This window comes from Falco punctatus (assembly GCF_963210335.1).
Source record: "Falco punctatus genome assembly, chromosome: Z".
Classification (NCBI taxonomy): Eukaryota; Metazoa; Chordata; class Aves; order Falconiformes; family Falconidae; genus Falco; species Falco punctatus.
In genome coordinates this window covers 548,632-787,234 of record NC_137586.1, presented here as the reverse complement: position 1 = coordinate 787,234, position 238,603 = coordinate 548,632, and the positions used below count along the sequence as shown (strand labels likewise).

At 46.9% G+C, this 238,603-nt stretch overlaps 5 protein-coding genes and 1 pseudogene across 10 annotated transcripts; 3 read left to right on the top strand and 3 right to left on the bottom strand.

The window, feature by feature from the left end:
* The first annotated feature begins 38,548 nt into the window (after positions 1 to 38,548).
* On the top strand, positions 38,549 to 59,602 carry ST8SIA3 (ST8 alpha-N-acetyl-neuraminide alpha-2,8-sialyltransferase 3). Of its 3 annotated transcripts, XM_080371801.1 has the most exons (6): positions 38,549 to 51,287; positions 51,911 to 52,033; positions 54,257 to 54,814; positions 55,582 to 55,625; positions 57,668 to 57,787; positions 57,891 to 59,602. In XM_080371801.1, exons 1-5 carry the CDS (start codon positions 51,109 to 51,111, stop codon positions 57,784 to 57,786), a joined length of 1,023 nt encoding a protein of 340 aa, XP_080227927.1. In that variant the 5' UTR covers positions 38,549 to 51,108; the 3' UTR covers position 57,787; positions 57,891 to 59,602. The 3 variants fall into 3 exon arrangements, with proteins under 3 accessions (XP_080227927.1, XP_080227926.1, XP_080227928.1); XM_080371800.1 differs by lacking the exons at positions 57,668 to 57,787; positions 57,891 to 59,602 and having other exon boundaries at positions 55,582 to 55,951; XM_080371802.1 differs by lacking the exons at positions 51,911 to 52,033; positions 57,668 to 57,787; positions 57,891 to 59,602 and having other exon boundaries at positions 55,582 to 55,951.
* A 12,727-nt stretch (positions 59,603 to 72,329) lies between these two features.
* On the top strand, positions 72,330 to 102,849 carry ONECUT2 (one cut homeobox 2). The gene is made up of 2 exons (XM_080371784.1): positions 72,330 to 73,556; positions 90,639 to 102,849. The coding sequence occupies exons 1-2, from the start codon at positions 72,410 to 72,412 to the stop codon at positions 90,923 to 90,925; spliced, it is 1,434 nt and encodes a 477-aa protein (XP_080227910.1). The 5' UTR covers positions 72,330 to 72,409; the 3' UTR covers positions 90,926 to 102,849.
* On the top strand, positions 76,120 to 90,730 carry LOC308056238 (annotated as a pseudogene). Its single transcript has 2 exons — positions 76,120 to 76,296; positions 82,255 to 90,730. The product of its transcript is annotated as an uncharacterized misc_RNA (transcript).
* Positions 102,850 to 108,661: 5,812 nt separating the features above from the next.
* On the bottom strand, positions 108,662 to 142,111 carry FECH (ferrochelatase). Of its 3 annotated transcripts, XM_080371798.1 has the most exons (12): positions 141,953 to 141,967; positions 141,263 to 141,334; positions 139,249 to 139,354; positions 137,880 to 137,999; positions 137,349 to 137,497; positions 130,503 to 130,637; positions 129,874 to 129,980; positions 127,828 to 127,926; positions 126,930 to 127,037; positions 125,771 to 125,935; positions 125,306 to 125,365; positions 108,662 to 124,853 (listed from the first exon to the last, which is right to left on the bottom strand). In XM_080371798.1, exons 4-12 carry the CDS (start codon positions 137,975 to 137,977, stop codon positions 124,719 to 124,721), a joined length of 1,056 nt encoding a protein of 351 aa, XP_080227924.1. In that variant the 5' UTR covers positions 137,978 to 137,999; positions 139,249 to 139,354; positions 141,263 to 141,334; positions 141,953 to 141,967; the 3' UTR covers positions 108,662 to 124,718. The 3 variants fall into 3 exon arrangements, with proteins under 3 accessions (XP_080227924.1, XP_080227923.1, XP_080227925.1); XM_080371797.1 differs by lacking the exon at positions 141,263 to 141,334 and having other exon boundaries at positions 141,953 to 142,111; XM_080371799.1 differs by lacking the exons at positions 139,249 to 139,354; positions 141,263 to 141,334 and having other exon boundaries at positions 141,953 to 142,066.
* Positions 142,112 to 146,536: 4,425 nt separating this feature from the next.
* Positions 146,537 to 161,424, bottom strand: NARS1 (asparaginyl-tRNA synthetase 1). The gene is made up of 15 exons (XM_080371785.1): positions 161,286 to 161,424; positions 160,445 to 160,527; positions 160,103 to 160,168; positions 159,908 to 160,000; positions 159,383 to 159,472; positions 158,064 to 158,142; positions 156,983 to 157,053; positions 156,628 to 156,714; positions 153,455 to 153,676; positions 152,857 to 153,056; positions 152,269 to 152,404; positions 151,114 to 151,227; positions 149,382 to 149,513; positions 148,634 to 148,765; positions 146,537 to 148,031 (listed from the first exon to the last, which is right to left on the bottom strand). Exons 1-15 carry the CDS (start codon positions 161,326 to 161,328, stop codon positions 147,900 to 147,902), a joined length of 1,680 nt encoding a protein of 559 aa, XP_080227911.1. The 5' UTR covers positions 161,329 to 161,424; the 3' UTR covers positions 146,537 to 147,899.
* Positions 161,425 to 162,468: 1,044 nt separating this feature from the next.
* ATP8B1 (ATPase phospholipid transporting 8B1) lies at positions 162,469 to 237,652 on the bottom strand. Its single transcript, XM_080371783.1, has 28 exons — positions 204,642 to 237,652; positions 189,301 to 189,493; positions 185,708 to 185,805; positions 184,446 to 184,559; positions 183,809 to 183,907; positions 183,642 to 183,703; positions 183,133 to 183,205; positions 182,969 to 183,039; positions 181,672 to 181,754; positions 180,052 to 180,210; positions 179,782 to 179,870; positions 178,829 to 179,019; positions 177,716 to 177,924; positions 176,813 to 176,856; positions 176,510 to 176,666; positions 175,140 to 175,328; positions 174,281 to 174,393; positions 173,629 to 173,793; positions 173,163 to 173,274; positions 171,944 to 172,019; positions 171,036 to 171,168; positions 169,599 to 169,884; positions 168,611 to 168,834; positions 167,605 to 167,688; positions 166,424 to 166,669; positions 166,029 to 166,167; positions 164,748 to 164,878; positions 162,469 to 163,885 (listed from the first exon to the last, which is right to left on the bottom strand). The coding sequence occupies exons 2-28, from the start codon at positions 189,479 to 189,481 to the stop codon at positions 163,655 to 163,657; spliced, it is 3,759 nt and encodes a 1,252-aa protein (XP_080227909.1). The 5' UTR covers positions 189,482 to 189,493; positions 204,642 to 237,652; the 3' UTR covers positions 162,469 to 163,654.
* Between the last annotated feature and the right edge of the window lie 951 nt (positions 237,653 to 238,603).

Below are 238,603 nucleotides of genomic sequence, written 5' to 3'. Positions count from 1 at the left end.
TGCTGCTGCACCGGCTGCTTTGCAGTCAGCTGGCCACCCGGCCATGTGGGTGGCTGGGCAAGAAGCTGTTTTCTACCTTTCTGAAGGATAATGTTGACCCATTTTTAATTGCCTTGTTACTCCAGGAGGATCTCAAAGGTGGCTTTTATGATATTTCAAGACAGAGGCTGTATGGTAATGAATTGCAATGAAATGCAAAAAGGTACAGAGCCAAACACGAGCCTGCTCAGCAGTGCACAGCGCTGCTGCAGAGTGACAAAAAATACTTATTTCTGCTTTAAGGACAGAGAAGGTATTAAGGCAGGCTGCATATTCTCACCGTGTTTGCAGTTTAGCCAGAAAGTGGATTAAAATCCATTTTAGAGCAGTCACATATTTATTGAGGAAACAAATGCAACCGTGGTTCTGCCACCTTGCCCGATTGCCCAGCTCAAGGAGAAGGCAGGCGAGGGGAGGACGGGGAGCAGCATGAACCCTGGGAGCCAAAGACTCTGTGAGAGGGAACCAAACGATCACAGAATGACCACAACCCATGGGCAGCTGAGCTGGAGCCTTTGGAGTGAGCACCAGATGCTCCGGGGTCAAACCCAAACCCCACCGCAGTCTGCCGGCCACGCAGAGCCATTTCTCTGGGCTCGCCGAGGTGTGTTTTCAAACCCGGGTGAGCAAACCGCTAGGCCTCCTGTTCGCTCTGCCAAAGAACTCCAGCCAGGCAAAGTAATTTCAGGAAGTCATTGTTTTTCTGGAAAACACTGTTCCCTGCAGCCAGGTTATTGAGATGGTCAATGTGACACTGGTGAAGAGCACTCACCAGTGACACCAAAGGCAGAGGCAAGAGCAGGACTGCCGGCACGGGGTGCTTGTGCCGGGCAGGTACGGGACTGGGAGCAGGTGTGATGCTCTGGGTTGGGGTGGGCACTGGGCAACAGGAGCCCTCAGCCTCCCCCGAATTTGGAGGGGATGCTTGGACTGCAGCGTGCCATGTAACAACGTGGGAATGGAGCTGATGGGCATTCACACATTTCATGTGGCTGGAACATTTTCAGGAGACAGAGGTTCCCCCTCAAGGAAAACCTCACCTAGTGCTTGCTCAAAAATACAAGGCATCATTGTCCCTCGCCAGGGGACATGGGGGTCTGAGCCCAGGTGTCACATTCAGGTGAGCCTCTGGCCAGCATCTGGTTTCAGAAGGGCAGTGAAGGGCAAGGAGGTGGCTATGGGGGACCTCAAGCCCCCGCACAGGCTGCCCTGGCAGGCGGTGCTGTCTCCGTCCCTGGAGATGCTCCAGACCCAACTGGCCATGGCCTTGAGAAACCGGCCGTCCCTTTCACAGAGTTGACACTGGGTGGCCCTGGTGCTGGGTTTTGGGGCAGCTGTCCCTCAGGAAAGGGTGTCTGACAGTGCCTGGGGAGCTGGGATGGGCAAGATAAAGGTAGGCTACAGAAGGAGATGAGGCAGCTTCTGGATGAGGTGCTTTGCTCCGCAGGTGATCATTCGAGGTGGTGACTCAAGAGGAGCCATTGCTGACACGAAGCAGTGTGTAAACGTTAGGCAGCACAGCCGCAGGAGAGGGCAGGTGAGGGCTCCATGGCTGGGTAGCAGGAGGGCAGGAGCTGCCACAGGAGCCCAGGCAGTGGCTGTCATGGAGGGGTCAAGCTGCAGACTGGATCTCAAGTTGACGGTCACCTCTGACCTCCCCCAGGTCCTCCACCGCTGGTCATCCATCTTGCAGCCACTTTCCAGCAGCCCCTTCTCCGTTCCTGCAGCTCGCAAGCATTCACCATCGATCTCATTGATTAAAATCTGCATCTGCCCCGCAGTGAAGGAAACCATCAGCATACCCAGGGACTGCAGGCTGGGGTTTTCTTTCCCCTCCTGGAGTGTTTGTCAAGAACAGATCCATTTTCTGCCCAGAGGCTGCATCTGAAGAAAATTTGTTTGGGGGTGTGAAAGGTGTGGTACATTGGGGGGTCTCAGTCACTCGAGGGGCTGAGAAGAGGCAGAGCGCCAGCATTGCCCCTCTTCCAGAGGTTGTTCAGCAGCCCCAGGGAGCAAGGGACTACTCAAGGGGTGCAGGGGGGTCTTACACCCTGAAACCATCACTCTTAACCCTTCCCAGTGCATGCCAATGTTTAGCCATGCGTGTGTCCAAGGTTTCACCCTGCTCTGCCCGGGCAAAGGCAGTGGTGGGAAGCCCATCCCCGTGCCCATCCAGCCTCATGGCTGCAGGTGGCCCCAGAAACACTGGTTAAACACAGACCAGGGACCCAGCCAAGCCCAAGCAGCTGGCTGGGATGGGAAGGCTCGCTCCTGGGATGGGGGGTGATTTGGAATGAGGCAGGGAGCAGAGCTGGGGGAGCAGCATCTGCCTTACATCGCGAATGCCCATCTGCTTAACTTCAGGGACCTGGAAAACAAAGCTGGATGTGCGGCAGCAGTTGGAGGGGATGCACGAGCCCGTGAGAGGCCTCTGGGCTGGTGCTGGAAAGGGGCCTGGAGGCGAAGGGCGAGAGGTGCATGGTGGAGGGGATGGGGCAGAGGGGGCAACATTGGGGGCGACAGTGGGAGAAGGTGGTGAGGTGGGGGTACACCTCCCCATGTGCTGCAGCACAGTGGTTATCAGTGTGTCCTCCACCTTTTCCATCCTAACAGCCTTCCTTCTTCTGGCTGTTTTCTCCCCATCCTCCGGAGGAGCAGCGATGGTGACATGGTCCCAGCCTGACTCACAGGCATGTCAGCAGCAGGCAGGGAGGGTCAGCAGGCAGGAGCCATCTGCCTGCGTGCTGTCACATGCGTAAGCGTGTGTGAGGCTGGAACAGCATCCTTTAATCACAGTTATTTTAAAGAATGAAGTGGACCAGAGCAGAGATTAAAAGCTAACCTAACACGAAACCAATCAAAGTTATCAGCAAACCATTAAATTGCTTCCAGAAATAAAACTCCACTCATGTCAGCAGGGAGAGAGGTGAGATGGAGGTGCTCCTGCCTTTCCCACGCCATCCCTGCCATTGTGGCCAGGGATGCCTCCTCGCTCCCACCAGTGCCTTGCTGGACCAGCCCTGGCGGGGCAGTGGCACCACCAGCCCCCCTGGACCCCTTGCCACGTCCCCAGCGGTGCAGGAGCCTCAGCCCCGGCTGAGATGGAGGTCATGCTTTCAGCAGGGTCTCGCTGCCGTTGGCCTCCTCAGAGGCAGCATCGCTGGCTCCCTGAGCAGCCACCTGGAAAGCCACTTTCCCCAGGTCCTTGGGCCTTGGTGGCTCTGCCCCATGCTCAGCACCGCGCAGCTTGCCGTGCCATTTCAGGTTCATTGTGCTGCCGGCTCTGCCCAGCCCAGGGAGCGCAGGTCGGGGACCTGCCTCCACCCACCAAACTCGCCTGCACTGCTGCTCTGGCAGAACCCTGCTGCTCCTGGGGAATCCTGGAGCACTGCCAGCAGAGCTGTGTGCCACAGGGCTGCTGCTTCTGCTTGTCCTCTCCGGCACCGTTGTGGTTGGTCTCGTGTGGATGTGCTGTGGCCTGATGGCACCAAAGACTGAACCAGGGAGAGGAGGAAGCCAGAGTGCTGGATCTCAGGCTGCTGCGGCTGCCGCAGCCCTCAGCTTTCCTGAGAGACCCTCCGTGAGCCCCATTGATCATTCGGGGGATGTCAGGTGGCGTGCAGATGGGAACACAGGCCTATTGATTTTTACTAGCTTACTAAAAATTGAAAAGGGGGAAGCAAACACCCTGAAAAAGCTGGCACGAGAGCATCGTTTCCTGAGCCGTTCCCCAACACAGGGTTGGTGTTGAAGGAAACGCAACACAGGTGCCTTCCGAGGGTGATGCCGGATGGCAGCAATCCCAGCGGCGAGGCCGCCTGCTGCGCTGCAAGGGATGGCAGTGCACAACGACACCCATGGCCCCAACCCCAGCTCTGCGAGGCTGCGCAAGCAAAACGGCTTCAGCCAACTCTAAATTTGCGGCGATCCCACCCCTGGTGATCCACGGGGTATGTAATCACAGGGAGAGCGGCAAGATGAGTTCCCATCAAGTGCATTGGCTTGGAAAATGGGGAAACTTTAGGGTCAGACGCACACATTCCCGGGGGAAGGCTTACCATGGGAAATGGGAAGCAGAGCAAGCCTCAGCCAATGCCACCGTTATTACTTGTTTCAGTGTCAATTTTCCATACTTTTCAGTTTACTGAAGACATCCACCTGCTCATGAAGTGTTGCACAGCTCTGGCTGCGGGAGGGAGATTCTTCCCTTCCATCAGCCAAACATGAATTAGCAAAGCCCATGCGACCCTCACCATGGTTAACATAGGTATCCCACCCCAGGGTTAATGGGAGCACATCACACCATCTGCAGATAAATTAAAGGAAAGCATTGCTCAGTGTTCTCATTTTCCTCACTTGTATCCCAGTGTTGTTTTTCCTGCAGAAGAGATACTTTGACTATGTACAGCAATTCATCTTCGCTTATAAGCCTGCAGGTAAGGCTAATATCAACTCTCTAATGGTCTGCTGTCTTACAAATGATATAGGGTACTTGGAATGAGCGCAAATGGGACTTGTGAACTTGGAACCACAAGCTGCCTATCAGGGACAGCTTATTTATTCCATCTGCAATGACTGGTAATTATTCTTTCTGGGAGGGAGCGATCACTCCGGCTCTGTCCGTGCCTGTCACACCACTTGTAGACCTTCAGTTCCCCAGCTCTTGCCACCCGCAGGGCCTGGACCAGGCATGGGCCAGGCTCTACCAGAGGCTTTGGAAGAAATCCCCTTTCCCCTGACTTCAGATGGATGCTGTGCTATTAAGAGCACACAGGAACAAACGTGGGAGAAAAAACAGATTGTGCCATCTTTTGTTATTTTAAAAGAGATTAGCCTAAAATTTGAGTGATTCTTCCAGATCTGGGGAGGGGGTGAGGAACGGACAGGTCCAGAGCTTTTACAATCATTCATCAAAGCCTGGGTTTTGCCAGCTACAAGTAGTAAGCCCCTGCCCTAAGCAGAAGGCTACACGAGGAAATGCACGGCAGCCCCTGCTCAAGTGTACCTGGGTTTATTTTGCACAAGGTGATGTCAGCCATGAGTTACATAGGTGAGGGACGATGCGTGTCATTAGAATTGATGTCAATGATACAGGTGATATGCCGCGAGCAGGGTGTGTGCAACACCCGTCAGCTTCCAAATCCTCCCAAAGCCGTTGCTCGGTGGGTGTTTGGTGACCAATACCCAGAGCAGCAAGCCCCCAGCCTGCACGTCTCCTGGCTGCACCGGCAGCAGGGGCTCTGGGGCTTGGCAGGATCCATGCTGAGGCATGTCACTCACTTCCATCTTATATTTTTAAGAGCCCATCTTGTGAGGCAGCTGACAGCAAAGCTTTCCTGGGCAATGCTCCCTGGGATTTATGGAAGGATTGTTTACAAAACAACAGTCCTTCATTTGGTTCTGTCCCAAGGGAGGCAGCGTGGGATGCCGAAGGTCATAGTTTTCAGGTCAGAGGTCTGAGTCACAAGGGATTCAAAGAGATTAAATATCTTCTTCTCCAAAACTGGAGGTTTGGATAATTAATTGCTCCCTAAACATGAAAGCTTTAAATGATTGGCCTCCATATACGCTACATTCATTCTCCTGCCCTCGTTATTTGTCTCTGCAGGGAAAAACACATGCGGATGTTAAAAAATATTTCTTTATTTGTAAAACATGGTCAGCATTACTCAGAACAGGGGCTGACTCCAGAAAGTTAAAATTTTGCTAGTTATGCTTACTTGATTTTCCAGGTAAATCAATATTATGCTTAAAATTAAGAATTCCTACAAATTCTGTGCAAACTGCTGAGGAGTGGCACTGAAGAACAGTGCCCTGTGAAGGGCCAAGGCCAGCAGCCCACTGCCGGGTGGGGGGACACCTTGAATGCCTGAACCCTCCACCCTCCCCAGCGTCATCAGCACCCTTGCACCTCATAGACCTCTTCCCACAGGGAAAAAAGAAAAATTCCACCCAAAGGGCGGCCGGCTCAGGGCTGGTATGGGAAAGACAGGGACCCCATGCCTGGGGGTACTTCCAGGGAAGGGCACAGAGAGAAGCCCCCGTGAATGGAGCCCGCCTGGTTTGGGATGCTGGGCACTGCTGGGAAGGTATGCTGTGAAGCACACCTTGTCTACACAAACAAAACCAGAGATAAATACGATGCAGCATGGCTCAGATTTACTGAGCTTCATTCCTGGACCTCTCAAAGTAATCCAGTATTTTGACAAGAGATGGAGCCTATCTCCCCACCCTGTTTAGGGGCTTCTCCCTTCAGGTTTCCCTCCGGAGCCGGGCAAGGCACAGGAGCAGGGCAGGATGGGAGGCAGGCAGGGTGGCCATCTGCTCAGCCCCTGGGAGCCCCCACGGCTCCAAGCATCTTGTCCAACTCTGTTAAGGATTTAAACACATGTGGAAATTAATCTGCTGGATAAAACCTTTTCTTCATAGTCTTTCATTAATCACCCGTCCTTCCCATATTTCCTTGTAGGAAAATAGATTTTTAAACCTGTCAGATGTGGTTTTGTGGGATTCGTTTTGTGCCTTTTCTGTCTGTTCTTCTGTGCTGCCAGGGAGAAGGGAGGCAATTAACTGATGTTTTAAAAATGCAGAGCACTCATTACTGTACTTAGCTAATAGATGTGAATTATGTAACTATTGGATGTGCTTAGGGTATTAAACAGATTTTTATTTTGGGATATTAGGTCTCCCAGCAAGGCAAGGGATTGACATGGCTGAAAATTTGGTTTCCAGTCATATAGGTAGCTGCAAAACCTGGACCCAAATTTGGTGGCGGGGGAAGGAACGCCCAGCAGTAAAGCTGGCATCAGAAAGCCGTATTGACTTTTTTCGGGCAGGGCAGTCCTGCAGCCAGTGCTGGGGCAGCTGGGGCACGAGGTGGGAACAATGGTGCTGCGAGGAGTGGGCAATGCTCTGTGCCAGCCCCGAGGCCCCCTGCCCCCCCGGCGTTACTGCTGGGGGCAGGTGCGCTGCTCCAAGGGCTTGGGAGAAGGGATGTGGCTCGGAAAGGCCAGAGCACAGCTCTCCCGCTCGCTCCCGACTCCTGTGCACATCCTCCCACCGTGCTAGAGTCTCAGTGGCAGATGGGTGCCCATGGCCACTGCCAAGGGTGGCCAGGCTGTAGCCACCCATGCTTCTGAGACGGGGGCCAGCTGGCCACCGTGCCGCGCCTAGACAGCACCAACTGCAGCCCGGTGCCAGCACTGGGGCCATGCCTGCTGAGCCTCCCAGCAGCTGCAGCACCCCACGCATGGCCCCACCATGGGGTGCCAACATAGAGGGGCTGGTCTGCCAGATGTGGGGGCTTTCGGCCAAATGACTCCATTCACTTTTAGACCAAAGTTTGTCATTTTCAGCTGCAGCATCACAGTTTGTCCCAACCATTCTTTCTGGGCTAAGCTAAATCCTGGCTGGCTTAAACTGCCCCGACCAAATGCCATCTGCTCCGCTTGATGGGGCCCAGGGTTCGGCAGGCATGGCAGTCGGATGTGGAGGAGGGCTGCCTCTCAGTGCCACTGTCCTGCTAGGGAGCCCTATCCCTGCAGCCCTGCGTCGCTCTGCCCTTGCCTTAGGACGTGTGGCTGGCAGGACACCTGCTGTCACCTTGGAAGGTGGCCCTGGGGGGCAGCTGCCCTGGCGCAGGGGTGGTGGTGCCCCATTTTTTGCTGTCGCAATATCCCCTGGAAGTGAGACCCAAGGCTGTGTTAGGCACAGGATGAAAGAAGTATTTCTTCGTGTTCGCTCACAGCCTGCTATCTGCTAACCTCCCCGAGCCCTTGCAGGGTGAGGCGTAGCCGCCAGTGGTCCCGGTGCTGATGCTCAGGCCAGCAGCAGGGTACCCTCTACCCTGTGCCTTCCCCATGCTGGGACACCATGCCCATACCCAAGCCCTTCTTCCCCACAGCACCAGCTCTGCCGTGTCCAGCACCTTCTGGGTCCTTCCCAGAGCATCCCCGAGTCAGGCCTGGACTCGGCGTGGGTTGTCTGCCTGGACCACATGAACCACAAAAGCCGAACACCAACCCACCAGGGTCCCTCGGGCACGTTGGAGGCTCTACCACTGTGCATCTGCCCTCCCCGCGGCTCCCTCACTGGCGACCCAACATGCACACCTCAGAGTACAGCGGTGCCCTTCCCCCAGCCTCATCGCTCCCACCAGTCCGTGCCTGTGACCCATGTCTGTAAAACAAACAGGGTGGGAAGTTGACGCAGGTGGTCTCTGGGGTCAGGCAGGATGCGTTCCATCGCTTGGGCTCTCCAAAGCGCACACGCAGCAAAGCCCAGCTCAGGACCCTCAGCACCTTCGGGCGAGAAATCACAGCCTGGTATCAGTTACGGACTGATGTGAAAACACAGGGGTCGGACGGGGCAGGGGGAACAACTTCCAGGAAAGGCAGCACTGGAGCCCCCAGGGAGGGGTGTGATGTGAAGGAGTGGGGGTGAGTGTGTGCTGTCACTCACTAATGAACAGGGAGCAGTAAGATGGCTGTCGCTGACAGGAAGGACGGCTGCTCTGCCAAGCCGGCATGGTATCAAGCAGCTTTAATTTGTCAGGAGTGTGAAGCCACCCCCTGAATAAGCTGAGGTGGACATGCTGGGGGGGGGGGGGGGTGGGTGGGTGGGGTGAGGGGGTCCCAGAGGGCGCAGAGAGGGATGGAACGGTGCCTTGCAGATGTAGTGATGCTGGGTGCCTGTTTTACTGCTGGCCCCCTGGACTGGGTCTCAGCCACCTTGCCAGGCGTTTTACGGTTATTTGTTAACCCCGGAAATCATATTTCTGCAAAGCAGAGCTGAATTTGCATTTCCTAGAGAAAAAAGCTCAGTTTGGGGGCAAGAAAAGGCTTTGGCACTATTATAATCTTTGCTACTTCCCTGCATCCCTTGCAAAGAGCCTCTGCCAGATGTGTGCCCTCGGGGAGCAGACAGCTGTGCTTCTGGCTTGGGAGAAGCCTCATCGCCTGGGAGAGACGTCATGAACGAAGACCCTAATGACACCAGCAGAGGTGGGCCTGTGGTGAAACACGTGGTCCCCACCCTGTGAAAACATGCACCTTCTTCAATACAAAATCTGACTGCAGAGGCAGAAAATAATGCCAGTAAGCACGGGGGGGGGTACGTACCCGCTTGGCTGCCCAGTACATGCTCACCTCCCGCTGGCTGGTGCTTGCAGAGCGATGGAGCCCAACCAGGGGCCAGGTCTGGTGCCATGCTGTGATGCAGGCACACTGCCGTGATGCGGGCACAGCCTCCAGCTCTCCTCCTCTGTGCCACTGCTTGGTTTCTGGTGTGGTTCTGCTAGTTGACGTTTTTGAGCTTGTCCATGCAAAATCTGTAATTTGTGGTGTGGTAGCCACAAATCTGAGTTGTGACTAATTTAAATCACATGAAGAGCTCGGCGTGCAGGCAAGCCAGGAAAATTGGCTGTCCTTCGGCATCTCTGCCTATGACAAAGCTGGAAGACAGCAGGATAGAGACCACAGTCTGGAAAATCCTCATGTGTTATTAACCACTGGGGAGATGCCAAATGCCCCATGAGACTAAATATCTGACACCAAATACGAGCCATATCTGTCTTGCAGAGGGTGTAGGGCAGAAGAAGTACAGAGGCTGAGGACAGGTGGGAGTACAAGTGGAAGGATGGAGATGGCAGGGTGTGACAGAAGTTTCAAAGGACCCCAGGTCCATGGTGATTAATCGGACCAGGAATTAGAACCAAACCAAACCAAACAAAACCTGGCTGGCAGGAAAAAAGGAGCTAAAGATCCAGTAAAGCTGGATCTTTTGGGATCAGAGCTGAGAAAGCACATCGCAGAGGCTGGCACACACCATGACAACCAGCAGTCAGGATCCTGAGCGTGCCATGAGAGGAAAGATGCAGGGAGAGCCTTGTAAAGGTCTATGAGCATCTTGCAATAGGAAAAAATGACATTATGGCAGTTACAGTACCATTAGCCAGGAGGATTTGTTGCTGTACACAGCTGCAGCAGCAAACTGGAGTGGAAGGGATCACGCATCCATTTCAACATGCGCAAGCCCCTGTGTAGGTGGGAGCAGCAGCGTTGTCAGGAAAGGAAAAGCCATAGGTAGTCAAGGGTAAAGAGAGGGCTCTCACCATGGGGTAGTGATTCCAGCTGAAGGAGAATTTGAACAAATTCAAGGAGGAAAATAAGAAACTTCCTGTTCTGGAATAAAAGTCAGCATGAGAACCAAGAAGAAAGCATTTGCTGCATAGCAAGTCAAAGCCTCAGCCAGAAGGACTCCTTTTTGGGGAGAGTAATCACAGAGGAACACAGGAACAGCAGGAAACCCTCAGCAGGGCATGGAGCTGAGCCCAGGTCCTCACAGTGGGAGATCCTGCCCTGAGTCACAGGCTGCAGGAGGGCTGGTACCCAGAGTGGCAGAAGGAACACAGTGAGGTGTGCAGGGGTGAGAGGTCTTGACACACACCACCGCTTGCAGGAGAAGAAGCAGACCCTTCCCTCCGCTGTGTTGCGAGCAGAGCACAGCAGTGTGTCAGGAGGAAGGGTTCCCCAGGCTTACAGGCAGTCAGGCATTGTCTGTGCCAGTGCTCCGGAGCCACATCGCCAACAGCCAGTGCCACCACTGCGGCCCAGGGCAGCTGTAACATCACCGTGTCTTGCTTTGCTCCATGCACTCCCCTGTTCCCCACAGCCGAGGGCTGGGCCCACCCCTTAGGTTAAGCTTCTTTTAATCATTTTTTAAAATGGTACATGAGGTAGAACCAAGACTTATTTATTTTTACTCCCCCATAGGAAAGGTAGGTGGTGTGGAGCATCCCTCAGGCTTGGCTACTGTGTAGTGAAGGCATCCAAAAAAAGAGGAAGTTTTAACCTAATTAATGTACTTCTGGCACAGCTCTAATAACTAGCACGTTACTGCCTGCTTACTGTTTTGGGTGAGAGAGGGAATCCAAATCCTCGGCAAGAGCAGTCGAAATTTGCCAGATAATCAGTGACTAGGAATTATTTGTTCAGCTTTGCTAATCATGGTGGTGCAGCCTGGGATGCTGCACTGCACAGGGGTTCAGGGACAAGAACTAGAAGGGCAAAGGAGTCAGGAGCCCTTTGCAGGCCTAACCTCATCTGACTAAGAAAAATGTAAAAGTTTCTAACACGAATTGAGATTTAAAAATAAAGCAAATTTAAAAAATTAGATCTTGAATTGTAAATCAGCAAAATAGAGCAGGCATGAATTTCAGTGCATCTGCCCTATAGCTATATTTAGGGTGTTAGATGTAGGGCAGTTAACCGTGCACCTGGCTTGCTTATGCCTTACCTAGCAGGAGGAATATCACGCTTTGCAGGAATGGGGGATACACACGTGCATGGCGCGTGGGGGACCTGGCCCCCTGGGAGCGTTAGTAGGGGGCAGCCAGTGTGCCCACAGCTTCAGCACTTCCCGGGAGAAGGCTGAAGCCCACCAGTTGATCCTGCCCTGGGAGGCAGCGTGCAGAGGCCAGGGCACCCCTGCTATCACCCAGGGCCAGGCATCTCGTCAGTGCTGGGCCAGCAGCCAGCAGGGTCCCCCTGGGTGGCCGGGGGCACTGCGGGGTCCTGGCCAGCCCTGCTTTGGGTGGGCAGTTGGGCTGGAGGCCTCCAGAAATCCCTGTAAACCTTGAATTATTTATGAAGCTATGATTTCAGCTTTGCGGCAAGAAGGTGCCTCTCAGCAGTTTTGCTTCAGCCGCAGCAGGGGCCGGGATGGCCAGCTCCTTGGCTCGCCAGTTTCTCCAGGTGTGCACCGCTGGCTCTTTGGGGTGGGAGATGGTCCCTGGTGTGGACACAGGGAGAGCTGCAGCCTGCACTGGAGTGCAGCTACAGCAGAGGCTGAACGTGCCACAGGGGTGTAAATGTGACCTCTTGGGGGTAAAACATCCTCGCACCTGCAGCTGGCATCGATGCCCTGCGGTCCCAGGGCACCAGGCAGTTTCTCCCCCAGTGCCTGCACAGTGAGGTGGCACCCCAGGCGTGCACAGTGCCCCGAGGGAGTAGCTGGAGAGTTTAGATGCCCACAGAGGTGTTAGATTAAATATTACATCTTCTGAGGTGTAAATGTTACAGAGAGGCATGCCAGAGCGGGCTGTGGCTGGCAGGAGGCCCCAGCAACAGGCGGCTGTGGCCAGGAGCAATGCAGTACCTGTGATGGTGCGACACAGCTCTGCAGGCTGGGCAGACTCAAGGCTATAAAAAAACTCCCACTAGTATTGCTGGTGCTGAAGGACAAACTGCTCTGTGTGGTGACACCCATGTTACAATGTCAACTGGTGAAGGGGTTTGGCGGTGAATTGTATGATGAAGAAAATGCCATGATTCAAAAGCTGTCACCAAGAGGAACCTGTGCTCTGTATAAATAGTGCACAAGTCATCCGTTTTATTAGGATGCAAACAACGTTGTCATCTACCAGATGCGACAGGTTGCAAGACAAGCTGTCATATTCTAGGACAATTGAATTGATTTGTGTTTGCTATCTTGTTTTATTTCTAAATGGTTTGCATGGAAAAATATGAGGACCCCGATGCTCCCGCACGCTGCAGCAGTGCTGGCTGCCACGGCCAGTGGCTGCAGCAGGGCTGGTCGATCCCACCAAAAGCAGGGCAGAGGCGCTGGGTGCCCTCGCTGCATTCAAATACGGCATTTGGCCAGCACTGAAACACACTAGGAGATGGGGGAAAAACTGGTGCACAAATTAATCCAGAGAAACCCGTCCCACTCTTCAGTCTCTGAAGAATGAATGTAACCCTGCCACTCGTCACCTGGCGGCTGCAGGAGGACAGGAGATGGTGGGAGCTGACGGACGGCTCCAGGGGCAGTGTGCAGGGCAGAGGGGGCAGGTGAAGGTTGCAGGGAGGGTTTGGGGAGACTGAGGAGCCCAGGGCATGTGCCGATGTTCAGAGGAGGTGCAGCCTGGCCGGAGGGGCATGGCGGGGTTGTGCCCCACGCCTGCCTTGCAGAGCAGCACTGCCACAGCTCAGCCACTGGCAGCACCTCAGCTCCCCAGCTTTCAGCAGATGTACCAGGCTACATCAGGGCTTTCAGCCTGGGGGCACGGCCCATGCCCCAGCAGAGCATCGCTGCGCAGCTGAGCCCAGCACGGGGACGTGGCCACTGCAGCCACCAACCCCGACACCTGAGTCCCTTCTGCAGGCTTGTACTGCAAAGTCCAGGATTGCAGTTAACTTCTGAATTTCTTGGCTTTCAAGTGTTAGAAAAGCTGCCTTTTGCCTGACAAATGTGTAAACATCCATGGGTGATGCTATGCCTTTACATTTTCAGTTTTGGTTTAACTGCACTTCATGCACCAAACTATGCAGCTACCTGCAGCCTTAATTTACACTGTACTTTCTATTTGTGTGTTTTCTGCCCTAGGTAAAGACATTCTGCAAAAATCTGATGGCAGGTAATCCCCCTCAAGCCCCCTCTCCTTCTGCTGGAGGTGCAATAGTCGGGCTGGGATCATGGTGTCTATCCATGTCTGCCCCCCGGGCCTGGAGGTTCTCACCCGGGGCCAGGGGCTGCAGGGTCCTGAGCTCTCTCGCTCTGGAGGACGAGCCTGGGAAGGGCTCCAAGGCTGCCCTGGGAGAGAAGTAGCTGATCGCTGCACTCGTTTTCAATAGAGAGAAATCTATACACGCATGGTGACATTTTTAGGCCACGCTATTTTTGCCTTATGAGTGGGCTGGAAAAATCAGAGTGGCTTTCAAGAAATGAAAGAACCTTATTTATTCTGAGAAAATAGCTTTTACTGATTAACCTCAGGCTTTTCCACAATGTCTCTCATGACATAAGACTTAATCCCACGAGACCTAAGGTTAAAAGGACAGGTTTAGGGGGTAAGTTTGAAGATGCTGTGGTAGAGGGCTAAAATGAGTTTTACAGCTGAAACCTCTCACAGCTGCCAATGTGGTGATGTTCTGTAATCCTGTACAATGGGTATCCTGAAGAATAAGCACCCAAAGCTGGACCTAGGTAGGTGTTCATCAGCAAAGAGCAAGTGACACCATAGCACGAGAAGTTATAGAAATATATTCTCTGATGGAAAATAACTGGGGATTTAGATAGATAACTGAAAATGGACAAAGGGGCAAAAGGCAGAAAATAAATTACCCCAAACTTCTTTTTACACTTCATTTGCTCTGGAGTTTGCAAAATTTCTCATGTGCATTGATTTTTTTATGCATGAAATTCCATGAAATTTATGACAATTCTGGGAAATGAAAAATGGCACGGATCGCCCATCTCTGGGGGCATATATACAAGGAAGGGGAATTTAGCTTTTCCAGTCTTCTCGCGATGCAGAGACATACAAACTGCGGTGTGAAGAGACGCCCAGACTTTCTTTTTCTCTTTTCTTTTCTTTTCTTTTCTCTTTTCTTTTCTTTTTTCTTTTCTTTTCTTTTCTTTTCTTTTCTTTTCTTTTCTTTTCTTTTCTTTTCTTTTCTTTTCCTTTCTTTCCTTTTCTTTTCCTTTCTTTTCTTTTCTTTTCTTTTCTTTTCTTTTCTTTTCTTTTCTTTTCTTTTCTTTTCTTTTCTTTTCTTTTCTTTTTTTTTTTTTCAGTGGGGATAATAATAACAGTGTCAAGGACACCATTCAAGTTGATGCCTGGAGAGCTATTCAATATAGACCTATTTACGACCATTATAAAATGCCTGTGGATAGTTCAACAACTGATTTTCAAGAGTCTTTTTCTACCTTTTGAAGGATCAGGAAAATCTATCAAACTGGAGAAATTAAGCTATTTTTCTTCAGGGGAAGAGAAACAGAGTAGGGAGCTTCTCACATTAAAATGCTGCCGTAGATTCCCGATAAATGAAAAATTGGTCTGCATAATAATGAGCCGGGAGATGGATTTTTAAACGGCTTAAACCCACTCTTCACAGCTGTTGCGGCAGCGTGGGGGATTTGGGGAGGCCTGCCTGGGTTTTGCTTTATGAAGTTGAAAGATCGCCCTTCTGCAGGTGGCTGGCAGCAGACTTCTCCACTCCCGCTGTCGGTCCGAGCAGTCAGGGAACAGGCAGGAGCACAGGCAGCGCACGGGGGCAGCAGGTGCGGGCAGCCACCCACCACACGCTGTGCCAGGGCTATCCTTCACACCGTGCAGGTGAAAGGCAGCTCCTGCCACGGTGAGTCTTCTCAGCGGTGGCAGTGCTTGAGCAGCTATTGCTGTTTGTGGGCTACCGGCGGGCTCCCTGGGCAAAGGCCCGTGGCCACAGGGAGGGAAGCCACCCCTCGCATGCCTGGGCACACACGTACCTGTGTCTCACGAAGGGCAGGTATCCTGAAGGTCATGAAGATGAAGCGCATCTCGACATGTCCTTGGCACCACCCTGCCTTCCTCACATCTCTTCTTGCTGCTGCTGTTTCCCTCCTGCTCTTTGCTTGTGCTGCCAGCTGCTAACACGCGTCGCTTGAAAAATATCATATGAAGTAGTTTGCTTTAGAAAAATGTGGAGTTTGAGTAATGCGTGTTAATTACTTGCACGATAAAAGTCGATCGATATGCTAAACAAACAACTCTCCACCTAAATGGACTCCCATCACGATTTTGTTATCAAATGCTTGCCCTCCTGCCATCCTGAAGCCATAAATGGAAGCCCGTTTTCTTTTCCAATGCCTTAAGTTACATTTAATTGAGTGGGAAAGACATTTATTTTTTCTTTTTAAAAGATGCCAACTCCCTTCCACCCGTAACCACAAAGAGCATCATCTCCCCATCATCTGGGCAGGGCAGGAGCCTCCGCTCGCCCCAGCTGCCTGAGCCACAGACCCAGCCTGCCTCCCCCCAGGGCTGGTGCATCTGCCCAGCAGAGGAGAATGGCGTGGGGCTTCGCTTCAGTGACCTAAGGGCATGTCCTTGCCTACCTGTACAGCACATGCTCCTTCTGCTCCATGTTTGTGCTGCACAGGCTTTCAGCCAGTGGGCAAGGATGGTCACAGTGCCCCGAATCATTCATTTCCTGTATCTTTATTAGATGCAGTTGCCTTGTTCATGCTCAGCGATGCTCCACTGTCCATTTTGCTGCTTGTGCCCTCTTGAGCTGAGGGGAGATGGTGGGGCACCCTGGAGTGGTGGTATGTCCCTGCCTCCAAGGGCTGCCCACTCGCATGGCACCTACAGCTGTGGTACCTGAGCCCTGGCGTTGCTGTGGTACCTGAACCCTGGCGATGGGTGCTGTGGTACCTGAACCCTGGTGATGGATGCTGTGGTACCCGAACCCTGGTGATGGATGCTGTGGTACCCAAGCCCTGGCGATGGATGCTGTAGTACCCAAGCCCTGGCGATGCTGCGGTGCAGTGTCCTCCCACCCTGCACAGCTAGGTATGCTGCTCTGCGTTGGAAGAGCTGCCCTGGCAGCCCCGGGCAGGGTCCAACCTCGGTCCCTGAGCCCAAGGAGCAGACTGTGCTGCACTAAGGGCACAAGCACATCACGGGGAAGGTACTATTTGCAGTCTAGATTTGACAGCACGTTGTTATTCTTTTCAATTTTTTCTTTTTCAATAAACAAACACCAGTTGTTATTCTTTTCAATTTTTACAACACACCAGTCATTGTTCATGTTTCTTCTTTTGCAGAAAATCTGAAATTTGACTTTCAGTTTTCAGGACGTGGTTTGCAGGATCCTGTTGCCATTTCTCCTTCACTTGCCAGCCTAACCCTGCATAGCAGGTTTCCTTTTTTTGTGCTTTATGAGAGGTAGGAATCGATTGTGTCTCTCTTGCAAATCAACAGTATGTACAATGTGAATATTAATAAATAATGACATTTGGATGAAGGGGATTTGGATCTGCCACATGCTCTTTGGGTAAAATTCTTTACTTTAAACATTAGCCTCTGCGTGTGCCACTTCTGCATTTTATTTTCTGCTGCGGAGGATATTGCTTCCCGTTAGACTGTGTCTAGGAAACATTTTCAAGGCATTCCTGTGGGACAATAACTTGGATGGTGAATTTCCACAACTGACATTATGCTGTAAGTGCTCCAGGACCTGCATCCTGATCTTCATCTGCTTGCTGTGCTGCAGCGATGGCTCTGTCCGGCTGCCTGCAAACGCTGAGCCCCAGGCCCTATGCCGACAGGGTGCTTAGCAAGTCCTGTACCTAACACAGTAGCAGAGAAGAGCATCTGTGCTGGGGCTGTGCTGCAGGGTGATGCTTTGCTATAGGGGCTTCATTTTACATCACAGCAAGCATGTGTTTGCATCAGCATGGGTAATGAGAATCAAGTCGTTTTGCTGGGGTGTATTCTGGTTGTCCAAATGCTGGTGGGGTGGCAGTTGGGGTAACCATCACCTGCTGGGGTGGGTGCCCAGGGCAGAGTGCTGGCAAGGCCCATGGGAAAGGGTGTCTGCAGGAGATGTTGCCGGACTGGGCACCAGAGGGATGGGGAGCATCTCACAGGCGGACAGGATTACAGGCTTCACCAGGCTTGTCCAGGGCTGCACCTGCAAAAGGTGGACAGGGAAGGGGTTGAACTAGGCTGGGTCTCCCAGTGTCCTGAAGAGCTGGTTTGGGGATGGGAGTGTGCTGGTTGCACCAGACTGGTTTGCTGCATCCCGCAGAGCAGGGCTCTTTTGCAGCACAGGGCTCCAGGGGGCTGCAGTCCAGCCTGAGAGCTCTACAAGGTCACAGAAGGGCTTTTCACTCCTGCCAAGGTGAGGCTATCTTGTCTTTATTGTAATTTCTGTCACTGCCTGCATAGCTTCTGGATGCATTTACTGCAGCAGAGCCTCAAAGCAAAGTGGTGAGAAGGTTCGACTGGGCACTCTTGGGAGCGACGAGGCATTGCAGCCAAGCAGCTGACAGTGTTTACCGATGCCAGGCCCATGCTGAGCTGAAGCCAAGGTCCCATGCCAGGTCAGAGCCACACTCGTAGCTGGGCACAGTTCCCACGGTGGCACTGGGCCCCTGGGGTTGTGCAGAGGAGCGGGACAGCATCCACTGGGGAAGGTCCAGAGGAGACATGGTGTCTGGGCTCTACCTGCCCTCGCTGGACAGGCACAGGCAGGGATTTGCAGTGCAGGGCACAGGCAAGGATCAGTGAAGCTGGCCTCATCCCCTCCTGCCCCAAGGGTGCAGATGTCCCTGTGTCCCTTAGACACTGGGACATAACACACTGCTCTGAGGTTTCCTTCAGTTTTTCACCCTCTCCCAGCTCATGAGAGGCTTGCCCAGGATGTCCAGCAGTGATGCAGACACTTTTAGCTCATCTTGACCTGTAAAGAAATGAAAACTCTTTGCTTCTCGGAGTCAGGCAATAAAATGGCATCGTCACCAGCAGTCTGCCAGGTGCAATGCAGCAGCAGCCAGGATAGATCTCCCTCCTCCTCCGCATGCAGCCATAGAGCCACCCAGTCCCACCCAGCCCATCTCAGAGGCAGGATTCAAAGCCTTTTATCTCTGTCCAACAGCTGGAGAAACTGAGGCAGAGTAGGGCTCTGGCTTTCCTGGGGGGCAAGGGGGGGCTGAAACCTGCGCAGCACCCCACAGCCAGCCCCCCCGCAGCGAGCTCTGTGCTGCAGGAGCCACAGCTACCCCGCGGTTCCCAGCAGGATGCTGCAGTGGGCGAGGGCTGCTACAGGGCTGGGGCTGCACTGGGGAGAGCAGTTTGGGGGGACCTCCCCAAGGCAGGGCTGCTCCAAGGACCCTTCACCCCCCAGGCTGGTGATGGCCCCCGCGGGGCAGCAGCTGGCTGCTCCCGTGGGAAAGGCACGCTGGCGGCTGCCCTGGGCGGCCGTCCCCTTTTCTGCCTCCCTCCCTGTCGCATGACTTTGTTCTTTGTTAAAAGACACACAGTTGAGGAGATGCAGCCGCTCTTTGTGCCAGCAATTTGAATTTGACCCTTTCCAACACCAAAAATCAATACTCCCGTGGAGAAGCAGTGGGTGCTATTTTTCTAAACACTGTTTACAGCAGTACAGTCCTTTAAGGCAGATGTTATCTGCTCCAGAGTCCGCTGCATACTTTACCAAATTTTACAAAGCATTTTCTGAGCACATAATGACAGTATTATCTTTGTCCACCTGCTGAGAATAGCAGTGGGCTTACAATAAATATCTGCTTCCAAGACGTACAAGTAAGAGTTCATCTTATCTGTCCAGATGGGGGAAAAAAGCCCCTAATTTACATCCCAGAAAGCACTGGGGTGTGACAAAGGTCATCAGCTGACACTGTACCCTCAACTGGGATGAAAAATATATGAGCCAGGACTGCATTGTTTGAAGGGAGATAACCAACGCCAGCAGCTCCTGCCGCCTCTTCTGCTCGCCCACCCAGCAATGCTGCCCTGTGCCCTTGTGCCACCTGCCCAGCCTCCCATGGCATCCCTTGGCCAGCGAGGGGCAGGGACCATCCCAGGGGGAGCATCAGCCTGGCTTTGCACATGTCCCCATGGGGTCCCCGGCTGGCAGTGACCCTGTGGCTGTGGTACCCAAAGGCAGTCCTGCATGGCACTGCCCGCACCCCTCCTGCCTCTGCCGGTGTTGCACGCCCAGGAGCATCCCTGGTCTTTCTTTTGAAAGCTGCTTGGTGCTCTCACAGTGTTGCTTTGCTGAAACCCCAGGTGGTTTGGGTTTTGCAGTGGCAATGACAACAAGAGGGAGGGAGCTCAGACCTTCAGGAGTGCCACCCCTGTGCTCGGTGTAGCAGAAAATCACAAGTGTGAAGGGCTTAACCAAACCAGCATTCCTCCAGCACACAGCTCAGCTATAAGCACTCTCTTTTACTCCTCCACTTGGTTTCTTACCACGTGCCATGTTTACACAGGTCCTTTCTCACGAGGCTGCTGAGATACCTCTCCGTGGCAGCGGAGCGGAGAACAGGTGCATACTTCGGGTGCCAGGTAAGCTGCTGGCACCTGCACCACCCTTCGCTGGACAAAGTGTGGCCCCCACGGGGACTCATCCCTCCTCACAGCAGTGACGACGAGGTAGATTTCAGACAGCACATTTCCCTTATTCTGGGTGACTAGACCGCTTCAGATCTTCCCAGCATGTGTGCCACCTCTCGTGGAGCACATGGGACCTTGCCGCTCCTAGCTGGGGTGCTCCTTCCATTTCCCCCATTTCCAGGAAACTTTCTGGGCTTTACCAAATACCCCACAATTATCTAGTTAATAAGCTAATGAGGCAATTCTGGCCAGCTTCCCCTGCAACTGAAAGCCCAGCAGCATCCTCCCTCCTCTGGAGACAGACCCCCCTGTTCTGCCTCTCAGTGCGAGACTGAGCAAAACCACCCCTGGCAGGTTCCTGGAGGCAGAAGCCCATTACGGCACAGCCAGGTTCCTGGAATTAGTCGTTAGATTAAGAAATGTGGTCCCAGAATTAGCAAAGATGTGTGTGACGCTGAGGCGGGGCTGCACAGCAGCGCGATGGCTCCCGAGGCCCAGAGGAGCTGAGCAAGGCACCGTGTGTCATCTGGCCACACCGGGGCACCAGGAAAGGGCGCTCCTCCTGAGGGGCCACCAAGGCTCCCGGCCACAGGGGTGTGACTGCAGGAACATGTCCCACCACCCCATTAAAAATGACAAAAAAACAAAGAAAAATGAGTAGGGAGTTGGGAGGGATATAAAATCATTAACAGAATTCCTAATACAGTGGGAGAAACATCAATACGAACGCTGAACTAATGGGCCAGTCTCCTCAAAAATTTTATTATCCCTGAAGTTTTAAATAATGCATTGCATTCAGATCACTGATGTCCCTCCTGACATTAATCTTTGATCTTCCAATTCAGCACAAGGAAAGTGGTAAATCAGAGATGCTGACCCTTGTCTACACATTTTGCAGGTAGTAATTGATCAAGATTTATTTATTAGCCAAGCTGTGATTGATTTATAGGAGTTTTGCTTGATCGAGTTAATTACAAACAATAACTTAATGCCCGGGCTGCCTGGGAAGCCCGGCAGCCAGGTCCTGCTGCCAGGGTTCAGGGGGCAGTAACGCTGTCAAGGTGAGGAGGTACTAGATCATGTCTGGTTCACCCCGTGGTCTGGGATTCGTTACCTGTGGCAGATAAAACAGTTACCACCAGCAATAATCAACTTGATGCGGAGCCAGAGGATTTAGCAAAGGCAGAGTTAAAGCCTTACTTCATTGGGATGGGTTAGGTCAGGACTTCATTTTTAAACAATAGGAGGAGAGGGTTAAAGGGTGACTTATTCATGATGCTAAAAAAAGGGAGAAAAACCTCTGAGAGGTTATTCTGCTCTGTGAGAAAAATTAGTCCACACTAGCCCTTGACAGGTGTTTTCAGCAAAGGAAGCTGGTTAAGAAACGTGCTGAGCAGCAGCTGCAGGAGCGACCATTGCAATGCCGGCACGAAGGGCAGCCTGGGAGGGGACAGCAGCACACAGCAGCTCCAGGCTGCATATCCAGCCCCTCGGGAGAGAGGCAGCAGCTCTGTACACCCGGCAGAATGTGGCCACAATGGCTCCTTAAAAGGTAATGATGGGGCTGGCGGGGATCCAGTCCTGGCGGCAGCAGCTTAGCATCATCTCCCATCATGTCACTCCAAACCCCTCCCAGCCTGTTGCCAGCACAGGTGCTGCCCCGGGCAGTGTTAAGTCTCCTCTCTCACCCCAGGGATGCCCAGGCTTCCCTGAGGATGTTGTGGGTCTCCTCAAAACCAGCTGCTGCCATGTGAGCTCGGTTCCCCCCAGCAGCCAGAGGGCTTGCTGGGGTGGTTGGGTGAAGTCTTGTAGAAGAATTATAGAGGAATGAAGCTGGGTTAACAACATTGATAATATCCAGCTGTGGGCTGGCTTCAGGGGCGGTGGGTTGGCTGATGGGGATAAGGTGCAGCTGTGGCTGGTTCCCTCTGAGTAGTTAAATAGCTCTTAGGGGGATGGAAGAGGAGCACTGGAGGAAGAGAGATGTGGAAGAAGCAGAGGGAGGGGAGAGTGAGCACCCTGGATGGAGGAGACAAGAAGCAGAGGGACTGATCTGAAGAGGATGAAGAAGCAGCGGCCCAGACAGTAGATGAACTTCTGAAGCCTTGTGGGGGATCGGTGGCTGTGCCAGAGTAAGGCATGGGAACCACTTACTGAAGTTAACCTGGGATGGGATGATAAAAGCTTTGTTGCAGGTGACTAGTTTTGAGAGTGCTGCAACAGAGTCTGGCACTGCTAAAACCAGACCCAGGGCCAGTTCTGCCCAACCTCAGCACTATAGGGACATGAGCAAGCACCCCCCTATCCATCCTTCTCCCAGCATTTCTTCTCAGTTTGTGTCTCTTTCCAGAAATGACACAAGTCTTTTATATCATCGTTGTGTTCCTGCCTCTGCTTGTCAGCACAGTAACTTTACAGCAAAGTCACCACTTCAGTGGAGCACTCACCCCTGACTCTACCGTTTCATCCCATAGCACAGTTGACATCACTTACAGCATCTACTATATGTGGGAAAAATCTACATGGATTTGATATTTTTTTTTCCACCCCTAGGGACCCCTCTGGGACCAGGGCACCATATTGAGACCCACTAGCAGCAGCAAGAAGGATGTGCCCACAGCCGAGGCCCCAGGCAGTGTCCCTTCCCTGGAAAGGGGAGGCAGAAAGCAAAAGCAAAGGAATCACCCTGTTTCTGAGCCAATGCACATCTAAGAAATTAATTTGGGGCTGGGATTTGCATGATCTTGTGGGAGCTAGGCACTTAACCCAAGTGAAATGCTGGCAGCTTTGACATCTAAAAGCTCTTTTAAAGATCCTATTGTTCAGTGTCTTAATTGTTCAGATTTTTTTCCCTGACTCCCAGCTGTAGTTCAGGCTTCCAGCCTTTTCCAAACAAGTTTATCCATCCTTAATTACCACTAAGAAAGTGACCCTGCTCGAGCCCCGCTGCTGCTCTCCTCTTGGCTGACAGACAACTGCCAGCCAGGCAAGAGCTACTAATTAGTAATTGATAAATATAAGCGTACTGTCTTCCCCGAGTAGAGTCCCACTTGATGACAGTAATTAATTGCCCATTGATCCCCCCAGGTTAACGGCAGGTCTGCCGAGGTGCTTCTCAGCTGCTTCAGCTGGAGGGCAGTGCTGCAGGCAGGGGTGGGCACTGCCTGCCCTGCCTGCCGGGGGGGGGGGGGGGGGGGCTGTCAGGGGGATGCAACTAGAAGAGTGTGGGCTAGGTGATGACACCAAGGAGCAGCCCTAGAGGAAGCCAGCAGGAGAGCCCATCCAGGGCCAGCGCCACATCCCCCCATGACAGTGATGCCAGAGGAGACTTGGTTATGCACTTCATCGCAAAATCCAGGTGTCATTAAAGCTTAAACCAAGCAATTATTTTAATTCTTCACCTTTCTTCTAGTCCTTCATTGTTGCACATGTTTAAGCAGCAAAAAATTAAAATAACGTGACATATGAACTGCCACATTAGAAAGGATGAAGGCGGCCCTGGCTTTGCAGGCGTTTGTGCACACTCTTTGGTTTGTGTGTGTGAGCGGTCCCCGCACCCCCAGACATGTTCTGCAGACCCGGGGGGGGGGGGGGGGGGGGGGGGGGGGCAAGGGCCAAAATGCTGACTTGAAAATAGATTCGCATTTTGTCATGACCCAAACACAGTTTTTCCAAGAGACAAACAATCAAACCACTTGAAAAAAAAAAATGCAACGGCTTAACTAGAGCTTTAAATTACATCTCCCAAGGCAAATACCTGAATGTCAAGTGTCAGTCCCAAGGGTTTTTTGTTGCTCATTATCACCCTATAAACTCCTTGCAAGAGGGGATGTTTCCTGCCCAGGCAGTCGGATTTGTCATGGAAAAACTGACCCAGCCAAAGCAGGGCGGATAGACTGTGCAACGTGCACTCTCCTCTTGGGAACCCGTCCTGGCATGTGGCTTCTGGCGATATTGCTGTGCTTGGTGATGGCTCGGCTGGGTGGCAGCATGGCAGTGCGCGTGATCTGTTCCAGAAGGACTTTCTCCTTCCTCCCAAGCCCAGCAACCCCTCCACCACAGCACCCAAGGGGCCTCGTCTCGCCTTGCGACCACCTGAAACATATCCCAGGCCACTCTCGAGAGCAGCACGTGCACGGCCACGATACCAGGGTCCGTCCCCTCCCACAGCTTTCAGGGGATGTCGCTCTCTCAGGTTTTAATTAATTGTCTTTCTATTTTTTTTTTTTGTTTGGGTCAGGCTCCCAAGTGCCGATCTGTTTGATAGCACCCCGGGGAGCCTTTTGTTCTGAATAGGTGAAAAATTGTACCCACAAAAAGAGTTCCCCCTCCGATCAATTCCCTCTAACAACTTTATTGATTAGCTGCAGTAACATTTTTCATTTATTAATTATGAAGAAGATGTTCCAGTGCTTTCTTAAAGTTAACTGTTGTGTTTTTCTCTCTCCCCGCAGCCCTCCCAGCGCAGCCGGGGTGGCTGCAGAGCTGCAGGAAGGTGCACAGAGCCCAGCACTGCAGGGACGGACACCTCTGCTGCACACAAACCTGCTCGGCAGGACCTCAGCTTGCTCATCTCCTAAAAACAACAGTGGCTTCGGGTGCTTTTCTCCACCTGGCATGAGTTACCCAATTCCTCCCCTTTCCAAAAGCAGCTGGCAGCAGCTGTGACCACTGAGTGGGGCACCCCCGGGCACCTCCACCCTTTGCCTGTCCCCAGCTGGAGCCAGGAGGTGACAGAGGGAGAAAAGCAGGAAAAAATCCAATTGCAATTATTCCAATATGCAAAACCAGCTGGGCCTGTGCACGTGAGGGGACAGAGGCACTTTGGCTCCAGCAGCTGCAGCCATCTCCGCGATGATGGAGGCACAGCAGGGTGAGGTGCCCTGTGTCCCCCACCCCTGCCCTTCCCCTGCCTGCCCTGGCCCTCTCAGCATCAGCAGCCACACACACACACACACACACACACACAGAGCCCTGCTTTCATGCAGCCAGCCCATCTCCCAGCTCCAGCCCAGGCTCCCCCAGCACCAGCCTCCCGATCCCCACACTTCCTGGCAGCACTGTCCCTGCTGCCCTCCTCTTGCGTTTTTTACCGGATCGGAAATCCCAAGCTAGGTCAGGGCATGACAAACAACATCAAAAGATGAGCTCCACTCTGGAGCGTGCACCATTCTTTGGACACAGCAGAGAGAATGGCTGGCACCACATTAGGGGCAGGTTAGGGTGACAAAAAGGTAACATGCTTTGGCCAGGTCTGAGGCAGAGCTACAGACTAAAGCTGCTGCCCAACATCTGCCAGCCTAATGATTTAATTACCACATTACTGCTGGTCAGCCTTGGAAAACCGATTTTGCCTTCATTGGCGGGTTGCCACAGGATGAATACATTGGGGATGAAACCCACCTTGATGAGCCCAAGCAACCCAGTCAGCATAGCAGGAGAGGCAGCACTCAAGCCCCCTGAAGCCCCACAGATCTCCCCATGCTCACTGCAACCGCTGAGGCCAAAGCAGCTCACCCTGAAGAGAGCAGGAGGAGCATGCAGACTGCTGCACACTCCCAATTTTCAAAAGCTGCTTGCTTTTTCCACAACAATCCTGTTGTTCTGCCCCCAGGACGCACATCTCCATCACAGCTGGATGCTCAAACCCAAACTCGCTCCCAGACAGACCCTGAGGGGCTGGAGCATGTCCAGAGCCGGGGAAGGGACTGGGGGAGCTGGGGGGTCAGCTTGGAGAGGGGGGGCTGAGGGGAGACCTTCTGGCTCCCTGCAACCCCCTGAGAGGGGCTGGAGCCAGGGGGGTCGGGCTCTTCTCCCAGGGAACAGGCGACAGGACGAGAGGGAACGGCCTCACGTTGTGCCAGGGGAGGGTTAGGTTGGGAATGAGGGAAAATCCCCTCACGGAAAGGGTGGCCAAGGCCTGGCACAGGCTGCCCGGGGGGGTGCTGGAGTCACCAACCCTGGGGATGTTCAAAAAACATGCAGATGCAGTGTTTAGGGCCGTGGTTTAGTGGTGGGCTTAGCAGTGCTGGGTTAATGGTCAGACTTGATGATATTAAAGGCATTTTCCAACCTAAATGATTCTGTGATTCCATGTCCTCCTTGATCCAGGACCCCAGAGCTGATGTGCAGAACTCAAACATGGCCTCAGCAGTGTCCTCACAGTGCTGGGACCAAGCGGTCACTTTGGCCAGGGTCCTCTGCACACCAGACAACTGGGATGTCTCCATTGCTTTTGTTGTTGGGAATTACTGATGTCAGAGGTGACAAATCCCGGCTCCAAGGTCAGGAGTTGTTCAGACACAGGGAAGGGATGCCGTAGGGTTTCAACACCCCAAACGAGTGATTTTTCACATCCTTCATTGTGGGTCTTTGCCAGGCAATGTGCCTGGCTCCAGCCTGGCCAAGGGCTGCTCCTGCCTCTGTTCCAGCCTCATGAACACGCCACCCCCCAAAGCCCCACTGTCACTGGGGCTCGAGGGTGCTCATAAACCCTGCTCACACCATAAATTGAGGGAAAGAGTCAAGCAAGGGCGAGAAGCCCAGCAGCAAGCTGGAAGGAGAGTAAGGAAGGGAAAGGAAGGTCAGAAAGAGGGTAATTAAGGAAATGCACCAAAGAGAAATTATACAGGAGACGATTAGAAATGTACAATTGGTGTTGGTACCTGGGAACATAAATCACAGAGTTGGAAGGAGATCTCACAGTACTGAAGGAAACCTAAGGGTGATAGTGGACTGATTATGGGTTTGAAATATGGCATGTTGGCAAAAAATCTGTGATGATTTATCTTCTGTCACGGGCTATCCCGGGAAGGTGGCAGGCCTTTCCCATATAGCTCTTCTGAGACTGAAACTCCAGCGCTGAATTGATTTCTGATTCTACCAGTCTGTGCTCAGCTCAAGATGGTAACAAATAACACAGAGAAGAGAAGGGAAAATTAGGAAATCAAAAAGGAGATTACAGTCATGGGAAAACAAATGCATGAAACACACCCTCAGTACAAGGGATGGAGGACAGAGATTTGGGTACCCGTTTGACATTTACACCCCTATAAAAAAACATAACCAGCTGATTACCCAAAATTATCCTTTGGCATGCTATCGTGGGTATACAAAGGTTCAGTAAGTCAGTTTTGCAGTCCTGCCCAAACCCACTAGTGATTACCAGTCCCTCTGAAACTACAAGGTAAAAATCTATACTTTTTGCAAATACCTAAAAATAAAAAGATAATACTAATCTAAGTAATGGCAATACAGAGGGGTTAGCTGGAAGATGAATTCAATCTCTGGATTAAAATATGAAAGGCTATTTGGCCACGTGCTGTGCAGTAATTACAAATCCATGGGCACCAACACCACCAGCGCACCCAGTCAGCAGCTCATCGCGGTCTGGGACCCGGACCCATGTTGCCGGGGCAGCCAGCGCGGGGGACCTGCAAAGGGCTGTTGGTGCTGCAGTGGTGGGAGGCAGATTAGGAGCCTGAGAGAAGCTTCAGAAGGATCTGCTGGCAAGAAGCATAAACAAAAAATAGGCGGTGGCAGGAATAAAGCCGAGAGCGGGGAAAATGGAGACGATGATCAATACCTGAAGACCAAAAACAAAAAGAGAACTGCAAACAACTTTTACTCTTGACCTGTGCAACCAGAGGCCTGAACTGAAGATCTGTTTTCCCTTAGAGAAAATGTAGGCACGGTCACAAAATGAAACAGATTTAAATAAGGGCATGGACTGCAGCATCTCTACAGTGCATTTAGCCCTCCAGAACCCCACACATGAGCCTGGATGGAGGTCCTGACACAATAGGAAGGCTGGCCCTGCGGCATCTCTGCTGGCTGGCCTGGCTGTGTGGACACAGTGCAGCTCAGGGAGCAGGGAACATGCCTCCATCCCAGAACAGTGACGGGCTGACAGCTGCTGCTGCCCTGGAAGCAGCGAGAGCAGCACGACCTCCCCAAGCACAGGCAAGGTCCGGGGTGCCGCAGCCAGCTGGGACCATCATGTTCACCCAGCCCTGCCCATGAGCCGCAGCACAACTGGGCCACCCGTACCAGGGCACATGGGGAAATACAGTGCTGAATTGATTGCCTCAGGTGGGTCCAAAGACAACAGCATATATATTTTCATAAAAGGCTATATGGCTCAGGTTAAAGAAGCAATGCCTAGGGATGGCAGCTGTGGCTTGCTTGTGGTTCATCATCATTAGCCTGTGGGTCCATGAGGTCCTGAGCAGCACCGAAGACAGTGGACAGGGAACAACCGTTTCCATCTCTTCTACTTTAGGAATGAAATGAGCAGGGGAGAGCTCAAACCAGGAGAAGACGCATCATCACACAGCACATAATTGCAGTGCAGGGCTTGTTACCAGATGCTGAGGACCTCAATCAGACCCCATGCTGATGGCAGGCTCCAGACCTCCAGCTATGGGATCCCATAGCCTCTTCAGGACACCTGCACTGCTGCTTAGCCAGCCTTGCCATTAGGAAAATTCTCCACATTTCCCAAAAAAATAACCTAAAATCTCCCTTGCCCTTCATTTGTTCAAGGGAACCTAGCAGCAATGCAGCACCTCAGTTTTCCTGCTGTCCTACTTCCAGGCTGGCTCCATCTGGGTGACAAGGAGGTCAAGGGACCAGCTTGTTCAACATCACCGGGTGCCGTGTTGGCACAGTCAGGATTAAAGCTGGGGAATCCCAGGGTTCACAGTCCTTCGCCTGACCCAGCCTAAGCACAGGACTCCTGCTGTAAAACAGATGGTAAGGAAAAACTATTGGAGGACATTAATAATAACACATAGAAAACTAGATCGAAGGGATCAGGACATAACAGAGGCTCTGAACAGTAATTTGTTGCCTCTGTGGTAAATGAGGAGGACAGATGCTTGCTTAAATTTGGGGATTACGTTTTGTAGGCTAAAGAAGATAATAAATGCAATTATTGCAGTATTAAAATGTTGGTCCTCCAATGGACAAGCATTTCAGAAAGACGCCTGTCATTAAGAGCTGGGGATGAGGGGACAGGTCCTTGGGAAGGGCAGGGTTGAAGTCTGGGGGTCTGCCAGCCAAGTGCAGTGGCAGTGCCGCCACCCCCAGCCCAGAGGTGCACCCTCGCCCCCCTGCATGGCCCAGCCCTGCCTCGTCTGGCAGGGAGTAGTGACAGAAACTAAACCTTGTCACAGAAGAGTCACCTCTGGCAGCAAGAGCTCGTGCTGTGCTGTCTGTGATGCCCTGCTCCGCGCCTTTCAGCCCCAGCAGCCTGGAGATGCAGTGGGAGAGCAGAAGCCTCCCGCTCCCTCAGCTCTGCTCCCCGATGCCTGCCAGGGCAGCACCCAGGCACCCTTCTGCTGCCCTCCTGCCTGCCGCCTTTAACGGGGATTTACCAAGAAAGCTGTGACTGCGGTGGAGCCACCCCTGGCCCCTCTCTCCTGCCTGGCCCTGGGTCTCAGCATGCACCAGAGGACATGCACTGCGCCTCCCATCCAAAATCCGGGAACCTGAGCCCCAGTGGAGCATCCTGGCAGGGGGAGGATACTCATGCCCTGGGCTGCTGTCAGGCAGGGTAAACAGCCATCACATGCTGCTACTTTTGTGGCTTTGAACAAGTCAGATTGTGGGACCAGTCTGAGCTGAATGTGTCAAATGGGGAAGCACGGGCTGGACTGTGCAGTTGCTTGTTTAGCAACTTCTTTGAACACTCACACAAACAGCAAAATAATAAATGAGAGGTGTGAGAGATGTACTTTAGCCCAGTGAAGATTTATTCTTCAAGGGTTCTGTGGGGCATGGGAAGAGCATCCTTTTTCCACAATTTTCCAGGAAAGTTTAGCACAACATGCCTCCCTTTCTGCCTTTTAGCTGGTTTGTGTGCTGTTTGGGCTTTGGTAAAAGTCATGTCATTTTAGTGGGCTAGCCTAGGTGTATGTAAGGTTAGCACAGGAACACCTTGCCGGGATAACTGAAATGGGGAGGATACGTGAAGCCCCTGAGCCCCGGCTGTGGACCCCTGCACCCCGCAAAGTGAGCCTGCAGGAAGGGGCAGCGCACCCTCGGCTTGGCTGGCTGTTCCCTGTCTTTACATTCACAGAGGTACCCTAAACAAATAGATGGTTTGGGGTTCAAGGGTTTTTTTCTTCCTTGCTTTTGCCACAAGCTTTGGGTGAAGAGTTGGCCTGAGTGGCACTGCTTGTCATCAGAGCAAGACCCAAGGTGGAACCCAGACCCAGACCCCGCAGCTCACTCTCAGGGGTGCCCGGATGGAGGTGGATGTCTGGGGAGGCTCCTGTGGGCTCGGTAATGCCTGCCATACCTGAAAAGGTTGATAATGATGCTGAGATCCAGAGGGATGACTGCTTAATCCCTCTCTTGTTCTCCTTTTTGGCTCTCTGATCATTGTTAGTCTAATTGGTACATCATGGTTTATGATAAAGATCAAGCCCACCAGGCAATGACAAGTACTGTAGCTGCCTGGGGTTCATTTGCTGCAGTTCCTGTGTTTATTATTGCTAGAATTAAATAGTTTCCCATGGAGAAATGGCTAATGATGTCACTAAAATATGAGGAGGGAGGAGGCAATTACAGCTGCTCCTGACCTAGCTGTTCTGTCTCAGACAAACAAAACTGCCTCCTTTGCTGTGTGCAATATAAAAGGCTGCCGCGGTGGGCTGTGCCTGGTGAGCGTGCGGAGGCAGGAGGAGGAGAGGGAAGTGCTTTATGAGGGGAGAGTCTCCTCTTCGTACACAAATATCTAAAAACTATTAATTTCAGGCAGCAGCTAGGAAGAAATACATGAAAGGGAAATTGATTTCTATTTAAATGGTATGTTTTCATCACCTTTTTTCAGAGCATGAACATTCATCTTTGAGTACCTGTGCTAATTGATTTCAAATGCTATTCAACACAATCACTGTAGAATAATAAATCTAGAGGAGAAGAAGTAAAAGGAGGGATATCGGCACGGCACGGCTGGAGGACGCAGCTGGGAAGAGGGGTGAACTGCAGCGCAGGGCACAGCCCCTGGCCCCCGCAGCATGTGCCCAGCTGGGTCCCCACACCAACAGCCCCACAGGTGCAGGCAGCAGGTACAGCAACCAAAGACAAAAGGTACACAACCAGCCTGCAAAAGAGGAGTCATTAGGGGACTGAGGAGGTTTACAGCTAATACAAAGGGTCCAGCTAATCCACATAAGCTCTCAGAGAGAGGGGGCACCACAAGGGAGATTGGGCACAGGACTGAAATCAGGAGCTGGAGCCCAAGCTGGCCAGGTGGTACACAGGCTGTGGGCTAGGAAGAGCCGAGCATCCCTCGGGCACTGCAGCAGGGCTGCATCCCCAGCCAGCCCCTCACAGGGGCCAGCGTCGCAGAGCACAGGGAAGAAGGAAAGAAGGATTTCTCCCAGCCAGGGCTGGCAGAGAGCCTGGCTTTGAGGGGCGGTGGAGGGGACTGCCAGGTAACCAGGAAGGCTGAGCTACTGCCAGCTCCTGGAAATGGTCTCTTTTATTGAGGGTTTTGTGTGCTCCCGCACACTCCTCGGCTACATCACTCCGTGTCATGCTGGGATGTAAAATGTCATGATGCAAGGGGCTGCCAAATGGAGAAAGTTAAAAGAATCCCTTTGAGCGCTCACACTGTGAGCCACTCCTCTCAAGAGCACTGTTAGTCCTCGCAAGCACCTGAATTAAATTTATTGCCAGGGATATTGGCTACAGTGTCTCCCTGTGCAGGAGAAAAAGTAAATAAAATTTCCTTCAGGCACATTGATTCTCACCGTCAGCCATCTGATGGTTACACAGAACGTAAGAAATGAAGGAGGTGCCCGGGCAAGGACGAGACAGTAGCGCTCAGTGGGGGGCAGCAGGCTCTGCCCACCCTGGCAGCACCCAGCCCAGCTGGCGCAGCCAGAAGAAAAGCAGGGAGAGAGTGGAGGGGCTGGGAGGGAAACAGCAAGACCTGAAGATGAAAACAAGCACTCCGTGCCATGAAACATTCCCGATGCTCCCCAGCAAGGAATCCTGGCAGGTGTGAGGGGTACTGGGCACAACTCTGGGGCCCACAGCTGCATAAGAGCAGGGAGCTCCTGCTACAGCAGGGTGGCTAGGACTGATGCATTTCAACACCATCTAGTGCAAAGGACACAAGCAGGAGGGTATCAGAGAGGAGACTACTCTGGGGAGCAATGGCTCTGAAAACCATCTATCTTTCAGGTGTTTATCCTCAAATAAATAATGGAACATGATACCCAAAAAAGCCACTGTGGAAAAATGGTCTAATGGAAGCCCTGGCTAAATGCGAACGTGGTGGGTGAGAAGGAGGCAAGCTGCTCCTGCCTCAGCATGTGGCACTTGTGGACAGATATTGCAGTGCTATAGCCTGTTGTGGTACTTACATCTCAAAAGGATGTTGAGAAATTGAGGAGAGAAAATAGCCATAAAAATTTCTTGCAAGCCAAAAATACACTGCACAGAAACTGGCTAAAAGATGTTGAGCTTGTCAAGAAAAGAGTGGAAAATGCCCTGATTACAGAATATGGGAACTTTGGCAGGAAAAAACGACTAAATAACAAGATGTCTTTAACCTGAGGTCAGCTTCACAAGGAAAGGGCCCCCCAAATTAAAGCCATGAGGGTGAACAACCCAAGGGGGTGGTAGCTTTGGTGTCTCCTGACAGTCTGGATGCCCTTCCCCACAGACCACCCACACAGGCACAAGCTATTGGGCACAACATAGGATTAATGGGTGAAATTCAAAGACCTTTCATAAACGAACAATCTATGAACTTCAATATGGCATTGTAGTATAAAAGCTCAATAGCAATATTCATATTGAGTTATCTTCCGATTTATGGCGCATAAGATTGACTGGTTTGACTCTCATTTAATCTGAGTCACTTCATACATCCTTGGGAAGCAGATATATGTAGGAATGGCCCAAAACTGAGATGGTGCTGCAAATTGCCTGTTCTTTTGTACCCTCGACCACTGGGTTGGAGCTGCACTTTTTTGCCCAAATAGCTAGACCATTATGAAGCTGTATTGCATGGGCATCATCTTTTCCAAATATACTTGGCTCGTTCACTCCCACGTGTCCTTGACCGCAGTGAGGAATCACACTGGACACAGTGAGCAGGAGCCCGGGGCTGTGCGGCACGGCAGTGGCAGGAGGAGGCTGGTGCTTCCAGAAACAAGGAACCACTGCGACTCAGGACGAAGCTCGGGGAGCACATTTCTTCCTCTCTGTCTTCCACGGCCTCCTCATCTCTAGATGAAGGACCTGTAACCTTGCCAGGGAGATGGTTAGAGCTTAACAGAAAAAACAAGCAACAAACTGCCCTGATCACTGCTACCGCAATTAAACCCAGAAACAGTTGGAACACTTACATTGATGCAGTTGGGACTGTAAGCAAAGTAAAACCAGTAAAATAATGGCCAGTGGACAGTCAGAGACCATGCAAAGCCTATTGATTGCAACAGGGTCTCTCTTCTGTACAGCAGTGATCTCAGAAGGGCTGAGCTTCTGGCAATTTATAGCAAATAATGTATTGTACACCATTATCTGTGCATCCTGGAAATCAAACTGAAGCATCTGGGTCTTGCTAGTACCCATTTATGTACAAACAGACTCTGCTAAGGAGGAGCAGGAACATCCCAGCGGGATGGATCCTGGGCTTTAGCACCAGGTCCCAACAGGGGCTGGGACAGTGCTCCCTGCACACATTCCTGCACAGCCCCCAGCACCACGAACGGCCACCCCAGACACATCCCCCCACCCTTGGGGGCCTCATGAAGAGCCATAAAGAAGGGCCTTGTCATGTGTTGGCACTTATGATGCATTTAATTTAAAAGGGCTTTCCCCGATGTTCCCACCTGAAAGACATCTCCACGGCCCACTGCTGTGGTGGTTGTTGCATGCCGACCACCAGCTCACCATTCAGCCAGGGTGCTTCCACTGGTGCGCAGCCAAGGACTTGAGAGAAGGGGGGTGGCATACAACTGAGCGACATTTGATCTCAGATACTGGGCTTTGGGGTAAAGAAGGGCCCTGGCTGTGGGTCGGTGCCCAGGATGGACCTGGGAGTTACCTGGGAAACAGGGCAGAGGGGAAGGGTTCAGCCTTGCTCCTGGCAAATGGTGGCCCCATGGCTGCCCATCAACAACCCATCAACAAAGCCCCATGCCAGCCACGCAACATTGTTCGAAAACATGCTTACGGCTTCACACTGCAAGTCATCACAGAGGCCAGCATAAATTTACAGCAGCAAAAAGGGGAGGCCCTAAAACACAGGGTGAAAACACAGGTGTAATAGTGTCAGCGAAAAGGAAAAGCCCAGATCAGGAATTCACACTGTCCTACATTCCCTGTGCCAATAGAGGGAAAAGCCTCCAAAATTTCACAGTTAATTCATCCACTTTACTTTGGATACCGTGGAAAGTATAAAACAACCAAACACAACCTCAGGGTAAGTGTATAAAGTGCTTACAAACTGCCAAGCAAAAAGTCCAATGTGATCTGTGCACCGCAATCCCAGTTCTGTGTTTTCTGAAAAATCAGTGATCAATTCTTCGTGGATTTTTTAGAACTTCATGACAGCAAGACCTAAGCTCAGGCTCCCACCACACCTGCAAGGCTGCTGTGGGGCAGGCGGCAGTGTCCCCAGGCAGGGACATCCTGGCAGGACAGCTCATGGGGTCCAGTGAGCATAGTACAAGAGCAGTTGCCTGCAGTGCAGCCGGCAGCTGTTCCCCTACGCATGCCATGCCGTGCCGTGCCGTGCTGTGCCATGCCATGCCGGGGAGAAGATTGCCCTGCAGCTGCCCAGGGCTGGTTCAAAAGGATGATATATCAGCAAGGTTGTATTTGGGACTGTTATATATGAGCGGTTGTCTAATGGGTCTCCGTAGTTACAGCCTGTAGTCGGTGCCTTGAGAAAGGAATGAAAGCAACAAATCAACCTTGAAACAAAATTAAAACCAGTGTGCTTCACAGCCCATCGAGGGCAACTGCTTGGCTGCGCTTGCCTGCGGCAGTGGGGATAGAACATCGGGGTCCTGCCACCACAGCCCTGGGGACAGCAGCACCCTCCCCTAGGTCTGTGTGCCAAACTGCCCCATAAACCCCCCATCAAACCACAAGGGAAAGGTTTTCAGCCACAGAGGTGGGAGGAAGGGCAGTTGGGAAGGGGCAGGCTGGGCATGCTGCCACTGCCAGGGATGATCAGGAGCAGCAGCTCCCAGTTGCAAACCTTCCTGGGATCCATACAGCAGCATGATGAACACAGGTGTATTTATTTATAATACCTACTCAAGCTGCCCACATTTCGTGCCAAAGGATTTTGTAGGCAGAATGCATCTGTCCACATCAGAAAGGCTGTCAGAAGCGGTGCTAGCCCCCGTAGCCCCCACTCCCAGCGCTAGCCCTCGCTCCCCGGCCAGGCGGGCAGCCCCCGGCACTGCAAGGCAGGTTCCCAGCAGCTACCTCCTGCCTCACAAGTAACGAAGAGATTTCACTGTGAGTTCAGAGGTTGTGAATTTGATAAACTGTCTCATATTTTTAAATGAAAAAATGATACTTCATCTTTCTAATGACAGAAAAACTTGGAGATGGTTTACAGTAATATATGCCTTTTTTAATACATGGCTTGCAATCTCAGGCCAGCGGCTGTATGAAGAATGGAATAGCAGGCAAAAGGTTAATAGAGCATTGGTCCTTTTTTAATTGAAAAAATGACTGAGGGACCGTGTAGCAGACTGAGCAGTAATATTATTACAGGCTGTAAGTACTGTTCCAGAGACTTACTGTTCATCTGGGAGCAGAGTAATGAGCACCGGGCTGTGTCTCCTGCCTCAGCAGGAATGCGGGCTCACTCTCAAACAGGTTCATAACCAGCTCGCCTTTGAAAATGGAAATTATTTCATGAACGTCCTTTGCAAACTTTGTGTGTGACATGGTCCTCCAGAAAGAAGTACGCTGAATCACTGGCAAAACTAATTCCTCCAAAGCATGCCTCAGTAGCATCACGCCCAATCTGCATTGGTGCAGAAGGTACTCGGGGCCAGGCTGGGCTTTGTGTTTATGGGGTGCAAGGATGCAATTTGTTGCCCTTTGATCTAACATATTTGGCAACACTCCCCTGGGTGTAAATCAGCATAGCTGCATTGATCTTAGGTAAACTACAGCAATTTATACTGCCTGTGGATGGGACCCCTGCGCCCTTCCCTGGCACTGCCCATCCTCTCTGCTGCAGGTAGCCCAGCACCAGGAGCATCCCTGCACCGGCTGGGCACCAGGGGTCACAGCACACATAGACCCTCCTGCATGGACAAAGTGGAATCACTTCGCTTTTCTGCTATAAAACAATTATGGAGCTTTTATACACCAGTCTTATCAGGCTTAGTGTGTCTTGTAGAGCAGGAAAAAAAATCACAGCAATTTGGCTGGGTAAGCAGCCAGTGCACTGCAGGCCCCCACCCTGAGCCCGGTTCCCCAGGGTGCTGGTGTGGGGCAGGAGAGCTTGTCTGCATGTGGGTGAAGAGTGGTCCTTCTCCACAGCTGCCGGGGCAGGCACCTGGGTCAGTGAGCCACAGCAGGGGCCCATTGTCATGCCACACGTGTAAGGCTGCATATGCATCTATAAGCACTGCATGCATACTGGCCACAGCACAGACTGCACCTGCGCTGAGTGTGGCAGCCCCGGCACTTAAACCAGAGGCTTCTCCTGCAACGGTTGGGTTTGAAACCCCAGGGAAAAGCTGTGTGCACCACTAGAAGAACCAAAGATAATAAATGAAGCCAATAGCACAGGGGAAGCTCTCCAAAAGCCTGCAAAAATGGACCTTGAGACTAAAACTACCCTGCAATCCTCCAGGGGAAAGATGCTCAAACGATAAATAAAAGATGAAACTTGTATAAATTATGGCAGTAAATCATAATGTGAAGAAATACTGAGCTTAATGTCCTGCTTAGGCTACAAAGGGGAGGAGCGGGGCTGACGGTCATTCATTGGTTAGTCCCCTGAAGCGAGGGGTGTTGCTGAAGGCATGAAAAATAGAGAATCTGGGGAGGACAGAGGGGCGGAGGTGGCAGTCGCAGACAGGGATTACTTTCAAAATACATGGATGCAGCAGGAAGCCAGAGGGCCGGGGTCTGCAGGGTCAGAGGGCTGGGGTGTCCCTGTCCACACAGCCCCATGGCAAGGGAGCACGGTGGAGGCAGAAGCTGGAGAAAATAAATAGCATTGATGGAGGGGCTTGGTGCTGCGCAGGAGGTGGCTAATTGGGGTAGACAGCCTTCAGGACTAGTTGCAGCAGGGAGGCTTCGGCAGCCATTGCACGGTGCTGGTGGTGGGGCATGAGGCTGGCTGCTCAGCCCCAACATGCTGGGGAGCACCGTAATGCCACAGCGATCTTCTCCAGAGATGGCAGCAGGCATAAATGGCATGACTGAAAGCCTGCAAGGGGAGAGAGGAAGAGGGGGAGGAAGCTTCCCTGGAAAATGTGACAGACAAGGGAAAAAACACATTTCAGCCTGCAAGGATGAAAGGAACCACATCCTTCCAGGTTGGCTAGCACCGGATGGGCAGAGGAAGAGATGGGCAACACTAGGCGGGAGGTTTATTTGGGAGCTGGGGTTAGTACCTGGCTCAAACCAGAGCAGCTCCTGAAGCAGAGACTGTAGTGGTGCAGGCAGGGCTAATTGATGAGGAATTGCCATCAGAGCGCTGTGTCATCCAGAGGAGTTGAACTCTGGGCTGGCTGGGAAGCAAGGCTGTTAAACAGGTTGTGGCGGTACTTCGGGCTGGTAAGGATTTATGGTCGGGGGGAGCAGCTCTATCTGTCATCTGTGAAAAGCCTCATTTACAGAGAGACGCCGTCAGGAAAGGCAATCAGCTTGAAACCTGCTAAGCTGGGAATTTATAACTGTTCTGCAAGGGAGAGCTCGTCCCTTCATTCAGCAGGAGCTGCAGAAGCAGCAAAGGGAGGCAGCCCCAGGGACCTCGCACCCCCCTGAGCAACACCCACGCTGGGGGCACATCCCCCTGCAGCCCCCTCGAAGAAGCTCTAAGTCCAGACAGTAAAAACGGCAATGGACTTCCTAAGCAGGCTCTGCGAGAGCCGGTCATCTCTGGGAGCAGCTGGGTGCGCTGCCGTTAGGCACACCTTTCCGTCTCCAGGGGCAGAAGGGAATTCTCATGGAAAAAGAGAGGAAAAGTGCATTGTGGAGATGCTACCCAGCCCCTGGACCTGGCAGTGCCAGCTGGGCTGTGGCCTTTTGAGCGGGTATTTGTGCTCAGGGCATGAGACAGTGGCTGTGGCTGATGGCTGTAGGCTGGAACGGCTGCTGGCCACTCAGCCCGGCTGGCAGGGCACACTGCAGGGACGGCCAGCCCCGTCCCCTCTCTTTCTGTGTCCCGTTGCATTCCCCTCCCCATCCTGGGGCTGAATGGAGGGGGATGAGTTGGCATGGGGTTGCAATGGCCTCCGTCTGCTTGGTGGCACTGTGTATCCCCCGAAACAGGTCCTTACAAAACCCTGTCCCTGTCCTCTCGCTGTTGGGGTGACAGCCTGGCTGCAGACACCAACACTTCACGGGACAGCCCAGGCACCGAGAGCAGTCAGCCCTGTGGGGATTTAAATTTTTTTACCATTTGCAAATATTTGCTGGCAGTGGTTTATTAAGGTTGCACAGGCACCTGTGCTAGCAGAACCCACACTCATCCTGCACTAGGGTCCCCCCGTGATGGACCTCTGTATAAAGCCCCTGACTGAAGGATGGATAGCTAACATCATAATTTCTGCTGCATTTTTCTCCCTTGTGGAAGATGAGCTCCAGTTATTCCCATCCATCTCATTCTTTCAAGTCATCTTCATTCTGCAATTTCCCCTCATCCCGAAAAGAGTAAAATATCGATCCATTTCTTTCCAATTTCAGACCAGGAGAGGGAAGGAGCCTGGTGAGAAGCGGAGGATGCCTTCCACCACTCTTAGTGCACGTTCCTCCCACCGCTGCCCATTCAGAGCGTGCGAGTGCGGCTGGCCAGGAGTATTGATTCCTCCCGGAAAGTGCAGCAGCACCCTGACCTCTAGCTCACCCTGCCAGAGCCAAAAATACACAGCTCCCAGGTGCTGCGAGACACAAAAAATGCAGTTTCTCCACCGGAGAAGGTGAAGGCAGTCCCAGCCTGCGGCTGTGTGTGCCCTGCAGCTGCACGGGATTGTCACCAGCCCAAGTGATGGCCAAGGCTCCTTCGTCTTTCTGGCACTGCATTGCAGTGACAATCCTGAACCATATTTACATGCATCTGCGAGAAAAGGATTGATCCTGTGAAAACCATCTTTTTCTTTAGAAGATAAGGAAATGCATTAAGTAAACAGAATTTAAAAACAGATGCATTCATCAAGCAGTCACTCCCCAAAATAAGGAAACAAATAAATAAAATAAATTTTTAAAATAAGTACATTTCTCAAGCACTCACTTCCAAAAAACAAGGAATAAATAAATAAGATTTTAAAATAGGCACATTTCTCAACGAATCACTCCCGTCTGTGCCAGGGGGACAAAACCAGACGGGCACTAGCACTTGAAGAACTTCACCCCATCCCAGCCCCGCCATACAGCACTGGACCGAGAGAGGAGGGGGCCAGCAGGAGCATGGGACAGCAAGGCTTCCTGCAGCAGGGCCAGGGAGCAGAGCCATCCCACAGGAGAACAGGGAGTGGGAACGGTGGAAGGCAGCACCGAGCCCCTGGGCTGCCCCCAGCCCCTGCTGGTGTGGGAAGTCCCGGCCCCAGCCCTTCTGCAGCACCTCTGGAAGGATTTAGCGATGGCAGCAAATCCCTCGGACAAGCAGGATGGGCCCGTCGCATACTACCAGCGGTGTGTGATTTCAGCTGCCCCGCACAGCCTCACAGCGAGGTGGGACACCTGACATTTGCACAGCGTACACTTCTTAGAGAGTTGGCAAAATTAAAGTCAAATACGCACCAGCAGAACGTTCTACAGGCAAATGTCTTTGCCGTAGCGTGGTTACTCTTACACAAAATTTATGCTATAATATATCACTATTGTACCCTGTGCCATGTCTGACAACAGATATGATTTTAGGTGTCATGCAGCAGGCATTTAATTATTGGAGACATGGGCTTAATGGTATTTGTGTCAGAGGAGTGAACGGTACAGATGTGTCTTAACTCAAGGAGACTGAAATGCTTGCTTCAAAACTACCCCTCCTGATAATAGGTAATTTTACAAAAATGGTTAAATGAATCAGATTCAAACAAAGTCTGTTTTTTTCATCTGATCAATAGGTCCAAAAGAAACAATGCCAGATATCATGAGTTATTGTGCAGCATTGATGGCTGTCAGGACGATGGGGATAGCAAAGACAAATACACACCTTTTCCTTGGTTATTACTTTAAGCCTTTTATTATCATTATTATGGGTGATTAAAAATCCCATTAATCAGATGCTAAACAGATTAAACTCTATGAATTAATTTTCTGGAAATAACTAAGACAAACATTCTGTGCAGAGCTCATTTAATGAAATAGAAGCTGTTTATCTGCAAAATTAGGGCTTGTGCATATCTGAGCTTCAGCTGGAAAAATCCACCACCGTGTGGGCACGGTGGGCACAGATTGGAGACAACACTGATTTTTTTACCGGTTCTAAGTAAAAGAAAGATCTTGCTCTAAGTAATTTATGATTCATTACGCCAAGACCTCATTAGCTAGGACTGGAAAATAAAATTACAGTCAGTTAAGAAATAATTCCTTGATTTAGTGCTTAAGCAAAGGAGGCTGAAGGACAAAGGGAGCGCGTGCTGCCCAAGGGGGGCTGCAGAGCCCTGCCCCGGCGGGGGCTCAGCTGAGGCCAGGAGGCTCTCGGCACAGCCATGCCTCTCCCTGTGGTGCAGCCCTGGCACAGCTGAGCCACCTCCTCCCTGGGCCAGCTCTGCCCTGCACTCACTGCATCCTCAGCTGGTGCCACGCTGGGGTACCCCCTATCCCCTGTGCAGGGAGCCGCGAGTCTCACTGGCATGGCGGGGAGCATCAGCTCCGCTTGCCAACGCTGAGCTGGCGCCGGCCACCGTGCGCTGGGTGACGGGTGGCACCCTCTGGGTGCACCTCCGCATCTCCGACACATGGCTTAGGGACAAAAGCCAGCGCCAGGCACTGCTGCGGGACCCCCGCAGCTGAGAGCACGCAACCTCAGCTCCAAAGTCCTCCCCTGAGCCTTGCAGTGGCTCCCCAACACTACAGCCCCGAGCCTCCGCTTTGTTTCACCTTTGCACTTACCCGTGCTATAAAACTACCACAAATAATTGGTTAAAAGCTCTGGATTATAATAGGCAATGTTTTAATCGTACGGACACATCTTTACTGGTGAAGTTTGGCCTCTTATTCATGAATGTAAACAAAACGGTGGGGAGCAGCCACAGCCCGGGAAACACCTGTCACCTCATCAAAGACCAGCACAATGCCTTCAGCACTGGCAAGGTCACCATCCCCTCACCCTGCCCTGATGGACCTGGCACGCTCGCTCGGCTCACAGACCTCAGACACCTGTTTGACTGTCCACGGCACAGGTCCTCCAAGCACACCTTGTGTCTGGCACTGCAGTGCAGACCAGGAAGGGAGGCCTTGAAGGAGCACCCTAAAATAAGATGCCTTCTTCTGGTACACCAGTAAAACATGGATCTGGGGAACTCCAGGCCGGGGCCAGCTTCAGAGGTTGAGGTGCACGTAACAGGCAACGTGCTTTTCTCTAGGCTGAAGTGCATAAAGCAGCAGAGGAATACAGTTTCATCATATTGAATCGTTCAACCCAGGTCCTGACTCAGCCCCTGAAGCCCATTGACAAGCAGAGGTGAGATTTTAAGTCAGTCTGAGGATTTTCTTGTTGGTTTATCTACCTCTGTGCTCCTGCACAAGTCACATCCTCGGCTTCTTCTCCATAAGCAGGAAGGAAACAGGAGCCACGGTTCCTGCAAAACCATTTTTACCTGCTAACAATTAAACAAGAAAAAGGTTCTTATCTGTTTTGCCATTAATGACAATGATATAGGAAATGAGCATTAATTGATTTTTTTCACCAATTTCTTTCCCTCCCACAATTATGGAGCTGCCTTTGAGTGTAAAATATGGGAGCCAATGTGGTAAAAAATTTTCATCAACGGTGAAATAGCGCCCTGGCCAAGTGGTTCCGCAGCGTGACAGTGGCACAGTTTGCCTTTCTGGCTTAGGTGTGCACATGATGCACGAAGCCCCTGCATGATCCCGCAGGAAAAGGCTGGCAGAGGAAGCGACAGGGCGCTGTGGTTCCTGTGCTGCCCCACAGCCCCCCATAGCCCCCATGCTGCCCCATAGCCCCCATGCCGCTGCAATGCCCTTCCCTGCTGGCACAAGCCTTCGGTGCTGGAGCCAGCAGGATGCGGGTGCTGCAGCCACTGCTGTGGGAGAGGGGACGGGAGCCCTGCCTGCCCCACCACTGCAGCCTGGCCTTTGCCACAGCCTCCCAGGGCACCCAGAGCCCCCGGGCTCGTTTGCTGCTGGGCTATATGGTGCACAAGCATGTTTAGACTCTTGGTCCTGTCTGCCATGCAACCGCGGTAATGTCCTCCTGAAATTATCCAGCTACTCACTGCTGTTAGCCCCATCCCTGGTGTGATGAACAATCCCAACCTCTAAGGCATTTCCCTGGTTCCTAAGTAATGCTTTTGTGTTAAAAGGAAAGCACTGGAGGAGCTTTTAAACCAAGTATCCAACCCCTAGAACATCATCAGGGACAAGTGGACCTTCTGCTTGCATTCATTTATAGCCTTCCCTAGAAATTGCCTATTGAATTACTATTTCTTGTGCCTGTTTAAATAAATAGGCACATTTGTTATTGCTGTTGAAAGTTCCATGTTTGGCCTTTTTAAGTCATTTGATTAGGAAGTAGAAAGAATATTTTAGCAGCAAAGAAGGCACTGACAATCAGCACTAGTATGAATAATCCAATTTTCTTTGCAAAGAAGGGCAAGGGTCCTCCTAGGAGGTCAAAGCTCCCTTAGTACAATTAGAACTTTAATTAATGAAATTGGTTGAGTTTCTGCTGGCAGAGGTAGTGTGTTTTTCCCTGCCCAGCAGAGATCTAGGAGGGGAGATCTGTGCACAGCACAAGCTCCCTGTGCCATGGGGAACCTCCTGACCGGCACAGACCCCCTGCTCCCCACAAACACAGCCAGACCCCCCACCCTGCTGTGGCAGCCATGTGCTCTAGAAATGTGTCTTTGGGGCTCTTCGTTTAATGTCAAGAGCAAAATTGGCCTTCTTCAGTGGCTTTGAGATGAGCAGCACGACTCTCGGTATGTCATGCTGTTCAGACATGCTGTCTGCAATTAATATTGCATAACAGCCTCCTGATTCCTAAATTATGTATTTCTCCTTCTCAGCATCGTGTGTTTTTTACAGGGTTAATTATTTTCCATCATTCCGCCTTTAGCAACAGTCGTCTTAATTAAGGGGGCCAAGTTCCACTCTCATTTCTGCCTGACGGATCCTAATGAAATCAATGGAGCCACACAGTGTAAATGGGAGAGGGATGGTGCCTATCTACATAAAAATAAAATGTTCCCTCTCTTGTTGATTAATGCGTAGAATTAAGCCAAGGTGTAATCTCCAACTTCTGACTAAATGTCACTGAGTAAATTACTGCAAAACCCCCAGTCGGAGGGGCTTTTCCATGCACAGTTCATATCTTGCCCATTCCCCTCCAGCTGCCTGCCCCCCCACTGGGGGACCGAATAGTAGCAAAATTCTTGGATGAAACCCTGCCTCTGCAGAAACCAGCAGCAGCTCTGCCACTGCACCAGCCTTGCTTTGGGGGATTAAAAACAACCACAGAAGTTTGCAGTGAGATTCCAAGGTCATTGTCACCTCTCCTTCCCCCTTCCTCCCTGCCCCCCCAGGCTGTCAGACACTCAGCCCCAGAGCTAGGCATCCACCAGCTCCGCATTCCCCAGGGCTGGGTGCTGCAATTGGGGCCACACTGGCACCCTCCATCTCTCCTCACCCGCAGCTCCAGCAGGACCATGCTGTTGGTTGTCCCCAGCCCCCCACGCCTGCCCAGGGCTCTGCCAGCAGGCAGACCTCCCGGACATGTGGGTGGTGTGCTTTAAGGCTAGCAAACAGCTGGCAGGGGTGGCGGGGTGGGAAATGCTTTAAAACAGCTGAAAGCACCCATGCCTGCCGGTGTCCTCCCCTGGGTTCAGCACAAGCAGTAGCCCCCCGGTCTTCCCTGCCCTGCCCTGCTGCCTCTTAACAGCCCTCTACTGCTGGCAGCAAAAAGGCTAATCTCAAACTATTCCTCCCTTGCTTGCATTTCCTGACAGCCGCCTATTAAACCAGACCCAGGCATCCATGCAGCAGAGGCTCCAGTAAGTGGATCCACATGCAATATTCATGGATCACTTCAGAATAGTTACAGATCCATCACACTTGGCAGCAGGATGGCGAGCGCTCCTAATGCTGAGCTTAAGCACCTTTTTGAACCGGAGCCCTGAGGATGACCACACTGCTCAGCCTGGAGAGTGGCCGAACAGGCAGCAATGCTCGCTGCGTCCAGGCGACACGGGCAGCCCGGAGTCTCCTCTGGCAGTGCCAAGGAGGCCAGAGTCCCTTACGTTTCCCTTAAGAAAAGGCAAAGGTCTCCGGGAGGGGACAAGGTCCACCAGCCAGCGTCATCAGCCCATCTCGCCCACATCCCCATCAAGGCTGCATTCAGCACAAGAGCCCTGGGGTGCCGCGCGCTGTCCCCGCTGGTAGCATACCCCTTTCCTGTCAGAGCCTCGCCCCCACCCCCGCCTCCACCGAAGCCTCCGGGGAAGCCCTGGAAAGCCCTTGGGAGACCTGGGGCTGTAGGGCATCCCCGACCTGTGAAACCTTTGCTTGTGCACCCAGCTGGAGCCATCAGATAAGCCCCTGCAGCACAGTGAAACCAAGGGAGCCCAACCAGAACTTAATTCCCTCGCTCTGGGAAAGGTTTGTTTACCAGCATCTTACATGTCTGGCCAGCACCACACTTCAGCTCCAAAACCAATCTCATCCCCCAGGATTAATTTTTACACAATCATTCCAGAGTCTATGATAATCACTCCATAAAAAAATTAAGAGATTTGGGATTTTTTTCAGTGCAGAGAATTAGGTCTAAATACAAGTAATCTGCAGGAAGCTTAGCCGCATGCACACCACTAATCGCTCCCTTACTCTTCCCAGCTTTAGCCCTTTCATTAGTATTTTCCATAGTAGGGTTGTTTGTCCTTGCTGAGGTCAGACTGATGCAGACAGTCAGACATCCCGAGGGCCAAGGCCATGTGCCAGCCCATGGAGGCAGAGGACAACATCTGCAGCAGCAGCTCAGGTGAGTGGCAGTGCTGTGCATCACTGCAGCACCATGCATAGCTGCCATGCCATACATTGCTGCAGTGCCAAGCATCCCTACAGTGTTCTGCATCCCTGCAGTGCTGTGCATCACTGTGGTGAGCAGCAGAGCAGGACTAGGGGCACAGCTGGGCTCACTGCCTCTTGCTCTGCTCCAGAGGAGCCTCTGGCATGGGACCACTCATGCTCTTCACCCTGAGATCTTTCAGGTTTGCTTTGGGAGGGAGGTGCAGTAATTAGCATGGGAAACTTCTAATGCCACAAGCCAGCTGGTGGGATCACCTTAAAAACATAGCAAACTATCAAAAGAGATGACTAGCTTAAATCCTGAAGCCTTTAGTAAATTCCTAGTTTAACTAGATGAAGCGTGAATAATAATCTGGGAGCTGGCAATTTCCCCAGACCCGGGCCAGTTGTCTGTGTGGTCCTCTGAGTCCCCAGGAATCTCCTTCGGCTGCCACAGGCAGCTGCCGGCTGAACAAAGGGAGCCTGGCTGCCCTCCGCATTGCCCAGCAGCCATCGGTGGTGTGCCTTGCTTTAATGCTGGAGGTGGGATGGACAGATGGAGCCCACCAGGCTGGTGCAAGACTCTGCAGCCTTTCTGCTGCCATCCCCTGTGCATGCCTGAGCTTCCACCCACTGCACGGCTGTCACTCCTGCCTCACTCTCACCTGCCAGGCTCACAAAGCCCTGCCTGACCAGCCCTTGTCTTGCATTTATAAAGCAGTGAGCAGAGGAGGTAGCTACACACACATCTCCTCCCCGATGGCACCTCAGGATTATTCCTGAGTTTTGACACTGTTTCCCACTGAGGCTTGGAGCTGAATTCCTACATGTTCCTGGTGGGATGCGAGTGGGCCAGCCAATGCCTGGGGCTCGGGGTGGTGGGCAGCAGACTCCTGGGGCTGCCAGAAAAGTGAGGGTGCAAAGGCTGAAAGAAAATGTTGTACGTAGTAAAGTCAGAAAGAGAGGTGTGCCCTTTATGTCCAGCAAGCATTTTTGCAAATATAATTAAAACAACTACATATCTGGGACTGGTCTGACCACATGTATAAGGATGCAGTGCCATATTTTTAAAACAAAATAACTTAAGCACTTAGAAAAGGACCCGAGCAGACTTTGGGTACTTATGTTCAAAATAATTGTCCCAGGAAACCCAATTTAGCAGCCACCCAAGCTGAAAGCACTTAGGCACACTCAGGCAGGCGTTCAACAAAGCATTTAGCTACCCGGGTGCTGCATCAGCAGAAACCTCAGAGCCTTCGCTCAGGGCAGTGACTCAGGGAAACCACAGAGGCTCGGTGCTGGGACGGCTGGGGTCCCATCTGGCCATGGGCCAGGTCCCACCTGAGTCACGTCTGGGCCCCAAGCACCCACTGCAGTGCGATCCCCTGTGCCACTCCATTTGCCTCTGGCTCCTGCCTCTGCTGGCCGCTGCAACCTCTTGAAGGCTTGGGAAGAAAGTGGCTCACCAGCATGCACGGCAGCGTGACGGAGCAGCAGGTGGCTCGCTCCTCACTGCCCTCCCTGGGGAACAAATTTTCTGTACAAGTGGAGATGCTGCAAACCCACAGCCTTAGCTGCTAAATGCAGCTGAGGAGGGAGAATGCTTCTGGTAATACATTCATAGATCTTCACACACCAGCAGGCTGACAAGTGCCTCGTTTTAAAGAGGCTAAAACTATTTTGGGTGTAGCCAGTCAGACAGAAACAGCCTTATGCTTGGAGGCCCTAAAGACAAGCTTCAAAGAAGGGCGGGAAACCACAAAGATAACCCAGAAAAGTTTGATTTCAGTGGGGGCAAATCTTCAAAGCGCAACTTTCCTGTAGAGTTAAAAAGTCCCATTTCCATGAATAAGTCAAAAAGTGGGAAAGGTCCTAGGAGCACACCCAACCCGACAGGTGTTTCCTCCATCGGGCTTAAGAGCAAATCAATGCTTCTGGTTTTTTTTATGTGGTGTAGCTGTGCTTCCCCTCCACTGAAATGCCATCTCTCCTCTGCTCCGGCTGGTTGAATCCTTGTCTCTCCTTCCAACACATTTGTTCTCTTTTTCAGTCTTTTCTAGCATCAGTAAAAATCCTGTTGGATGTATCTGTTGGATGCCCTTTCCTTACTGGCAGCGGGCTGATGGCTGGTGGTGGCCTCGGGCTGATCCTCCTGCCCTGCCCAGCACCCACCACTCCCTATCAGCTGTCCTGGACGTGTTGTCACTGCTTACCATCACAGCCAGACCCTCTCCCAACCCCTGCTCCCCCCACCTGCCGCAGGCTCCATCTCTCCTCACAGCAAGCATTGTGCCAGCCGTGCAGCCCTGCCCCCCCGGCGGGGCACAGGAGGCTTGCGCATTGCCAGTCCCCCGGGCTGCTCTCCTCCTTTGGGCACAGGGAGGAAAGTCATGACCAGGCTGCATTTTGCAGCAGCAGATTTGATTTTTTCATCATGTGAAAGTGGTCTGGAGGAACTCTCCACCCAGCGCTTCCCAGGCACACTCCGGCTGCAGGGAAACCCAGCACCTCCTCATCCAGGCAAAGCACATGGAGCCTGTCGGGGCTGCGGGAATCATGCCCAGCCCTCACTGAGAGTCACCCGGGCCAGTGATGACAGGTCCTCGCAGAAATGCCCTGCCCAGGTGCCAACGGCCCCTCAAGCGGCCGGGCAGCGGGGTCTGTCCCACCACTGCCGCTGGGCGCTGCAGCTGCAGGAGAGGTTTCACATAGAAGGTGTGCTCCTCCTTGGAGAGCCTCAAATCTCAACAGTAATTCCTCCAGATTTCCCACCGTGTGCCACTGCTGTATTTTCTAGCAAACACACTCACTGACAGGTGGGTGTTTGTCACCAGCCAAGGAGCCGGCACCAGCTGCACCGTGGTGGGAAGCCACTGGCAGCCTGGAGGCATGGGACACGTGTCCTCTGCTGCCCCTTGCCTTCAATGCAGCTTGCAAAACACCCTGTGAATAATTAAAATACTGGGTTACCAACCCACCACCTCCTTCAAAGCTTCACACGGAAAATAAGCCACCTAATTGAGAAGAAATGTTCCCAGGACCCAGGCAGGGAGCTCTGTACCTGGGTCTCCCCACTCCTCTCCCCTGCAGCCTCTGGCGAGCCGAGCTTCTGTGTCAATTACAGGAAAATCAATAAAGATACTGTTCAGGACTCCTTTTCACCATTCAGCACGGATGATATCCTTCACTTTCTAGCACTGATTCATTTACTTTCAGCCTCTCCAGGGGCTCCTGACATATTGCTATCTCTGAAGAATCTGAAGCAAGAACTGCCTTTGTTTCCACTGCAACTTGTTGGCGTGCGCAGGCTCCAGGGACGAGGCTGCTGGGGCTGGGGCTCACAAAGGGGTCAAAAGGAGAGTGGCTGTGGCACATGGCAGGGTTTTAAACATTTCTTGCCAAAGCACCTTTCCTGTGTCCTCTCAGATTGCATTTGCATGGAGACTGGGCAGGATCAAGGGGCAAAATGGGTCTAAAACCATTGGCGTGCCACTGAGCTCCTTCCTCCAGCTCCACACAACTCCAGCCAATCTGTCCCCAGCAGCGGTGATGCAGGAGCCCTTCTGCTCCTCTCGCTGCCCTGCCAACACCAGCACATCCCTCTCCCAGCATCAAATCCCTGCCTGGGCAGTATCTCCTGGCAGTGTCACCTGCTTCCGCTGCCAGGGGCTTTGCTGGGACCACCAGGGAAGTGCCTGGCCTGCCACTGCTCCTCGCCCCCTCATCATGCAAAGCCTCCAACCCACGTACAGCTTGTGCTCGACGGCCAAGTGACACATTTAGTGTGCTCTGGGGCATCACAGGCACAGCTGTAGAAGGGGCAAAGCCCTGCTTGCCTGACAGCCTGTGGGCAGTAAATACTCTGCTCTCGCTCATTAGCTGTGGCAGAGGCAGCTCAGGAGTACCAAAGTACAAAACCCAGCGGCTGTGGGTGCTCCTGCTGCCTGGGGAGTGCTGGGAGAGTGGAAAAGTGCATCACCAAGGGCTGCACACTCATGCTCAGGTGTATACCCAGCCCCAGGACACATGGTCAGAAACTACATAAGAGGATGTTAAGTCTTATAGAACTGATTTCCAAAATATCTAAAGGCAAAAATTTGTGGAGAGTATATCCTGGGCTGCCTGGGTGGACATGTTGAAGCTGAGGACACCATGCACTGGGTAGAGGACAACAGAAACCATGTGAAGAGTCATGTAAAAACCCCATTTCCTATATCAAAACAGTGTTGTTTCCTACATTCCCATCCTTTTCTCTCCCTGCCAAAGCCACAGGCATCCCGCAGGACTGAGATATGGACCTCCAGGCCGTACTCAGGCCAAACTCCCACTGAAGGCTGAAGAACCATGCTGTGACGTAAAACCCAGCCCTGCAAGCTCCCCATGTTCCTCCTCTTCAAAGAGAGCTTTATACATGGAGAGCTTGTTGGATATAGCCCAGAGCAAGGATGGTGCTACAAAGACAGTATTTATTATTTATAAGGCACTTGTATGAACTCAGGGCTCAGAGGCAGAGCTGTCTATGGGGGCAAGCTTTATAAGGAAAAAAAACCTAGCTTGAAGAAACACTGCAAGTATTGCAGTGTGCAGCAGTCATGTTCATAACAGACATTCCTCAGATTACAGGCATCAGGATCTTCTAGAGTTCATGTTAAATTTGCTGTGCAATTTATGGGGCAGTTTAATTACCACTAGGGTTCTTTTAGGTGGGAGCATGCCCTGAACACCAGGCTCCTAAAGAGCAAGGGGGCTTCCGACCTGGCATCGGGTTCTGCATTTCCCAGGCGCAGGCTGTGGTGTGGGCTTCCGCAGTGCTGTCTGTGCCATACAGGGATCTATAGTGTCACAAGGAAGTGCCATGGTCCCGTGCTGGGGAGCAGGGGGGTGTCATGCCCCCACCCAGGTGCTGATCTCCCAGCAAAGGCACAGGGTGCGGAGCAGCCCAGGCTGCCTGCAGCTTACAGCCGTGCTCAGCCCCCACATGCACCCCCAGGGCTCAGGGGGTCACTGAGGCATGGGGGCTCTCAGGGCGTCACTGTGGCTGTCAGGCTGGGCCACCCTCAGTCTTTTGGGGAGTCACTGCAGGGTACCCCAAGGTGGTGGGAAGGGCACTCCAGGATTGTCAGAAGCACCCCAGGGATGTCATGGTGGGCACACATGGGATGCCAGGTTGTGGACTGGGCACTCCTGGGGAGGACACCCCCGGGGCTGTCGCAGAAGAAACCTGGGACACACCGGGGCTGTTGGTGGGGCACACCGGGGCAGTTCGTGGGCACACAGGGGCTGTCAGGGGTCACATGGAGCTGTGACGGGGTTACTGGGGCCACTGGGCTGGCACAGGGGCTCTCTGGGGTGCACTGGGGCTGTCAGTGGGCACACGGGAGCTGTTGGTGGGCACATGGGTGCTGCCGGTGGGCACAGGGGCTGTCAGTGTGGTACTGGGGCTGCTGGGCTGGCACAGGGGCTGTCCGGGGGAGAGCGGGGCTGCTGGGGGAGCTCGGTGGCGAGGGCGGGGGGGCAGGCCGGGGGGCTCGGCGGCTCTGCCGGTGCTGCCGGTGCTGCCGGGGCCGGGGCGGCCGCTCCCGGCTGCCATTTCCTCGCTCCGCCGCTCGCTCCCACCATTTTCTCTCCGGCTGCCGCCAGTGCCGGCCCCGTCCCCGCCGCCGCCCCGCGCCCGCCGCCCCCGCGCCCCGCTTCATGTAGCCCCGCGGCAGCCCCCCCGCACACGCCCAGCCGCGGGGCCGCCTCCCGGCATGAGGAGCTGCAAGATGGTGCGGGTGGCCAGCGTGCTGGGGCTGGTGATGCTGAGCATCGCGCTGCTCATCCTCTCCCTCATCAGCTACGTCTCGCTGAAGAAGGACAACATCTTTGGCGCGCCCCGCGCCGCCGGCCCGGGGGGGCCCCGCATGTACATGTTCCACGCAGGATTCAGGTGAGGGCGCGGCGCGGGCCGGGGCCGGGGCTCAGCCCTTCCCACCCAACCTCACCCCATCCCATCCCCTCCCTTCCATGCCGCCCCCTGCCGCCCCCGCGCTGTCCCCCCGGAGATCCCCGGCTCAGCGGGCGGCCCCGGGAAGGCGCCGCAGCGGGGATGCGGCCCTCCCCGCGCCGGCCGTGCTCCGCGCCCCGGGGCTTGCGGGAGCGGAGGGACCGCGGGGACCGCAGCGCCCGCCAGGGGTGCTGCAAGGTGGGAGCAGCCTGACACCACTCTGCCCGGCACGGCCTGGCCCGGCACAGCCCTGCACGGCCCAGCCCGGTACATCCTGGTAGATCCCGGTACAGCCTGACCCGGACGGGCAAGGGCCCGGTACAGCCCGGGCCGGCCCGGCAGAAGCCGGTAGATCCCGATAGATCCCGGCCCAGCCCGGCCAAGCAGATCACGGTGGATCTTGGCACAGCCCCGCCAGCAGGGGGCGGTGCCGCGGGCGCTGTCCGCGGTGCTGATGGCGGACGCCGCGGGGGCGGCCCGGGCACGGCCGGTAACGGGCTGCGCGTCTGTGTGTGGCTGCGTGGGTCCGTGTGTGTGGCTGCGTGGGTCCGTGCGCTCCTCTGCAGGTCCCAGTTCGCGCTGAAGTTCCTGGACCCCTCGTTCGTGCCCATCACGAGCTCCCTGAGCCACGAGCTTCAGGAGAAGCCCTCCAAGTGGGCCTTCAACCGCACCGCCTTCGCACATCAGAGGTGAGCGTGCGGCCGGGCACCGTGCCCACATGTCCCCTGCTCACCGTCCCCGAGGCTGTTCCTTTCCCCCCGGGGTTTAAGAAAATACAGTCATCCACCGCTAAATACTCTGAGCTCTGGGTAGTTTGCCAGCGGTGAGAGACAAAGGCTGCATGCGAGCATTTCCCCAGATGGTTACTGCTGTCTTGGAAGAACCGAGAGCAGGATACCAGGCTGCAAAATGCAGTATTTCACCGAACAGAATGTGACCCAGTTTCCCAGTGCACAAGTGAAATCATTGTTACTTCAAGATAAATAGCCAGGGTTTTAAAACTTGAGACCAATTGAACTGTAATGGTCATGCAATGTCATGTTCATGGCAGCCAAAGCACGCCCAGCTAACAACAGCTCTGAGCCAGTGCAGTGCTGCTCTGCCTTCCAGCACTGCTCCAGCTGAGGGGGCAGGCAGAGACAGGGGCTCAGATGGGGGCCCTCAAGCCCAGATCCACTGGAGACACCCTCCTTGTGCACCACCTTCTGCCTCCTGCTCGCAGGTTGCACTGACTTTCCTGCCTCATGCAATGGAAAGGGTTTCTCAGTTCCTTCAGCTTCCCCAAAGCTGCTTTGTACTTGATGGGAAGTAAAATGTGCTTTCTGTTTTCTCACTGTGATGTGAACTTGGTGGCTCTGGCCAGCCTCTTTTATTTATTTGCTCTACTAATATAGATCAGTAAATATATACTTTATACACTTTACATATATATATAAATATATTTTAAAATACACTTTATATACATATTTACTGATATATATATATATCTCAGCAGTGTCTAAGTGTCTATAACAGAAAATAAAAGCATTTAATCATTTAAGACAGCTACTACCACCTTGGACTATAATCTTGTCCTGCCAAACACCTGCTGTCTTAGAGACCACCTTGTGACCCGGCTCACATATCCCACTTGAGAGGCAGGACCCCTGGCCCCTCCACTTTGCCGCCAGGCAGCCGGCAGAGTCAGGATGGGGCCGTGACACCCCTTGGTGCTAGCAGGCAGGGCTCGGCCTTCTCTCCTCCCTTCTGGTCACTCCCCAGCACAGCAGGATGAGTAATGGCCTAGTGCCGACAAGCGCTGCCTGTTTCGCTGCCCCTGTGGAGCTGAGGACCACCGAGGAGAGGTGGCACTTCACCTGCCCCATCCTTTCCCCAGGACCTCCCAGGCTAGTGGGACAGTGGCCACCCCTCAGTATTGCTTCCTTCCTGGCACTACCAGCTCATCCTTCATCAGTCTGTTTCTGTGCCACCCCTCTGACAATTTTAGCTAATGTCTCAGGATCTGCCTCTGCGCTTGTCCGTTAGCCATAACCTATAATTAGGGCACCCAGTGGGACTCCATTAATGCTTAGACATTGGAGGATGCGAGCTGGAAGAAAGGTTGTTTGTTTTCCATAAACACAACCAAATAAAATGGTACTTGCTTTCTAATTTTATGCCCTGCTAGGGAAACTCCTGAGCAGGGTTGATTTTGTTTGGTTTTTAAGTATCCCTAATAACCCTTGTAAAAATGCCATCATGCTTGCCCAAATAAGACATTAAGGAATTGTGTTTGCATAAATGGAGACAGTGACTGTCAGTTGATTTTGTGATTCAGAGCTTCTTAATGAGAGCACAAAAATGAAATGCATTTAAAAATCAGTTCCTGTTAATTCAGCTGAACATCCTGGACCACTTGGTTTTGCTCCACATAGCTCATAGCAAACATGGTGCCATCGTTACCAAAGTGCCGTACCAGAAATGAAACACACATGGGGAGCCCCAGCAGCAAACCGACCCACCCAGCCCCTATCCCAGCATATGTGGAGCCGTGCTGCATGCCAGCCCTCAGCACGGGGACTGTGGTAGGGATGCACTGTGACCTGTGCGCCTCGGGCTTACACAGCAAACCCAATGTTTTAATTCTGACCCTACCCCAAGAGACGCAGACACATCCTTAGCTGGCGCCAGTCAGGACCACCCAGTAAAGCCAAGTGGAGCTCTAGGTGAGGAGCCAGCTCCGTAATTCCTATCTATTTATATTAATTTAAAAGCCCTTTCTCCACACTGCTCAGGAAGCTGCTTTACTACATTAAAAAAAAAAAAAAAAAAAAAAAAAAAAAAAGAGGAATGTAAGTCTAGCTGGAAAGAAAATCTCTCCACTGCGGAAAGAGGGGAAATGTAATCCCATGTTTTCTTTTCTTCTGTTTTAGGCAAGAAATCCTTCAGCATGTTGACGTCATAAAAAATTTTTCTTTGACCAAGAATAGTGTTCGGATTGGACAGCTGATGCATTACGATTACTCCAGCCACAAGTATGTTTTCTCCATCAGCAATAACTTCAGATCGCTGCTTCCCGATGTGTCACCAATCCTGAACAAGCACTACAACATTTGTGCTGTGGTTGGAAACAGTGGGATCCTGACCGGGAGTCAGTGTGGGCAAGAGATAGATAAATCCGATTTTGTTTTCCGTTGCAATTTCGCTCCAACTGAGGCTTTTCAAAAAGATGTTGGAAGGAAAACCAACCTTACAACCTTCAACCCCAGCATCCTGGAAAAGTATTACAACAATCTTTTGACCATTCAGGATCGCAACAACTTCTTCTTAAGTCTGAAAAAGCTTGATGGGGCCATTCTTTGGATCCCCGCTTTTTTCTTCCACACGTCAGCAACAGTCACAAGAACATTGGTTGACTTCTTTGTTGAGCACAGAGGGCAACTAAAGGTCCAGTTGGCTTGGCCAGGAAATATAATGCAGCATGTTAACAGGTGTGTATTTTTGCTTTGCGTTTAACTTGTCTATATATATATATATATATATATATATATATATATATCTGTCTCTCTCTCCAAATACAGCTCTATTTATTTTTCTATTCACACCTGACCTGGTAGGCACTATCTAGCAAGTCAAGACCTGACACTGCTTGTTTTTAGAGCAAATGCAGTTTTGTTATTGCTTCAGTAAGTAACTTAGTTATTTCTTTACAGATTTATACACCACACAGCAGAGGTGGGTTGGTTGCACCAGGGCTTGGTCTGTCACTGGGCTCTGCTCCCTGCTGCTGCTTCTGCAGAGCCAGGAGAAGCACAGCGGAGCCAAGTGAGATGCTGTGTAATCAAAGCACCACTCAGGGAAGAGCCTGCTCTTCTCAGCTAGCAGATAGGGATGCTAGCAGACAGCTGCAGGGTGGTCCAAGGAAAACTGTAATAAATCAAAGGAGGATAGCGTTGCCACCTCTTCAGCAAATGCACGTGTGAGCAGGAGCCAGTGTAGCATACTTTTCTGGATAAGGCACTGCCTGTCATGGTTAAAACCTAAAAACATTCAAAAGAGGACCACAAGAGACTGTCAATCTGAGTGCTACGAAGGCTGTGCTGCACTCCTGGTCATTGAAGGTTAATGAAGCGCAGCTTTTCCCTTATTCAGGCCATCAGCAGTCAGCACAGTTGGTCTCCAAGCAGAAACTTTTTTTCTTCCTGCAAACCTGTGGCATTTCTTGTACCCCAGACTAACACACTCTTCTTTTTTCCAGATACTGGAAGAACAAACACTTGTCACCCAAGCGGCTGAGCACAGGTATTCTCATGTATACCCTTGCTTCTGCCATATGTGAAGAGATCCACTTGTATGGATTCTGGCCCTTTGGGTTTGACCCCAACACGAGGGAGGACCTCCCATACCACTACTATGATAAGAAGGGAACAAAGTTCACGACCAAGTGGCAGGAGTCCCACCAGCTGCCTGCAGAGTTCCAGCTGCTCTACAGGATGCACGGTGAAGGACTGGCCAAACTCACTTTGTCGCATTGTGCCTAAGAACCTAAATCTTGAAGTGCCAAATGATTGTCTAAAAAGTGCCCAAAACCGAATTAAACATTCTTCACATAAAATTCTAAAAAAAAACCAAAACCAAACAAACAAAAACAAAACCCACCCTAACATATTTTCCATAATATAGAGATGCTTTTTAGTCACCCTTGTCACTGCTTATCAAAGGGTTTAAGCATATTTAACAGTGCAGAAACATTAATCAAATTCTGTGGATGCTATTCATGCAGCAGCGAAGTTGAAATATTTTGCATTTATAGACATGCCACTAAGTACGTTTTAAGCCATTTTCATATTTTAGCATTCCACTAAATGCCCTAAATCTCTTAATTTTATTGATCCTTCCTGATCAGAACTAGAAGTGTTAGTTTTAAAAAGTTTTTCTTCTTTCATATATGTTGTTCTGAATAGCTCAGCATATGTATGTTGCCATGGCGGATCGAGAAAGCCACTCTGAATTCTGGTTCATCATCACTTGCAAGTTCTTCAGTGTGGATCCTGAATTCCACCACTTGCATATTTTCATATTTACTGAATTTTACATTTTTTAAAGAATAACGTGAAGAAGGTGGTCAAAATATGGCTGGTACCTTAGCTAGGCATTTATATCACACTCAGAATACTTCGGTGTTTTAATTCAGTTTGGGCCAAAGCCTAGTCCAAATTAGACAGGCTGTAACAAGTCCATCCACATCCATGTGATACTATTTGGTCTTTTTATTCTAAAGTTAAATCACCATAATAGATGGAATTAGATATCTCTGGAGACGCATCAGGTGAGAAGAGCCCCAAACCCTTGGGCGGGTGCATCTCCCCCTGCGCCTGCTCTCCGCACCCTCCAACAACGCAGGTCCCTTGGGAGGATAAGCCCTCTAAGTGGGGAGCATGCGGGCTCCCACCTGCCCCTTGGCACCCGCAGAGCCCGCCAGTGCTCCCCATTCCCGGTGCACATGGCCCTGCCATGGGCCGCACGTCACAGCACTGTGGGGTGAGGAGCTGGCCAGGCGCTGCGGCTGCCCCGGGGGACCTGCCATGGCTGTACCCTGCTGGCCCTGGCACAGCTGACAAGGGTAGGCACTCACTGTGCTTCGTACGTCCCACCCAAACCACCGTCCATCCTGCGGTGGCGATGGGGCGTAGTGCCCAGCGATGCCGGGTCTGCAGGGAACAGCCATAGCTTTTATTAGCCCAATTAACAGCAGCAGGGCAGACGGGTGAGCAGGGCTATGTCTGCCCCCTGCCGTGACCCGCGGGGTGTCACCGAGGGGTGGGGCTGCCACCCTGCCCTGTGCCTGTCCCCTGGCTCCACAGCCAGACCTGGCCGGGCAGCAAAAGTGGCCAGGCGCTGGGATTTTAAAATGTTTTTTGAAGGGATGCGAGTGTGGCAAAAGTGTAGGGAAGAGGGAATACAGTTACCAGATTTCCCCATTCACATCTCTAAATCCACTGTCAGATAACTAAATCAGTGACCCCATTTTCCGGTTGCCACCAGCTGCCCGAGGCAGTCAAAGGAAGGCACGGTTTCCTCTGTACCACTGAAAATCAGGCTGCTTGGAGAGAGAACAAACCTTAGGGTCACTTACAGTTTGAAAATGTTGGCCATTATGTCTCAGGATAAAGGAGCCTGTAAAACAACTTTCTTATGACAAGTATGCTTACAAGTGTTCTAACATTTTTCTACTACTCCGTATGATGCTGAGAACTGACTACACACTGAAAGATGCAAAATCCAATTTAAAATCTTACTTTAAAATGGCACATTTTAATTTTTCTCAGCCTCTTTACCTACAGGCAGATGTAGGAGGTGTGGAAGATCTCGAGTACAACAAACGCCAAACCCAAGCGGCTGGGAGCATCTCCCGGTGCCTGCCACTGCCCCTCCACGGCACCACAGCCCCACCAGCCCCTGAGGTCAGGCCTCTGCTCTCCCCCACACCCCAGCTGGAGAAGGAGCTGGCAGCTTTCTTCCCCATTTGAATTATCCCACATTTTCTGGCTTTTGCTTTTTTCAAAGGCTGTTCAGGACTGGGGCACGCTGGCGAGGGGCTTGGGTCCCCCACGCTGCAGTGTGCACAGACCCACTCCTGCAAGGAGCCGCCGCGTTCCCGCCTGGCTGCCAAGCCTGGATCCGTACTCCCAGGGCTCCGGCTCTCCGCGCTGTCCTGACGGTCCTGCGCTCATCGCCGTTCCTACAGCAGAGTACGGCCTCTAGCAACTGTTATTATGAAGACATAGTTGTGCAGTGATGGTGGTGTCTTATGAGTTGTTCTTGATATTATCACATATTGTTTGTCTCGTAGTCATGCGCAAGGGCCCGGACCAGGGAGGGGACCCCTGCAGAGCACAGGGACAGGCTGTCCCCATGCTAGCAGCCGCCCGTGTCCCCAGGGGAAAGACTGAGCCCCCCAAGCCCTGCAGGCCCTGTCAGCGAGGGTTGCAGCTTCTCACCCTCCAGTTGCAGGACCACAAGTCCCAATGGGCAGCAGGGAGCCACAGGGCCGGGAGCAGCCATGTCCTGCAGGAACCCTTGTCTAACTGCCAGAGCACATTGAATGTTTTTGCCAAAAAGCAGAAAAAGAGGAATTGCACAGGGAAGGAAGAGTTCTGCACTAGTTGTTAATGAAGTACAGTAATTAGTCATTTCCAACACCATTTCCTATTGAGCTGTACAGCAGATGCATGCTTTCTAAGGCAGGCTGATCGCTTTGCAAGTCACTGAGGTGCATGGTGAAGGTGCGCCCAGTGGCCAAGAAACAGCTCAGCAAAGAGCCCACTGGGGGAGAAGGGTCACCCCGAACCCTGGGTGATGCCTCTTGGCTTGTGGTTAACGTCATATATTTTAATTAAGAGTTGTTTTGTCAATTTCATGTAGGCAGCAATCATTTTTAATCAGCAAATTAAGGTATGTGGACTATTATCATTATATTGGCATGAAAGCAGAGGCCAATGTGCTCTATATAATTTTCGGCTGCTGGCTCCTAATGGGAAATTGCACTGGCAGATCCTGCTTGGATGCTGCACTGCGTTTATATGGCATAACTACTTTAAATTAGATGTAGTCACAGGTAAACATTCATTAGCCTAAACAAACGTATTTCCATCCATGCACCTCTTGTGTCTCCTGGAGGCTCTTTTTGCAAGGGGGATGCTCAGCCTGGGGCAAGATGGTTCATTGCTCATCTCCCCCCAGCAGCTCCGTGCTCCTCCTCCCCTAATGCTGGCAGGGCACGGACACTGGCAAGGGCACGTCCAGTGTGGACGTGGAGGAACTGGCCGTATAACTGCATAGTGAAGCTGGGATGGGAAGGTCTCCAGACTGGCCACAGGTGCACTATGAGATGCTGGGAAGCCACGTGAAATGGGCCATCTGCTGTGTCCCAGCCCTGTCCTGTGTCCCCAGAGAGGGCTGATGGCAGAAGTGGATGTCCCTGTGCTGCAGGTGCTGCAAGGGCTTGTGCAGCTGCTGCACCTGAGTGGCAAAGCTCATGTGGAGCTGGTTCAGACAGAGCTGCAGCATCCTGCCTCTCTCTGAGAGCCCATGCAGGAGGAAAAGGCGTCAGTTCTGCCATGCCCGAGGGCCGCAGTTGCTGAGCAGTGCACATCTTCTCTCCACTCAAGCTACTCCTTTTGAGTGCCCAGGAGAGAAAATAAAATGTAAAAATTAGAAGTTGAAACCAAAAACCTAAATTACCCCTGGGTAGTTTTTTAATTTTTCATAATTGATTTTTTAAAAAAAATTATTTCCCTTCCTAACCACAATAAACTTGGGGAAATTGCCCACAGCTGGGATTTCTGTTCTTCCCACAACTTGCACCCCCAGCCTGCTTCCCACGGCTGTGCTCGGGAGGTCTGCAATGCCCCACTCACTCCCAGCCCAGAGAGCACCAGGGACACAGCACCGCACGTGCCCCTAGATTGTGGGGAGAATGGCAATGGAAAGGTGTTTTAATGCACGGCACCTTAATTTGATCTTGCTTAATTTAAGCAAATGGAGTGTCTCTCTCAGGTTCATCCTGCTAGTGGCAAGGTCCCGTTATGATAGTCCTGGCAGCACAGCTGGAACTTTCCAGATGCACAGAGGCACCAAGTGCAGAGAAGGAAGTGTGAGAAAAAACTGCAAATATTCGGAAACAGGAATACAGAAAAATTATTGTCAGAGTGCCATATTATATCATTGATTTTTAAGCAAAACTCCCTATTGATTTTTCAGGACCACATTGAACATTTCAGAATCATTGATTTTAATGGGGAGTCCTGCCCCAAAATCAATGGAGCAATACAGCCCAAAGTAAATTGCTTCTTAGCATCAATATTTTTTGTCTGAGCTCTTGCAATGTGGAAAAATGTCTTAAAATACGCATCTTTTGTTTTCACCTGTTTTCTTAGATGCTCTTTGAATTCTACTTTTCTAGAGAGAGCAGAGGGGAAGGGCAGCTCATGCTGAGCAGTGGGACCAGCAGCGGCCCAGGGTGGGCTCTGCTCCCCCAGGCAGGGAAAGACCCTCCAGGTGCCTTGAGGTCAGGCTGGGCTCTTTCCCAAACCCCCACTTTCAGGCCAGTTTTCTTGCAGGGCCTCATGTCAGGGGCACCATGCATCCCAGAGCAGCAAAGTGGGGTGACACCCTCCCAGTGTTTGCTCCAGCAGGTCTGGGCTCAGCATCCTTTTCTCACTGCACTGGGCTTACGGCATATGTAATTCTGGCTCTGTAGAAAACAAGGTGTGCCTTTGAGCTGGAAGAGGTCAGCAGGTGGTGAGAAGGAGGTGACAGCTCTGCCTGGTATCCCTCGGCTCGGAGGTGCAGGCTTGGCTGCTTACGGTGGGCTGCTGTGCTGCAGGAGGAGGGCAATAGATTGTGGTGGGGTCTAGTGGAGAGGTGAGGACCAAAGGGTGCAGAGAAGACAGCAGCTGAGGCAGAGGGGCTCTCTGTGTCTGCCTCTCTCTGGCAGAAAATGCCTTTCCATTCAATAAGCAAGCTGCTCCCCCCTGCGAACGTGGCTCCTGCGGCAGGGAGCTGCTCAGGACAGAAAATGGCACCTGCATTCCGTATCACCTTGGCTAGATTCTTCCTTCCTTTCTGTTTGGCCCAGAACCTTCCTCCCTCTGTCCATCTAAATGAATTCCTGATGGTTCAGGGAAAACACTCACTGTCATTACTGAATGTCTAGACAAGCAAATATAGCTAAATAAAAGTATGCGTAATGCGACGTGATCAATATTTGTAAGTACAAAACACTGTAGTTTACAAAATCAAGAGAAGTCCTTCCGACTAGCTCTGAGGGAAGGGTCTGGTGGGATGTAGAACCTGTGCAGCCCTGGGCTGCCAGCGTCCCACGCACTGTGGGCAGCCAAGGGTGAGCAGTGGTCTCATCCTGCTCCAGCCACTGCACCAATAGGATGGGTGCTGAGTACCTGCACCTTGGCAGGGACTGTCAGCAGGATCTTGGGGTGGGTGCTGTGTGGGGCTGGGTGCTGTGGTCAGGGGGATCAGGCCGCCAGGCAGGGGGTGGGAAGAAGGGGTGTACATAAGAATGGAAATACATGTGTTACCTTCTCTTCTTTTATACATCTTGGGTTTGTATTTTTGTTGCTTGCATCTTTTCAGTGAATGGTAGCAAGATACATTAAAACAAGGTCACTTTGGCTACCGGTTTTAATTGTGGCATATACCAAAAAAGCAAGCATTTGTGAAATATAACTGTGAATGGAGGTTGCAAAAACAGATAGTTTAGAAAAAAAGCAGGTTTTCTGTAAATGAATGTGTCTTTATTCCAATGACTATACAGTTCAATGCCTGATGGAGTTGTTTTCAATAAAAAAAGATAAATATTTAAAAAAAAAAAGAAAAAAAATGCCATAATTGTAATAAAGGATTCATCATTTAACAGCCATACTAAAAGCATTATTTATTTTTAAATGGCTAATGTTCATAAAGGGCCAGGGCGCAGTCTCAGGTGAATGGCAAAGCCGCACGTGGTGTGAAGCACGTTGCAAGAGGAGCCGATGCTCAGCCATGCTCCCACAGAGAGCTCCTGTGGTGGCGGCGGGAGCGGGATGGGGCCCACAGGCCAGCACATGCCATGCCAGATGCGGTGCCAAGCCGAGGCCCGAGCGCAGTCCATACAGCGCATCATGCCTGGAAATGTGTGGGCACGCTGGAAAGTAAGGCCCTGGCTCTTCGCGTGACAGAGTCCCGCATCCTTGTTGTGAGCAACGTTTGTGGACAACAGCGCGATGGTTCATTTGGGATCTCTCAGCAATGCGATTCTTTGGTGTGAATGTGCCTGCAACATTGACTCGTGCCAAAACATGATACTGAATGCATTGTTTTTAAATAAAATGTTTTATTGTGCATTGAAAGTCTGTACAACTCAGCTGTGTCCGCCTCTTCCTTCTTATTTCCTGAACTGCTTACTGCCCGTAATAGTGACAGGCCCTCAGTGGGAGTGTTTCTGCACTGTAGGTGCACTCTGCTGAGCACCAGATTGTCATTTTCATCAAAAAGCCTTGTGTATTTTAAAGGATACAATGCAGGGTTGTAAATGCATGCAAATCATAGGAAAGCATGCCACGGGTACTCCACCCTAGCAAACCACAAGCGTGGCTTCCTGCAGCCCAAGTTTCATTTTAGGTGCTGAACTAACAGGAGTCAGTGGTGAGAGAGGTACAGTTTGGGTGCCAGGTCCCCGCTGTCGGTTCCTCTCAGGACACTGGTGACAGATGCTCCGTGGTGCCCAGCACACGGATCTCCACTGAGGGCCCCAGTGCTGCCCGCAGCACACCCCAGTGCCCACCTGGCTGGGCTCACCCTCCCGCGGTGGGGCAGGCAGGCACAAAGCACCTTTCCTGCTAACAAGCCCAAACAGCTGATCTTCTCTCCCACTGTAATGGATCTTTTTTTCCTCCTGAGTAAATGCAGATGCTGTTTGCAGGTTCAAGCGTGCTTAGCAGCTCAGCAATAATCTGACTGAAATAATTATCCCGCACATGTCAAAAGGGAGTAAAGTCCTGTTTTCAGAAAAGTTCCCAAATTCAGGGTCTCTGTGGGTGGGATTTGGCACAGGGGAGGGAGGATCCCCATTGCAGAGAGGCCTCACACATCCCAGATGAGAAGGAAACCCTGGCTCACACAGTGCAATTAAAGCCAGACGGCTGTTAGGGGTCTCCGGGCAGCTGCCTGCAGCTGAACCCCTCCCCTGGGGTCTGCCACGCAGGGGGAAGGCTCAGGCACCTAGGACCTCTCCTGTGCCCCACTCCCAACACCCGCTTTGGGATGAGCTGCCACTCATGGGGAGTCCAGCCCCACGTGCCTCCAGCCAGCTACTAATATTAATACAGAGTGAAGTATGATTTACACATTTTTCACTTCAAACTGGCATGCAACTTCTAGTTATCCTGTTTCCATGGCTCTTGTGCAAGCTCCAGGCATATTTTATACCAGTGAAAGCAGCACAGGATCATTCCTGACTCTCATCCTGTCCTCCAGCACACTCTCAGATCAACGCAGCTAACTACTACCCGCCTGTTTAATAAGCACACTCTCTATTCCGGCTGCTAATGAAAATACTGGGGAGTCACTGGCAAGGACAGACCACCACAGAACCCTTCTCGAGACCTCCTCCCGTTGAGATGGCACAGCACCGATGACAGCCTCTGCTACCCACGGACAGCTTTTCCTCCCTGCAGAGCAGCAGAACAACTCTCCTTGGCCGCCTTCTCACCATTAACAACTCAGAGAAAGTTTTATTGGTGCGTTTTAGCTCCCTTGCTAGCTGTCTTCCACTCGTGCCTCGGGCTTCCGGGCAATGTTCCTACTATTCTTTGGTGCTATTCTCATCGTTAGCCATTAAGCACACACTGCTTGCTCATGCTGAGATTTTTTTGAGTGTTTGTGACTAAGTTGCTCTCCCAGCACCCTTTCTGTCTTCTCCCTCCCAGTCAGGGTGGGCTTGTGCCCTTGATCCCTGTCTGGAAGTGGCTTCCAGGTGTGCTAAGCAATTTCTCCCTTTTTTGCTTTTTGTGGGCTCCCACCCTGCTGGTCTCTGGGTGTAGGGGCATGCAGGTGCTGCGTGGGCAGGGGGCATCCTGGGCAGCACACAGCAGACAGGTGGGGATCTTGAGGGCTGAATTGTGGACTCCAGGGCCTGTGTTCAGCACATCAGCTCATCAGCTTTTCTGCAGATCTGGACTTAAACAACAGGTTTTACTGGGAAACTTCATCAGAAGAGTTGCCAAGGGTCTTGTTTATTGCTCCCTGTATTTCGTTATGCAGTGCAATAAGCTTAGTGTGATGGATCAAATTCTGCACTCCTGTGAAATACATGGCATTACACAGCATGTAAATCAGTACACAGCTTGGCTCAGGTCATTTGTTCATTACAGTGAATTACACTCCCAAGAACATCTTATATCCCACTTCCATTACCTACAATACACTAGTAAGAAGGACAGATTGCCCCGCTTCAGCCTGTGCCTTTCTACCTTCTGTTCCAGTGGACACTACAGTACAGCAGCCCTTGACCTTGAGGATGGCACATCTGTCCTGACACCTTCTCACCAAACCCTGCAGCAGGGCAGCAGCCCCCGCTGAGCTCTCAGGTGGGGGGATGTCGGTGGAAGGGGACAGACGGATGGTGAGTGCCATGGCAGAGAGCAGTTGACAGCTGCGGTGGTGGGATGCGCCAAGGAGCCCTGCCAGGGATGGTGCCTGTTCCTGGCCAAGGGCACACCAGCTCATTGGGGGGGAGTTAGTTTCACCCATGTCAGTGGATACTTCATGGGTGGACTTACACCCATTTGAGTGCAGCCTGAGCTGTGGCCCTCCTCGAGACCTCCTCCCATTGAGACGGCACAGCACTGATGACAGCCTCTGCTACCCACAGACAGCTTTTCCTCCCTGCAGAGCACTTGGCCTCCTTGCCAGTGGGTCTGGAGCCCTGAGAGCTGCCATCCTGCTGTGTCAAAGCCCATCAATCCTTCCTGCTCTATTTCTGCCCTGTGGCCAGCTCCCAGGCCAAGAGATGACTTGCTGCTTGCTCCAACACTGCTTGGTGTCCTTACTGGATCCTGTGAGAAACTTTGCCATGGGTTTTTGGAAGTTTGTGTAAACTCACATAGATAGTCTCTCCGGCTGGCAGGGGCCAGAGCAGCCCCATGGCCAGAGGTGCACTGTGCTGCCCTAAGCATGGCACACAGGGTGCCATGCCCATGTGCTGCAAATGAAAGGCAGTGCTAATGGATTCAAGTGCTTCAAGATTTTAAACTAAGAACTTGTACTGCTGCAGAAACTGCTGCCTTATTTTTAATTTCTCCCAGTGGTTATTTTCTCACCGTTGGGTCTCTAGCCTTTTATTACAGGCAGCTTGTGGGTATCAGATCCTTTTATGCATTTATGAAATTAAAAGCTTGTCCAGTAAGGGGAACATTTTCCCTGTGTCTACAAATTCCTTTTTACTGCCTATTTCAGTGCCTGCAAGAGCAGCACAGGGGTACCCTGCGTCCCCCCCATCCCTCTAGATTTAAGACTTAACAAAACCCTGGCAGCGGTGGAGGTCTTTGGGAAGCACTGTCCAGGTGGGAACCATGTGAGTTCTCCCTTTAACCACTACTGAAGCCTAAACAATTGCCAAATCCATCCACATTGTCAGCATTCATTGCCCAGCAATAGTCACTAGGGGATATTCTAAACCCCAAAATTACATAAAAAGTTATAATTTAGGTGCTAACCAGAATATCTAAAAATTCCAAGCAGCTTCTTCGTATTGTATATACGAAAACCAGAAATCAGTTGTCACATAAGCCAGTTCACTTCCAATTAATGCAGTGTCAGTATTCTACAACACGTATATACTACTTCGTTCAATCTAATTTTGAATATAAAGTCTGACTGCCGAGGCAGGAGTAGCATCAGGGTAAAGCTCATGTGGATGGAGCTGACTGAGACCTCCTGCCTGCGCTGACCAAAGCCCTGTTTCTCAGAGCATTTCTGCTCTCTGAATGGAAGGCATTCAAACCCACCTCAAGACATCTCTGTGACAGCTTGTTCTTGATTTGTTCTGGTGCACAAATTGCTCTAAAGAGGTTTGCCTGGCCTGCACAGCACAAATGCAAGTTAGCTCCTGAATATCCTGTGTCATTCTTGTGCACGTCAGGCACTCTCACCACCAAAATATATCTAAATCCCATGGTTTTGCATAAAATGGATGGCTTTCTGTCCCAGTTCATCTGGGTGGGTTTTTCCAGAGTAGGGCTAATAGATTTGGCAAGCAGTTATTAATCTTTGAAAAATGTTCTAGTAAGTAACGTTTAGTGCAATACAAATGAAAAAGCAGTATCTGTCTATGCTACTTGCATGCTTCCCATCACTAGTATCTAATATATTTATCCTTCAAACGATCATGGGGGAAAGGCAGGTGCCACTGTCTCTGTTTGGGAGGTAGGACACTGTGCAAAGCATCAGAGGGGAGCAGCCATGTCCTAACTGTGGGGTGCACCCGCTGATGTGGGCCCCTCCCTTGGGTTTTCTCCCTGTCCTGCCCACGGCGCCAGCACTGCCACATCCCCAGCTCACCGTGTGAGGTCTGCCAGGACCCCGGGACCCTGTGGGGGCCAGCCCTGCTGGGTGTCTCCATGCCAGCATCATTTCCCAACACTTCCCACAAACCAAACAAGCCCTCCTGCTTCCAAGATAAATATTGTGAACTGGATCCAGTTTTAATCTTTAACCATGGTCCTCACCAGCCAAGTGTGCCATCAGCCACACCAGGACAGCCGAACTGTCCCTCTTGCAGTGAGGCCAGGGTGCACCGAACCAGAGCTGTCCCATGGGAGGCACAGAGCAGAAACCCCCAATTCATCTGCCCACTAATAAATCTGAGCAAGGCTTCCCAGAGCCTCTGTGCCTCTGTGCCAGGGCCATAGGGTGCTGGCAGTGTCTCACTTCCCTCAGGTAACCTCAGAGCCTTTTTTCCTGCTATTAGTTTGCACTGATAACGCTGGATTCAGCTTTCTCAGGCCTGTTTTACCCTCCAGACTGCCCCTCTGAAAATCTCTGGGGAAAAAAAAATCTCATATTGTCTGACTTATCTTTTACTTCTAAATAACTGAAATCCTGCCTGGGAGGAGAAAAATCACAGGGAAGGTTGATTCTGCTTCTCACAAGCAAAACTTAGTCCTGGGCAGGAGGTACAGCTGGGGCCAATACAGGTTAAGCCCCCTGGACACATGTCCAGCTGTGCTGCCATTATTGGGAAGACATCAGAGGGGGCTGGAGCTGGCCCCTCTGCAGAGAAAAACAGACTTGCAACACCAGTTTCAAAACACGCAAAGAAAACACTTGCAATATTTGTTTAAAAGCAGGTGAAAATGACGTGTGCCATCTCTTGCCAACTCATGCTAGGTGTTTTAAGGAAAAGCTCACCCATGCCTGTGGCCCATGTCGAGCACTAACGTGAGCACATGAGCACTAACATGCAGAGCTGTGAGTGCAGGTGATGAATCTGTGGATTCACCTTTTTACGAGCGGTTTGGGTCAGTCAGCCAGTTTTGCAGCACTGGAGGGCCAGGGCTTCCTCTTCTGCACGCTCAGAGATGGGTGTGGGTGCTGGAGGGAACTGCAGAGTTGAATCCCTAGTGAACAAAAGAGAAGAGGAATTAAAATGCAAATACCCAGGGGAGCCATGGCCAAAAAAAGAAGGATGCTGAGCAAGAAAGCTTGGGGTGAATGTGTCCAGGCCAGGTCAGCCCCCAGGTCCATCCCATCCCACCAGCCCCTGGGCACCGCACCACTACCTCTTTTGAGGGAAGCAAGGGCACCCAGCATCGGCCAGGGGAGTCCAGGCTGCAGGGAGGGAGGAGGAAAGCTAACAAAGAAACCTCCCTCCTCCCGCCCCCCGAGAGCAGAGGGAAAGCCTCTGGCAAAGGCAGCCATGCAGGCAGGGAATGCTGCTTCCCTCTGGGCAGCCCAAGCTCGTTAGGCTGGAAGCAGTGACCAGCCACCCCGGGCTGTCCGGCACCGCTCCTGCCAGCCATGCCTGCACCTGCTGCCAGCGGTACAGCTGACAGAAAGGGTTTGTTCTGCATGGGTGCCAAAGGGCACCCGAGCACCCTCCGTCACACAGGGGGGAAGGTTTAGTGGGTGCAGGGGCCTTGAGGAGCCCCGTGGCAGATGCCAAAGCATACGGCACCCACGGGGTAGAAGGGCAGAGCTCTCTGCCACACTGCCTCCAGCGGGGCTGACAGCAGCCCTTCACAGCCCCCACTGCATTGCAGCCCCACAGTAGTGCCTGCACTGCTCACTGGCTGTGAGACAGCAGGCAGAGCACAGGCAACACGGTACACGAGCAGCACGGCGCCACAACATACCAGCTGTGTTGGTTACAGCTGTGCTGTGCACTGATATTTATACGTTTGTGGGTTGATTACCAGGAAGATTTTTACATCAATTTGGCAAGATGCCAGAATTAGACACTACCATGTGTAACATAGCATCATCAAGGAACACGATAATCAGGCGTAAGTTTAGAAAGAAAAGGTCAAAGTCAGGCCTTATCTCCTGAATTTTGAAAATACCATTTTGTCAGGAAAAAAAAAATCAATTTCTCATCTTTCCTCTGTTAACTTACAGAGAGCATAATTGATCGGAATGACGGGTGCAGCCCAGCCCTCCGAAGGCACTGGCAAATGCTCCCTCCACCTGCACAGCTCCTGTGCCAGCATGCAGACCTGCCACAGCGGCCCACGGCAGCTCTGCTCCCTGATTCTGGGGTGCCCCACTTCTGCTGCTCTGCCGAGGTGGGGAACTTTGCCTCATGCCCATTGGCACAGACCCCACCAAAGACAAGTAGCACCCCAGCTCACAAAAAGGGGCGGTAGGTGCTTACTGAGATAGCTGAATGCAGCTGGCTTTTCTGGAAGGAAAGGGGATCAATACACAATCAAGCAAAATAGTGCAGTTCATTTTTTGTTCAACAAAAAGTTGTATTTCATTTAAGTTATGAAACGTGTTAGAAGATCTTTGCAAAACCTATGGAGCTACAACTCAAAGTATGATTAATCTTAATTTTTAGGTAATGGTTCCCACTCTGTAAGAGAGTACTGGTAGTTCCCAGGAACAGCAGGAGGGGATGGAGCTGAGTATCTAAAAAAGCATGTCCTGTCACCAGCTCACGCTTGTGTGACACGGTTTGAGCAGGGGTTGGAACACCTGGGCTCCAGAGGTACCTTCCAACAACAGTTCTTCTGGGAAAGGAGAAAAGGAAGGGGAAGGAAAGGAAAAAAGGGGGGAAAAGAGGCAAAAAAGGAAGAAAGGGGGAAAAAAGGAAAAGGACACCAGCACACCTGCAGCAGCTGGTTCCCATGGGAGTCTGCCCACTCACTCCCCTCCCCTCCTGCCTGCCATCCTACCTCTGCCTCGGGAGAGCTGCACTTGCCTCTCTTTTCCCCAAATCAACTGCAACTTTTGCCTTCCTTTAGGAAGGACAAAAAGATTTCACGCATAACTTGCCCTGAACAAAGGCACCTCATGCCAGGGCTTTCTTTTTCTTCTTCCTTTCTTTTTTCTTTTCCACTACAGGCTGACAATGGCAGGGGTAGCTGGGGTGGGGGGAGCTTCATTTTATACGCACTTGGTTAATGCCAAAAAGCAGCTTGGAAAACACCATGAGCTTCAGAGACATGTGGCAACAGCAGTGTGGAAGGAAACGGATTGTTAGCCTTTGGGAATCCATAGTGGAAATCTGTAGGGAAACTGAGTGCTATCATACACAACCTGTTTGTAAAGAGACTGCAGGTGCCCTCAAGAGTGGCAAGGTAATGCATGGTGTCTTACCTTGGAAGAATATAAAACACAGCCATTTTTGGACAGGACTCAACAATTTTTACTCAGCAGCTGCATTTCTTTACAAGCTCCATGGTATTTCTGCATGTTCCAAAGCAGAGAGGTGCCCAGCACCCGTTCCTATTTGTACCCAGGCCCAGGCGGGTGGCTGGGCACGCTGCCCACACCACAGCGCCCCCCCCTGCCCACGACTCCCCACAGCCCCCTGCCACATAGCTCCTGCATAACCTCTCCCCCTTGGCTGTTTTCTGAATTTTACTCCCCAGTGTACAACTCAGGCTGAACTCTCACTGATCCTATTAAAAAAGTGACATTTCTCCCCATTTTCCCCCATTTTGTTACCAGAAAGACACAGTGGGGGTGGGACCTTTACAAATGTAGAGGTGGAGATAAGGATGACATAAAACGCAAGGGCACGGCTGCTGGGAGCTGCCATTGCTGTGTTACTGATTAAATGGGTGGGGGGGCAGTGGAGGGAACCACATGGATGGGAGCAGCTGCATGGCCTGGCATGGCACAGTACTACCCTACAGTCAGTCACAGCATGGCTCAGCATGGCATGGCATGGCAGACTCAGGCACAGCCTGGTATGGTGCAGCCCAGTCCAGCATGGCCCAGCCTGGGATGGTATGGCACAGCCTGACCCATCTGAACACACACAGTCCAGCACGGCTGAGCCCGGGGTGGCATGGCATGGCCCAACATGTCTCAGCATGGGTGCTGCCACAGTGGGGGGTGGAAAGGGCACAGGGCCTGACTGGAGCAGGCAGGTCCCCACTTGCCAGCTCCATGTTGAGGGGTCCAGTCCCCACAGGCCCTGGTCCCATGCCCCCGCTCCCCGCCAACCTCCTCCTCTTCCTGCCTGCCTCCTCGGCTGCTCACCTCCTCTGTGGCCTGCCTGCCTGCTTCCAGCCCTCCCTGCCTCTCCTCACAGCCCCAGAACCGCACCATGTTCTGGGGCTCCGGCCACGCTCGAGGCCACTTTGGGGCCCTGCAGGCTGCTTCCCAGTGATGCCACCCGGCCAGTGCAGCCCCCACTCCCCACCTCCCCTGGGTGGGACAGTGGTGGGGTCCCCACATGCAGCAGCAGACCTGGGGGACAGGGGGTCTTCGGAGCCACAAGGCGGGCGAAGCTGGCTGCCAGTAACACACTGGATTGGCACGAGGGGCTCACAGCTCTGAGCCAATGGCCCTGCCATCGCACACAAGGTGGTTTTGGCAAGGGCAAACATAAAGTGAATCAAACCTGCTCACTGCAATGCCGCCGGTCAGTGCCCCCTGGCTCAGCCCCCCAGAGCGGAGGTGCTGCAGCCCCTTCCAGTGGGAGAGGCCTGGGCAGCACGCAAGCTGCGGACATGGGAAGACATGCGTGTCCATGTGTACGGCAGGGCATGCGTCAGTGAAAGGAACCACGCAGCTGCACGAAAGCAGACTGACATGGGGACACAGGTTTATTTTGTGACCATACCGCTTCGTTGACTGCTGTATGCTCGTGGCACGTTTTTCCTGGGCCGTACTCTGACATATTTAAGGCAACTAATAGCGCGGGTTGACGCAGCGCCTCAGTTTAAAACAGCAAACAGGGAGGCAGGGGAGCGCGGTGCCGTGAGTCGGGGCCAGGCCTGCCGAACGGGATCCCCGGGGAGCGGCGGGAACGGGATGCCACGCTCCCGCACCTCTCACGGCGGGCCGGGCCGGGCCGAGCCGGGCCGAGCCGAGCCGAGCCGAGCGCGGCGGCTGCGGCGCCCCCGCTGCCGAGGGAGACGGAGCCCCCGGTCCCCTGCCCACTTCGGAGCGGTCTTCCCGCGGGCGCAGCGGCCGGAGAGGCCGTCTGGCCGGGCCCTCGCTCCCCCTCCGGAGTGGGGGGGGAAACGGGTCACGGCTCCCCGGCCCCCGGCGCCGCCTCCTCACAAAGGCAACAACTGCGCGGCCAGGCCGCCGTTCCGCACGGCGGGCAGCCGGGAGCACGGGGCTGGCGCGGCGGGTCCGGCACCGGCGGCCCGGGCGGCGCTGCCGCCTGTCGGGACTCGGGGCGGCCACGTCCGCGGCAGCCGCTTCCCGAGCCGAGCACGAGGGGACCGATGAGGCGGAGAGGACGCGGCGAGCCTAAGGGGGTCAGAAGGACTGAGGCACCTTAGGGGACCCCAGGGGCGTCACGGTGACTGAGGGAGCTGAGGGGACACGGGGAGCCGGAGGCGCTGCACGGGTCAGGCCGGGCCGTCCCCCAGGAGGAGCGGAGCCGCCGCCACGGTGCCGCCCGGTGGAACCCTGCACTTGCGCCCCAACAGCGAGACACGCCGGACGCCTACAAAGGGCCACGGCGTCTTTAAGGCCCGGGCGCTCCCCGGCCCGCCGCCCCGCCCCGCGCCGCGCCGCGCCGCCATTGGCGGGCCCGCCCCACGCCGCCCCGCCCCGCTCCGCCATTGGCGAGCCCGCTCCGCGCCGGGGCCCGCGCGGCCGCGCCGCCTGTCAGTGGCGCAGGCCCGGCCCAGCGGGCGCGGCCAGGCGGGGCGCGCGGCGCTCCCTGGACAGCTCCTGCCGCCCGCAGACGGCGGCGGCGGCGGCGAGGCGAGGACATGGCGCGGGGCTGGCGCGGGCCCGGCTGAGCGGCTGCTGCCCGCTGCCCGCGGGGCCGGCGGAGCGGGCGGCCCCCGGGCCGCGGCGCGCTGCCCCGGCGCGGCCGCCGCCCCCATGAGTGAATGAGGAGCGGCCGCAGCGCCCGTCGATGCCTCGCCAGGGAGCCGGGTGCCTGCGCCATGAACCCCGAGATGGCGATGGAGCCGCTGGGCAGCCTGCACGGGGCGGCTGGCCATGAGCCGGAGCTGATGGGCAGCCCCAGCCCCCACCACGGCGGCCGCAGCGCCGGGCCGCTCCGAGTGCCCGCCCCCCCCCCGCCGCCGCCGCCGCCGCCGCCGCACCAGGAGCTGGCCCCCGCCGCCGCCCGGCCGGCCATGGTATCCAGCATGGCCTCGCTGCTGGACGGCGCCGCCGAGTACCGGCCCGAGCTCTCCATCCCGCTGCACCACGCCATGAGCATGCCCTGCGAGTCCTCGCCGCCCGGCATGGGCATGAGCAGCACCTACACCACCCTGACGCCACTCCAGCCCCTGCCGCCCATCTCCACCGTCTCCGACAAGTTCCACCACCCGCACGCCCACCCGCACGCCCACCACCACCACCACCAGCGCCTCTCGGGCAACGTCAGCGGCAGCTTCGCCCTCATGCGGGACGAGCGCGGGCTGCCCGCCGTCAACAACCTCTACGGGCCCTACAAGGAGATGCCCGGCATGGGGCAGAGCCTCTCGCCGCTGGGCAACGGGCTGGGCCCCCTCCACAATGCCCAGCAGGGCCTCCACGGCTACGGGCCGCCCGGGCACGAGAAGATGCTGAGTCCCAACTTCGACGCCCACGCGGCCATGCTGGCGCGGGGGGACCAGCACCTCTCCCGGGGGCTGGGGACGCCCCCCGCCATGATGCCCCACCTGAACGGCATGCACCACCCCGCGCACCCCGGCCACCCACCACCCCACGGGCCCGCGCTGCCCGCCGGCCGGGAGCGGCCGCCCTCCTCCTCCTCCGGCTCGCAGGTGAGCAGCTCGGGGCAGCTGGAGGAGATCAACACCAAAGAAGTGGCACAAAGGATCACGGCAGAGCTGAAGCGCTACAGCATCCCGCAGGCCATCTTCGCCCAGCGGGTGCTGTGCCGCTCTCAGGGGACCCTCTCGGACTTGCTGCGGAACCCTAAGCCGTGGAGTAAACTCAAGTCCGGCCGGGAGACCTTCCGCAGGATGTGGAAGTGGCTGCAGGAGCCCGAGTTCCAGAGGATGTCGGCCCTGCGGCTGGCAGGTAGGTGCGGGACGGCGGCCGGCGGGGAGCGGGGCAGCTTGGCGCGACCCCGGGGGACTCCAGCGCCGCCCCGGCCGGCCCCGCACGGCCGCTTCCCGCCGGTGCCGGTACCGGCTCGGCGGCCGCCCCTGTCGCCCGACCGCAGCCGCCGGGCGCAGGGGCAAGGGCCCGGGGCTGACCCGTGCCCCGGCGCCGGCGAGGCTGCCGCGGGGGCGCTGTCTGCTGCGGCTGTCGGGCGGCCGGGGCCAGCCGAGACCCTCCCCCGGCCGCCGTGGGCCGGGGCCGCTCTCCGGGGCCGGGTGCTGAAGGGCGTCCTGCGCGCTCTCCGCGACGTCCCCCCGCACGCCGCGCAAACAGCCGGCACAGCGGTCGAGCGCCGCCGGGCGAGGGCTCCGCGTCCCGGGGCAGGCGGGGCCGGGCGGAGCGGCGGGGGGGGCGGCGGGGCGGGCGGCAGCCCCGCGCGGCCCGGCCGCATTGTCCCGCGGAGGGCGAACGGGCGCCCCCTGGCGCGCGCGCTGAGCGCCGCAGCCCCCATTGTTCTGCGGGCGCAGAGGGGGGGCGGCAGTCAGGGACCCCCGCCACCGACCCCATGGTAGGGACCCCCGGAAGGGACCCCGTGGCAGGGTCCCTGTGGCAGGGACCCCTTGGCAGGCACCCCCAGCAGAGAACCCATGGCAGGGACCCCGTGGCAGGGACCCCCAGCAGAGAGCCCATGGCAGGAACCCCCAGCAGAGAGCCCATGACAGGGTCCCCGTGGCAGGGACCCCCAGCAGAGAGCCCATGGCAGGGTCCCTGTGGCAGGGACCCCCAGCAGAGAGCCCATGGCAGGGAGCCCCGGCAGGGACCCCCGGCAGCGCGCTGCGGGGGAAGGACTGGGCGCAGCCGCCTCCCACGCCGCCCCGGCCGGAGCGCGGCCGCTCGCCGCTGTGTCCGGTAGCGCGGCGAGCGGCCGGGCCGGGCAGGCACCCGCTCTCCCCTCCGTGGGAGCCCGCGGCCCGGGCTGCGTGGCAGTCGGGCTCCCCGCCGCGGCAGAGCAGCGCTCACGGGCCCGTGGGTGTCGGTCCTGGCGCGGCCGTACCGCCCCCGCCTGCAGCGGCCCGGGCCGGGCCGGTGGCCGCCGGCCCCGCGGCGACTCGCCGAGCGCCGGTACCGAGCGGGGTGTCCCGGCGGCTGCCTCCGGCCCCGCTGCACCGAGAGGTGGCTGCGGGAGGCGGGGGGTCGCTACTCGGGCTGGACCGACATACACACCCCCCCTCTGCGGGGGCTCGGGAGGCCCCGGGGGGGCCTCGCCCCTCCTTTGTCACTGGCGGAGCCGGGGGAAGCGGTGCGGTTTGGAGAGCGGGGGGCGACTCCGGCCCCCGCGCCCTGCGGCGGGTCAGCCGGGGGCAGAGGAGGCTTTGCGGGGCCGCCGCGGCCGTGCTGCGGGGCCGGGCCGGGGGTTGCGGTGCAAGAGTGCTGATCCCCTCCTCGGCTCTACCGGCGGCGGCAAACCCCTCCCGGCTTTTCCCGCACCCCCGGCTGTCCGGTTTGTCCGGCACAAGTAAAGAGAAAGCTGGAGTTTATTTTTTATTTATTTATTTGTTGCCGGAGCACACGGTGATGTCGCCTTCTCAAACAAACGTGTATCTAGAGGGAAATCGATGCCGATAATGTTTAGAAGATTAAAAGAGCATTAATGCTGGCAACAGGAGCATAAACGCGTGGACCCGGTTTTCATTGATCTGGAACCTGAGCCGGCTCATTTCCAGTAATGCTGCTGGTGCTTTTCCTTCCCAGCACCGGTCCCGGGTGGGGGGTTCCCCACGGAGCCATACACGTAAGGCAGAAAATCAGAAAGGGCAGCTAAACTGCTGCCCGGCAGGTGTGTAGATGCAGTTTCTGATTTTCTGCCATCCACACGGAGTTATGCCCGTGTACTTCTGGGTCTCCACATTCCCAGTTCCCCCTGAATGCCGTCGCATCCTGGAGTGAAGTTTGGAGAGAGCTTGGTCGCCGAGTGGGCACGGGTTGCACGTGGAGTGGGAGCTGGAGCAGGAAAGACCTTTGCAAATTACCGTTCCTTTCGGGAAATCGATTTTTTTTATTATTATTACCACGTGTGAATATACAGCTTCATTGCCTCTGTACTTCCTTCTTCCCCTTCACGCACCTGCTTAAAACCCTCTAAGCAAGGGGAATAAGCCAAAAGTATTTCAGATTTCTGAAAACCACCAGCCGTTTCCCCCCGTCCTCCCTCCTGTAAGTTTTCCCCAAACAGGACGAGAATCTGCTGTCCTTGGAGGGAAATGCCCCCGCTCCCCGTGGCAGCTGTAGCAGTGCGGTGTGCTTCTTTTTTCTTATAGAAGATACAGAACAAGAATAAGAAGATACAGATTCTAGTTCTTTACCTTTCTTTTCCTTTTTCCCTTTTCCTTTTTCCCCTTTTCCTCTTTCCCACCCACCCCCACCCGCCCTTTTTCCCCTTTCCATCCCTTATTTCCGTGCTCACTGCCTTCCGCGGCCGGGGAGCGGCAGGCCGGGGCGGCAGCCCCAGCTCAGGGGTGCGGGGGGCCCTGGCGGACCAATGTCCGAGGGCAAGACCCGGCTCAGGCGCGGCCGCGGCGGGGGGAAGCGGCGGGTGCCCCCCCGGGCAGCCGCGGCAGGGATAGGGCCTTCGGGACCCCCACCAAACGGGACCGAGGGACCACCTCGGGTTCTGGGCTGCCTCGCCGGCGGGACCCCGGCCCCAGGAAGGCGGTGGGTAAGAGCCTTGGCCCGCTGCTGCCCCGCCGGGCAGTGCCTCAGTTTGTGCTGGGGGGGAAAATACTGGCGGTCTGTAGGTGAGTCAGTGCGTGAATTTGCGGGGGCAGCTCGGAGGGCAGGGCTCAGCTGCCGTGCCGGTTACCGGGGCCTGCTCTACCAAGCGCCGCACCTCGGGGCGTTGCGGCCCCCCGGCAGCCAAACCGGGAGCGTGCCCCTGCCACACTGTGTGCCCCCCCGAGGGGTGGGGGGCGCGGCTCGGCACTGTGCTGAGGCGGGGGGGCGGCATGGTGTTGCGGGGCCGCACCCCGCGGCTCCCCGCTACTCTTTCCGGGCGGCTCAGCAAACCGCTCTCACCGCTTGTTTACAAGTCCCGATTGCTGAATAACGTTATTGGTGATTAAACGGTTTTGTACCCAAAATACCCATCAATGAGTCATTAGTGCAGAACTGGCAGGCTGACCTCGCCGTGTTTGTAGCCGTGCGATCGCAGAGGGGTCCCGGGGGGGCTGTGTGCGCCCCGCATCTGCGCGCCCGCCCTTGCCCGAGGAGCAGCGGCCGGGGGCCGGGGACGTGCCCACCACGGGCCCGGCGCGCTCGGTTCCACGGGAGCTGTGCCCGAGGCCCCGTCACGGGTCCCCGCCTGAAAGCCCCGGCCGTGACCCCGCCAGTGCCGGGGCGCCCCGGGCCGCGCTGCTCCGCTCCTGGACCCCGCGTGCCGTGCTGCGGCGCTGGGGGGGCTGCGGGGTTCGGGGAGCTGCGGGGCTGCGGGGTTCGGGGAGCTGGGAGGCTGTGGGGCTCGGGGGCCTGCGGCCCCGGCCCACGCGGGAAGGGCGGGAGCAGTGCCGGGGGGGGCCCGTCAGCGGCAGCGGGACCGTCAGCACCACGGACAGCGGCGGGGGGCGGGGGCGCGGGGGAGGGAGGGGCGCGCTCGTGGAGGGGTGTGGGAGAGGGATGGAGGGGAACAGGGGGGATGGAAGGGTGCAGGGGAGGGAGGGGCACGGGGGGTAGAGGGGAGCGGAAAGGAGATGAGGGGCGCAGGAGAGGGATGGAGGGGAGCAGGAGGGATGCAGGGGGGTGGAGAGGCACAGGAGTGGGATGGAGGGGACCAGGAGAGCTACAAGGGAGGGAGGACAGAGGGGAGCAGGATGGGGTGAGGCACCTCAGGGCAGGCAGTGGCTGTGGCCTCTCCCTGGCCCAGACCCTGGTGGGCTGTGGGGGGCCATCCCAGTGGAGGGAGGAATGGTGGCCCCGCATCCCACCAAGGCCAGGACTGCGCTGGTGCAGCTGACCCTCCCGCACCCTTCAACCCTCCAGCGCCAGGAAGGGGCCTTGTACTGGAGCTGATGGCGAGGGGTGGGTCGGGTGCCAGTGGACTGCTGTTGTCAGTCCATCCGCTGCCTCTTTGTGCCACACCGAATGCTGCTTTCTCTGAATTTTGAGACTGTTTTGTTGCCTGTAGCTACAGCTAAAAATTAAGGTGTAATAACATCTGTATCAAGTGCGTTATCTATGTATAAAACTATTTCTTAGTGTTGAATTAAATATACAGGTACATAAAGATTCTTTGAAAGGTGCTTAGTTGCTTGAAATATTAGTACTCTCTTCAGATATAGATTAGCGGTTACGTTTGAACAATCCATGCGGTAAATTGTGGTGCTGGGTGATAAATTATATTTCTCATGTACCAAATCTCTGAAATAATATCATGCCCTATCTTTTTGTTCCACATTATTTCTGAAGACATTTTTGCCCTGCAGAAATTTGAATACCATTTTTGTTAAACAACCAGTTTTCATCAGGTTCTTGGTTGGCTGATAAAGATCTGACCACATTTGTCATTGCGTTTCTGTCTTTTTTTCCCCCCTCTACTTTATTCAAGAAACAATTAGCCAATCAACATGGGTTACTTATTCTGAGCTTTTCCATCCTGTTCTTCACTCTTCCCTTACTAGATTTTTTTCCAGCACCTCATCTTTTTGTAGTATCTCTTGGCCATCGCCATTTCAATTGAAATATCCCAAACTCAAATTATTCCTCTGCATCTAAAAGCTGCCAGAGATTGTCGTGACGAACACAAAAAGGAGAGAACATTCTTGCCAGAAGGATTATTTTCCAGTAACTGATGCTGTTTCTTCCCTTGCTTTTTACAGGGGCATTTTGACTCAAACCTTGTGCTTTTTTCCGCACTGTTGCCCCGGTTGCTCATCCTTAGCACTCCTCCCTTGTATTATTCACAAAATCTTGTCCTTGATGTTCCTGCCATCCACCAGTTGCAACTGGCTTTTTCATCCCTTCCAATTATGCATTACTCAGAGATGACGAGCTTCTTGCCAGTAACCAAACACATCTGTTCTGAGTCTCCAAGCACCAAAAGTAGCAGATTCCTCGCATCAGAGGAGCTCCCCTGTGGCTGCCTTCAGAGTAGAAACAGGGCTCTGCAGGTGTACAGAGAATTAAGCTAACAGGGAAAGCAGGGCTGAAAAGGACTTGAGACATCACCTGTCCTGACAGTCTGCCCCATTCTTCAAGAGTCTCCAGTGATGGGGATTTCTCAGGCTTCCAGGGCTTACAGGTACAAAAAAAAATCCTTAATGACTAGCCTTAATCTCCCTTTTTGTCTTTTAAATCCTTTGCTTCCCATCGTATCCCCACTACACAGAGAAAAAAACCCCAACAACTCCCTTTCTTCTGATAGCAATCTGTATTTAAGACTTCTGTCTTGTCTTCTGTCTTCTCTAGAAACAACCCCATCATACTTTGGAGATGAATATGCAGGGAAAGCATTACGTTCAATGGGACACGTAATAGATCTCTTTTTTCCAAGGTAAAGGATTTTGTATCCAGCTCTATCAATCTTGCAGACTCTTGCATAAAAGGCGCTCTGATTTATAGAGGATTTTTGTACACAGGAATCACACAAAATAGGCTAATCTCAAATGGGTTCAGTGATAAGATCAACCAGACAACTCACTGATGGCAGACAGAAGTGCAATCAGAAAAGAAATTTGAGTGTTTTGGGGTTGTTTGGGGTTTTTGAGCTATAAAACTAAACTACTTCATTGTGGAAAAAAGGGGACTCAAGCCACTGGTAAATGCTGCACAAAGGAATTATTAGGCAAGTGATAGAGGCTGGCAGTTCCCCAAAACACAAATTGTCTCTGAGACCAAAATATCTCTAAGTAAGCAGGGAACATATTTATGAGTAGTGGTGATTTTCCAGCAGATCTCATCTTGTCATAATGGGCATTTAAGAATGGGGGCCTGTTCTGAGGCATTAAGCTTTGGCAAGCAGCACAGGGCTGAGGAAGATAAAGGAAGAGCATGAGGAAGTCTTTCTCGGGGAGCTTCCCACGCACCACCTTCTCCATTTTCCTTCTCCTCTGTGCTTATCATGCCCACTTGCTCCTGTATCAGGTGAGGACACTGCTGCTTTCCTCAGCAGACAGTGTCATGGCACAAGCATCCTTCCTCCGGCTATTGCTGGTAAGGACCAGTGGCACCACAGCACCACGTCAGCCATGACCACAGGCTCCCAATGCAAAGAGGCTCACACAGATTAGGTATAAACTTCCAAAGCTTTTCCCTTGTCCTTCTGGCATCTTTAATGCCAAGTTTCTCCTCCACATGTCCAGATCCTGCTGGGGTACAGCATCTTGTTGCTCCTCCCACATCCAGCCCTGACCATGCCCTGCAGAAAAGGTGTCCGGTGGGGCATGGCCACACAGACCTGACACCAGAACCCTGCTTACTGTCAGCTAGCTCGTACCATTGGGGTGACAGGAGTACTACCTGATGCAACTGCTGTCACCCACACAGCCTGCTGAGGGGTCGTCCCACCTCCCATCCACCAGCTGCATGGTCGCATGTTCACTGTGGAGGTGGGAAACACCCCCAGCCCCTCTGCCTGGAGGGTGCCCCCCCCTTCCTTGCCTCCCCACGAGTTGCTGGTGCCTGGAGGAAGGTCGCTTACCTCTCCTGCTGAGACTGTGTTTTTGTAAGCACCTGGGAAGAAGGAAATGGGAACCAGGCTGTATGGCAAAGAACATGGCTCCTCCCAGGCCTGCTCTTGCTTTGTGTGCTCAGCAGTTGTCGTCTGAAGTGCAAGGAGAGCCCAGAGAGCCAGTGGACAGCATAGATCTGTCATTCCCAGACAAGTTGGCAGAGCTTTGCTCCTGTTCTCTCCTGTTCCTTTATAATTGCACCCTGTGCATAACAGCCATTAAAAGGAAATATTCATTCCATGCTTTCTCCCATGACTCAGAACTTCTGAAAACAGGCTGGTTCTGGAAACACACAGCCAGAACTTGGCAGATCCATACTTTCCTTTGCAGAAGAGCCCATGGGACTCGGCTTGTGACTCTGACTTGCAAGCGTTAAGGTGCAGGAGGGAACTGCAGCATGGGAGGCTGTCAGAGCAACAGAGCTATGGGAAAGCTGCTAGATGTAATCAGCAGAAAACCAGGAGGCAAGGTATTTCAAATTCTAATCCACTCTCAGATTTCAGACTCCTGTTCTGTGCTTGCTTACCTACCTCAGCTTCAAATTCCCAGTCCTTTCTTGGAAAAGATGCCTGAAATGCTTCCCTTTCTCCACGGGGGAGAAGGTCATGGCTGTATTCTGGTGCTTGAGGGGATGCGCTGGCGCACCACTTGCAGCTGCTGCTCCAACAGGCAGAGCAGCTAGTGTGGGAACACTCTGGTTTCAGCTCTGTGCTCTGACAAGGGGGATATAAATCCTTGTTACAGAAAAGTGTTATAATTCAGCTAGAAACTATTTTGGGATTCAAAAGGGGGAATCTCCAGAACAAGATGAAACATAACTCTCCCAAGCATTAGAAGTGAAGGGCTGGCAGAGCACAGTTTGAAGCATCCAGCATTTTGCTGTGGCTGGATAGAGCATCCGAGAAGCCTGGCTGCTGCAAGAGCTGGCAATCCTGGGGAGGGGTGCCTTGGCACTGCAAATGGGCTGACGCTGCTCATTGCAGTTGGGTGATGGTATTTAAATGCTGCTGCTTCCACAGCTTTTGTCTGCTTGTTCTTCTAAAAGCAGCTGAGACTCTGAAACAGAACAAGTGCATTTTCGCACCTTGACAAGGCTGACACAGGCAGGGTATGTGTCTGTCCCTGCAGCCCCTCTGTTCCCCTCCTCCCAGCATCCCTGGCTCCTTCCAGGGTGCCCTGGGGTTGTTGTCACACCCAGGGCCAGAGGTCTCACAGGTAACTGTGGGCTGTTGCCCCCTTCTTGTGAAAACAGGAGTCTGTGGGGAGAAGTGAGATCCCTGAAGTGCCCACTTACAACAAGGCTATGGCGTGAGCTTGCACCGGCTCGGTGGTGAACCCAGCCCAAGGGAAAGCTTATGTGTCCCCCAGCTCTTGGGAAGGAGACCTTATGGGATCGTGACCAACGCTGAAACAGAAATCTGTCAGAAATTGGGTCTGTTCCTTCTGCAGCTCACAGAAAGCTTGTTGGTAGAGAGAGGGCTGGATATGGAGTGTCAGGGGCCGCTCCCTGGCTCAGCCACAGAAAAGAAGCTGGGGGGCTGCTTTGCTGCTTCCGTGCATGGTTAGAGCTCCCAGCCGCTTGGTGACAAGGAGTGCATTGAAACTGTACCGCGTGCTCACCGAGTCTCCACTCGTTCACGCCCTGGAGTGCAATAAATTGGCCCTATCTCATCTATTATTTATTATTCTGTATTAATGATGGAAGTATATTACAATAGTACTTAGAGGCCCTTGTCAGAGATCCCACACCGAGATGGGTGTTGCAGCACTGCAGGGGAGGAAGACGCCCCTGCCCCGCAGAATTTACAGCCCAATTTCAGCCACCCAGCATATTTACAAGAGATTTGACACAAATAGCCTGAGACCTGCTACATGTCAGAAAGAAATATAAAAGAACTAGGTCCCCAAACCCATTAATCTTTTCTTCTCAAATAGCTGAAAGATGCAAGACTTAGAGAGAGGAAGGCGTTCCCTCCATGGCAGAATTGAGAGGGAGAAAAAGCAGGTTGAGCACCAAGAAAACCCAGTCCAGGACAGGGAAACAGCAAGGTTGTGTGCTTCGTTCTCAGAGCGTTTCAGGAATCCTTGTATGCCCAAATAGGAATCGTGGCATAGGGAACTCCTTGCCATTACAGCAGGGTTGGTTTGGGTGAGCAAAGAGATCTTCTCCAGTAATGACAGATCTTCTCTGGAAGGACAGGATTAATACTTCGTGTCACGCTTCTCATTTGTAGGCGCGTTCTGTTTTTCTAGGAAAATGCCAACAGAGGGCATTCACAGGGATTACGAAAATCAGAAGGGGTTTGTGTGTGGGCAGCAGATGGGAAGGAGCACGGGAAGGCACACTGGCTGCACACCCGGACAATGTGATTATTTGCATCTTCATTCAAATTGTTTCTTGTTACATAATGATTTTGTACACAGTGGAGTACTTAACCTAATTTGTATTGATCTCAATTGCTTTCATTTGTGCATACTTAATTCAGAGAGGTAATCAAATTGATTTTTGAGGCCTAGTTTTTAAGAGATTGTACTAACACAGATATACAAGAGGTTGCTTTAAGTGAATCATAGCAAAATAAAAACATTTTAAACCTTTGGAAAATGTTTTGATGGTCATTTCATTGTGTTCTATATTACTAACATAATTAAATTTCCTTCACATTAAGTTCTCCCCGAAATCAAATTGAGGAACATTTTTTAGTTCCATCAGACAGATAACTGGGTTTAGTTGACTTTGTACTATACCCGCATGAAACCACATATGGGAGATCAATATTCATGGCTTATCCTTATGAATGATAGAGAGAGATGACTTACTGCTGGATTAAGGGAATATTGTTCTTTACTTGGCTCCTACTTAACATCTTCTATTTGTTTCATAGGTCCAAAGTCATTTGTGCCATTGGAGTAAAAACATCATAAACGTGGTGATTATCTAAGGGTGTTAGTTAATGTGAGAAACCACAGGGAACCAAAATGTAGAGGAGATGAAGACAAAGGGAGGCTTTTTTCAGTGAAACTGGACCATGAAATATGGCCCAGAGAAATTTCAGACTGCTAAATAGGCCTCCAGGTTTTCTGGTTAAAACGCCCTCACCTAATTGGTTTAAAAGTAGAGATACCTAAGGGGGCAGATGGATTGACATCAGATTTATCTTGGGGTTTTGTTTGTATGAAAAGCCGGACATGCACTACACAAGACAGAAAATCACAGGAGCTGTTCCATTAGCGTTTCCAGCATCCAAAGGAAGCTGGTGTCAGGCTCTCGAAAGAGAAATGGGATGGGTCTCTAGTCTGCACAAGTCCTTCTGTGCCTGTCTCCACAGTTTGTGGTCTTAAACCTTGGTGGGCAAAGCCCCTCTGCCCATAAGCATCACCACCTGGTGCCCCTTACAGACCAGCACCCGCACCCCTGGGACGTCGCTTCCATACTCTCCACAGCTCCGGCTGTGGTGGCAACAGCCAGTGGAAGGTTTCATCTCATTAACATTTTTCCCTTTGCTTGAGCGGTCATTACGCCTATTTGGCACGAGCCTAGCCCTGTGCAGTGCTGAGGCAGATGAGCAGAGCTTGCCCCAGCCTCTGCCAGCAGAACAGTCCCCATCCCTCTTTCTCAGGTGTGGGATGTGGGCTTCCTCTCCACTGGTGGCATTCACAGGGGCACGTGCCCACCCAAGCTCTGCAGATCCTACTTTTGGAAGTACATGCCGAGATGATTCATAGGCACAAAGCATCCAGGCTCTGCAAGCAGCTCCTCTTCACCAAGGACTGCTCTGGCACCACTCCAGCTCCCAGGACCCCTCCCTACCCTGCCTGTCCTCCTCCTCCTCCTGATCTTGGTGACCCTCTTGTCTTCATTTCCACTCCCCATCTCCCTCCCCGAGCACCAGTGCGGGGGGAAACAGAGGAGCCACGGGAGGAGGGGAGCCCTGGTGCATGCCAGGGAGCATCGCTGCCCTGTGCCTGGGGGCTCGGAGGGTGGCATTTGGCTGAATACTAGTGCAGTGCTGCCAGTCATGGTGGTGAGCTCTGTATCAATCAATTTTAGCCTACATGTGGCAAAATCAGTTTCTATAAAAAGGACCGGTCTTTCCATGCATGCATAAACAGATGATAGGAGCTATCACTGCCTGCAGGGACATGCAACACTGCTTCTGGGTTTCATAAGGCCAGCGTTACACACTGCAGATTGATTGCTCTGAGCTGCACACTGTTTCAGCTGATAACGATGGAGCCTGGTTGGTATCTTTCAGTGAAACAAACTGTCGTGAGAAAATGCCAAATCATCCAATCTGAACCCATTGCACTTCATCAAGCTTCCACCAGCCCTGTGGCGAACTCGCCCTGGACTGTGGGTGCCACCCCATGGGACCCCACCGGCTGCAGCGGCTCTCCTGAGTGAGCTGGGCCAGGGCTGGAGCACGGTGGGATCCACAGTCTGGTGGCGAGGTGGGCAGGGGTGGGCAGAGGTGCTCCAGGTGCTGGGGACTGCCACAGCTCCCATCGCAGCAGGGTGGAGGGGGGACCCCCACGGCAGTGTTAGTGAATCCTAGTGAATCTGTTGCCTTTTGCTGGTCATTGCCATGCATTCACCTTTAATGATAAATTTCCCAGTGCTTCAGTCTTTGTAAATGGAAGTTTTAAAGACAATACTTATCAACTGAAATTATTCTAGATATTTTTCAGGATTTATAGCTATTTTTAATGCATGGGCTGGCTAGGTTCCTCTCTTCTGAGGCAGAAGATGGAAAATAAAGAGTTATTGTTGCAGAAAATAAGACAAATTAACTATTAGCAGAAATATTCAATTTAGTGCTACTCGGTGACAAAAGAAAATTGAGCTTCAATTAGAAGCATGTGAAATTCACAAGGAAACCAGACAGGCTTGCAGAAATAAAATTTTTAAAAATCACCACTTTTCTGCAGTTCCCTTTCAAGCAGATGGGGTTACAGACATTAGAACTGATGCAGTGCACATCGGTCACTGCAGCCCCTGGTTACAGTGAGGTTGTGATTCTTCCAAAGCGGTGTGATACGGCTCTTCTTTTCATGTGAGCTGTGTTGAAAACTATCAAATGTGGGCAGTTTAGAGCAAATTTTCTTTGAGAAAGAGAGGTGTGTCCCAAGGCATGATGGAGCCAGCAGCAGATGTGAGCAGAAGCTGTGTCTCTCCCCACTGCCACCCACTTGCAGCAAGGGAGGAGATGCATCCCAGCTGCATCTGACACTTGTGCCCTGGCCATGCAAGGGAAGCTGGGACAGGGCTTTTCCCTGGCTAACGTTAGGTGAGATGAGTGCCAGCCCTGCCAGTGGGGTGAGCCAGGTTACGGGTGCAGGGGATTCAGGGAGACAGCTCCTTAGCAAGGCTCTGGAGACAGAGCTGGATGAGCCAGGAGCGATGGGGTATTACCCAGTTCCCACGGCTGCAGCTGCACAGGGCAGCTGGGATCGGTGGCTGGACTTCGCTTGCCTGGGTGGCAAACAGGTGCCAGTGCTTGGCTGGCACGTTTCCCAACTGCCACATGCACAGTAAGGTGGGCTTAGGTGAAACTTTCTGAGAGCTGCCTGTCTGTTAGCCAGGAGGCACGACTGCCTGCCTCTGCTCTCCCTGTCTCTGGGATCTATCCAAATATTTCAGCACATGCTTAACCTCAGGCTTGCAAACACGCTAATAAAAAAATCAATGGAGTGTCTTGCATATTTAAAGCTGAATATCTGAATAGTTGTTGTCTTCATGGAGAGGAACCTTGTTAGCACTGAGAACTGCTGAGATGCTGGGGCTCACTCTCGTCATCTCCTGGGTGCCTCGCCTGACTCACCTCCCACCTCTCAACACTTAATTCTAGGTGCTTTTCTCTATTTTATTTTTTTATTTCTAAGCAATACCTAATTCTGTTTTCAAGCAATGTTTTTTAAACATTTCCTCAGTTTTAGCTGCAGGACAAAACTATGGTCACTGAAGGCAGACTGTCCGTCCTTGAGGAATGCAGCCCCACAGTGCAGTGTTGGCTTTCTGCACCGCTCTTAATGCCTTGTCAGTCGGTGGGGTTCCACTTCAGTCAGCATTAAGTGAGGCACCACCAAATCTGTTTCTGAGCTCTTTCTGTATTTATTCTATGTAAAGTGTCTTTAGTCCCATGTAGAAGAAAAGTGATGATTTCCACCCGCCCCCCTCATTTATGGCTTTCAGTTCTTGCCAGTTGTCCATTTTCTTCCATAGAATATGTTCAGTATTAACTGTCATTGATAAATCAAATTGTTCTTAGAACTAAGATGGCTGCTTCCCTTCCCTCTACTATTAGAGTGTTTCTCTTTCTGTATGCAGGTTTCCTGGAAAAGAACTTTATTTTATTAGAGTGCTCACTTTTATCTTCTGATAAATGCATGTCAAGGAACATTTGCCTTTATGGTGCCTTTTCAAGAGCAAACTTAACAGTTCAAGGAAAGTATTTACTGAATGCATTGAAAAGCACATACCTTTGCATTATTTATTATAAGATACCAATAACTGTAAAACGCAGAGTACCTCTGGACATAAATTAGTGATGTTAGGAAACACTAGACTCTTCCCAGTGTCCCAGAACCTATTAGAAACTGCAGCAAAGAGGCAGGTGCTCATCACATCCCCAGTGCTGGGGATACCAGACAGAAGGCGAAGTAAAGTGACAAACGCACAAATGCAGTTTAAAATCCGCCTTTTCATCTCAGACAGGCAGTAAAACATTATTTGTGGAGTGTGTTAGAGCTGCAGTCAGAGAACCCAGAGTCTTCCCGTGCTATGCCTTTGGGCTAATCACCTCTGGAGACCTGAGTCCGGCCATCGGGACGCAGTTACAGCTCACCCCGATGCCTCCACCCTGCCCACATGGCAGCATTCCTGCTGCTGCCTCCAGGAGAGCTGGGCTGGGAACTGCTCCTGGGGCACTTGCCCGTAACCCTGAAATCGGGGTTTGGACCCAACTCTGGTGCATCCTCCCCTTACATTTTGGCCCGCCTCTGCTGCAGCCACTGGTAGCTGGCAGTGGAGAACAGATTCAAGAGGGGGGTTGAGATCAGGCACTGCAACAAAATATTCCAGTTTCCTGCAGAAATCCTGTGAAATACCATCCCGTGCACAAAACCAAGCGGATCAGCGTAGTCTTTGATGCACCCAGCTGAGCCAGGCTCCGTGTGCTGTGCTCTGGCGCAGGTAGATGGGTACAGGCCCAGCTTCCGGTTAATTACAGACATTTCACAGTCTGAGTTTTACTCTTTGGGCCAAGGTCTCATTTCACATTCTAGACCTGCAGAATTATTTAATAGGGCTGCTTAAAAACCCGCCCACTTATCAATTCACTCTACTTATTTTGCCCCAGCACATTACCTAACCATGTCAACATATGGATTTTTTTTATCTTACTGCCCTGTGTAGACAGCCTTATCAGGCTATTTTTAAATCTGAGTATGCTTCGGCAGCGGTATTGGTTTCAGCACTTGATGTTCTCTCTGTGCTAATAAATACAGATCAGCTATTAATACTGATTTTTTTTAGGATCCATTAGCATCGCTTGGCACAGTGATGGTCCAGCACTGCTGCCCTGCCTGACCTGAATGCTGACGGGCACTTCTGGCTGGCTTCGCCCTTGGCCTCTGGAGCCACTGCAAGGAAGGGGTGGCGCTGGCCCCTGCAGAGCGCTGCTGGCTCAGCCACCCTCCCCAGTCAGCCCCTCAGCTCTGTGGGCTGGAGCAAGCTGGGGAGTGGGGAGGCTGCCTGTGCCCAGCCTCCAGCCCCGGGAAGCAGGGCGTCAGGCTTTGAGGCAGCAAGGATGATCTGAAGAGGAAGGGGAGATTTAGTTTCAGATGAAAGGCATTTGCCTGTTTTAAAGGAGATGTGCGATCCCAGGTATTTTATTTTGTCCTCCTGGAAGGAGGACATCAAAATGTGTGCTGTAAACCCAAATGTAGATGAACTCAAATATATAGTGCCCAGGTTTCTAGGCAGCCCAGCTGGCTTTGCGCCTGGACCCCCTTGAACAGCCTTGCTCTGCTGTGTCTGGAGCAGCATCCCCCAGTGTGCAACAGGCTGCTGCCACGGTTGAGCCCTGGCAGTCTCTGCATAGGGTGGAGGGAGAAGGGAATGGTGCTCTGGGGTGGTGAAAACCCCAGGGAAGAAGGACCAAGGGGAGCCGGAGCCCGACCCACTGCTATGGAAGCCTGAGCATTGTCATCTGCACAGAGACAGGCTCTGGTAACTGCTGCTGGCAAACATGGGGAGGAAAAATATCAGCCAGTGTGTTTCTTCAAAGCTGCATGTTCAGAGATGATTTCCGTCAGGAAGCTTTGCCACCTTTCTGGAACAACTTGTTGAAAGCATCGTGGGGGGGGAGCGTATCACACCGTGTACTGCTGTGCTTGGTTTCAGCAATGCTTTTGAGTTTGCTTATAGAGAACACAGTCGTTGCAGTTCAAGACTGGGCTGTGAAGCAGCGATGAAGAGGATGGAGCAACCCACAGCGCAGCTGCACAGGGGGTGTGAGGTGCCTGGCCAGCAGTGTGGAGAAGCCTTGGCTGGCCTTGAACCGTTGGGTAGCAGCTGGTGGATGGCTTTGGAACAAAGGCAGGGGGTGCCTGCATGGCCACACGATCAAGGGGTATGTGGAGAGCTAATTGCTGACGAGGGACGTTGCCTCAACAGCAGGCACTGCTACTGTTCCATCTCAGAAATTTGCAATTTCATGTATTCCTTTTTTTTGTCTGTAGCTTTTCACCACTGCAATCTGTAAGAAGCCAAGTGGAAGGGCAGGCTTTCCGAGAGTGGCAGGATCTGAGACACGCCAGAGGGTCTGGTTGTTCCTACGCGAGGCTATAAGCAAACGGTCTTGCAGCAGAAGTTAGGAGTTTGTCTCACCACAGATGTCTGATGTTTTGGCAGGTTTTTCAGAGAGCAGCTGTTGCAGCAGTGGGTAAAAAACACCCATAAATGGGTAAATGGTTAAAAACTGGCCACAGAGGTCTCTCTCTGGGGAAAACAGGCAAACAGAAGGTTCAGCTGGACAGCAGCAGTTTGTGCTGTTGAACGTGATTTTTCCCCAGTGGTGGTTGCACGAGGTTGCTGCCACGGGAGCTTTGACTGGCATTTGCTTTGGGGTGTTTAAAGTAATAAAACTCCTGTACAAATGTTAGACTGGGCTGTTGGGGAGGCAGAACCAGGCCTCCTTTTCAGGGTGGAGATTATGAATGTGGGGAGCGGAGCAGCCTGTCCTTGGTCAGACAGAGCAAAGCTGGGAGTCCTCCCCTGCCACAGGGTCTCACCCATCCCTCTGCATTCCCACAGGCGTATCACCAGTACCCATCCATTCTGCAGACATCTTCTGGGAGAGGAGCGGCTGGCAGGGAGGCATGCAGCCTGGTGTGCTGCGGATTTCAGCTGATGCCCAACACACACCCTGCAGCTCCAGATGGAGGGCGGGTTTGAGTTGCAAATCGTGCAGGGAGCTTGTGGGGGGGGGGGGGGCACTTTCTGTTTGCTCAGCTGTCCTTTCCCCTGTACTAATAAAGCAGGTTTGGGGAGTTCCTGCCTTCACCATTGTGCCCACGATAATTGTTTTAAGTACATGTTTGGAATGGCAGATGAAAGAAAAGGCTATTTGTCCCAAAATATGGATAGATTTATTCTAAATGCATGAACAGCAGTTCCCAGTGTATTTCCTCTGTCCTGTATGTTACCCAGGGGGTGCAGTTTACATGGTGGAATAGTGGCCTGCGCAGTTTTGTTAAAAAATAGTGATCTGCTGTTGTTATATACTACTGCACATGAGAAGTTCTGAAAAGATTTAATCTTTGTCTTAGCTGTTGAGGGGGGTGGAAAAATGGGCTTTGCATTTTCTTTCCTAGGCTGACATCAGATAAGCTAAATTGTCAATTCTGATGCTGCTGTAACACAAGAGCAATGCTTAGATGGTGGCTTTATAAAAAGTGTGGAAAACCTCAGTTGTGCACTGCTCCGAAACAGCAAGTGAATTCGAGGACTCTGGGGATGGCCGGGGGGAGTGCTCCGATTGCCTGGGGGTTCGGTGCCCAAATGACTAACAACCAGGTGCCCACCCAAAATAATTTCTGAAAATGCAGGTCTTTGGGATGCTGGCGCAAACAGTGCTGTAGCCCCCCTGGATTCTGCCATGAGCCCCTGGTCCCACATGCCGGCTCAACTGCAGCTGTGCGCCGCTGGCTGGCAGGTCTTACAGGGGGGTGCCAGCTCCACCCCCACCCCCCGGCCAGTCCCCACGCCTGGGGTCTGCAGGCAGCCACGCACCTCCTGACGCTTGCTTTCTCTCTGTCTCTGCCCACCCTTCCCCAGCCTGCAAACGCAAAGAGCAAGAGCCGAACAAAGAGCGGAACAACTCCCAGAAGAAATCTCGCCTGGTTTTCACAGACCTCCAGCGCAGAACACTTTTCGCCATCTTCAAGGAGAACAAGCGCCCCTCCAAAGAAATGCAGATCACCATCTCCCAGCAGCTGGGCCTGGAGCTCACCACCGTCAGCAACTTCTTCATGAACGCCCGGCGGCGCAGCCTGGAGAAGTGGCAGGATGACCTGAGCTCTGGGGGCTCCTCCTCAGCCCCCAGCACCTGCACCAAAGCATGATGGGGAGTGGCCGGCGCGGCACGGCATGGCACGGCACGGCACGGCATGGCGTGGCAGAGAGAGCAGCTTCACAGCAGGGCCCTTCACTGGTGACTTAAAGCACAATCCTCCTGGAAACGAACCCCAGCCCAGCTGTAACAGAGGACACTTCTTATGGCTTTTAGTCAGTCTTAGCAGGCGCAAATTAAAAATTAACCTCTTTCTATACAATACTACGCTCAGGACAGGCAAAGCAGGTCTGAAACGTAGGGGAGTCATTCATGAGGCAAGTTTCTCCTGAGCCCCAAAGCGCCCCAGCCAGCAGAGGTGCCTCTCGCTGGGCAGCCTGCCCATGCCCAGCGTTTGCCGGCAGGGCGCTGGTGCTGGCCACACCGCCCTGCACCAAAGCTCGCCACTGTGGCGCAGCCACGCAAGAACGGAGCACAAAGTCTGACACGTAGACGCTAAAGAATCCGAGAACCTGTTTGTAAAACTCAGGCATGGTTTTGTTAAGTGTTTTAGGAGAAAAGGAAAAAAAAAAAAAGATCAAATTTAAGTTTTTCTTGGTTTTGTTTTTGGTTTTTTTTAAGTTTGTTTAATTTAATCAGTGAGTATAGCTTGATCTTGGATCAGAAAAATTCAGTTAACTTGAGCTCAAAGTATCAAGCACAAAGCCAGTAGCTACAGAGATAGGTACGATCCTGGACTCAGTACAGCAATCGTTTCAAGATACAGTCTAACTTCCCGGTCAGTAGGGAATGCCTCTGTAACCACATGAACCTCAAGCACAGTTTGCAGTTTGTCACAAGTTCTGTGTTTGTACCTAATACAGATGCACACTCAGGAGGTCAATTTCATTGCTACAGTACATGGAGCAAACACAACGTTTTAAAAGATCTAGATTTTTTTAGGTCATTAATACATCAGTTTTAGTTGCCAGGGATCTAGTTTCTCCTCAACAACATCCTTACTGAAATGTGTTTAGCGTTCAAGGTATTTTCATTCTTTTTTGTTTTGTTATTTTACGGTACTTTCCAGCAGGAAAAAAAGAGAAACGAGCCCTTCAGATGCCACCGACCGTTTTAGATGTGCCGCATATGACTTCAATATCTATTGCATCCCTAAGTTCCTTTTATCCACCAGTTACCTAAGCTGGCAGGAACACAGCACACCAAAGAGACAGGATTACTGCAAGCCAAAGATATTTATAACTTGCCATTTTCCCTTCATCATCGCTGGTGAGGGTGGTTGTTTGACGATGGAGAAGCCTCACAAACTCCAAGCCCTCTCTCCACCTCCGGCAGGTGCCGTGCGGCTGAGCAGGCAGGCAATGCTGGCAGCTGGTGCAGCAGAGCCCTGGCCACAGCCGCACTGCTGGGGTGGCCCCAGTCAAGCCTCACAGCCCCGGCCCACGCTGCCCAAATGGCCACAGCAGCTCCATGTGCGCGCTTCCAGGTGAATGGCCCTTCCTGGGGCGCTGGCTGAGCCCACGGCAGCAAGCCAAGCATGGTCGTGGTTCTTTAGAGACACTTGAGACTTTTTTTATGTACTACTTAATCGAAACCAAAGAAAAGTTTTCTGCACCTACTTCTTCTGCAACAAACTGTTCCATTTAAAAATAAAGTAAAATTAAAAAAACAAGGAAGCACGTCAGGAAGCAAATGAGTAACACACTGTGTTTTGACAGACATCTTGGACATTTTAGGAAGCAGATCTCAAAGAAAGGGTTGACAAGAACAGGAACAAAGCAAAGCCAGTACGATTGCTGCTTCATTTGACAACTCCAGTCATCTTAAAGTTGAAGATTGTCTTTAATTTGTGCCTATGCAGTTTTTTTCAAAAGAACAAGGAACAGAGCAACCAAAACCTCAACAGCTACAATACCAAAGATGAGGATTCTCACTACTTGTGTTTCAGTTCATTATGTCCTCTTGCACAAATAATGCATATAGCACCACTGATCTCTGTACAGGTAATCACTTCTGTTTCTTTGTGCATCCGAAAGGGTGGGTTCATTTATGTTTTTCCTGTTTCTGCCCCATGCGGGATCTCTCCAAGAGCTGCATGGACTCCAAGTGCATGATGTTGGGGCACTACGCTGGTACGTCTCCTCTCTCCAGAGCCACGTAGGAAAAACTTGTCTATTGGATATGACTTGTTTTGTTGGGTAGAGTTGGTCTCCTGTGTGTCTAGAGCTTTGAACACCCATCCTTCTGTGTGTGAAATTGGTTGAGTAACCCACACCCTTCTTTCTCCTACCCAGGGATAAAACTTGCAAATTTGTCTCTGTACTGATTTTTGCCATTGTAAGCTCTAAGCACTGCCACAGCCTGGCCCCTGAGATCAGATCCCGATCTGAACCGCAACGGAGGTTTCAGCAGCTCCCGTGGCAGTTCAGTAGTTTGTTCTGACAGATCAGAGACATTAAGTTTGTTGGTCCAAGTCGTGATGATCCAGATCATGACATGCAGACCTAGGTCCAAACTTACCTTCCGAGCCAGAGCGCAGCAGTACCATTTTGCTCCATCTCTACCTTTAAATGAGGGCTTCTGTTTAACTACTTTGTGAAACTTCTGCAGTCATTTTCCAAGTGCTTACACTTAAAAAAAGGAAGAAAATCAAAAAGCTTTGTCTGCTCAGGACAGAAGAGGTTTCTGAAAAGTAAATGCAGGATCCTCACAGCTAAACTGGTGGCACGTACCAGCTCTGGGAATCAAAGCATCCCTCAACATAGATTTCCAGACAGATCGTGCATGGTTCGGAAACAATCCAAAGAAGCCTCATAGTCAGGCACAGAATAAAGCTGCCAAAAAATGGTTCAGGTCTGGGCTGATGCCTGCCAGAGCCTCCAGGTGTTTGAGCTCGGCGCTCGGAGCAGCACGCTGCAGGGCCGTGCCGGGCTGGGGTGGTGCAGTCACATGAACTTTCATCTACATCCCCATCCGAAAAGGTCCCCTCAACCCAGCCTCTCTGTGTGCGCCCTGACGTGGCGCGGCCCTCGGGGGCGATGCCTTGTCTGGAAGCGTCCCCCCACAGTCTGCAGCGCTGCCAGGCGATGCCGGGTTTCGATCGCTTTCCTCATGCTCCATCCCGGAGCACCCCTGTAACTGCCGCAGGAGGTGATGTGCCACGCTGGGAAGCCCAGCTGTCGTTCCTTACCTCCCCTTCCCTTCCCACAGTGGCAGGCAGAGAAGTGTGTCACCTCAGATGAGAAACGAGCCCCAGGCATCCTCTGAGGCGTACGCTTGGCTGTTGGTGTCACTGCGGGGGTGGCGTGTGGGACATCTCATGTAAGGGACATCCACGCACTGGCAGCTTCCCCCCTGTGTGCCACCGTCCTTGGGGGCAGAGAGGCTCCCGCCCTGGGCTTCCCATGACACCTGTGAGCAAAGGCCTGGGCTTTTTATTTCTGTTCAGAGTTCATCCCAATAGCCATAACGAAGTAAGTCTAGATCAGTTCCTGAATCATTAAAAAAGGTTTCTTCAATGAAATAATTAATTTTCTCCAAATTGTGGCAGTTTTTGTTATGCAATATTACGGCTTAAGTTTTTGTCTCAACCTTCCAAATGTTGACCTGCAACCTCCCGCCCCACGGGTGCCATTGTCCCACTGAGAGGTGCTGAGCTGACCCTGCTGCCCGCATGGCAGCATCTGTGTGGCAGAACACACGAGGCTCCTCTGTGCTGGGCATTGTCGCTATGTCAGTGCCCATGTTCCCTCCGTATTGCTCAAAAAACATTTGCATCCAAATGTCTGAAAATACTGCTGCATTTTTTATCCCTGCATCTTTTGTGGCCCTCTGTTACGTCTTCCATTCCACTGTCAACTCTTGTAAGCTTTTATGTAGCAGCTATCTCAGAAGGGGAGTGTCGGTAGCATATACTGTGGGTAGATACATTTGTATGTACACGTATGAGCAGAATATATGCTATATTCTGCCCATGCTAAAAGAAAACCAAAACTCAAATAGATATGTTATGTTTATATACCTTATATTTATGAATCTATAGAGCTGTGTAATTTGTTCCTTTTATTTATTCTGATATGAAAGATTAGTATGTCCAGGTAGTATCCCAGCATCCTCTGTACCGTGTACTTGGAGTTACTATCATGGGCACATCCAAGATGAATTCAACTTTCAAGACACCTTGGATATTGCTTAATCATCCATGAAGGAACAAAGAATGTGCTTGATGACTTCGGTTGAATAGCTTTATTCTGGATCTCTTTTCCCTAAAGCTGAATCCAAAGACCTGAGAAGGACTAAACCAGCAAACCATGCTCAAACCCACATAAGGGAATAGGGATCTCCTCTTCCAAAGCAAGACACAGTAACGACATGGTATTGCAAAGAGTGTGCTAGCTTTGGACAAAACCCAATCTTTTTTCTTGCTTGTCACAATACCTGAGTATTTTTAAGACATGGGGAAACTTTATACTTGGCCTCCTTTCTATTTATTAAGGGGAGTTTTTATTGTTTAAATTTTTTTAAAAGGCAAAGCTTAAAATGGTTTTATTTTTTTCCAGACACTTGCGGGTTTTAACGCAATATATTATCTATCAATAATGTAATTTATTTAATTTAGTCTTACAGTAGGTCCTGAAATCTCTGTTCAGTCTAAATCCCACTGAGTTTAATTTTAGCTTTAAAGTTCAATGGGAGTTTTGCCTGAATGTAGACTGCGGGATCAGGCTCTGATGTTAGCTATTTTGTAACTATTTAATTCAATAATTTCTGAATTAATTTGTGGTTAATTCTTCTTATTTATCCATTTTACTGTTGTAGTGCATCAGAGATGTGAAGCGTATGCTAGTAAATACACTTAAAAGTTAGTATTGCTTCATAGAGCAGCCAGGTTCTGTCACAGACAGGAGAAAAATAATTAGTTACATAGAACAGGAGTCTAGTTTAAATTTCTTCTTTTATTTTTTTAAATGTCAAAGTTTAAATTATTTAAGTTAATTTCTTCCCATCTGATTAGAAAGTGCAACATACCTTTATTATGGCACATAAAGCCTTCATAATATAACTTATTTATTTAACTTATTCATCATCATCTGAGGATGCCCTTGTACAGTTTTTATTTTTTATTTAGAATTATCTTTAAAGCACTACAGCTGATCTTCTGTAAGAACAACAGAGCGAATTTTGAGGACAAGCAATGAATATTCAACCTAAAACTGTGCATTCGGAAAGAGGGGGGGGGGTGGAGCGGGGCGGGAAGACACTGGGATACTTTGCCTGAACTTTGGGCTTCGTAAAACTTAAGCTGGGGGAAAAATAATACATGCCAAGCAAAAAGAGAGAAACCCTTAAACTAGCTGCTTCCAAGAATGAACTTGTGTGTGTGTAAAAATAAAGAAAAAAGAAAAAAAAAAAAAAAAGGAAAAAAGAAAAAAAGAAAAAAACCTTTCTATTTCTAGTGAGAACCAAAGAGGCTACCTCACTGACTTTTTCCATTTGTAATTTTAATCGTGTTGATGATACCAAAGATACCAAAGATTTCTTTCTCTGTGCGGTCTGCATTTTGCTTGTGCTCTTTTATAGTTTCAACTGTTCTCTCCTACACACAGTAACATACAGCTGCAGCCCAGACACCCAAAGAAATGCTTCTTGTGGAAGCTGCCAGTTCTGGTGACAATATTTTCTGTGTTTCCCTTATGCCTTCCTGCCAGCCAAACATGTCTGGGGACGTGAAGCCATTTCATGTCCTTCCCCACACCAAAGTCTGGTGGATGGAGCAGTTGTGTCAACCTGGAGGTGAATCCAGGCTTTGCCCAGCAGCCAGTTCCCTGGGGACAGGGACCTGCAAGTGGCCGCCTGCCCAGGTCCCGCTCACCTGTTTGGGCTGGGGTGCGCCGTCGTCAGCAGTAGGAGTCAGTGCGAGAAACTATTTTCAAGCAGCACTACACTTGAACAGCAGCTAAGGGGCTGGTCTGTGAGTGGCCGCGCTAGCCAAGCCCCCCGCTGATGGCTAGGCTGAGGGGAGAGGGATGCTTCCTTTGGGCACCCAGGCACCAAGTAGCCAGCCCTCTGCTGGGGCGAAGCCCAGCTCTGCCTGGCCCGCAACGTTCCTGGTGGGCCCATTCCCATGCATGGCAGGCCCGTTACCGTTCCCAGTGGGCCTGTTCCCGTTCCTGGCGAGCCCAGTGGGCACGGCAGACACAGAGGATGCTCTCTCCTGCTTATGCTTTGTTGTTGTTGTTTACAGTTTTCGTATGAAAATCAATTGATTGTTTTTCTCAAGCTGGTAGTGAAACAAAGCTACATTAAGCTCCATTAGTATCATATTCTTAAGTGATTACTTAAAAATTGGCTAGCTGTCCCTGGGGAATTAGCAGTGCCCTTCAGCGTTCGTTTCTTCTAGCCTGGTTCACACCGTTGATGGAACCGAACCAACCGCTCCGATGAGCTGGACCCACCGGCGGGCACTGCCGGCTCTCCCCAGCGCTCCCAGCCGCCGCCACTTCCCTTTGGACACAAGGTCAACTGCTCATTTGGACCCCCAAACCCCACTGGGGCAGCACTTGTCCCGCAGTTGGAACAGCGGGAAGGTGAGCATGGGCTGGGCTGTAAATTTAAGAAGGAAAAAGCCCACCTCATTCAGATTGCAGGTATGCATTTTTGGCTGAGCTTAAAAGCTAGTTTATAAATCTCTGGGCCTTGATTTAATGGCAATTAAGGCAGGTGACACTCACCCAGCGCAGCATGTCCTGTGTTGGTGAGACCCCACATCAGTGCAGAGCCCGGTGGAACCACATCCCAGGGGCTGCCTGCTACAGGGGCCAGAGCCTTTCCCTAAGAAACCTGCCTGAGCAATGCCTTTGGATTCACACAACCGATGACCAACAGCCCAACACAAAAGATCCACTTTAAGTGTCGCCTTTTCTTTTGTATTTCTTTTTGGTTTTAAGTTTGTATTGGAAAAGATAGGGACTTGACAAGTGTGCTTTTTATATCTATATATTTATATAGTCCTTCAATAAAAAGCTATAATAATTCTCAGGATGCCTTCTGGGCGTGGAGGAGATGATCTGTCCTTGTGCTGGGCAAAACCTCCCCGCCGTGCCCCTCGCCACCCCTGCCCAGCACGGGCGGGTGGCAGGCTGGACACAGAAAATCCCAGAGCTGGCAGCGTCCTCTGCAGCAACCGCGTTCCTTACCAGACTCATGCTTCACTTGCAAAGTGTGACATTACCACGGGACGAGTGCCTTGCTTGAACCAAAGCAACGATTTTGCCAGTCTAGACCTCTCTGTGCTTTTTTTTTATTCTTCCTGTGAATACCTCAGCTTCAACTGGGCCGCCGAATCGTACCTGGTGGGCTTTTTGTACTGTGGTGCTTTGCAATGCAGCCCTGCAAAGAACAAAACTCCTAATAATACCAAAGGCTCCTCTCCTGCCCCCTCTCCTTCTCCTTCTTCTTCTCCTTCTCCTCCATCTCCTTCTTCTCCTTCTTTCTCCTTCTTCTCCTCCTTCTCCTCTTCCTCCTTGTCCTCCTCCTCCTTCTCCTCTCCCTCGCCCTCTCCTCTCCTCCATCTCTATTTCTTCATGGTTCCAAAGCTTTAATATAAAACTGGGCATGTTGGCAACGCAGACCGTGCAATCCCTTACCGAATTTTCTCAGATATACCTCATAGAGAATAGTTGTTTAGAGTAATGTTATTATAGCCTATGTAATAAATTATTCACTGTTTCTTTTTGGTAACTGTGATTTAAAAGAGAAAAAGCTTTATACGTTTTAGGCTGTGCTTTTGTAATAGATGGAAAAGGTGCGCTTAAAAATGTGCGTCAGTCTTTCTTCCAGTTGTTTTGGTTTTTTTTTGTTATGGATTGGGGAAAAGTTGCAGAATGAGCCCAAAGTTTACAGTTTCATATTTTGCTGAAGAAACAATCTGTGTTAATTTGCTCTGTTGAAAAAAAAAAAAAAAAGAAAAAAAAAGATTATTTTCTACATTTGTGCTACTTGGTCTGAACAGCTAATTGTTCTGTGTGACGGTGTAGTGTTATAATTAGCAACTGCCAATCAACGCTACCATTTTTGTGCATGAGGCAAAATCTTAGCAGTGTGATGCATTGTGGCTCTTAATGGCAACTTCTTTTTTTTGCATTTGAAAATAGGCCTTTCCGTTTGATGGTATTTATTTATGCATGGAGCCTGTTATCTGTTAGCGGTTGTGGCGCAGTTGTGTATACACGTGAGCTGTGAAAACACGCACAGTTTCGCCTCACGCAGTGAAGTACTGACAAGAACTGAGAGCCAGATCAGTTCCGACCCACCCGTGCTTTAAATGTAGACTCAGACTGAATTCCAGTTAAATTGGTATTTGAGGAAAAGTTTGGCCAGGCAGCAGCTTTTTCCCAGCCAATTCGGTCGGTAAGCCAGTCACGTGGAAATACACGTCTCACTCAAATTGGAGCTAACTGTGCGTTTTTTCCCAGGACCAGGAGTTACTTTGGCTTTATGGTAGCCCCTTGGGCATGGCACGGGGGACCAGCCGCGGCAGCAGTGCTGGGAGTGCCGGCAGCATCTCTTGCCCGGCCTGCAGCTCCCGCCCGGGCCGACCAGCTGGCCTGTTGTGCTGGGGCGGGCGCTGGGGCTGGGGGTCAGCGGCACTCACCCACCACGTCGCCTGTCGCAATGGGGAGGCTGCTGCAGGATGGCACAGCTGGGCCCCCGGCATTACTCCTGCCTGTGCCAGCCAGCTGCTCCCCCGCTGCTGCACGCCCACCAGAGCCAGCACCGTGCAGGCCCCATCTCCCACTGCCCTCGGCTCTGGGTCCAGATGTATTAAAAGGCTTTACACCTCCCTCAGTTTACCACCCCCACCATGGCACAAACCAGTCTCATTCTCAAGACCCGCAGCTTTATGGCACTGCTAGTGGGCTGGCAAATTGATTGCCTTGTCTGCCCGGGTCTGGCTTCGGACGTGGGGTGTCACCCTGACCTGCTGGTCGCACTGGACATAAAGCCAAACCAACTACCAAATACACCTCACTCTGCACAGAAGAGTGCCACTTGGGGATAAGAGTACGAGAGTCGCAGCCTTCTAATGAGGCATCTCAAGTAACGTCGGTAGAGTGTTTATATTGTCTGTCATTAAGGATATATTAGAAATGTGCTTTCATTAGTGCAAAGAAACATATTTTTATTTGGCCTTATATGGTAGATTATCAGAATGAAAGCTTTGTAATATAGTCTGGGTTGTTTGGGGTTTTTTTTTCTTATTTATCTGCCAAAGACAGTGACAGATACAAGAATTTTGAATAGGCTTTGTGGGTTTTTTTTTGTAAGACAGTCAATGATTGTAATAGCGTTTAATCTTCCAGAAAGCTTTATATGTTCTTCCGCAATAAGCAGACTCAATACTTCTTTCGTCAGACTCAACTCATGCTGGCAGATCCCAACACTACTCAGACTGCACGCAGTTGTTGTAATACCTACATGCTGAGTTCACCTGCATTTTTCAGTCCAAAGGCAAGGAGGGGTATGTGAGACAATGGCAATGTTCACTACTGTGGCCAACAGTAGATGGTCCAGCTTGCTAAAATTTGCCAAGGTACTTGTATTATGAAATTTAAGGTATATTTTATTATGTCATTTTATGTCATTTTTTAACTTTGTGGAAGGTGATATGTTGAACTGAGTGTAAGCTGAGTTTTTCAGACAAATGAAGTAGCTAAAGAGTGAATGTTATTTTATCATTAAAGGGTTTTTACTCAATGATTTGTGCCAATAGATGTCCTTTATCTTAATGACGAGTATTACATTGCTTTCAAATTTTTATTTATAGCTATTGATGTAAAACCCACACACACATATTATTTGCCAAAGTTCAATAAAGGAGGAAAACAATGCTCTTGCTTCCTTGTGCGATGAACAGTTCCTGTTTTTTTCCAGGTGCCCTCCCAGTGTCCGGCTGCTCAGTGCAGCCCGACCCCGCATGCTGGGAGGAGTGGAGCTGCTGGGGCCCATGTAGGCACTGCCACGTCAGGGTGCAGCAGGGCCCAGCACAGGCAGGCTCCGGTGGGACCACATCCTGAAAACACTATGCTGCATGTAGGATCTGGCGAGCGTCAGCAAAAAGTGCTTGGAGAAAAGATCTGGCAGGTTCTTCTAGGAGCCCAACATGCACAGCTAGGCCAGGAACGGGGTGTCATGGAACAGGGACAAAGCAGAGCAGGGAGAGAAGCAGCTTCATTGTCCCACAGATGATTGCTCAAGCGGAGCCTCGTACAAACTGCCTCTCCCAGGCCTCCTCTCACATACACTTTCCAGTGCATTAACCTTTACTCCTGCTTACATGCACGGTACGATGCACACACCATCGACTTGGCTGCTGCTGCTCAGAGATCCTTGTGGGGCAGGGACTCAGGGCTCTGGCATGTATTTAAGGTCTTCCATAAAGAAAAATCCTATACTTATGCAGGCTGGCTGAAACAGAGCACTGCGCTTGTATCTGGTAACGCTATAGCTCCTGCACAGAAGGCGATGACACGGCTTTGCTCTGGACAGCAAAAGAAGAAAAAGGGTTGAGCGCTGCTGCCTGCTGAGCACCCTCCTCCCCCTGAAAGGGTCTTGGCCCTGCCGGGCAGGGGCTGGAAGCACCAGCAGTGTTCCAGAGGGGAGGCGACAGGAGCAGGGCCCATCTTTGCTGTGCCGGTGCCTGGGTGCAGGACCCATGCATGCCCACTGTTCCCCCCAGGTGTTTCAGTCCCAGCACTGCTTTGGGAAGGGGGGGCGCCGGGTTCGGGTCTCACCAGAGGGATAAGCAGGTGCAACCGCATTTGTAAGCGGAGCTTGGCAAGTTGTGAGCACAATCCTGTGCTGGCCTGGGCAGGATGCCCTGGGCCCTGTTCAGAGAGGGCAGCTCCCCTGCAGAACCCCCCAGCCTGCAGCAAGCCACTGACATCGCTCCCCAAGGGGCTCGGGCCGTGACCCAGGGCAAACCCACTGAGGGCAGGGCCTGCAAGGACAGCGGCCATCAGCCTCAGCTGCTCCATCCTTCTCCTTTCCCAATGGCTTTACCCCAGAAAATTCCAAAAATTGGTCCAGTTGGTTGTAACTCGCATTACAGCAGTGAAGATGGCTGGTAAAGAAACCACTTTACATTTATTTATATCAGGGAATTACATGATGTGATGTGATTACTGTAAGATTAAGTAAATTCTCACACTTTCATTCCCTCGAGCAGCGCTGCTGGAGGAGGCAGAGGGCTCCTCCAGCGGAGGGCTCATGGCAAGGAGAATGCTGCCAGTTCATTGTACCCCAGTTACGGGCAAGTCTTTTTGTTTTTTCTCCCCAAGTAATCTCATCGGAAGTAAATCAAATGCAAAACTAAATGACAAACAAAAGCACATTCCTATGTTCTGCTCTTAAAACCCAAATCCCCTAAGAACAGCCCTTTCCTCCCTCGCCCTTTCGGCAGCATCAGCAATGTCATGCCAGATGCTGTTGCCCCCACGCTGCCCACCCCCAAGCCAGGGGCAGGGTCAGCTGCCCCCATGCAGCTCTGGGGACAGCATAGGCGGGTGGCTGTGGGGGCACTCTGCAGCCCCCCAGGAACCGCCACATCCCATCCCCGGGGAGCACCTCAGGCTGTCCACAGGGCAGCTGGGGGACTGCAGCGCCGTTGCCAGTGAAAAGGCACTGTGGGTTTTACTATCTTGAATCTAACCTTCGCACTGATTTTTAACCTTGGGGTTAATAAAATCACAGAAGAATTTGTTTTCACGCTCATTCTCTTCATATCCCTCTCTTGACACTAAGCCAGATTCTGCCGTTAATTAAATTTACGCTGCTTCATTTAACTTTGCTGAGTGGCTACCGGTGCAAATAAAAGCAGACCTGCCTCTTCAGCATTTTGTGTCAAAAAGCCCAGAATGCTGCTGTTCACGCCTCCTTTCCACCTCTACCCTCTGGCTGGGGTGCAGTGGGGACCCCACCCCCCAAAAGAAGCAGGGGGGGTGTGGGGGAATGCAGGCCCCCCAGCCCCATGCTCGTGGCAGCTCACGCACCCACCAGGCATGGGGCTGAGAATCTCCCCAAGCGCCCTGTCCCACACTCCTCCCACAGCTGCCACTGGCTGGGCTTTGGCCCAGAGCAGATCCTGGTGCCCAGGCTCTGCGGCAAGGGCATGAAGGGACAAGCTGGGGTTGGTGTGTGTTCCTGAGCCCCCTCCCCATGCAGAGCTCTGGGCTCCAGCCGTGGGTAGCAAACAGCCCTGGCAGGGGGGCCCACACTGGGAGAAGGCAGTGGTGAGGACCACGGCAGCCAGTGCCACCAGGATGGCTGCTGGCCTCAGGGAAGGCCAGGAGGGTCACTGACCACTGGGAGGGTAAAGACACCTTAAGAGCAAAAAGATAAAAGCGATGATACTGAGAATAATGAAGCCCATGCTAGGTCATTTCCATCTCACTTGCAGAATCATTCCCTGGGGAACGCATTTTCCAGGCACTTAGCAGTGGGCACATCTGGAAGAAGGAAATGGGACCATTTCATTAAGCTGACAAAAAGCTGAAGGATGAACCAAGCACGTGGCAGGGTTTCAGCTGGGCTGCAATGCTGTACCGGCATGGCACACTGTTCAGCTTCTCCTGCAAATGCTGTAACTGCAGAGCCCGCCCCAGGTGAAGGGACACCTTTGGCTCTGCCGGTGCCACCTGCGCTGACACTGAAGCCACTGGCCTTGGTGCACACCGGGCTGTGCCGAAGCAATGAGCGGTGCTGTCAGCACTGGGCATCACCCACTGACCCAGCACACTGGGTGATCCAGCCCAGTGCCTGGCAGATTTGCCAAAGCATCCTTGTCTGATGAGCAGCCGCAGCCAGGTCCCCAGTGCATGCAGCAACACGCATCTAGGGGACACAGAAGTGGCTGTGCTCAGCCGAGGAACTCCATGAGGATTCGATGTTCTGGTGCCTCCCATTGTTCAGGTGGAAGCCCCTGGCCATACCACCTGTGTGAGACTCTTCTTCACCCACCTCAGTTTATTGGTTTATGTTTGAGTCAAGTGTGGGCCTCAAAAACACACCAGCATGAGCCCCAAAGGGCGTAAACAGCTGCACTTTTTCTTCACACACTGTCATCCCGCTCCTCCTCACAAGTCGGGGCAGACAGCACAGGAGCTGCGGTGGCTGGAGCAGTGTCCCCAGAGCAGAGCTGCTTCCATCTCCCGACTCTGGCTTTCCCGTTCCCCTCCACCGGCTGGCAGAGCTGGAAGCCTCCCGGGACAAGAATTGCTGCTCTCTCCTGGCTTTTTGCAGGGCCAGGTTGTGACATCCACGGCAAGGTGCAGGGCAGACTTCACCCCATGGTGAGGGGAGCAGCTTCCCTGAGCCGTGCCTGTTGGAGCAGCTCGCTCCTGTGAATTCCCCTTGACTTGCTGGTTTTTAACCTGCCAGCGTGTTTATTCCAGGTTAAAATGTTTTAAAAACCCCTCAAGTTTTGTCATCAACGTTAAAAAAACCCCACAACACACCAAATCACAGCACTTAGATCACAGGGATGCAGGAGCCCCCCAGGGTGGCCAGGCCATCTGCTGTGCCCCCTGAGCTGGGCTCTGCAGCGCATGGTGGGGAGCCCGGGGTGCTCCCGACGGCTTGCCCCCACTCACACCAGGGCAGCAGGCACCACGCTCCCCCCCACTTCCTCAGGCAGGCAGTGCGGGGACGGCAGTGCATCCATCAGGCTGAACCTGACAGCAACGATGTGCTGCGTCGGACCCTGCAGTGATGGTGGCACAGGTCCTTCCTGACTGCAGATGAAATGCTGGCAATGGGGTTTTTAACTTACAGTGTTGCCATCTTTTCTGATCTAAGTGCTCAGCACAATTTGAAGCCTTGCAGGGATTCCCAAGGGGAAAAGCCTGGAAGCCAGCATGCAGGGTAAGCTGCACCCCATTACAAAGCATCGTTACATGGACACCAGCTTTCTTCTGGGGGAAAAGAGCAGAAGCTTTTGCAACACCACTGATATGTATTTTTAGCACACATGGCATGGAGGTGCTTAAGCAAAACAACCCGGAGGAAAAAACACTTGCGATCGGCAGCGTGGCGGGACACCACAGTGAGACTGTCAACATTCAAGTGGAAACAACCAGTGTCAATGCACACACACGCACAGAGGATAAAACCTGAAGATTAGCTTTGCCTATCACAAGATGTACCCACTGGAAAAATGCCTTTCAGCTTCTGCACATACAAAACCTCTGCCAGTGACTCCAGGGTGCATCTCAGAAAGGCATAATGGCAGGAAGCCATAATATATTAAAACAGTAGATTAACACAAACAAGAACACTTTGGCTCATATTACACATCACTTTCCTCACGCCTGACAACAGAAGAAATCAAAGGCAGTAAAAGACAATCGTAGACCATAATGGCCTAATAACTCTGTGATAAAAGTGCTTGTGGGAGTTGGCTGTGAAGAGCCCCACGTGTGGCGGGATGCAGAGCCACGCCGGGAGCCACAGCGCTGCACTCCGGAGCACTACAGCTTAAGTGCTCATTTAAGACTTCCTGGGAAATGCTGTGCACTCACTTGAGAAAGATAATTAGGCCTCAGTTGTGGGTGATGTTCACTACACTATGGATCATCCTTAAGAATGACAGAGGAAGACTGGCTGAGGGCTCTGGATTCTGCACAACAGCTCCCTCTCCATCACTCCCCATCAACTCCGGAGAGAATCTGCCAGCCGGTAGCCCACCTGCCCCGGCCCCGCAGGGTGGCCCAGGCTGCTGGCACCCACCCAAGGTGAAGGGACTGGCTCAGGGCTCTCCCAAAGACCCCACGTCCTGGCGCCTTCAGAGGCACGACCTGCAGGCACAGCACCCGCCAGGTCACCCTGCGCAGCTGGGACACACTCCATGTGACCTCGGGCACGCATGCACCACACGCAGACATTCTAACAAGATGTTTTAAAGTGCCAACTGCCATTACGGTACTTCTTGCACTCTCTAGCACGTCACACACCAACTTACGCCAAAAGCCAGCATCCAAACCTGTAGGTCATCCCTTGGGAGCTGGCTGTTTTCCCAGTGCTGAATTCAAGGAGCAACTCCTTTCTCTGGGGCCCTTCCTGCCTTCCTTTCTGCAGCACTGGCACAGCTGGGCTCTGGTGGCGACACTGGGCAGGAGCTGCAGCTCTCCCACGGCTCTGCCAGGCACCATTTGAAGAAGCATAGCTGTCCTCACGCTTCTATGGCTGAGAAGCTGCAGTCTCACTTTAAAGCCATTCTGGGCTACTAGGTCTCCAGTGAACAGTAAATTATTCCCAGACTGCTAACTGAGGGAGCTGCTAACCGAGGGAGCAACCATCCTCTCTGCCAGAGCAGCTGGTCGCAGCAACTTCACTATGAATCACAAATCCTGCCATGCCTACTCAGCTGTTCAGTTCGATTCAGGGTGGTTTGCCATGGCTGCCAATGCCATCCTGGTGCCCACCACTCCTGTACAAGCTCCCAAAGCCTCTCCAGGGACCCTCCGATTCAGCTGTGCATATAGCAGTCTTCTCCACTCCTCAGACCCGAAACTGCTTTGCCTTCTCACCTCCACAGCATGTTGTACAGCCTAGAGCTGACCTGGGCTGACTGCAGCACTGCTTTCATGCCAGTTGGTATCATGGATTTCTATTAAGCACTGATGGTCTTTCTGGAGGTTACAATTCACATCACCTCCCTGCTGTCTGCTCCTGGCTGGCACCGTTGGTCCTCGTTTGGTCTCTGGGCAGGGACGGTGCTCACACCACGCTGGCAGCAAAGTATCTCCCAGGCAAGCGGCAGTGGATTAATGCTGACTTCATCCATCAGAGCAGATCACCACACCACAAAGCAAGCTCACATGGAGGTCCCCCTCAATTTCTAATAATCTGCTGACAGACCTTGTTGTTCTGCAGGCAAGCTTTTCAGTCATCACCAGGGAGGCATCGACGCTGGGAGCACCAGGAAGGAACTAGTGTGGAGCAGGGCATTTGCACAACACGCTGCCTCTGTGCCAAATGGAGGGCATTTTCCTGCAGAAATGAGGAGTACGGAAAACATGTTTCTATGCAGAGTTGCCTCAGGCATCTTTTGAAGGGACCTGGACAGAACACAGAGCCTGACAAAACAAACAGAGTTTGCTAGAGAAGATGGACAGCAAAAGCCCAGGGATGTGCTATCAGGCCACCGCATCCTCCTTTTTTTCCTTTTTTTGAAAGCAGCATTTTTCTCCCATGTGAGCATCCATGTTGGAGGGAGGGTATACAAATACGCTGACTCTAAGCAAAGACTTGTTTGAAACTACCGAGCTTGGGGGTTTATTTCCTGCAATCCTGACTCCACCCTGACCGTAAAGCCACGGGAAGGAAAGAGCTCAACACCTGCAATACCCCTTTGCCATCATCTGAAACCACGTTCCTCATCACCCCAGGGTCTGGCCGTAGCCCAGTGGCATGGGAAGAGCCCCTTGGATTCAGCAGGCATCAACCTGGCTCTTGATTAAATCCCTGGATGCAACTAGCAAACACATTTGTGGGGGACATCAGGACATTATTTACCGCTCACTTAAGTCCCATCTGTCCCCACTGCATATCCTAAGCCCACTTCACATTGTGTCAGAGCATTTCCAGTGATTTTACAGAAACACGCTTTCTGGCCCATCTTCCTGAGTTTGACCACTCTGTGCCTGTTGTAGCAGCTGCAGTTCGACCCAACACAACAAGGCAGAGCCACGCTGATGGGAAACGTGACATTGTTTGGCAGGATAACATGAGATACCATTACTCTGAATCATACATGTTATAAATTGAGACCACAATTGATCATAATCCAATTAAAATTTTATTAATTATAGCAAGTAGAATATGAGCAAAGACAGCGCTGGACGGCAGGGGAGTCTGCGCTCCGCCAACTGCCGCCCTGAGCAGTTTAAACAGTCCTTTTTTATACTTTACTTTCGTGTTCATGAAGTAGTGGAGGTGTTAACCCCTTACTCATATATCTTTATATGGGGTCTTCTGTCTTGTTTCTGTCTGGCGGTTATCTTCTCTTTTACAAGCAACATCTGGCGGTTATCTTATTTTTCACAAGAGGCATTTTGGATATCTGGCGCCTAGTCTTTACATTATGCTTAACATAAATCTTAATAAACAATATCTTAGTCCATAGTTTCTTACAATCCCCCCTTTTTCTTTTTATCCTATTATTGTTTATTAGACACTACTTTCATTCTCGGCACTGCAAATAAACCTTTTTCCACAATCCCAACATTTATCATAACACTCACAAGGTAATACCTCACAATTACAATAGGCACAATTTTCACGTGGCATAACACATTCGCAACAATCTTCATCCTCATTAATAGATACACTCTTATATTTTTCCCTAGACTTCATAGTTAAAATAAGCAATTTAGCTATGTCAAATCGTTCTCTAATAAAGTGTAAAATATAGCGTAATATACAAGGCCCAAATATAAGTCCCAGAATCAATATAATAAGCGGTCCTGCTAAAGCAGACAACAAAGTATTTAGCCAAGGTGAAACATTAAACCAGTTTTCATACCATGACCTGCCCACCTCACGATCTTTCTTACGTTGATCTAACCTTTTCCGGAGTTCAGACATGGTGTCCTGGACTACTCCCGTATGGTCAGCAAAAGAACAACATTCTTCATTAAGAGCTACACATAACCCTCCTTCCTTTAAAAACAATAGATCTAATCCTCTTCTATTTTGCAGCACTACTTCTGATAAAGACTTTACTGAAGTGGCTAAATTTTGGATAGATTGTTCTATTTTTGCTAAATCCTCATCTACAGCCATCTGCAAACTTTGTAATTCCTGACCTTTTACTAGGGAGGCTATGCCTGTACCTGCTCCAACTCCGCCCGCTATCAGCAGTGTAGCTAGGGTTACCACTGTAATTGGCTCTCGTTTTTGTCTGTTCAGGTCTCCTTCAAAGTGGCGTAACACCTCCTCAGAGGTGTGATAAATCAGACGAGGAACAATAATCACCTGTACACAAAACTGAGATTGATTAAACACGTTTAGGGATAGGCAAGGCGTTACTCCGATGTCTGAACAAACCCATTTAGCTCCTGGTGTTGGGATAGCCCATTTGTCATTTTGATTCTTATGTTTCTTTATGTTAACTTTAGTGATTGTTTGATTACACAAAGACTGATATTTTTCGGGCACTGTACCTATACATTTTCCTTGACCTGTTACTAATTGAATAGTAATTCCTTGCGTATGGTTCTTCTGGTCATCCCATGGACATTCTTGTGGGTTTGAACCACTAGAGCATTGAATCCTATCTGGTATTCCGATTGCCTCAAAATATGGTGGTCTAACATTGTAACATAACCAGCATTCCTTAGTTAAATTTGGTTTGCTTTCATTAAGGGTACGATAAGAGGCTTGCATTAAATCCCATAAGGGGTCTTTGGATTCTGACACTCCTGAATCCCTAACTAAAGAGGACTCAGTCACTGTGTCATTAGTTGTTCTATCTGTTACTGATAGGGAATTTGGACGAGTGGTTGTAACACTTGTGGGGACAATCTTTTTCTTAGGAAAAGTGGGTGAATTCAATACTTTATTCGGCCCAACAGGGAGTGAATCATGTGGTATTTTAATTTTTCTTATGAGAAAATGCCCTCCCCAATCTTTAGGAATTCCTGCATAGACACGTATTCCCCATGTTCGTCCTACCAACCATTCGTCTTCTAGGGGATGCAATACTTGAAATTTGATGTGAGTACAGACTTTCTTGTTACGTGGAGCTACATAATCCACGTCACGCAGACCTGTAAGATCTACACCTGTTTGTTCAGGTACACATCCGTTAGGAGTCCAGGTTGCTTTTATATATTTATCAGGAGCCTTTACTGTCCAGCCCGAGGCTATTGTCTCACATCCCCAATAACCACAATAATAGTGTCCGGGATAATGACAGTAAGGCTGTCCAGAGGCCGGGCATAAATAAAATGGAGGTCCTTTTTCACAAGGTATTGGTACTAAATCACAAAGTTTCACTACGAATTCAGGTGGCCCTGGGTTGCTAAAAGTGGCTATTGTTTTCGTTCCTTCCCAAGATATTAGTTCCCACTTAAATGGTTCATGTGGGTTTCCTCCTTTTGCTTTGGTTATTATCAATAACAAAACTAACAGTATACCAGGAAAAAAGGTGTCTATCAATTTTGCCAATTTAAGTATATTTTTACCAGTCCTGGGGAAGTTCGGCCATTGTTGCTTTAGTGTCCCATTGTTCTGGTTCTTTTCTCCACAGTTTGTTCCTCCTCTGCCTTGCCCGTCGACTCGGTTGCTTCGAGCCACGGGGTGTATCATCTTCACGGCAGCAAGGGAATTCTTCAGGAGAACAGCTGCTTCAGGCTTTCTGCCTGTTTATATAGGCTTCCTACTTTGCAGCTTTTAACTAATGGGGCAAAGCAAAACACGGTTTGTACTTCCCTTCTGCATTTTATAGCCAAGATTTCAGCTATAAAGGGGGACTGGTTGGAGTGGTAACAATAATATTGAGGGTTTATTCCTTTAGCAAAAATTTCCCACCACTTTTGGGATTCCCGAATAATTTTTTTTTTTTTTTTTTTTTTTTTAGACTCTAATTGTTTTAGTCTCCACTTAGTGAGAGCTCTTTGAATTTTTTCCAACACTGTGTGCAAACTCCTGCCGGAGAGTATCCGAATTCACAGTGTGTCCACCATTTACCCTGGCATACCTTACATTTAAAATAAGCAAATGGATAACAATTGCAGTTCAAATTATTACACCTAATTCGTATATCCAAAATGCATATATCATGTGGCTGCATGAGCTTAGCAATTACACTTCTTACATTTCCATATATAATAGATAAAAAGCGAGATAACTATAGCAAATATAAACAACAATACACACTTTATACCAAAAGGTAATGCGTCAAAATAATCAAGTAAAATCTCTATCATAACTTTATCTTCTCAATGTTATCTTGGTGTCACCTGGTGTACTAATTACTTTCCAGTGGGGTCTCGTCACTGGGCCTTTAATGCGACTGGCATGAGTCCATCCACGCTCAGCAGTCCAGACAGCTGTTTCTGTTGTAAGTAAAACAAGATAAGGTCCCTCCCAATTGGGTTTTAGGGTTTCTTCTTTCCACGTTTTAACCAATACCCAGTCCCCAGGTTTAAGATTATGAATTTTTAAGTCCAACGGGGGTCGTTGCACAATCAGTCCGCGTTCCCAAAGCTTGTTACGATGTTCTGCTAATTGTAAAACATATTCATTAATCACACGATCACGAATTAAAATATTTGTTTGTGGGCTTTCAATTCTATAGGGCATTCCATACACCATTTCGAATGCTGATATTCCCACATCCGCTCGGGGTCTAGTTCTGAGAATTAATAGTGCCATGGGTAGGCACTTAATCCATGATAATTTGGTTTCTATCATTAATTTAGTTAGAATAGTTTTGATTTCCCCATTCATCCTTTCAACTTTTCCCGAACTTTGTGGATGCCATGGCGTATGGTATTCCCACTTAATACCCAAGCTTTCTGTTAGATCTTTAACAATTTTTGACACAAAGTGTTTTCCTCTGTCTGAGTCGATTACCTCAGGTACTCCATATCGAGGTATAATGTGTTCAAGTAACACTTTAGTAACTTGGTTAGCTGTTGTCCTGGAGGTAGAAAAAGCCTCAGCATAATGGGTTAAATGATCTACCAGTACTAAGAGATATTTGTAACGCCCTACCCTAGGTAATTCAGTAAAATCCACCTGCATGTGTGAAAAGGGTCTGTATGCTGGGGAACGTCCTCCAAGAGGTTTTTGCCTCATGTTGTTTCGGTTTACTTTTTGACAGGTCTCACAGGCTGCTGTAACTGCTTTTGCTACATTATATACACCTATACAGGCAAACAGTTGATTAAAATGATCAACTAACGCCTGGGTTCCCCAGTGTGTTTTACTGTGTATTTTTGAAAATATTTCGAGTGCTATGCCCTTTGGTAAAACTTCTCTCCCATCTGGCAATATATACTTACCATCCTGTTCCTTAGCTCCCATTTGTTCTAGTTTTTCCTTTTCTGCAGACTCAAACCTCAAATTTTTACTAACAGGTATTTGTTGTATAGTTAAAATCGTACTATAATTGCCTGCCACTCGTTTTGCTTCTGTATCAGCTGCATTATTTCCCCTAACTTGGTAACTTGTACCTCGCTGGTGTCCCTTTATATGTACAACTGCTATTTTATTTGGCATTTTTAATGCCCCCAGAACTCGCCGAATTAATTCTGGGTGTATCAGTTCTTTTCCCTGTGAGTTAACGAATCCTCTTTCCTCCCATATTTTCCCAAAAGTGTGTACTACTCCGTACGCATAGCGTGAGTCTGTATATATAGTTCCATCCTTTCCCTTCAGTGACTCTAATGCTTTCCACAATGCATACAGCTCACAGGCTTGAGCCGACCAGCTGGCACTTAGGGGGCCCAATTCTATTGTCTTAAATTCTCCTTTCTCTGATTTAATGATGGCATATCCAGACAATCGTTTACCTTCCACTATTCGTGATGACCCATCTATAAATAGTACTTCTCCACATTGTAGTTCTTCTTCTTCTAAGTCTGGTCTAATGCGTGTCTGTTGTTCAATTGTTTGAAGACAATTATGTACTAACTCAGTACTTTCCCCTGGGTATAAAAATTCTGCAGGGTTAACCGCTTTGATAGTCCTTAGGGATAGTTTTGGAGATTCTATGAGTATTCCCTCATACTTTAGCAGTCGGCTATCTGTAAGCCATTTTTCTGCTTTTTGTTGAAGTACCCCCCTTATATTATGAGGTGCATATAGGACAACTTCTCCATTATAGGTAATACGATTCGTTTCTTCAAGTAATAAGGCAGCAGCAACAATAATTTGTAAACAACTCGGCCAACCCCTGCTCACAGGGTCTAACAGCTTTGATAAGTATGCCACCGGTTTCTTTTGTCCTGCCCATTTCTGAGTTAATACTCCGAATGCCGTTCCTTCATGTATGTTAACGAATAAATGGAATGGCCGCTTTAAATCTGGGAGGCTTAAAACCGGTGCTTGACTTAGCTCCCTTTTGAGACTGGCAAACTGCTCTTGATCCTGAGGGGTCCACTTGGGTATTTTGTCTTTAGACAGTTGTTCATATAAGAATTTAACTTTAAAGCTGTAGTTTTCTATCCATTGCCTACAATACCCAAATAGCCCTAATGCCTGCCGAATTTGCCTCTTAGTGACAGGCATAGGTAATTCCAGAATTCCTTTAATGCGCTCTGGATCTAATATCTTCTTGCCGTTAAACAAATAATGCCCCAAATATTTCACTTTTTCCTCCACAAATTGTAACTTTTCTTGCGATACCCGTAGGCCCTTTTGTGCAAGAAAATTTAGGAGTCGAATGCTTTCTTTTCTTACATCCTCCTTATTATTTCCTGCTATAAGCAGATCATCTACATACTGTAACAGCACGTTTCCCGTTTGTACCTGGTATTCTTTTAAGAGCTCTTCCAGGGCCTGTCCAAACAGATTAGGGGACTCAGTGAACCCTTGGGGGAGCACGGTCCACCTTAATTGCTGTCTACGGCCTGTCTCTATGTCTTCCCATTCAAAGGCAAAATAATCACGGCATTCTTCTGCCAGTGGACAGGCCCAAAAGGCATCCTTTAAATCAGCCACACTATACCAGGATTTATGGGGTCCTAGCTTACTTAGTAGGGTGTATGGATTTGCTACTACAGGGAACCGGGTGATAGTTCTTTTGTTTATTTCCCTTAAATCATGTACGAGCCGATAGTTCCCATTTGGTTTCTTTACAGGCAGAATGGGAGTGTTAAAGGGTGACATACAAGGCTCTAAGATTCCATGTGCTAACAATCGATCAATTTCTGGTTTTAATCCCCTCCGTCCTTCTAGGGATATGGGATATTGCTTTACCCTCACAGGTATGTGGGGTTCGGAAATTTGGATTTTAATTGGTGGGATTTCCAGTCTACTAATTGTGTCCGGAGAGTACCAGACATCAGGGTTAATTTGTTTTTGATCATCCACTGTCAAAGGATAAGCAAATACTGTTAGCTCTTGATTTTTTACTTTAATTTCTAATTGCAATTCAACAATTAAATCTCGTCCTAACAGATTAAATTCTGCTTCAGGGACGAGCAAGAGTTCACCCATTCCAAATTTATTTTCAGTTTCGAATACCACATTTTTGATTTTGTTTACTTTAAAGGGTTCTCCTTTTGCCCCAATTACTTGTACTTTTTCAGGGGAAACTTTACATCCCTCAGGTATTTGCTTAATAGTTGATTTCTCAGCTCCAGTGTCTACTAAAAAGGTGAACTCTTGTTTATGGGGTCCTATTTTTAATTTTATCAAGGGCTCATGATGACTCCGGTCCCCTAAAATATAAAGCCCCTGACTCTCCTATTCCGTTTTCAATATTTCCTCATCCCTGATCCTTTCTCTGCAATTCTTTTTTATATGTCCCTTCTTTCCACAGTAGAAACAATATCTCTGTTCCTTTTTTACTATTACGTTCCCTTGTTTTGTTCCAGCGGATCTGTGTTCACCAGTTCGCCCTTTGTGATCCTCTCTGACTGCTGCTACTATCATTTTTATTTGTCGCTTGCTGCTCTCTTCTTCCCGCCTTACGTAAACTTTCTGAGCTTCCCTCAATAATTCATCCAACCCTCTATTCTGCCAGTCTTCTAACTTTTCAATCTTCTTTCTGATATCTTCCCATGATTTTGCCACAAACTGAGTTTTGAGGAGCGCTTGCCCTAAAGGGTCGTCTGGATTTACCCCAGAGTACAGCTGAAGGGCTTTCCTCAGTCGTTCCAGCCACTCAGTGGGGCTCTCATTTTTCTTTTGCATTTCATTAAATGCTTTATTGATATTTTGGCCACGGGGTACTGCTTCTCTAATCCCCTGAATTACTATAGTTCTCAGGTCCTGCATATGAGTTCTATGCGCCGGATCCTGGTTATCCCAATTAGGTTTTTGAAGTGGCCATTTAATATCTGCTTGGGGTCCCTGGGCATGCTGAGCATCCCACAGTCTCATTCCTGCTCGTCTAATCATATCTCTTTCCTCAGTAGTAAATAATTGACCAAGGATAGATTGCATCTCATCCCAAGTATAAAGATTTGGTCCCAAAAATTGATTTAATCTTTCTGCCACTCCGAGTGGGTCCTCAATTAAGTTTCCCATCTCGGTCCTTTTAAAATCTCGTAGGTCAGCCGAATTTAGAGGCACAGAAATATATCCGATCACAGGTTGAGGTCCCCCCATGGGCATTTCCCTTAGGGGGTACATCTGAGCTGCCCCTTTTTGACTTCTAGTTACGCGTCTAGGAAGAGGGGGAGACTCTTGTTCTGACTCTGGTGGGGGAGTGGGTGCTCTGGGGACCTCTGCAGGAGCAGGAGGAGGAATGTAAGGAGGGGGGGTTAGAAGGGTTTCGTCTAACTCTCCCTTCTTTTTCTTTTGTTTAGTTTTTATTTCATTCAGCGGGTAAAGTCTAGCTCCCGGTCTTTCTAGCCACACCTCCGCATATTGACTCTCCTCCGGGTTAAGGGGTTTTTTATTATTAACCCAGAGGTTTAATTGCTGTCTTATCCAATCTTCTTCTGACCCATAGACTGGCCAAAAGACATTTTTAGAAATCTTCTTCCCTCCCCATATCTTAGTACAATATTCTATCATTTTCTGCTTATCTTTCCCTAGGGTTCCAGGGAAATATCTCCAATTGTCTAAGATATATGCCAAAGGGGTATTCTTAGGTACAGTGGGTACCCTTCCCATGGGAGTCGAAGGCTTGCTGCCCTTCGCCCCCATCTTCTGGAATATCCACAAACACACACTCACTCGCTCCCCTTGTTCCTGGCCCAGTCCCTCGCGGGAGATGGGAAACGCAGTACTTAAGAGTCCACACTCGCTTGGTTCAGTATATCGAACCTCTCACTCGTTATATTCCAGGAAACCCAATCCCGCCCGAACGGCAAAACCCGCGAACAAATTCGCAATATACTTACGCGTCCTGCGTCTTCGTCCGGACTCCCGTGCACAGAATTTTTATGGGATTTTACCGGTTTCTCCTTTGCTCATTATTCTAGAATTTAGGTTCGTCGGTAAGGTTGGAGTAAGCTGTTGGTCGCGGGGCCGCGAAATGCCGCGGGGCGCCCCCCCGGAGGACCAAAGCCCACTGTTCCTTATCCGAGTCACGGCACCAGAAATTGTTATAAATTGAGACCACAATTGATCATAATCCAATTAAAATTTTATTAATTATAGCAAGTAGAATATGAGCAAAGACAGCGCTGGACGGCAGGGGAGTCTGCGCTCCGCCAACTGCCGCCCTGAGCAGTTTAAACAGTCCTTTTTTATACTTTACTTTCGTGTTCATGAAGTAGTGGAGGTGTTAAGCCCTTACTCATATATCTTTATATGGGGTCTTCTGTCTTGTTTCTGTCTGGCGGTTATCTTCTCTTTTACAAGCAACATCTGGCGGTTATCTTATTTTTCACAAGAGGCATTCTGGATATCTGGCGCCTAGTCTTTACATTATGCTTAACATAAATCTTAATAAACAATATCTTAGTCCATAGTTTCTTACAATACATATAGGCTCAATAATCCCAAAATCTCACTTAACATCTTCAGTTTATCTCTACCTGTTACAGACGCCGAGCGCTGCAGTTTAACAGGCTGTCTTCTGATCAGTTATGCTGACATAATTGTTTGAGTAGGTATATTGACTTCAAGTTATTTACCCCAGCCAAAATGAATAGGAGCAAACTACCTCAAACATCAACACAAATGCTGACCCCCTGGGGCAGAACCCTCTGCTCACACACAGCTCTGCCGTTACACCACCCTGGGCAGACTCCCTTTTGCCAGGGATGTGTTTGCACGCTTGCAGCACAAGCCCAGTGACGCCGGTGGTCCCCAGACCGCTGCAGCCGCCCCACAGCCTGGCCTCAGTCACTGCTACTGGGAGGAGGTTTCATCCATCCTCTCCCTCTCAGCTGCACCCATCTGCTCTGTGGTTTGAGATCTTTCAGAGCCTTTCTGGTTCTGCATCAGGTGCCCCAGCATCTCAGCCTGGGAGCACTGTCTGGGGAAAGGCTGCTATTTATAATGGCTTTTTCCAGGTGCTGCAGTGGAGGCACAGCAGTTATGCTTTCAGCCCTGCCGAAGTATTTCTGCTCTCTGCCACTGTGTCAGGTTTTCCTCGCCACTAGGGAGTGTAAATGTGTCTTCACATGCATTTCTGAGAGACCCTGGAAACCTTGCCGTAAATCAGCAGGAGGTAATGTCACTCTTTAGTACTTTCTGGGTAATGTATTTTGACATCAAGATAATGAGACGAAGGTTTGACTTGGAACTCCGCATCCTTGGTGGTGGGTCTGGTCCTGGAGGCAATGAGTCCTCACAGCCGTCCTTGGGGTGGGTGAGAGACACCCGCCACCGCCAGGTATCAGGCATTACAAAACGCAGTGGGGCATCCCCACCCCTGCAACATTTGGCCCTTTCTCCTGCCCCATGAACAATGTGATTGCAGGCATGGTCCCCTCCTCTGAGGACAATGGTAGCGACACTTTTAGTGCTTTCTCTCCACATTATGGCCTTGTGATCTCTTGGCCTTTGGGGTTCAGATGTCACCGAGCAGCCACTCCTGACACAGCCTCTGAGCCCAGGGGATGAAAGGCCACATGTCTCAGAGACCGTCTATCTCCAGACGATCCATCTCTGTGCAGTCACGTAAAAGACGCTATTCAGCCAGGCCAATGGATGCAAATGAAATAACCTTTTCCTGAAACTCAGTGATAGGCACAAATCTAGCAGGAAAACAAAAGGCAGAGTTTAGACCTGGCCCAAATTTACAAATCCTTGTGCTCCATGTGCAAAAGCAGAACTTGCCCATGAGGGCTTGAAAGTTATTAATTATAATAAATCAGTTGCCTAGCACACCATGGGTGGTACTGCTAAAAGATGGGTACTTTTCACAGAGGATGAAGGCCAGCACAGCACGTACATGCCTGGATGGCTCCAACAGGTCTGAGCCAGGCAGGAGGTACACACCAGTTTAAGCCTTCAACCAGCCCATTCTGAGTGTAAAGGTGCAATGGCCCCACTGCTGGCCAGGGTTTCAGGGTCTGCCTGCCTGCCTTGAGGAAAGCAGCAAGCCAGGAAAGCAGGTGGGCACGTTACCTCTGCAGTTACTGCAAATATACGGGCAGTTTCCTTGGACTCTGAAAACACACTTGCAGCAGGTACGCTGGGTTTGTTCCTAAGGGGTTGCTGCAGGGTAGCAGGGAGTTCAGGTCACCCAGTGCTAACAGGGCATGAATGTTCATCCTCCTGCAACCTGAACACCCCACCTATCCAATACAAATACCTATCCTTGTTTCAGGGAAAACAGAGTCATGCAACCCTGCACAGCCGCTGTGCACCTGGACTGCCTCTGCCCACAGCATTGTCCACTGCTCAGCTACTTCCCAGTCCCAGTGTGGAGCCTGCCTGCGGCCCCGGAGGCATGAGCAGCTCCCCCTGAGGTCACCGTTCCCCATATGAACCTCAGCAGAAACCAGCAACAAGCTGATTTACCACAGGGTGAGAAATTGCCAAACCCAGTTTCTCTGCCAACAGCAGCAGAGGGACTGTCGCTCCTGCTGAACACAGAGCTCCTCTCTTCCTGCTGCATTTGAGAGGAAGGTAAAAGCCGTCAGGCAGGTGGTCACCACAGGCTAACTGATGCAATTCTTTACCCTACCGTAACTTTCTAAAGGGAGAGCAAGCCAATGCTTCCACAGCCTTAAAGAGATTCTTTTGGATTCAAACAGAAGTGACATCCATGTCTTAAACTCTGACATGCCTGCCCAGCCAAATCTCCACTTATATGCAAAATGGCAAAGCTACTGACTGAAACACCAAAGGAAAGAAAGGAAGACCACTGCTCCCCTTCATCCTCCCCATCTTCCATCCATTTGGTGCTCTCCCCCATCGCAATCTAGTAATGAGAGCTTACTAATGGATCAGCTTAAGTATACAACTCTCATCACTGTTCTAGAAAATAATCAATCAATCACTTAATGTTTAACATCAAGAATAAGCTGCCTAGGGACTGTTAATAGATAATAGAATAAATTAACAATCACAGGTGGGATTCAAAACTAGCACAAGTCTTTTATTCGCCCTCTTCTTGAGCCCATTTTCACAGAAAGCAGACTGACACTGGATTCCACACCTCCTCCAAGCATGTAGCTGGACCTCAGCGTGAGGAAACTGCAAAATGCGCACCCATTTATACCCCCTTCCCCACCCTGAAGCATCACTTTGCATTGCCCCAGACACAGGGCAAGACAGCCCCAGCACAGCCAAGGAGGCAGGGTGAGGCGTAACTCGCCCCAGCCTGAACACGCACATAGACACAGGAACAGCCTGCACCTTCAAAACAAAGGCTCAGGCTGGATTTGACCCCTCATACAGAAAACTACAGCTGAAGGCACTGTTCTGTGAGCCAGAGGCGGGCAGGTTCCCGTGTGAAAGCCTTGCTGTGCAATCATCACCTCCACCAAGGGACCAGTTTAACTGATATTGGGGTTTGCTAGCCCAGGTGGGAAGTCACGGAGGTGAGGGCAGCATGAAATTACCACGTCCAGCACTGTACTAACTGCTGAGAGAAACCTGTACAGACACTTCTGTGGGAGCAGAATAACAGCTTTGACTACTGGGGACAGCTGTTTCCAACACCATGTGTAAACGCTCAGAAAAAGGCTGCTACTCACAAACTTCATTAGCAAACTTTGCCTTTTCACATGCCTCACTTGACCCTGAAGGACTGCGAGCCCGGAGAGATGAAGTGCCATTATTTCCTTGGAAAATTTAAGGGACTGACCCACCACAGCTTGGCTACTTCAGCAAGTCATTTGGCACAGCAGGACCAGGCCAGCATATCTCAGTGGGTGCTGAGGCCCTGCTCCAGGTAACAGTGGTCTGGTTGCTCAGACTGGGCATTCAAATTTGATTTGGCTGAGACGTATGCACAGTGGGAGTGTTTGGTGCACACCTGGGTGCTTCGTTCCACAGGCATCCAGGGTTTGCAACCCTCGTGCACAATGGGAATCAGAGTTCACCGTTCACTACCAATCCAAATCAAAATGCTGCCCAGCGTATGCCCAAATGCTTTTGCTTTCTCGTGCAGAGAAAAGGGAAGGAACATAGAGGACATCAAATACTATCATAAAGGGCTCTGACTAAAGACACACAGCTCAGTTATTTCTTCCAAAAAATTTAATTGAAATTCCGTCTTTATGGCAAATGATACACAGTAAAGTTATACAAATTTTTTGTGTTACATTACATGGAAGTCCTTGTTCAATCTGAAAGACCTATGTTGGACTAAAAGCAAGTATTTGTACACATCTGGCATTAAAAAATAAAAGTAACTTCTCTATTTCTTGTATCTTGTCATATTGATTTCCAACTCTCTGTGTGTGGTAGAAAGGGAAAATAAAGTGAGCTTTCAGATATCCCTAGGAAAATCCCAGCCCCACTGGACTCAACTGTACCATCCTCTTCTCCAGGGGTAACAGGATGTTAGCTCACAGACACTATCCACACACCTTCTAATACTAGAGCACCACTTTTGGAAGCTATCACATTTTCTAAAACGCAGCCAGGAATGAGGAAGATTTTATAAATTCCAAAAGAGAAAAACTTCAACTAAACAAAAAAAAAAAGGAAAAAAGCAAAATTGCAGAGAGTTAAATCAGAACAGCCTCATCATGAACAAATCCTTCAAAACATTCCATTTGCAAACACCTTTACTTCCCCCTTTTTTCCTTAGGGCACCAAGGGCTTTGCTTCTGAACTCCTCTATTTTTCAATCAATATCCTCAGGCCAGGGCTCCACAGCACTGGGAGCACTGGTGTGAAGAGTTCACTCCCCAGTTCTCGTTCCTATTTTCAGACACAGCCTCAGTTGAGCAGCTGTTTGTCTGCCTGCACTGCAAACAGCATGCAGTACTAGCACGAGTAAGACCAAGCAGCTTGGGCAAGGGAACAGTGACACTGCACCGTCCCCACAACCCTCCATTGCTCAAGTCCAGCCTAAGGACCCTGCTTGTACCAACAAAATCTTGGGACACAATGCTGCTTCAACACATCAGTTAAGCTCACTTCCAACCGGCTGCTTCTTGTCAGGGCATATGTAAATAGTAAACATTTGCAAATGAAATAAAGTACTGCAGAAAAGTGTAATTGATGATGAAAAAAATCAAACTAGATTATTGCCTGAGGACTACAGTCTCCCAGATGCTGACACTTCCACATGCTCAAATCAATTCAACCAGAGCAGAAAGTGCTCGGGATCTGACAAGACTGGCTCCCAAGTCAGTAGCACCAAATTAACATCTGCCAGAGGAGCAAACTGCATGCTTAACTGTAGGATCAAGACTGCAAATGCAGCTGCTACAGATCACTGGCAGAGTGCTGAAGAAGGCACATAAATGGATGGGTTTCATCTCTCCTCATACTAGACACGCAATGTAGCTAACTACTGCCAAATTAGCACACCATGCTCCCTTCACGGGCAGAGGCAGCAACAGAGTGAAACTCATCCAACCCGTTGCAGGCATCTGCTTTGAGAGATGAGTAATTTCTCAAAAACGCATACTAAAACAATCTTTTGACCAGAAATAGTACCTAGGAGACCAGTTCAGATGTTGGCACATAGATTGGAAGAATCTGAAGTAAAGTCAAATGAATTCCACTATCAGTTAGCATAGTCATTAATGCTCCTAAACAGAAAGACCAGGATTAGAAGATTTCAATGGCAGCAGAATTCCCACTGTTATCAGTCTCACTGTTATCTTGATTTCTATTAAAAATATTAAGCAGAGCTGCTAGTGAACTTGCTCAGGTAGTTTTTCAACAGGCTTCTGGTGCTGCACTAAGACAAAATAATGTGTGTTATATAGCATGAAGTGGTATTATACGATAGGTTCAGCAAAATGAAGAACCCCACCAACTCTTACGAGATGAGATCCATCTGCAAAAAGCTAAAAAATTAAATCATTTCTACATTATGGTCTAAGAGCAGCAACAGGCTTAGTAATTACCTCACTTGTGGTTAGCATACTAAAAAGAATTTTAAAAACCTTTGATTACTGAGGACAAATGTAATGCCTTGTAATTAGTGCCGGCTAATATTTTCAGTCCTCTTTCCAGTATGGAAATAAAAAGCCAATCTATATTTATAGTATCGCAATGTTCATACAAAGTTAACCTTCACTTCCAGCTTCAGCCACACTTCCAAATGTGCTGGTCACAACCTGGATTTGAAGGTCAGTATACCCTTCAGCTGGTAGGAAAAAGGCATAGGTAGGAAGATTTTACAAACCAGACTGTTTTCACTGCCAAGCAGAGAAATGGGAACAGAGAAAGTTCTTTGTCCAGCAAGAGACATAAGGCCAGTGTTCCCTTCCCAGACATAATGCAGACATTTTTATTCTTTTGACATTGACTCAAAGGCTTTCCATGAAAACTTCACCCCTCCAAACACATGCTAACCCTACCTACACCTGAGCAAGAGCAAGTGTTCCTTTTCCCCACCAACGCAGCGAGCAGAGGCCAAAAATTAAGGGAGAAAGGGAGAACAGAAGTCCCACCTTCTGGCTCCCTGCCACTGAAACAGGCACAGGTATGAAAGGTCAAGGAAGACTTCTTTCTGCTAAAGCAACAAGGGAAAGCGGTGACATAGGAGGTTCTGGCACTGAAGGAATTTAAGTCTGTCTCACCATAGTCACAGTGGGAAGCTGCAGTATGGCAGCGGAGACACGGCAAGCAACTCTCATGACACATTAGGCCACAGGCCCTGGCGAGGCTGTGCAGTAGGGCTTGGATCGCTCCATGGCAGTACTTGGCCCACTGGCTGCTCAACACAACATCCATCCATCTCTTTAGTATCCCATGTTTAATTCTTTGAACCAGATAAACCTGTCATACCAACAGAGACCCATCTTCTTTTAAACAACCCTATCCTTGAAAGATTAGAGGTTCAAACTATTCAAGCCTCATAATTACATAAGCAAATAAAGCAGTCTGAGCAGCATGGCATCTGCTTCTCAAATATCACGATTAGCTGAATCATCAGTTTACAGAAAACAACCTGCATTGCCAAAGTACTGGCGTTTCAGTGCTAATTACATAAAGTAAACATTTATATCCATGAAGTCGACAGCTGGACTAATACACGTATGGCTCAGTCCCACAGAACACTGTCACAGCTTTGCTCCTCCTTTGTCCCACCCAGGAGGAGAGGTCCCTGCGCAAGAGGACCACCGACTGAGGTGCTGCAGTACTTCTGCCCTGAACTACTTCAAGTGCCAAGCTCAGGCATGCTGTGCAGTGACCAGCCTTTCAGAAAAGCCCCCTCCTATCCCAAGACCAACCTGGACACCAGTCCTGGTGCTGACAGTGAGGGAATACTGCCCTAAAAAAAGAGTTTTTCACTCCACAAAACTACCACTACTTAGGCGTGGATTCAGCAGTCCCGACACACCCAAACACCTGCCAAAACAAGCAAGAAGTTTAGCTGGCTTATGAGTGCATACTCCCGGCCCACGTCAGTGCCAAAAATCTAACAGACAAAATTTGGCTTTTGATAAAGGTATGCATAAGCACCCAGCCATCAGCCTGTGTGGCTGCCTGCTCTTGGGCATCTGCAATGTAAATTACTCCTGACTTATGATCTCAGTTTTAAACAACATCAATTAAGCTAGATCAATTGTACCTCCGCAAGTATCCCACAAAAACCACAGCACCGTGGCACAGTAGAAAGCACAGAGATTTATAAACCTTCTGGAGAGCAAGCCTGATTTCCTAAATTTACTTAACCAAACAGAGAAAGCCCTTTTCAATAATAATTTTAAAAATCCACTTGGCTTAAAGGATAAACCAACATGTTCCCAAACGTGCTGCTGATAGCAGCTAGATTTAAAACAGATAATTTGTTTCAACCAAGCATGTTTTTCAGCGCCACCCATCAGGTTTATTCCTTTCATGTTATGGCCTTCAAATCCAGAGGCTTTCCTGTAGATAATGAGTGTTTTTTTCTAGAAAATGTAGACAAATTTGTGCATTCCACTATCCCAGCTAAACTTTCATGAGAAGTTTCTGGCAGGAGAAAAAAAAAAACAAAACAAACCAAAGCCTTATCTTCATGTTCTAAAAAAATATACACATTATTTAAAAAGCATCAGAAGTCACTTGATCTTCCAACCCATCTGAAAAATCACTCTCACAAGAGACAATCGGTGATGATGCTGGTTAAACTGTACCTTAAGCATAAACCAAACAAACAATTGTATGCTTGAGCTGGAAAGCTGAAATTAATGCACTCATAACAAAATTGCATACAAATAAATCCCTGCATAGGAAACAGAAGCTAATTAGTAGATTTTTTTTTTTTTTTAAGTTTTTCAGTGCATACTTACGGGCTCATGCCAAGCCCAATGAGAATCAGATGAAACAAAATAGTTTCACATCTCGCAGGATAAATGCCCTTATTTCCCTACTTTTTACAAACTCTTCTCAAACAAAGAAAACATAAGAAAAAAACCAAAACAAAAAAGTCACGTTCTCCTTACTGTTACATGAGGTTAACATCACTGAGACTACCAGTCTGGTGAGCATGTAACAGAGGAGAGTTTAGTCAAGCGGTTTCTTTCCTTTGCACAGCTTCACCAGGGCAATTTTCCTGTATAATCCGGGGTGCTCTCCTAGGCTGCCCATCACAGTGGCTGATTAGTGAAGAAGGCTTTTGTCTCCCTGCAGATGGGATTTACACAGAGTGGACAGCAGAGGGTTAACTGCCTTGAGCAGATTTCATTCGACTGGATATGTGAACAGACCAAGTCTGCCAGAGCCTGAAAGACAGTTAATTAAGAATCAGAAGTCAGCAAACCTATGTGCATAAAATATAAAAGTGCTTTAACACGTGCCACACTGACTAGTGAGACGGCCAAACTGTGTATCCACCACACTACACATTTTAAGCACTACCCTCCTTGCCTTCAGGGGAAAATCCTGCCTTTAAACATCTTAAGAGAAATACTACATTGAAAGATTACTACAAATGAATACAAACCAGTTTTTTCTTTTTTGTCAAACCCAATTTCTGAACTTCTTTAAAACAAAACACACCAAAAAAAAGCACTACAGTCATAAAAGAAAACACTTTGTGGTACACAGATTACATATAGGGTTTTCCATTTTCATTCTTGAACACAGAATACTTTAAAACTACAAGAAGATATCCATAATCTAGTAGGAAACACACAACTGCAGACTTCTACAACTATTGCAACAAAAAAGATACCTTGGAGAATAGTGGATTTCCATTAAGAGACTCTGCTCTTCTGATATTTTCAACTCCGCACTGAATCAAAAATAAGAAGAAAAAAAGTTAAGTCTGCTAGATCTCTCAATAGTTAGCCTTCCTTTCCACTTCATTCATAATTTGCCTCAAAATGACAGAATTAAATGCAATACTATGTTTTTCAATACAGCAAAAATAACTATGATGCAAAATTTCACTCTGCTGCCGAAAATTGGTGATTCTTTTTTAGTAAGGATAGCAGTGGCTTAAAGAGTTACATCTAGAAAGACAAATTCCCACCTGTTTTGTGTTGCTAAAAATTGAGTTAAACCAGTTCAGATTAATTTCAATTTACATAAAACCAGAATTTGCCTCCAGTCATATTGCAAGAAGCAGCTACAGAGCAAATTTCAAAACAGGAGAGCACCACTATCCAAACAGTTATAAAAACCATAAAACATTCACCTCATTCGCTAAAACTTGGGCATACTCAATATCCAGTTCATAAAGTGTTTCAATGTGGTCACTCGTAAATGCTATAGGAACCAACAACATGTTCTTTTTTCCTCTTTGGCACAGTCCTTTAATGGTCTCATCTGTCTGTGGACCAAGCCAAGGCATGGGTCCAACCTGTAAGAAAAGAGGGAGGGAAATAAAGATGAAACCACCTGATTAAATCATTCTTACAAGAACACCCATGATTTCCTAAGCAGGATAACACAGGCCAGATTGTGTATACGATGGAGCCACTTATTTGTATTTCCCTGCTTTTGATTTCCCTGCTCACTTTCTCCATTAAATTTTTTATGAAGATATACTGTCCCACCATTTAAATCCCAAAGAAACAGAACCTGGGCTGGCCTAAATGAGACTCACATTAAAATAAATGAAAATTTAAATAAAGGTGTACTTTTTTCAGTTCAATAAAACCTTGACCACTACTGCACAGGGTTTACCTGCCTTTTAAAGAAGTTACCATTCTGCAGCAAACTCTCCTTACCACTTTATGATCCATGAAGCATTCGGTGCTGAGATATAGTAACACCATTTTAAGAACAAGACCACAATGCATGATAGGTGTAATGCCTTGAGACATAAGGTTACTTGTACTGCATAATTCTAGTAAAACTTATGTTCCTTGCTATTTGCAGTAGTAATAATAAGTACAAAATAATGCAAGCAGTCTTTGTCCAGAATAAAGAAGCCTATTTGGATTAGGCTCATATTACTATTAAGAATGTCTATATCACAGTGACTACTTCGGAAAAATTGCTCGGAGATCCTCAAAAAGCAGCACCTTAAAAACCCTGTGTGCTCGATTCTTTCTTCTGACAAAGAAAGACAAATGCTAAACTAGATGTTGTAAGATCATAAGTTTTCTAATGGACACATCCAAAATTTACTTTAAAATGATGTGATATAACAAAAAGGTGAGGAACTCTGCACAGAGTATCTGGAAAGACTGAACCTGAGTAAAAGATAGGGATTCTGTTCTAGCAGAAATACTTGGGGAAAATGGGAAAAAGGCACTGAGGTTATGACCTCCTTAAGCTGGAAGATCATAAACCATCAGCTGAAAAGCTTTACACTGGCAGGTGGCTTTACAGCTTCCCTGAGCACATACCTTGGACTGCCACACAAGCCTGTAAGGGTTGGAGTAGTTCAGCTTCTCCATGACTCTCTGGACAGTAGCTCCCACTTCCTGAGGATATGGATCACCACGGTTCACTACCTTCAACACAAAAACACCAGACCTTTTTCTTCCAGTGAACACGTTTGCGCAAACACCACCTAAAGACCGGGAAAGGCGAGCACACTGTGTGTGATGTGGCTGCGCCCAGGGAAGGCCATATCAAGTGCCTGGCTCATCTCAAACAGGGAAGAAAAACTGTGTTCTTGGCCAGCAAAACCTATGATGAAGCTGCTTTACCAGTACATCTGATCCTCCTCCTCTGCACGCTAAAGGATAAACTCTTCTATCATCGTATATAGACAGGGTTACATTTTGGTAACCGTACTGCATTTTTAAAAAATTATCCAAGAGCCATTTCACTGCAGTTGCTGGTTGCTGACAGAGGACCAAGTCATTTATTACAACTTTGCAAAGACTTTTACTTTTATTCCTTCAGGGAAAGTATTACTACTGCTTTCTAGAGGTGAGAAAATAATCAAATTTTCCCCTCTGTTACCACGTGCGTTTGAGCTGGTAAGTTGATGAGGCTATGAACACAGCCATACCAAGTCTGACCTACCCCAGCGCCCCATCTTCAATGGCAGCCAACAGTGTAGATCTGGGTAAGCATGCAGAAGAGTAATCACAGCTCACATGCCTCACCTTCAGCTCCACATCAGGCTTCCAGCTGCAATTCACTAACTCACCTTCATACTTCTCTTTTATATTTGCCTGGCACTTCCACAGCTGCGGCCCTACCCCACAGGTGTGTGAGCTGCATACCCTTCCATTCAGCAGAGCCAGCATGACTCTGGTCTAACAATGACAGAAATGACCTGACAGAACTCACAGACATGGGCAGCGAGTGAGCAGAGAAGAGGATGACAACATCTTTCCTTTTTTCGGGCGGAAACAGGTTCAGTTCCTTCTGTATGTGATCGGTGAAGCACTGTTCAGGAAAACAAAAAGCAAAAACCCGAATGAGAAACCCTGAGAGGCATTATGTGCTCTCCGATAACCCAAGACGAGCAGCTTCAAATGTTCCAGATTGCCTTAAGAACTTCAAAATTCCCTTTGGTATGCTGGTAATAAACTGAAAGAACAGAACCAATTCAACCCAGCTCTCCTCTACCACCTGTGATGAGTGGGTCCCCAGCCTCAGAGGGCACATGTGTGCAGCTGCTAGAGCTGGGGCAGAGAGAAATGGTAAATGGACAGAGCACAATCATCTTCTCTTAGCAGCCCCATTACACTTAGACTAAACCAGTGTACATAGACATGGCATCAGAGAAGAGTGTACTGTGCAAAAGGTCTCCCCTAACCAACTGCTGAAGCAAGTTCAAGATAACTGTATTCAGTTTTATTCTGAGACCTTTGCCTTGAGCTTAGCTGATGGGAGAGAACATGGGAGGGATGGACACCTCTGCCCATCAACACTTGAAATGTTCTTCATGCTACACACAAACAAGCAGGGAAACACCTCTGACCCTTCACTCCCACTGCCAGCATTTGAACTGAAAGCCCTAACCCTGCACACACACCGCTAGGCTGAGGGAGCAGACAGAGAGCAGCCCCTGCCATCACTGCTGGCGTATGGTGCTGCAGGAGCAGGAAACAACTTTGTCTGCATGGTCTTCCCTCTCACATATTTTACAGTGTAAAACACACCAGAAAAGTTAAAAAGTGTTAATTCCCATTTCAACTTGGAAAGGGCTGGCTCAGCCCCTGGTTATAATTACAGCCTCCTCAGACTTTGGGAAATGCACGCTGGTGAGCTTATTTGTAAAGAGAAAAAAAAAAGTTTGTATGTATTCTGTCTAATGAAATCTATTTTGCAGGTTCCCTGAAGATACAAAAGATTCCTCAATTCTGCTGAACCGTTCTAGTGAAGGCAAGGAGAATACATACTGAGGGCACAGGGGCATGGAGAGTGCATAACAATGTTACATCCCAGGACAGCATCCCACTTGGGCAGCTTGTCAGGGGAACGTCACACAGTGTGGGCAGTTCCACCTTGCCTTCCTTCAGTTTTATCATCTGTTCAGCACACCACAAAAATTGCAAAACACAGGCTAGAGAGAAAGTTCCCCAGCAAAGATAAAAACATCATTTTCTCTGAAAAGGAAGGAGCAAGATGGTTTCCCTTAATTGCATCTGCCACAGCCAGCACTGTGCCTGGAATTCCCTCTTTGCTGCCAGACGAGAATCTGACAAACCAACATGATCTGTATGTGCATCAACCATAGACCTGCTCTGAGCAAGAATTTGGACTAATGACCTCTAGAGGCTCCCTCCAGACAACACCATTACAATAATATGACTGCTTTTAAAACAAGACGTGGATGATGGTCACTTACACACATTATCATGCCAAAACATCTGGCATGAAATAACCATCCTTCTCCTGTAATTTTATGCATACTAGGCAAGACACATTTCATTACCATAACTAAAATGTACCCTCAAATTGAAGGTTTTTTAAAATTCCTGTTATTCTTCAAGTTATTTTTTTATAAAGAAAATACATGAACAGACCTGAAATCAGCAAATAGATTTGTCTTCTTTTAGTACATTCTACAGCTAAAAATCTTATAAGCTTTGTCAGAAGCTAAGACTTGATTCAAGGGAAGTGTTTCCTCCAAATGTTTCTGTTGCTTAACATTACACTGTGGCTTTACTGGTAACAAATATTTCTAAAAAGGAAACTCAATAAACATCTGTACTTAGTACTTTATTGTTTTAAAGTCAGCTGGAAATGCAAACTTACCAAGCTTCTCTTACATCATCCAATCTATGAAAACCCCAGGGAATGCCAATTTGATAACATATTGGATCTGCTCAGTTCACACCTCTCATTCTGACTGCTAACTTCAAAGGCTCTAAAACAAATCCATACCTGAATAAGAAGGGGATGTGTGGGCCATCGGTCAATTATACTCCACTTCATCTTTGGCTTCTCCCCCTTTTTATTATAGTAGCGATAAATGGCATTTAAACTGCTTCCTGAAATACAGAGAATTAAGAACATAAGTTCAGCCAAGGCGACAGCAACCTGTCAGATCAAAAAAGGTTTGTAGCAAGGTATTATAGTATTTTAAAATGCCACGTATTTACAATGCAACCGTAAATCAGAACTGAGAGCCTCAAATATGAACAATTATATCAAAGTTCATACAAGGTACAAGCCAAAAACAATTTACTAGATCATTCTTTAATTGAGTAACAATTATTGTTCTAGTTTCCATGAAAAAAAGCAGTCAGTTGTGTTCCTGAGCCTTCAGTTTGCAGTATCTCACAATAAGAACAGTAACATAAAGCTACTCTTAGTTACAAATTTTCTACCCAGAATCTGGAATTACAGTACATACAGAAGACCTCAAGTTGGCAATGAAGCCAACAGGAAGGGGCACTTTGAGGAAGACTCAGGACAGCTTGCATTGACACTCTACACGCTCCCTCAAGGCTCACAGACAGGTGCCCATATTTGCCTCTGTCCGTGCTCTCTGCTCCTCCACTGATGCTCACCTGTGGTAGAACAACTGTACTGTGGGTACTGCGTGAAAGCAATAGCCCTTTCAATGCCATCCTTCTCCATCTCTTCAATTGCTTCTTCTGTCAGAGGATGGACGTAGCGGAAGCCAATGTAGTATTTGTGAGGTGCTGCCAGCCAAAGCACAGGAAAAGAAATTGCAGGAAAAATACAAGAACTCTCAATATCATGTCATTGAAGTACAGAACCAGACAGGCTGAAACTGTTGAAATAAACATGTTGGTAATTTTCTGGCTACTTTACTAAACCACTGTCATGTAAACACATCTATCTTTGACCAAGTATTTTTCTGGTAACTCACTTGGCTGTTATTACAATTTAAAAGTGATTTATACCATTGTTTGCTTCTGCAGAAAGCACCACTCTTCTGCTTTTACTTAGTTTAGCAGAGGCATGGTTTCCAGACTCTATGGAGCTCTGACATTTTACTGAGCAAGTTCTGATTTAAAGGGTGTATTGATAAAAAAAGTATCACTACAAGATGCTAAATGAACACTACTATGCCCTAACACAGACCACAGTTACAGAGGTGCTATGGGCTTCCTAACAGCACAGCTCAACTCACTTCCTGAAATCAGAAGTCAGATGTTTTAAATACACCAATGTAATTAAAATGCCATAACCTTAGGAAAGACAAGGCTTTCTTCATTCTGCCATACAAAAAGAAACACACTGCTTAAGCAGTTTGCACATTCCAGGAAATTTTATTTACCTAAACTTTCAAACATAATTGGGCTGCAATTTTGTGTGCTAGCACCGCAATGCTCTGCTCTGCAGGAATCAGTTTGAAACAGGACAAGGCCCTGCACCTTACAGACATTAGCTGCCTATAAGGCATTTCAAGAAAACTAGGCAATTTTAACCCTTTCATGCTCCAGGTGCTAACAGAGAAGTCACCAAAACAGGATGCCCTCAGTGCATGAGGGATTCACATGCCTTTGCTGGATCAGACCTACGGTCCCAATGCTGCGGGGGAGATCAGGCAGAATTCCCAGGTACTGGCCACTTACTCCACATGCCCTCCACTTCCTATTTCAATTTCAACAAAGACCTGGCTCCCTTGTGTTTCCCTCACTTACTCTATCTTTTCTTTCATCACATCACGCAGATACAATTCTATTTCACTTCTTCCCACTTCCTTGTCTTCAGTTAGCCACATCAAAAAACAAAGCTAAACCCAAGACAAGTTGGAACCATTTTTCAATGCAACCGCTCAGGTCACCGTGCTCATGAGAGAAGATGCCTTCCCCCACCCCGGTAAGTCTGCTCCATTTGCACATAAACCCCCAAGGACTGGGACTATTGTTTGGGGCAGGAGATTTGTGCTACTGCATAAGCGACACATGTTCTTTCATTCTCATTTCTGAGTACTTCTCATAGAAACCTTCATGTCTTTAAACACTTCATTTTGGAGGCAATATTATTCTCTCCAAGGACAATGTTTTAGGTTTTTCTATTTTCCATCTCTAATCTTTTGGGTGTCAGCCAGGGTTTGAGGAGTATGGTTTGGTTAGGGGGAGGGAGAAAGGGGAGGTTTGCTGTGTTGGTTTTTGTTTGTTTGTTTGTTTTTTTAAGTAGAGAACAGAGGTTCTTAGGAGAACAAAAGCAAAGTTTCTTTTTCAGGGTTTCCGGGTCACTAGCTCTAAAGTAACATTTAACTGGTTTCTGAAGGAAGCAGATGTCCTGTGCTTGGTCTCCACTCCATACATTTATGCAGGATGCAGAAAACAGTTTTAGTCAGCCTCAGTTCTCTGCAGGAGGTAAGAGAGCTCCCAGCTGGGAGCAGCAGCAAATAATAACCCAACTTCAGGAGCCCCAGGAGCCAGTAACCTCATTAACATTTTTAAATGGTATTAAAAACAAAAGTCTGACTAACTAGAGTGAAGACAGGAGTTTAACCTGGAAAGGACATACTGGGAGAAAACCATGGCCAACGTGGAAACTTCTTGCAATACTCTCACAGCATTATGTTTTGTTCTGGATCACAGGCAGCAAAGGGGAGGTTTTCATGTCTGTATACATACTCATTTTGTTGTTACTGTTAAGAGTCAGAACTGCTGGAAACAGAGTGATGTCTTGTCCTGGTTTCAGCTGGGACAGAGTTAATTTTCTTCCTAGTAGCTGGTGCAGTGCTGTGTTTTGGATTTAGGATGAGAATAATAATGTTGATAACACACTGATGTTTTAGTTGTTGCTGAGCAGTACTTACACTAAGTCAAGGACTTTGCAGCTTCTCATGCTGCCCAGTCAGTGAGGAGGCTGCAGAGCACAAGAAGGTGGCAGGGGACACAGCCAGGACAGCTGACCCAAAGTGGCCAAAGGGATATCATCCGAGACCATATGATGTCATGCTGAACAATAAAACTGGGGGGAGTCGGCTGGGAGGCAGCAGCCTGCTGCTGGGGGACTGGCTGGGCATCAGTGAGTGGGTGGTGAGCAACTGCATTGTGTACCACTTGTCTTGTATGCTACCATTGTTATTATTTTTTCCCCTTCTTTTTCTATCCTATTAAACTGTCTTTATCTCAGCCCACAAGTTTTACCTTTTTCCAACCCTCTCCCCCATCCTGCTGCAGGGTAGCAAGAAAATGGCTGTGTGCTGTTTAGCTGCCTGCCAGGCTAAACGACAACACATCTCCCTCCATGAAAAGCTGCCAATTTAAAGAAACAACGTAGCTGCCTCATCCTATAAGCTTTGATTCTGCTGACAAGGGAATCTCAACTAAAATACAGCTTGTAAGGAATACTAAGAGCTGATATAATTAAAAACAATAAAAAAATCAAGATGTGGCTTCTTAAAATGTAATTACCATTGCAAGACGTTAGCCTATTTGATGCCAGCACTAAAATAAAATCCCAGCAATAGAAATGGATTTTCCTATCATCATGTTCATGTGATTTATTCTTACAGACTAGTGAGCCTACCCAGCCTCACTCATTCAGAAAGGAAAAAACTCTTGTTCATTTTTCAGACAGCTGCTTGTAACAACAGTATCATTTTACAATTATATTGTTGCCAGATGACATGGGTGAGGCTGTTTATTTACTAGTTTATATCAGTCCCATTGCCAAAATGTAACATGTCAAATGTATACAAGTCAGTAAACCAGCACACCGATTCATTTACGCAGGCACGAATTTCACAAGTGGCTGATAATGCCGTCTAACTTGAGCTCTTCACCAACTGCAAATACACAGCAACTATAAACTCTAGGACCCAAAAGTCCCAATCAAGGTAAAAAAGTGTGCAAAGTATTTCTTCTTTGTCATGTGTTTCAAGTCTTATCAGCACAACATGCAAGCTACTCATTAACAGGGCTCACCACTCCCAAAGCGCTACCTGTGAGCACACGATATTCTGAAATGCATAGCTTAGTCTGGAAGCACATCCAACTGTTTCAAGCTATTCTGAGGCAACACAGTACTCAGTAGCACATGCTGCAACGCTACTTGAAACACTTGAGGAAATGGTTTCGCACACAATTCAATTGCTAGCAATGGTTAGCACGTTCAATTTTTAAAACTGCAGCTACCGTTAGGTGAAAAAGGTGGTCTCTAAATGACTTATCAGGTGTAAGAACTGCACAGAAGGGGGCATGACTTCACAAAAAGTCATCACCAAAGAAAAGCAAGCTGGAGTGGTACACTGAGAAAAGCAGATAAACTTTCTAAGCTTTATCTTCAAAACCCATTGTGAGCCCAGCCCTTCAGGGGCTACTGCTGCTAAAAACACTACTGCTTTGGATGCCTCGGCAGTGTGCAGTTTTGGCTTCAGGCTTTGACTATACTTGCAGGGACCACAGCTGGAATTAAGCTAGAGAGTAGCACCTGTGGAAAAAAGGATCGAACGTCACCCAAATGCACGTATCAGTGCAACACTACACGCTGAACAAATAAAATAAATTTGGTTCTAGCCTTCCAAGAGCATTACTTTTCACCTTCCAGACCCTTTTACCAGTCTCCCACCTCTAGCTCTTTTCTACCCGAGCCTGAAGCAGGTGCCATAAAGAACTACAAAATAGCTAGGAATCAAATAACATGTATTATCAAACATGGGGGAGGATTCCCTGACAAACCAGCATCACATCAGCAAAGGTCACAGAAACTGAAGGGAGAAGGCAGGTTGCAGCACCACACATTATGAAGCTGCTAAGCCCAAGAAAATGAGGAACTCTCCTCTTTGGCTTCTCTTACTCCAGCAGTTTTTCCTAATAAAAATGTTTAGTGTTCCTATTTGAGTGGCAGGATGAGAAGTATTACCTGTACCTAACACATCAGTGAGGAATTCAGCAGGCAGCTTAGCGATCTTATTAATTCCTTCTACTCACAAAGGTAGTCTGCATTATGCTTTTTGTTCTCGAAGCAGCAGAGAAACACCTTATTGGAACAATGATTACCCCTAGATAGGTCATTTTAGACAGACCAACCATCACTTCACTGTTTCTCCTAACTTTTTTCAAAGTAGTGGTGACTGTCTTTTTCTGTCTGCCCCATGAAAGGCAAGAAGACACGGAAGATGGCCATCACCCTTGAGCTGCTATGTGAATATGGAAGTTTAATTTCTGGTACTGCCACTCACACTTATTACTGTCATGGTTTTACTTTAGCATAAAAGGTACCGTAAGCAAATGATCTATCACCTTCAGCAAACCGCTGACAAGAAACGGACTTGTGGTTTGTCATAGCTGCTAACTGAGCAGCAATAAAAGCTGAAGTCAAATTCAACTGCCAACAAATCTGGAAGCAGTTTAGCTGAACTAGTGCAAATTCCACAATGAATGCACTTCACCCGCGTGAACAATGACTCATCTATCAATTTGGTTGGAGGTTTTAGGAGAGAGATCAAACGTGGCTGAATCACAGCAAATTAACACTATGCAAATGACCACAGTCGTCTGTGTTTGCACACCTAGCCCATAGCAATTGCACAGTAAAACATGTTAGCTGAAGCCCTCAGTAAAAGGACACTCACAGCAGTGTCTGTACCCATTTCCCATCACACTAGTGCTACCAGGTAGCTTGGCACAGGGTAATCCATACAAGCCACAGCTCCCTGCTGTGAGAGAGCAAGGTTCAGAAAGATTCTTTGATCTGGATAGAGGGGAGGGAGGTTGTATTCACCTTTCAAGTTTTCTTATCATCAAGGAAGAATTGGCAAAGTCAGCATCTACTTCCACCCAAGCTGAACTGTTAGGCCTTATCTGCTGCTCATGTCCTTGGGTGAGGCTCACTGCTATCACTCAGCCAAGCCCTGTTCATCTACGAAGCCTGGTCTTTCTTTCCAACTGACCTCCTCTTCACTCCTGAAATCAGGCCTAGTTGGTGTGTGTTCTTTTATCTTTTATTAATAGCTACAGATTCAGACACCAAGTTTCAAAAGCTCTGGACACATCCAAGCAATAATTGCAGAAGGATGTTTCAGAGGAACTAAAGACACCTGGGGCTTTGGGGAACAGTCAGACTCCCAATACTCTCCCATGCAGTTACCTATTCTTTAGGCTCAGGCTGGCATAACAAAGGCAAACAAACACAAAAGGCTTTACAGCATTAAGTTCTGGCCTCAGAGCTCTTCTACATCACACAGTCCCTGCACAGTGTCCCAGCCAAGCTGGCATTGAACAGGGAAGGGCACCTGCACAAAGCAGCAGGAGCAGGGAATGCTGTGCTGTCCTCTGAACCCTAATTGCTGGCTGCTGCGAGTGTGCGGCAGCCATGAGAGGATGGCCGTGCGTTTCACAGCAGGAGATCCCACCCCCCTGTGAAACTCAATAGCACCAGTGTGCAGTACATGAACGACCAGGGAACCCTCGATTGAAAGACTTTTTTTACTCTCTGTACACCCACATGCACAGCCTAATAGGATTCATCATTCTCCCACTCTACCTCTTCATAAAAGAGAATTACAGGAGATTATACTGCCAACGGTCACAGATCTCCACCTCATATATGCTAGTGAGAATGCTACCCCAAACACCCTTCTCCCATGGCTGCCCTATTTGTCCACATGAAATACATTCCCCTTTCTTATCATCTAAGGCTCAACCACTTGTCTTCAGCGTAGACTTCTCCAAGCTCAAGCAGGGCTTACAGGGCAAGGTATGACACCTTGCGGGTGTACACACTGACAGAGGCTTCTGTCACCTCTGAAAATAAGGTACTTTGCCTATCATAGTCATCTAGATTTCTTCCAACAATCAAAGGGGAGAGAGAGACAGAAGTGTATCTTTAGAGGGTGATCTTGCCCTTTGATAATGACCTCAGGATTAACTGAATCACTTTTTCTCCAAGCCCTAGTCTCTCAATGAAAGAGGGAGCAGAGACTACTAGCTTAGGCCAGATGCCCAAAAAAGATTCCTGATGGCCAAAGTTACGCAAGATGAAATATGCCAAAAGCACCCAAGGGTGGACTTACCCAGGGGGCTGCTTTTCAGCTGTTTGCCTTGGGCACAGGCAGAGATGGCAGCTGGACCACACCACACACTGGATTGACTAAGAAGGTGGGTAAATGTGTGGTTGTCTTTTGCTGCTACACTGTGTTACTGCAGGTTGAACAAGTACTGACAATATCCTCCAAAATCAAAGGCAGTATGCAATGTAGACCACAGCACAAAAATGTATATGCATGTGTGGGAACCTGGTGCTTTTGCACTTGCTCAGTTTTTAACAAACAAGAACTTCTGCAACACCTTTGTTGTGATTTCCTGGCAGGACTGAGAATTCCGTTCACACAATAAAAACAGAGAAATAAAAGCTGCTTCACAAGCACATGCTTTCAACACATGAAGTAAAAGAAACTTTTAGCAAGCACAGTAAAGAAGTACCGGTGTGAGGAGACATGCTGTCCAGCAGTTTCACCATGCCTTCTCCCTGGACTGCCGTCCACTTCTTGATTGGTGATCCACCTCCAATCCTGCTGTACTGCTCCTGGATTTTTGGTGTGCGGCGTTTGGCAATGAATGGTGCTAATTTACTGAAGTGTTCAAAAGATACACATATTAATACTATAACAGACAGTACCACCCCTTTTCCCCAGACCTCTGCTGCAGTGGGTTTTCTATGATAATCCCCCCAAATTATAGCAAACCACCGCTGCATGGTTTATATAATGCCACATTCCATCACCCTTCCCAAACTTAACTAGGTGACAGGAAACTACAATTTGCAATTAAAAGAGAATGATCTTGGCATGCCTATTTCCAGATAATTGTAACACAGTTTCTTGTACTGACCGGTTCTAAGATTAAACAGCCTTAAGAAATGCTAATATACACAGGACTTAAATGTCCAAGCCTACAGCTAAAACAGCAATACCTGACACAAACTGTAACAGAGGAGATCACAGGATTTCTCACTTTTGAACTGGAAGCGTCATCAGATCCCTGTCCAGGAAGAGACGAAGTAAGAAATCATGCACATCATCCAGCCGTTCTGGACCTCCCATGTTTAACATCAAGATTCCTGTTTTAGGTTTCCTATGGAAGCAAGAGGTATTTAAAATCCTAGTGACCTACTGCCTTTTTTTTTGTATTATTATTACAAAACAATCAGCTTATCCTTCTGCATTTGTCTTTTACAAAAGCAGCATTCTATTTAGAAGCTCGTTCTGCTTATGTAAAAGTATGAACTACAAGCATGAACAGCCAGAGAACAAGTAATTACAAGTAATTACTTTTTTGAAGAAGTAATCACTTTGCAACACAGAATTTAACTGGAAATATACTGAGAAAATTATCTCACAGCTGAAGGCTGAAAAGGGAGGTTATAAAACAGCATCTAAGGAACTATCTCAGCTGAATGCCTGATGTAGATTCCAACCACACCAAGCAGCAGCTTCCACAGAAAATAGATAAGCAACCCACACAGGTCTTTGTCTTCATTACTGTGGAGAAACATCTCATCTCCCGAAGCAGTGAAAGGGGCTAAGAGCCATTTTCTACACATAAAATAAGTGCAGGGTTGGTTTTGTTTGGGTGGGTGGTTTTCTTCTTTTTTTTTTTTTTTCCCCACAATGGGTTTCTATCCAGGTGCAGATCCAGCACACTGCCCTAAAGATAAGGTCCCTCCCAGAACAGCACAGCAGAGTGCACTGCAGTATAAGCTTTTACAGAAACAGCTGCTGATCACAACTCTCCCTCAAGAAATGGATTTCCCCATCAAATCATTTCCCCTCCCCAAGGAATCCCAGTGACCAGGATCTCTCGCCTCCTGAGAAGACAGAGCTGAGGTTGCAAAGGGAGCTTTGCCCTACTCTTGTCCAGGCCAAAGTCTTAAAAAGAGGCACTGAGAGGAGCCTAGGCCTGCCCTGATGGGTCGGGCCTGACCTCAGTTTCCACTCCCTTTCTCCTGGAGTGTCTATCAGGAGGTTGCTGAATAAAACCCAGGAAACAGAACCTCAAATAATAATACCCTACTGTTTGTTCTTCTGTTGCTTCTGCACTGACTTAGGCTTTACCATGGGCCACTGCCTCACAGCATTCTGCAGGGAACAGGGCAGGCCATCCTTGCCCCACAGAATTGTGAAAACAAGAGGCTCTGTGAATGCAGGCAGGCAGATAAAAGCAATTGCACACACACACCCCCCAACCTAGATCAAGCCCCGTGACTGCCACATTTTGCTACATAACCAGCTTTGCTATGCACGTGAAGTGGCATACCATATCAGAGGGAGACAGACAGCAATAAGAGCAGGTGGCCCCCACCCAGACCTCATTGCAAACTCACCGCGCTTCTGGCTGAATTTGAGGTTTTGTGCTTTCTGTCACTGCAGCTGCAGTCACCTGACCTCGCCATCGCACCGGGACCCTCAACTGACTGCTGCTTTTTACAACTGGAAGAGAGATAACAGCACATTGATAACTTTGCACTGGGCTGAGCAGCCCCTGCCAGATAGGCACTAATCTCTCAACAGCTACATAAACACACTTGGCAATATTGCGCTGCTCGGCATTTTCAGCCTTAAGCTCCAGGCCCTGGAATCAAAGACAGTCACAAAATTGCAAGCTTCTGCCTTTCTTTAAACACTCCATAAACTGACAACTTTTGAGATACCAGGGAGTAACCTAAAACCAAACAAAAGCCTCACTAATCTTTAAGCTCCAATCATAAGCCCAAAATAACTGGTGACAACACAAAAGAAACTACACAGGGCTAACATGCTAAGGAGTATGCCAAGCTACACTGCTCTTCATCATATAGACATACCTGGGCAAACTCTAAACAAGCAAAGTATTTTACACCAACTCCACAATGTAGGCTAGACATTTGCTAGTTTAGGGTCCCCAGCAAACTTTAGCAACATAGATGAGCACCTGTGAGCCATGAGCAGACAGCCCTTTAGTTTGAGTCTGTGTCAGGTACACTGAGCAGCAATTTCAGAATCCATTTACCCAGGGACATGGGCAGCCTTCTTTCTCACTACCCAGCCAGGTGACTTCTATTACTCCTGGATTTCAGCATCAACCAAAAACCAGGATACTTTAGAAGTAAAGTCTTCCCACACTGACTTCCCTCTCCGGCTTTCTGCTAGCTTCCCTTCAGGTACTGGAAGGTGCTGTAAGGCGTCCCCAGAGCCATCTCTTCTCCAGGCTGAACAACCCCAACTCTCCCAGCCTGTCTTTACAGGAGAGGTGCTGCAGCCTCTTACCATCTCCATGGCCTCCTCTGAACCTGCTCCAACAGGTCCATGTCCTTCTTGTGCTGGGGGCCCCAGAGCTGGATGCAGCTAGATGACTGTTAACCCAAACTTTTCCAACCCAAACCATTCTACGATTCTATGCTGGTTACAGCCTGTTTTTTCAAAAGCATGCTTTGTTTTCCTCAGGAGTTCATAGTCATTACGTGATAATTTTTAGTGTAACAGTAGTGTGAATTGCCCAAGATGAAAGAAATTGTTAAATTCTGCATCCCCAGCTCTCCAGCAATCGTTTCAGACAACACTTCCCTTGTCAGACTGCAGGAGTTCAGCAGCAATTGAGCCCAAATAGCACAGACCTCCTCAGCAGCTGATCCACCTGCTGAGAAGAGCATCTTACGGTTCACAGTTCCCTAACAACATCCTGAACAGATGCTGAACGCCCTCAAAACCTGCTGAAATCAATGGCAGTGAAAAACATCTTGCAAATCCAGCTTCTTACTTGGGATTAACAGCGTGTAGTTCTGGATGCCTGTGTCTGCAGTGATATGAAAGGCTGCAAACTAAAGAACTTCAAGCATCGCTGATGCCTGAAAGACTCTTTCCAAATATTTGTATTCTTCCTCCAGTTCTTAGGTGATTACCTTTTGAAGCACTGACTCTATATGTAAATTATATAGAACAATAAAAATAGACATTTCAATGGCCATATTGATCCTTCTGCACCATAAATAAATACTGAAAAGCATTTGCTTTACTTAAGGTGAGGTTTAGGCACATTTCTATCTGCACATCATAAAGCACACGACGCAGAACACCAGCATATGCAACGATGAGGACCCCAGCTCCATGGAATGTTGGTAAAAGTGGGGGTTTTATAAGTTTTAGAAATGGTTTTATCGTATCAGCCTCTGGAGCCAAAGGCCCCGTAATCCCAGTCCCCAGCACTGGCATGTGAAGTTACTCCAAGAGGTAAAGCCTTCCCAGGGGTAAAGCCTTCTGTCCCAGACAGGGAACAGCGCACAGCCTGCTGCTGCACGGGCTGCAATGCTCGTTTGCAGCATCAGGGTGACATGTATTATTGAGTGATTCACCCCTCCTCACCTGCACCTGGCCTGGTTCTGAAAGCGCAACCTGTGAATTGTTAAACCGGGATGGGTTTTATACAGACACTTTCTAGAAAGGGAAGTGCCTCGTTTAAAATTAAGATACCTGAAAGAGAAGAAAAAAAAACCAAACCCCCCCCCAATCATCCTCAAATAACAAACAAAAAACCGCACACATCCACCCCGCACCAAAAAAAAAAAAAAAAAAACCACAAAAAAACCAAACCAAACCAAACCAAACCAAACCAAAACCTTGGGATAAAAAAAACACTGAAAATGCGCGCCCGGCAGCCACAACTGACAGGTTTCCCTGAGCCGAGGAACCCCCAGCCCGCAGCCCTCAGCTCCCGCAGCCCCCGCCAGCCCGCCCCGCAGCCCCGCTGCCGGAGCCCGGGCTCGCCCTAGCTCCCCTCCGCGCGCCGCCGCGACCCCGGCCCCGGGGCGGACCCACCGCGCCCAGCCTCCGGTGCCCGCCGTCCCCGCCGCCCGGAGGCTGCGGCCCCGGGGGATCGCAGGCCCCGTCTCTGCTAGCAGCGTTATGCAAAGGCGCCTCACGGGTGTTGTGTAACGCGGTCCCGCCGGTCCCGCCGCGCTCACAGCCCCCGCGGTGAGGCCGGCAGCCCCCAGCCCGCCCCCCCCGCCTCAGCCCCCTGTTCCCGCCACTTGCGGACGGCGCCCACAGACTCACAGTGACGCGTCACCCGTCCGGCCGCAGCAGCTGTACCAGCGGCGGCCATCTTGGCGCCCGCCGCCTGCATTCCCTCAGACTGCTCCGCCACCGCCTGTCGGCCTCCACCGCCGGCCCCCCCCGGTACCGCCCCCCCTGCCGTACGGGGCAGCGGGGGCGGTACCGGGGGGGCTGGCGGCGGAGGCGCCAGGGTTGAGGCGGGAGTGCCGGAGGCTGCCGTGCTGCGGACGGCCCTGCGGGACCGTTACCACAGGGCGGAGGGCTGAGGAGTGATGAGACGCCCCCTGATCAAAACAACCAAAAGACAATATCTTAATTTTTCGAAGGTAAACTAATAATGGCATCCCCTGCGTTAAGGCCGGGGTTAAATTTTGTTCAAGAAATAGAAAAAAAAAAGGCTCTTGGGCAGCTCTTAGGTTTGCACAATTAGGCCCTAAGGAAGCTGCAGATCCTTTAAAAAATTATTATTTTTTTTTAATCTGAGGGGGCTTTCTCAGCAGAGAAGCTCACCTACCACCTCAGATCTTGGTTAGCCTTTGCGGTTAATGCAGTGTTCTCACCTACAGCAATGCTCCCCTCCTTCCCCACTTCATGAAGAGTCTGGTGCCATCCCAGCCTGCCTCTTCCAGAGGACATCAACCGATGACCTTTTCCACCATCCCACCCCTTATTTTGCCCCTGATAATTCTTTACTTCTCCAAGGCTTGTCCCCATGCTCCGTCACCCAGGTTAGTCCCCCCTCTGTGGTGGGCTTTAAGGATGGAGGCTACCTCATCTGGAAAAGGATGGACATGGCCCTTGTCAGCAGCGCCTGAGACAGACATAGAGTTTGAACACAGCAACCCCACTTGGTAAGTCTTCATTGGCACCCAGATGCTGTGCACAGGATATGACAATTGCCCAAAGTTTGGCTGTGTTTTACCTGAAGTTTTACTGGAAGACATGTGTGAGGGCAGTTGGTGTGTCTGGCTAAAGCCAGGGCAGAACACCCTGCCAGGCTGCACCAGCTAGGAACTGGTCCTGGGCACTGGAACCAGTCCCAAGTGCTGGAACCTGTCCTGAACGCTCCGTGCAGCAGCAGCTGCTGGCAGTGGGCAGTGCTGGCTGTGCCAGCACCCAGCATTGCTTCCTGCTGCAGTGGCACACCTTTGCGATAACCACAGGAAAACTATTACTTGGAACACGGTACTTTAAAAGAGCTGATAAAATTACAGTGACAAAACCAGCACAAGGGAAGCGCAGTCCCTCACACTCAGAGGCTGCAGCAACTCCAGTGTAGTGAGCAGGGCCAAGGGGCTGCGCTGGGAGCTGGCCTGGCACAGGTGGGGTTGTGTGCTGACATTCTGCCTGTGCTCCGGGTGAAACACGTGTTGATCTCAGCCCAGTGCACCAGGAAAAAACCCAGCCTAAATCATTATTTACTCTGCAGACTGAAATCTTCTCCAAGAGATGGAAAGAATAGGCTTTTCAAAGCTCAACTTCTGCCTCTGCCAGTGCACAGTTGGAAAGCTTTGCAATAGGGCTGCACCTCGCACGCAGGGACATGCACTGTGTTTACAGTGTGCATCATTTATGAGATTTCCTTTGCATGCTGGGAAGAACAGCATTTCTCAGCTGGAGACAGATATCCACAGAACTGATTTATGACCAGCAGCACCTCTGCATACTGTTACAGTGCCAGCTGGGATTCTCTGTCCTGGTCACAGCTCAGTGTGGTTTGCGGATGCTGCAAATCAAAGGTGGCTGTCTGGTAGGCAGGAGGGGTCAGACAGGGAGGTACTGCTGGCCCAGCTGCTGACTTGCTCCATGTGCTCTGGGGCTCTTACTACTGGCCCAAATGCCATAATCTTTACCCCTCTTTTCCATGCGATAAATGTAGACAGTAGCAGTGCAGGACCTGTGCCTGAGGAGCAGGACAGCTGGGAAGAGGTCCAGCTCAGGTTGAACAAAGACTACAGAACAGACTGCAGTGGTACAGCCTCACACCAGGGCAGGACCTGACTCCTGCACCAGGGCTCCTGGCTCGTCAGACACACTGGCACAGGACTGCAGAGCTTGTCTGGTAACCTTCATTCCTAGTAGAAACACAAAGAAACAAATACCAGAACTTATCCTGCACACAAACATTTGATTTGCATCCCACCCACATCTTCTCAGCAGTGGTTTCAGTTGTCCTGTGTACAGCTTATGGAAGCCAATAGCAGACCTAGCTCTTGCTGCCCATGGCCTGGCAGCACTGTGCTTCTCCTTGCCCCTCCAGCGAGCTGTAGCTGTTTCAATCCTGGCTGCCCTGTGGGGAAGTGAGCAAAGAAGAGAAACCCCACATTTGTGAAGGATGCTGGGCTCTCTGGGATGGTTAGTACCACACCACTGGCAAGGAGCTTCAATATGAAGGGTGGCCAGATGAGTTTCAACGTAGATGAATATAAAATAATGTGTGTAAGGAGATGTAATCTAAACAAGCTACATGATAGTGATCTTGAAGCTGCCAGTTACAAGGCTGAAAGGGCCTTGGAGCCAGTCCAGTTCACCAGTTAACAATCCAACTACCAATCTGACTGTGTGGAGATACCTTGAGGGAAAATTAAACAGGATGATGAGAAGTCCAAGTCCTCATTCCACATTTTCTCCTCTTTTGCAGGTTTGTTTATACATTCTAATAAAAACAAACTCAAGTATTCTTGTACTCCAATCAGCTGCAGTGTCTTTCTGAGAGCTATTATTAGCAATCATAATCTACAAGGGATGTAAGCTGCACTGGAATTTGCGATGGAGCCTGGAGGAAAGTGCTGTTCCCTCTGGTCCCTGGAGTCCTAACAGCCAGTGAGACCAATGAGCTGCTTCGCTTCCCCCAGTACCTGACCAGTATTGCCCACATATACAAGTTACACATACTGGGAAGGGAGGACCAAAACATTGAACTCAGATGGGAAGGACCTAGGAACACTGCTAGCCCAAAAAACACATCTAGCAGCAAATGTGATTAAATCAGCCCTGAATAAGAACTTAAAATCAAAAAGCTTTGCTGCTGGAGAGCTTGGGAACTAGCTTTCTGGATAGCTGGCAGAAACACCCAGGATCATGTTTTAGATCACTGGAGACATAATCAAACTCAGCAAATTTTGTAAGAACACAGTAAAAAAAAGACACCACACAAAACCTACAACTGATGAGACACAAAAATAAAACCCAAGATAACATTTATCATTTTTCAGTCTCTAAAAGTAGGGGTTTTTTTCTTGATGATCAAAAACCTGAATTGAGCCTTGTTGGTACATCAGGAACTACACCAATCCTGTTTAACATAGCAAAGGTTTGTTTTGAAGCAGCATTTCAACATTGCAGTGGCTGCCTAAGAAATTACTCCTTATTTCTCCACCAGTAGATTTGCACTGGCTTTTGCTTAATTCAGGGATACTTCCCTTAATTTGGGGATCTTTCCTGGGCAGGTGGTTTGCCCAGCACCACCTCTGCTCCACGGGCAGATTATAGAATTGCACAGCAGTCTCCGTGAAGTTTGGCTTGACAGCGTCTTTCATCCCAGTCACCTTTTAAGCTCCTTATCTGATCTGCCTCTTCCAGGAGTGCCTCTTAAGTCCTCAGACCTTCTGCTAGTAGCTCCCCTGATATGAAGGCTTTTAACCTTTACAAAGTAGCTCAGCCCTGCCAGTTTTAAGGACAGAAAACTGATTGCAAACAAGTGATGTTTTTCTAGTAAGATCTTTTCTTCTACCTTATGTACTCAACACATGCAACAATACCCCAAACCACAGGAAATATACAGTTGACTATACTTTTGTTGGTATTTAAAAGATTTTTTTAAGTTCTGTGTTTGGACAAAGAACCACCCGTCAAAAATGGAGTAGGGCAAGTGTGAGAGAGAGCGCTAAGGCATGTCACTGTACAAGATTTTCTTCTACTGTAGCTACAAAAGGACTGAGAAAAGGTTGAATTCAAAGAGGTGGGTAAGAAAGAAAACTATCTTAGCACTGCTCACATCTTAGAGCATCTTTCCTTCACCCTTGTGCAGTGCAGTCCCTACTCACCTTCTCTGCTTTGGCAGGGCACCCCTCAGGACATAAGCAGCAATGCCAGTGGCCCCCCAACAAACTCCAAGACATCAAATCCAGACATTTAACAGCTCTGGAAATAACCTCACTTCTTCCAACTGTACCAGTTGCCAAGGCAGATGTTAACTCTGCTTACAAACCAGGGCAGCCACAGCTACAAGCAGGCAGAAGTCACATGCACTTCCGCCCAAGAGCTGTTGCCTTGGCAAACAATTATTCAAGCACCCCTTTTGTTGTCACTTATTCTTTCTAGAGTGTTTCAGCTGGGTAGCTGGGGTGGTCTTATCCAAACTATAAAAATACATGCCTTGGAGTTAATGGGGATTTAGTTCAAAAAGAAAAAAAGCTAGTGCCATTTTTTTGGAATATATATTTCCTGCATTTGGAAACTGCCCACATAGATACTATACTGTCTGTGACAGGACTGACTATATTAAGCAAGTAAGCTATAAAGGCTAAGTGAAAGGAAAGGAACAGACATTGGAGGTCAAGAACTACCCTCTTGCACACCAACTTACGTTGCCACAATTTATTGGTTGCCAATTTAGACCAGTTTATACGTTTAACATGCAAGATGAAGAAAGCCAGTCATTTATTACAAAAATATGGGTATTGCACAGCTCAACAATTCTATGAATGGCAAATCCAGATCAAATCTCAGTGCAGGTAGGGAATGATGCACCTACCAATTATTTTTTTTTTCTCTCTAGTAAATAAAGAATTGCTTTATTTATGATTAAAAAGCATACAGATGACTCAACACATTAAATATTTCATTAATCCTATTTAGTAACTTGATTACAGACAGAGAATCTGCTCAGATGCAGTGGCACAAGAGAACATGGAGCCAGCTAGGAAACATGGAACTGCTCTACTATGAAAATGTACTTCAGCATGAGACGGGAAAGCCCTGCTTGAACTACAGTTCATCTAGAGAGGACAGCAATTCAGTCAGCATACAATGCTGAAATCCAATTGTATTTCAAAGTTATCAGTTTCTTTAGGTCTTGGCCACTTCTGGTTTGAAACAGATGGCAGAACCTTAATTTGGAAGGCACTACAAACTACCCCAGTCCCTATGAGCTAACAGACAGTCCTCCCTTCCTATTGTCATTCAGCACAGGCTGGTGTGCGCATGGACCCACTACAGCGCTGCATCCACAGGTACCAGGAAAAAGTAGCAAAGCCTACCTCACCAGGTGCCTCATCATTTCTAACCAATAAATAATCTGGAAAAAAACCCCAACCAACCACCCCCATCTCTTGCAATGGAATTGTGTGCTAAATACCACATACATTGCTACTGAATAAAGTCGATCAGAACTTTGATTAAAAACAGTAGGAGCTAAAAAAGTGCAATGCACAACAGAATTAATACCAATTTTATATTCTGTTGAACTCTTCAGATGATGTCTTTTTCATGCCATTCTCCGAGGTCAGTATTTGGGAATTTAAAGAACTTGAAATCCTGATCTCTCCAACAAGAAACCAAGAGAAAACAGATTAAAATTAAAGCAAATTAAAAAAATGAATAACAAAAAATCCAATGCCGAGCTTATTTTCTTTTAAATCACAGAAATTAAAAGCAGAAGCATATATTGTTTTTTAAATGACAGCTTATCAGGATCTTTGTTCTATGTTGCCTTGAAAGCATAACCACACCTAACAATTTTTTTTATGAGGCTTCTTCCAGTTAATTTGTAGGATTTTACTTTAAAAAAGGGGTTTGTTTATTTTCCTTTTCACACCCTAAATCAGTATTAGTATTAGAAACAGGTTGCAATAAGTCTTGTTCTCAGACAGGGTGTAGTATACAGTGTATCATTCCTTTTCAATCAATATTTGCTCAGTTTTCTTGGCATTTACCACAAGGACAGCTAAGGTTTGCAGCGCTGGACAAAGCGTGGGTAGAGACAGACATCTCTGATATGGTGTCGATTCAGAATCCAGGTTAGGAACCGTTCTAATCCCAAACCATATCCACCATGAGGGCATGTACCATATTTTCTCTGTGAAATTAAAATCAGAGAGTAGATATTAAACATTTTCTTGTTATTTATATAATTGCAGTAATTATGACTGGAAAAAAATGCAAACCCAAGATTATTTTCTGAATGATGAGGAAAATGGTTCAGGCATTTTTCATTTTTTTGTTTACACAAAATTTTCATTTTGTGCTTACTTGTCACGAGTTTCCTGGGGCAATGTAAGGACTAGAAGAGGAAAAAGAAAGGTGAAAAAGAAATCTCAACGATTCTTTTCCAACTGCCTCCTCCTCTCCCCTTACACTAGTTAGAGCTTAGCCATTCAAATCCATAAAGACCAACTTCTCTTTATCTATGCTGCAGAAGGCATATTAGAAGAATACACCTGCACAGAGCAGCCTAATGAAGGTCATCTGGTAAGGGCAGCATGCAACCGCAGCAAACAGCAGCAGCTTTAACAGACTGGAAATGTTACACAATGCATTTTGGCAATGCTTAAATAATTATCTACTTCAGGCCACCAGAAATACAATTCAGACTGCATCACCTTAAGAGCAAGTTTAAGGAAAAAAAAATAAAAATCAAGTATCATAGCTGACAAGCAACATATCTAATCTTTTACAAACCTGATCAGTATACCAGTAGTATGGTGTGGGATCGATGCCCTCCCTCTTATAGCCTTTGAGTAGCTCCTCACTGTCCCAGATACGCATGGAGCCTCCAACAATTTCACCAACATTAGGCATCAACACATCAACCTACAAAACACAGCATAAGGTCAAACTATTACAATTAACCTGCCTGTAGGAGGGGGAAGAAAAATAACCCAAACTTGCAACTATATTTCCATAACATATTTTATCATGTATTATTTAATTCTGCACAACAGGAAGGCAGGCAGTTCCTTCCAGACCCAATTTATAGATGGAATAAAATAACCAACTAGGTTTGCTAATCTCTAATACTCTTGGCCACACTGACCTGTAAAAAACAAACAACAAAAAAAACCCACACACCACCACAAAACCACAAACCCAGCAACATTCCTAATAACCACCCTCTTCCTGGCCACCTGACAGCCAGTGTTTAGACAATACAGTCTCGGAGAACTCACAGAAGTATTGTCATTAGACTAGCCCTTGCCCGAGGTCAGTGAGGAGCACACTCACAATCATCTACCCACATGTTATTAGCACTTCAGAGTTACTTTATTTATTGCACAATCAACAAGCCACACCAAAAGACACCCAACCCAAAACCTGGTAAGAATTCTCCAAGATTCTCCTGGAGTACTTACTCATTCTATGCTCACTCACACTGACATTCCCCACGCTTACGCAGAAGCCTGTAACACTACATAAAATACCAACTTACAGATTCAGTAAGGCGGGAATCATCATGACAGCGCTGCATATAGAAAGACTTTATCTCTGCAGGAAATCGGCACAACAAGATTGGCTCATTAATGGTGTCTGTCATCAGTCTCTCAGGAGCTTCAGGAATATCCTAAGGTTAAAGAAGGCTTTTTTAATACTTAAAGCCAAAACCACTCCGATACCTTGGAGTCCCACATGTATCAGGCATGAAACAAATGCAGTTTCACACCACACATATCCACACATTCATCCTAGTGTACCTAAACTTTTAAAACAAATTTATCTTAGAAGAAAATATATTTATATATAAAAAACATACATGTTGAGGGGGGGAATCTATTCAATTAAAAGCCAAGTCTTCCCACTGTTTCAGACAGAAAACTGAGGAAATCCTAACCTGAAATGGAGACTTTCCAAACCAGTAAATACCGAAGAATCAAATCTGCTTCCTCCCCAATACTGTTTTACACAAACCTCAAGACTAAGAAGTTTAAGCATTTCCTTGTTATGTATATGGGCTACTTTTCAGAAACCTCAACTGATCGGTTACATAGATGAGGTTATTTGTTTCTTATCTACATTTTCTGATTGAGATTTGATAAATGGTGAAATACCTATCATAAGTTTCTTTATGATCAATTCAGCAATTTTATTGTTTAAAAACCGGAGAGAAGTGAAGCATGACACCACACTTACACTAACAGACAGGGAACATCAGTGATGATGTCATCATGGCTTGTTAAATGAACATACTTTGCTTAGTCAAAAAACTGTCTATCCATAAAAGGCTTAATTTGAACTTTTATTCAGCCAATGTTCAGACTTTTCTTAGATTCTGATTCAAGTCAAAAAATCAGAATTTTCTTTAATAGGAAAAACCAGTCACACCTGTTACTTGTTTTAATCCAACCAAACACTGCATTACAGCACTGACTGCTGTGAAAGTGGAGGCAGACAGAGCCAACTACAGCATGCGCAGCAAGGAAAGTGCAATGAACACAGGCCTTGCACAACGGCAGCTCACAAAGCAAATATCAGCCCCACAATGGGGGAAAGGAAGTAAGAATCCTTATTTCCCTCTAGAACCTTAAGTTTGGTGCAGTCTGAAGGCCTTCCTCTCCCTTTACCTCTATCATCTTTGATACAGATGGGAAAAACAGTAACAGCAAAAAACCCAACACATCTGATTTTGAGCTGCCAAGGTTCCTTCAGAATATGCTGTGTAGACTTTGAAGTTAAACAATTGTATCATCTCCTCCTAAAAATTTCTCTTAAATCCTTTGATGACTATGGCTACACTGTCAAGTCCTCTTGATCTCCTTCAAATAATTTTGCCTTACGTGTTGGAGAACAGCAAGACAGGGTACACATGGACAGATGTCAAAACAGATTTTGGTTCCAATGTTTGAAGACGTTACGTGGAAAACCCAACCCACACTTGCATTCCCCAATAAAAGAATTCACTACATCTCCCAGCACAGTCCAGACAAAAATCCAGGCCTCTGTACAAACTAAGTTTATAGCAAAGCTCTCTTTAACTTAAATGGGACTAGAACTTCACTCGTTATCTATGTAATTCCAAAAAAACCACAACAGATTCACACAGCAACAGTAAGCCCAACAGCATCATAGTCCAAACATGCCATTCTTCGAGGGCCTTCTATACCCTGAGTGCAGGGCAGTGGGATTTTGGTTGGTTTTAATTTCTAAAGAGCCTCAGAAAGACTTACTTCCCCAAACTCATAATAAGTGCCATCTTCCTTCTTCACATCATGTTCCTTTAACCACTCAATGGCTTCAGTATAGTTCATTTGTCGGAAAGGACGTTTAGGGGCCTTGAAGCCCTGTAAATTTAAAGAGCAGACATGAAGATAGTTGGAAGAGTACCATTTTTAAAGAAGATCATTTTTGTAGTTGATTAGCAAGTCCACTTCCAGACTTGAAGCATATACACTACTCTTCCCAGCTCATCCATCAATAAATTATTAAACAAACAAATCAAGCTCAGTACTGAAAATACAGAACCAAACACAACCATCTTCCAAGTCCAGTACAGCTCACAGAACAGAAGCTGCAAAAGATGGCAGTAGAGAGAAGAAAGGAAGTATTTTCAAGGCTATTCCCTTTTCTGTACAAATTCATTGTACGTGTAGGTGTTTCGAACTGAGCCATTAGCAAAGGTTCCATGGGCAAGGCTACAAAAGAGTACTTTTGCTGCCCTGCACCAAGAACAGCTTCAGAACCCACCTCTGTGACGCAAGTTCTGCTTCTTCCTACCTCCTGACCCCTGTCTCAGCCCAGATTTAAAACTGAACCTCCCAGTGTTTATCAGGAAAACAGGTGAAAATAACAGAGGCAAAAGACTTTATATGCGCTCTGAGAGAACAGCTAGTGATGGAGATAGTTAGCAGTCTCTTGAAGCCATCTTCTTTGCAAAGGCAACAGAAGACAAAGGGTCTCTAACAAATAAAATAGCTTTAGAGCTCCACATTCCAGGGTGGAAAGTAAAGCACCATTCTTCCATTGCTTCCTCGTGCTCAATCTACAAGTACCAGCCAATCAATATTACGAGCTCTGGGATAGAGGTTTTTATTCCACTGGTACAGTACACATTGCAATAAGTCCCAGCACATTGCTGGCTCCTAGAACTTGCTAGCAGGAAACTTCCTCCCCCACAGTCCCCGGCTTCTAGAAGAGTCATTATCAGCCTTGCAGCATTTTCATTCTTTTGATGTTATTTAATACACTTACTATTATTAATAACAGTAAGCAAGCAGAGCCCACTGCTATGCCATGCCCTGCCTTCCCCGAACGAATGTGCTGACCAGGAAAGGCTAAAGATCTATGTTCTTGGCTAGTCAAGAGTGTTCCACACTGCTGCCTACCGGGTTTAGGTCATACAGTAAGCTTGATGCAGGAGATTTCAAGATTCTGTCTACTACATCACAAACCAAGCTCTCCAGACGGTCCAACAAATCCTCAAAACTTATAAAAGGACATTCAGCTTCAATGTGAGTGTATCTGAAACATGAAGTCACACCATTTTAAAACCATACACAGGCAACAAATCTTTTAGCTATGAAAAAAATTCTCACTGAAAAACCCACAACCCAAACACACACGCTTTTGTCCCCTTTTTCATTTCTCCCACCTCTACAGTGTAAAGGAAATAAAGCCATTAAAAAAAAAAGACAACAGCATCAACTGTATTTTCTAAAAAACCACAGCTTCCTAAAAATGTATCAGCTGTTTCACTGAGAACTTCCTTCACTAAACATCGATCATCAATGTATTATGACCTGCTAGACATTCACCAAGACAAGGTATCACCCCCAAATATACTTTGCTCAGACCTCCTGCATTAGCATTATGCTGTCTGCTTGCTGTACATTATGTTATCTAACTGACTGCTACTCCCCTGCTTTATAAATTAGCTTATACATAAATAGCAAAGAAGTAGACTCTTTCCATACTCTGCCAAGTGTCTTCGGGTCCTGGATTGCTCAGCTCTGTATGACTGAGCAATGCAGAAAACATCTCCTAACGCTGGAATGCAGGTCTCCAGATAGAGCTGTGATGACTGCGTTAAGTATGCCTCTTCACCAAAATAATCGAGTTTGAACAGAGTTGAGCCTCCTTCCACCTGTGTCTGGACTAAAGTTGGTGGTGTGACCTGTTAAAGAACAGAACTACCATTACTTGAGTGAAGAATTAAAGACAAGGATGACAACATGCAAGCGCAGTGATGTAAGGCACACTCTTCCAGAACACCATCTACAAAGCTTTTGTACGCACACATCCAAGCACTTCAGTCTGATATCCTTCAGCACATTAAAGAGGTACGCAGGCTGTTGGGGAATCATACCGTAACAGTTACACCCCTCAGAAGTGCCTACACACCTTTGAGATCTATCTCTATGAAAGCAATCCAGTAATAGTTTCCTAAGAAACAGCTTTTCTTTTGCCCCTTTCAGATCAGTTAGAAAATCTACACATTTTTTTCAGGAAAAAGAGAGTCCTGAAGCCAGGACATTAAAGTAGTCACTTGCTGACAAGGGAATACATACTTACTTCATAATAGCCATTGGCAAAGAAATGATCCCTGAAGGCTTGCACTACCATGGAGCGCACCTTGAAGATTTTGGACATATTCTCGCCTCGAATCATCATATGCCTGTTGTTAAGCTGCACATCAACCTCTGAATCCTCATTGAGTAGATTGTCAGCCCCTCCTGCTGGGGCGAGACCAATAAGCTCCCAATAATCACAGTTCAGCTCGTGGCCTCCTGGAGCCTGTCAATTTGAAGAGAAACAAACATTTCAGAAGTCCTCTTTTTTTGCCCCTTGGATGTCACCATCTGGCATCGTGGCAAAGATGTTAATCTGGTTTAAACAAAAGATGCTAAAATCCTAATTGCAGTATTTTCTAAGTGACTGTTTTGTAATTTGGTCACAGCTCGCTTAGAAGTGCCATTTGCAACCCACCATGAGTCTCTCAGACTTAACGTGAATGGGATTGAGTACTGCACTCAGATAATTAGAAGCTTCCAGATGCATTCAGTTTAAGTATCATAGACAGCTGGGTTTATTCAGCTGGAAGAACACAAAGCTAAGCAGGGGCAAACTACTTACTACTTTCAGCTATTTAATGCGTGGTTATAGAGAAGATGGAGCCAGAATCTCTTTGGATGCATCCAGCAAAAGGACAAATATCTCCAGTTACAACAAAGGGAGATTTCAATCAGCTATAAAGAAAAAACTGTTTGCACAGTGTTGAAACGCTAGGGCATAGGCCAAACCAGACTGCAGTCTCCATCCTTGGAGACGTTCAGAAACCCATTTGGACAAGACACTTGGCAGCCTGACCTCACATTAGATATTCTTCAAGAACAGGGCAGACCCTTCGTGATGATTACCTTCAGAGCTTCCTCCTAGCCCAAACCATTCTGTGGTAATTTACACTGCATACTAGTTTTGGCTGGGATAGTTAATTTTCTTCATAGTAGTTTACGGTGCTACAACACAACACAATGGCATGAAGAACATTCCTGTATGCCTTAAGAGCACTACACACAGAGTGAAGAGTCCTCCCATCTATTAGAAGAAAACACAGAGCTAAGACTGCAGTATGACATTCAAGGTATTTTGTTCTTTGTCCTATTTGAGCCACATTCTCCTTTTCTCAAACTTCAAATTAAAAATCACTTGTATCATGATGGAGGAAGAACTAGCTCACTACAGGTACTTTTGAAACCGCCTGCCAGGGACACCTGAGCAATCTTTCTGCACTAGGTAGCATCTCACCACAACGTGACTATAGCAGGTTTCAGGCTGGCTGATCTGACCAGTCCTGTCTGTGCCATGTGGCAAGCAGAGGGCCCCGTGCCAGGGCTGAGCCCTGTCCACAGACCAGACCTTTCCATTTCGGGTCTCACCAGCTCCCCCGTGTGGGTCACAGTAGGCTTCTGCCTCCTAAAAATGCTGGTTTTTTCTTTCACAGTATTTTCAGGGTGTAAATGCAGATTTCAAAGTCCAATCAACAATTTTTTATAGATCTGGTGCTTTGTTCACTAAAAGCATTGTATCATTGTGATGAAACATGAAACAAAGTGTCTTCGATGTCTGAAACATTATGAGCAGTAGCATGAGTTACTTACGATTACCAAACTACGTTAAAGTTGTTTAAAAAAAAGTGATCCTTGTTTGCATTTATTTTTAGAAGTCCCAGTAGCGTAAGCTATGAAGGAAAGGAAATCTTGCCAGCTTCTGATGGTCAAACACAACAAGGAGCGGACTCATATTTAACTCAGCTTGGCTCTCTAACCTTAGATCAGTCTCTTGGGGATAGAACCCAAGTGGCATGGACAAGTAGAACAATTAAGCCTATCCAAATTTCATTTGCAAAACATGCCAGTAATGGCCAACAGTACGTGGCTTACAAGAAAATTGAATTATCTACAAAGCACCACATAAGGTTAACACTTTGACCTTATTTTACACACTGCAGGTAGCCACAGTGAAGGACTACTTTGCTCAAATAATGTCTAACACATCTTGGAAATGCTATTTGAAGCAATTTAACACTCCAAAACGTGGCTGGTTTTTTTTTTTTCCCAGACATGCTTCTTCTCCCTGTTTTACTAAAGATAGTACACACTCAAGAGACTACAGAGGAGAATACAGATTGCCAATCCACAGAGAAGAACAACTCTCACTGCAAGAGCTGATGACAATTTTGAATATGTATCTAAAGGAAAAGGTAAGCTTACAGACTAGCAACATTAAACATCTATCCATCCTCTAAATCTCAACATTGCTGCTTTGCTTTCTCCTTCACAGAAAAAGGACATTACTATAAGCAGCTATCAGGAGCTCATGTCTTAAAAACAACTACCTGAGATTTAAATAGAACAAATGCAGCCTGAGCTTGCTTGCTGTTTCTGCATCCCAAGTTTTGTAACACAGACACAACTTAGTTGTCTTTCAGTCATCTCCTAATAACTAAGAAGTGTTAAAATAATTTTCAGTAAATACCGTGACACAGGCCTGCATGTCCTCACAAGTACACTGAGTTGCTGTCACAGATAATGGTTTCCAAAAGCTTCTCTCCTGCCTTTTAATGAATCCTTTTTATGGGCCATCCTTCATGCCTAGCTGCTTAACATGGTTTTAGCCCCAACCTCAAACAATTTTCCAAACAGTAACAGGGTGTAGATCTAGACTGGAATGAGAGGTGCACAAGGCCTAAGCAGCGCCACATTTTGAAACCTAAAATCACACCTGCCAAGTCGCTAACATGAGACCACCATTATAAACAAGTTTTATAAAAAAAGTTACATTGCCTAGTTCATGCACCTGCCAAATGCTGAAAGCCAAATACCACATGGTGAAGAGCCTACAAAGCTATCTCAGTAAAAGAGAGACACTCCCAAACTCTTAGCCTCATGAAAATTGAATAAGCCTCTTGTTAGGGAAAATAAAGCTATGTTGTTTTTTAACATAATTTCCCACATCTATGGCACATATCAGTGGAAAACTGTTTCAGGCAAAACCAGAACACTCACATAGCTCACTTGTCACACACTGAACTGTGGGTGACAGCAGCAGCCTTGGAGGTTTGTTCTTTTTGCTAAATAAAGTTCCCACTGAAATAATCTAGTAATAATTTCTGCATCTGCTTCTCCTTCCACCAGGAAAATGACCAACTGTTAAAGAGGAGAACCCAAACACACTAGCTCCCGTACCTGCTTGCCTTCAGGAACAAGGTTCAGCATACCGTACACTGCAACACTGCTCTCCGTAGAAAGAATTAGCCCGTTGTAACACTGACACTGCAGGGACAGAAAGAGACAAAGGCATAGTAAAGGTAATTTTTTTATTTTGCTATGACATCTACTGGAGTCCCAGGCAAGATTAACTCCTAGTCACTTCTAAGTAGTTCTCACATTGACAAAAAAAATAATCTCTAGTAGTAGGAGATACAATTTAACAATAATAGAACTTGATCGGTAGGTTTAGGAGAGCTTACAATTGTCTGTATGAAAGAAAACCAGATGAGGTATGAACACTTATTAAATGATAGAACAGAATTAAACTTACCAGGTCATCTGAAAGGACACATTGAAGAAAACCTGTGCCATCTCTCAAAACAATGAACATCAAATTTTTTCCTAGTTAAAAAGAAAAAAAACAAACCACCAGAGCGCCTCAGCTTTATTCACTGATCCATTTGGAGAGACCCACTCCCAAGACATTCTAATTACCCCTGTGCAGATTATTACAGAAGGATTGTGATCACATTCTTCCTTTTTAAAAAACAAGAGGTGATTCAGGTAAGCACTGAAGCATTAGCACAGTTATAAATGCCTTTCACAGAGCTGTATTTTGTATAACAAGTTAAAGTAAGTTTCAAGAGACATCAAGAGTAAAGCCTGCTCCAACATCAACTGGGTTGGGATTGCACTGCCATGCCAAGACCTGAGATGTCCCTCGGGTCCTGAGGGACTACAAGTCTATCTGCAGAAATGCTGAACTCACAGGCCCAAGGTACACCTCACATGGGCAAAGCAGTCACCCACCTCTCCACAAAAGCATATAATGACAAAAATAATTTGCTAGAAACTGTTCATGATATCCAGATCCACAACTGCTTCGTCAAGTCTTTCAATGATAATCTGAACAAGTACCTGTGGAGTCAGAACCACCTCTGCCATGCACTCCCATGCCCCAGCCGAAGCTACGTTGCTAGCTAGAATACCAATCATTTTGATAGCAAGTACTACTTGCTAAACTTACGGTAAAAGAAGTTATGCTACTTTATTTAACTTTACAATTCCAATTTGCTGATTTCACTATGAGCAGATGCTAGTTAGCTACTCAGTTTGCAGGATTAGTTTAAAACATAGAACAAAACTTTTGAAGAAATTCCACAGGACTGGGCTCCAAACTGAAAATCCCATTAAGATTTTGACTAAGAAATGTCCGCATGCTTACTTGTCATGCGGAATTTTCAGTGTTGTAGTGACCACTGTGATAAACCAAAGAGGACACCTAACTGATGGTTTAAAAATTTAAGAACAGGTGCTGCCTGATTCATTCTAAGTGTCTGAATTTTGAAGGCTATGGTATTTGTTCCATCTCTTTCCACAGGTTCAGTAACTTCTAAATGCTTGTGGTTTACCTTGCCTCCGTAATCTGTGAATCCAGCCAAAAATCTTCACTCTCTGGCCTCTGTAAGCCTCCAGAGCATTAATCTTTAACTGTAAAGCCGAGAATAAAAGCAATCAAAGAGAGAAATGATTCACCATTTAGACTGTGTTTTCCACATAATTACTTAGCATATGTCTATGTGTATATGACATCTCCCTCCCCAATAGCTCCTACCAGGAGCACTTGAAGCGAAGTTCCACCCAGGCTGTAAGCACAGCTGCCAATACTGAAGAGCTGTTTAGTAAGGAAATAATACTTTAGCCAGGACAGGCAGTACACTGGGACAGCACTTCCGGGCTTCACATCAAGTCCTTTCTATTTAGCAGGCTTATTTTGCCATGTAGCAACCAAGGACTGTAATAGCTTTTGAAGAAGCTCACTTTGAGTTTGTTTGACTGAAAGAAGTGAAAACATGTAACAGCTCACATCCTAAGACTGGAGTATTCGGTTATTACTGGAAATCCAAGGTGCACTGCATCACCAAAAGACTTGGAAAGGATGCCTCAGGCACGTTTTCTGTCACTCTGAATGCACCGTGGACTAATTTCTCAAGACACTGAATGCCTTTAGAGGATGAGTTCAGCTAGCAGAGTATCTGGATATGACATGGGTACATCTAAACATGTAGCTGAGGTACTGACACTGTTATAGGCAGAAAAACCCAGCAGGCACCTTCAAAATGCATCACGTCTCAGGCAGCTAAGGACTGCTACATTACACTGGTCTGGAAGAGACTGATTTCGGTGCAGCTGGGCCTGGCTGCCCCTTTCTCAAAGAGCAGCCATCAGAGTGCAGGTCTCCGATCAAAACCCTCTTCTACACAGGGTCTATCCCAACACCTGTCACAGGGCAGCACATATGGTATCTGCTTACTAAGCTAAGGACTGCACCAGATCACCACATCCAGCAGGACTCTACGAAGAGCCCAGTAAGAACTATATTCTATGTCTCAGTAACCAAAATTACATCCTCTAACCAGCACTGTTTCTTCACTTTCCACCACTGCAATAATCAAACAAAGCAAAACTAATGAACTTTTTGAAAAACAGAAATATGGTCTCTGCCAGCAGACAAACAGAGAAGTCTCATGTGTGAGCTAAGAAAGTTCAGAGGTACGCACAAGAAAGACCAAAGTCTGTATAATCGGAAAAGCAAAGCTGCATTGATGGACAGTAACAAGACAGTGGACTTCCAACAGCTGCCGGAGCCAGAAAGCAGAAAGACTCATTCCCTGTGCAGACAAGATGCTCTAACACAGGCCACGTATCAAGCTCACTGGATATTACTCACACATTTTGGCTCTGGAAGACTAGGATCATTCTTGATAACAACCTTCTTAGCTTCCTCCAGGTTCTTCTCTCTTCTCAAGAGATCTTCTGCCTTTTTTTTAAAAAAAAAAAAAAGTATTAAACAGCTGCAAGCAGGCTTTATAAGATTCTTACTCTCCACAATTACCAGAGACTATAATGTATGTTTACAGACACACATGTCATAAAAAGCCTTAATGTTACCTTGCTGGGGCCTAAACCTGCGCTAATTCATGACCAGGATGAGAATCAATGCAGAGATGCATTTCTCATTTTTTCCCCAGAAAGTCTAAAGTCAAGATTGCAACTGTTCAGAACTCACCCAGTTTCAGTCAACTTATCCCAATACAAACAAAGGCAAGTTGTAACTAATACATGTGCAAAACAGTGACACGGACAAAGAACAAGCTGAAGCTTTTTTAGAGTGGGAATGACAACATTGCTGTTTAATGTTTTTGGAAAAGAAAAGTGGTATGCTTCCTCCAGCTTGGTATCATCTGCAACCTACCTCCTTCTTCTCCTTTGCTTCATTCTTCATTTGTTCCCTGTGCCACAGTTTTTTGATATTTTTCATCTGTGACTTTGAAATAATGGCCCATCTCTAAATCAATCCAAGGAAAGAGCAGAAAAGATTACATTTGTGTCACTTCACACAAAGGGACATTAAAATAATTTCTACTAGGAAGCTCAAATGCTACAGCACCTCATTTTCTTTTTGCGAATCCACATAAATAGTAGGAAATGGTTCCTTTCCTGCTGTCATCAAAGCCTAAAAAGGTGGAAGAAATAAACAAGAGTCAATGGCACTGCATGTGAACTAAAGTCATCCTTCAAGAGACTGAGCAGACATCCTACTGGTCAGAGCTGTAAAAGCAGGTATAAAATTTACATTTAGAAACACAAGGCCAGAGCAGCCTGGCCTGGTGGAAGGTGTCTCTGCCCGCGGCAGGGGGCTGGAACTGGAGCGGCTTTAAAGTCCCTACCTGCCAAAAGCATCCTACGGTTCGGGCTCTTCAAAACAAAAGAGCAGCTGCTTTCCAGTTACCTTTAACACAGTCTTGAATGGTTTCTTTTGTGTCCCATCACCAGTGGAATCACTGCCTTCTCGTTCAGAAACATACAGCTCCTCTGTAATATGTAATGAATACAGGGAATTACTCAAACAACAACAAAAAAGAAATGGCGAGGAGGAAGAGCGGACACACACAAGGATATAAAACCTTCACGGTTATCAACAGCAATAAACCTTCAGAAACAAAGGCTAGTCAGACAGCATAAGAATTATTTAGTATTTTCCGTGCAAAAAATCAACCCATGCAGCAAATACGTTATGCTAAGGCCTTAGGGCCTCCTAAGATGCTGATCTCCTCAAAGTCACTGGCTGCGCAGGGGGAACCAAAACCGGGAGCCTCTTGGCGGAAACCGCTCCCAAGCCCGCGCCCCGCTCAGCGCGGCGCCCGCCCGTCGCCAAGCTCCGAACCAGAAACCGAAAGCGTTGCCCCGCCGGCCGCGCCCAGGCCCTGCCACCGCCCGCCGGAGGCCCCGGCGCCGCCGCCCGCCCAGCCGCGCCCAGCCGCTCGCTGGCGGCCACAGCTACACCTCTCCGCTCCCGGCGAGGCGCTCGGCCGCTGCGCCTGGGGTAGCAGCTCGGAGCCGCCCGTACCGGCGGGGCCCCGTGGTCCCGGCTCCCGCTTCCCCTCCCCGGCCGGGCCGCGCCGACCGCCGTCCCCGCGCCGCTCTCCTTCCGCCCGGCCCCGCAGCCCCGGGCGAGAATGCCCTTGGGCCGCCGGCCAGGGCGCCCGGCACCGGCCGCCGCCATCTCCCACCGCCCCGCGGGCAGCGGCGCGGGCCGGAGCACAGCGCAACTGCGGCCGCCCAAGCCTCACCCAGAACGAGAGCCGCCGTCCCAGCCAGCACCTCCGCCGCCATGGCCGCCGCTTGCCGGAACTGCCACAGCCCGCCGGAACTGCCGCTGCCCGCACTTCCACCGCCGTGCGCCAAGGGCCCCGCCCCGCCCCGGCTGCGCAGTGCGGCCGAGGAAGGCGCCGCTCCACACTCCCGGCTCCCCGTTGCGCCTGCCGCTGCCCCCGGGCCGCGTGGCCCTGGCCCCTCAGCTCGCGCAGGGGGATGCAAGAGGCTGAAGGACTTTGCATATTAATTTACAGCAGTCCCGCTGCGGCCATGCCAACCGGGCGGTGTGTTTAATCTCTGAATCTGTCTCCTCCCATGAAATCCCCACTCGTGGCTCAGCCCCCCGCAGGCCCACCAGCTGCTGGCACGGAGGGGGCTCAGCCTGCCGGGGATGTGGGCAGCAGCCGGCCAGCCCTCTGGGAGGTCACCCGTGCCCAAAGCCGTACGGGCACCATCAATGCCCCCGGCACCTGCCTATCTGCTGCAGGCACCGAGGCAGGCCTCCCCCCAGCAGCCGGGAGAGGAAGGCTTAACACCCACCGCAGGATCCCTGCCTTAGACAACTGACTGAAGTCATTCAGTAGCAGAGGACGTGATAAGAAAAAAATGGTATTCCTCAAAACAGCTTTACCTAGAAACTTGAAGTCTTCCTTACAACTTCTAATTTAAGGCTTCAAAAAGTATGGTTCGAAAGGAAGCTGGTGCTCATAGTTCTGTATTGGATAGCCTGTTTTTTTTGTCCAATTAATAAAACTACAATTGAGAAAATTTCTAACACAACAGAGCAAACTCTGCTATTGCCTACCTTGGAAATAACAGCAGGAACCTCTTCCTATGAGGGGGAGAAGACTTCCACAGGCGCAAAGCCCACTGGCTTTCAAGCTCCCTTCTCAACTGCTTTTTCTTAACTTTTTGGTCACCCTTCAAACAATGAAGGCCAAGCTAAAGCAGCTTTGCTTTTCACGACCAAAGCCAAGCAATCCTTATCTATGACGAATGTTTGTCTTTATTAAGTCTCATTAGAAATAAAAGGAATATTTCCCTTTTTTTAAAAAGGCCAACCCCATCATCTCAATGAGAGATTACTTACCTCCATTCCCTACTTAAACTCCTCTCACACTTCCATTTTTCCCCATATACTTATTAGAACAGAAGCTGTAAACTCTAGGATATTTATTTGCATTAGACTTTTTGAAATGTACATTCCTTTAAACAAGAGCTGTATATCATGATTTTTACTATAAAACCATTTTAGTAATAAACCTTTCTCCAGGAGTTGGACACAGGTAAAAGTGAAACATTCATACATCTCAGCTTCAAGAGCAGAAGTATGTGCAACTGTAAAGAGACTCTCATAAAAACACTTCTTACATTGTCAGAGCTGACTCACTAGCAAGTGAAACATATTCCATCTAAAAGCAACTGTTTTCTAGTTATCCATTACTGCTGGATCTAAAACAGAAATGAACAAGCTTTGGCCAGCTCAAAGGGCGGCTTTCCAGAGATTTTCTGTTCATAAATACACTGTGTATGTAGACTCAAACATATTCTAGAATTGGAAAGAGACAGGCAGAGAAACACAGAGCAAGTGAGAAAAAATACTGTTAACTATTGACTCTGATCTCTTTATTTCAGGGGAAAACAAGGAATTTGCTATGAAAGGAATAAGGGCATATCACTCATTCTAACAGGATGCAAAGAATGATCTCTCTCCATCTAGCGCAGCAAGCTGTAGTCAACTGTTGAAGGAAGAGAAAGGAACAGAAACCACACCTGTAAATGTCAGAATTACTAATAAAAACTGACACTGACGGCAGTTTATCACCAGATATATCTTAATCTCAGCTGTACAAGCTCAGATGAGGATATCTGGGGCCCTCTCAAAAGACTGATCATCTGATTTGCCATTATGACTGTGCAATTAAATGAAATGGCGCACATAAGGTTATTGCTACTTAGCAGTTTTGCTTTAAAAGACAAAATATGAAATGTAGCTACAGTTTTATACCAACACATTATTAAAATGAGAAAAAAGTTTGCAATTCCAGGCACCACTTTAAAAAAAAGTAACCACCAAACAACCTTATTACAATGCTGGGTTTTCATGCCCTAGCACACATATCCTTCACTTTCACATTAAAAAGAAATCAGTTGCATGAGGATTAGTAGCTCCATAGAGAACTCTTGGCCTTTCTATGTTTCCAGTAGTCCAAAGCCAGGAAGTTCTGGGATAAAACATAAAAATCTTCACACTCTTATGCCCTTTGGTTAAAAAAAATATCCTGAGTTTCTTTTAAATATTTTTTTTGTGCAATCATTGGGGCTTCTCCCAAAATGCAGTAAATCAGCTCGTTTCATGAGCATCTCTGACTTGTGTCATACTGTTGCCCAGGACTCCATCCAAAGGAGCCCGTTTTTTCCGTATGCTGCGTCCGGAAGCAATAAGATCAGCATATCCTCGCTGATGGGAGAAAGCGTAAGCAGAACGACGGCCAGATATCCCTCGGCGAAAAGCACTCTGCCGTCGCTTCCACTGTTGTTCTTCTGCCACATATTTCTTACAGTTCTTCTGAATCTTCATGCATGCAAAGACAGATTAGTTTATGGATTACAAGGGAAAACAGGTTGTTTGCATTTACTGTCTGGGGAAATAACCCAATACTTTTTTGCATCCTTAAACTGCTTGGACAGGAGGGTTCTCTTGTTCAAATTTGATTTTGTTACAAAAAAGAATATATGCAGTAACACACTGCTGTTTCAGGAAGACTCACTGTGTTACTTTGTATTTCATTATGGTCATTTATCTTTAAACGTCTTTCACCACTGCATAGATTGAAAATATGAAATTGAAAGCTATTCCTGCATTCTTATGTTGACACTTCTTTAATACCTTTTTAAACACCACCACCACAATTTTAACTACTTTCATACCCATATGCTATTTGCCAGCTCAAGGCAGAACAGAAGCAAAACCTGCCCACTCTACTCTGACACATAACAACAGAACTCTAGCACAGCCCAAATAAAAAGACGTCAGGCCATCAGTAGCTTCAAAGTGGTTTTCTGTGGTTTTATAATGTCAAGCGCTCAGCCAAGACAAACGATGAATGAGCCCACACTGAACTGCGTGCTGAACTTGTACCTCTTTATCCCAGAGACACACAAAAGGAAGACACTGGGAAATAAGAACACATAAAAGTGACATTCTGCTTTGGATGGCAAAACATCACAGCACCAGTTGTCACCCAGCCAGCAGGCAGGCTCCATCTGGCCTCCAGAGAGCCCTGCTGCCACCCTCCCTGGCCATAGGACCTGAGCTCCAGTCTCTTGTAATTCTAGGGCACAGTCACTTACTCATCTCTAATATTAGCACCAATACTGGGTCCTGTAAGTAAACATATTACTAATTAACCAAAATAACATAAGACTTTACTCACTCTATCACTTTCTGAAGGCCAAATTGTCATAGATAAGAAACGCTGTGCCACTACAGGAAGTAAGCAAATAGCAATTGATAAAATCATGGTCAACCAGAGGTACGGCTGTCTCAGAGCATTTGGAGCAGTTCCTAGGAATTAAAAAAAGAAGAATTAGTTTATGATGTGATCAAGTAAACTAGTTATATAATGCAAATGAGATGCCAAAAGCCACAGCTTCTCTCCAAACAGGACAGGACATATACAGAACCTAACATTCAGGTATTCTGTTGTCTTTCACAATATCAAGCTTTTATTCAGGGACTCTACTATGAAGAGAAAATAACAGCAAGGTATGTTATAAAGCCCTTCTATTACAACATATCCACCTCCATGTCAAAGCCCTTTTCAGAGTTCTGGAAGGCTGCAAGACAAATGCTTGGCTGAGATGCACAGTTTTTGTCCTGCTTTAAAGCATGCAAAGCAAGAAAGAGCCCTCCTGGTATCTTGGCATGCATGTAGTCTAGGAAGCAAGCGACATTTTGTAGCCAAATACCCAATCTCATGGAGGTTTCTATCAAACTAAGTAGCAGTCATGTCTTTATAAACTTCTGAAATCTATAAAGTATTCAGGTAGAAGAAAATGATAAAAGAAGTCTAAAGCATTACAAAAAGTCAAAGAAAAGTGCTATGTTAGAGTCTACTACCTTTTTCAGCTTAAAAATGAGAACATAAAATTGAGGGGATTTGTTATTCTGGGCAGAGATATTTAAATCCAAGGCAACATATGAAAGATCTGTCACTAGGGAAATTAGAAAGCACAGCTTTCCTCAGAAAAAAAATTCCTAACTGGCTGCTACTTACACCTCCCTGGCCTTGCAGCAAGATCCCAGGGAGCTGCTAACAGCATTTGGCGCCATCCTCCTTTGGGGTTTTACCTTCCACTGATCAGTTAAAGCAGCTTGGCAAATGCATACTCTGCCAGATCATCATATTCCTCTTACTTTAAAATTACATCTAAAAATTTTTAATAATTTACACCAATTTTAACTTAGTTTTTACTTGCAGACTCCTACTGCTTGGCAACATCCAGTTCCAGCTCTTTTTCATTAAAAGAAAAGAAATACCCTCAATAAAACAACCTGGCCTCAAACATCAACAAAACCCTTCCTTGGAAGTGAATTGGTACTTAACATAGTTTTACAGGCATCAGGTTCATGCCACGACATTTCGGCCATAGTTCTGCTGACATTACAAAGCTGCATGAGAGAGGAACAAGAAACACAAAACACAAGGACTGACCTGTGAAGTGAAAGCCAGAAGGAAAGAGAACATGGATTCCAGCACTGTGGAAGTCAAATGTGATACCAAAGTAAAGTGCAATACTTCCAAATACTGAAAAAGCATTAACAAAAGTCCAGTAAGATGTATCCAAGCCAATCTGAAAGCAAACAAAACCTCCAAATGAGTTTATTTATTTAAAATAATGTCAACTACTCTGAAGACTGATAGCATTTTGGTTGAGTAATCTCTTATCCAGTTACAAGTCAGCCGGCCAGAGCACATCAACAGAGAATAGAGAAGGCGAAGAAGAGGAGCTTTTTTACATACTGTTATGTTTTTAGTAGACAAATTTTGAAACACAACCAGAAAGTGTTTTCAGAGCAACAAGAGACGGGGAAGCTAAGCTCACTTGCCTGAAAATTGACGACAAATATAAGAGAAGATGCTGCTGTGACAGCAAATGACTGATAATCTGAAGGTGCTTCTCCATCTTGTCCCATGGTTTTAAGGTAAGCTCCATATGGTATGAAGAAGATTATCAAGGAAGTTATAGCTCCATGAAGCAAACTTAAAAAGAATTTCTTGTAGTTAAAAAGTATATCATTCTGTCCCAAAACATACAGTCTAGGGAACCGAAGACTCAATTTGTCACTCACATCCTTAAGAAAGGGGGAAAAGGAAAAAAGAAAAAGTTGCTGTAATTTCTTGTTCTCACCATGAGCTTTTAAAGAATATGAAGCTGAACTATACAATGCCCCAAAGGAAATAACATATTTCCTTTTCAAGTAGCAGTGTGGGAAGCAGGACTTTGCACAGAGTAAGTCTGGAGGACACCTTTCACAAAGCTATCTCATATCCCATTTCCAGGCTTCTAGATTTTTAGCCCATTATTTGCCAAGGCAAGAATGTCCACAATTACAGAGCTCTTCACAGCCACGTATTGTGCTGGAGTCCTTTCCCTACACAGCAAACAACCAGAAGATGGGGGCTATTGTTGCATGTCCTGACTTTAAGTGTCTAACAAATACTCCAGTGAGACCTTAAATTTGGTACTGAATTTACTTCTTAGCTTTTATCACAAAAGAAAGCAAAAACATTGATTTCCCTAATCAGCAGGTAAGCCTTGTGTGGAAGAATGTGGAGAAGGCCAAAAGCACTTGTCCCTCTGGATTAAAACAAATGTTATACACCAAGACCTCCTAGCAAACATGGTCATTCAAAATTGTTTAGTCCCTACATCTTCAGCTCAGAAGGGTAAGCAAGGAACATCTTTTCCCATTAACAGAGCTGCCCATTGCTGTGCTGTGTGAATGACGACACAGAATAGCAGGCATTAAGAAACATTTTTAACAAACATTATTAGCGCTGAAGACCTCCAACCCAATTAACTTTGGTTATTTTGGTAACCCTCTGCTTATTGTCTCTTGTTACCTCACACACTGGGAAGATGAATACATTTTTTAAAAGCCAAAAAAACCAAACCAGCCACCCAAAAATGCCTTGTATATAGAACAAAGCAACCAGTTTCAGTATAATTAAAGACCCGATGTTAGTTGCCTTTGGATTCATCTGTTATTAACAATGTGGAGAATACCTGGTCAAGCAACCCAACCAGCAGAACCGGAAGACTAGAATACAATACATTGTACAGTGTGATGAACCAGTCTTCATATGCTGTCTGCAAGAAGAGGAGGAATATCAGTAAGTTAATGATTTCTTTTTGATTACACCCTTTCTTTCCAGTTCCTGAGAAAGTTCACACGTGCTCTACTACAGCATTAAGTTACCAAGGTATCTCAGTATTTACCCAAAAGGCAAGCAGCACCTCAGCTCAAAGCTCTGTCGAAACTAGTTTTAGCCTGTATTAAGCTGCCCCCTCCTTACAAACCATCAGTGTTACCTGACCCGGAACACAATCAAAACCGAACACTTCACACGAAGCGTCAACCTGGTTTGTAGCTGCACTTGTGACTGTGATAAGCACTTGGCATCCCACACACAAGTCTGGGAGCCCTGGTTTCTTTATATGGTCTTTTTTGGCTCTGTCCTAGGCAGCCAGTTTCCATCACAGCACACAGCATGAACCCCAGGCAGGGCTGCTTGTCTATGACTACAGCCTTGATCGTCCATGCTAGTCCATGCAGTGACATCTGCCTGTCTTTCGGTTATGCCCACAGAGATGCCTCTCAGCTCTAAAAAGCCTTTCCACACTATATGCACTTCAAACACTGCCAGTTACAACAAACACATTTCAAGCCATTCTAGCCAGCAGTTCAAGATCAAAAATTGGCTTCCTACAGATACATACATGCACTGTCTCACTTAACCTAGGAGTATCTTAAGTAGCAGGAAAGGTTTCCCAGACTGCTATATAACAATCTCTTCCTCCCTGTACAATCATGATACTGACTTCAGTGTTCTGAAATCACAACCAACTGCTTAGCTTGTAACTAACTAGATTAGCAGTTACCACCTATTCTCCTGCAGAAATTATGATAACTTCAAGGTTCCCATCACTTCCCAGGTTAACCCTCTGCTATTCTGCACTGACAGAAAGGAAGATGTACTTGTTAACTTTACACACGAGCATGCCTTCTTACCTGGGCAGAAAAGCCATTAAAGAATGAATACCAGATGTGGACTAGTGTAAAAGCAAAGTTCTTGTAGAAAAAATATCTTAAAAACTTGCACATCCTAATGTAAGACCATCGTCCGTGGACCAGCAGCAGTCTTTGGAGGTAGCGGAATTGCCCAAAAGAGTAGTCACTTGACATAACAGCTTGCATCCCTTCTTGGCCACTGATTCCAACTCCAATATGGGCAGCTAAGTTAATGAAACAAACACCACACACTATGTTTAATAACAAAGGTAGAGGAACAATACGACCGAGGGCAAATCTTCTACCAGTTCCTATTCTCTCCTTCAGATTCCTCTGCCCCATTTTATTTCTGTGCACAGCACAAAAGCTGCATTAGAGACTAATGCACAGTGCAAAAGCCCTTCCTTGCCCTGTTATTTACTGCTCACCTCTCCACTGTCGCTTGGCTTCTCTCTCAGCGCTTGTTCCATCAGGATGGATGCTGGGAAATTTGACCAAGGGAGAACTAAGCAATGAGACAGAGCAAGCAAGCCCCTGCACAAACTGGCCGTGCAGCTTACAAACACATCTGTCACATAACCGTATCCCAGAAGTTTCTTTCTCAGTGGGCTTTCTCAGGAAGTGGTTCAAAGAGCACTAGCTGCAATACAGGGTGGCTAACACCTCCAAGCAAGGGGCAGCCAAGCTACTGCTTTGTTCTTTGTATTACACTTTTGTAACCCACATGATAACAGATGTAATTCAAGCCCCTTCTCAGGGAATGTCTACAGAAAAAGCTAACATATATCAGCAAAAAACACTAACCATTTCATAAAGGGCTTCCTCAAAAAAGGAAAGAACAGGCACAGAAGCTAACAAAATTCAAGTGATGTTAACGTGGGTAATGAAATAGATGGTAGAGTCTTCTGAACAAAGAGTAATAGTGAAGGGAGTGCAGGAGAACACCCAGAAGAGATCCTTCCTACCCGGAGTTTTACAGCTGCCTTACTTTTAATCATGTTTACATCATTGGCACCATCCCCAATAGCCAGAGTAATAGCTTTCTTGTACTTCTTCACAAGCTCAACCACCATGGCTTTCTGCTTCGGAGTCACTCGACAGCAGATCACAGCCCTGCATTCACAGGCCAAATCAACAAAGTTCTTCTGTTGCTGTTCTTTGTAAGCTTCAGCCCTTCTTCTCTTCTCAGTTTGCTTTTTTTTCTCTTCTGCTGTCCTGGGGAATTTCAGTTTCAATTTCTTTTTCTTCTTTTTCTTCTCTAGCAGGATTTCATTCTGTGTAACAAAAACATACCATGTTCCCTTTGACACTATTTCAAATCTCACTCCAAGTACTGCCTATGCAACACACTGAACTTCATTATGCTCCCATCATCCATTTATAGCATTTTAATAAAATGCTCGTGCAGAGTAGCAAAGAAAGAGGTATGGAAACAATGAAAAGAATGTACTCTGAGGGATTAACAAAAGCAAAATGCTTGTACTTACTATCACTGCAGTTCTTACAGATTTCAAAGGAACATTTATTCTGATGGGAATGATTCACTTTTGAAAACATTGTGGTATTTAAACCTCTCCCTCTCCTAGCTCCCAATCTCCTGAAAGAAGCATGACCATGCCCAGCACATGTGGAAAAGTCCTATAAATACCCAGGGTAGCTCTGGGGCAGTTAGCTGGAGCAGGGGCTAACCGAGGCCTGCAATTTTATCTGATGCTCCTGCTAGACTACCAGTGGGCATCCCCAGCCTGCTTCCTATGCCTTATGCACAGATGTACATTTCTTTATGCAAAATCAAGGTTTAGGGCTGGAATGCTGAAACGTGGCAGATGGTCCTTAGCTGTCCACTGGACTTTTTCCTTCACAGGTGTCTGTATGAGCAGCCTGCCAACAGGGTTGGTAATCGTCACTAAATTACTGCTAGCCACCTCTCTGCTAAAAGCTCTTTTCTGCTATCTAAGGTCCTGTAAGAGTACTATATTGCAGGAATGAGCAGAAAACTTGTCTTTTTTTCTACCCTTTCACTCCCATCTCTCATTTCAAGCACTATTTCTGTGCCTATACTGAAGCCACACCATCCTGTAATGCTGGCAGCCATCTCTCTCATTATTATTTTTTTTTCCATTAGACCAGAATCCCCATGAAGAATAAATACTCTGAAAATCAGACTGTGCTTTTGCAGGGGTGTGGCTTTACTTCAGTGGCAGCTACGAGGGTGATTTAAGAGGCCCAAGACATCTCAAAACCAAAAATATTTCTGAATATAAATATCAAACAGATGCATTCAATTGGCAGCACAATGGCCAAAGACTTTTCAATGACTGGTGTGGCAAAGCAGACAAATGAACAGAGTCCTCAGCACAGGACATTGGGACTTGGTGGTACTGCCAAGATCTCAAATACACAGGAGAACACCTTTTGTACATACCAACCAGGAGCCAGTGATTATTAAAGCACGATCTTTACTACCCTGGAAGAAGGGCTCATTCATTCTAAGAGAGGAATGTGTACTTGATCCAGCTCTGTTCCTCTGGTTTTCCAACCTGGTTTGAAGAAGAGCACTGGAAAGAGAGGTAGATACTATTACAGAAAAATCAAGGATAAAGATTAAGCTAGATCAGTCCCAGACTGAAAATCTGCAAGAAAGAAATGTATTGTATGTTGCAAGGATTTTTTTTTTTGCCATATATTAGGTGATGCTCCAAGCAGTGCTAGAGCATTAGTGAAAAGAGGATCATACTGGTTTGCAAATTAGGAAAAATTTGGAAAAATGAGTCAGAAATAGCTGTGACACCATTAGGCCCTAGTTGTTCTCCCAGTCTCATGCTGTTTTATCTTGGGTATAACCATTCTGACAAATTCTTTATGACTAAGCACTGAGTATCTTATGATCCACTGTGGTTTTATAGCATAGGTCTGTATGCGTACAGGAGCATAGGACAGAGTGAAAGATAAGCTTGCGTAATGCTGGAGTTCAGGGACAGGCAGCAAGAACAAAACCTGGCAACTACTCAAGATTTGGACTAGGGACAAACCTGCCTGGCCCACTCCAGGTGGTCTCCAGACTTGTCCAAACTACAGGACAAATTTAATGTCAACAGTTGACCTAGAACGTAAAAGATCCTGCAAACAGGGTATCACCACCTTTACCCACAATTAAGGGGCTGCCTTGTAAAACATCACAATTCTGTAAAAAGCAAAGAAATGGACAATGTACAGTTGAACAACTGCCGAGAAATACTGTTCAGTCATTGGGGAGTCACTGTGGGACCAGGTTAAAAGTGTTCCATTTTTAAAACTAATTCATAAAGAAAAAAAGAAGTGCTTCTCACTTGCCTGGTATCTTCTCCATAGCAGATTATTGTTTCATCTGTTAAGAGTTCACAAGAAAATCCAATATTTTCAGCAGTTTCTACAATTACAAAAATGAGAGGAAAGTATTTACTTAAAGGTCTGTCATGAGTAACTGCTGGGAGCAGCCAGAAGTACCTGAAGTCCTCTTAAGTAATTTTTGAAGTTATGTTTCAGTATGAGAAGCTTCCTTTCATTACCACAGTGTGGATGAACAGGGGTGTGTTTATGTGTGTGTAAATCATACATAGCACAGAGAAGCAGGGGGAATGCTTGTTAATTATTTGTCATACAACAACTGTGGGCACAGTGGGCAATGGATTTAAAGTCAACAACAGGAAACTATATTTCCTATACAACATTTCCTATAAAATGCACATTACTGTGGTGGAATGCATTGTCACAAGATGTTTTTAATGGAAAAACTTTTAATGACCTGGAAAAGTCTATCAGGCGATTCATGGAAGAAAGATCTGCCAGGGCCTATTTAACTTGATGGTGGAGATGTAGCCTCCATGTCACAGAGCCATTTCACCAAAGGCACCACAAGAATCAACTATGGGGTATGCCATACTGTCCTGCTCCGGCCTTACTCTGGATTCCTTGAGCCAAAGCTGTCACCAGCATCAGAGAGACACTGGTCTGGTAGTACCTCCACCCAGGCTGTAGTAACGCCATTCTTAATTACAAATTTAATGCAATTTCTTGAACTGACTTAACAAAATGTGTTGCCAGACTACAGACTACCAGAAGAAATCAACTACCAAAAGAAAATCAAATCAGTTTCTGTCAGCAGCACTTGTGATTATTTGAAAAGTAAATTTGCAGTGTAAGAAGACAAGTTTCAGTATCTGCCCTCAGAGCCAAGCAAGCCTGGTGTTAAAAGCAAGTTATCCTGCATTTGCCTTACACTGGGAAAAGCAGTAGCTGGATATTTCTGTACAGAAGATGGTTACAGAACCAGTCATCTAAGATAATCTGTTGGAGGAACTGAAGTTACACAGAAGCCCATCCAGTAACTCTGGATTGGGAACAGCTGGGATGAAATTCTGCATATTGTAGAAATTCCTCCAGTTTCAATTCAAATGGACTTTCATACTAAGCTTTTCTACAAACACGCTTTATTTCTAGTCTGCATTTGCCCCAGTTTATCTTCTAGCTCTTATGCTGTTTTTACTAACTCTTTGGCCGTAAGCAAACCCACCTTTTTTGTCACCCGTAAGCACCCAGATTTTAATGTCTGCTTTTGAAAGTCTGGAAATGGTTTCTGGAACTCCATCCTGTAGTTTGTCTTCAATAGCTGTCGCACCAAGCAGCTGGAAAATATTTGAAATACAGGCATTTAGTAGGATAAACATGTGTAGAAAACTGATTCATTTTCAGTAGAGGATGAAACTGTTCTGGACAGGCCTTCAAGACAAGGTACTCAAGCTACAAATTCAGTAGACAAATGCTTGCACACAGAAGCAACCACACTGAAATGCACATACAAAAATACATTTCCCTTCATTTTGTTAAACTCTTAAATTTAGTATGGCTCTAAAGCAAATAAAATACCGAAAAGGTCTAAGTCAAAATGTCCTAATTAACAAGGATAATTTATTTCCAAAAAGATCTGTTTCTTTCTGTATGAGAACAAAACTACACTAAAAATGTAAAGCTTGACTTACAGTTAAGTTTTTTTCTATTTCCTCATATACTTTGTCCAGAGCTTCATCACGATGAGTTGTAGCTACACTGGCCTCCATAAATTTTTTATTCCAAGCTTCAAATTCATCATGACTAATGTCTCTGTAGCACACGCAGAGTGTCCTAAGAGTTTCATTTGCAAAAATCTGAAAAATAATAATAATTAAAAAAAATAAAACATATCCACAAAACAGAACTCTCAATTTGCAATCCAAATCTAAGAGTTAAGATCATAAGCATTTGGTAAGTCTGATAAAACAAATCTGACTGCACAATTAGTCCTGGGCATTTCAGAAATGCCAAAAATTAAATTATAGCTGACAAGGCAGTCTGAACTGAAAGACTGAAGAGATGACAAACAGAACAGGGTGTAGTGACCCAGAATACTGTTAACTACAAAAAAAAGCATGTAGACAAAATTTAAGTTCACTTCTCATGGGAAGACATGAATGCATTTTTAAGAACATGCATGAAAACTTACATTACTTTGATTATTTCTCAGGTTTGGGATAACTTGTAGAACCAATTATAGTCTGCAATTGTTTAAATAGCTTAGGAAAAGGAAACTAATAAATCTATAGTCAGAAATAAACTATTTTTAATTTTTTAAATTCATATGAAATACAAACGTACATCTAGTGCTTCTTCTGTGGCTTCTCTCTTTAGATTCCTTGGGTGCAACCGTTCATAAATTACTGTATCAGCCCCTTTACAATACAGCCTGATATTTCCACCTGATTCCCTTACTGTGGAGTAAAATATGAGAAGTGGGACAAATGTTAGAGTACATTTGAATTAAGGAATAGTTTCATATTAGATTTTTCAGTCTGCTGCTAAGTACCAAAGCTACAAGACCACGTTTCTTCTTCATCACATCCAATACCATTCAATTAAGTAACTTGGTTGACAAGTGCATTTCTTCTTCTCTTTCATGAGAGGAGGGGATTTTTAAATTCCCAAGGATTAAATTTTTGATAATGGTTCATCTACTATTAACATCTCACTTGCCCATAGGACCTGGGCAGAGCATATGCTAGAGGTAAGACGCACTGTAATTATAGCCTTAAAAACAGATCTCTAACTGTTTCAGGACTGACTTCTTTAAAGATAGTTAAAATCAAAACAAAAGAGCTATTTATACCTCAACCTGCATATCTAGTATTCCAATAGCTAGAGGAACATGCAGCTCATTCTCTCTCTCTGGCAAAAGGGGAATAAATCATCTTTGTAGCATTTCTTCAAGCTTCTACTAAAGGGACCTAAGATTGTCTTCAGCAGAGGCCACATGTGAACACCAGGACTGTCTAGCGGACACATTTACACCTAATTACAAAGCCTCTCTTTTGCTATCCAGAGCTATGTGGATTAAATCTGTCACAGGATGGTGTGTTAACACAGCTTTAATTCTTGACTTCAACTCCCCTTGCACGTACATTTTCACCTACGGAATACAAGTGACCTTTTCTATAAAGGCTGGTCGTAATCAGCTTACCAATAACAGACATCCGTTTTCTATCACTGTTGAAATCCAAGATTGCAAGGACATCATAAGTTCTTTCAATCCCCATTTCACTTATAGTGATAGTATTTTGTGTTCGTGACAGAAAAACATAGCCAAAGTTTCTGGCTGCAATAACCAGGGCCCCTTCATCTGGGGAAGCTGCTTGGTAATTGAGCTGACCTGTATCATTGAAACAGTGAAGAGAAAGCCAGGATATACTTGAGTGTTACAGGGGCACTTGGACACCACAGCTACAAAATTCACACCCATTCTTTAGAGAAACCGAGCGCTGGACAAGCAAAGTCCTTTCCCTTTCTGAAGTGGGATCTAATATACTGCTGCAACACCCAACAGCAGCGCACACAGAGGAGAGGGACTAGGGATCCCCCCACCCTGCTTTTATGACATGTACTTTCAAAATGGGATAAACCACTCAACCTTCTTCTTTCCAGGTATAAAAGCAAAAGCTGTAACTTCTTCTGTATCAAAACAAGTCTAGCTTAAATATCTTAATTTCTCAATACATTCACTTAAGCATTTTCAAAGGAAGCTCCGAAACACAAATCCTCGGCCACAGACACCAATACACTGTAGTGGAAACAGCCCCAAAAACATTAGTTGGAAGAACAAGTAAGGACAGGAGACTGCTGGTTTCAGAGAGCTCTTGCAAAGATGGGAGTAAAGCAGTATTACTCTTCAATGTTTTAACTAAATCTTCCAACTTTATTTTTTACATTCAATAGCTGTTCACCTCTAAATTTAGTTTCTGTCACTTTTTTTGCTATTCCTTTTGCTTATTTGCTGCCAAATATGTCCAAATCTTAGGACAGACATACATGATTTGTGTAAGTCTATGGGGCTGTGAGTCACTGTGTAAGAGCATGAAACCCTCATGCTGAAAACATTCGTTTTTCCACACTGGAAATAAGTTTCCAAATGTATTTGTACTTTCACATATGTATGTGGAACCACAGACTATGCTAGTGTCATTATGATTTCCCTTGAGGTTTATGCTTTTGAGATTTTAAAGATTTATTTGAAGAGAGAGGACCCATTACATGAAAACACAAGACCTCTGTATGAACTGTTCCCCTGCTTTTTTAAATCTGCTGTTATTTAAGATGAGCATTTGCCACAACTGTAACTGTTATAAAGACAGTCCTCCTTCCATAAAGGGTCAGATAAATTGAGCACAGGGAGTAGCACTGACTCCTGCTTTCATTTAATTTAAAAGAGCAGCCTAACACTCCTCACTTATGGGACCAGCATTAGTTTTGGATCTCTCCCTTGTGCAACCGGATTTGAGTGACTGTTTCCCCTAACACAAGTGAAAAAACCCCAATATATATATATACACTCACCATCAGAAGCATCAACCATGACTGTGTGACAAATGGCAAGCAGAAAAAAGAACTTATGAATTTCTGGCTCCTTCCCAGATTTTATTTGCTCTATCAGATAGTGATCATAGAATGAGAACTTTCCATCTGCATACTTGTTCCAGCTGAAATCCACTTGCTGCTTAGACAACAGAAGAAGGGAGAGTTTGAGTTATGTCACGTGCAATTACTTTGCGCCTACTTGCATCTCTTCGTACTTTGGCAACGGAACGTTCCATGTTCTACAGGCCACAGGGGCTTCAGCACCAGATCAGACCAACCTACCTCTGGGTGGCTCTGAAGCTGCCCTGCTCCATCCCGGCAGACTCCTGCAATGCAAGCACCATCAGTTAGAAGGCACAGGACAGAACAACAAAATTACCAAAGTCATTCACAAAGTAAAAAATATATAGAATACCTACCACACTAGAATAGCTCAGAATTTAAAAAAAAAATAAAAAAATCTTTCACAGCCAATGTACCTTTATATACTACTAACACCAAAGCAAACATACAGAAAAAAAAAAGATGCGGTAAAATTGTCACAAACTATCCATGCTGGCTTAACACAGCTTTCACTGTCAGAAATTCCTCCCCTCTCTGCAGAGGTAAGATGTTTCAAAAGCACATGGCATTAGCACAATGTGTTCTTTGCCATTTGAACCAACCAGACAATAGTTTTGAAGCACACATGCTGCATATTCTAAACATTGAAATCCAGAAAAGATTGAAAATTGAAGTAACTAACACTAAAAACTCCTGCTCTTACTGCATTCTCTTATTTGTTTCCAGATTAATTTTGTCCCTGAAGCGTTTCTACCAAAAGTAAAGCATTCTGCATATAACTAATTTCTGACTTTTCTGATGCAAAGTTTCTACTTAAATCCATCATTTTCCACTTTTCAAATGGGAAAAGGGTGGGAAACCGTAACAATTCAATTTTACTGGAACTTTACTCAATACCTGGACTAAATTGTGGAATTTCAGCTGAAACAAAGATGACTCATATGCACCCAATTTCAAACAAGCATTCAAATTCCTACTCATTTGTGTAGACTGGCCAGATGCTGCCAACTGGGTTACACAGGGACTTGCAGGGACTTCCCTCTGTGCTCCAGGCACAAATCAGAGTTCCTATGCTAGACACATTTTTTTGCTACAGGGTGCAGTGGCGTGGCACAAACTTACCGTATCTTTGTCCGTTTATGCAACATTTTTTAAACGTCATGATGTTCTGTGTAAGCGTTCCTGTCTTATCAGAGAAGATGTAGTGGATCTGCCCCAGCTGCTCATTCAGCGTGGTGGTTCTGGCCTTCGCAGCTGTGTCCTTCTCAGGGTAATACATTTGCAGGTCCCAGTTTATAAAATAGCTTTGGCCCAAGCGAATCACTTCAACGCTACATGAAATGAAATGAATTTTCTCACTCCCAACTGCATCTCAAATTTCAAAATGATGACACATTATCAGATCCAGGGGACTCTGACTGTTTTCAGGGACTCAAATTGCTCAGATAGCCCAGGCACTTAAGGCAAAACAATTACATTTATCAGCACATTACAAAGCACCATAACCTCTATGCAGGCCACTCAAACTGATGTTGGACTACAGCTTCAACAACACTGTGGTAACAGGGCAACAGCCTCTATGTCCTTATCAAGCAAAAGGTATCCATGGTGCTGGTCCTGTAAGACATAGAAATCCCACTTGGGAATAGCATTTTAAGTAAAATTTGGAGAAGAGCAGGTAGGAGGTTGTAGGACTTCAAATATGCTACAGACAGGTTTGTCAGAGGCAAAATTATTCATACCTCATAGAGCAGTAAGGTCTCTCTTTTGAGAACTAAGTCTGAAAAATATGTTTTTTCCATTTTAATTCTTTTTCCCCAAGTAGTTTCTTTCATGCACTGTGACTGCAGAACTAGGCTGAGAAGTTAAATACCAGCAGGATCAAGTCTCCAATTTTGTCAGAGATCATTGCTTGGCGGAATTTTTTCCTTAGTCAAAGTATAGAACAGATAGGCTTAATACTATAAAAAAGCTTGATATCTTTACATTCTGAGTCAAAGATCCTTGAGTTATGACTTTATATTAAAAGCAAATCACCTTCTTGTAAAATATCAGCAAAGATGAGCTTATCCAATGTCTTTTCAATAAGACAGAGAATTAATATGCTTTCCCATCCAACGTGGAGCTGCACTTGTTACCACCAATGGGAAATTAAGTCCATTCACCATTAACCTGTAAGTGAAGTAATTCAACCCTACCACCAGTTCAGCTTTAAAGGCCAAGGCATTTACCTACCTCACATAGAGGGAAATGGGAACCATCGTGTTCAGAACAATGATATATCCCCAAAAGTTAAGGAAGCCACGATACGGCGGACTGAAGTCTTGCGCGTCATAGAGGTACCAAGACAAGTTGCCGATCTGCTGCTCCCAGTAAGTGTGTCCAATCGCAAGGCCAGCCGACAGCAGGATGAGGACGATAAAGATCTACAGCAGAGAGGGGCCCATGACACTTCAGAAACATTTGCTTGACTTAAATCCCAACCCCCCATCTTTAAAATGGAGTATTACATCTATTTGTAAACAAAAAGAAGGGGGAGCAAACCTTTCCCACAAAATAGTCTCTTCAGATTATCCGGGTTCTAAGTTGAGTCTATTCTCCAAGTATCGTCATCATGTTTTTATGTTTATTTCAGAAGGCAGTAAATGGGGCACACGCATATGCTCAGAGCAGAGGCAGAACCACAGTCATACCGAGACATGTGGCTCTACCTGACAACAAGCCAGCTCCTCTCTCCTCTTTCCCCATCCCAGGGAATCACACTTAGCAGAGTGCAGGTGGTAGGAAGTGGGTACTCTCATGCACATGCCCCATGGGTGCTGATCAAGGACAAAACCCACAGGTGTTGAACTTTTCAGGCTGCACAGACCTCTGGACCAGGACCTGGGTCCTCAGGTCTCTGTCCAACAGTTCAGTGCAGACAAGCAGAAGCACCTGCAACACTGGTTCTGAAGCACTTCTCTGCATCATATAGGCTGCTCTAACACCTGCAGTTTAGGGTCACAGATTCCGCCAACAGCAAGGCACGTTTTTAGATTTCCTCCTACTTCATCTCAGCTCATCAGCGTCAAAACACAGTGGAAACATACTTATTACACCAAAAAGAAAAAAAACTTTCCTAAATTTGCATTCACCCTAGTCACTTAAAAATGAGCTCAAACATCTGATTTGTAAACAAAAAGGCTTACAGTATAAACCATGTAATTCATAAGGGAGTCAATTTTTGTCCTTTTAAATCTCGTCTTTCCACTATTTTTCATTATTTTTGTATCCGCACCTAAATATAAAGAAAAGAAAAAAAAAAAGGAAAGATGCAATATGCAAACAAGTGCTAGCATTACTATTTTACAAAACTGGGATATCAAACACAGTCAATGGTTATAAGATAAAGATGTAATTTCACTCTATATGGCATGCTTTTAGTTAGTAAATACTGCACACATTAAATTCATAAATACCTGCAAATATGACCACTCCATGGCAGAAGTCTGTATTCCTGATTTTACATCCACGTAACAAAATCTTATCAGCATCCAGTGAATAAGTCGTGTTTCTCCAGTATAATGTTCCTGCAAACTTATCCAGTCGGTTATTAGGTTCTTCACATTCAATCAGACCTAAAAAAGTTTGAAGAATACATTTAATATACAATAGTTAAATAAAAACACATTGATTTGTATCCACCAGAGAAGCAGTTTTACTTCATGAGATTTGGGTTTTTTTGAGAAAATGAATGTTCTGAATGAACAATTCCTTTGAAATTTAGCGTGTATGAATATTCAGTGCTGTACTGCTGGTATTTTAAATATGGTATTTTAGGGTGGTATTTTGCTTTCCAGATTGAAATAGCAGAAAGGATTCACTTCTGCACCAAGACCAGAACACACAGCATTTACTGTCAAAGGGAGAACTTTTTGTTCACCCTTAATTTTAACATTTTTCAAGTTTCAACAAAGGCCTGCATACAAAAGCAAGCATCTCTCTGGATCTTACACTCTAGCACAAACATGGCATTCAGTTAATTTTGCCATTGAAGACTAACTAGCAACAATCCAACGAGGGGAAGACAACCCTCATGCAATGCATTGCTACAGATACATGTTGCCACCACACATTGCTACGCCACCCAAATACTTGAATAGTATGGCTGAAAAGTGACGTTTTACTGCCACTCTTAGGACTTGCCCTATTCCCACTGCCTACTTTACAACTGGTGACTTGTTCATATATATTTGCATTTCCATCCCCCAAACTGAGCTCATCCTAGAACTTTGGTTCATGCTGCTCTTACCATTACGAAAACTCTTGATTCAGAAATAAAACAAATAAACATAAACATCAGCATAACTGCCGACTGCTACAAGGAGCACAGAGTGGCAGTTTCAGGCCAAACTCTGAATTTTAACTTAACGACTATTGTGCAAAAAGCATCTCCCTTCTGTTTATTTTGAATATGTCAGCTGCTCATTTCACTTTGTGCTCCTCAGCTCTTATACTGGAGGAAACCAGGAATAACAGTCCCTACTTGCTTACTTCTCCACGTCATGCTGGTTTAAGTCTTTTGTCTTTTTTTTTTTTTTTTATTTTAAAGCATTTGCAATTTTAGAGTGGCTAAAAAATCCAGCTTGAGATAAAACTTTGCATCAGATCTCAGTAAAACAAAGGATTGCCTGCCCTTCAAGCTTCCACAACACACACAGAAAGTGGCTACATCATAACGATAAATGTGAAAAGGACAACAGAAGATAATTTCCAGATGCAAAACCAACAGCAAACTTCCTTTTTTTCCAAAGAAAACAGGCAGGCAAACACTAATAAAGGGCCCCATCCTCTCTACTCAGTGTGCCATAGCTCATTCATGGCAAAAATCTCATTTTCAGACAGACTATATTTTGTTCCACAGCACAATTTCCTCATGCAGCTTGCTGATGCTGTCTTATGACAAAAGCCAGGCAACCACTAACTCCAGAATGACAACCACCATTGGCAATGCTTCCATCCCCACCCACGTTTTATCTACTTTCATTGAAACTGTTGGAGCAACACTGGAATAGTTGTAAGAATGTAACTGTACAAACCATTAAAGTCTGCCATCGCACTTTCTTCTTGAAGATATCTGTGTGTTACTTCAAGTGCCATTTTGAATTTTAAGTTAGTCTCACTAACAAGAAAGGATAAAAAAGTCATTTTATCAAAAACATGGATGCAGGAAAGAAGTCTGAACAAAATTAATTTAAGCAAGTCAATATGCCACAGGTACCAACCCCTTGCTTTGAAGCAATGGCAAAGCCATAAGAAGCATTCACGAAACATATGACTAGTTCTTACACTGGTTGCTTTTCTTCACAAATGAAATCTTACCCCTTTACCTTTGCTCTCTGTAAGTAAATGAAGCTTCTCACAATCATTTTTTACTAATGCAACAATCAAGTTTGAAGTAATGGTTATTTGAAAGCAGTATTTAATATCAGATAGCTGTTAAAAGCTCCGATAAGAGATCAAACCTTTCACAACATAAACAGATCCTTGTTTTGCATGATGTTATAAGTTATCTTTTTAAGATTACTAAAGGTTGAGTGAGGAATACACTGTTCATTCAGAAAAATCAGTATTTCACCTCATTAGGTGAAGTCCATATCATTATGGACTTTTCTAAAAGAATTCCACACTAGCTTTCCTGACAACATCAACTAAAACAACATTTACAAAGCAAACGTTACAGAGACAGTAAGATTTACATTATCTAAGCAGTTTTTATGAAAACCTTTTGCAGAAAAGTATGTATTTTTGTTTTGCCACTCGGTTGGAAGAGACCTCTGGTAATCAATAGCCCAACCTCCTGTTGGAAGCTGGACCTTAGATGAGGTTATCCAAGGCCCTGTCAAGCAAAGCTTTGACTGTTTCCAGTGTGAGAAATTCCACCACTTCTCTGCATAACCTATTCCAATGGTCAGAATTATCCACTACCAGAACAGTTATGCCTGAATGCAGATAGAATTTCCTCTGAAGCAACTTATATCCTTTGCTGCTTCTCCTGTCAACGCGCATCCTTGTGAAGAGAGTATCTTCTCTGTAACTATCTTTGAGGTATCGAAACAATGATTAAACCACCCTTCTCTTCTCCAGGCTGAATAAATCCAAGTCCTTCACCCTTTCTTCATATGTCATGTTCTCCAACACTTCAAATATCTTTTCGGCACTCCAGTGGACCCTCACCAATCTTTCATGATCCTTGAAGTGTGAGGATCAAAAACAGGACACAGTTTTCCAGTTGTGGCTTAACAAGTGACAAGCGGAGTCTGAAATACACACTTCTTCCTCTTTTACAAGTAAGCCAAAATTAAATCTATGAAATCTACTAAAACAGAACCTTACCCATCTAGTTCAGCTGTCTCTACGTAGCAGAGACTGTTTGGTTCTGAGCTGGAGAGCAGCAAAATATCAGCCTGGAAAAACAAATAAATAAGCATCAAATAAATCCAAGTCAAGATTCGTAGAGAACTATAGAAACAGAAAACAAGTATGTCTAAAGCACTTACAGGAACGAAAGTATTTTTCTTCAGACGAATGATATCACCAACTTTAATGTCTTTCCACTTTGTGTTTTTGAACCTAATATCAAGATAGTTTAATAATTATTACTCTTCAATCTAGAACACTATGTACTCTATAAACCTTGAAATATTGATCATTTCTTAGTACAAAAACCTTACATCTTTGGCAAGGTGTGTTTTTTCTTTATGGAAACTGCAGTTTAGTTGAGGGTCTATAATTTAGAAGTCAGCCTACCTCTTCTCTTCCCTCTTCACCTATATATGCATTTCTGTCCTTTCCAAAGGAGATGCTCTTAGCACAGATTTAGAGCCACAGAATTAAGTTTAAATTACTCCTTTGGGCAATTCTCTTCCATTTTCAAGTATGTTTTCACACAGATGTAGAGAACAAACAGCTGAACTTTCCCTGTCATCTATGTTTTAAGATCTAGGATGAAGCTTAGTAACAAGGCAACAAACACTACTTCCAAAGTTAAGGAGGGAACAGTACAAACCTTCCCTCTCTGATGACTTCGCATGTCCTATTATTAACCTCGTTGTCCATCCTGTGACGAGCCTGAAAAGCGGAGTAGAGAATGTACTCCCTACTGTGTATCACAATTAAAGAAATTAACTACACTGTTTTCTTTTGCTGTTCATATCAACAAAACATGTTTCTTACAATGTCATCCACTAGGTCTTTGACTGCAGTTATTCCCAGCACCAAGAGTAAGGGCACCAATGTTGTATACCATGACAGGGTAGTTATTTGGGGAATTGACTGCAAAAGACAAATAAAAATCATTCAGTACAGGATTACCAATCCAGCTCAATCCAGAGTCATTTAATAGTGATCTGACTATAACATAAGAAAGAAACCTAACACATCAGAAGGAATTTTAAGTCAAGTTGTGAAGACGAACAAAACTCTCCAAAGAGAGTTCGACCGTGCTGCCCTGTTTCAATATTGGCTACTCTTTAACAACTCTGGTTGCTCATATTTTCTGTTGGGTGTTTCTGATTCATGAGTGGAACTTAAGGTCATGGTGTTTTACAGACTAAAAGAAACATACTTTCCCCACAAAATCTGTGAACTTTGTAACTAGCTCATCCTAGCCAATACAAAGCTAGGGTAGGCTGTTCCAGACTTCTTTTAAAATGTGCGTAGTTTCTGTACTACTTGTGATACAGCCCCATACAAAGTACCCTGCAGTTTCCTGATAGAAACAGCACTGAATTGTGTCATTAAGCATTATTCAGCTCTGTAGATCAGCACCTCCAGTTAACTTCACAGTTAGTATTTGCTCTGTCTTTCTTACCTGCAAAATGAGAAGAACAAGGAAATAGAAGTTGGCTGCTCTTTTAAACTGTTCAAACAGATTCATTGGTAAAAAAGTGACAGGGTTGTACTTGTATGTTTTAATTGCGTTTCCCTGTTGAAGAAAGCCAAGCGTCATTCACAACAGCAGATTATTCTTACATTACAAATGTACAATTTGTATTTTTAAGTAAAGCATTTTACTTGGGTCACGATCTTAATGAAACAAGGCATAAAAGGTCTGTTTCACTGACGTTAACATACCCCAAAAGGCATCTCACAATGAAGCTTTAGCTACACCAAGGACTACAGGGCACTGCACAGTCACAGTGTGGAAAGATTACAGCCTCTCCCTGGGTTAACGGAAACAGGGCATGTGGCACTGCCAGATAAGCACAGGGAAGGGGAGGAAAGGGCAGTGCCCTCCTCTGCCTGGGCAATCTTCTCTGTAATGCCTTTTGACATAATTTGCTAAATACATGATGCCACTATTAGTGATATAATTGGTCTCGGGCAAAAACTACAAATAATGAATCCAGACACCAAGGACTGTTAATTAGACTTATTCAGAAGGGACAACATCAGATTCAGGAAGGTTAACTCTCGTGAGTGCTAGTCCCTACGTTCCATTTGAATAGCTCCAGTTGTAGAAGTTTTACTATTAAATGTTCATAGTCATGCATGAGACAATCCAAACTACCTCAGGTCTGCAAGGCAGGTATCTCAGTAGGTACAAGAGAACCACACGAGCCAATGCACCACAGGTAAAGCTGGACAGCCCACATGTCACCCCACAGGCCAAGCCTCTGTCACTCACAACCAGTACGACATACAAGCACATACAGCTTTATTTACTTTGAAAAGGGTGGATTTAGAATGACACTGTTTAAAAGAATAGACATTCCAAACATATATTTTTAAGTGTCACAGTTTAGCTTAATCAGGATATTGCTTAATACTACACTGAGACTTGTTATATGAAAGATGACACCTGTGCTGGTGTTTGCAACAGCCACAGTTGAGCAAATAAATCTCGGATTTCGGACTGAGGGCACTTGGCTTCTAATTCTCTATCTCGTCTTAAACAAGCCTCTTGATACTTCCCATTCAGTTCTACTTCCCCACCTTTGTGGGAAATCCTAAGGAAGCGTTAATTGTGGCTTTTATACTAATCACCAGTGGTTCGAAAGGTCTTACTGAGATTAGGAAAGTATTCACCCCAACAAGTACTATTAGCACAGAATTGAGATAAAGAAAACTTACTGCATATTTGCTTTTTTTGAAGCACAGAAATACAGTTCTCTTAAACTGGGGCTGTTCGCAAAAGTATTGATCATTCGCTTTAACTTGCCAGCTGCAGTCTGGAAGAGACAAGGCAAAATGGGTCAATACCTGATTGTTACAGACACCAGCGAACAAATCTGCGAGTTTCAGGTTCTCTCTCAAATGCCATCTTTTAAAGATACTTTCAGCTGCAACAAGACTGGTACCTGCTTTTCAGTACACAGTCTAAAAAAAAGTTTTCAAGAAGTTTCCACACTATTTGTATTTATTAACAATTAAAATATAATCTGAGGTAGGAAGGAGTGTTGATTAACAATTTTCAAGTTCTATGAGAAACTGAAAACCTATTAGGGTAACATTTTTTTATGCTACATTCCCTTCTTTCCCTTATTTTGGTTTACTTTTGTTATAACTGTGAAGTGCTAAGCACTCAAAACAGGGTTTCCAGAAATGAAAAGGTCCACTCAACTTTCAAAAACAATTATTTCATATAACCATAATGTGCAATGGTTTTCATTTACAACCGCAAAAAAGGTGAAGATCTGAAGTGCTCATTTTATTTCTTCATCCATCCATTTTGTTGGATTGCTTGAAAACTCAGGAACATGAATTGCATTTTGCAGTAAAACTTAACAAAAGCTAAACGAGTGATGTCTGCAACAGCCTTCTGAAGTTTTGGACCAGAAGTGCTAACAAACCACCACCTCTGCCTTCAGGTCCCTATCGTTAATCTAAGTCCTATGAAGTCTGCCTAGGGTCTATACTTTTGTAGGATATAGGTAGCTTTTGGCCAGCCACTATTTACTCCTAGAGTGACTTCTGCTGTCAAGTTATCTTCCCTGCCCCCTCTTTCACAGACTACCTTTTTCCCTCCAAATCCTTCAAATCCCTTTCCAGCCCCTAAATCTGCATCACAGACAGCCCTATTAATCCTGCTACCCACACCCACAAGTTCAGGCCCTGCCCACATCAAAGAGATTCCCTGGTGAACTCATTCATTTCTAAGCCGACTCACAGGAGCCTTTGCCTGCCTGCGAAGGAGGAGGCAGACAGTATTTTGAAACTCAGCTTTCCAGACTCACCAGCCAAGTATCTCCCCCTTTTCTCCAGCCCACATTAATTGTCCTTAATAGGCACTTTTTTTGGTTTTGTGGGATTCCCATGACCTAAGTGCATCCAGCACTACAGAGCATGGATGGTGTGAAACTCCCAGAGGCAGAGGCATGGCATGGGACTGGCAGCCACTGCCAGGGAAGCAGCTGTGAAGGAGCTGTAAGGGCCAGCTGTAACGTAGTCATGTCTGGTAAGGCTGACTAAGACTTAAAAATGCACATCCAGGCACAAAGCCTTACCCCCCCCCTCCCCCCCCCCCAACACATAAAACAAGTTCTCGTTTGACGTATCTGGGATTTTTACTGTGACTGTACAACTTTCATTTCCAGCACATAGGTTGGAAGCTGACAAGATAATAGAGAAATATTTATCTTGCTGTAGCACTTGTATTTAAGATTGCATAAATGAAAGCATACAGCAGGTGATGAAGATACATTGTGCATCCTGGCCAGAGCTTACATAGGTGTGCTGCGAGTCACAGTGTTTTAGTTGCCTTACATTAAATTTAAAACAAAAAAATACTGGAGGACCAGGTTTCAGTTTACAAGAAGATAAACATTACTGAAGTGCATCAATTGAGAAAGTTATTAAATTTTACCAAAATGACAGGACTGAAGAAAATTGTAAACATGTCTAGGAGAGCATTTCTTCACCACACCCAAAAGACATTGCAGTGTTGATAAAACCTTAGCATCCCAGATGGAAAATCGGCAAATTAGGTCTTAAATAAAACCTGTGTGAAGGAAACTACCTGAAACCACTTTAAATTGCTTAGAAGTCATATTAATATACCTAATATTTGGGAAGCTGCATCAGTAATTCATCATTTATAAAGGAACATAAAGGGAAAACGATCTTTGTCGAGGGAAAAAAGTAAGAAGTAAAAAGGATGACACTGTTCCAGCACTACCTGAATATAATTAGCTACTGAACCAATCAACAGATTCTACAAGTTCCGCAACTCATGCCAGGAAATGATCTACTAACCAGAAAAAGCAGGCAAAAAGGATTTAAACAAACAAACCAACCAACCCCAAAGGGTCTAAAGAGATTTAAAAAAAATTGACAAAGTTTGTCAATTGCTTACAAGCTCTCTGGTTAAGAATACTGGCCTACCAAGCCTGCATAGTAACGCGTCCTACCTCCTCTTAAAGCTTTTGCCCTAGCTCAGCATTCAAAGGAACTCTGCCATATCCATAGCTCTAGTCCGTATTTTGGATAGTAACTCGGGTAACATTAACTGTACAGACAGTGGAACCTTGTGATTACACTGAACCAGCAGGAGCTATGAGCCCTTTGGCAGGCAGAATCAAAACTCATCTCTCTGATTTCAGATTCTTGCCAATTCACCAGAATAAAGGAAAAGGCACAGTACACTTCAGAAACGAAACTGAAGGTGTAGGAGGTCCTGGGGGGGGGTTGTGGTTGTTGTTTTTTTTTTTTTTCCCCTCTTGTGCTTACACTAGGCCACAAAGCAAACCTGTGGTTGCTTGTGTACCACATCTACAAAATAAAGTATCTGGAGGAAAAGACATTAACAAAAAAAAGGGAGGGGAGTCAAGCAATGGTCATGATGAGAACTCACAAAAATATGATGGATGATGTATTTATTCTATAGACTATTATACCTCAGTCATCGTAAAAACCCCTCAAAACTAAACACATAATAGGTGGTTATAAAATGAAAACATGTAATAGGTGGTTATAAAATGGGATGTGATCAACTGTTCCCTATTGGTACACAAACAGGAAGAAATCTATATGTATTAAACAGGCCTTGGTTAAATAAAAAGTACTCGCACTGCAACACTGAAAAAAGGGGTATTTAGGGGAGTTACATACTTTCCTTGGAAAGAGGTTAAGGATAGGTATGTCTAAAACATGACAGAAAGGTTCCTCCCATTTACATTTCTATGCTGGCAGCAGCACAGACTGCACTTGTGTTTCTTTGAACTCCTCCTACTCACCTTTTTGTGATTTTGAAACCACTGCAAATAAATAAAATCATGAGGCTACAAAATTAGCATTGAAGCCATAATCTCATCTGTGCAAGACTTGAAGCAAACCAACTGACTAAAACACAACAAATTGGTTTATGCTGGTTCAAGTTTCCAGATGATGGGGAAGACAAGCATCTGAATTTTTGTTTGAGCAGTTCTCAGGCCACAGGCTACATACATCTAGGGACTGCCTTAATTGTGGCAAGGTCACTGTGCAGATCATCAGCTTTATACAATAAACAGTGGCACAGAACTCTGGTTACAGACTGGAATGACGCTGATTTTCATTCTGACATTTGTTAAATTGAATTGCCATCAATTACTCCTCCACAGATTCAGACAAGCCATTCCAAATCCTACCTAACAAATAAGCGCGAAAGTCAAACTGATCCATGTGTAGCTCAGCCTCTGTATTCAGGACCATTTGCTACCCAAATCATATTTCTGTCATAACTTTACCTTTTTTCAATTGTTCTTGGCTCTCCTCAGTGTCTCTGTTGATTTGGTTTTGTCCTGGTTCAACCGGAGGCTGCTGACTCTGCAATTCATCCTCAGTTTCATCATCACTGTATGGCATATCCTCATCATTAGGCTGGGAATCCTCATCAAAGGTGGTCTCCGAATCCCTTTCTGAGCTCATGCTGCTAGCACCCTATGACCATTTTATAAAAATTAGGGAAAGGAGTTAATGTAGCAAGTGCTGGAAACCACATCTCTGTTGATGCTGGTCACCAAAACCCACATTTGAAACCAGTTTCCTTTGAACAGCGCAGAGCACAGGCTCAGTTTTCAAGCACAGACCCAAGTCATGAGGCAGTTATTTTCACAGCAAGTCCTTCATTACCATTCTGCCATATGTAATTACACATGCTCACACAAAAGACTAAGGAACGCCCTGCACTTGTGATAGAGGACACCTTGAGCGGGATGTAGGAACTGGGGAGCCCACAAACATTTGCCTCCTACTGCTCATTACATCATCCCCTGCAGAGCCACAGGACCTGGAGTCCTGCTTGGCCACGCTGGGGCAAGGAACCAGGCACCCAGCCCTGGGCCAGCATGGGTCATGCTGTCAAGGGTTCAGGTCACACAGTTGGTTCTCCATCCTGGTCTGCCCAGTCTCACACAAATCAGCCCTTGCTTCCCCTCACCTCCCCACAGGCCAAACATCAGTGTTCACCATTGCAAGATCCCACATCTTGGTGTTCAAATACGCGAGGGAGTTTATAACTAATTTGTGGTTCAACACACAAGACCGGTCAGTTGAAGCTGATGTGTATGTGCATACCTCTGCCTGAAGCTTTTCAGAAAGTGCATGTGTTCCCTAACCCTCGAGCATTAGCACATTATCTTCCAAAAAGGGATCTCCACTTTCCATAAAGTTTACTTAAACTATAGTTCTTGAAAACCTCCCAACATCATTGTGACTTGGGCTGCTGCAGTGCTGACCTCACACAGGAGCCTGACATGCAATAGGGGATCCCATCCTCCTCCAGCATTTTAGATAATCGAGAATTTCTACAGCTTAAGCTATCTGCTTGTAAACAAAATCCAGAAACCATCTACTCATGTGTAACCCCCTCCAACCAACACCAGCAGCCAACCACCTGGACAACTCCTAGGTGGTCTTCATCCACATGTGGTCAGTTAGTCACCTTGCTGGACGTCCCAGCATTTTAGTAACTGATCTGGTTCACGGTTTCAGGCCATTCTGACGAGCGTGTCCTGTTCATCTCTAGCCATTCAACATACAAATTTGTTGTATGGAAGCTTAAGTTACTTGCACTAGTTTCTTCAGATTAGCAATTTCCAAAGAGGTTCTGTGCTGTCTGTGAAAGGCACTGTAACAACTGTAAGAAAATCAAAAAAACAACAGGAGGACGGGGTGCTCCATCACCTCAGCCATTTCTGCCAGGGCCCTGAGAACACCAATACACCTCTCTGGCCCTGAGCAGCCATGTCCCAGCCCCCTGACACCCACGGGACCAGGAGCCACATTTTGGCTCAGCCCACAGGCCCTGTCTGAACTGCACTGGAGGCGAGCTGGTCTCCAGCTGAGCTGCCCATGCTCCCTTCAACTCCGGACACTGTGGACCTCTGAAGGCATCGCTGGGCCTGATCCTAACCCTGAACTACACATCAACTTCCCGGCTTGACCCTGGACCTGCCTCATCACTGTGGCATTGCCTGTGGCAAGACCTCACCACGGCCTTGGGGTCTGTCCCACTTGCCTTGCGTGTCCTGGGACCCCCATCGGCTCCCTGTTGCCGCTCCCTGGCGACTTCAAAATAAAACCAAGTTAAAAGATTGCTGCAGCCAAGTAACCTAACATGCACAGCAGCTAGCTACCAAGTAACCATCTGTTGACCCATCTTGCAAAAAGAGCCTGGTGTCACAAATGAAGGCCAGTGCCACCCTATACACCATATGCTGTTGCTTACAAAACCAGCAATCATTGAGGCTGACACCAAACCCTATTGACATCCACCTTAGTTTCTATTTTTGCAAAGCTGAATTGTCCCCCCTCCTTAATATCTCCTATAAAGACAGACATAAATATTACATGAGCACTTAATACGCTACTCAAATGACATGGCTGTTGTCTGGGAGCCCAAAGCATGCAACACTCATGAGCCGAGGCACTGCGGTGCTCACCCAGCGCACAGGCTAATGTTTCAAGACTGCCAGTTTACGAAATAAACCAAAACCAGCAAGTATCATATGAACACACAGTTTGATTTAACATGAATTAATGCTACTTCTTCCACTACCCACTCAAGCTGTTGGAGCTGCTCACTGAAGTGATTAGCCAGGAATATGACAGCTAGTCACTAACACTGTTGTGGAACCTGAAATTTTTGTGAAAAGGTTGTTTGTTTTCCTAAATAGCCTTGGAGTTATGCAATACTCCTCAAGATACAGGAGATTCAAGCTCAAATTCGGGCACCTGAATACCTCCCTTAATATTTTGGTTTATTTCTCCTCTTTTTACTTCTTTTGTTCTTTCTTGACTACCACTCCATCCCCAAAAAATCTCATATTTCACCTGATACAGAAAGGAAGAAAAGTATTAACCAGAAACCTGAACCAAAAATTTACCTCCAGAGCAACCTACTCAACAACTTAATACACAGGGCCAGGACAACATGCACTGACATCATCACAGGAACTGGTCCATGATGCAATCCACATGGCTTCTCGCACCTGGTGGGGCAAGCAGCTGGCTATACAGCCCTGGTGGACCACGATGCCTTGCTGTGGACCTGCAGGCAGGTGGCTCAGGAGCCCCAGGTTATGTTGAGGTTTCATTCCCTCGGCAAGCCAGGCGACACTGCTGAATTGGGTGTTAGTCTCCTGCAAACGCCAACTTGCTGAGCAGTACTTAAAGCCAGCACAAACGCTGACTTTTCCCAACTTTCTCAATCTAAACAGGGATATGAATAATCCTGCCTTTAGCCAACAATGCCTTAGCCTTGCAAGCAAGCCAAGGTCAGACTCTTCAACCACATGCCTGCTTTAGGGTTTACAGACACTCAAGATTTTCTTTGCACTGTACGTCTGTTCAGACTGAAAACATATGGAATTTCTTCTATCTCCAATTGTTTGAATGTTAGACAAAGTCCTTTTAGAACAGGATGTAATGCTCAATTCCTCTTTGAAATGTATCTAGAATATATATGACTGCAAGAAGCCCTGCAGCAGTCAAGAATTCTACCATGCTAATACCTTACCTGGGGACTGCTGGGGAGGCAGAGTAGAAGATCCTTACACGCGCTGTCCTTAAAACAAAAAATATCACCAGATCTTTGAATTGCCCTCACTCTAAGACAAAATAAGCTTGTACCTCCGGCACACACAGAGATTCAGCCTTTAGTCTATTAATCTTAACTGATTAACTGATTAATGATTAATAAACTAATTAATCATGCAAAGGGTTAGATGGGATGTCAAAAAAACCTACTGCACTTGTTTTCTATTATAGATGCATAGCTAAATGGAAATACCTAAAATACAAACAGAAGCAGCCTGTGATGCTAGCTGGAAACGCCAGTGCAATGATTCGTTGGGGGGAAGTTCAAATCAACTGTATTCACCCCCTCAAAGAACTAAACTGCCAACTGGAAAATCCCACTAATAAAGGAAATCTCATTGTTACCTTGCAGGCAGCACAACTCTGCCTGCTGAGCTGATCTGTGCTGCAGGCACCACCACTATCATTGCTGCAGAAGACAACAACAGGCAGCATTTACTAACCCTGATACCATAAAACGCGGAGGACACCATCTCTGCGCTCAAAGCCCTCATTGCTAACATCCCCGGTAGCTGGCAGAGTCTCCTGGCAAGCATCGCTGCCTGCGTGCTCCGTATGTACCCTGCCCTTGGGGGACCAACAGCAGCCAAGGGGACAGCGGCCTGACTGATGGGGGTCACAGGCAGGGCTGCTGGTGAGCACGTGGCAGCAGAGGAGCCCAGGGCTGGCTAGGAGACTGCAGAAAAGCACCCACAGTTGGAAGAGAGCACAGAGGTGTTGCAGGGCCAAGGACAAAGGAGTCTTCCAGTGAAAGGGTGACAAATTGGTTTAGAGTTAAGTTTCTTGACACCTAGTCTGCATGAAAAGGGCTAGGTGGGATGTCAACACGATGTCAGAAGTTCAGGGGAAGGTGGAGACCGATCACGATGTGAAAGAGGAGACAGGAGGAACCAGCAGCACAGAGCAGCAGAGGTGCCAAATAATCTTGAGCCAGCAGGGGACAGAAAGAGAGGAGAGTGCACATCCTCTGGCACCTGGATTGAGAACAGACACAACTGAAATCAAAGATGAATTAAACACAGCAGAAAGAGGTGGGCACGACTGATTTTTGCAGCAGTCACTATTCTGAAGAGAAAAAAAGGCACCATAGTGTTGTTTTTTTTAAAAAAAAAAAGCTAGAAAAGCTATGCCATGCAAGAGAAACAAACTATTTATGAACAACACTAAAATAAAATAAAAGCAATGGTCCATTCTTAAAGGGATCTACTCTCAGAAGACAGACAGACAATTTCTTATGTTCGTGTGCACTGCTTATGTTCAGACTTGAGCTGAAATAACAATCACTTACAAAATGGTCTTTCCACCAAGTCAAAAAAAGGGTTTGGTCTGCTGGAGCTGGATGTAAAATGGTTTCAAACAAGATCCCACCTGCTCTTCCCATCTCACAACAACACAACCAGATATGAACACTGCTTCTATGGCTCTTGCATTGAATGGACTAATGAAAAAAGCTACAAATAAATAAGCTTTAGAAATTTCTCTGAAAGCATCATATCTCACATCAAGCTTAGGTTCAATCAATAATGATGTTAGAACATATGCAGTGGAAAAGAAAAATAATTAGAAAAACAACATTCCAATGCAAGAAAAGCTGCAGAGTTCTTCTCAGAGACAGAACAAGCATTTCGTAAAACGAGATCCACTTGACTACACGTAACGCAGGCTACAAGTTTAAGCCCCAAAGTATCCTGCTGCCTGGGGATCAAGCTATGCGTTTGCAAGGGCAGCAAACTCCATCCCACCAGAAGCGCTACACACCAGTAACTTCCCTAAATTCTGAAATAACTTCTAATGCTGCCAAAATTTACAGAGGTGCCTTTGTAAAGGTGCCTGTGGAAACAGTTCTTGGAGGGCCTCAGATGGAACAACCCAGTTGTTAGAAGCTGCTTGATAAAATACTCAAAAGATGACTCTAAAAAATTGTTTCTTGCTTGTATGGTCTTCATTTTCTAGTTACTGACTTGAAGATGGGGCTTTCACTCCACCTCAGGTAAGTCACAAAAGCAGAAACCCTTACATTAAACAAACCCATCCAGCCTCTGAGAGCAGGTGTGCGGAGTACTGACAACTGGAACTGCAGCTGCTTTCACTTCACTTGCAGTGGGGTGGCCAGTGCGGCTACAAAGACCGTCTCCTTTGCAAGGCTGGCGTTGGCCCCGAGCTTGGCAGGCACTGACGGGGCAGCCATGCTGCCCAGGCTGGCAGGAAGCAATGGTTAGCTCCCAGTTCTGCAACAGTCTCCTTAACTTAGAAAATTAATCTGATCCAAAGCAGGGCTTGATGTACAGGGAGGTAAAAGAGATGAAAATAGTATTAAAGACAAGTTTAACTGTACCTGCCTGAGTTTATTTACTAAAAGGGCTGAAAACTCAGGTGCAAATTCCACAGTGCTTTGGTCACTCAGGTTTTGTGTCTGCTCATGCCTCAGGGCAAGTAGTACCAGCTTATGAGGAATAAATTAATCCTTGTAAAAAAAGCATTTACTGCACTTGTTTGAAGGCAGTAAAAAACAACAAAAAAATCTTACTCTAAATTCTCCTCTGGGTAGTCACTGCCTATGACACTTTTGCAAGAACTTGGGGTCACAGGGAGCATAACTTCAATGCTGCAAATCAGATCGTCACTCAAAGTGACCCTAAAACAAAGTTACAGATCCATCTAGAACAAGATGTATGTATAGTAAAAGAATTAACATGCTACTAAATTTCTTATTTTTATTTATTGTGGATATAAAAGTCCATGACATGAAGCAGAACAAGCCTAACAATTATATACCCGTCAGTCATCAGTCCCTTGACAACATGCACACAGCTTACAGCCCTTACTGTCTCCTTAGCATGTTGTTCTACATGACAATCCCACACATTCATGCAGTGCCTAGCACAACAATTTCCCAAACCTTGCCGTGGACTGTTGGTTTAGAATGTAACACCACCAATATTTTAATTAAGAGTCATAAAGCAAACTCAAAGAGTACAAAAAGCAAGCTCAGAGAGACCTTTCTGAACTACTTTAGCTCTCTGGAGTTTAAATAGGACAAAAAAGCTACATCAAGCTGTTTCACTGATATTTAACTATCTATTAAAAGAAGTAAATACATGAAAAGCCTAATCTTCAGATATATTGGGTCTGTCCCAGATTTGTTCACTCTAGAAAGATTACAACAGCCATCACTACAAATAAAAAAAAAAAAAACACCAAACCACAAACAACAAAAAACCACCGATACAAAACAAAGCAAAGCCCAGGTAAATGCAGACAAGCTTCCTGCCTCAGTAAGCCCCTGAATGAGGTCTTTCTTGGGCACCTGTCAAGATGATCCCAAAAGGAAATCTAAACAGCAGTTGACTAATCACTGCCTTGGCAGACAGAAGGCAAACACTGAAACTTCCATAGCTACACCAATTCCACATTTATTGAATTATGTTCATGTGCCAAGCCCTTAATCTGAACATAAAGCTGTCAGGCTTCATACAGTTGTGAAACAAGGAAATGCATTTTGCAAACCAATAGGGCAATAGTCTTCTCCAATAAAACAGTAAAAACATTGCTATAGAACACTATCACCAACGTCCTGTTCAATAAAATGAGAACCTATTTCAATCTCACTTGGTAAACTCCATCAAACATTTTTAAGCCAGTACTCTACCTGGAGCTCAAACACTGAACTAGTCAAATGTTACTTGTTTTCCTTGTCAGCAGGAATAATGTTGCAATAGAGTAACAGTTAAAAAACCACAATGATTTAATTTTGAAATTTCTCCACTCAGGTACAATTTCCATATTTATCAATTTGCATGTTTTTAAAAGCCTTCCTATACTTACTAGATTTATTTCTTGACTATGTGTTACTGGAGGAATAATGAAAAGCAAAGCCTACTCACAGGAAGACTGAATGCACTCTTCCAAAACTGCAGCTAGAACACCATGTTAAACATTAATCTGTGGGGTGGGGGTTTCCCCCCCCAAGGACCTTCTAGCAGATGCCTGATTAGTCCACTTACATTTTCCCCTAAGAGACAGAAGTAATTATTCTGCCATCTTCAGCTGTAACACATTGCTGCTCATCTTGCCTATAACAGATTTTAAGCTAAAAAGGGAGCATGAAACAAAGACAGCCTGTTAGGTAAACAGAGCAAGAGCGAACAGACGCTTGCAGGACTGCAATCCAAACAACCAAAAAAGAAATCTGAGCCCACAGAGTCCTCTGATGGCTCTGTCAAAGCAGACACCTGTATTTAAGAGGCTCAAGTCCATACCCCAGCTTATACCCTGACAGGTTTAAAGAATTATTTTGCATCCATGGGCAAACATTTAAAGAATGGCTCTAACAATGTTTGAGAACTAAAGTTTGTGATTGAATAGACAGCTCATGATGCACTCTTGAGTAAGGTTGCAGTTTTGTTTCTTTAAAGTAACCTGGTCACCAGTATCAAGTCCTGGGCAAGTAAACAACCACTTCCTAAGGATCAGTTTATCCATCCTTTCTAATAATGCAGATACAAAGTGAAGCATTTAATTCAGATGACCATTTTGTAAACCTGACTGTGGAAAAGGGGGTCTGAAACATCTAGGTAGGGCACACTGCGTAACCCCCACCTCTTCACGCTACTAACAAAACCATCAAATTCAGCAGAACTCCAAGGAACGGAGATGGCTTCAGAAAAAGGAAGCTCTGCTGTACATAGAAGAGCAGGACATATAGAAAGGTGCATGCATTTTGCCTTAAGGCTAGCATTCTCAATCTAAAAAGACAACAGTGGGCTTCAAACAGAAGGAAAAAAAAATCAGCTTAAAACAGAACAGAGGCAATGAGCAGCACAATACAAAGGATATGGATGGTTCATCCAATCAACATGCAAAGATTTTTTTTTCACCTGGTGGCAGCAATTCATACGGCTATTATTAGCTATTGCTGTTCTTAGGGCATAAGAAAAACAATTCCTGTGAGTTATGGGATGAATACTTCCAATGCAGTTGCTTAAATGCAAGACTGTTTTCATAGCATGAAACACAGAGGAAGGGGTCGTAAATCACACCAGGAGCTCAGCTTCTCACCACACAAATTCTCCAAGGATTTTGTAAATATCAGAAAGAAAACAAAGCACTATTGGTTTTATTTGTAAAGTGAAATTCCTACAGTCTAAAAAGAGGTTGCCACCTAACTTTCCACCGGCTGGTACAAACAACAAAATGAAATAATAGCTGTAGGTGAGCATTACAGGACCTCCAAAAGAACTGTTACTTTGGGACACTGCACAGTAGTCCATCTCCCAGTCTGATAATCATCAAATTGGCAACATGGGTTCAGTTAATGGTTCTGCAGTTCTTGCTTGTCATTTAGTCCTCACAAAGCAGCAGTCAAAACCAAAGTCCTTCGATGGCAGGATATTGCATTTCCATTCTCACTTCATGATCCCTGCCAAATGCTTTAATAGAGTATCATTCTTCATTAAAAATGCATTAATCAACTAATCTACCTGTAACAAGACCTTCTATAAGGAAACAGGCAAATAATAAAACCAGATTTGCTTCCAAAATATAAGAGACAGATCACATATTACTCAAAACAGATATGCAATTTTACTAGTAACAAGCGCTTGGACAGGCAGGTAAGAGTCTATCTTCTGAGCAATTCCAACCTTCTAGCTAATCCTTATGACATTTTAAGACAAAACCCCAGTAGTTACTCAAAATAGCATGATTCTGCACAAATGGGCCAAGGAAATAACCTTAATTCCAAACACTACTAAGCTTCAGCTAGATTGCCATGCAAATGACACTCTTTAAGCACATCAGTTTATACTGTTACTTCATACCTAACAGTTACATTTACTTCGTTCAATGACTACTTTAAAATAATTGAACACCTCCAAAATTACATCTTCAACGCGACCAATTTTGTCTGTCATTTATTCTGAAACACACTGATTTCAGTGTGCATTCTTACAGTATGCCATGGCCATGGAGAAATGAAGCTCTTGAAAGGTCTTGGAGAAAGGCAACTTCAAGCGTTTAGGTAACTAGTTCAAGTCAGCTGTGACTGGAGGCACGTTCTTGCTTATCTGAGGCAGTCTCTATAAAGTACCATCAGGGCAGTACATTAGAAATGGGGCAAACTGAATCCTGAAGCTGAAGCCTCAACTCCTCTAGGCCAACCAAGTACACCTTGCATTAGGCAAAAAAATCACAGCCTGTAATTCAGAACATATCCTATACAGTGTGTGCCCTTTAGTATCATCTTAAGTGGTCCCAACAACAACAGGAACTGGCACGGCTTGGTGCTTGGTACAACTGACAAGCAGACTCTGACCAGACATCATGGACAATCAGGTTCTTGGCAGTTGACACAGAGGCACACCCCAGTTGCCAGAGCTGCTTCAGGAAAACAGAACTGCTGAACACTTACACCATGCGCTGCAAATGGGTCAGCTCACAGCCAAACTGCTCAAACGGAAATGCATCAGAACTGAGGAAATAAGCAGGGGTGTGTGCTTGTCTGTCAGAGCTCCCACAGCTCAGCAATTCCACCTACAGTAAAGACATTCTGGGTCAGGCATGCTTTTCTAAAATAAGCATGCTCAAACCACACTTAAGAGTGTAAGCTAATCAAATCCAAGGTAGTAAGGCAACAAACTCCACACCTTCTTAATTGCACTGTGACCCTGGAGAAAGTTCCCACCTTGAAACTGCCAACACATACCTAATGTGAGGTGACTCTGAATTCCCACCAAAAAAGGTTGAAATTCAAGTGATTAATACATGGCTACAGATAAAGTGCTCATGGTGAAGTAGTGCACCATCCCAGGACACCAGAACACACATCATACCTGACAAGTCCATGATCTTCACCATGTAACAGAACCACAAGAGATTCAAACAGTGCCTTCGGAGACTCAAGCTATCACTGCAGCATGAGAAATCTTCAGGGAACCTGTTCTGTAAGCTGCAGGACTCATATGAGAGTCAGCTTGGTTGTACAACCCGCTGCTGCTGTTCACCCAGCCCCAAGTTTTATAGATATATACATGTATTAATACACACACAATTTTCAAATATAAAGTATATATATTTTGAATCACAAATATATATGTGTATACATTTGATTCAATAGTAGCTCATCTCACAGAAACCATTTATAAAACAGGTTGCTTCGAGCAATTTGTGACCACAAATTGTGCAGAGGCTACTTAGAATTTAGTCTCAATAGCAGAGGTTCACTTTCCACAAGCATTAGCATCATAAAGTTAACATCTTGTTGTAGCTATTGATTAGAAATAATGCATCTTACACCATTTGTACACTAACAGAAAATGAGTAATAACAGCAGCATTAACATCCACCAGAGGAAGAGTCCTGAAGGTGGTTAAACTCTAGTGAATGATTGATTTCTCCTTATCTCCCCTTACAACCAATTTTGAAATTTTGTCACCAGGATAAAAACCTGGGAATACCACAGCGCAGACAACTGATGGAGAGTTGCACATACACAGCTATATGCCAAGACACCATAAACCCACAGTGCCTCACTCAAAACTTTTAACATTATGCTTATCAAATCACCCACGTTTGAAGTGGGCAAAGAGAAGTGCCATAATGGCGCAGAATTAGGATGCTGGAGGAATAAAGACATAAGCAAAATTGAACTGTTACTTCCCACTGCATAAACAAACTGCTTTAGCAAAACACACGTACTAGAATGAGGCTGTTCTGCCAGGGAGAAATGCCTTGGCACAGTACTGGGAGGCAGCTACTGTGCCGCTTTCGGCTTATACTGCAATTAGAATCACACGCACCCAGCCTCGTACAACCTACTGAGAGCAACCACTCATTAAAAAAGGTGTTTCCAAAAAGGTGTTTCAGCTATACCTTTTTAACTGTGAGGATCAAGGACTTGCCAAGCTGGGCTATTTCCAGCTCCAAGAGATTTTTTTATTGGCATCACACACAGCTAACCTTTCCACAGATCTTTCTCCTATGAGGAATTGACCCCAGTCCCTCCTTGGATGCAATAATGACCCCAACTACGTGCATCATCAGGATGTAAACATCAACATGGGGGTAAAATTGTAACACTTAGGTACCACCAAGCTCTGTGAAATCTTGCTTTCTCCAACAGGTATTCTTTCCCTCAATCCTTACGATTCCCATCTCAGTTCTTCATGCTTGCACAAACTGGAGAAAAGCACCTCATTTAAAAAACAACACAACACACCTTCCTCACAGAGGGAGCACTACAATTACACTAGGAGCCACTGTGTACTCACCAATATAGCTACCCATTAAAATTTAAGATTGCTACATATGGAAATGAATATGCACAACATGACAATATAAGTGAACTGATCACTGTGAGCCAACAGGAATCTGCACAAGGAAAAGATTAACCAGTCACCAACAATCTAACAGAAAATAATAACAAAAAAGACAGACCTGTAACCTACAGTCCAAGTTGCCTGAGGCTAAGCAAGGATGGCTGAAGATGGGCCCCTTGCAGCACTAAATAATAATTTTACCCATTATCTGCACTAGGATTTTTCATTAACAGATATGCAGACTTTCCATCATTTAAAGTCCAAGTCAAGACAAGTTATCTTTGCAGAAGATAAGTTAGTAACCTTTGTACAAGCTGGTGATGTGAGTATACTCTGAAGGGGTTTCAGCTTGCCTTTTACAGAGATCATTACGTTGCCTCTCAAAGTTCATGTTACAAAATGGCTTTTGTTTTAATAAAGGAGAAAGTAATTATTTTTGTGCACACATAAACCCTATTGTTTGCCGTGGAAGATTTTTGGAACTTTAAATACAGTTATTATCCTAGATATTACCCTCCCGCGTCAAAACCTGCCAGTATTTTTAAGTGTAAAAAATAAGGGTTACTTCCTGCTAACAAAGTTGGAGATTATGCCGTAATACACCTTTTCAGTCAGCATCTAAAATTGACACTAAAGGTATTTTCCTAAACTGACCTTTATCCAACACAGTTTGTGACTGAACCAAGAGACTGCATTATAAATGTAGCTTGAAACGCTTGTATCATAAGCACACAGAGACCACCTGCTGCTCAAGAAGAATCCCCAGTATGGGACTTTAAATTGGGCTCCATCTGTAATGAAACAATGTTAGAAAACCGTTTCTTGGCTGACTTCTACCTCATGAGACTATGTGCATGCAGTAACAAAAGAAAATTTCTTTTAGGCAAATGGTGAAATTAACTTACCTTGCAAAGCTTTCTTAAAAAGAGAAATTTCTGGTTAGTTCTCCAAACCCTTTCATGCCTCCTCAGGCAGAGAGTCACTTGGGCAAATGACCTGGTTCTTTCCTTCATTTGTTTCCTGTTTTCTCTACACTGCTTACTCTCCCCCCCTCCTTTTTTTTTTTCTATGTTGCTCGTTTTACATCTCCCTGTGCCTAACTGTACACCATTTTGTAAACAAAAGCATCCATGAACTTGCTGAAATTGTCCATCTCTACTGTCAAATTGAAAGTATATTTCTAATTTATATACGAACGTGTGAGGGGGGAAAAAAACCCCAAACCACACAGCACTAAACACACCGCTGCACAGTACAGAGTAATTTTGTAAGCTTGCCAAAAAGCAAAGGGGCAGCAGCAGTGCTCAGTCACAGAGCACAGCATCTTCAAAGCAGAGTTGAGAGCTCATACACCATCAGCCTCCTTGGGGTATAATGAGAACCATGTTCTTTGCCCCTGACAAGTACAGAAACACAGAGAGGTTAAGTGATTTGCCCAAGGCCATATGGTAAGTCACAGACAGAGCTAGAGTTCGGTTTCAGAAGCTCCTGGCAAATATCCTGCATTCAATTACAACTATACAAAGCATCTCATTTAACAGGGGCCAGATAAAGGGAAGGTCACTGAAGAACATCAAGCCCCCTGTAATTAAAACAAAACCAGTCAAACCCCTCCCCATATTTAAATGCAGGTAGCAACTTATAGTCAGGCCCAATACCATCACCTATGCCATCAAAATAAAAGCCACAACAAAAGAAGGCGAAAAATAAGTTATAGCTAATTTAAATAGAGGGCCTCAATGCAAAGCGAGCAAGTGGTTTGTTGAAATCACCATCACAAACTGCAAAGCAAGGGACTAGAACATTCACAAGCAGTCTCACAAAGGCAAACGAAATGAAGAGAACAGTTTAGAAGTTACCAAAAATAATCTCTATGATACCTACAAGTTAACAAAGAGACAAATACTGGTGTGGGGCACATGCAAAAGCAACCACACTCTAATGTGAACATCAGTAACAGCAATGCAGAAGCCGACAAGGAAAAACCACACAGTGACCAAATACCCCTTGATACCTGAACCAGACTTGAAAGAGAAAGACAAATAAAAAACTCAGAACCAAACAGAAAATTGTGAGCAAATTTGAGCCAGCACAGGCACTTATGCAGGGAGCTGAACCCAGGACTCTAGCAGCAGTTACAGAGGCAGGGACTGTTCCAGAACCAGGTTAGCTCTAAGTCCCACTGATGCCCAGGGCACTCTTCTGTTTTCTTCGGCTGTTGACAACCAGACACCCACCCACCCACCCAAGATAAAAGGCACCACACCGTTATTCATTGCCAGAAACTATTTCTTGCCAGAAGCTCCCTGTACAGTATGCTTTCTTCAGTTTCAAAACGCTTGTGCTGACATTCAAACCTGCGGTGAAACGCTTCATTAGCTGCTCCATTTAACACGGTTCCATTCAGATTCTAAGTGAAGGGATGCTATTTAAGCTACGGACACAAACCAGTAGCAAACATGACTGAGATACTGATTTTTTGGGGTGTGTGTCAAAAAATACTTTTCACCTCCCAAGCGAGTGACTGACCTCACAAGGAACTTTTCCAGGATCTTCTGTTGCAGAGTTATGATGGTTCCACAACACCTAGTACCGCTCCAAAGGCTGCACAAACATTGACTAACGAGTAAACACCCCACAACCCCGAAAGCGATTTTCCTCATTTATAGATAGAGGGGAAGGGAAAAAAAAGAAGAAATAAAAGCCAGACGCAGAGCAACTAGCCCAGGGCCACAAAAGCAAGCCAGCACAAGAGCGTTAACTGCCGGAGCTCTGGCAGAAAGCCAAGCTGCCCCGACCCCCGCTTACCTCCTCGCGGGAGGCACCGGCTCCTGCTGCCGCTGGGCTGGGCTGGGGCGGGCGCCGCGGCCTGTCAGCTGCGGCACATCCCGCGGGGCCTGCGAGCGGTGCCGCCGGGCCGCGCTGCGCTGCCCCGCCGCGGAGGGCCTGAGGCGGTGGGGAGTCCTGGGGGGGGTCCTGAGGTCGCGGGGGGGTCGCGGGGGGGGGGGGCTGAGGCCGCGACCGAAGGCCTCCCGGGCACAGGGCCCTCACGCCACGCCGTCCCCAGCCGCCTCGACCTGCCCTGACGAAGCCACTCTTCTCCGAATGAATATTTAATTGTTTAAATATTCATCGCGCTATTGGATCTCCACAGTCCGGCGGAAAAAGACCTCCCCCGGGCCCCAGCCCCGCCCCGTAAGGCGCAGCTACCGCCGCCTTCACACCCCGGGCCACGCATCGAGGGGCCTTCAGCCCTCCCAGCAAAACGCGCCGGGCTCAGGCCGAGGTGATGTTTCGAGGGGGGAAGCCGTTCTAAGGCCACCTCGGGGTCGGCTCTGACCCCTCCTGTGGCAGCGGGGGCGGTTCGTGACCGAGCTCTGCCCCAGAGCCCCGGGCCCGCCGAGCGGTCCTCGGGGGGGGCCGTACCCGCTGGAGGCCGCCCCCTCCCCGGTTCCGCTAGAGCCCCGGCCCGGCCCACCCACGCTCCCCGGCGCTGTCCCCCGCATGGCCGGACTTTGCTACCGGCGCGGAGGCTAGAGGGCGCGGGGCAGCCCCGCAGGTGCCGCCCGAATCTCGGCAGGAGTCGCCCTGCGGAGCCTCTGCCGCCCCTCGCCGGGAGCTGCCGGCCCCGGCCCCTGCCCCGACCCCGGCCCCTGCCCGTCCACCGGCAGCACCTGTGGGCGCGGGTCCCGGCGCCGCTGGCTCGTTCAGGGCCCCCTCATGCCTCCGACAGCCCCGCGCCCGCCCGGCCTCCCCGCGGGAGGCGCCGCCAGACCGGACAAACAGGTTTCCCCGGCTCGCCGGGCAGGCCCCGCCGCGCAGGAGGAGGGGAGGGGCCGCGCCGGCCCGGCCCGGTCCCTATGCCTGGCCCTAGCCCCGGCCTAACCGGCCCGCGGGCGGGAAGGTGGCGGCGGGACCCTCTCCTGCTGGGGCCGCGGCTCCGGTTACCCGGCGAGGCGGCGCCGCCGCCTCTCCCCGCCCGGCCGAGCAGCGTCGGTCGATGCCGCGGCAGGTGAGGGGCGGGAGGCGGCGGGTGACCGGGCCAGGAGCAGCCCCCGCGCCTCCCCCCCCCCGCCCCGCCCGCTTGGGCAGCCTGCGCGCGGGCAGCCTCGCCTCAGCGGCGATGGGGCAGGCGCTGCCTCACACGAAGCGCCCGGGGGGGAGCGGGGTGGGCGGCCGGGCCTGAGGGGCAGAGCGCTGGATCCTGAGGTAAAAGTGTCGATGGCGATAACGAAGATCGAATGGGAATCGTTGTCCCAGGCACAGACGTGTCGTCGGGCCCCTTCCAGCCGTATACCGCTCAGCGGGGCTGCGCCGGCTCTGCCCCTCTGCCTGTACCTGCGCTGGCATTACGCGGTGGCTGTTCTCTCATCCAGAGGTGACACGAGTGCTTCAACAGCTGCAGGTTTCCCTCGGGTGATGCGGTGCTCCGGGCCACATCACCCTGAAGGCCGGGGGGGGCGGTGGCTGGACCCGCTGTGGGGGAAAGAGGACACGGCCCCAGGCTCTGGCCCTGCCGCCCCAATAGGCTGCATTTCCGCGCTGAGGCAGCCAGGCCCTGGTGCCATTGCTCACCACCATGGTGACAGCTGACAGAAGCCAACACTGTACCGACAAGGTCTGGGGCAACAGTTACCACTGTCTGCTTGTCACCCTGCCACAGGCGGGAGAAGCAGTCTGTCTGGCACGACGCCGTCCCAGGGCACCAGGCCCTGCAGGGTGCTCAGGTGGGCCCCACGCACAGCCCAGGCCGGAGGCAGCAGGTGCCCAGGCCAGCGGCCGTGGGTGCCGGCACCCAGCAGGCACAGCTCTTGCGATGGGAGGGACCTCCCTCGTGCTGTTTTAAGTGACAGGATGACCCTATCCCATCTTCATTACCAGGACTGTATGGTGTTACAGAGAAAACTTTTTGTAAAGGGTACAGGATTGTAACCTTTTGGCATTCGTAAGAGCTGAGAAAGGACTTCTGGTTTGTTAAGGAATGATTGGAGAGTTGGAGGGTGCTCAGTGTTGTCAGTACTTGAAAGCAATAGTTTTGCTTATTAGCTAATGAATAAAGCGGTTATGTGTAGGGCTGGCAATAGGGCAATTCTGCTGTAATGCTGTATCTATTTGCAATCCTCTTCACTCTATTTTTCTTCTTTCAGGCTGCAGTGAAATACATGTGAACATCTCGGGAGTAATGGCAACTCATCAAATGAATGTGACAGGCTCCAACTGTAAGTTTTAATTAGTGAAGTTTCTTAAGCCTTAGTGTGCAGTGCTGCTGTAGTTGGATACTAGTTCCCATGACCTGAAATCCAGACCCTGAGAGGTTTTGCTAGTTTGTTTGTAACCTGGGTTTGTTGATTGGGTCACCCTGTCTCAAAGGCTTTCACATTACTGTTTTGCTGCTGCGCACACGTGCACGGCCAGACACACATGTGCCCTGTGTCTGCATTCACGTGGCAGCCCTCGCAGCTGTCCCGGTTGCAGGAAGTGTCTGGGAGTGAACAGCACCAGCGGCCTCATCCTGTTGAGGCCTCCATGTACTCTGGTACACATGGAATAGAGAGTCAGGAAAGTATTTAGAAATGGAGTTTAATGGGAATTCAGGACAGAACGTGCTGATTGGGCAGTTCTTCACCAGACCATCTGGATCCCTCCCTTCTTCACCCCTGGTTCCTCCCCTGACTATCCCACCCTGTGCTATTCCCAAAGGCTCATCTCTGCATCCCCTAATGCATCTTGTGCCCCTGAGGCAGCAGCCCGTGCCACTCTGTATGGCTATGGTGACCACTGTGATGGGTGTCACCTCCAGACCTCAGGGCTGGTAGCTCTGCAGTGACAGCTCTGGCAAGGCAAAGGCTCTGTTTCTCTGGCTGAGTCATTTGGGTGCGCCCATCCCCAGTGCCCTGTGCACCATTTTGTGTGGGGAAATGTGGTTTTTTTTAGGGCATAACCTAAGAGGAGGAGCTAACCCCCACCCCACAAATGTCCTGGGCGTACCAGGACCCAAGGGCAGTTTTGAAGTAGTGCAGATTTGAGCCAAGAAGTGAACGTTTGGGCCCAGGTATTAGGAATGGTGGCGTTAGGAAGGGCAGTTTGTGAAGCTGCTGATGGTAGCCTGCACCAGTCTGTAGCAGGAAGAATTGCCTAGACTTTTTATTGTTTTCCAGAAGTGTGTTTCCTGCAGCGCAGTTATAAAAATTTTAAAAGTTTAATACATAGCCCAGCTTAGAGCAAAATACTCGCTAAGTGTTCCTAAATAATAAATATTTTAAAAATTATTATGAAATTTTTGCATGTACTTTTATTCACAAATAATGCAGTTTATGGCAAGTGAAATGCAGATATGTTTACTGATCTGATTAAATAGAAAAAATGGAACATTAGCTATCTCTTAAAGTGATGATGGGATCAGTAACATGAGCCAAATGCTCTAGCGTTTAACATGCTCCTTCTGCAATAATGCTTTCAATTTTTTGCTCAGTGCCCAGCCACTGAAGTTAAACATCTGCTTCTGTAATGTTTTCTTTCTAAACCAGCCCAGCTTCTTTATTTTCTTTTAAATGAAACTTTTTTTTTTATTTGACCTTATTTGTACAAGTGAAACCTCAAAAACTTGACTGAAATTGTCTCACTGCATTCTATTCCTGGTTTTGTTTTGCAACACCTATCCTGGCAGACCGGTTTTTGAAGCTATGTACACTAATAGAAATTGAGACAAATCTACCTGCATCCACAGTGCTGTATCTTGTTAAAGACAAGGTAAAAAGCTGCTTGCGATGGTATCATAATACCTGTTTGTGATGTTTGGATCTGTTCATGTTATGGGTGCCTGTTTCTTCGGTGGTTTGTGTTACTAGTGTTGATGTGTTCTGCAGCAGCTACAGTCACTGTGAGAACTCCCAGGCAGAGAACCAAGTTGTATGCCCGGGCACTGTGACCAGATTGTGATTTTGTTCTGCTGATGTGATGACTGGGGAGCTTTGAGTGTGTACACAGGCTGCTGCTGCTGCTGCTGCACATAGTTGTCTCCACTCTCACATCCTAGGTACACAGCACCATCTCCTTACTGTCAGTGCCTTGGTCACAAGCAGCAAAAGTCCTGTGCTATCACAGTGAATTGCATTAAGGGGATTTATGAGGCTGAAAAAGCACTTACCTTTTTTTGCTGGGTAAAATTTCACCAGAGCTGGTTCCCTTGTCCAGGTTCTTCAGATTAGCTGTGAACTCAGTGTTTGCATTGCAGGGAGCAGAGAGTGGCATGGTGGTGGAGGAAAATGGTTGGGAAAGGTGCTCAAAATTGGAAAGAAGTGACATAATTTGGGCAGCAATTCTGGTTTAAATGCACTTTTGAGTATTTGCTGTGTTGTTAGTTTGCATGGTTTGTGTTAATTTCTCCTCAAGAACCAGCTGCTGTTTCCCGATTTGATTTCTTGCCCACAGAAGGTAGCGTCAAATTGGCAACTAACATTTTCAGGAATTTTCAACATTGTTATCCATTTTAAAACCAATATCCACCTGCCTCTTTGGTTGAAACTCTGCAGGTTGATCAAACATACTGAAATGAAAAGCTTCTTCATACACCAGAGTATTTTGCTAATGCAAAATCCCCTTGTCTTTCAGTCAGTAAGGAGGAAACATAATTCCCTGGAAGGCATCTGGTTTGCTCCCCTTTATGCAGACCCCCTCCTGAAGAGGACATTATCCATGTTTAAACATGGTGGCGTTCAGGTGACTGTGTCCAGGAAATAGTTTCCATCTGGCTGTAGCGATACCAGCACCTGATCTGTTGCACCTTTGTTACTCAAGTCATATTATGAAACTGAGTGAGAAAGACTACAGTAGAATATCTTCTATTCTTGAAATAATTTCTATCTTAACATACACTCTTAGTTTGGCATAACACTGGTCTTTTATTATTGAACAGGTACACAAGATGGGGGTGGGGTGGGGGGAGAAAAATAAAAAGCTTGGTATCTTGCAGTTTTTAATCAATACACCATCATACCATCATATCTTTTGATCCCTTGCTGCAGGCTTAACTAAGAACAGTGTGTTTGATCATTATATATGGGGGAACGTGGCTGAGGTTAACACTGTTTAGCTATTCATTCATGAGTAGCTGTTGCAGAAATAGAATCTGCCCACTTGTGGATGCTGCTCTATAATAAAAGTGATCTTTGTTTTGGACTGATAGATAGGTAAGAGATTGCTTAGTTTATTTTTCAGTAGCAACAATACTCTTATTTTCCTGTGCCAGAAAGTCTTGTTCAAATACACTTTTTTTTTCCCTAGACTGTGATGACCTAAATGGGATGTTGGATTCCAAAGCTGTGTCTTTCAGTACCTTTCTCTTTTACTACCTGCCTCAAATTCCTCACACAGGAATAAAAACAAAGTTAGTTAAAATAGTAACATTTTGGCTTAACAAAGCAGCAGAGGTTTACTTATGCCTTTGACCATTCCATTTCTGTCCAGGAAATTAATTCATGTCCAGGGCTGAATATTTGGTTTCTCTATCAGTTTTCAGTAGGTAGCTGTATGCACAGCTAGGTTTGCATGATGCCCTTTCAGGAAGAAGTTTTATTAGAGAAAAAGTCCCCTTAACAGTGATTAATTGCTATAGCAGTGACTAATGGCCCAGTCCAAATATTACCTTTTACACTTAGCAAAGTACTGGGTCGTGCTTGAGGAACATGCAGTAGCCATTCTGTAAGTCACAGGCATGATGGAGGAACTTCCGCTGCTGCCACTCACAGAGCCTGATCTCAGTCAGTCCTAGCAAATACCTCCAATTCTATTTCTGAATTTTTCTCCTGTATACTTCCTCACTCCCCCTTATTCCTTGGTCTCATCTTTCACTCGGGCCCCTTTGCCCTGGAATAGCAACATGCTCTAGTCCAAAATATGGTAATTTCTGCACTGTTGCACTTTCCCTCTTTCCCTCCCTCTCCTCCTGTTTGTCCCATTTTGTCAGTGTTTGGGACTCACTGTGTCAGAGCTGAACTTTTCTGGGACACAGGAGGACTTGAACAGAAGTGGTTGTTGGGTAGCCTCTCCTTGCTGCCCATCCAATGGAAACACAAGCCCCATCACTGTCCCCAAGTTGCTGCGTGTTTTAGCACACAGCATGTCCCCAGCCCTGCTGTACTTCTGCTTCCTCATCAGCCTGCTGCTCCACTCTTCACCAGAGTGTATGGGAAGGGGAGCACAGGGGATGTGGGGGCATTCTGCGAAAGGATGTACTCCTCTGTAACGAACCTGCATATCCTTCGTCCTGCTGCACAAAGCCTTGCGAAAGGAGCTGCTGTCGTCTGAAGAAGTTAACCCTGACACCTGTTAATCCCTGGTGGATGCAAAGCAAGATTGTTTTTAATAAACATAATCACTTAGAGATAAGCAAACTGAAAACAAGCACAGCCATGGTAATGTTTTGAATCTGCCAGGCAGGCTATTATTTTTCCCATCAATCTGCAGATTTCTGTGCAACCCCTAAGGTGAATATGAAGCTGCCTGACCCGAGTTTGTTTGGTTTTGTTGTATTCCTCATCACCAGAATGTTTTAGAACTTTAGATGTTATTTCTTTTTTGAGAAGTGGGGATTGTAGCTACATTTTGCATAGGGAAAAAAACCGCCACAACTTAATTTCTTTTTCAACTAATGCTAACAGTTTGTGGCTAAACTTGAAATTGCACCCAAAACCCTCTGAGTATTGCTTTAGTCTCTCAAAACCAAAAGCTATCTTTTATTTTGATCATCAATACAGTCCTTTTCAAAATGAGCTGTATAAAGTAAGTGTATAGTATTAAAATAGCAACTCTAGGTTAATCAATTTTAACTTTGGGGTTTTTTTTTAAGCAGTGAGCAAATAAATTTAAATGCTGGAGCACGTGTCAAGGCAGGGTTCAGTTTTGCTAATAATTAATTGTTCAAAAATACCAATGGGCACTTGATTTGAACCTAACAATAGTTGTTCCTGTGTAGCAAGGGTTACACATATCAGTAATTATGTATTTAAGCGGTTCTGTAACACATATTTATTCACAATCTTACTTGAATCGTTTCCTCATATTCACAAAACAGGGAATGATGTGGCTTTTCTTTCTATTAATATATATAACTCCATTTTTGAAACCTGCTGTTCAGCTAGAAAAGCTCTTTTGGGGGACTGAGAATGGCATTACCACCAGGGTAATAAACACACAACAAAGTTAGGTCATCCCAGCATGTTCTCAGTTTACTTTGGCCGGGTTTATTAAACGAAGACCAACTGTAAGTTTGTGAAATGACCAATTATTTCTGTGCCAGACTTCATCTTTGAAGACAGATTTCTTGCCATCAGCTGACAGGATTCTTATCTTGCCACGTTCTGGGAAGGATGAGGTCCCCACGCTTTGTAGACATCCTACAGGGCCCTGGTCAGGATGGTATCCACGTACAGCTATAGGTGCCTGTGATGATGTGGCTTGAAGCCTTTTGAATTTGCAGTTTGAAGCCTTTCTGATTCACAAGCTGTGCTGTAAAAGCAATCCTCTCCCTGTTCATTTTTCCGTTGGTTACTTTACCAATAAACTCAAACAGGGAGAGAAGTTCTCAACATCTTTTAGCTAATCTGAAAGCAAAAGTTATTTAGGTGCTAATTTTGAAAATTATTAATTTGAGGATAGGGTGGATGCTAGAACTTCTACAGTTTGTAAAGACAGGAAGTAAATTGTGACAACACAGTATGCTAAAATTGATTTAAAATACCTTGATTTAAAATATTCCTGATGTAGATGAAGTTGGCTGTAGTGTATTTTTTCAAATATGTGAATTGTTATTCACTGTGACCATTCTTCATAAAAGCTTCATGGAAAGACAGGGGGTTTTGTATGCAATGATTACATGCAAAATGCATGGGTTTGGGCCTGCCTTTTTTTTTTTTTTTTTTTTAACTCAGGTCTGTTCAGATAACTTTACTAAGAAATTTCTACTCTTGGGTTGTATTTTGCAAATGGCTAACATCCAGCCATGGCAGAGATTCAAGCTGAATCGTAAGACACACTTTGCAATGGCACGAGTGAGCACCAGACCCTCCTAAGTGATGCAGTCATAAACATAAAAAATATAATTTTATCCATCCTGTAATAATGATAACTTTACGAGTCTAATACTCAAGGCTATAAGGAAAAAGAAGGCTTGTACAGAGAGGTAACAAGTTTTATAGCGACATGTATTGGAAGTATGGTCAGCTTTTGGGGTACATAAGCCCTTCCCTCTGTTCTGAAACAAAAGACTGCAGGCTAAGTGCCGTGTGGGGACAATTTACAGGGCTTACCTGAACTATGCAAATCATGTATTAGACTGAGAGTGAGTGTTCCTAACCTGTAGTTAGTTTGGTGTTTGCTGCTTTTCTTACAGCTCTGAATGCAGGTTTGAGAGCCCCAAAGTAGCCTGTCTCCTTGTACTATATATTTTTTACATAGAACTATTTTTCTCCTCCTCCTCACTTCAGGTTGCATTGGTTAATAACTTGGTGGATTGAAGCATAAGATAGGCAGTGTTTAACCTGCCTCTAAGTGTTACTTAGAGCTAAAGTTGGAAGTGAGGCATTTGTAAGATTTACAAATTTTTGCTTCTTTTTGCTTTTTTTTTTTTTCATGATTTAAATTAAAACCTTTCAGACAAAATTGATAGATTAGAGGTCTTCCTAGGTTAAAGCCCTGTTTCAGTGTCAAAGAGGCTAAGACCCGATCTTTTAGTGCTTCAGCACTGGAAGATACAGTATCCTAAACTCAGTATTTAAAAGTGAAGGAACCAACACATCAATCGCAGACGGAACTCTAGAGGGAGTTCTCAGGGCCTAAGAATACCCATGCCTTCATGTCTTTTCACATAGTCATGTGATTTCAGATGGAATATTAGTCATGAAAATCAGGAAAAGGAGTGGTTTTGTTTTGTGCTAGAACCTTAAAATTCTTGTAATAACAGAATAGTCTGAAGTTTTGCAAGGTTTTTAGTGTGGTTTATTTTTTTTTTTTCCTCTGCAGCTTGATACTGTAAAAATGAAAGTGTCATTAACAGGATGAGCATGGAGACTTTTCTAAAGTAACTTATAATGCATGGACTCAGTAATCTAGCAGAATACAGAGCAGGTATTCCTAACCCTTGCTTGCTCACAGGTGACTTGTGTCCTTGTAATACAGGTTTCTTCATGAAGGTCATCTCTGCATAGAAATATTTTCCTGCCTGCTGTTTTGCACTTGTTAGGGGTAGCTCTGCTTTAAATGAGCTATCCTTTCCAATTTGATCATTAATTAGCAGTGTTGGGGTTAGTGCAGCTCAGCAGGGAATTCCACCAAGATGGAGTGCCTGCTGAACTGTGCTGAGAGCACCTCGTTATTCCCTGTTTTAATGGATGTTCTCTTGTATCATGCTTATACACATAAAGAAGTCCTAATGCAATTTTCGTGGTGTAGTTGTAGAGATGTGGAGAAAGTTTGCTCCCTGCAGCAGAAATAGAAGGCTTATGCTTCATTAATAGCTTGGTAGCTGTTCCTTATTTTTTAATTTAAATTAAATTTATTATCAATTCCGTAATTGATTTATTAATTTATTAATTGAATGTAGTCAGTGTATTTATTAATTGAAATACAGGATACTTGATAACCATATGAGAACACATTTTTCTGCTCTGGCTGCAGGAACTGGACACCTGAAGGTTTCAATTAGATGATGTACAGATCTCCATTTCCTTTGTGCAGATGTTGTAGCACAGCTGTGACCTGCTTCACAGCTGTAATCCTGCACAGGGTGGAGTCTTCCACGGAGCGGAGTTCACATATTACTCATCTGTGTTATGTGCTGCAGTAGGTTAGGAGATCCAAATAAAGGCGTTTTTCTTGGCAAGCACTGGTACTGGAGCTGTGTGAGACCCCACTGCCTCCTCGGTTTTGCAGTATCTGTGAATATCTTTCTTGAGCATTTGAGTAGTTCCACTGGTGGTGCCAGTGGAAGGTCACCTATCGTGATTCCAGCTTTGCTAGTAATGTATGTCAGCATTAGTAACGTATGTGAAGACTCAGTGGTAAGAGACTGTAGTATAAACTATAGTATAGCAGCTTTGCAAGAGAGATTAAGATAATAGTGGGCTCAATTTATAACTGTAAATTGTAAATCCATTGTAAAGAACAAAATTAATTTCCAACTCCAACTATTAAAAAAAATTGTTTCTTACACATTTCCTTTTCTGTGAGCCATCAACTATATACATACGGATTTTATAAAGTCTCTGTTTCGGTAGAGAAAACCTTTTTGCAGTCAAGCAAGCTAGTGATGTTTTTATGTGAGGAGATCAACTTTTTTCCCCAACTGATCTAGTTGTAAAATCTAAGGGCTTGTAAATTTCAGATGGAATATTAGTCATGAAAATCCAGAAAAGGGGTGGTTTTGTTTTGTGCCAGAACATTAAAAATTGTTGTAATAACAGAATAGTCTGAAGTTTTGCAAGGTTTTTCGTGTGGTTTATTTTTTTTTCCTCCCAGCTTGATACTGTAAAAAATTACTAATTGTAAAAAATAGGGCTTAATGTTTCTAGCAGATACAAAAGGAACCCTTGACTCCATCTGTTTTCTAAATCTATGATGATATTGTTGGCTTTTAAAGCAAATAATGTTTATTCTTACCTCCAAAAACTATACAAAATATTTGAGATTTATTTACATAAACCACAAACACAAAGAATAAATAGGGAGGTGATTTTTACACAGGGAAAGAAATGTGTCATTCAAATTCACTTGTTTCTCTGCATTTTACGTACTAATGCTTTTCTAAAACAAATCGGGATTTTAACAAGGAAAAAAAAAAGGGAGAAAGAAAAGGCTCAACATATAACTACATATTCATCTATCCAAGTAAAGCATTGTAGAAGGGAACGGTGAGATGTCAGCCCTGCAAAGCGTAGCCTGGCATCTTCCATTTTGGCGAGCCGCCGCATCAGGGCCGGCGTTCCTCCTCCCAGCGGCCGATAGATGGGGAACCACACCACTGAATGGCCGCTTACCCAGCGGCCGGGCGCTGCTGGCGGCCTGCAGTTTCGGAAGTTGCTGCAGTTTGTTAGGGAGCATTCTTTGCTCTGAAGGCAAGGTTACACGGCCCTTTCACCGGACCGTAACTCCAGCTTCCTTACGCAGGAGGTTATGCTGCTTTTCCCACCAGTGTCTGCTAGGTCTTGCTGTTTCCTTTATAATGGTGGCAGCGTTCATGCATCTGTGCAGTGAGCTGGATCTGCAGAATGACAGGGCTGAAAACTAATTTGATCTCTCCACGCCAAGAGAAAAGCTTCATCTTATTTGTTGCCTAATAGGGATTATCACAGGGCTGGATGAGGGGTGGCCCCATTGTAAAGAGTGGTAGGAACGAGCAGAGGCAAGAAGAGGGAAGGTGGGACCACCCATTCTAGCAGCAGCTTTGATTTACGCAAAATAAAGTTGTTTTTTCTTGAATGAGTGGGTCAACTGAGATGATGTGTCAAAATTTAGTCCTCTGGAACTGGATTTGCAGTATGATCCTATTGTTGTGTTAAGTAATTTTGGAAAATAATGGTTATTTGTCTTGGAGGTTTTTATGGATTCAGTTTTAAGCCATGTAGAAGAAACCAGACTTTTCAGGGGACAGGTACTGAACCACCTGGAGATTCAGTCTCACTAAGTACGGGCTTGAGCAAAATAACTAAAACTCAACACGGCTACCTTTGTTGCACACTTTTGAGAATCTTGACTGTGAAGTTTTAAAATAATGCTTTTAAAGCATTAGATATATTTACTGTTACTTAAGATCAGTTCAGGAAGCAGAAAGGCATGAAATCCTGCACGATTTGGATAAATGACAGACATACATTCAGCTGTTGCCATGCTGTGTGAGTTACTGAAGTCTGAAATTACAAATTATGTTGGTTTCAATGATAAATTCAGAACAGCAGAACACACTCATACTCTCACAGAAATATTTGGAAATGAAGGACTCTTGGTTAAGAGCGAGGAACTGAAAAGCAAGTGACCTGATTCCTGTGCCTGTTTGCATCATGTTTCTTTCCTGAAATGGGGAATTTGCCAGTGACCACCATTAGGATTTCACTCTGTGACAGCATGCCAGCCAATAGGATTGTCACTGTGCAAAGAGAAAGATAAGCGAAATAGGGGCTTCTCCTTGTGCCAGCAGCATTAAACTGCTCCAGAGATAGGCAGGCATTTGTTTGTTACTCCTGCACCTTGGTGGGACCTGGTTTGGACCTTTGTGGGTTTTGTCTTGCAGGTTTATAAGTCAGTACCTAATACAGTTTTCACAGAAAGCAGTTTCTTCCCACCACCACCCCCTGAAGAGCTGAAATGATTTAGTCCTGGAGCCATCCAAGTGTTTAAGCACTTCATTCCTACTCAGGTTCCCATTTGATATTTCAGTGGGAAACTGAGTTTTGCTAACAAATCTGGGCATTTGCTGTGTGAAGCAGTGTAAGGCCCATTCCACATGCATGGTCTGTGTGGCCCCTGCCTTGTGCAAGTGCCACTGTTTGTTTAGCTGGGTTCAATAAGGAAAAGGTGTGAATACAGTAGTCTTGTGTTACAGACTTCAGGGTTTCCCCTAGGCCTTAGATTTTCTTGCAGAAGTGGTCCCTGGACCCTTTTGAAAACTGAAATTTTACCATCACTGTACACTTAGGAAGTCTGTCTTTTTTGGGTCTTTTTACCATAGAAGGATTTTTTTCTATTTTTTGTTCTCCCTGTGAGTCTGTTTCCACAAATCAAAATTCAGTAATTTCTGACTGTCACTTTTCTTTTCTGCAATCTGTATGACAAGCTGTCTTTTATGATTTTGATGTGTCTTTCCTGAAGGGAGCATTATTCTTGTTTAGCTTACGTGTAATGTATTTCATTGTTCATCTCTGAGCAATTGTTTTTGTATATTATTGATTTTGTGACTTGCATTGTCGAATGCACAAAACTGTGCACCTTTTGGGTAATTTGCTGCTTTCATACTTTCTGAGAGAAGGTCATGTATGTTGGCTTGACTGAAGCGGCAACAAAAAGCTGCTGTTATTTTATGTACCTTACAAAGGGAATCCGTCTTGTGCTTCCCTGCAGCTACTGTTGGAGGCAGTTCTATGATCAGAAATGACTGTAACATTATTCATAGAGTCCTTTGTGCTGGTTTACTTAGGACTGTTATCCCAGATAGTATGCATGGGTTATTAGTGTACTCCTGACTTGCTGGCCTGCTGGAAAGATGGGAAAAACTAGTTCACCCGGCAATTCTAGCAATAAGTCTATGAAAATTCACTGTAACAAGGGAGTCCCCCAGGGGGGAAAAAAAGGTACTAAAGCAATAATACCACTTACAAATTCAACGTATTGTGCAAACATTAAATAATCTTTTAAGCAATTCCAAGAGAGATGTTCTAGTAAAGTAATTTCAGTGACTTAAATGCTGTTGCACTCTCTGGCAGGCATTGAATATGATTATGAGGAAGAAAGTAAGAATACCAAGGAGAAATCATTGTGGCTGCAGGCTACGCATCCAGATGCTTTTAAGGGATTATTATGTCATGGACTTGTACCCTACAATTGCTCTCTTGCCACGCGGTCTGGCATGTCTGCACAGGCTACCACAGTTTTAAGACATAAAAGTAATAATAGATTATCTGGATTTTTTTCCCTTTCTATTTCAAGAATAGTTTGTATGGAGAGCATCCAGCACTGTGTGATAAATGGTATCTTCATAGAGATTTCTAGCAAGGGTTCCCTGGACATGTAGGCCACAGGCAACAGTTAAGGAACTGTACAGAGCTATACTCGTGACCAGCCTGTGTTTGTGTACTGCAGGGCAGCCTCAGGTGCTGCAGTTGTCCCCACACAGCTCAGCTCTGGGACTGGATCTGCCATTGTCTCTAGCATCCACAGTATTTATCCATCACATAGCAGCATATCTCTGTTTTACCAGAGACATGCCATGTGAAAGTGAGTCAGTTTGTTTGTTTTTAAGAAAAGTTACTGCTTTTAGCAACCTCTCAAGAGTCATTTTATGTAACATTTTCATGAGTGGGCATGACTATATATATATATTTTAAAGGCATTACAATAAAGTGGCCACATATGGTATTTCCAAAAAAACTGTCACGGCATCCTTCTTCTTTTCCTGTCTTATAGCTAAGAGGAAAGTATTCCATAAAAGAAATCACACAGCAGAGCTCATGTTAAGTGCCCTGAGCTGTGGGAAGGATTGGTTTAAAACAGAATGGGAGAGGAGAAGTTGTACTTGCCAACCAGGTATGCTAATAATAGTTGGGACCTTAGGGTGCTCTCCTCACTGTTGTAACTCTTAGCCCATCCTTTTAGACCTGGAAGAACTTGGACTGTAACATCTGGGCTTGTCACCGTTCTCCTGTGTGTTGAAGGTGGTGTTGGAGCCTTCGTATACAGTGCTGCAGCGTGGTATCTTTTACAGCTGGCTCATTTTTATGTTCTCTCTGGACCCTGGAATTTTTCTGGTGTTCTTAAACTGCAAAGCAGAGTGCAATTAGTGGTGTAATAAATGAGAGTTCATTATTATCAGACAGATATCTACACAGTAAAAATGTATCCCCCTTTGGTTTATTTGGTTTTGGTATTTTTATAGGCATTTGGAGTAAGTTCAAGACTTAATATGCAGAGAAGCATGAGCTAACTAGAAATTCATTCACTCATACTACTATTAGCTCCCTTACTTCTTAAAATGGCTGATTTATGATGATAGAGGTTGATAGCATTAATTCGATTAAACTCCCAAAGCAAGCAAAGTAGAAATGCCTAAGCACTGGATTGCTGGTGTATGTGATTTATGCTCTATGTGTGTTCTATAAAAATGTCAGCAATTTTAATGTAGACACATCTGCATTAAATTTTTGCAGTTTCTCTAAAAGTGCTGCTATTTGGACCAAAAAATATTCAATAATATATTTGTATTATATGTATGCACCCACATAAATGTGCATTCTCTTTCTCTCATTGCTGATTTGCATAAATACAGTGTCTTGGAAATAGGCCCTTTTATTCCAAGTTTCACAGGAGGAAGCATGTAATTATTAGATTTGGTGAGTTAGCATCTATTGACTTAGCTTGCTTCAAAATCAGATTTATTTTAATTATTTCAGCTATTGCTGCTGCTTAACTAAACCGGTCTGTCTCTGGTACGTAGCCCATCATCTGGGATGCTTGCTGGGGGATGGCATTTAGAAGCAACATGTTTAGCTCTATCTGAAGTGTACTACAGCTTTCAAACTGTAAAGGTGTGGCCATCAAAGCATAAAAATATGATCGAGGAAAATAACTTCAGGAGACAGGGAGCCTAGAAAAGAAAGAGGTGGAAGAACAATGGGGGTAATGTGGTGGGAAATAGAAGTGAGGGGATGACTCAAGTGGAAAAGAAAAAAGAAAGGAGAGAAGTGGAGAAGGCAGCAGTTCATGCTCTGGGACCAGTGGTCTTGGGGACAAAGGGGATGATTGAGTTAGGGGAATGCAAAGATCAGAGGTGGCATGAGGGCTCAGGAAGGACATTGCTTACAGAGGTGGAAAGAACACCAGCTGCAGGCATTTTCACCAGGCACAGATTTGCAGGCAGGCGCGTGGAATGGAGCCTGTGCCGCTATCACCTGCTGCCACCGCAGCACCCGTGCCCTCAGGGCTGCTCAGCCATCTGCCGCGGCCCCGCTTGCTTGTCTGAGTGCGAGACCTTTTGTCCTTTTTTGCACAGATTCGCTGTAAAAAGTGGGAAGCACCCAGAGCAGCTGGGGCCAGCTGGCATGTCTGGGTGTTCCTGGCAGGGCCGAGGTGGATAGTATCTCTGCACTGGTGAAATGTGTGGTGTTCCTGGGGCGAGAAACCTACTTCACCACTGCCTTGCTATAAGATGATGTCAAGAAAACTTGATTTTATTCCTGAGTTTTTATTCAATTACAATTTTAAAGAAGGAGGAGGGTTGGGTGTGTGTGTCAGTCTGTTTGCTTTGAGGCTGGAGAGCTTTTGCTGAGGTGCTTGTAATGGGTGGGCAAAACCACACTTCAAAAAATCTTTTAATTTAAAACCCCCAATATATTTATTTAAGATAATTAAAAAACCAGTTCATATAACTGAGAGATAGAAAATTATAGGTATAGTATATATCGATAGTACAATGGCTGATTAAAAATCAGGCAGAACCACACAGAAATCTGTGCTGAGTATGTAAAGATGTATAGCCATCTACAGAGTCATATGTACCTAAATTTTTGACAGTGCAGAAGACTCTACCTTAGCTGATGTCTTTTTCCTTTCTCTACTAATCCTCCTCCCACTCAGCAAGAAAATTATCTGCAAAGGCTTACGCAAGTGTTACATTATAAGACTTATTCAAGAACAATTTAACACACCTCTGGAGAACTATTCCTGACTCTTGCCTCGGTAGGCTGAGAATCAGGTTCCCTGTAGTGTTCAACTTGTATCCTCAGATAATCAAAAAATTTAGGTTCTGCTTGACACTGGCAGATTCACGTTGCCTGCAGGTAGGATTTTACCTAACAGAGTCCTCCCCGGTCATGTGTTTCTTTCCCAGGAATTGGAATTGTTAGTTAAGGCTCCACTTCTTTAGTGATGCTGGCTAGCTGGTGACCCTGTCGTGCTGCTGGAAGGCCTTGGAGCTGCAAGTCACTGGAAATAAACATTAAGGAAATAATGGCATAAACATTTCATGTGTATCTTACTATTTTCTATTCTTTTAGCGGCATACAAATGGCGACAATCTTGCTTTCAGAATTACTGCAGATGACTGCAGTCTCAACAGAGAAGCTCTGAACAGCCTGACTTGAGTGGATTGATATGCCCTGTCCCCAGCTTCTGCCAGATGTTACCATCCCCATAAGTGTCAGCAGAAAAGACTGTTCAGAATTTAAAAAACAGGGAAGCAAAAATGTTTCTCTGGTACAGAAATGCAAACCTGCTGAACCTTAGATAGCTTAAGACTTAGTATTTCTAATGGGTTTGTAGGTCTTCCTTGCTGATGAAGATTTATCTACAGATCTTTCAATGTCAGAGGAGTTTGCTCTTCTGAGGGTTGTTTGAGTCAACAGGGTATGTGATGCGCTCCCTGAATAGAGTGTCCTACCGTTGGCATTATCTGCTGCCTGGAGGGTCTTCTGGCAAGAAGAGGTATCAGTCACTGCTTTCTTATGGCTCTTCTTTCAAGCACACCAGATGGAGATGAATATAGAAATGCCAGGAGAACAGTCTCCACATGATGTTTAGCCAGTCAGGACTGAATTTCATCTGGAAAGATCAACATGCCAAGTCATGAACTGCTTTTCAAACAAAGCTGACACTCTGTCTCTCCTCTGGCACACAATGTTTCATTCTTGAAAATACCAGACCAGTTTTAGTTCTCCTGGGTGTTTGGTTTTACTGCATTAACGTTGGTACCACAGGGAGTGCTAACCAGACTCAAGAATAGGAACTGATTAGTTAAAGGTACAGTGCTTTAATACTTTGTGTTACTTCACAAGGACTGCTAAGCTTGTTGTCCCAGGTCTGCTCAGCTTTTGGTTTTTCCTGTGCCCTTGGTGGTGGAAGGAAATAAAGGCTTTATCGCTGGTGTTATCTGTGGTGGAGTTTACCCCCCACCCCCGGCCCTGTATTTTGCATTACATCTTACCACCACCCTGGCTGGGACATCTGTGGATCCCAAGTGGCTGCACAAGTAAGCTAAAGTTTGTCTCCTCTTAGCAAAGCAATAAAAGCTGGTCTAAGCTTGTTTATCACTCTCCACAGCTTACAATTTCATAATTAAGCTTCCTGCTTATATCACTAAACTCAAATGGGTGATAATTCCATGTACTGATCAGGACCTTGTTCATCGGTGGATGCTTCGTCTTCCACTGTCTTGTGCAGATGTTTTGGTGTGCTGAATGTAATAACATTATGTATCCACTCACCTCTCTGCACACTTGTCTTCCCTTACGTGCACATCTGACTGTTCTCTATGTGTAGACATTTCCTGGGGAGACCGCCTTGGGTTGTGTGGAGGTATAGCTGTGGTCTGAAAAGCAGACCTTAACGTTTCTGGTGAAATTGTGTACACAGACTCTGCAAATTCTAAAGAACTGGAGAGCGGAACACTTTCTTTTACTTTACTATAATCATCCTTTACTATACCTCACTATCCTGTACTTCTTAATTGAATCTGCAGAGGAGAAAAGGGCATTCAAATGCAGTCCGAAAATATTTACATGAGATCCTGCAAGGCTTTGAGGGTAGCGCTGAGCTGCAGAAACACCTCCCCCAGTTTTCCATTGGAAATGTTATGTCCCAAGCTAGCAGCATAAACACCTAGAGCAGCATGAATAAGTAAAAATGAATGGAAATGCTTTATCTGTCAAAAGATAACTTGTAGTTTTGTTTTGTTTCTGAACTAGGAGAAAACGCTTGTAGAGGGAGCCCCAGTAACCATTCTGCATTTGGAAACAGAGAGCTGGGCAGCACAGTCCTGGAATGAAATACCTCACTGCTCTGCCAAAAACTGATCGGGCAGAAAGTCCTGACTTGCTTCAAAGCCATTCCCAAATGTTTACAAAGAGAAGGACAAGGAGAAGGATTAGCCTATGCAGGAGCTTTTCGGCAAGGTGTGATAGAGGTGATTTGGTTTAGCCAAGCAGCCCATTTGAAATCTCCCCTTGTAAGCTGTGCTTCTGCCACCTCTGCTGTCTTTCCTGGGAGCCACATCAAAGGTGTTTGGCTTTGCAGGCTGTTCTTGTACTTGCTCAGGCACAAGCCTGTCCTTTAGCTCTGCTCCTGCCCTTCCCAGCCCTTCCCCCAGTCCTTACTGGTGTTAGGCTGGCAACATCACCCTGCCTCACATTCGAGCTGAATTTTTTGGGTGCTTCGTTTCTCCAGCACTGCTTGTTCCACCACAAGTTTTGTGATGGCCAAAACTCGACTTGCTCATGATGCCCTTGCAGCTACTGTATTTCTTTAAACTTACATAGGTTATTATTTTAGTAGGCTTGATTGTAATCTTAGTCTTATTTCCAGGTAAGATAAGGAATGTGCTCCTGTAACACTGGTAATACTTACCAGAAGATACTTGCAAGAATTTGCAGCATTTCTACTCTTGTCTTTGCAGGATAGAGAAATGTTTCCCTGGCTGCATACGCACAGCCCAGAGTCAGCAGGGGCACCACCAGTGAATGAGGGCTAAGCAGAACTTGGCTGAGAGGCGTAAGGTCTCAATCGATATGGCTAATGCTGCTGCAACAGATGCTGCTGCTTCTGCTGCCAGCAGAAAGCTACTGCTTTGATGTTGCACGTTGTTAGGTCAAGGATTGAGTTGCCAGCACAAGGGGCTATACAGGCTAGGAAAATGAATTTCAGTTTCAAAAGTCTTTCAGTCAGAGAAAGTGCTTGGTTATTAATGAGTCCTCCATGGCTCTACAACTCTGAAGGATATTGGGAAACTATAAATATGGAATGAAATACTGAATTACTTTAATTTCTACGGAGGCAATATTCTGAAATGAGAAGTGAAATACCCACTAAAGCACCTAAGAAAGGAAGTAAAATTTCCCTCTGCCCAAATTCTGTATTTTTCTAAAAATTCAGTGATTTCCTTAGCAGCATAGGGGAGCTAAGAGCAGCTTAGGCCCACACTGTATTTAATACAGGATTGCATTTTGAAATGCTCTGGTTTGCAGAGCAGTGGTGGTCTGTGAGACCATGGCTAGTTTGGTGATCTAGGAAGAAAATGGAGTTGTTTATCAGGCCAAGAAGTTTAGGAGATGCTATAAAGAAGTGTAATCTCACACAAATAAATAGGTAGTGTAGATAAGGATTTAAGTCAGGAGAAAACATCAGAGGTTTTACATAATCTGGTTTTGGCCATTTTTTGTTTGCCACACTCCCTGTTTGGTTTATTAAGAAAGAAATGTCCTTGAGTGTAATTCGGAGGTTGGATGGATAGAACTGATTCAGAGTCTGAATTTGCTCTGCTTGTTACGAAGAGCTTGTTTCTCAGTGGGCTGACATCCGAGCCTGGTCTTGGCCCACCCCATTCTTGTGACCCTGCCCAGCCATCCCGGGCTGTGTCTGTACACGTGGGCTTCGCTTAAAAAGAAAGATCATTTATATCATTCCCTATTTTGCAGGCATGTTTAGGAGAAAAACATCCCTCTGAGGTAGACAAAAACAAACTACTGAGGAGGCAAAACCAAGTCCAGCAGAAAGCCATTCTGTATTCTGGAGAGCTGATTTCAGTGAAGCATGAGACCTGTGGGACAGTGGCAAGATCCTGAAAAACTGAAACTGTCTGGCACGTAAGTATGACCCATGCAAATTCCTCCTTTTTCAGGGTGAGGCTTTTCAAAATAATTTCAGTTTTTACGCTTTGCACAATATTTAATGCCACTCTTATCCTTTATTGTATTTTGCACACATTTTGAGCCTGTGTAACCACTCAAACTCACATCCATGCATCAGCTGTGTGACTCACTCGTTAAACATTACTTAACCCACAAAGTTGAATATTGATTTTGCGTAACATGTCTCTGGCAGAGAGTGTTATTTGCAGAAATTTTTGTGTGAATTAGAAGAATCTGGGATACCCTTTGTAGACTTGTTTCATGCTTCAGTGTTTGACTCACGACTCTCTAATCTGGTATAATCTTCATGGCTTTATGTACCTCTCAGCCACCCACATCTCAGATTTTTTGCCTCCTACTCACCCTTTTGCTCGCTACACTCCTCCCAGTTCTCCTTTAACTAATCTCTTCATCTCATTTTCCTCTTGTCTGTTTTGTTCATTCCCTCTTCTTCTTCCCTTGGCTCTGGTGCTTGGAGTGTCTAGCTCGTAGGATGCTTGGCCAAGGGTCCAATGTGGACTTTACAACCAAGGGTAAAGTGCCTTTCTGGGCTTCTTGAAAGACTTACTCTGAATACTTCTACGAGTATTTTATACTGTTACTCCTTATCCTATGCCAGAACTCCCTCATAATGTTAATCCTAAGTAGCAAGGCTTCTAGCTGGCTTTTGTCAGCCCTAAGGATATACTTACAGAACAATGTAGGTAATAGTGATTGTTATGACAGCTATCAGCAGATACCCCTGTGATACATACTTCCAGAGTGCTTATTTCTCACATGCATAAAATGCTTGCTGTTGAGAAAACATGCTGTTGTGTAAAGTTGTTCAGTGATGGTAGCTCTTGGAAAAGGAGCTCATGAGTCATCAGTGAGGTCCATTAAGGCTCCTAATGTACAGTTGCTCTCTTGGAACAAGGAATTAGTGTAATTGCCTTCTGCTTATGGTACATAAAAAGTCTGTTTTAGAGTGTAACCCATGTCTGTATCCCCTTTATTGAGAAACTAGCCTACAAACTCTGGAATTCAACTACTGAGCAGAAGTATCATTCTGGTGCCGGAATATGATCCTTGTGAAGGATGAAGCTAAAATAAAACAATTTTCAGGCAGATACATCTAAGTAAGCAATGTTTCAAAACTGGTTGTACCTTATAGTCAAAAGCTGAATATAATAAGAAATATTTTGCATTTTTAAGATGCATTCCATAATGTAACCTAACATTAAAAAAGATGTGTAATCTTGTAGCAAAATGCATACAAGTTTAAATATGGAATCAAAATTTGTGGCAGGTCTTTATAAAGGATACTAAAATAGTAAAAAGAAGGGGTTTTAGTGAATTATTAGAAGGTTCTGAATCTGTGTTTTGAAGAGGGATCCTGCTTCTCACAAATCAACTTCATCTCCAATTTCTGAGGAAAGATATTTTTTCATAGTAGATTTGTGACCAGAGCTGTGTTGATAACACAGGGATGTTTTAGCTGTTGCTGAGCAGTGCTTGCACAGCATCAGGTCTTCTCTGCTTCTCACCCTGCCTCGCCAGCCAGCAGGCTGTGGGGCACCAGGGGCTGGGAGGGGACAGAGCTGTGACAGCTGACCCCACTGACGAAGGGGTGTCCCAGACCATATGACATAGTGCTCAGCAATAAAAGCTGGGGAGGAAGGAGGGAGGGGTGTCTGGAGTGATGTTTGTCTTCCCCAGTCACCGTGAAGCATGATGGAGCCCTGCTGTCCTGGGGCTGGCTGATAGCCTGCCTGCGATGGGAAGGAGTGAAGGAATTCTTCCTTTTGCTTTGCTTGCATGCGCAGCTTGTGCTTTACCTGTTAAACTGCGTTTATCTGAACCTGCCAGTTTTCTCAGTTTCACCCATCCGCTTCTCCTCCATCCTGCTGGAGGGGAGTGAGCAAAGAGCTTGGGGGGCTGAGCAGCCCACCGGTGTTAACCCACAACACACACCTCCCACTGCAGCACACACATAGTGCTGTGTGCTGGCCCAGCTCCACATTCATTCATATATATTTTTGCTATAATCTCATTAACATGCAGACGTTCAGACTGCATTTATGGCTGATATTATTGATAATACACAAATGCATTTGCAGCTTGAGTTTAAGTTAGACAGACTGTGAGAAAACAGACAGATAATATTTCAGATCTGTTTTATATGTAATTGATTTCATGGTATGCATCCCAGTTTCCTCAGCCTGCAAATGAACTGTTTATGAAGATAATTCAATTAATGTACAGATGACTGATTAATTTTCATACTACAATCACACTAATGAAAATTCTATCAGAATACTTAGAGGTTTCTTTTACATTCTAAAATATTATTTCTGCATTATTCATTGCAACAGTATTCCCATGTTTTAAGATTATTTGGGAAGTTCATTTAATAAATTGTGCTATTACGATGTTCTTTGGTTGAATGCACAGAAATTTTTAAAAGCAATTCAAAACTTAATGGAACCAAACAGCTCATTAAACACTAATATCTAAATGCCTCTGCTTGAGCTGATGGGATTTATGCCACATCCTGACAATCACTTTGTGGGACTGGAGCCTGATCTTCCATCGTTTCCAGAGTGATGCTATTATTTTATGTGCCCAAGGATCTTCCAGGGTCTCCAGGCTAGCTTGCTGTAGCCAGGCATTAGAGAAATCAGGTGACTTGCTTATTAAAAAACTGCTTTCTTATAGCTAGGAGATGACTAAACCCTTCAGTTTCACAAAACCAAAACAAAACAGAATACCAAAAAACCAAAACATCAACGTAAGAACAATTGTTCTTCTTTTAATGTAGCATGTTTGATTCAAGGACAGGTATTTTCTGAAAGATTTTATCTGGGACATTACCTGGAGGAAACCAGAAAAGGTCACTTTTTTCCAAATCTTCATAGCCCTGTATTAATATACTTGGAAGTGTGTTTAGGAGCAATGAGAGCACACCTGGCCAACTTATGTTTGTCAATGTTCCTGCTTTTTCTGGTAGTGGGATGAGGGATGTTGGCTTCCATGAGATCTCCTGGGCTGCTCCGAGCCTTAGCACCACTGTAAGACAGGGCAGATAATGGCTTTGAGGGAAGAAACAACTGTATGATCCTTCATTTAAAAAAAGTAATCCCTTTATTGTTTTCTTGGACTTCAGTAAAATTAGTTCCGGTTTACACCAGTTTGAAATCTGAATGGAGTCCTCAGGCTTTCTCAGATCGTTTACTTCTTTACAGGCAGCAGCTGAACCTACAAATCCAAGAACTACAGTAAGAGGTGTGTCAGTTGGTCTTAGATGGCCGAGATAGAAAACAGAGAAAAGGTTGGTTTCTCCATGACGTAGAAAACCAAACATCAGAAACTGTAGGGAACGCTAATCAGGATTTGCATTTCTATGTCAGGCTTTTCACCTGAAGACCTCCATGTGCCTTGGAAATGCTCCAGAGCCTCTGTTAGTATTGTCTTAATTTATATACACCAAATGAAGGCACAGAAATTGTAAAGGTCATTGCTGCTGTTGAGAGAGGGAGATCAAACCTCTCTCTTTATGACAGGGAAAAAGAAGATGGGGCTGAAATTTATTGACATAACCCCTTGAAGTAGTTTGCCTGTTACTAATTGTATGTTTGTCACATTCTAAAGGGTCTAAAAAGTCATGGTTTTGAGGATTACTGCTGCTTATCTTGAAACTTCAGGCACGATCGGGCAGCATTGTGACTCTGCTGTGAGGGTACAAAAGATTGTGGAAAAGATGCATTTTGACTGACCTGCCTTGAATTCTACTAAAAGCAAATGCCTGCAGTTGTCTGAATTTGAGGTAAGTAAATGAATTCTCCTTTATAAAGATGACATTAAAAAAGTAGGGATAGCCCTAATAATGTATCTCATTATTAACAGAAACTGGCATGCATTAGGAGGATTGGATGATCTAATCAGTCTTTCCTAGCTTCAACTTGAATATTTTCCCCATCAGTCTCTACATTTCTCACAGAAGTACCGATATAATCTACATTCCACAGTAGACTGCCTGCACTGACAAAGTGGGAAACAACATTTCTAATCAGTTAATGTAATGGTCTTAAAATGGAGTGTGTGTGTGTGTGTGTTTGTGCACATGTGTGCAAAATTTCAGTTCGGTCACAGGCAATTGTAAACAGTTCATCAAAAGACTAGATGGAAATGGCTGTAATATTTCTAATTACTGGATCTGTAACAGCTACAACCTAAGATGAAAAATCAGATAAAGGTACACAAGACTTGCAGAAAATCCCAAAAGATAAATCAAGAAATACACGACTGAATATTTATGTTGACGTAACCTGGATTTTTCCTAGAAACAGTGCAGCTCAGTATGAGTGACAACAAAAGCTGGAACCACATGAGCGAACAATACGGTCACTACTATTTGTAAATGATAGTTGTGTTGCCCTTCAGGCAGTGATGAGATACAAATCCTTTTAGCAAGTCCCTGTTTCACCAGGAGGCTGTTTGCCTCATGGCTGTTGACCAGGACTTTCCTTCTGTTGTGGTTTGCAGCAGTGTGATTGCAGCTCCTCTCTGGCTTCATCATCACAATGCAGATCATGTCACTTTCTTGGCAGAGCATATGTAGTTGGCCTTTATTAAATGTGGAATGTTGAATATGCATGCACGTGCTCTGTAATTACTGAACACCGCTTTGTACTGCTTGGTGTAAGTGAGTTGGCATGCAGCTACAGGCCACTCCTATCATTAAGCACCCTGATTCTCTGAGCGTCTGTCTACATGCATGGATGCCCAACAACACCTCTTCATCTGATGTTAGCAATAAACCTAACTGGCTGGTAGTAAGGGGCAGTTCTGCTATAAAAAAGCTCTTAAAATCAAGAATTTCAGTGGTTGTAAATAGGTTGTAAAAGCCAGTTGAATTGATTTTGATTAAGAAAATAATATAAGACGCTAAAATATACATAAGTCTCCTGAGTTACGTTAATAGGATCTCATGTAATAGTGCATGAGTGATTGTATTTAGCTTTCATGTTGGCGTAGTTATAAAGTAGAATTTTTGAACATCCCTCTCCTTTGTGATTTGCTTTTAATGCTAGTTTATTTTAACAAAATGGAAGAGGTAAGAAAGACAAACCAGATACATATGTATGTAATGCCTAGAAGAGTTCAGGAACCTTAGCACAGTGTTGTAGGTCTGGTCTCCTTTAAGAAGAATACAGGCTGAGTGCAATGGTGAGGAGCAGGGGTGTTCTGGGTGTCTGCCACTGCTGTGTGGCATCTTTTCACCTCAGCATAATGGGCCTTTTTGAAATGTATGCACTAATAATTAATGATGGAGACAAGATAAAAGGCTTCAGGACTAAGGCAAAAGAGTAAAGGATGTAGGATTAGTGTAAATAATGCTGCCTGACAACTTAGTTCTGTGCTTATCACACAAGTGATTTAGAGTAGTGAAAATACAATGCTGTAAGATCTGCGTGGGATGGGGGCAGATACGCTCTAAACTGAAAGTGCGCCGTCCTAATACAGAGCAGGTGAGAGGTATATGATCTGTGATCTGATGCACAACAGTAAATCGCCGCCCTCTCTCTGCTGCTATAGCCAAGGCCAATCCAAAGAAACCCAGAGAGTTCAAAGCAAGTGCAGTTTGCACACAGAAACATAGCTGGAAGCCTACTGGGGAAAAGTTACTGAAGGCAATGTATTTCCTAATAATTCAAAAGGGAAGAGGGAGAAGTTACTGACTCTTAGGATCATCTGTTCATGTTTTCTCACTTGCATCCAGCTTACCTTTTACTTAAATAACAGGCAATGCCATGTGCATAGGTGTACACTAAACTCCCATTCTTCTTCACTCCCTTTTTGCTGTTTGTAATTCCTATTATCATCTCCAATCGTGATTTTCCAGTGGCAGTGTTATCACACCTCTCTGTTTTCAAGAGTCCCTGTCCATGCTGACCAGTTAATACTGTAATCATAGCGGGAGACTGAAAGGTAGTGAAAGTAAGGTGGAAGATGCACTATCATGTGTGATATGCTGAGGATAGTGATTCCTCCCACAGCAGCTTCTGAGATTTCAAAAAGTAATGCAGAACAGCATGGGAAAAAAAACCCCTTGTAGTAGGTGTGTGACCCTCTGATACTGGTATGGACACACATTATTCTATGGCGAACTCTCTGTGAGTGTACACATGCAAAGCAGTGACACCACACCGTGGGCCAAGTTAGCAAACTATCAATGCCTTGTTTACTTTGGTGGAACTGTTACTCTTCTGCTCTAGTTGTGTGCTTGTCCTAGGCCTGGTGTATTGCAGGACCCCCTCCTAGCACAGGCACCCTTACTGGTTAGACAAGCCTGAGGGACCTGTGTGTGCACCACAGCTTGTCTCCCAGTTCTGTGTCAAGACAAGACCTGAGCCCATGCTGTTGTTCAAGCTCAGGACCTGCATTAGGAAGGATACGCAAGCCTATAGGATGAAATGTTGCTACAGCACACAGTGATCCTGTCCTTTGATCTGGGTGGTGGTGGGAGCAAAAAACATGAGTACACTTGGTGTGCAATCTAGTTACCCAAGCCTAGAAGCCAAAGAATGAATTAGCCTAGAGAAAAAGCTGTCCTGCTTCTAAAACCTCCCAGGAGCAGGGGAAGGACTTGTCATAACTTGGATAAACCTCTCCAAAGCTACTGTGCTGCTGCTTTGCATTTAGAATGGGAGAAGCCATTCAGTGCCCTACAGACACAGTGGGAGAAATAATTGCTATCTGCAACACAAATGCTGATGTTACAAAACCCAAAATACAGGGAAGAGATCTCCACCCTAAAACAAGCAATATGCATGCCTGATTTGGTATTCAGATGGGATGGGTGGGGTGGTTTTCCTGATTATTCTTTGGGGCAGGACTGATAGAGGAGAGGCAACTTAGACACCTTGTTCTCCTTCCCAGAGCTTCCCAGATTCAAGAAAATCTAGAGAGAGGGATTTTAGATGGTGCTTGCTGAGACACCTGTGAACAGGGAAGCTGTATCTGTTGCCCAATGGTACAAGATTATGCATTTCTGAAAATAAGCGAATTAGGCTATCTTGACTTCTTATAAATGGAATAACCTGCAATGCAACCTTTTACCATTGCTCAAGTTCAAATGGTGCAAATTTCTTCACTGATAATCCTCCAGGGAACGAGCAATATAGGCAACAATTGGAAACTTTGTGAGACCTAAATTCATGTGTCTCTCTTTGCATGGGCAGGGCTCCAGAACTCGAGCTGACCAACCTCTTCCTTCCTTCCTCCCTCCGGCTGGCCAGAGCCAAGAGCTGGTTGCGTTTGGGGGTATAAATGTTGTTTATTGTTGAATTTGCCACATGAAAGGCAACTTTCACTGCAGATAGCTTGTGTATATCGTCCTGAGTGTTGCAAAGCAGCTCCAGCAGAGGATGGGGAAAGGAAGCTACTGCTCAGCTTTTCTGCATTGGCAGAAATATTGTTTGGGGCACTGAAGTAAGCTGGAATCACTGAAGTGTTGCTATCTCTGTTAATCAGACATGAGATGCCTAAAACTGAGTGCTGGAGGTTAGTGAACATTGAAAACATTGGCTTGGGATTTTCACTGTGGGTATGGCAGCCAGAAATATCATTGCAGCATTCTGGGCTTGGAATCCTACCCTCGGCAAACATATTTCAAGCTTATACAGAGTGTACCACCATACCCATGTGTTAGAGTGGCATTATGCCAGTTCTCAAGGTGGTACACCAGCTTTAATAGGATGTATGTGCTAAGAAAAGACATTTTTAGTAGGGCAGCCTTCCTAGTACTGTAAAGACCAAATAGGCACCCAGAAGTCCCTTTATAGAAAGCTGCAGGCCTGTTGACACAGGATTGTGTTTGTCAGTGCTCTTATTCCCAAACAGTCAACTTGTAATGGGCTAGGAGGGGATAAAAGAGGTTGTCCTAGAGAAAAAAAAAAAAAAAAGAGGAGCGGGGATTAAAAAGGCCTACAAAATCTATTAGTAGCACAAGGACAACAGAACGTGGTTGCACAAAATCATAGCTTTGAGGCACAGCCTGTTAAGGCACAACAGTGGCAAATAATTACTTTTGGGCAAGATTTATCACAGCAGGTGAATAACTGTCTCCTAATATATGTCATGTATTTGCCATAAACTGCAGGAGACTGGGTGAATTTTTAAATAAATACTGGCTTGAGCATGGTGTATTTTCAGACTTCAACTGTGTGCTTGCCCCCAGGACTTTATCTAAGTCCATGCTGAACATAATGTTTGCCATCACTTGCAACTTGATTATTTAAATTGGCAAAAGCAGGCTTGCCATTTCTCAGTGGTTGATCACAATGAATGGGTCACCAGCCTCCATGGTGCACTCTGATGAAAAATAAAAGGAAATTGAAGAAAAAAGCCTGCTGTTACTATGGAATGTGCAGCAGGGTTGTTAGCAGCTATATGGCAGTTATTCACAGAAATCCTGCATATTCTTTTTTAAAGGTTTGGCCAGTGCTGTGCACGTGCCAGTGTAGTTGGGCAGAAATTACATGTATGGACAGTCATTAGCATGTCCATTACTGCATGGGGGACAGATGCATCTTCCTGCCTACAGCAGATACTGGGAGAGTGAGGGGCTTTTCTGGTGAGTTGCTTCTTTCACCTATTTTCTAAATGTGGCTATGCGTCCTCTGCAGCTAAAAATGTAGAAACTAGCTGTCTGTTTTAGGAGTAGAAAAGCCTTTCAAGTGGAAATTCAAAAAGGGAGATAACTGAACTTCAGGCTGACTACTAAAAGGGCAATAGCATCAAACAACATCTTCTGATCTTTTTTCAGTTTTATAATGCATTCAGCATGGTAGTTGAGTACACAATTGATGACATTGTCCATATCTTACACTCAACCTAAAAATCATACATGATAGCATTATAGAGAAATAAAAACGTTCCAGGACCTAAAACATGAATCCTTCCATTGGCTGTGTATGGACAGACTGGAGAAGAGGAGCCTCTTCTTATTTTTAAGTCAAGAACCAAGCCCAGCACTGCTTAGAACCAAAAATGCTGAAACGGATTTTTTAAAAGCTCGTTCTAAAGGTCACACAGTGACCCAGTGTACTCAGACTAAATACCTTTATAGGTGCAGAAAGAGGTCCATTGTAGGATTTAAGAACTACACAAAACTAAGAAAGCTGGTAGAAAAGGTAATTAAAAAGAAAAGTCAGAGAGCAGACTGCATGCAGGCAGGGAGATAGCAGTTTTAAAAACTGTATTCAAATTTAAGGGTATATTTCTGATTTGAAAGAACCTTTGAAAAGAGCAAAGAAGCCTGGATAACCAACAAACTTCCTTAAGTAGAAGGCTGTATCTCCCAAATTTTAGATTGTGCCAATCTATGGAAAGGAGAAAAAAGCATAGATTTGTTAAGTTAAATATAAAATCATAATAAGACAATCAAGACAAGACTGTGAGGTATAAATGCTCATATGTGTTTCTCAAACACAGAAGAAAGCAAGAAACCTTGCAGCATCACTTGGCGACCAATGTGTGGATGGAGTCCTCCACAATAAGGTCCTGGCAGTAAAGCTGGCTGAAAAGTTCACCTCAGTACTGGCTGGCGGAGAGTACAAAGAGGTCCCCACACTGGCAGCCTCTGCCACAGAGAGAGCTCTGTGGGAGAGGTCTCAAAGTGGCGGGTATCTGCAGAATAGGCTCTGGAGCACAGCCATGAAAGCAGACAGCAGCAAACTGCTGGGAGTTCAGTGGTTGTAGAGGCTGAAGTAAGGATTTGCTGAAGCGCTGAGTGTGGTAACAAATCACTCTTCATGGAGAGGAACGGTGGGTGACAGCAATTTCACCAGTTCTGAAAGGGCTCCAGGGGGGAACCTGGGAACCACCCTATGGCGGTTCCAGCTTTGTACACAAGTTCGTGGAAGCAGTGACATCAGTAAACACATGGGCAAACGTAGAACAGCAGGAAAGAGTCAGCAGCATTTGGAGTGGGGAGTTGCCTTTATGTGTCTGTTACATCATTCTGAAAAAGTTACTGAGCGTGTGGACAGGAGCCATCTGCCTGACAGAGCTGGGTTTTGTGAAAACTTTCAGGATCATCATAGGTGAAAAAGGAAGCTCCTTCCAGAGGCCAATAATTGATTATAGTCCAAGAGACAGGGTGATCAGTTTTCACAATGCAGAAAGATGAGAAGCAGAGTTTCTAAGGCATCTGTGCTGCAAGCTAGTATTGGGTATGCTTGTAAATAATTTGTTAAAGATCATGAAGTAAAAAGTTTTACTGGTGATTATTAAATTATTAGAGATAATAAAAAAAAAGCCAGCTGAGAAGAGTTGCATGATAATGTCATGCTGCTGAACCAGTGGGAAGTAGTACAGCAAGGTGACATTTAATATGGATAAATGCGAAGTAACACAGAGAGCCAACCCCAATACAAAAATGCAGTGATATATTCTGCCCTACTTATTCAGGTTCTTAATGTAGCTGTAGGTAAGTTTATGGAAGCATCAGCTAAATGGCCTGTAGTTGTCAAACAAAACCAAAGCAGCCCCTCCCAAGCTGGCTGGTTCAGAATAACTAGGAGGGAAATAGCAAACTGAACAGAATACGCTAAAATCCTACATTATAAATCCCTTTGCACCCTCACCATGATTATGTCCAGCCTTCAGCTCCCAATATCCTAGAGACTAAAGCCTAGAAGGGATGTAACAGACTTAACAAAAGATGTGAGAGGACTACAGAGATGAGCAAAGATTAAGAAAAGCTTGTGTACTTGAAGGGACAGGGTGTGCTACGGGTCTACATGCTAGAAAGGAACTGAAAGAGGGGGTTATGAACTAGTAAAAGCATAAATCTCTGGAGAAGCTGACAATTATTCCCTATTAACCATAATATAAGGAACAGGAGAAATAAAAATAGTTAACATTATAGACAAGCAAAGAGAAGGAGGTAATTTTTCATGCAGTATGCTGGAACTTGTTATTCTAGGATAATGCCAAAAATTTACATAGGTTCAGAAAAGATTTTGACCAGAGAACTTACCAAAGCCTACAAAATACAAAGATACAGACTCTGGTTCAGGAGGCCTTTTTGCTGCAAGCTACTGGAAGCTGGGAGGTTACGCAGTAGAAGTGTCACTGCATGCTTGCCTTGTTGTTTGCTGCTGGCCGCTGGCAGAGACAAGATACCAAACTGGACAAGCCTGAACATTAATTACACCAGTCTTATAGGTTTGTGGGGTTTTTTCTCCCCACAAGGGTTGAACAGTACATAAAGCATTAGTAAGGACAGCTGACAGTGAGGGTGGTGAGGCTGGAGGGGTGGGATGCTCTAGCAAGCAGTATCCCTGACTGGTGGCATGTGGTGTGGCACATGCCCTGGGTGGTGTAGCAGGAGAGACGGCATTGCTCTGTAGGCATTGCTCTGTAGATGCCACAGAGATTAGAGGCTGCAGTCAGGCAGTGCTATGGTGAGTGTTGTGTATGACTCATTTGAAACAACTGTATTTCTCAGAGAATCTGTTAAGAGTTTCTGTGTCTAAGTCTATTGTCAGATCTCATCACTTGGTCTGTTGGATGCTGTCCCTCACCTACCACCTATGTACACTGGTGTGTGTCACATGGAGATTAGACTCCTACATTGCTGGGTGAGCCAGACAGGACATGTAAATCTGAGAAACTTTTCTTTTCATCACTTTTCCATAAAGGTTTCAGGGTGGTTTTTTTCTTTCTTCTTTTCTTTTTCCTCCCCAGGGACGTCTGCCTGAGATTATCAGTATCATAGTCATCTGAACAAAACAAAGATTTATTAAAAACACAGGCAGAACATGAAATCCAAGTGAAAGAAACAGTTTGCATAACGAATCTCAGGATATTTTCATTTCTCATAAACTGAGCAAGGTAAGACATTCTCAGCTTAATTACCGAGAAAGAAGAAAAGCCTCTGCACAGTGACAGCAATACTCTGTCTCTCATCAGCTTGGGGCCTTCTGCCAGCATGACACTGCTCTCTGGGGATGTGTATCCTCCTTTTACCCAACCTATCAAGTTACCCCACTGACTGGAAAACTGACATACCATGAAAGACAGTAAACTGTAAGGATTTCCTGTATTGTCTGAAAAACAGGCCACTGACTACATCATTGACCTTTAAGAATAATTAGCAGACAATATTCAAAGCATTTGTGATACCACACCTCACAGATCAGGTCATACAATCCTATGAAGACTCTTCTTAAAATATCCCCCAAATTTTTTTTTTGTTTTGTTTCCTTTCCTGTAAACTTTGAAGTACTGGTAGAAACACAGGCCTTCTCTTCTTTAATGTTAGTTTTGCTTATTGGCTCAAATCTACAGAGAAATAGAGAATTCTGAAATTTGTTGTGAAGATGAAAAACATGCTACTTCTGAGAAATACTGTTTCAGGAAACATTAGAGACATATATTTTCAACCCACTCCTTTAGAAATAAATGCTCAGAACTGGTAGCACAATAACCAAAATTAGATTATGTATCATATTCCTTGTTGTAAGAGGAAAGGACTATACGAAGGATGGTCCTAAATACAAAATTGGTTTCATGAACTTCGGTGTTTGTAAGTTCAGGTCCTAATTGGGAGCATTTAGATGTACCTAAAAATCATTCTTAAAAACAAAACAAAAAAGCCCCCTTCAATTGATGAAAATCAAGAAGATAACTCACTTTTCCTGAATAATCCTACATCCCCTATAGGCAAAGTAGCTTGATATGATTTTTACAAAGTTTCTTTGGCCATTGAAGAAAGTAGTTAATTAACAAGGGAAGAGACAACTTGAAAAAGGAATGCTTTGTTGAAATGAGCTGAAAATGAAGGGAAAAAAAAGTTTGATCTTGGGTGATTAATGGTAGCTTTTCTTTAATATTTATTTTAAAATTATATCCTTTTCATAGTGGTCTCAGTATGCCACAGTAGCATAAATATTAGTACAAAAGCAGAACAATTTGGTAAAGAAATGCCTGACAGAAATAATTGTCAATGCTTATACTGATTTTTCTCCTGGCAGTTTCTCAAGAAAACACATTTTTCCAGTAAATCTGAATGTTCTCTGCTTTGTTTTCCTTAAATCTGTGTTTAATCCATCTTCTTGTCACACCTGAATAAGCTACTGATTACACGACAGTTCTCCTATTAAGAGAAAAAGGCCTGAGATGGAGGTATTAGCCCAACGCCAGGTCTATGCATGATTTAGCGGTGCGGTTTCCATTGTATCTTGCAGCTCAGGGTGATCTAATGGCTTGCTGCTGCTGAGAATGTTGATCCTTCTTTCTTTCCTTACAGCATCCCTAGCTACATGCTTCTGCTACATCTCCGTTGTTGAAAGTGACAGTCACCGATACAGTGCTGGATCCTGAGTCAAGGAAGAAAATTATTTGTCTTACTTTTGAGATTGTTTTGATTATTTTGCTTTACCACTGACATCAGGTAGGAAGTTATGAAAGCAGATCTTTGTGTGTAATGTATCAGCACTTTCTGCCTGTGACTGTTTGACATACATCCAAAATGTTCAAAACTGCAGGGAAGTTACAACACAGTGGAATCCTCTTAAAGGAGGGGTAAGTATCTTGCTCATGCCTGAAGTATTATATTGTTGCTGGAAACTGAATAACAATTAACCTAGCCAAAAGTCAGGCCAGACCTTTCTGCCATTGGTGTCAGTTAGAAAAATTCCACTGATTTTTGAGACGGTAAAGCCTAGCACAAAGGTAAGATTAATCCACACTTTGCATTTAGTGGATAATGAAATGGACTGACTTAAAAAGTGGCCACTCTGAAGCCTCAGTTCATAGTGTGTGAAGCTATTTCATACTTTAACATTATCGCCTGATGACGTGCAGGTAAAGGAGATTTTAGTGTGGGATTTTTAACTGGTTGACACAAACTGTTACCGTAATTAGATGACACTCAGTCCAATCCCAACAAAAGGAAGGCTTCCATCTTCTGAGATGTTTACCTGGGTGTTTTTGCCACGCTGCCACAAACCTTTAAAAAAAGGATATCTTGATATAGGCCAGGGGATTACAGTTTCATCTTCATAACGTAATGAAACCAGAAAAGAACAGAATAGAGAAAATAACTTGGTAATAAAATATTTAAAGCCGTTTATGTTCTGTGGGAGTTTGAATCAACTTGGGTTATAGCTTTGATGATTTTTCTATGATGTTTTCAATAATACATTACAAAGTACTAACAAGTTTTAAAACAGTTAAATCTTTTACGTTCAGAACCAGTTTTCTGT

Coding starts and splice junctions, on each gene's coding strand:
- ST8SIA3 (XM_080371800.1), top strand. CDS start 51,109: ATGAGGAGCTGCAAGATGGTGCGGGTGGCCAGCGTGCTGGGGCTGGTG. Junction 52,034..54,256: donor ACCGCCTTCGCACATCAGAG/GTGAGCGTGCGG, acceptor CTTCTGTTTTAG/GCAAGAAATCCTTCAGCATG. Junction 54,815..55,581: donor ATAATGCAGCATGTTAACAG/GTGTGTATTTTT, acceptor TCTTTTTTCCAG/ATACTGGAAGAACAAACACT.
- ONECUT2 (XM_080371784.1), top strand. CDS start 72,410: ATGAGGAGCGGCCGCAGCGCCCGTCGATGCCTCGCCAGGGAGCCGGGT. Junction 73,557..90,638: donor GTCGGCCCTGCGGCTGGCAG/GTAGGTGCGGGA, acceptor ACCCTTCCCCAG/CCTGCAAACGCAAAGAGCAA.
- FECH (XM_080371797.1), bottom strand. CDS start 142,022: ATGCAGGCGGCGGGCGCCAAGATGGCCGCCGCTGGTACAGCTGCTGCG. Junction 125,936..126,929: donor GGCTTGTGTGGCAGTCCAAG/GTATGTGCTCAG, acceptor CTTTTCTTACAG/GTTGGACCCATGCCTTGGCT. Junction 125,366..125,770: donor CCCAAGTTTTAGCGAATGAG/GTGAATGTTTTA, acceptor TTTTTGATTCAG/TGCGGAGTTGAAAATATCAG.
- NARS1 (XM_080371785.1), bottom strand. CDS start 161,328: ATGGCGGCGGAGGTGCTGGCTGGGACGGCGGCTCTCGTTCTGG. Junction 160,001..160,102: donor ATTCGCAAAAAGAAAATGAG/GTGCTGTAGCAT, acceptor GGATTGATTTAG/AGATGGGCCATTATTTCAAA. Junction 156,715..156,982: donor GTGTCCTTTCAGATGACCTG/GTAAGTTTAATT, acceptor CTGTCCCTGCAG/TGTCAGTGTTACAACGGGCT.
- ATP8B1 (XM_080371783.1), bottom strand. CDS start 189,481: ATGAGCTCAGAAAGGGATTCGGAGACCACCTTTGATGAGGATTCCCAG. Junction 183,704..183,808: donor AAGACCTAGTGGATGACATT/GTAAGAAACATG, acceptor TCCGCTTTTCAG/GCTCGTCACAGGATGGACAA. Junction 183,040..183,132: donor AGAAAAATACTTTCGTTCCT/GTAAGTGCTTTA, acceptor TTGTTTTTCCAG/GCTGATATTTTGCTGCTCTC.